The 288358-nt window shown below is 43.1% G+C and overlaps 8 protein-coding genes across 28 annotated transcripts; 5 read left to right on the forward strand and 3 right to left on the reverse strand.

Annotated features, from left to right (window-relative positions):
- Window positions 1-2701: 2701 nt before the first annotated feature.
- C4H6orf62 (chromosome 4 C6orf62 homolog) lies at window positions 2702-11731 on the forward strand. 5 transcript variants are annotated; one of them, XM_084850108.1, is made up of 6 exons: window positions 2702-2906; window positions 4274-4404; window positions 5792-5968; window positions 7295-7420; window positions 9664-9798; window positions 10453-11731. In XM_084850108.1, exons 2-6 carry the CDS (start codon window positions 4390-4392, stop codon window positions 10576-10578), a joined length of 579 nt encoding a protein of 192 aa, XP_084706234.1. In that variant the 5' UTR covers window positions 2702-2906; window positions 4274-4389; the 3' UTR covers window positions 10579-11731. The 5 variants fall into 5 exon arrangements, with proteins under 5 accessions (XP_084706234.1, XP_084706231.1, XP_084706233.1 ...); XM_084850105.1 differs by lacking the exon at window positions 2702-2906 and adding an exon at window positions 2970-3091 and having other exon boundaries at window positions 4274-5146; XM_084850107.1 differs by lacking the exon at window positions 2702-2906 and adding an exon at window positions 2970-3091.
- Window positions 11732-19122: 7391 nt separating this feature from the next.
- ACOT13 (acyl-CoA thioesterase 13) lies at window positions 19123-28209 on the reverse strand. Its single transcript, XM_084850129.1, has 3 exons — window positions 27740-28209; window positions 23619-23803; window positions 19123-21707 (listed from the first exon to the last, which is right to left on the reverse strand). The coding sequence occupies exons 1-3, from the start codon at window positions 27821-27823 to the stop codon at window positions 21551-21553; spliced, it is 426 nt and encodes a 141-aa protein (XP_084706255.1). The 5' UTR covers window positions 27824-28209; the 3' UTR covers window positions 19123-21550.
- Window positions 28210-28231: 22 nt separating this feature from the next.
- Window positions 28232-38045, forward strand: TDP2 (tyrosyl-DNA phosphodiesterase 2). 2 transcript variants are annotated; one of them, XM_084850127.1, is made up of 7 exons: window positions 28232-28548; window positions 28680-28765; window positions 31513-31689; window positions 32992-33083; window positions 33693-33829; window positions 34883-35053; window positions 37405-38045. In XM_084850127.1, the coding sequence occupies exons 1-7, from the start codon at window positions 28327-28329 to the stop codon at window positions 37684-37686; spliced, it is 1167 nt and encodes a 388-aa protein (XP_084706253.1). In that variant the 5' UTR covers window positions 28232-28326; the 3' UTR covers window positions 37687-38045. The 2 variants fall into 2 exon arrangements, with proteins under 2 accessions (XP_084706253.1, XP_084706254.1); XM_084850128.1 differs by lacking the exon at window positions 33693-33829 and having other exon boundaries at window positions 32992-33094; window positions 37405-38043.
- Window positions 38046-40945: 2900 nt separating this feature from the next.
- On the forward strand, window positions 40946-100048 carry KIAA0319 (KIAA0319 ortholog). Of its 4 annotated transcripts, XM_084850114.1 has the most exons (22): window positions 40989-41341; window positions 45067-45143; window positions 46599-46761; window positions 59264-60021; window positions 63998-64190; window positions 65751-65849; window positions 67822-67919; window positions 69845-69932; window positions 75794-75886; window positions 75978-76110; window positions 79870-80098; window positions 81155-81278; window positions 81675-81807; window positions 83446-83594; window positions 86328-86479; window positions 88012-88150; window positions 90309-90468; window positions 91781-91923; window positions 92013-92135; window positions 92265-92355; window positions 95393-95484; window positions 97350-100048. In XM_084850114.1, the coding sequence occupies exons 3-22, from the start codon at window positions 46707-46709 to the stop codon at window positions 97526-97528; spliced, it is 3231 nt and encodes a 1076-aa protein (XP_084706240.1). In that variant the 5' UTR covers window positions 40989-41341; window positions 45067-45143; window positions 46599-46706; the 3' UTR covers window positions 97529-100048. The 4 variants fall into 4 exon arrangements, with proteins under 4 accessions (XP_084706242.1, XP_084706239.1, XP_084706240.1 ...); XM_084850113.1 differs by lacking the exon at window positions 45067-45143 and having other exon boundaries at window positions 40952-41048; XM_084850115.1 differs by lacking the exon at window positions 45067-45143 and having other exon boundaries at window positions 41004-41341.
- Window positions 100049-101255: 1207 nt separating this feature from the next.
- On the reverse strand, window positions 101256-114925 carry ALDH5A1 (aldehyde dehydrogenase 5 family member A1). 4 transcript variants are annotated; one of them, XR_014790200.1, is made up of 11 exons: window positions 114559-114918; window positions 112765-112848; window positions 110342-110512; window positions 109462-109578; window positions 108910-109053; window positions 107374-107517; window positions 106354-106512; window positions 106013-106182; window positions 104431-104489; window positions 103813-104229; window positions 101256-103694 (listed from the first exon to the last, which is right to left on the reverse strand). XR_014790200.1 is itself a non-coding variant. In XM_084850123.1 (10 exons), the coding sequence occupies exons 1-10, from the start codon at window positions 114760-114762 to the stop codon at window positions 104021-104023; spliced, it is 1461 nt and encodes a 486-aa protein (XP_084706249.1). In that variant the 5' UTR covers window positions 114763-114925; the 3' UTR covers window positions 101256-104020. The 4 variants fall into 4 exon arrangements, 1 of the variants encoding a protein (XP_084706249.1); XR_014790198.1 differs by having other exon boundaries at window positions 101256-103719; XR_014790199.1 differs by having other exon boundaries at window positions 101256-102024; window positions 102087-104229.
- GPLD1 (glycosylphosphatidylinositol specific phospholipase D1) lies at window positions 114478-171473 on the forward strand. Of its 5 annotated transcripts, XM_084850120.1 has the most exons (26): window positions 114887-115044; window positions 118496-118606; window positions 127871-127926; window positions 132057-132135; window positions 133850-133947; window positions 134976-135086; window positions 136461-136509; window positions 137876-137930; window positions 139890-139997; window positions 148354-148381; window positions 148469-148608; window positions 149116-149181; window positions 150640-150763; window positions 153559-153698; window positions 156016-156202; window positions 157837-157947; window positions 158324-158401; window positions 161396-161552; window positions 163057-163198; window positions 164573-164675; window positions 164780-164873; window positions 166590-166766; window positions 168131-168291; window positions 168589-168615; window positions 169527-169577; window positions 170425-171473. In XM_084850120.1, exons 2-26 carry the CDS (start codon window positions 118513-118515, stop codon window positions 170500-170502), a joined length of 2514 nt encoding a protein of 837 aa, XP_084706246.1. In that variant the 5' UTR covers window positions 114887-115044; window positions 118496-118512; the 3' UTR covers window positions 170503-171473. The 5 variants fall into 5 exon arrangements, with proteins under 5 accessions (XP_084706247.1, XP_084706248.1, XP_084706246.1 ...); XM_084850121.1 differs by lacking the exon at window positions 118496-118606 and having other exon boundaries at window positions 114478-115076; XM_084850122.1 differs by lacking the exon at window positions 118496-118606 and having other exon boundaries at window positions 114861-115044.
- On the reverse strand, window positions 170594-189577 carry MRS2 (magnesium transporter MRS2). 2 transcript variants are annotated; one of them, XM_084850124.1, is made up of 11 exons: window positions 189168-189577; window positions 187557-187630; window positions 186033-186069; window positions 185487-185599; window positions 183540-183713; window positions 181913-182043; window positions 180560-180676; window positions 177331-177483; window positions 175112-175229; window positions 174406-174519; window positions 170594-172786 (listed from the first exon to the last, which is right to left on the reverse strand). In XM_084850124.1, the coding sequence occupies exons 1-11, from the start codon at window positions 189385-189387 to the stop codon at window positions 172676-172678; spliced, it is 1362 nt and encodes a 453-aa protein (XP_084706250.1). In that variant the 5' UTR covers window positions 189388-189577; the 3' UTR covers window positions 170594-172675. The 2 variants fall into 2 exon arrangements, with proteins under 2 accessions (XP_084706250.1, XP_084706251.1); XM_084850125.1 differs by lacking the exon at window positions 170594-172786 and having other exon boundaries at window positions 174152-174519; window positions 189168-189548.
- Window positions 189578-215243: 25666 nt separating this feature from the next.
- DCDC2 (doublecortin domain containing 2) lies at window positions 215244-285504 on the forward strand. 5 transcript variants are annotated; one of them, XM_084850130.1, is made up of 12 exons: window positions 215289-215527; window positions 217760-218113; window positions 221800-221851; window positions 231526-231540; window positions 245563-245639; window positions 245725-245856; window positions 252068-252214; window positions 253462-253516; window positions 255147-255297; window positions 273193-273293; window positions 282972-283253; window positions 284945-285478. In XM_084850130.1, the coding sequence occupies exons 2-12, from the start codon at window positions 217821-217823 to the stop codon at window positions 285047-285049; spliced, it is 1410 nt and encodes a 469-aa protein (XP_084706256.1). In that variant the 5' UTR covers window positions 215289-215527; window positions 217760-217820; the 3' UTR covers window positions 285050-285478. The 5 variants fall into 5 exon arrangements, with proteins under 5 accessions (XP_084706261.1, XP_084706257.1, XP_084706258.1 ...); XM_084850135.1 differs by lacking the exon at window positions 231526-231540 and having other exon boundaries at window positions 215244-215396; window positions 282972-283233; window positions 284945-285504; XM_084850131.1 differs by lacking the exon at window positions 231526-231540 and having other exon boundaries at window positions 215244-215527.
- Window positions 285505-288358: the final 2854 nt, after the last annotated feature.

Below are 288358 nucleotides of genomic sequence, written 5' to 3' on the forward strand. Positions count from 1 at the left end.
GCAATACGACAATGGAACCAATTACCTGGGGAGGTGGTGGGCTCTCCCACATTGGAGGCGTTCAAAATGAGGCTGGACAGCCATCTGTCAGGGATGCTCTGACTTGGGTTCCTGCATTGAGCAGGGGGTTGGACTCGATGGCCTTGTAGGCCCTTTCCAACCCTATGATTCTATGCTTCTAATAACCTAGGGAGGTGGTGGGCCCTCCCACACTGGAGGCATTCAAGACGAGGCTGGACAGCCATCTGTCAGGGATGCTCTGACTTGGGTTCCTGCATTGAGCAGGGGGTTGGACTCGATGGCCTTGTAGGCCCTTTCCAACCCTATGATTCTATGCTTCTAATAACCTAGGGAGGTGGTGGGCCCTCCCACACTGGAGGCATTCAAGACGAGGCTGGACAGCCATCTGTCAGGGATGCTCTGACTTGGGTTCCTGCATTGAGCAGGGGGTTGGACTCGATGGCCTTGTAGGCCCCTTCCAGCCCTACTATTCTATGATTCTATGATTGCACAGTAAGGCGCTTTTGTAATAGTAACAGCCCAGTTTCATGCATGTTTACTCAGATGTAAGCGTCACCGAATTCAGCGGGGCCACGACCCAAGCAAGCGTGTGTATATGGCATGCCAATTTTGGGCTGTAAACCCCAACTCGTAATTATTTGTCATCAATAGGACGTGAGGCCATCCGCCCGAAGACAACAGCAACAGGAGCTGTCGCGTACGTTACACGAACACGCTCTTATATAACAACCGCAAATTACAGATTCTTTGTCGCGCTACCCTGCGACACGCTCAAGACACGTGTCCTGCTCTAGGGAGACAGGCGAGGGGAGGAGCGGCCACGGCGTGGCGGTTCACGTCACACGCCTCAGGTTAAAGTCGAGAGGGAGCGGGCGGGGCGAGAGCATTGAACCTGTCTCGGGGCGGAAATTAAGTTTCTCAATTCGGTGGAACACAAGGAAGAAGGCGGGGGGGGGGCGCTTCTGTAACTCCTCCTGACGACGGGGATTTTTCGTGCTTCCGCTTCAGCTTTAAACGGCGCAGTCGCTTATGATGGGGGAACGCGCAGCCGGCTCACGTGGAGACTGCTAAGGGGAGGAATAGAGCCGAGGACGCGCTGATGAGAAGAGCCCCCTGTGAGAGACGGTCGTAAAGCTGCTGCGTAGTTGCTGAACTTCACAGACGCTGCTGGTCGTCAAGAGAGAAACAGCGTCGCCGCCTCCCCTGTCGCCTGTGTGCGTTTGAAAGGAATTCAACCGGTGCAGCGGGGTTGCCCTGCAGCTCTTAAAGGTGCAGAGCCCCCTGGGTTGTTGTACCCAATGTTAGTCCTGCCTAGACGCATGGAAGTAAATAAATTTGGGGGTTTTAGTTAATAAATAAATTTGGGGGTTTATTTAATAAATAAATAAATAATTTGGAGGGGTGGGCTCGATGGCCTTGTCGGCCCCTTCCAACCCTACTATTCTATGAAATAGGGACTTCCGTTAGACTAACATTGGATACAGCCGCCTGTCAGAAAGGAGACGGAAAACTGGTGGCATCCCGAGGTGTAAAATAGGTTAGGAAAAAGTGACGTTCTGCCGAAACTATCTCAGTGTTCGCGTTCGAGAGCAGGCAGGCTTTCTAGTTGCACAGAGCTCTCCAGTCTTCAGCTTCCTTTAGGCGACCGTTTTATCAGGTCTGATACGGCTCTGGTGTAATTAAAAAAACGCAGACCCCTCATGCAGCTCAACGTATGCCCTCGGAAGTAAAACGTAAATTAAATGGGACGTAATCCCAGGCAATGGACTGCAAGGAGGTCAAATCAGTCCATCCTAAAGGAAATCAACCCTGAGTGCTCATTGGAAGGACAGATAATGAAGCTGAAGCTCCAATATTTTGGCCACCTAATGCGAAGAGAAAACTCCCTGGAAAAGACCCTGATGCTGGGAAAGACTGAAGGCAAAAGGAGAAGGGGACGGCAGAGGATGAGATGGCTAGATAGCATCACGGATGCAATGAATATGAACTTGAGCACACTCTGGGAGGGAGCAGAGGACAGGAAGGCCTGGCGTGCTATGGTCCATGGGGTCACGAAGAGTCGGACACGACTGAACGACTGAACAACAACAACAAATCCCAGGCAAGTGTGCATGGGAGAGCAAGCAGCCTGACAAGAGGTCTCGAGTCAGGTTTAAAAGCCATCCCTGCAACCATCCCTGCTCTGCATTTCATAACCTCAGTTTAGAGGCATTAAAAAATGAAACGATAATCTTAGTCTCTCAAAAACAACTACTGCCGAGCAAGTTGTGCTTGCAACAACCACATGTCGTTTTTATACAAGCTGCAATACAAAAGAGTTCAAAAGCGGCCAGAAACAAAACGTAAGGGAGGGTAGGCCAACACCCTCTGCTCCATATTTAAGACAAGCCAAGTTGCTCTAAATGCCCTCTAATCTTGATCTCATTTATACAGCGCACGCGTGTGTCATACTTGATTGTTTATTGCATCGTGCATGCACTAGTTTACTCGCAAATAAATCCAGCGATGTGATTCGGGCCTGTTTCCAAGTAACCCTGCTTGAGGGTGACACTGACAGACGCTGACCGCCCCGTTCGGGCATCAGCCCGCTGCAGGCTGCGCGGACCCGAGTCCGTTGCTCGACAGCGCAACCCTACTCCCGTTTGCGCAGAGACAAGTCCTGCGTTGTTTAACGGGGCTTACGCACTGGTAAGTGTGTCTAGGCTTGCGGCCTGAGGCAGCTGTAACCCCGCACAAGTTCCGGCTGCAAGGACGGAGCCCTTCGCGCGCTTTCCCCCGTCGAAGACGCTGGGAAAGGACACACACGCGCAGGAACGGGCTTCCTACGCGCCAGCGACCCCCTCGCCTCGCCTTCTTTCCTCTTCCTCCCCCACCTTCCCGGAATGGTACGGTCGACTGCAGAGCGCCTGCGCAGCGGGTCACGGGCGGAGCCTGTCTGCGTGTGACTCAGGCGGAGAAGGAGAGGCGGCGGCTGCCATTTTGAGGGGTTTTCGCTCTGGCCGCGTCCCCTGCCTCGCGTCCTTCTTTCCGCGTCGTCCGGCCCGAGGGACTCCTCCGCGCTATCCTTCCCGTGAGAGGGGACAGGAGGGGGAGCTGCGCTCGCTCTCTTTCCTCCTGCCCTTTTCGTTGTAGCAGCCCGTAGCGCAGGGACTGCCCGGCCCAGCCTCGCGCCGCCGCCGCCGCTGCCGCTTCCTTCTCTCGTCGTCGTCGTCCTCCTCCCGCCGCCGCCGCCGCCATTTGCCCACCCCCGGTGGCTCCGGGGCGCCGAGCTTAGGCTATGGGGACCAGGCTGCTGGGGCTGAGCAGCGGCAGAGCGGGCGGCCCGGTCGTCGTGAACAGCGCAGCGGGGATGGGGGAGCTCGACGGCTTCTTGGTGGCCTTATCTTGACATGGCTTCTGCCTGTGCTGCTAGCAGCGCCGCCGCCGCCGCCGCCTCCACTGCTCCGCCCGCGCCCGCCGGCTGCGGGTAGCGAGCCAGCCCACGCCACAGCCTCCGGTCTGGCCCGGCCCGGCCCGGTCTCTCTTGCCGCCTGAGCCTCCCGCTGGGGCTAAAAGGAGAGTGGGAGGGAAGCTTCTTATTTTTATGAGGGAAAGCTGAAGGGGAGGGGTGTTTAAAAACCAACAACTTAAACCTTTCCCAAACAACTCCCAAAGGGGGAAGGCGGGCTAGTCCTATTGTTTGTTTTTTTTAATTGACCCGAAGTGTTTGCCCGCAAACACATTCTCCCCCTCCCTTCTAAATATATTTAAGTTTGCAACAACAAAAATTTCTGCAAACTTGCAATTTTTGCAATTGAAATCTCTTGCCGTGTTTTTTCCCTCGTCTTTCTTACTCTTTTTTTTAATTTTTTTTAAAGAACCCGAGTTGATGACTATGAATGCAAGAGTGAATTCCGGGCCGTAGACTGAGTGCCCCCGCTGCGCTGAGCACAGGCCCGCCCCTTCCTCGTCAGTGTTGAGCAAGGAAGAGAACAATTCCAGCAAGGAGGCCAATCGCATCAGCCATGCCCAGCCCCAATTAAACCGCGTTCCTTTGCGGTGCCTAGCGGCAGAGGGAGGAGGATTTTCGCCCTATCGGTGGGGTAGACGGAGGGAAGGAAAACTATTGGGGGATGTAGGTGTCTCTCCCTGCTAGGGGAGAGGTAGGTTGAGAGATCGACTCGGGATTCAAAGCCCTTAGGCCAGATACTCTCCCATAGCTTCCCTCCGCTCTTTTAGCAATGGCCATCATGATCCCTCTTCTCTCTAACAGACACAGCCTCAGGGCAACCATGTGCCTGATGATGAGCAGGATGAAGTTAGAAATGACTCTGCTGTTTTCCAAACTCCTTGCTCCTCTGCAAACCAGCACCGTGTTGTCTGTGGTTGATGATTCTGTTGTTGGTAGGGAAACGTCTTGCCTCCCAGGACGTCCATTCCTGTTGTGCACTCCCTCCTTTGCTTTCTACCAAGTGTAATTCTTAAAAATAAAGCCAGACAGCATAGCAATAGCAGAAATCTTGCTAATAATCAGCGGAGTCATGAATCTGGGTGGGATAGAGCACTGTCTTTAATTTCAGTTTTTGTTTGAGGGAGTTTTTGGGGGTTGGGGCAAAAAACAACGCCCAAATGGATTGGGTCCATGTCTGTTACTGCTTTTTTTATACACACAAATTGTGATAAGATTTTTTCCCCATTCCTACCCATTTATTCCCGTGGTTTAAACTGTGTGTATCAGTGTATTTTCTTCAAATTCCTTTGGGCTTTTTGTAATTCTTCGCAAACTTTGTCCAATGATGGTTGGACTATTACTTATTTTGTTTTATGACCCCTCTAATAAGACAGTCTCATAAAACAATTGCCTGAGGTGCATTTCTGGGTTACGCCTATGTTTTATTGATTCACTGGTATGAGCAGGAATAAAATGACTTGTTTCTGTTGTACTCGAGTCTTATGAAAAAAGGGCCCATAGTTTAGTGACGGTTTCCAAAGGTTTTAGTACCACCTGTATTACAAAATGGGGGACCCAAACTCCCGGAAGAAACAAGCTCTGAATAGACTTCGTGCTCAGCTTAAAAAGAAAAAAGAGTCTCTAGCTGACCAGTTCGATTTCAAGATGTATATTGCCTTTGTATTCAAAGACAAGGTAATCTCAATTCTGCTTGTTAAAGACTTCTGTGTTGTGACTTTTAAAATTTCTTTATTGGTACTCCCAGAATTATGATCTGATACCAGATATGGAGAACACAAGTAAAAATCCATTAGACTTTTGTTTTCTTGGTATCAAGCTTAGGTTATAGCTTTGATACTGTTTAACTTCTAATAATCTCAAATTCTTATTTAGTGGTAGTCTGGTAACACTACTCTGTATTAATGTTTCTTTGTTTATAGAAACATATGTATTAGGTACAGTAACAAAACCTTACTCCAGGTTTGGAAGCATGGAAGGGTGAGAGTTAATACTATGCACTAAGGTTGGGCGCACATCTGAGGAATACCCAAAATTGAATTCAGAGACAAATTGTGCACTCCAGCCTAAATTCAGCTATTTTTAGTTCAGTTGATTTTAAAGAGAGATTTATATTTACGTGTGTGCATGAAGATCTTCCATTGAAATCAAACTGAACTTTGACTGGATTACACGTTTTGTCTACATTGAGGTTTTGGTGTTCCCCATTTTTTGAGTTTGAAGTTCAGCCTTGATTTCCTAAGTGTTAAAAGTGTCATAACTACAGACTGCTCAGAAATGGATGAAATACAACATTTAACTTCCACTACTTTCTTTGATTAGAGGAAAAAGTCAGCGCTCTTTGAAGTGTCTGAAGTGATACCAGTCATGACCAATAATTATGAAGAAAATATCCTGAAAGGTGTGCGGGATTCCAGCTATTCCTTGGAAAGTTCCATAGAGCTTCTACAAAAGGATGTAGTACAGCTGCATGCACCCCGCTATCAGTCTATGCGCAGGGTAAAGTATTCTTTCAATTTTCAGATGTCAAAAGGTTTTGTTAACAGTCTTGGTTCCAGGTGTGCTTCTAGATCAAAGATCTAGATATAGTCAAGTAGGATTCAAAACACTCCTCTAGGTGCACCCAATGGCCTGCATGTGCTTAATGAGATTTTTTCACTTTGAACAACAAGTTTCTCCTATACCATTCCCCAAACTGCCATTGGAACTCATGTGGCATAGAGGGGGTAGTTGTGTTTTCTCTTTAAAAATTCAGTGCGTCTTTTGACACACTGAAGTGCATGGTTTTTTTGGATCCTGCCTGTCAAGAGGAAAACCTATACCAGAATATTCTGTATGCTTTGTCTAATAGTTATGATTATCCTCGCTCCTCTCAAATCTTTTTCAGTTTGCCTCTTTCTCATGCCTATGTTTAACATGGCAAAGTCAACTTGTTAAAATAGTAAAGTATGCAGTTGGAAGGGGAAAGACCTCTTAACAGTAATGTGGGATTACTTTTATAGGCTTAGCTACTGAAGTTCCCTTCTGTGAATAGAAGGAACCCTTGTGTTCATAGAAAGTCTTGCAACCCAGAGGAAATCCTGCTGGCAGAAGTGGGGAGGTGACTTTCATGGCTTCCCTCATCCCCCTGCAGCCCTCCCACACTGTTTTAGAGGGTCCTCTAACCCTCCAGAGCAGTGTTTTGATGGGCTGCAGTGGGAGGGGGAATCATCAAAAGCCTCCTCCACCTCCAGGAGTGCCCTGTGAGTAGAATTCCACTCACAGGATGCTCCCATTAGCAGAATGGAACACCAGATCCAAGCCATAGAAATGGGCCCTGCCTGGACTAAAACATGGAATAAATTCTTAAGCTACAGATAATTACTGTAAACCACACAGTTTATTTTAATATTCTTGATAAAGGCAGCAAAATGGAACATGAAAATGTAAATGTGAAGAAAGAAATAAAGAAATAAATGTATTGAAACCGGACTGTATTTGCTGCTCAACATTTAAACAACTACCCTAAGGTCAGCATTTTAATTCAGGCAGGTCTTTTTAACCCTGAAAGTTTGCTACTATGGTGAAAGTTAATTACTTGGACTGAGTTCTGATTTCCACCCTAGAAATGTAAATTAACAACTAGATAGCAGATATACAGGCAGTATTATATAGCCTGAGAAGAAAGTCAAAAGAATAGGAAAAAGAAATACTAATATTAAGCATGTATGATAAAATTATACATGTAATTTGATTTATGGTTATTAAGGCTTCTCCCCGAGCTAGTATATATGTGATTTCACACTAGATTGATGGACACAATGGATTTTTTTTTCCTCCTTACAGGATGTAATTGGCTGTACACAGGAGATGGACTTCATACTCTGGCCTCGGAATGATATTGAGAAGATAGTCTGTCTTCTGTTTTCTAGGTGGAAGGGATCGGATGATGAGCCCTTTAGGCCTGTTCAGGTATGATGTATGTTTTCAGGTTATGTCGTAATAAAACCCAAGTAAGCCATTGCCATTTTCAGTGAAATTCCACCTTTTCTTTATGCTGGTCATAAGTGACTTCTGGAACCTTTTGGGGGGGTTGGTGGGGGCAGTAGGAAGGTATTGTTTAAAGTGTTGGTTTGGCAAGGCAGAATGTTGTCATGTGCAAATATGTTTTGGGTCTGGGTGGCATTCATGAGGTATGTTTTATTTATTTTATTAATAATACTTATATACTGCTTATTTTTAAAAATCTCCAAGCAGTTCACATACAAGTATTAAATACCACATTTAAATACATTATTAAAATAGCATTAAAAACAATTCCAACTAGAACAAAACAAATACATTTAAAATACACTATTAAAAACGATGATAACAATATAGAAACAATACAAAAAGCAGTAAAATGGTGCAGCATATGATCAGTTGTGGATATTTACAAACCAGAGAAGGTCTGGGTGAAAAAGTGCATTTTCAGGAGGCGTTTGAAACATACAACATTTTCTGCCTCCTGAACTGCACGTGGGAGGGTTTCAGGAGGTGAAACTTACTACATTTTCTGCCTCCTGAACTGAACTGCATGTGGGAAGGTTTTCCAGAGGGGTGGGCACCATCACTGAGAAGGCCTGCCTTTGAGATATTACATAGAACATTCTCTTGATCATGGAACAAGCAGCAAGGCCTTATCTGAAGATCTTAACGGTCAGTTGGGTATATATAGGGGAAGCCGGTCTGCTAGTTATCCTGGTCCCAAGGTGTTTATGACTTTGATGTCAACAACATTACCTTGAACATGGCTTGGTAGCTAATAGGCAGCCAGTGCAGTTCTTTTAACACAGGTGTTAAAGTTAACATAGCTGGGTGTCCCACTAAACACCCTAGCTGCTGCATTCTGCACTAGCTGCAGCTTCCAAACCAGGTACCAGAGCAGCCCAACATAGAGTGCATTGTTGTTGTTCAGTCATTAAGACGTGTCCGACTCTTCGTGACCCCATGGACCATAGCATGCTAGGCCTTCCTGTCCTCCGCTCTCTCCCAGAGTGTGCTCAAGTTCATATTCATTGCATCGGTGATGCTGTCTAGCCATCTCATCCTCTGCTGTCCCCTTCTCCTTTTGCCTTCAATATTTCCAAGCATCAGGGTCTTTTCCAGGGAGTTTTCTCTTCACATTAGGTGGCCAAAATATTGGAGCTTCAGCTTCAGTATCTGTCCTTCCAGTGAGCAGTCAGGGTTGATTTCCTTTTGGATTGACTGATTTGACCTCCTTGCAGTCCAGGGGACTCATAAGAGTCTTCTCCAGCACCACAGTTTGAAAGGATTAATACCGTAGTCAAATTGTGGGATTACCAGCATGGATCATTGTGGCTAGGCTGTCCTTGTCCAGGAACAGGTGTAGTTGATACACCAACCAAATTTTAAAATGGGTGCTCCAGGTCACTGAGGTCACTTGGGCCTCCAGTGACAAAGATGGATCTAGGAGCACCCCCAATAAAGGTTAATCCATGAGGTAGTCTTTAATTGTCCATTTTGTATTTAGTTGTCCATTTTGTATCAGTTTGTTTTTGAACCAATCTCTAGTTTTGTTTGTTTTGTCCCTAATTTAGTAAACTTACTAAAGACTTTTACCAATGCAGTACTCCATACTGTATCTATATGCATCAAAATGGGTTTGTTTATATAAAGTTAAATATGGACATATCTTTCTGATATGCTGTCCTTAGAAAACAGGAGATAATGCTGATAAAATTAAGTGCCATTTAAACTCTATATGTCCTTATTTGCTCTAACTTCAAGGTGTCTGTAAATTTCCTCTATTCTGTACTTCAGGAATGGAGATGTGGATTTACTTGTAGATCTCAAGGTGATTTGAAGTAGATTGGCAAGGATTTCTTCCCAATTTGTTAACAATAACAGCAAAAAAATTCACTTTCCTACCCTAAATTAAAATGCTGAAATGAAGAAGCTTGGAGTAACCAGGAGTGGATTTTTGTATGGAAGCTGTGAGATCCATTCAGCGCTCAAGTTCCTGTGCTCACAATTCATTAATGCCAAGTGTTGTATTTTGCGCCAGGATTCTAGTAAAACCCAAATAAATCCTGCAAGTCTGAAGTCTGCTCACACCAGTCGTACTTGGATGTATTAGTGAAGCTTTGCTTTGGGTTATCATTTCTTATACATCTTATTTAAACTTTTTTCATTACCTACTGTATTTCCTACAGGCCAGGTTTGAATTTCATCATGGTGACTATGAAAAACAGTTTCTGCATGTACTGAGCCGAAAGGACAAGACTGGAATTGTTATCAACAACCCTAACCAGTCAGTGTTTCTCTTCATTGACAGACAGCACTTGCAGGTAAACATCTTCCAATGAACAGCTATTCTTTTAATTCAGTTGCTTTATTTTTGATTCAACAGCTGGTGTCTTAGCTTAAATACAATAAGGGGTATAGATAAAACCACTTGCCATAGTAGAATCCTGAATCTGTTTAGATATCAGGGTTCCTTTTCATGGCATAATGTGTAACATGCACTAGATACAATTAACATTGTGGGATAAAGTTAAAAGTAACCGGTGTTTTTTTTTTTTTGCTTTCTCTGCTTTGTGAGTATAATGAAACATTAAGTGGATATATTCCTGTTAGGCTACGAATTGAGAGAGTGGGGGTTTGCCTCTGTGCATCAGCAGTGTTTGACATTCATTGCAGCGCAGTTTCCACTCAGCTGCCCCTTTTGAAACATAATGACGTATATATGCACTCAGGAAAAGTTCTTTGGTATGACCCTTCTGCTGGAAAAGGCAGGATTCAGAATGCTGATTAAGTTCTATATTCAGCAAGCAGCACCGCATGAGTGCTAAATTCTTTGTGATACTTTTATGTTGGATTGTCCTTTAGTTCTACGTATTTGGAAAAGATGAGTTGAGAGATTTGTGAAGGTTATTTTTCCAGACAGTGCTGTTTATAAAAAATTACTTGGTTCTGAAATAGATTTATGTATCTCTTTCCAGACTCCAAAAAACAAAGCTACAATCTTCAAGTTATGCAGCATCTGCCTGTATCTGCCACAGGAGCAGCTCACCCACTGGGCGGTTGGTACCATAGAGGATCACCTCCGTCCTTACATGCCAGAATAGGGTACTGGCCAGCAAAATGGGGAAGATCACAGAATGCAGGAGTGCAGTTTTCACTTTTCTTGCCATTTATTCTTTCGGAATAGAAGAAAATGGACACATGTTCAGAACACTATCCATCGTGGAACTTGATCATCCTGGATTATTTTCTTTTTATCATTTGTATCTCAGAACTTTAATTTTTTTTTTAGATGTTTTCTGCATGGACCTTGTGAAAGAGAATGCTCTGCATATTTCTGCATTGCATGAGCATCCTACCAAAATGTGAAATGAAGGGACTGTTATACACTGAAAGAAATGTATCTGAGAGCACAAAGTGATCATTTATGGTGGTATCCCCATTTGTGCTGGTCATGTCCCCCAGTATCAGTATTCATAGGGTGAGAAGTGAATGTAATGGTGTAAAAGCCTTATAAGCTTTGCTGTTAACATGTTTGTATCAGAGCTGTGTCAGATTCATTCTGATGAATAGGTCTATGGCTTGTTACAGTAGATGGCTAACCATGGGAAAGAAATCTTTTAAGGAAAAAAAGCATCTCATTTGGTGTAGGCATTAATTGCCTCTCTTATTTTGCTTGGCCATGTTTGAGTTTACTGGCATTCTCATTTTTGGATCTCTTTCCCCAGTTTGCTGTATAACTAAATGTAGAGTGTTCTGTTGAGTTGAATACATTTTTACAGACCTGGAGTCTGAAGTAGCCTAAAGCAGCTAAATTTAAAATAGCAGCTGTAGAAACCATGTTGGCAGAGGATTATTTTTTCCTGAGAGTTGACTTGTAAACTTGCTGGTGAACTGTGTAGGAAATACTGGTTTCCAAAACATTTCTTATGGAAAACTCTCTGAGGTTCTTTTGGGTGGGGGAGGGGAGGAAGATATTCTAAAGCAGTTGTGGATTTAATTGTAAAATATTGTTTGGAGTGTCAAAGTTGGTTTTGACAACATATTTTGTTTAAGATTGTGCAATGAACATAAGGAAGACTACTGTATAGTTTTGGCAAAGAATGCTTTGCTTAAGGATTGAGTAATTTTACTGAAGTAAATCTGTATAAGCCTACTCCCTTTGGGTAAATCTAGTGCTTATCTGTTTAAAATTTGTATTTAGCTTTTGTTTGGAATTGGAAAAAATTGGAAATAAACAAATTAGTTGAACAATGACCTGCTGTGTTCATTTATAAAGGCCATGTATCATATCTGCTTGTAACATACGTTAAATGTAACAGACAGTTAATTTAACTGTAGACTAACTTAGTCCATGCACATGACAACAGTTAGATATGTTTTGCTGTAGCATATGGAACAGCAATTACAAATGCAATGTGTGTCATAGAAATAATATTCGTAAGATACGGGCTGATATACCAGAAGAACCTTAACACTCAATACCAGGTCACATAGCTTGAAAGCAGTTAATCATGACCACTTTGGCTCTGTTCATACCTTTTACATAGCCTATTCTGTTAAAATGTATTTACTACGTTTTGTTCAGCACTGGTCTGCCAAAGCAGCCTAGGCAGTTTGCAAATTAATATAGTAGGTTACATACTAAGACATAATGATACAAAAGAGAAGAAAAACAAATCCAGGCACTAACTTGAATACTGTGACATAATGACTAGGTGAAATGGTTTCTAATGAAGACAGTGCTGGGAAGCGGGGGAGTCAAATGCCATTTGGCCCAGGTAAGCCAATTGAGGGGACCTCACTGTGTTGCATCTTCCTTAGGGGTTGCCATGACATTTATGACAACCCATATCACTGAATGAAATCTTGTATTGCATGAAGTAGCATTTGCCTGCATGACTGAAGTACATGGAAGGCTGAGTTCTCATTTGAGGCTTGGTCATCTGCCGCCCTGCCAAGGGGTAAGGTATAGATGGAGATATGTGGCAAAATGATTTGTTTCTACTGTCCCTCTGAAGTCACATCAGTGAGTAGAAGCTTGTGAACTTTGAGCAGCAGCATTGTCTCTTTCTAGACCATGGTCCTCAAGATGCTTTGGCCTACAACTCCCATCATCCTCCACCATTGGTTATGCTGGCTCGGACTGATGGGAATTGTAGACCAAAACATCTGAAGGGCCAGAAGTCCACCCCTGTTCTAGACCTTTTCTAGTTCTTTCAACCATTTGGAACCAGGCCAGAGAGTTGCACAGCATCTTCAAGGGATGTGTTCACTGTATTGATTGTCTCAATAGTGCTAAAGTGCAACTGGGGGCTTAAAGAAGCTAGGCTACGTTCTAGAAACCATTCTTACATGATCTATGTCCCCCCGACCCTCAGTTGATACTAAGCTTAAGCTCTATGTACCACTGTTACCCATAGTAATTGTTGAATTTAGATGATTCTAATAACACTGCTTTCCAAACAAATATCTCAGTGGAGAGAGAACATGAGCTGCAGGGGCCTATTCATTGCTTTAGGTTGAGATTGTGGCCTAGATCCAAAGAAATACACAACGAATTATGTTAAGGTTTGAACTTGTTTCTTGAATAGGACTCGCACTCCTGCTCCATACCGTATGGCAAATCTCTCTTGAAATGAAGGAGAGTTTCATAAGCAATTTCTGATATGGCAGCCTTCCCCAACTTGGTGCCCTCCAGATTTGTTGGACTACAATACCCAGGATGACTGGCTGGAGGATGCTGGGAGTTGTAGTCCAACACATTTGAAGGGCGCCAAGTTGAGAAAGGTTGTGGTCTGGCATGAAGCACTTTGATAAAAGGGAAAATACCATATTTCTACAGGATCTAGGCCTCTGGCTGCAGTAAAGCGCTAATGGGAATTGTCTTGGCTCAGAACTTGTTTTCAAGGGGAAATGCTCTACTGAGCATCTGCTGGGTATATTTCCTTACCCACTGAGTAAACACATGCTGTGGGCTTAGGGTGCAGGCTTTCCACAAAACAGGGTTGAGTCCTAACACTGCATTCTTCCAAATTAACCACATCAGAGGTGCAGAACTTCTGGCCTGGTGCTCAAGGGGTCCTGATCCAGCTCTCTGGTGTTCCCTAGAAGGCCAGGCAGCCTTCCCCTATGGTGCCCCCCCACCAACTCCTTTCCTGCAACCATATGTTGATTTCCTGGCTTTTGTGCAGTTTTCCCCCCATCCTGAAAGGTTAACATGCCTCTCCTGTGGCTGGGTTACCAGCAATAAGAGCTTTCAGTTACAGTATGCTGGCATTTTTAGCCCCAGCCCCTTTGATTTCAGCCCTGCCCACATTGCCTTTGCCCCCACCCACCACTGGAATGCGACACTTGAGAGCTGCTCTGTAATTCAGCCCTCGAGCCAAAAGAGGTTCAACACCTCTGCACTAGACAAAACCAGTTTATATGAAAGGCTCCAGTAAGAGGGGGCACAATATCAAGATCAATATCCAGCAATATCGGTTTTATAATTAACAAACAGCAATATCAGGACAATAGCAAATCAAATGAATCAACATCTGTATTAGCTGCACACTTTGTTCATACATGTTTCACCCACATAGCAACACTTCTGAACGCAGCAGGTATTTTCTGTTTGTACGGTCATAGTCCATTCATTTGTATCCAAAGTCATTCCCTATTGCTAACTATTTTATCAGCTTCCCTGTAGTTTTGCTTGCCTTTTTTTCCTTCGCAGATTGAGGATCTTTGAAAATGGGGAATGATTAGATAGGTTCTCAAAACAGTAGGTAGCTGCATCGTTGTGTGAATTGAAACACAGTCTGCTCAGGCAATCCAAATTCTATAAAACTTTTAACAGGAATGATGACTCTTCTGCAGGAAGCATCAAGGAGCTATTTCACCCCCTGCTATTTTACAGTGGGGCATCAAAAGCACTTCACACAATCTGGGCCAGATAGTTCAAAGCAAGACCAGCTGACGTGCTGCTAAAATAATCCAGTCTCATCACAGTTATCGTCTTCCACAATCCCCCTCTCTCCCTGTTTTGCATCAGATATCTTAATAAAGTTGAATGGTGCCCCACCGTGTTTGAAAGACAATCTAAATGCAGAGGAATCAGCAGTCAATAAGGGCAAAATGTGACAACTGCAACCACTAGGGGCAAGTCTATGCTACAAATCTAAACCCACAGCCAGTGAAAGGACCCTGGGAATTATAGCTCCTTGAGAGCACACAGGACATCTAAGAGAGAGTTCTCGCTACCTTTAAAAAAAACAAAGGCAGTTGTGTTGGCTGTTAATCTGGAACTTAAATTATTAAATAATGTGCTAACAAAAGACTGAGGGGGTTACTTCAAACTGAAGATGGCTAATTTAATCTGGAATTGTTAAATGATCTGAATGAGGGTTTTGGGGAGACTTACAAGAATAACCCCTAAAAGACCCCAGACTCATATTTAAGGAGGCCTCATACTTATATTCCAGACCCCTGACTCATGGGCAAGAAGACCTTGAAATTTTGATGCTGTGCTATGGCATTATAATAACTCTAGCTAAGACTTTACAGGACTGACTTTGAAAGAGGAAAAAAAAACGCAGCTGTCTCTGCAAGCGACAAAGCAGAGCAAGGCCACAGTTCTGATATGAGCAAAGGAACAGAAGAACTGAGCGTGCTCAGATGCCCACTTGGGGGGTGGGGACACAAAATCACAGTTGTACATCTCGTGTTGCGCATATGCAGATAAGAAAATGCCCTGACTCGAAGCTGATCTGGCAGAGGAAGTCATAACAATGAGCACAAGCAATGATTGGGAGGAGGTGTTGGGGCGGATATGACCAGACTGTGAGTTCAGAGAAAATGTACCAGAGAGACCCGATGAAGACAATGTGCTCAGGCCTCAGATTAATGCTTTTATACAGTGCCTAAAATATTCTCAAACCATGTGGTCATAGAATGTCATATTATTGGAGGGGTTAGATGGACACCTTGCTCCTAGTTGGTGTCCATCTAACCCCATTTTAGTTTGAAGATGGTTGTCTCATCACTCATTGGGGGCCCCAGCCCTGGCTGGAACAAGGGCATCTTTACACCAGCATGAAATCCTGCATTCAAAATGGGGCTTTCTGCTTCCGTTTTAAATGCAGGATCACGACGACTCCCTTTTTCACCCGCTTTCTTTCCCCCCTCCCCTTTCCCCCTCCTTCTCCCCATATCTGAGTCTCCCATTATCTTTCATTGATCTCGCTCCTCTTCTTGCCGCTTTTCTTCTTTTCACAGAGGGAACTCAAGTGGAACACAACGGGGTAATTTGATAGCTCATTATCTGCGATCTACTTAAAAACAGAACAAAGGGCATTTAGTGCAGGAGACACCTTGGAGGGTCATGGCATCATGTAAAGAGCCTGCAAACTTCTGTGAAGGAGCACTCTCAATCGCAGGATAAAAGCTTCATGTGAAAAAAACCCTTGTGTATAAAAGCACAGGTAGTGAGAACTCTGCCCTGCTGCTGCTTCACTTTCCTCTCCCGCTGCTTCGCCTCTGATCTCTGGACCACCGGACCCAAAGATTTGGGTAACCATGGGCCTCTTTAGACATTTACACTTTAGAATTTTAACCCTTTTCTTCACGTGCCTAGAGGAACTTAGTAATGTTTTAGCTTAGCTTATTGTATTCAAGTAATGTGCAGAGAGAGTTAAAGAGAGAGTTAGCTATTTTAGCATGTTTTAGATGGACTCGACCTTGGGGGAGCTGGGGGTGGCGACGGCAGATAGGAAGCTCTGGCGTGGGCTGGTCCATGAAGTCACGAAGAGTCGGAAGCGACTGAATGAATAAACAACAACAAAGTTTAAACTACAAGTACTAAGGGTGCGGAGGTGGAATCATGACAGTAATGTTAGAAGCTCAATTTATTATCTTGTTTGCTACATTTGTAGTGCCAGCTTTGCTGATTGCAATTATTTTGGTTAATCTTACATTTTCTTTCACCACTGATAATGTAATTATAGAAAAAGTTCACCACGCTATCTTTTCTTAATTTTTGTAATGTTCTTAAATAAAGCATTTAATGGATTCCAATTTACCTTTTAGTTTGTGGTCATATTTGCCTGTTCAGACTTAGCTTGGTTTGTTTGTTTGTTTGTTTAATATTTCTATATTACCTCATAGCCGAAGCTCTACGGGCAGTTTGCAAAAATTAAAACCTCAAGGTACAGCATGTCTAGAACCCATTTGGTACAGGTTCTGAAGTTACAGGACCAAATTAACACTGGCCGTAAGAAAAAATCCACATAGTGTAGTATCTTTATTAGGCTAACTCAAAGATCACAGAAAATGCACAAGCTTTCAAGAACTCTTCCTCAGGCAAGATGTTACAAAAAGCAGGTTGGGAAGTGTTGGAAAAGGAGCGCGTGTGTGTCTGATTGGATGTTGTAGTCACTCAGGATGTTGCAGCATGGCTGGCTGGGGCATGCTGGGAGTTGCAGGCCTTTTCTCTGACTAAACATGCATATAATTGTACCCTTAATTGAAAAAAAATGCACTCTTTAAGAAGAACAGTAGAGTAGCCAAATGACAGAGGGGTGGAGACACACCTACCTTGTGGATTTCAGTTTTGAGAAGATGTTGCAAATGCTCCAGTTTAGAACGCTGGTTATATAAGATAGAATGACATTCAAAAATCCCACCTGCAGAAGTTGCACCACTATGCTGTGTTTTTGTAGGAGTTATATGGTGTTCTCTCTCTCTCTCTCTCACACACACACACACACACATGCGCGCACAGAAGATAATGAATAACTGTTTGGGGGGGGGGAATAGAGCCCTGGACAAGTTTCCAGAGGCACAGTGTGGCCCTCAGGCCAAAACAAGTTCACCTGTGCAGGAGGAGGATCCTAGAAGTAGAGGAAGATTACCTTCTCACACTTAATGATGGAGTGAGATGCCTATGGAGGAATACATGACTTCCAACCACTAGGTAATGCTACCCAGTTTTGGTTCCTTTGACTATTTAATAGTCAAGAGCTGGTGTGGTGTAGTGATGAGAGTGTTGGACTGGGAGCTGGGAGATCCGGGTTCTAGTCCCCACTCGGCCATGGAAGCTCACTGGGTGACTTTGGGCCAGTCACAGACTCTCAGCCCAACCCACCTCACAGGGTTGTTGTTGTGAGGATAAAATGGAGAGGAGGAGTATTATGTACACCGCCTTGGGTTTCTTAAAGAGGAAAAATGGCGGTATATAAATGTTATAAATAAAAAATAAATAAATAAATAATGCACCACCTAACATTAATTTTCAGCTTTGCTCATATAAGGATTACCACATTTTTTGTTACTTTTTCTCTCTGCCCTATGATGAACCTGTGGGTTCTATCCACAATCTAACTCAAGTCTTTCATTTTAATGGATCTACTTCAAGTAGGACTTACATTGGATACAACCCTGTGTATATTAGTGCTAGAAAGATCCAACTAATTGCTAACGTATCTTCAGAGAGCATCAACTATTTGTTCTCCCACTGAACTTTGGTGCAACCTTAAATTTTTTTTTTGCATCCCACTTAGTCTAACTGAATTGTCTTCATAGAACCAGAGTGGGACTTTTTCACCTTATTGTAAGATGTCACCCTCTTCCATCCTGCAGTATCTTGGGCTAGCAGAAGGCTTCTGTTGGAGTATGAAATCCCACACACTGACCTGGTTTGCAGATAATACTAACCCATTGTTTATTTAACCCATAGTTTATTGCCCTACCCAAGTTTTGTCCAAAAGATGATTGAACAAACCATGGTTTGTTTTCTCAATCTGTTGGTTGGTTGTTTCCCCTCCTTCTTCACCTGCTCCCTTCCTGTACTGCAAATGCCTTTGCAGCGCTGTAGTACTGTATGTAGAGCAGCTGGTTTATTTTTTTACCACTCTTTGCTGCTTCTGGAACCTGGTGAAACATGAACAGTTCTGGGTTTGGACATAATGACAACCCATGGTTTAAACAACACAGTTCGCAACCCAACAGCAAACCATGGGTTGTTAGTGTGGCTGTATTCACACCAGAACAATCCATGGGTAAAACCACAGGTTAGCGTTATGTATGAAACAGGTCACTGTGATAGCAGCAACTGAGATTTGTGATAGTAGGTTAGTGTTACCTAATCAGGGTTCTCTAGTGTGTGATGATGGATATTTAAGATGTGTAAAACCTAAATAGCTACAGTTAGGATGATAAAATGGGTAAAAACAATAATTCATCTACGTGCAATTGCAAAACCTGCAGACTACGCTATGTTTAATTGTTTTTATTACCCAGTGTTTATTGTTCATACACCATGGTGCACTGCGTATGTGCAATAAACAAAATTACAAAAATCATGCATATTTTTTGCATGTTTATGGGAAGCACTGCTGTACCCATTGCAAATGCGATTACCCTAGCGACGTCTTTGGTGCCACTGAAAGCTTAGACATCCTACTACTGGTAGGGCTTAAATCCAGGAGATCTTCACTGAATTTGAACTTGGAATAAAACTAGTAGATGATGGGGTTAGTGGCTCTGGGGAGAAATGCAAGATCCAACAAGAGAGATGTGCTGCCTGATCCTATGGATGTCTAATGAGTGAAATGGGCCCAAGTAAGGATACAGAGAATGACACTCTTAGTGACATACATGAATTATAGTGTAAATAAACACATTTTTATAAAATAAAAAGAGGTTTACCTGGCAAGTTGCACTACAAATCGTTATACCACCAAAGAAGATCTTTAGACCTCGGGGGATCCTAAATTACTGCTTTTTTCGGACTTCCACCAGCTCTACCCTTACATTAACAAGCTAACTTTAATCTACTCCTAAACCACTTGTGCAGCCCTACCACCAATACGCCTAGTGGACCTTAAAGACTACCAGATTAGTTATTAATAAGCTTGTATGGACTAGAGCCCACTTCAGATGTATGTAGCATATCCTCAGTTAGCATATAATGTATCTATATATACAGTCCAAATACAGTTATTAATCTAGAGTAGCAGAGCTAGAAACGTTATCACCAATTACTGCTATTGTGAATGATCTCTACACTTAGCATATACATTTCAGCTTTGCACAAGAATGTCACAGAATGGACCTGATATGAGCTTTGGACAGTAAATACTCCCATGAAACTTAGTATGGCTTACTTCTGAATAGAGGTATATAGCATTGCACTGTAAATTTTTCTCATTCTAAATGTCTGCAATGGCACATTCAGGGAAGCCTCCCTTGGGATGGAATCCCACAACTGAGGTGCCACAACCAAGATGGTCCAGCTCCAAGTCTAGACACATGTAACTGGAATGCAGAGCAGGTACTTGCCTAAAGATTTTAATAGGGATAGAGATCCATAACATATAGTTTTGACTATACATGCAATAAGGATATAGGGAGTTTTTCTGATATATCTCCAAAGGAAAAGAGTTTTTAAAATCAGATGGCAACTACAGCTTGGACATCTTCTAGAAGCTCTGCATAAAAAACATTTAGGGAGCAATCCTATGGCCACTACACACTGTCTAGAGGGCTAGAGGATTGTTCAGGTTCTAGGAACTGAGGTCAGACCAGGGCTTTGACTTTGGTTTCCAGAAACTGCGCTCCCCACTCCTGCCCTCTTGTAGTCAGAGTGGTTCTCTCCACACCAGCTACATCTCTGTGCTCAGAAATGGAGTGTGGAGACAGGGAAAAGGGGGTGGTCCTGGGGGAGGGGAGGAGACCGCAAAAACTGCCTTACACAGCTTCCTATCTGGTCTGCAGGCCCCTTCCCTCCCTGAACAGACAGCCTAGAAGGGCAAAATAAAAATGCAGGGTGGCCGGAGCTCTGTGTTCCAGCTGTCCTGTCCAGCTGTTCCAGCTGCTGTCAGCAGTCTCCAATTTAGGAGGCTGGCAAGTATCTGGACAGGATTGCACCCTTAGAAAACCTGCAGGGACAAGGTATAGAATTGGTATTTTTGTTGGGGGTTCTCAGCACTCGGCTAGGTAGACTTGAAGAGAAAATTATACATAGAAATGGAAGCTTTACGAAACCAAATAGTAAAAATGGAAAAATAGCAATTCTATCAGAATACTGAACATCCTTTAGTGAAATATTCATGTTTCAAATTTGTTATTTTAGAAAGAATGGTGTCTTTTAAAGATCTTCACACTGTTCAAAATTAATGAATACTAATCAATAATCTCCAAGGAAATGGATTAAAGTAGCAGTTAATGTTTAATTAATCTGCCATTCATTCAACACTGAATTCAAAGTACACAGACACACAGCAGGTCAGTTCTTTTGCTCCAAAGACTTTTGTTGAAGGGAGGGAGCAATATGGAAGTCACCTGGAGCATATGAAGCCATTTGGGTTGGATCCAGAGCTGCCCTTCCATTCACAGAAAGGACAGAGATCCAGTAGATGCTCTGCCTAGAAGGGGTGTGTGTGTGTGTGGGGGGGTGTAAGGTGGTGATTTTTGTCAATGCCCCAGCCCTTAGTGCCACCTCCATTCTTCTGGTGGATCCCCCAATCCTCCGGAGCAGCTTTTCATGGGGATGCAAAGAAGATTCAGTGAAAATTGCCTCCCTTCTCATTTCTCCTGCAGGGGCATCCCATAAATGGAGTTCGGCTTGCAGGAACACCAGATCCAACCCAACTGTCCAAAGCCATCGGCATCAGTATCACAGTCTCTCCCACAAATGGTACCCAAAGGAAACTTCCTTAAGTTGAGACAGAAAAATTTCCATCTTTTCTTCAAATCCTTTTCTGTAGTGTTTCAGGAGTCAAACTAATATCAACTATGTCACACATTTTTTCTGGGGAGGATAAATTATTAATTACATTTAAATCCTGCTTCCTGGCAAAGCTCTCTGCTGCTAGAGATGGTTTACAAGAAAATACATTCAAAGTAATAAATCTGAATAATAAAGTGGCCATCAACACTGGTGAACATTAAACAGGGTTCTGATAGTGACATTTCATTCCCCGTGGTTACAACTCAGTTATGTTTTGCTGTAAAGTTACTCCATCCTAGTTTCTCAAAGCCCCAAGCTTGTTTTTTTTTGTTTTTTTTAAATGAAGTGATCACTTCCTTCTATCAGTGTCCCAGGTGTTTGGTATGCCTCCCTTGGGCTATCAATTTTCCTGTTGCCTTGTTCGTTAAATCCACATTGGCAAAGGCCAGACTTCTTCCTTGCTTCAGAATCTCAGCAGTGATCAGGATTTCCTCTCCAAGCTTCGCTGCTGACATGTAGCTTGAAGTTGGAATAGGGAAGAAAAAAACATTCTTACATTTATGTCCACTTTTTCCTCCAAAGACATCAAGGCAGTGTCCATGGTTCTCTTCCCTCATTTTATCCACACAACAATCCTGTGAGATAGCTTAGGCTGAGAAGCCCTGTTCACACATAACCCATGTAATTGTAATTAACCCAGGATTTGCCAGACAGCATACTGCACACGAGCCATTTCCACTTTGCATAATCAACCTCTGATCTCAGGTGGTTGCATGACATGTCAACCCAGACACTTTGGGTTATTCATATGTTAAACAACCCAAAGTTAACCTAAGAACTAATCGTAGGTTAACTTTGGGCTGTTTAACCCATGAACAACCCAAAGTGTCTGGGTTCACATGTCATGCAACAACTTATGAACGGGCTGATCAGAGGTTGATTATGGAAAGTGGAAGCAACTCTGCAAATTGTAGGTTAATTAACCCATGATTTGGCACTGTTACAAGTGAACTGGGTCAGAAAGTTACTAGCCCAGAATCATCCAGTGAACTTCATGGCTGAGTTAAATTTTGCATGTTAGGAACCCACAAACAAGAAGCAGATAAAGTGTTGGAAAGATGGGTTCAAAATCCCACTCAGGTGACCTTCAGCCAAACTTACCTCACAGGGTTGCTGCAAGAATAAAGTGGGATTATCTATGCCGGGGTGGGCAACTTCTAGGGTTCTGGGGGCCATCCCCGCCGAACCCTCCAGGAGGCCACATCCCTGTCACCTCTGAATGTCGGTGGCAGGGAAGCCATTGCCCTGCCACAAAAACTCAGCAGCAAGCCTCCAGGTTTTTTACCAGCATGGCAAATGTGGCGGTTGTGATGGGGCCCAGCACACAAATGGCCGGGGGGCTATATGTAGCCCACAGGCCATGTGTTGTCCACCACTGATCTATACTTTCCTGAATTCCTTGCAATAAATGCTAATAAAAAGTGCTGACAGAGACAGAATGGGCGGGTTCCTTGTACAGTTTGGCAGCACCTATTTTGCATGCCTGCCATCTCCAGGCAGGGCTCCCATCTGAAACCCTGGAGAGCCATTACCAGTCAGAGGAGGCAACACGGACCAATGGTCTGCTGACAGTATAAGGCCAACTGCTTTTGTTCCTAGCTTTTGGCCACAGTTCTTCTACATGCAAACTGAGAAGAGTAATTACCTGTTCCAAAGATTGTCAGGATAAATAAAAAAGAAATTAGGACTGCAATATGGTTTTTAAAATCTAAATTCCCAATGCTTCAAACCAAAGCGTAAAAAGATGTTATTAAACCAACCAGGCAAATTGCTCACAATTCTTTTTTAACTTCTGCAAACTGTGGGATTTCACCAAGCCAGCTGATACCTCCCTGTTTTCCATGGATCGTGCCATTTTGATTACATAATGACAGACACTTGAAGCATGAGTTCACTATTAGTAGATATAGGATTAAAGCACCATAAACATAACAAGGCCTCTACAAATCCATTTGTCAGTCTGCCAGGGGCTGGTGCCTCTGGTGATACCCCTCTCCCCAACACCCCCATAGTTGGGGGGGACAGGAAGAGGGTTTTCTTCAGAGGCTGAGCTTTGGAGAAGGCAGAAGCAGTGCAAAAGACTCACTGCTTCAAAGCCCACTGCAGTATGGACCCCACCACTGGTTAAGAACATAAGACGACCCTGGGCATAAATACAGTATTTCCACAAGCAGATTAAGTGGCACGAGGAAGCATGTAAAACTTTTATCATAGCTGCTAACGGCATCTTAGCACCAGATAAGGTATTTAAAAACAAGACCTCTTTTAACTAATGCAAGCCGTTGTTTGCCACACTTGTTGCAGCATCAAGGCCCAGTTAAATGGAAATCACCATTTGACTGAAATACATCTCACATCTTTGATACGTACGTAATGTTCATATCCACACTGACTCCAGGGGCTCCTCTTTCAGTGTACAGTAACGCCGTGGTTGACACGACATCTACGAGAGTTGCCGTCAGCCCTCCGTGCAGAGTTCCTCCTCGGTTTGTGTGCTCTTCTTCCACTTTCATTTCACAGACAACTTTTCCAGGGCTTGCAGAAAGAAGTGTCATCTGGGAACAGGGCGGGGGAAGAGAACAGAAATCCAATTCTGCTAAGCCTCAGAAGGTTTTCTCTATGCTATTACAACATTTGAAATGCAAAGGTTGCTTTTATTTATTTAACATACATATATGCTGCCTTTCCACCTGGCAACAGGCCTCCAAAAACTGGGATCTACAACAAAATGTTGCAGCGTGGAATGCTCCTGTTCAGGGTTCCAGCCAGCTATGCCCTCTTCCAGAGTACTCTTTTCCATTTCACCTCCCCACTGGTTTTCATCTTTTCCCCCACCCAAGAGTCAGCCATTATTCTGTGCCCACTGAACTTGCACAGTCCTCACTGGGTATTTTCCACGTGTGTGTGTGTGTGTGTGTGTGTGTGTGGTTTTTTTTAAATGTATTTCTGCAAACTGAGGTTTCAGTAAGCCACGGGTTTCACTTCAGGGGTTTTCTACCTTAGCATGTTAAAAAAAAAATTTAAAACTTCTGCAAACTGTGAGATTTCACCAAGCCAGCTGGTACCTCCCTGTTTTCCATGGATGGTGCCATTTTGATTACATAACGACAGGCACTTGGGGGATGAGTTCACTATTAGTATATATAGGATTAAAACACCATAAATATAACAAGGCCTCTACAGATCCATTTGTCAGAGACCGAGCTTTGGAACAGGCAGAAGCAGTGCAACAGACTCACTGTTTCAAAGCCTACAGTAGTATGAGACCCCAGCACTGGTTAAGAACAGAAGAGCCATGCTGTATCAGACCAAGGTCCATCTAGTCCAGCATTCTGTTCACAGAGTGGCCAGCCAATTGCCTGCGAGAAGCCCACAAGTAGGACACGAGTGCAATAGCACCCTCCTGCTCATGTTCCCCAGGAACTTTTCTACATAGGCATACTACCACTGATTGTGGAGGTAGGATATAGCCATCAGGACTAGTAGTCATCAACAGACTCGTTCTCTATGATGGCTCTGCAAGTTCTCTGTCATATGCAGAAGACCTAGAGGTGGGAAGGGGTCAGTGGCAAATCTGTGAACCCCTGGATATAATAATAAACACCTAAAAGGGCTTGCATTCATTCTTAGCCGGCATTAGAGTGGGCATAAATTCTCAGGGCTATCCTGGAAATTAGCTGCATGAGCATCATTCATAAATGTACTTCAAGAGCAAGTAGTTTCGCATTTCCTTTCTGGAAATACGGCAGATGCCATAATGCCAAACGACAGTAAACTGGTAAAGGAGTTGCACGTCTGTAACAGATGTCTGCTTAAACCTGCTCACTATGAAGAGAAGAGAGACCAAACAAGTATAAGTTCCCAAAGCAAAGGTGTGGCAAATATTTGCCCCAGAAGCCTTTGCATCATACTAGACTCCGGCACCAACCTGCATTATAGGCTACCTTACAGATATTGATCCAAAACAGTTATCTGGTCTTCCACACATTTCTCATAAGCTTATCTCTCTCATAAGTTTATAATTTTCCTAGAGAAACAAAAGATATATTCCTGTACGAAGGCTGAATCAGCGTGATTCTAATGAAGCATTTTGACAGAAACATTTGTGCTGATATGCAGTTTCATTTGACTGAACCCTTCACTGAACTAGGAACCTGTTATGGGAAAGATGAAGTTTTCCCAGCTAAATTCAGGAAGAAGCAACATGTGTTTCAGTTAAAGAAGTTGGGAAAAGGAAGAATAACAGCTAAACAATGCACATGAAGCTTATGAAGCAAATAAATGAGATGAAATATTGTAGAAAGTAGACAAAACTTTCAAAGAAAAGCAGGTGGCATCCCGTTTTGAAAGGAAGTATAACTCCAGAAAGCGGGCAAGTAATGAAATAAATATGAGACTTCCCAAAAGCACAACTGAGAACTTGAAGAAAAATAATAACTAACTGTTAGAAAAACCCCTGTTTACTTACATCAGCAGTTTATAAGAAATCATTTAAATACAAGAGGCAAAATACAGGAACTGGAGGACATTCCACCTCCTCAGACATGTCCTCAAAAGGACAACAGCACTAGTTGTCATTGTCCTCCCTGCTCTGTTTTGCTTCCAGCTCAGCAATGTAATTGGTTAAGATGTTCTAATCATTAAAGGCAATGCTCCTAAATGATTTTAATATTTTAAAAGGCTTAAAATATATCTTTTGTTTGCGATGTATTCCGATATGTCTAATGCTCTTATATCATAAAATGTAAATCGTGTAAAAACAGCTTGAGATTTTGAAGTAAACGATAAAAAGACATGCCTGATCACAGAGTCCTTTATTTCTAAAAACTCTGTGGGTTAATACCAGGAGTACTGTAACCTACAAATTCCTAGGTGACACCTTTGTACCTGGAACTTGCATAGGATGGTTACCTGCAGATCTGTGATCACTAAATACCCCAGTCCTATAGTATGATATCCCAAAACAAGGACAAATCTATCACAAAGAGATGGGAAGTGGAAGGAGGATTTATTGTCAACTTCTTTGTTAAGAGGAAAGCTGAGGGGAAGAGGAAGGAGACATTTAAAAGGGGAATATCTAAGCCTTTGCTCCTATTTTGTTGGGGTTGTTTTTGAGATACCGTAGGTTAAACACTTTGGACACTCAAAAAAGCAATATAAGCGTCAGGTGTCGCAAACAGAACGACAGCCTTGGTTCAAATCCTGATTCTGCCACAAAGCTCCATAAATGACCTTGGAGCAGTCACTCCCTCTCAGACTAACCTAATTTGACATAGGACAAAACGGGCAGGGCAGGGGTGTGGTGGAAGAGACCCTAGGAAGGGAGCCAAGGAAAGGCAAGATACAAACATAGCAACAATACTAATACTACTATCACAGAACTTCTTAAAGGGGAGTGGCTTTTGGCTCTTTGCTGTAGCATCGATGGGTTTGAATGATACTTAGAACACAGCACTCCACCACAGTAACTGAGAAATATTATTGAAGCTGGCTGTGTGAAGGAAATTGTGGTTCCTTGTTTTGGTGACCAAAAGTATGTCATCGTGATCCTTCTAATGTATTTTACTTCTATATATCAACTTCCTTCGCCAGAGGGAATTGCGATGCCTTTTGGCTGATGCAAAGATATCTGGCTGACTGAAACCAATGGAAGGAGCAATTCCCCAGACAATCATGCTGTCTGGGGGATGCTGGGAGTTGTAGGCCTTTTTTTCTGTCTAAACACGCATAGGATTGTGCCCTAAGTGCACTTAGGAGTAGGACTAAGTTCTCGTTCAACCCATGGGCCTTCCAAGTAAATGCATTCAGCATTAGCCAAACAGCCCCCCACCCAGGGGTGGGCTGGAAGAAGAGAGACAATAATGATAATTTGGAAGTCACAATTCATTTATTTCAGAGTAGCTCTGTATTCAAGCAATGTGTCATGGAGAAAGTGGTTTGCAATCCAAAGCAGTTATTTCTACTGATAAAAAGGTAAAGGTAAAGGTGTCCCCAACCAGTCGTGTCCGACTCTAGGGTGCGGTGCTCATCCCCGTTTCTAAGCCGAAGAGCCAGCGCTGTCCGAAGACGCCTCCGTGGTCACGTGGCCGGCATGACTGAACACCGAGGTGCACAGAACGCTGTTACCTTTCCCGCCGAGGCGGTGCCTATTCATCTACTTGCAATTTCTTCCTTTCGAACTGCTAGGTTGGCAGGAGCTGGGACTGAAGATGGGAGCTCACGCGGCACCAGGGTCTCGAACCGCTGACCTGCCGACCTTCCAGTCTGCAGTTCAGCGTCTTAACTCTGGCTACCGGATGCTGGGAGTCGTAGTCCAGCACATCTATAGAGCACCAGGTTGGAGAAGGCTAGTATAAACCAACGCTTTTTAAGATCCGCTTGTAATCACTCACTGCAGGACTTTGCAGGCCTGACCAAGGTCACCCTGGAAGGTCAGCAATAGGAACAAAGCAGGGAACTTCAGCCAAGCTCCCCTCGCCGGTTATTATTACCTTATTTAACACCCGATCAAACCCGGGCGACTCCAGAAGGGCTTTCATCACCTCGCGCAAGGTCTGGATGGTGAGGTGACTCATGGCTCAGAATCGGATCCTCCTCTTGAGCACTCTCCCGCCCACCCCCGATGCTGTCGGGTTAGGATACCTTCGCAGAGCGGAGGCGCAAAGGAGCCGCGAAGCAGCGGGAGCCGTCGACCTCAAAGACCGCCGGCTCTCAGCGCCAGCGGAGGCGGGGCGTGGATCAGCACCACTCCCCCCCGCGCCCTCTCCTGCCCGCGTTCCAAAACTCGCTACTCTCGTTCCACCCGTCGAACGTCCGCAGCCTTCCCGAAGCGGCGCCCGCCGCACCAACCAACCAGCCGAGCGGCTGCCCTCCGCCGCCCCCGAGCAAGACCGGCCCCGCGCCCAAAAGCGCGCAGCAGCCTCAAGCGGCTGCGCAGGGCGGCCGGCGTAGCTTCTACTGCGCCCGCGCGACGCTTCGACGTCGAGAGGGGCTGGGCGTGGATCCGGCTAGGCCGGGAAGTTGGTAGCGACCCTGGAAGGGAAGGCGGCAGCGCGAGGTCCTTACAGCGGTCCGGGGAATGGATGTGGGCAGTGCTGCGCAAGGGGTGGAGCCGGCGAGCCCGGAGGAGGGAAAGCAGGGGCGGCAGGAGTTGCAGCAACCTCCGGAGGAAGAGAATAAGAAGCAGCGAGAAGAGCGGGAGAAGTACCAGAAGCTCCTCTGCTCCGAGTTTGCCTCCGTCAGCGGCAGCGACGTAGCGGTGGCGCAGTGCTTCTTGGCAGAGAACGGCTGGGATGTGCAAGTACGCCGCTCGCTTCGCACTTGAATGCTTGCTAGATCTCGGCGCGCGGTGAATGATCCTAGCAGCAGCTCAGTCACGGCCACAGCCACAGCCCCGCTCGTTTGGCCTTTTTTTGTGTTTTTGTTTTGCAGATGGCGCTGAATTCTTATTTCGAGACGCCCCTTGGTGAGGAAGGCGTGGACGTGATGCCCCAGCCTCTTCCAGGAGCAGGGACAGTGTAAGTTGGCCCTACCAAGCCTCTAGGGCAGCCTCTGCCCTCCAGAAGAGTTGGACTACAACTCCCAGCATGGCTGGCTGGGGGATACTGGGAAGTGTAGTTTGACACGTCTGGAGAGGGTTTCAAAGTTGGTGGACTGCACCGCACAGATTCAAACAGGCTCTGCTTCCAAACAAACTTACATGTTTCATTTAAACAAAGGCTCCTGTACAGAGCTCTCTCAGGTTGCACCCTTTCTCTTCTCACGCCAGGATCTGCACACTTCACATTTCTCTGTGAATGTCTTCGGTTGCTCATTCATTCTTGGCCAGTAGACCACTTCCCTGGCCCACTATAGACATGCTTCAATTCCCAGATGTGATGAATGCACTTTGTACATGATTTCTGTCTGAACGGCTTCTGGTATAACTGCTCTTTCTCCCTGGGAGATGATGCTATTCTGGACACAAAGTTCAGCCCATAGCTGGAAGAACTGTGTTATCTCTCATGGTACATGAGCTTTTGTTTCTGGCCAACCCTGTGATATCATGGTTTTAGTCTCTGGAGGATGTTGTCTTCCTATGTTCACCGCTGAATCTCTCTCAGTCTTTCCTCAGATATGGGTAAGTACTCTTGTCATATTGATGGTTTCTACATCAGCTTCTTTTGATCCTTCAGTAGCAGTTTCTCTTACGTATGCCCACCTCAGGGTATGTGCTAACACTAGGGATGGTGCAGGAATCCGAAAAGGGGGTGGAGTCTGACGGACTACCCCCCCCCCGACTCCCAGACCCCGCTCGCCGAGCCCCAGGGCGCTGATGGGTCTGGCCACTGAGTGCTCTGGAGCTTGGTGAGTGTTGGGAGTGCCGTGGCACCTCAGCCCTCTCACCCTGGCCTCCTCGGGAAGAGCTGGGTGCTGACTACACCAGGACCCGTCCTGCCTCTGCTGGCTGTCAAGGAAGCCCTTAACAGCTGGTGTGGGGAGGAAGGGCCTTGGCGGCACCCCAGCAGTCTCACCCTGGCCTCCTCGTTGGCTGGCCATGCTGAGGACTTGGCAGTCAAGCCCTTGTGCGCATAAAGCACAAGGGCTTGACTGCCAGAGACCTTGGCGCGGAGAGGAGGGGCAACTCGCATGGGTGGGTGGGGAGAGCAGGCATGCTCACCAAGTGGGTCCAGGTGGTGTGAGCTGGGCAGCAGGGGACAGACGGACAGCTCGTTGAGCTCCCCTGCGCCCCAGATGGAAATGGTTCCGTCCATCCCTAGCTAACACTAGGTCTCTGCCAGGGCAGTAATTGATTTGTATATCATGCTTCTGCAGACACATCATCATGCATTGTAGATGCTTTGGTGCACTGAGTAAGGGTTTTTTTTATATATCTTCCAGAGGTTTATGGTCAGTCTGGACATCTACTGTGTGTCCATATGTGTACTGGTGGAATTTCTCTATTCCAAACAGGATTGCAAGTAGTTCTTTTTCAGTTTGTTAAATTAGCTCCTTCCTACCCTTCCTCCATTTTTCGTACAGAGGCCCGGAGGCTCCCTGCCTAGATGTGTTTGACTTCCTTCAGTTTCTTCCTTCCCTATCAAACTTTGGTCCCCAAGTTTGCCTTGTGCCTTTTCACAGTGTTATTTCTAGTTATGAGGGCGAGGAGAAGAATTAAATTTGACATTTTCAGTGTCAGACTGTACTGCAGGTTGTGGGGTAAACCTGTGGCCCTCCACATGTTGATGAACTATCACTCCCATCAGCCTTCACCATTGGCCAGGCTGCCTGGGGCTGATGGCAATTGGATTGCAACAGCATTTGGAGGGCCACAGGTTCCCCAGCTTTCGTGTGCCAGATACATGATTCCATATGGATAGCAGCATACGTACAACTTTTAACTGTTTAATTGCTTGTTCTCTCACTGGAAGCTTGTAACCTGCTGACTTCCCCCCTCTGTGCCTTGACTCATCACACATTCTAGTGGTAACAGTTCAGAATGCTTAGGTCTCTTGCACTTTCTTGCCTGGAGTTGTCCAGGGGATTGAATGAACCACTGTACAGACCAAAATCTCTAGATCAGGGCTGACCCCACGTTTGAGCGGGGGGGGGGGGCTTGGCCTCCTGTACCAGTGGGGGGCCCCCCCCCAATTTTAGGCAGAGGTGATGATGCTTCTCAGTGAAGGCTGGTGGCTCCAGTGTCAGTGGGACAATGAATCTGCTCTGGGTTTCAGTCAGAACTCTAAAGGAGCTATCCGATGTGTGAAGGAGCACATATCCACTGGTGCTTCTGCAATTGGCACTATGTGGCCTCCATTTTAATGTCTCCAATATAGTGCCACTCCAGGCCATTGTGGCAAATTAAAATGGTGGCTCTCACTGAGAGCTGCCATTTTACATTTCCCAATATGTCCCAAAACTATTCTATGATGAGGGCAATATGGGGCAACTAAACATGGTTACTGAGCACTGGCAGGGGGTGGTTGGGTGGGATGAAAGTGGACATCAAGGGCAGGTGTCAGCAGTGGGCCCTGCTAGGTATCTGAGGATGCTGCATGGTAACGATGCTCGGGCCTGCTGCAGATGCTGGTACGGCTGCCATCATCCCATATTTGACATACCTGGAATTGCTTTTGACTTTCATAAACTCTGTCAAGCTGAAGCACCAATGTAGCCATTTCAGGGTCCTCCAAAAATACCCTCTTAAAAAAAAATATGCATAAATAATTCTTTTGGAGGAAATGACTTTGAGCTAATAAGTTTGACTTGTATATTTGCTTTCTAGCATTGACCTAACTGATGATTCAGCCAGCAGTAGCACAGCGGCAGCTGCTGTGGGCCTACAGCCACATCGTCCACAAGAAGATGCTAGCACATTTTCTTTGATCACCTGGAATATAGATGGCCTGGATGCGAATAATCTTCAAGAAAGGCTGCGAGGAGTCTGCTCCTATCTAGCCTTGTAAGTACCTATAGCAGCAGCCCTATGAACACTCATTGAGACGCAAGTCTTACTGAAATCAGTGGGACTTACTTTAGAGCAAGCATGTGTAGGATTGGGCTGCACAATTTTTCTTTAAAGAGCAGGCCTCACATTTGTACCTTGCTACTTTTTTTTTTCTTTAGACATTTCTGAAGTGTTTTGCTCCCAGGAATATTTAGAGCTCAGTCCAACAGGATTGCTGCTCTTTAGACAGAGGACTCTGAGATTGGCACCCTCTGCCCATCCAAAGCCCTGCATGCAGGCTGGGTGGAACAACAGGAGAAAATGGCAAATGTTTTAAGCTAGATGGGCCTCTCAGCCCTGTAGCATTCTTACCTCTTGGTGGGCAGGATGGGCGACAGAGAGACTTTGGGATTTAGCAGATCCAGACCTCCCCCACCCCCCCAACTCTCTTCCGAGGTCACTATTGCGATCTAGGAAGAAGAGCTGCCATTGAGCTTTCTACAGTGGCTGTGGGGGGCGGGGGGGGGGGAGCAGTGGGAGAATTCCTGCTCAGATTTCACCCCACCCCCCACTGCCATAGCTGTGTCTGTGGTCCTGGAGTGAAATCTTCATCATCCAGTAGTTCCTGGGACCGTAGGATTGCTCTATTAAGCATTTAAACCTAGAAATAAATAATTGATTTAAAATCCAGTAGCGTTTGAATTGGAATTGCTATTCATTTTACATAAAGACTGTTAATCCCAACTTATTGGTACTTCCTCACAATGCTTGTTCAGTTCACTCTGTGGAACTCCCTCCCTAGGGAACTCCACCATGCCCCCTCTTTAATGAGCTTCCGTCGTGCATTAAAAACGTGGTTGTTCAGGCAGGCATTTGGGGTGGGTTAGGGTATTTTAAAAACATTTTTATGGTAGAATTTTATTGTTTTAAATTGTTTTGTGGTGTGTTGTACATCGCCCAGAGTGGCTGGGTGACCAGCCAGATGGGCAATTAATAAATTTAATAAATAAATAAAGTTGAGTCCATAATTATTCTTTATTTAATAATTTGCAGTTCACGCACTCTAGTACCGTGAGTTGCAAAGTACCGTGAGTTGCATTTGTGCATGTGTGAATCAGATCACTGATTATTTTAAAAAGGGATAGAAGAAATCCACTGTTGAACTGAGCAAGGTTATAGCCTTTGGTCATTTAATGTTACCGCAGTGTACTATGTTGGCATAGCCCAATTGATCAGGACCAAATGAAGTGGTAATTTGTCCTCAGTGTTATGGTATGCTGCCTTGTGTTCTGTTATAAATTCCTCTTTTTCATTTAGGTACAGCCCAGATGTGGTATTTTTACAGGAGGTTATTCCTCCATCGTTGAGCTATCTACAGAAGCGAGCAGTCAGTTACACAATTATTCCAGGTAAAATGAAGGTATAATAATTGCTATAAGCTTGATGCAGCCATGATGATTACAGCACTACTTTTGTTTTTATTATTTTGTTCTGTGTGATGGCGCAGTGCAGTGCAAAGTCTGCAGAGCCTTCTTTTAGCAGAGGATGAGCTGGCTGTACCAGCTTCCTGAAAAGACTGACTGGCTTTGTTTGTATGTAGTGCTAAACTATGGTTTGGCATTATGTGAACGAGCATCAGTGAGGTTCAGGCATGTGCATTGCTACGCTCTCCTCTTGTGTGACCATGAGATCGGAAGCCTTTGCTTCCATTTTGAACTAATCACAGTTTAGCGTTCTGTCTGAACCTGGACAAAATGTGGTTAGTCTTAACTAGGGTTTACTGAAACAAGCAAACTTCAAACCTTGGTTTGTGAAGCTAGCTTGTTTCAATAGTCTATAGTTTTAAGTTTAACCACATTTTAGAATTCGGATGCAATGCTAAACTGCGGTTTATTGAAAATGGAAGTGAAAGCCTGGGACTGAGGCTCACCCAGACTCGAGGCCACTGTCTTCTATTACATGGAATTTCTGACTGAGGTGTCATTGACCTTTGCTTTTTTGTATGTATCTCTGTCCAGGTAATACATGTGTATCTCCCTATCCAGATGATTATTTTACTGCCATAATGTTAAAAAAATCAAGAGTAAAAGTTTTAAAACATGAAATAATGCGTTTCCCTGAAACCGTCATGAAGAGAAATTTATTAACAGTACATGTGAGTGCATTGTTTTACACTGAGTTTATGGACAAAATAATTTGCTCTTAAATTAAAGGTCTCTGAAAAGCAGGCTAATTGGGGGCATTAATAGGAAAGAGCTGAAAATGTTTATGACTACCTTTAGTCCATCCATCCATCGGCCAAATAGCCATCAATTGCTATTCAAGCAAAAACACCAGCAAGGGAAGATCAGCCTGGCCCAAAGTGCATTTAAATTCCTGCTTATAGCTCACTGCCATATTCTGGCTTTGAAAAATTGGTCTTCCTCCTCTTTTCCCTCGACTCCCCTTCCTTTGCTTGTCTTGTTTGTTCTTAGTTTGTAAGCCTGATGGCACCGTCTGTCCCTCTTTTTTGATTGATGTGAGCCCACTTTGGGAGACTGTCGTCTGAAAAGTGGAGTAAAAATACAGTCAGTAAATAAATTAATTAATAGTCCGTAAAACAATTTTAGTTCTGTCCTTTTAACTGGTTAATCAGGTAACTTTACATGTTATCAGAACCTCAGTTTAGTTGTTCTGAGGGATATTGGAGGAAGTGTGAGAATAAACAAAAACTACTGTTCATTTGTTAGAAGGAGAGACTGTCTTTAATTTTTTTCTTTTTTGTTCCCTTATTGTGGTAACACACCAGAACTGAAGTAGCCTATAAATAAATAAATAAATAAATAAATAAATAAATGTGCCCTTACTTCACAGCCCCACTTATTAGAAAAATTCCACCATGGATTAAAATTTGGCCCCAACCTATTAACAGAAGTGTTGATTAATCCACTGAGTAAACCAACTATTATAGTTTGCAACCATACCTTTTGTTATAATTTTAGCATCGTCAGTATGGGAGGCTAGGCGCTGTAAAAAGCACCCAGAAGTGACATGATTTGGACCCAGAGGGTTTGCAGTTTAAGGAAATGTCCCAAAGTCGAGGGCAGGGTTTGAGGGCAGGGTTTTATGGGAGAGCTGGCTAGTATTCTAAAGTGAAATCCTACTGTTCTAGCACTTGGCTGCAAGCAGGAAACGTAGCTTTATGCTTGGCGTCTTGTTCTTCTAACAGGCAGCTGTCTCTGGCAACGAGCTCTGCCTTATGACTTCCCATCTGGAGAGCACTAAGAACTTCAGTGAACTACGCTTAATGCAGCTGAAACTGGTCCTTGCAAAAATGACAGAGGTACCAGAGTCCATGACAGTGATCTTTGGAGGAGATACAAATCTGAGATACAAAGAGGTGAATTGGAGCAAAAACGTCTTGGTGTTTTTTTTTTTAATGATTATTTATTATTGATTGATAGTCCTTGTCAACTGTATTTGCATCTCCTTTCCTGATCTCCTGCAGATAACAATGAATTTCCTCACAGTTCATATTTTTTGTCAATAGATTATTCACAATTCCCTCTTATCAAGTGATAAAATGAGGTAAGGGTAAACAGATGTTGGTTGTCACATATATGTTTACTTCCGATAACGTTTTCCCAAATTAGAACAGTGTGGCTACGGAGGAGTGACTTCCTAGCCACTCCTTTCAGTCTGGCTGATCACTGGTGCTTTGATGACAAAATAACTGACTCAGTCATGTCATGCTAACTAAAAATGATTTTGATAATTTGTCTTAATGACCCTCCTTGAGCCTGAACACACTGACCTTGTTCAGTCGCACATTGGGGCAGGGTGGTTAGGCTAACTGCGGGGCAAGAGCCCCCGCCACACATGCAGCTCACCATGGCCCACAGCGTGGTTAGCCTAACCACTCTCCAACCACCGTCCCTCCTGCAGTCCTCCACCTGCTCCCTCACGCATTCTAGCAGCCTCTTGCAGCTCACACAGTCATTACAGGAGCGGCGCTGCTGAGGGCGGCCATTTTCTTCCTTTCTGCTCCCCTTATAGAAATAAAAAATAAATAAAAATGGTGGAAAATTGTGCAAAAATCACCATACTGCTAAATTGCTCATGTGCGCAAAATTGCAGTATATCACTAAAATGTGCATTATCCCTGTGGATCACCAAAATGCGCTTGTGTGCAAAATTGCTATATCACGATATAGCAGTTTTGCACAAGTGTTTTAGCGATATAGGGGGATAATGCGTGATTTAGTGATATACAGCGATTTTGCGTAAATGCCCATTTTACCGATAAGTGATTTTTGCACAATTTTCTGCTGTTTTTATTTATTTTTTGCTTATTTCTATAAGGGGAGCGGAAAGAAGGAAGAAAATGGACACCGTCAGCCAGCAGCAGCACCGTTCCTGTAATGGCTGTTTTCGACTGCTCTTGCTGCGGAGCTCTATGGAAGCACTCCGTTAAACACTGGGCCTGTTCAGACATCACACTAAGCCATGGTTAGCGCTGCTAACCATCTTGCAGCAAGTGGTTAGTGAGTGTGATTTGTGTGTGGTTAATAAACCACTAAGTTTGGGTCTGAGCCCCATTCAAACTCTTAATCATCATGGCCTAGTGTGATGTCTGAACAGGCTCACTGACTTTCCCTAAGTTATAACTACGTCAAAATGAGGATCGGAAATTTTTATTTCAAGGATTTACTCTTCTTCTTAACTTACATGAAACTTACGGAGCGAAGTCGCTGGAGGTCACTTATTTCTTGGCTTATTTTCATCATTTATTAATTGAGATTAAGACAGAGTTCCTCAGTTTGGACATAACGGTGAACTCTGGTTTAATACTACTGTACACACTCTGGCCTGGTTTGCATGTAACAACAACCCATGGGTTGTTTAAACCATGGGTTGTCAGGGCTGCCAGTGAGTTTGTTGTCTCCCATGCACTTGCCACTTCTGTTTTCAATCAGCTTTCATCAGCAACCCAGGAACCGAAGGTCTGTTGTTGGGCTAAAACTCTGGGTTGTTTGTCCCTCAGCAACCCAGAGTTCCTGGTTTGACCTTCACATCAGACAACCCAGGAATGGGGCATTCTTGTGTTATTCCTGAAAGCTGAATCAGTGGAAGGGCGGAGCGGGCAAGAGGCAGCGCGCTCGCTTGCTCTGGTGTGGCCTCACCAATTCATGGGTTGTCCAACTCGTGAGTTGGCATTATGTGTGAACCAGTCCATGTGGGGCTGCCTTTATACATTGCCCAGAAGCTGCAACTAGTGCAGAATGCGGTGGTGAGGTTCCTGTGTGATGTGTCAAGCCACTGCCATATAACACCATTGTGGAAAGAACTGCACTGGCTGCCAAATTGCTGCGATTATTAGTAATACATTATAAAAGGTAAAGGTAAAGGTGTCCCCAACCAGTCGTGTCCGACTCTAGGGTGCGGTGCTCATCCCCGTTTCTAAGCCGAAGAGCCAGCGCTGTCCGAAGACGCTTCCGTGGTCATGTGGCCGGCATGACTGAACACCCAGGTGCACGGAACGCTGTTACCTTTCCCGCTGAGGCGGTACCTATTTATCTACTTGCAATTTCTTGCTTTCGAACTGCTAGGTTGGCAGAAGCTGGGACTGAAGACGGGAGCTCACTCCGTCACGCAGTACTTGGGTCTCGAACTGCTGACCTGCCGACCTTCCAGTCTGCAGTTCAGCGTCTTAACCACTAAGCCAATGTTTTCCACTTTTCTCTCTATCAGGTTGATAAAGTAGGTGGCTTACCTAACAACATTCTGGATATTTGGGAGTTCTTGGGCAAGCCAAAACATTGCCACTACACCTGGGATACAAGCCAAAACACTAATTTGAATGCACATTACAAGTGCAAAATGCGGTTTGATCGCCTGTTCTTCCGAGCGGCTTCAACTGGCGGACAACTTATTCCTCGGAGTTTGGATTTGATTGGCCTGGAAAAACTAGACTGTGGCAGATTTCCTAGTGATCACTGGGGTCTTCTGTGTAATTTTGATGTGGTACTGTAAGGAAAATATATGTTTAATGACTACATGTTGCTTTTAAAGATACCATGCTAACTACTCCTGGGTTTTTTCCTGTACATCTTGCTAAATTTTAATCCAATTCTAAGTTTTGTTCAGGTTCACACTCGCGTGAGATAATTCACTTGTTCAGTTGTTGCTGAAATCCCTGCCTAGTAAAAAGGGAAAACACCTGATCATATACTCAGTTGTATGCACCCCAGGGAAAAAATGGTTAATTCTTGTGCAAGATAAATGTTCTGCATTTTTATATATTTTATACAATTTCCCATAAGTTACAACAGAATTATTTGATAATCTTAAAATAATATTGTACTTAATAAAGGTGGACTTTAAGGATTCTTTTTTGTGATGGTGTTGTTAGGTACTTGAGACTGAACAACTGCAACCCATCTTTATCCAAAAGACTTGCAGTCTTAGGGCTATGGCTGTATTGCTGAATTATCCTATAATTCCCTTTCTGTGAAGAACGGAGCTTCTGTTTCATGATAAGAAAGGTGTTGGGGCAGAGGTCGGCATTACTGGTCACTTGCCGATGCCAGTGTCCCAGTAGAAGGGCCACCACCTGACGCACCAAGCTTTGGAGCCTCTTGGGCTTGCTGTTGCCACCTGTTCCCACATAAGGAGGCAATGAGAGGAGCCAGGTGAAGGATTACATCCTCTGCACATCCTATACTCTCCCTCAGGGAGGTGGTCTGGACTGGGCCCAAAGGAAGAAACAACTCAATAGGTAGTGTCAGTAGTAGCGAGGAGGAGGAGGGGTGTACTCAGGGAGAGGAGCCCTTCTACAAATCTATGGTATAATATACACAGTGTATACAACTGTATATTGTGTACAGTTCTGGAACTACGCCTAAAAAAGGATGGAAAAAGTGCAGAAATGAGCAACCAAATGATCAAGGGGCTGGAGCATCTCCCCTATGAAGAAAGATTACAACATCTGGGACTGTTCAGCTTAAGAGAAAAGGTGAGTGAGGGGAGACATGATACAGGTGTACAAAATAATGCATGGTGTGGAGAAAGTGGCAGGGAGACATTTTTCTCAATACTAGACGCCAGGGTCTCCCATGCTGGGAGTTGTAGTCCAACACATCTGGAGGGTGCCAGGCTGGTGAATTCTTATGTCATCAAACAAAGTAGCAAGGGAAGCACCTCCTTGCCTATTTTTTTCTCCCTTGCCAGTCTGCAGTCTCAGAAACAGAAGGTACTGTTCACCAGGTGGTGGCTAGAAGCTCTAACAGCAAGATCTGATTCCCTATGGGCAGGTAACCTTACGGTATATTCCAGCTATACACTCTTAGAAGTTTCCATGGGTTTTCAGGGAATTCTGAATTCCTCCCACTTTGCTCAGTGAAAATAATTATGCTACTGCATCAGCATGTGTGCTGTCATATATTTGCACAACTCTTTGTCCCAAGCATGAGAGATCAGTCCTGAGCCCACCTATTTATCCAGGGGCTATTCCCTGCCTCTGACTATGAATTCACCGCAGCCAAGCTCGCTTCCCCACTACCTGTTTCCTTTGGAACTGACATCATTTGTTTGTTTACTGTTATTACCGAAAATCCAGAAAATGTTGCTGCCAGACTTAGAGTCTTGTGTTTTCTGCTTGTGCTCCTTCCTTTTTAAAGACCTGGTTTGAGGAGGTCTTGAATGGAGTTTCCAGTGCTAATTGGCAATACATGTGGTAAGAGTGAGCACAGCACCGGTTCGTTATTCTTTTATGCTTATTTTTGCTATTAACTACAAATTTGTGAGTGCCCTGTGCGCGCAGAAAGCTTTCGGCCAGGCATGACTCAATGCCATCTGATAAGAGGACACTCTCCTGGATTTGTGGGTGTATGATTGGTGGTGGTCCAAACTTTATTCTAGGGTGCCCAGCACCAGTTCCTTATTCTTTTCTACCTATTTTTGCTATGATCAGTATGGGGTAGCATGCTTGACAACGCCCTGTACATACAGAAAGCTTTGGGCTGGACAGGACTCAATGCCATGTGGTAGAGAAAACTGCTTGACATGTGGATGTATGGTTTGGGGTGGTCCCAAGCTTAATTAGGGGTGCACAGCACCAGTTCCTTAGTTTTCTACCTATGTTGTCTATGATTAGCATACTGCAACATTCTTGACAGCTCCCTGCCTGTACTGAAAGTTTTGGGCCAGACAGGACTCAATACCATCTTGTATAGGATACTGCTGGACACATGGGTGTACGATTTGGGGTATCCAAAATGTTCTGTTGTACAGCCCCAGTTGTTTATTGAATTGCCATTATCAACTAGGGTTATCATGGAATAATGTGTGTTTTGATGGGAGAGAATTGTTTATCTTGAAGGGGACAATCTCCCAATCATGGAAATACATGAGATGGGGTACTCCTTTGGGGTGCAGGGTCATTTAAATATTGGCTCCTTACTCACTTTACTAAGGAAATAAGGAAGTGGGGATTAGCAACCAACTTCATCATTGTGTTGGTAAGTGTTCTAACGGGCAATTAACAGTGCAAACTTATACATGTCTACTCAGATGTAAACTCAATTGAGTTCAGTGGGTCTTAACTCCCAGGTAGATGAGTAAAGCATTGAGTCCTACTTTGTGTTGATATTTGCACATTTAAACATGCAACATAGGTAATCTTTCTCTAGCTTCCGTTCCTCATCCATTCCCTTCTTTCTGCAGAAATCAGTGAGTTTCCATCTCCCCCCCCCATTAATTTCATTTCATTTGTTCAATTTATGAGTCCCCCTAAAGCTGAAGTTCTCAGGATAACATATGTAATAAATTCCCCAGGGTATGGCCACGTTAGTTTTACAGCAGCAAAAAAGACAGTGTTCTGTAGCACCTTAAAAAGTGGCATAAGCTTTCGTGGACACTATCCACTTAATCAGATGCAACTAATAAAAATAAACACAATAAAAAAAAAACATATTGTTGATAAAAAAAAACCCCAAACACATTAAAACCAATAGCATCACTTAAAAATGAACGCAAAAGCCGTAACGACAATCATTAGTATGCTCTTCCTTTTTGCTGCCTGTATTTTTAACTTTATTTCAAAATCAAATTCTATGTTTAAAAAATTCTCTCTCTCTTCTGCATACGGCCCTCAAAAGCCGCGTTTTAGCCATCCCTAAAAGGCCTGGCGGCACGATTGCGCCGCTGCCGTCTTGCCCCAGCCCCAGCCCCATAGCTTTTCTTTGCTCCTCTCCGGAGAAGCGATGTGGGTGGAGCTCAGGCATCGCCGCCTGGCGGCGGGGCTGGGAGCCGTCTCTGGGCGGCGAGTGCGCGCTGGTGCCACCGGCTGCGAGCAAGAGGGAGAAGAAGAGGAAAGAAACGAGAAACCCGCTTTGGTGCGTCTGGTCTGTTTTGCTGTATTCTGGGGAGCGGCGAGCAAAAGGATTTCCAGGCATCGATCGCCTGTCTTTTTGCTAGCTCGGCCTATTAGAGGCGCCCACACCCACTTTTGTTTTGCTCTTGGCAAAATCGCTTTTCTCCATCCGCTCCCGACTGCAAATCTTCGGGAAGGCGACGCGAGGAGGAGCCGCTGGGGCCCCGGCGCTGAAGCGTCAGCCGCTGTTATTGGCGCCGCCGCCCGATTTCCGCCCCCTCCCGCACATGCACCTTAAAAATCAGCCTCCGCCAGGTAAGAAAATCGGAGCTGCGCTCTCCCTCCACCGCCGGCGCTGCTAGAGACTGCGTGTGGCATGATTGTCGGGGAAGCCAAGTAAGTGATGGGCGTGTTAAATAAGCGGGCGATGGGTGGGATGGAAGCCCCGGAGAGGAAGATGCGTTTGGTTTGATTTCTCTCTTGTTGACGCACAGGGTCGGTTCTTGCGCATCCCCTTGTGTCTAGCACGGTGATCCGTGTAAGATCGGATGTTAATCCATCCCCGATCGGATCGCTCCATAAAAACCTTTAGAAAAATAGGAATACGAAAGCCATCACAATGTCATGTTTCACCTCTCCCTCCCCCCGCCCCCCCGCAAAACAAACCAAAAAAATCACTTAGGGATGTTATTATATTAAACGGTATATAAGTATTGCTAATAAATAAATATGCGATTGTTTTCAGGGGAAAATGCGTTTCTTCTTTTTATTGCCTAGTGATTTGTAAAAAAAAAAGAAAGCACCTTTACTGCATCTTATATAGCTCTACAGAGCCCTTGATGTACTTTCCATCCTGTACTCTTTCACTAAAACCGACATTCGCAATTTTCTTTCTAAACATGGAATTAATAATAAATTATTATCATCACCATTGCATTCATTTTGCAGCAACAAGAAATAAAATGCATATGCAGATCTGCCATTCTTACATTTTCACACCGCTGCAGGGAAATTGTTCCTTTTCCCACTGAGCAACATGATACTGAAGTTGAAGAAAGACTGAACATAAATGGTTGCTTGCTTCAAGTATGGGGACGTTTAATTAAAATATCTTGCTGAAGGGATAGGAGTGACATCTGTACGTTCCCACGTACTTGCAACCAGTTGGCTAAGAGGCACCCAATGCAAAGGACTCAATTTCTTGTTTGTATGAAAGGTATTTAACCGTCTCCCCTCCCCGCTTTGCACTTGATAAATTAAATACTTCAAAATGTATTTAGCTTATCAAGCAAATTCCCTGCAAAAATGCACCACTTAATCTAAGTAGCACATTCATTGCCATTGTGCTTGCTACATATACTGCTGTCGCATGATTGTCACAGGTACTTTACTGGATTTTTAAAAAGATATTTTGTTGTTCAGTTGTTAAGTCGTGTCCGACTCTTCGTGACCCCATGGACCATAGCATGCCAGGCCTTCCTGTCCTCCGCTCTCTCCTGGGGTGTGCTCAAGTTCATATTCATTGCATCGGTGATGCTATCTAGCCATCTCACCCTCTGCCATCCCCTTCTCCTTTTGCCTTCAGTCTTTCCCAGCATCAGGGTCTTTTCCAGGGAGTTTTCTCTTTGCATTAGGTGGCCAAAATATTTGAGCTTCAGCTTCAGTATCTGTCCTTCCAATGAGCAGTCAGGGTTGATTTCCTGTAGGATTAACAAATAAGTAACATTTCCCCTGAATGTGCAACACAATTTTGTGCATGTTCTTTTAATTAAAAGATTAATTAAAAATGAATTGGAGCACACCCCTTGCCCTCCTGTGCACATGAGGAAGGGGACCCCCTTAGGACTTAATGGAAACCTTTTAACTCCTTTCCCCTGCTGATCTTTGGCTGAGTGTATGCATAGTGCCTGTGCACTGCTAAGTGCCTGGCCATTTACAATGGAAGGCTCATTGGCATTCCTACAATGAGATCCAGCAGACACCCATTCATCCCAAGGACCTGGTGTGTATGCTAACTTATGCTTCAAGCATATTCTGCATCATGTTTAGCTTGGGAGCTTTCCAGAAGCATCTGAGTCCTGGACTGTTTATTTATTACATTTATATCCAGCCTTTCTTCTGAGGAACTCAAGTCTGTATACACGGGGCTCCCGGCAGTCTCCTATCCAGGCATTGACTAGTCCCCAAACTGCTTAGCTTCAGTAAGATTGCTACATCATGTACTTCCAGATCATGCTCTCCCTAGGACTATATGATGATGTATTTTGGTCCAGCAAGGCAATTCTTATGAAGTGAGATGCGAATAAATCTCTTAATCAATGGAGCTGATGGGTGTTTATGCTTCTTGGAATATTGAGGCCTGTATATCCCAGGAATAGCACTGAGATTTTATAAGCCCTTTATAACCTAAATATTTCATATTGATAGCTGTATTGCTTTTCTTAAGAACAGACATTTGAACTAGTAGTCTGAGAGAATTATCTTTGTGATCAACAGTGGCTGTCTAATACCATTTCTGCCCCCCCCACAATTATGCATACGAAAAATACAACAAATATTTATCAAAAAATAAGCAACAGCCTTGCACTGTAATATAGCTTTTGTAAATATGGATAACCAGGAAGAGGCTTGTGTGCATAAATAAATAATAAAATAAATAAATGAAACCTTTCTGGTGCCTTCACAAACAATATTCCACTTATGATGGGATTTCACTATTTCTCCCTCTTTGGAACTTCCTACTAAGTGTACCTGAAATGTACACTTGTGGTATATTTGTTACCATGTGTGTTAAGTTACCCTTCGAACGTCTTTTGAAGCCGGATGGCTTGTGAGGCATCTGGTTGTCTGGAACAATGGGGGTCCCTTTCTACTTACCATCTGTATCATGATATGGTGTAAATCAGCTTTATAATCATGGCATTTTAATATCTTGCCAGAGCAATTACACTGTTCATTGGCTTTTAGTGTGATTGGCTCTTGGAACTGTGTAACCCGTTCGTGGTTGCTTCAGCAATTGTTAACACAGACATTTGATTAGGCAGCTGACATATCTGCTTAATTATTCTGTTGCAAAGTGTCCTTTTAAATGAAGCACCACTTCTATTCACTATCTAGCAACTGAGAATTTGGAGAATATCTCCTGGGCAGACGGTCCATCTAAAACATTATGAAATAAAAGTCCTTTTAGCCGAGTAGCTTGATTGCTTTTATTTCCCCCACCCTCCCATTAAACTATCAGGATTATTTCCTGGCTGTGCTCTCCATATATGCCTGGACTGTAAGGACATCTTCAGAGGCCGTTCTCCAGGTTCCCCCACCAAATGTGTGGTCACTAAGGAGAGGGCCTCTTCAGTGGTGGCATCCCAGTTGCGCAATGCTCTCTCCAGAGCGGCTTGTAGTATATTCCATGCCAGGTGCCGACCTTTTTATTTTCCCAGGCTTTTTAGTCTGCAAGTGGTTCTTAAAAAAAAAAAAGTGTTAGTGTGTTTTAAGATACTTACACTGCTGCTGGCTTCTACATTTGCTTTTTACTCTAGTTTCATTCTGTTTAAACCTTTAAATGTTTTTATACTATGTTATATTATGCTATTGTATTTTCTGGTTTTTAAGTCTTGTTTTGTGAACTGCATAGGGAACTTCAGCTATTTGGAGGTATAGATATGTAACAAAATAAATAAATGTTTTTTAGACTTAAGCTCTGAGATGTTATAAAGCCCAGATTGACCTGGGACCTAGAGTCCTTGAAGGACTGCTCTCTCCCCTGTGATCCTGCCTGACTCTTAAGATCTGCTTCAGGTGGTCTTCTCCAGATGTCTCTGCTCTCTGACATTAGGGAGGTAATGGCTTGGGTGGGGGTAACTTTTCAGTTCCAGCCTCCAGTTTATGAAATGACCTCCCCAGGCATATTTGAAAGACACCACATTATTGTCTCTAAAACTTTAGATTAAGACCTTTTAAAAACAAATTATCTAATACTTTTAATGATCGATCTGTGTTTCTGGTGGTTTTGTTGATTTCATGTTTTTTATTGACTATAGTTTGCTGCTTGTGTTTTCTTTGGTGCTGTATTTATCCGCTCACCTTGTCACCATTGGCGATCAGGAATTCCACACAGGTGAGTGTGTGGTATTACCTTCAGGCAAGTGAGTTGCTGGCGAAGGGGGGATAGAGCATTCTGTCCTTCCTTCACCAGTCCACTTGGCTTCCACACTCCACAGAAAATGGAGACATGTGAGTCCCTGGCCTGGAGTCCCAGTCCAACAAACTATGGTTTGCTGGAACTTGAAGAAGTTACAGGGTCAAACACCACCTCTTCCTCGTCCCTCTTCTCATGTTCTAGCCTTGAGAGGATACTTCTTGGCTTGTTAAACCACATTTTCCCCATAATGTCCAAACTGAAAAACAGTGGTTTAAGCACCCCTACAAGCCAGGATTGCAAACCAAGTTTTGACCCTGGTTTGCCAACCCTGGCTTGTAGGAAATATGTAAACCATAGTTTCCTGGTTTGGTCATCATGGAGAAACTGTGATTTAACAAACCAGGAAGTCTCTGCAGCTGGCTCATGAGAGGGGAAGGGGAGTTCTTGAAAACAAACTGTGGTTTCTGTACTGGGCCCTTAAGTGTTATCCTCCTAGTTGTAGGGCACAATCCTATCAAGACAGACATTAGCCTCCAAACTCGGAGGCTGGCGTGTATCCAATGCAGGGCAGCCAGAGCATGGAAGGAATCCTCTCCTCCTTGCTACAGCTGCCCTGCATTCTTGGCTAGACATGTGTTTTCGGCTATCTAGCTGCAGCTTCGGGGAGGGAAGGGGCTCTGAGACCCAATAGGAAGCTGTCTAAAGCAGATTCTGTGGTTCTCTCCCTGCCCCAGGGACTGCCCACTTTTCATGGTCTCTGCACTCCATTTATGAGCGCAGAGTTGGCGGCAGTGTGGAAAGAACCACCCAGCTATGAGGGGGTGGGTGAGGGGCAGGGACTGTGGTTTCTGGAAACTGAGGTTGGACGACCTCGGTTCCCAGATACTGAAAAATCCTGTGGCCGTCTAGACAGTGTCTAGTGGCCATAGGATTGCCCTCTAAAGGTGCAATCCTATGCATGTTTAGACAGAGAAAAGGCCTACAAAGGCTTTGCTGGCTGGGGAATGCTGGGAGTTGTAGGCCTTTTCTTTGTCTAACTTGCATAGGATTGCACCTTACTTATGGCCAATGGTGGACATTGCAAATAAGACAACCTTTGTGCAGAGGAAAACTGTTCTGCCTGTGGTTGTTGTGTGAAGGTGCTCGTGACAGCTGCATAGACAACAAACCTCATTATTATTATTATTATTAGATGATGTTCATGTGTAGAAGGTTTCTGTGGGAGTTTCTTTGCCTATGACTCCCTTGCAGCTTTAAAGAATGACAGGCGCAAGTGATCTGTCTTGCCCTTTTAATCTTCATATTTCCTAGCTTGTTCCATCTTCTGCCACTGTAGCCAGGGGGATCCTTGTACACTCCTATCCATCTGTTTGCTCTGTGACATTCAATTAATATTCATGCCAGGCCTATTTTTCCTCCTTCTGTTACCAGCCCTGCAGGGCCTCAGCTGGACATCAAGCAGTATCAGAAGAAACTTACAATAAGCTTGTAGAATCTCCAAATTGCTTCCTGGAACTGGGGTTGCCTGCTTAAGGAAGAATGTCTCTTGGGCCAGGACTAAGTGCCCTCTGCTTACTCTTGGGGGCTCTAACAGGTAGGACTGTGCTTGTAGTATTCATGCTATAATGATAGCAAACCATTAATTTGCTTCCAGGGCCATGTGGGGAAATAAAAGCCAAGATGCTCCATTGTGCAGCAGCACCTTGGAAGCCAGATAAAATGGCTTTTGGAACTGGAAATTCCTTGACTTTCTTGGCTCCCAAATGGCTTATGTAATGAAGACTGATTGAAATAAGCCACCAAAGGTACAGTCCTAACCACGTTTAAACGGAAAAAAGTCCTGGAACTCCCAGCATTCCCCAGACAGCCATGCTGACTGGGGAATGCTGGGACTTGTAGGGCTTTTTTTCTTGTGTAAACACGCATAGGATTGTGCCCCTAATGTCCTAGAATCAGCTGGAGAATCTCAATAGATGTGGCAGTAAAACATCAGTGTAAACATCACACTCTCCTTCATGGATCACTGCCTTGTTGTGGCGAAGGGACTTGCGTAACTCAGTGAAGCCATAAGCTATGCCGTGCAGGGCCACCCAAGACTGACAGGTCATGGCGGAGAGAGTTCTGACAAAATGTGATCCACTGGAGAAGGAAATGGCAACCCACTCCAGTATTCTTGCCAAGAAAACCCCATGGAACGTATCACAAGGCTAAAAGACATGACGCTGGAAGATGAGCCCCTCAGGTCAGAAGGTGTCCAATATACTACTGGGGAAGAGCAGAGGGAATTTCCAAGTAGTGCCAGAAAGAGTGAAGCGGCTGGGCCAAAGCCGAAAGGACACTCAGCTGCGGATGTGTCTGGTGGTGAAAAGAAAGTCTAATGCTGTAAAGAACAATATTGTTTAGGAACCTGGAATGTAAGATCAGTGAATCAAGGTAAGCTGGAGGTGGTCAAACATGAGATGGCAAGATTGAACATCGACATCTTGGGAATCAGCGAACTAAAATGGACAAGCATGGGTGAATTTAATTCAGGTGACCATTATATCTACTACTATGGGCAAGAATCCCTTAGAAGAAATGGAGTAGCACTCATAGTCAATAAAAGGGTGGGAAAAGCAGTACTGGGGTACAATCTCAAAAACGATAGAATGATTTCAGTACAAATCCAAGGCAAACCATTCAACATCACAGTAATTGAAGTCTATGAGGCCAAAGAAGCTGAGCTTCATCAGTTCTACGAAGACCTACAACACCTTCTAGAACTAACACCCAAAAAAGATGTCCTCTTCATCATAGGGGATTGGAATGCTAAAGTAGGAAGTCAAGAAATCACCGGGATAACAGGCAAGCATGGCCTTGGTGTACAAAATGAAGCAGGACAAAGGCTAATAGAGTTTTGCCAAGAGAACACGCTGATCATAGCAAACACTCTTTTCCAACAGCACAAGAGGCGACTCTACACATGGACATCACCACATGGTCAATATCGAAATCAGATTGATTATGATTGATTATGTCCTTTGCAGCCAAAGATAGAGAAGCTCCATACAGTCAGTAAAAACAAGACCTGGAGCTGACTGTGGCTCAGATCATGAGCTGCTTCTTGCAAAATTTCAGCTTAAATTGAAGAATGTAGGGAAAACCACTAAACCATTCAGGTATGACCTCAATCATATCCCTTATGAATATACAGTGGAGGTGAGGAATAGACTTCAGGGATTAGACCTGATAGACAGAGTGCCTGAGGAACTATGGAAGGAGGTCCGTTAACATTGTTCAGGAGGCAGCAACTCAATCCATCCCAAAGAAAAAGAAATGCAAGAAAGCCAAGTGGCTGTCTGATGAGACGCTACAATTAGCTGAGGAAAGAAGGGAAGCAAAAAGCAAGGGAGAAAGGGGAAGATATATCCAACTGAATGCAGAGTTCCAGAGAATAGCAAGGAGAGACAAAAAGGCCTTCTTAAATGAACAATGCAAAGGAATCGACGAAAACAATAGAATGGGAAAGACTAGAGATCTCTTCAAGAAAATCGGAGATCTCAAGGGAACATTTTGTGCAAAGACGGGCATGATAAAGGACAAAGAAGGCAGGGATCTAACAGAAGCAGATGAGATTAAGAAGAGGTGGAAAGAATACACAGAAGAACTATACAGGAAAGATCTGAATGACCCTGATAGCCATGATAGTGCGGTCACTGAACTTGAGCCGGACATCCTCGAGAGTGAAGTCAAGTGGGCCTTAGGAAGCATTACTAACAACAAAGCTAGCGGAGATGACAGTATTCCAGCTAAGCTATTTAAAACCCTAAAAGATGATGCTGTTAAAGTGCTGCACTCAATATGCCAACAAATTTGGAACACTCAACAATGGCCACAAGACTGGAAAAGGTCAGTTTACATTCCAATTCCAAAGAAGGGCAATGCCAAAGAGTGTTCAAACTACCGTACAGTTGCGCTCATTTCACGTGCCAGCAAGGTTATGCTCAAAATCCTACAAGTTAGGCTTCAGCAGTATGTGAACCGAGAACTACTGGAAGTACAAGCTGAGTTTTGAAGAGGCAGAGGAACTAGAGATCAAATCACCAACATTCGCTGGATCATGGAGAAAGCAAGAGAATTCCAGAAAAACGTCTATTTCTGCTTCATTGACTACGCTAAAGCCTTTGATTGTGTGGATCACAACAAACTGTGGCAAATTCTTAAAGAGATGGGAGTACCAGACCACCTTACCTGTCTCTTGAGAAACCTGTACGAGGGACAAGAAGCAACAGTAAGAACCGGACATGGAACAACTGATTAGTTCAAAATTGGGAAAGGAGTACGACAAGGCTGTATATTGTCACCCTGCTTATTTAATTTATATGCAGAGTACATCATGAGAAACGCCGGGTTGGATGAATCACAGGTCGGAATTAAGATTGCTGGGAGCATTATCAACAACCTGAGATACGCAGACGATACCACTCTAATGGCAGAAAGCGAAGAGGATCTAAAGAGCCTCTTGTTGAGGGTGAAAGTGGAGAGTGCAAAACAGAGGGCTTGCATAGCTGGCCAGGTGGCTGCCCGGATCGACCTGAAGCACTCAGATGTGCTTCAGATTGATCCAGTCCGCTTTGGACTGATCTCGACCTGCTCCGGACCAAAGCAGTCTGAATCGGCCCACTTTGACACAGAATTCAGATCCGGAGCTGAAGCGGTACACAGCCCTAACCACAATGATCAATGTGGCTGGAACAGCTCCCCTACGAGGAAAGGTCACAGAGTTTGGGGCTGTTTAGTTTAGTCAAAAGGCAAGTAAGGGAAGCCATGACAGAAAACTATACATGCTGTGGAAAAAGCGGATAGGGAGAAGTGTTTCTCCCTCTCTTGCAGTACTAGAGCTACATGGGTCATCCCATGAAGCTGAATGGTGGGAGATTCAGGACAGATAAAAGGAAGTACTTCTTCACACAGCACTGAGTCAAACTATGGAATTCGCTACCACAGGAAGTAGTGATGACCACCAGTTGGGATGGCTTTAAAAGGGGGTTGGACAAATTCCTGGAGGTAAAGGCTATCAATGGCTACTATTCTTGATGGCTGTGTACTACCTTCAGTATCAGAGGCAGTATGCCTATGTACACCAGTTGCCGGGGAACATGGGCGGGTAGGTGCTGTTGCACGCATAGGTTTCCCAGAGGCATCTGGTTGGCCGCTGTGGGAAGAAAATGCTGGACTAGTAAGGCCTGTGGCCTGATCCAGCATACTTCGTCTTTCCCCCTTCTCTCTCCCTCTGCCTCCCTGCCTAGCAAACTGCTGGGAGAGGGACAGATTGCTCTTGCCAGAGGTCTGAACTGATCACTTGCTGAGGGCTTTTAGTCTGAGGACCACATAGAATTAAACCAAGGGCCAGATGTGGGCCTAGGGCTGCAGACCCTGGCCTGTTGTGCTTTAGGTTAAAAGTTGCTTTAGGTTAAAAGTTGGTTGATCAGTTTGTACATTGGAAGCAGAAGTATGAACGATCAACGCTCTGTTTTCCCTGCTTCTGCTGATAACGTGCAAAGGAAACACCTGTGATGAGGCCCTTCGACTGTAGTTCACTTCACTTACCTGGGAATAAGCCCTAGTGAACTCAGTGGGACTTCTTCTGAGTAGACTTTTATAGGATTGCACTTTCAGTCTCCATATGACCAGTGGTACACACTGATTGCGGTGTAGGTGAGGGGGAGTTGTCCCAGTTAAACATCACAGTGCAAGCTGGAGGCAGGGAAACATCTATGATTCCTACTTCTTCTTTTTTTCTGCTTCTGTGTAATGTATGAACCAGCTCACAGAGTGAGAAATTCTGAGTTCAGATCATGATAGTCTTCAGCATGCTGTTTGTCCCTTAGCCTCTGTTTTTGCTTCTGGACCTGTAGAACAGGCTTTGCGAACTGTGCAATGTTTATTGATCTCTGGAAGCTGCCAATTGGAATTGCAGCAGCGATCCACCAAATGCTTCATTCAAGTGTTTTTTAGCTTTCTGCTTCCATTCATGAATCTCTTTTGATTTTTGAGAAATAGTATATATTTATACTTCTGTCCTACTACCATTCTCCCCATTGAGGTTACTGATCAAGTCTGTATGCACTTAGCATCAGTAACTCTGCAATGTGTGTGTGTGTGTGTGTGTTTATTACATGTATATCCCCTTTTTCTCCAAGAAGCCCAAAGCAGTGTACATGATCCTAATCCATTTTATCCTCACAACAGCAACCCTGTGAGGTTGGTTAGGCTGAGAGTCAGTGACTGGCCCAAAGTTGCCCAGTGAGCTTCATGGCCAAGTCAGTGGGGACTAGAACCTGGATCTCCCAGTCCAGCACCCTAATGGTTATAACACACTGGCTCCACATCCGGTGGTCATTTTGAACACTTGTGTTAGGCTGTCATTTTGTATTTTAGTTGCGTCACAATATCATGTATCAAATGATGTAGATTTACAGTGCAATTCTGTGCATGTCTACTTGGAAGTAGGTCTCACTGAGTTCAGGGGAGCTTACTCCAAGGTAAGTGTGCATAGAATTGCAACCTCAGCTACTGAAATGTTTCCACCCCAGTGTGTGTGTACAGGAAGGTATAGATTAAAAATTTCACCCACGTTACACTCGGTTGCACCCATCATTACACTCTGAGAATTTTTGTGGCATTTTGCCTAGCATTTGTTAGCCTAATTGTCTTCTCTGACACATATTTCCTATGTCTTCTATATTGTTGCTGGTTTTTTGTTTTGTATTTTTAAATGGTTTTTAGTTTTTACTATAGGCTGCCTTGAAGCCATTTGATATCAGGGTGGGCTATAAATGACTTAAATAAATAATGTGGAGCAGGTTACCTGAGGAATTCCATACCAACTATAAAGTTGAAGCAAATTATGGCAGTGGTATTTTTTGGCTTGCAGAGATGTTAGAAATGCTTCTTCCCATTCTGACATCTTAGTTTTCTGCATCCATGTGGCCTAGAAACTTGCTTTTAAAAATTATTTTTAAAGTAATTACAGCTGAGATACTCCAGATTCCCTGCTGGATTTGTGGCACTGAAGTAGCTATGCAGATTTTTAGAGTATCGGAATAGACATATTTACATTCACAGTAATGGACCCAATATATAGTTTGGATAGACAAGCCATTCTTATAAGGCTCAAAAAGAATATGTGGATGACACTAGTTTCATAGATAATTCTTCATGTTCTAAATAATGGACTGGCTTCATGCACCTTGAAAAGACAGAAAAGACATGTCTTTGTCAGATGTTCTGCTGGTTCACTCACAGCAAAATGTGATAGTCACTGTGCAAACTTTTGCAATTATGTTTTATTTAGAGACTTGAATATGAGATATGTCCTGCTTGTGGACTGCCCATAGTTGCAAACAGGATACTGGGCTAGATGGACTTTTTATCTGCTCTGGTAGGGCACTTGTTTCATTCACATTAAAGAACAGTTGTTGGATGGGATGGATTAAGTTAGAGGGCAAAGAAAAATGTACCTTGGGTAGGATGAGTGGATTTAGCTGAATAGTTTTCTTTTTGCACTCACAGAAAACAATTGCTGTAGTTGAAGATAGGAGAATCTTGTCTTGGGAGAATCTTGAATGCTTGTTGGTTTGTAAATGATCAGCAAAGCTGTAAGTCATATTCTGACTACATTGTCAGTTTTGCAAACCCATTTTCTAAAAATTGTTTCTACAGTTGTATTGGTGGTGTCCCAACCCTCGCCCACCCCAGGTGTGTAGTGGACATAAATGTGTGGTCAGGATGGTTCTAGATATTGAAGTGTCCTGGGCAGGGCTCTGTTTTCTCCTCCCTCATCTTCCTTTCCCATATGACTCTCCACCCTTTTTCTTCTCATCATCGCTCCACTTACCTCATCCTTCCACTATTTTCAGTTTGTTCTTGTGCTCCATTTGCATGCATCCACAGCTGAGTGGGATCCACTCCCTGAAGCGCAACCATTCACTGCTCGAGCTAGGGGTGTGTGTGTGTGTGTGTGTAGGGCATGGTTGGGCACCTGCCAAGGGCCCACGCCCCAGCAAGGGCCCACTGACAAGAGCCCCCTGGAGTTGCTCCTCCTCTTCACCACTCTAAAACTGCTTGTTCACCTGCCTCTCACTCTGGCCCGGACAATGGGGGTGGTGATGTGGAGGAGCGGGAGATGCTATGGCCTACTTGCTCCCAGGCTCTCTGCCTGTCAAGCAAGTAAGTAGTAGCAAAGATGAGAAAGAGGATAAGGAGCAATAGCAGCTGGTGGCAATGGTGGTGAGAAGGCAGACTCACGGAGGGAGGGGGCCCACTGAGGGTAGCTTGCCTAAGGGCCTTCAAAAGCTTGGAGCTGGCTCTGTGTGTGTCAGGATTCCCTTAGCCCCTACTTCTCTTCAGCGCCCAAACATACACAGAGGAGAGGCTTCAGTCTACAGCTTTTAATCCATTACTTCACAGGGTCATACGGATGCAAATTCTCAGAGACTCTCTGTCTACAAAGGAATGCCTTCAGGGGATTCAAATGGAATTTTTGAGAGTTGCCTGCCTTTGAAGAGGGAGGTGGTCTTGCTAGCCTAACTTAAGGGGGGAGGTCCCTCTCTTGTCGTGAGGCCTCTAAGTGCAGCTTTTCACGCAAGGCCTATCGGGTAGACCGTCTTAAGTTCCGCCCCTGCCTTCTCTCTCTTTGCTCTGTGCCTGCGTCTGGCATCTATTAGGTCATCCTCCTGTTTGCTGCCTTTCATGGGGTCGGGGGGGGGTTGAGGAGGGACCCTCAAGCTCAGCCATCTGGACATTTGTAACCTGAGAAGCAGGCCTACTCATATCTGGACTAGCCTGGGAAAACACCTCCCCCATGTCTGATGGTTCTTCTTCAGAATCTGAACTGCTATCTCATTTCCTGTGCTCAGAAACACCCATGACAGTATGGGTGTCTGTGGGTATGAATGAGTCTGTCCAACTTAAACATCACCTAGCTGGGAAGGCGAGCAACGACTGGCTGGAAAGGAATGTACAGTTTGTCCCAGCTATGTGGTTGCTTAATTTACACACACATACTCCCATGTGGCATGGGAAGGCATCCCAAGGAAGTGGCTTCCACACTGCTGTGGATGCATGTGAATGGGGCTTGAGATGTCTTATAGGGCTTGATTCTGAGGAAGAATTTGGCATCAAAAATCATGAATGACCTAAAAAGAGCCAGTGTGATGTAATGGCTAGAGTGTTGGACTGGGAGTCGGGAGATCTGGGTACTCCCCACTCAGCCATGAAAGCTCACTGGGTGACTCTGGGCCAGTCACAGACTCTCAGCCCAACCTACCTCACAGGGTTGTTGTGAGGGTAAAATTGAGAGGAGGAGGACTATGTATGCTGCCTTGGGTTCCTTAAGGAGGAAGAGAGGTGGGATATAATGGAAGGAAGGAAGGAAGGAAGGATCGTGGTTTTAAAACAGCACCACTATTCCACCTACTATTAATTAGTTGTTATGTACTATTTTCATGGATACTTCTGCAGTGACCCAGAATCTTGCCTAGAAGCAAGTAGCAGGATTGTGCTCCTTGTCATTTCCACAAAGGGAATTCGCTGGCCTTACAGACGTGTCGTGTGCATAGCTCTGATCCAAACAAGGTGTTTTCTTTTTCAGTGACTTAGCAGGCTACCTTGCCTAGTCAGCTCATTTGAGTGTGCTACCCTTGACTTCTGTAGCAACTTAAAATGAAATTTCTCTTCTTTTCTTTCTATCTCCATCCAAAATAAGTGAAACGGTTGTGAAGGGCTCCTTGGAGGCCTCTCTCAGTCTAATCCAGTAGCCAAGTCCAGACACAGACAAAGGGATTCTTTTCAAAGCTTTATTCCTCTTTTACAACTTAACAACTCTACTGTTAGCAACTAGATATTAGCAGCAGAGTACCTATGCCCTAAGTTGGAACAGTTGGTCCCCGTTTGAAAGGGAATCACTGGCAGACCCTGAACTTAAGGGCTAGGGAGAGTCCCTCCCCTTTTCCCTTGGATCCTCTGGGCGCAACCATTGTTTGCGCGCCAACCAGGCACTACACCTCCTTTCCGCGACCTCCATTTGGCGCCGCTCTCTGCATCGGCGTCGCATGTCCATCAAGTCTGCTTCCCGCGCTCTGTCACTCCCAGGACTGCTATCTAAGCTAGGAATGCTGGTGGGAGGAATCTCTGTCAGCTGTTGGCCCTGGGAAAGAGGAGCGCGCTCCTCTCCCAGGAGTGACTCCTCTTCCTCAGAATCAGAACTACTCTGGGATTCTATGGGCTCAGTGTCCACCCTGACAATGGTTGCAACAATATTTAACTTCCAAAATAGGGGGAGCAAAACTCCTAGACCCTATCTACATGGGGGATTTACTGCGGTGTTCTTGCACCTCACAATCGGGCATGATACGTGATATTACCCCAATCTGCAGCAACCATGGGTTTTCCTGCTGTAAAAGCTTCATTTTCGCAAAGATGCTTTGTGATGGATTTCCCCTTTAACATGCTGCCATGCTGTTCCATTTGAGTGTGCCCCAAATTAAATGCATGTCAGTGAGCGTGGCTAGGGGTGTGTCTGTGCCCCGACACTGCAGTGTTTTGATGTTGCGTCCGCATAAGTGAGCGGTTCTTTTAAAAAATACTTTTTTCTGCCTCAGTCTTGCGCGCCTCTGCATCTGCAAAGGTGCTATATCCACTCCTTCACAGCTTCGCATAATGGAGGCTGCATATTCAGCGGGCAAGGCTCATGGAGTTTCTTGAAAATGCTTAGAAATCCTTGATCTCCTCGACGTGTGTGTGTGTGATCAGCTTAAGTCGAGTCATAGCCTGGTCTACTGCCGAACAAATCTCTGGGGCTGGAATAGCACTGCAATGTTTTGTTTTGTTTTTAAAAAAATCCTGTCTCGGTCCTGTGTACCTTCACAGCTCTGCATTGACAAAGTTTAGGGTTGAGTGCCAGACAAATCTCTATGGAGAATTTCTGGGTGTGAGGCTTTGACACTTACATTACTACTAGGAGGGAGCTGGCTGAGGGGTGTGTGCATGTGTGTGTTTTTATTCTTCTGTATATGGTATACCCTATGGTTGCAAAGGCTCTTCTCTCCCCTGTCAGGCAGGGAGTGGTTGCTGCCACTTCCCTTCCGAGCAGGAATAGTACTTTGCTGGTGCAGCTATTGGCGGGTGCCCCTGTGATTGCAAAGGCTCGTCTCTCCCCTGCTGGGCAGAGAGGAGGCTGCTGCTGCTTCCCTCCGAGCAGGAATAGTGCAAAGTGCTTTGCAAGCATAGGGTGTCATCACTCCCTTCTCAGGCAGGGAGATGGTTGCTGCCAGTTTCCTCCTGAGCCGGAAGAGTACTTCGCAAGCTCAGGGTATGCTGGCTATCAGCTGGTGCCCCTGTGCTTGCAAAGACTTTTGTCTCCCTGCTTGGGAGGAAAGCAGCTGCGACCACCTCGCTGCTTGGTTGGGGAGAGTGTTTTGCAAGCTCGAGTCATGTTGGCTATAGGTAGCCTTGCTCTCCTGCTCTGGCAGGGAGGTAGCTGCTGCCGCTTCCTTCCTGAGCAGGGAGCACACTTTGGGTAGTTTGAGACCTGAGTTGGGGGGAGGAGTTGTGTGTGCGTGTGTGTGTGTGTGTGTGTGTGTGTGTGTGACAGAGAGACAGAGAGAGAGTTAGTCTTCGCATTAAATACTTGAAATCCTCCCTGTCATAACCTCTAATTAGCAACCTTGCCTGACAAGCAAAATATTGGAAATGGAAACTGGTGGGTTTCTAATGCTGCAAACAAGAGTTTCCAATGTTGCAAGGAGGAACAGGAGATTTCTAAAGCTTTAAGAGCTTTAAAACGAGTCCAATTCCTGCTTTTAAATGAATCCCCATGCAAACAAGTCACATTCCTGCTTGTCCCATTCCTCCTTGCAAAGAGAGGGAAGAATTCCGCAGAAGTGGGGGGCATGGTTCAGCACAGCACTAGCTGGCATGCCACCAGGTGGTAAATCACAACTCCCAGTCTGGAAGTAATGCAGCTACGTGCCCCTACAAGGACGAGCTCCATAGCATTACAAAGCAGGGAAACACAAATGCGCATCTGCAGAGAACAATTAAAAAAAAAGATTAAAGAGATAATGACGTTCTGTTCTACTCGCGGGACTCTGCCCACATGTGCATGAAATAATGCGGTTTCTCTTGCTGACGTTTGCCTGGTGGCAGCAGTTTTTCCCAGGTATATGCTGCATTAGCTGGCAACGTATGCCACGGGAGGAGCAACTCTGAAATGATGAAAATTCAGGTTTAAATGGAATTACCTCAGAAAGCGTCTCCGTGTAGATGGGGCCCTGGAACTAGTCTTCTGACTGTAGTTTGAATATAAGCATTTGCTGTCTGCTAGTTGAGAGCTGCGGGTTACGTTTCAAGACATGATTTATGGTGGCACTTTTATAGCTCTCTTGAACAGACTCTTTCTCATATTCCCAAAAGTAAATGGGGCTGCGAAAGAAACAATTATAACATAGTTGGTGAAGAGGAGAAATGTATGAATCAGAGTTTATCCTGGAGTCATGATAACCATGTGAACTGCACATCATTGTGCTTTTATGTTGTAGAAGAGCTTTTAGTTTAGATTTGTGTCTCCGTGAACAGATCTTCTCCCTAGAAACTGAAATGATGCAACACTGCAAAAGAGTGAGCATGTTGTAAATAGGACGTGGAGGCATTGGATCCTGTCTGGTTCCTTTTCTTCTTCTTGTCCAAATCAAAAGGACAATCTTTTTCTAAGTGCCAGCACTGGAAAATCCTGGCCTCCTTTGTCCAGCAGACAAGTATTTTGTGATGGTGACAGCTGTGATGAAACTACCATGATGGGTGTGTGTGCGTGCATGCATTTGGCATCTTGATTGGTTTTGTTTCTCTGTGGTTACTTGCTTCTTTCTGCCTTCATCTATATATTGAAAACTGTCACTCTGTTTCGAATAGATGCTCTTTCAGAGACGTCATGCACGTGGGGATCTGAAAAACTATCCCATATTTCTAATATCATGCTGATAAACCTCCATGCATTTTCACACAGATTTGTATAGATAAATGCTGCTGCCATATTGGTCACAGAAAATAAGTGAAAGCGCGCACACAGGCACACACCCTTTCATTGGACCAGTTGCTTTTAGTGTAAGCATGCAAGCTTCCAAATTTACACAGGATTCTTCCTCAGGAAAGATGGAAGAGTAGCAATTCTTTGAACTATATAGATCAAGCTGATTTGTTACAGCTTTGCCCCAGTGTTGAATCCTATGCAGTGCTGCTCTGCTTACATTGAGAATCCCTACATACAGAAGATGGAAGCTAGCTGTCATTTGTTTTAAGTTGGGCCAAAGTAGATGTGACACTGTTCATGCAGTAAACAATTACATGACTCTTTAAAAAAGATTACAGCAACCTTTGGGGTGGGGGACCTGGTGTGGGGAACAGAGACTTAATTGTTTGCCCCTGCTGTATTCCCCTTCTTGATTAGACTCCAGAACTGCAATTCCCCCCCTTTTTTAGCATCAATTGCTAATTACTGAATAATATAATATCTAGGTTGGCCTTGAGGCTATGTTCATTGTTTATGCTAGATAAAGCTCTTCTCTTTATATAGGGGGTGGCTTTGCAGATTGTATGGAGGTGTAAAAAAATGATAAGTGAATCACACTTCCTGTTCACATGTTTCTGGGGCAATGTGTGAAGTGGGAGTTGTGGGCTTCTGATGTGGAGACAAGATGTGGACCCCTCGAAGATGTCACCCCAGGAGCAGGACTTACGTACAACAGCTGTTGCCATGTTTTCATGGAATACAAGGAGCTCCCCCAAGACAGAGGTAATTTTTGTCTTCTTAGGTTGCTGTCCTACTTATTTGGAAGAAAGGTAAACACAGAAACAAGTGCTCTAGCTTCTATGAAAATTTTAAGCAGTAAACGATTCAGGTCATTCCATGTAAATAATATGAGTATTCACTAGATTATAATAAATGGTATAAAAATGTAACTCAATAGCTGTGGTTTAAAAAAAAAACAAATTGGACTTTATTTGGGATTTTTGCAATGTTCTTGTTCTCTTCCTGATACCAATGTCTTTTATTTCAGGGTGTTTCTGTGAACAGTGCAGGGAAGGCGCCAAGTACTCTGATGCAATAATATCACCCAACCTAGAAATGACTAAAATTATGCGGGTCCCCCACGCTGTGTCAATGTCAGACTGCACAGCAGCCTGTTGTGATCTTTCCGACTGCGACTTGTCCTGGATGTTTGAGCGGCATTGCTACATCGTCAATTGTCAGCACAAAGGAAACTGTGAGCCCAAGAAAATGGAGAAGGTGAAGTCCTATTTGACCTTTGTGCTAAGGCCTCCCCAGAGACCAGTAGCGTTGCTGGGGTACGGGCAGATGCCGTCCAACGTGATCCGCTCTATGACGCTGCAAGATGACCCATCGGAGGAAGTGAGTAACCTGAAAGAACTGTCTTTCCTTGGCAAAGAGCACAGTCTTGGGGAGGTACCGGACTACCCAGATGAGTATGAGGATATGGAGCAGGACCCCTTTCAGTTGAGCATCAAGCATGAAGAGAAGGAGAATGTTAACTATGCCGACTGGGGCTTGATGGCAACCACTGAGAATGGCTTCAACTCTTCAGGGCTCCGTAACGGTGACAAATACAAAGAGCTGGCAGAAAATGAGGAGGAGAACGTTAATTTGGAAAACCCGACAAATATTAATGAATCTGAGGGGAACCCTGTCACAGAACATCCTGGAGAGTTGCCAGACATTACTTTGGGCCCAGTGAAATCTGCAAATGAGGTAGATTTTCAACCGCCTAATGAAGCTAACAGCAGTTGGTGGGAAAAGGTAGGTGTTACCAGAAATGGTAATGTTGTTGTTGTTGTTGTTATAGGACAGGGATGGCAAACATCTTTCAGCTTGAGGGTGGAATTGCGTTTCAGAGAAGCTCTTGGGGGTTGCATTCCAATGGTTGGTGGGACTGCAGGCAAAAAGGGGTGAGGCGCAAGCCCCCCAAATGCCAGTATATTTTAGCTTAAAGCTCTTACTCTCAGTCACTAAGCCTTAGGAGAGTCATTTCAACCTTTTAGAATGGTGGGGGGGAACAGCACAAAAGCCAAGAAATCATGAAACAGTTGGTGGTTAGGGGAAAGGTGGTAGGGCCAGGGTAAGGGGGCATGGCAATCTGGGGACCCCTGGATTTGGATCTGCACCCCTATAATGGGTGGTATAGTTCTCCTTTGGAGTAAACAGGAATCTCTGCAAATTTCAAACAGATGGTGTATATGTGTGAGAGAAAAGGAAGTGAGCGCTGTGCTTACCGTTTTTTGTCTCTCCCCTGTGCACTTCAAGACTCATGTATATATTTGTTGATGGGAGGTGCAGAGGTTTGGGGTGAATGAGGAAGGAAATCCAGAGAATAAGGATGGAATAAGGAATCTCAGCTTCTAGGGAGATGGCTCCTAGCACTATCCACCAAAAGGCATTGTGCAGCTTTTCCATCTTTCCCTCCTTAACAGTTAAAAAAAAAAGAACATAAGAGCCCTGCTGGATCAGGCCAAGGGTCCATCTAGTCCAGCATTCTGTTCACACAGTGGCCAACTAGCTGCCTGTGGGAAACTCACAAGCAGGACCTGAGTGCCACAACACCCTCTCACCCATGTTCCCCAGCAACTGGTGTACATAGGCTCATTGCCTCTGGTTCTGGAGGTAGCACGTAGCCATCAAGACTAGTAGCCATTGACAGCTTTCTCCTCTAGGAATTTGTCTAACCCCCCTTTAAAGCCATCCAAATTGGTGGCCATCACTACATCCTGAGGTAGCAGATTCCACAGTTTGACTATGCACTGTGTGACGAAGTACTTCCTTTTATCTGTCCTGAATCTCCTACCAATCAGCTTCATGGGATGGCTCCAGGTTCTAGTATTATGAGAAAGGGAGAAAAACATCTCCCTATCCACATTCTCCACACCATGCATAATTTTGTAGACTCCTATCATGTCTCGCCTTACCCTCTTTTTTTCCAAGCTAAACAATCCCAGCTGTTGTAACCTTCTCTCATAGGGGAGATGCTCCAGCCTCTTATCATTTCAGTTGCTCTTTTCTGCACAGAAGAGGCAATGGGGAAACATGAGGGGGGAGTTTACAAATGGAAGACAATATTGTCTGGATCCCCCAGTAGAATTCCATGAATGAGGCAGGGCGACTGCATGATAAAAGCCTCGACTGAAGGCAGCCTAAGATCCTGTTGAGGTATCTCTCTCTTGGTACAGTCTTGTGGCTCAGTGGTTGTGGGAGGGGTCTCAGTCCTGTCAGGACAGAGCTTTGCCCTCTCTAGTGGGCAGGATGTTCTTTCCTCTTCCAGTTACTGCTCCCCGTGGTGAGGGATGTGCAGAAGAAGGAGGCTGAGGTGAAGGAAGTTTAAAGAGTCCTGCTGGATCAGATCAGAGGCCCATCTTGCATCTTGTTCTCCATTGTGGCCAACCAGATGCACATGGGAAACTCACAAGCCTCACACAAAGGCCGTAGCCCTGTCGGTGGCACAGTTTCTCTGAACCCAGAAATCCCATACAGCCATCATGACCGACAGCCATTGGTAGACCCATCCTTTATGTATTTGTCTTAAGGCCCCTTTAAGCCATGTAGACCAGGTATGGGGAATGTGTGACGCTCCAGATGTTGGTGGATGGCAATTCCCATCAGCCCTAGCCAGTATAGCCAGTGGTGAGGGGTGAGGGGAGTTGTAGTCCAGCAACATGTTGGCCAGAGTTTCCCCACCCCTGATCTAAACCAAAAGCCATCACCAAATCTTGTGGCAGCAAATTCCTTAAGTTAATTTTAATTGCTTGTGTGAAGAAGTACATGTTTTTGTCTCTCCTGAACCTCCTGCCAATTGCCTTCTTTCAGATCTTTCTTCAGCTAGCATGTATCATAATGACCAGAAGTGGGGAGCCTGCAGCCCTCTAGATATTGTTGGACTCAGCTCCCATCAGCCCCAGCCAGTATGGCCAATGGTAAGGAATGATGGGAGTTGGGAGTCCCAAAATCTGGAGGGTCACTGGTTCCTCACCCCTGAAAAACGACCCTAATAGTAGATTGCTCTGTAGTAATAGTTAAAGCACGGGTGGACAACTGATTTCACAGGCTCCATAGAGGCTCTGAAGGTATATTATGCATGTGCTATGCAATTTCTGAAATTCTGAAAGAAGAGGACTGTTTTAAAAATCTCAAAGCAAGTTTCTAGCTCTTATGGCTGAAGAGATATGTTTGCATATGTGATGGCTGAAAATGCTGATTGTGTGAAAGTCCTTAGCGAAGACTGCAGCTGGGGTTTGTTGTTGGTTTCCGATTCCTGGCATGTCCCAGCAATTCTAGCTTGCCACTGTATGTGAATGCGGCCAATGAATTGGCCTGCTCAAGCCCCTAATAGCAGCTTTCTCCAACCTGGTGCCCTCCAGAAGTGCTGGATTGCACCTCCCATCATTCCCAGCTAGCATGGCCATTGGCCAAAAATGGCCATGCTGGCTTGGAATAATGGGAGTTGCAGTCCAACACATCTGGAGGGCACCAAGTTGGAGAAGGCTGGAGGTCACCGGTATAATGGAGGAAGGATGAGAGTCAGCTGGATGCACATGTGTGGTTCTAAAGATGCCTTGACGGGTGAGTGATGCCTCTGCATTCAGATGCAATTTACTCTGACTACTGGATGCTGAGGGGAAACCACAGGAGTAGCCATCACCGTCATGTTCTGCCTGTGGGTTTCCTAGGGTCATCTGGCTGGCTACTGTGACAAAAAATGCAGGCCTAATGGTATTTGTTTATTTGTTTATTTTAAATGTTTCTTTCCTACCTTTTATTTAACTGGCTCAAGGCAGCTAACTGTTAGCTAAAACTAAATAAAATCAAAATTTAGGAACTTACGAAGAGCAACAGAAATGCAAAAAGATCTACAGTATAAACGGGTTTAATAGTTGTCACTCCTTCTCCCCTTGGAATGCAGAGAAGTGAGGGATCTCTTAAAAGGGGATTCTCAGCATCCTGTGCAAACTACAATTCCCAGGATTCTTTGGTAGTGGGGGGAAGCCATGACAGTTATAGATAACAGTTTGTATGTCCCACTGATGGAATTTTGGCCTGATCTAGCAAGATAATCTCTGTCCCTGGTAGTTTAATTCACTGTGGCTGTCACCCATGTGACCAATCATTGTTTTGAAGAATCAGCCCCGAGTAAGACGAAAAATTAGCCATGGCCTTTTTTCTTTCCTTTGTGAAAGATGGTTAATGGTGTTCTTTGTTTAACTTTTGGTTTCTTCCGAATTGTTTTGCACATCTTTTGGCCAATTCAGATGAATGTGATTTTACTGAGCCCATCTCCTGCTGAAGGATGAGAACTTTCCACTGTCTGATCAGAGGCATTTTCTAAGCATTTTAAGCATTGTATCCCATGTAATTACTGCTTCTTTCTATAGCTGTGAGAAAGGTTGGTGATCCACTGTCATATATTGTTTCGATTGGCTGCAGATGGAATTATTTTGTAGAGTTTGCATAGGTGTGTGTTTCTCTCCAGTGGTCTCATCCTGTTTCTGTTCATTTGTTATAATAGAGCTGGAAACAGCCTAGGTATCTTGTTACCCACGCACCTAAAATATTTGATGCTGGGGCTTGAACGTACAATATTTTTCCGTCCCTGTTGACGATGTAATTGATTCTAGCTGTAACAGAATTTTGAACTTGGATCTTCCAGTACATTCTTAACACTGTGTATCGGAATGTGAGGAGAAAAAATATTCACAATAACTATGTATTCCTGCAATTCGTCTTGTAGGTTCTAACACCTTCCCATAATCCCCCTCCTTCAGACATCCTGGGATTTCTCTCCACCGCTGCAGCACAAACTCAAACATCTGACCTAGGTAATTTCATACAAGATGAACCCACATCTGTTCCCACCTATGCTCTCACCACTCAACCCTTTGCCACAGATAAAGTGCCATTTCCCACTGCTGCTGCTAAATCAGGTAATGTGAATTCTTTATGGTGAGGTTTTGGGAGTGAATTCATAATTCTTAATCTGTTGCTTCAATCAAACTTGTAAATGGCCATTTTGTTGGTTGCATGTGGATAGGAATGATCCTTTAAAGTCCTATGTGACTTGGGAGCTGGATACTTGAAGGAACGTCTCTCAATACAACCTGCCCATACACTAAGATCTGTTTTGGAGGCTGTCCTCTAGATGCCACTGCCAACTGAGGTGAGGCAGGCAGTGACCAGAGAGACGGCCTTCTCTGTTGTGGCACCTCGCTTGTGGAATTCTCTCTCCAGGGAGGCTTTCTTGGTACCTATGCTGATATATTTTAAGTACCAGTCAAATACCTTTTTGTTTTCCTTGGCTTTTAACTTCTGATGTATTTTTAATCTATTTTGATGACTTTTTAGAGTTTGAATAGTATTGTTTTATTGTTTGTGTTTTGTATTGTTACTTTACTTGTAAACCACTTTGTGATTTGTCTGAAGTGCGGTACATAAATTAAATAAATAAACCACAAATCTATTACTATTTTTAGTGCTGCCTTTTAGTTTTGACAGCTGTTGTTTTCTTGATTGTTGCCTGGTTTTGAGTGTGTTTTTACTGTGTTTTGTAACCTATTGTAAATTGCTCTGAACATTTTTAATGGAAAGATGGTATACAAATGTTTAAAATAAATAGAATAAAGCATTTCCTCCAGGCAGATAGATGCCTTGGTCTAAGCATGCAGCAGAATGTGGTGGTAGGTTTCCTGGAGTGGTAGAGCAGAGTGTACCATTTCAGATTCTGGCTGGGGTTGTGCCATTTGTTTAATGCTACCTCAGTGTAAAAAAAATAGCACAGCAAGAAGAAAGGCCGTAGTTCAGCCTGCTCCATATGGTCCTTGCATTTCACTTGCAGGGAGGTGGTGGTTTTTTTTGTGAGGGAGCTTAAAAAAACATGATCCCTGACCTTCATACTGAATTGGTACCTCAGAAGTCTGCTACATGTTCTTACTTCCTTCTGCCGCATGCATAGACCAGACCAGAGTAGCATTAGACAAGTTGGTTCTTTTTTAGACCACAAATGGTGAGCATAGATGTGCATGGACAGGCAGGCTGGTAAAAATGTTTCTTGGCTAGAACCTTTTGTGGAGCTCTTTGCAAGGGTGGTTGAAACAGAGTGAAACAGCCCAGGTGTTACACTCAAACTGAGTGCTACTCAGTCGTGGAATGCCTGTCTCCAGAGAAGAAGACCTGCATGAGGTATGACTGCATACCTGCAAAAGGAGAAGACTTGCATGTGGAGTACCTTAGACAACTATGTGATTGAAGAAAAGTCATGCTGTTTATTTAAAACATTAATTTTGCACTTTCTGCTTCAAGGCGAAGATTAATCAAGCCTTGATGAGAAAATAGCAGTCTTTAGCCATTATTATGAATATAGTTTTTCAGCAGCAGAGGAACATTGCCAAACTTTACTCAATGTGTTAACCGGTGCTAGCTGTCAAACTTTATGGATAAAAGTTTCCTTCAGTTTTAAAATAACCCACCCACTCCTAATTTTTGTGCAGTAAGAGAACTCCTGGTGTCGGCTGGAGATAATCTTCAAATAACTTTACCAAAAAATGAAGTTGAATTGCATGCAGTTGTAGTTGCGCCGTCACTTTCAGGTAAGTTCTTAATGCAAATGAGTTGGAGGGAAAAAGCAAAGCAAGTTTCTAGTCCTCATTCAACTGGATGTACGTGTGTTAGAAAACCTGTAAAGCATGTGTGCCAAAGGCAGGTCCTGGTTTAATACTCTGGTTTGTGACTAAACTATGGTTTGCACAAACCAGTTTCTGTATTTGAATGAAATGGGAAACTGCATTTTGTTGCAAAATGCAAATCAGAGCTTCTTAACTCCCCCTCTTGTGCATGAAGAATGGTGGGGAGGGAAGAGTGTGTGAGCTTAAGGTTTGTGATGGGATGCACAAAGCATGATTGACAAACCACGATTTGTTCTTTCACCTATGCCTGTGCCTTCTCATACTATTTGAAGTTAGGTAAATATTAAATCTGTGAAGTTAGGAAATTTATGCAAAATAGGAAAATCTGTATAAATGTTGTCAGCCAGCATTGCTTATGTTGAGTACTGACTTTACGTTTGACACTGACTTTTCATTAAAAATAGGTAAGCAAATATTATTCACTTTCTAGGAAAAGGAAAAATCAGGCCCAGGAGGAGCAAATGGGGAAAATAAGAAAAGAAGTTTTGAACTGATATGAAAAGCAGACAATCTTGGCCTTTTAAAGTCAGTAATACTATCAGTAATTCCCACATGATAGCTGGCGTATGAGGTCTAGCGATTCGTACTGACAATTTTGAAAACCTCCTCCTATTGATGACTTTGGCTAGTCCTATTTTGGGGGAAAGAGCCAGTTTACAGTCCTGTAACTGGACCCCAGTTCAGATGTCATTGCGACCTTCACACGGTGTCGCAGTGTTATGTCCTCTTCCCCTCTGCCACTCAGATGGCATCATGGAGAAGTCAGGCACCCTGTACTGTGCAGATGGCCACTTGTGTAGAGGTCCTGCTTGTGCAATTTCCGCCCTTCGGAAGGGAGGGAGGAGAAATGATGTGAACGGACCTCAACATAGAATGCGCAGGTCATACCTTACATTGGGGTGGTCAACACATGGGCAACATGTGCCTCCCACCCCGGCCAATTTTGGAGCCCCCTCCCCCTCTGCCCCCTCTGTTGCTGCTGAATTTCCCTAGTTTTTTGCAAGGAAACAAGGTGTACGGGCAGAGCTGGCCCAAGATATTTTGCTGCCTGAGGCAAAGAACAAGATGGCACTCCTCCCATTCCACCTACAAAAACCAGCTGGACCAGCAGATTAATCAGTCTTCAGCACTGATGGTGGGACAGCATCCTCTCCCACAAGTGGAAGCAGCAGGCTAATGTAGGAGGCACAGAACAGGCTGCATGGCACACAGGTCTTTCCTCCAACACCTTGCTGCCACCTCCCAGCATTTGCTGGCTGAGGTGACTGCTTCACCCTGCCAAGTGGCAGGGCCGGCCTTGCACATGGGGAACGTGCACTTTGTGTGCAAGTGGAAGCCTCCTGGGAGTGCAGTTCCGCTAGCAAACAGGGCAGCCGCTCCCTGCATGCCATGTTTCCCTGCAAAATGCGACCTTCTTTTTTTTTACTGTTGCCACCACCACAGCAGCAAATTTGGCAAGAATTTCAGCAGCAGCAACGATTTTGTCAAGGGTGTGGCGCTGCCCCTCGTAGGTTCCAGAGGGTAATGTGGCCCCCCAATCCCTGGAAGGTACCTTTCCCTGTCTTACATGGTGGACGTTAGGGGGGCCTGCCGCTCCTCCGCTGCATGCAGTGGCTCCGATTTTGGTGGGGCTGTGAATCCATTCCCAGTTTCAGTCAGAACCAGCCGGAACTCTACAGGAGCTGTCCAAGGTGCTGAAACTACTTTGGGAGTGGGGCTCCTTGGATGGCTCCTTTAGAGTTCTGGCTGAAACCCAGACCGGATTCACAGCCTCAACTGAGTGCACGAAAGCCAAATGAACATCCAAACGGTGGCCATGTCTCTCTTCCAGCTTGGCAAACAATAACCAATCTCTGCACTGCTGCTTCCTTTTCAGAAACAGCCTACAGTTATGACTGGAGTTTGATCAACCACCCTGAGGACTATGATGGTGAAATGGAGGGCAAGCACACACCAGCCCTGAAAGTTTCTCAAGTAAGTGAGCGGCCTGCCTGGTCAGACTTGACGCGTATTGAGCACAGGGTATTCTGAAGCACCCTGATTTGGATGAAGATCCTTGAATGGCTTTAGAGTCGCTTTCCTGTAAGGCAGCCATGAGTGCTACAGACGCTGGAGTCAATGAGCCTCTCAGCCCCCAGATTAGGGTCGTGTCTGCACGATGGCTGGAAACAAGGGCTTTTATCCATCGGTGTCCTTCAGCCAGCAGAATGGACCCCATTAGAGGATCAGATTCTCACTCCCTACTTGGACGCCCCCCCAATCTGCTCTGGAGGGTTGGGGGACCCTCTGGGGCAGATTGTTTTTGGGGGGGTGCTTGCAGGGGAAGGGAAACTCCCATTGCATGAGTAGATGTCCACTCACCTAACATGGAATTCAGCCCCAGCCAGGCTCCTAAAAATATAGCTACTGGCATCCGAGAACTTGAAATTGTTCCAGGCCCGGTCTCCGTTATTGATTTAGTGAATGTCTGTGTCAAGCTGAAGCCAGTCAAATGTACTTCTGAGGGCTGCTTCACACATTACAGAGATATCCAATACCCTTTGGGTATATTGTGGGTACTCTTTATAGCTCTTTGCATGTTACTTGTATGGAGGGCTTTCACACATAGAAGAGGGGTCTATTCCGCTTGCTCCTCCTGCATGCTGAGTGCAGACGCTGGAAGTGGGACCTTTGCAGGTGAGCGGCTGCTCATGTGTAGGGGTTCCTCTTCAGATGTCCATGTTTAATGCATGAACACCAGAGGGCAGGGCTAGCTTGGTGGCATGATGCCAGAGGTGGGGTCAGTGGTGCGGCCCCCTTCCTTCTCCTACACACGAGAGCCCTCCAGGTGAGTAATGTGTGGAGGGGGCTACACTGACCTGTGTAATGCTGGGGTCCTCAACCTTTTTGGGTCAGTGGGCACATCTGGAATTTTGAGTGAGCGTTGTGCGTGCTTTCACAAAATGGCTGCCATGGGCAGGGGCTTGTCCATTCATAAAATGGCTGCCATGGTGGGCAAGGACAGTCACTAAACACTCATTTCCCAGAAGGTAAACTGATGAGACTAAATAGAAATGTAACTTGCCCAAGAACCTAAGTGCAAGGCAGAGGTGCGGTCTGAGTTCCAAAACACAAATGCACCCTTTTGAACCCAAATAAAGATGGTGCTGGAGGGCAGCCCTTCACTTAGCAGTACACCAACTTCCCAGTTAAAAAAACAGTTAAACAAAAACAGAAATAAAGTAAAAATCAGGAGGTGCAGGGAGCTTGCCGGGCACCCAGAGAGGCATCTGACCATATTAGTGCCCATGGGCACCCGACTGGAGACCCCAGGTGTAATGTCTCCCCTGTAACGTGCACTCTGATTACAGGGTTGCAGGTCTGGTGATGTTATCTCAGTTTAAAGGAGTTGCAGAGCTGACCTAATACACGAAGATGGTCGTCTACAAAGAAAACAGAATAGCTTTTTCTGCCATTAAAAAAAAATCAGATAGACAGATCAGGCCTGTAAGGATATAATAATTGCCATGGTGAGAGGGACCAAAGATTCTTCCAGCTCAGCTCTCTGATTCTGACAACAGTGGCCAGCCAGATGCCTGAGGGAATCTCACAGGCAGCCCCAGATGGTGGGAGCCCACCAGGTGAGACGTGCTTCCAATCTTGGCAAGATTCCCAAGTTTCTGCTGTGTGTGTGCCCAATGCAACTTAGGTATATCACATTTCCCCCCATAAATGCTTCTTATGGCAGGCATAGCTGTAGTGTTCTGAATTCTTCCCCCCCCCCAAGTCGTTCTGGGTGATAGCCAAGATGTAGGGTGTTCTCATCCATTTAACTCGACTCTTTGGCATTATTCCTACTGTGCCCTTGCGAAATTCTACATGTAATTCGATTTATTTTATTTTTTAAAAACCTGTTCCAGCTGCCAGTAGGTGCCTATCTCTTCAAAGTGACTGTTTCGGCTGAAAACGCATTTGGAGAAGGCTTTGTAAATGTCACCGTCCAGCCAGGTAAATCAGTTTCCCTGACAGTTCAACTCATGACCTCTTCTTCCACAACTGCATGCCAGTTCAATGCGTGATACTTTAATTATTCTTTAATTTCTTTAAATAATGAATAACAGTAAAAGATCTACATTTTCTATCTCAAATTCTTTTCTTTGCTGTTTTGTTTTTAAGAAAGAAGCCCAGGGTGGTAGATATTTGGGTGCATCCAGCCTTGTAACGTTCTATTTGCCTCATCTGTGGGGAGGTGCCCCAGGTGAGCATCGGAGTTGCAGAGTCCACCTGCTTCACACTGTTCTTGTTTCTTTCGCTTGCTACACATTCAGGCTCCACAGTATTATACTTTGAGCCTAGAAGGGAAGTCAAGTTTCCCATGCAGATGGCTGATTACTGTGCTGGGTGCTACTGACCTGCCTGGATGGGCAATTTGAGGTTCTTTCTCTGCACAGCTCCCTTTCCCCTCCATTTTGGATCGACTGGTGATAAAATGTGGGAAGATACAAGTGTGTTTTTTACATACTAGGTGTCATTATCCTACAACACTGGAAAGCAAATAAACCCCCAAATATACAGAGTTGGATTCGAAATCTGTTGACCTTAGCTGTCCCTGAAAAGGTATATTGCATCCAAGTACGAAAAGAAAATAAAGTCCAATTAATATGGGGAAATTTTCTTGAATTACATGCAGAGTAATATGATCTACTGCAAAACCAGTGCAGGCCAGCAAAGAGATGTGCATGATGCAACTCTTTTATGTTATTTATTCCTATGTAACTATTAATTTCTTCTTCATGGTCTCTGTGCATCACACATATGGGCTCTGCACCTGCGCGGAGACTTGTTCGGGAAACTTCCAAGCTGAACAGTTTTTGGCGGGAACCCCTCTCCCACCGTCTCTGGTATATATAGCGTGGGTTCCTGCCTTCCCCTCAGTTCCTTTTCAACCGCCTTAGCGTTACTTTGCGGGGAACTTCTTCAACATTCGGTCAAGCTGTGTTTTCTATCTTTATCTTATCTTTTTCTTCCTTTATCTTTTTCTTCTTTACCTAAAAACTGAGAACCAGAGAGATTGAGAGAGAGAGAGAGAGAGAGAGAGACAGAGGAGAGTGTTTGGAGAGCGTCGTTTGCCTTAGTGGTGACGTGTTTTTTCTCCTCCAGCTTATGGCCCAAAAGCCTCTGTTCAGAAAGTGCATGGCTTGTGGCAGTAAGGAGCCTTTTTCGGATGGTCACTCTTTATGCCTAATCTGCTTGGGAGAATCCCATAAAGTTGAATCTTGCCACCACTGCCAATCGCTGTCGAAGCAGGCTCGCAAGAATAGAGCAGATCGACTAAAGGCGGTCCTTTGGCAATGGGCCCTTCAAGCGGTTGATATGCCTAAGGCTCAAACACCTTGAGAACAGCCCACAGTTGCTCCTTCCAGAAGTGCAAGGGGAGCGGCTCCTGCGGCTCAGTCTTCCCCTCTGTCAACCGCAGAGCTGGTTCAAGTAGACCTACATACTCTGGGAAGAAACCTGACTATCTTGGTAGCTAAAAAACTTTTAAAAAAGGCAAAACGCTCTAAAACGGCAGTGGACCCACCGGAGAAAAAGAGGAGAAAGCAAAGCTCTAAACAGCAGGAGAAGGAGTGGGACGCCCTGATTGATTCTCCCATCTGTGATCAATACTGCCCATCATCAGGCGGACTGCAATGCCAAGGGGATGATTGGCTCCGTTGCCCCAAGGTGACATGCCTGGCTCCATTCTGCAGGCCTAACTCCTGAAGCTCACTCTAGGATAGAGGATCTACCCTTTGACAGCGAGGGTTTATTCAGTGCAAAAACAGACGAGCAAATGGACTCTGTGCAGTGAGCCAGAACGACTGCTCGTAAGATGGGCATCAGCCAAGTCCAGCACCACCACCACGTCCCTTATAGTGAACGTCGCTGGTATTGACAACACCAGACCTACCCCCCTCGGCAACCTGGGGATTGGGCACCCAGATACTCACAGCTTCAACAACAGCAACAAAGAAAAAGTTATTCCTTTCCCAAGTTCCAGCAAAAGGCGAAGGATGTTGGATTTTCTAAGTGTCGTCTTTGACTCCAGCCTCTCTCTCCTCCATACCAACCATTACAAACCATCCTTTGGAGACCTCCTGAGCAAATTTTACTCGATCTGGATGAGAGTGACGTCAGACAACTGGGTGCGAACTATTGTCCGTCGAGGATGCAAAATAGAATTCAACACACCCCCACTGCTGGGTTCAGTCCGGATCACCCCACCCTCGAAGGCCCTTCAGGAAGAAACACAATCTCTCCTAAGGAAGGTGGCCATCCAGCGCATTCATCCAAACCTCAGTATGGAGGGGTTATTCTCCAGGTACTTCACTGTACCAAAACAGGACGGAGGCCTCTGACCCATTCTAGACCTTTGGGACCTGAACAAATTTGTCACTCCCAAGAGGTTCAGTATGAGAACCCTAGCCACGATTCTCCCACTCCTCCGAAAGGGTTCATGGTTTGCCACGGTCAATCTCGAGGATGCGTATTTCCACATAGCAATAGAATACTCACACAGAAAATTTCTCCGCTTTGCGATCAGAGCGGAACTCTTCCAGTTCAACATTCTGCTGTTCGGTCTCTCAACAGCCTCATGCGTGTTCACGAAGTGTATGGCTGTGGTTTGCGCTTACCTCTGCCTAGTGATGTACGAATGTTATGAAATCCATTCTGTTCCTTTTTCGTAGCTTGTTAGGGATCTTTCGTTCCGTCATCCGCAGTGATTTGAGAAAGTATATTAAATCCGGTCCGTGTTTTCTGGTTTGCTGTTTACAAACTCTGGAGGTTTGCCTGTGTCTGCCCCTTTTCAAGGAGGGAGGGAAATCCCATTGAAAGCAAACTGCCTTCTGATTTGGAGGTGACAGACACTGCTTTCCCACCCAAACAGTGCCTAAAGCAACTGCTTAAAAAAAATATCTTGAAAGATGCCAAGCTCTGCCAGATGTATTGCATGGCACAATCCTACGCATGTTTAAAAAGTCCTACAACTCCCAGCATTCCCCACCCAGCCATGCTGGCTGGAGAATGCTGAGAGTTGTAGGACTTCTTTTCTGTCTAAACATGCATAGGGTTGTGCCCTAAATAGCCAGTGGAATCCAAACTTTGAAGGCTTTCTCCTGCTTGGCTGAAAAAGAAGACTCCCCCATTTACCCAGGGAGCCATTGTGTTGGGAGGTACTGGGTAAAACAAGGGTACATAAAATCAAAAAAGGGATCCTCATAATTTCATATGATTTTTAAAGGGGAGACCCACAAAACCAGTATCCAATCACAGAGCACATCTCCCTCCACTGACTGAAGTAAAAAAAAAAAATGCATCTGCCACCACCAGCCTACAATCCTGCATTTAAAATTGAGTTTTCTGCTTCCGTTTTAAATGCAGGATCACAACTGACTGCCTTTACACACACTCCCTTACCAACCTCCCCTTCCCCACCTTCTCCCTGTAGCTTAACTTCTGCTGTAGCATTTTTCTTGCGGCCCCAATCCGAACACAGCCTGCAGACAATTTTGCTCCAGGGCCGGAGTCGGTGGAGGGTTTCTAGGCGATGCCTTTTTCCTGGAATGGAAGGATCACCTATTCTACCTCTTTCCTCTGTTCCCACTCCTCATGAGGGTGATCTCAAAAACCAGACAGGACGCCACGAACTGCATCCTAATCGCCCCTTGGTGGCCCACGCAACCTTGGTTCAAAACGCTGAGAGACCTGTCGCAGGGACATTGCCTACTGCTCCCGCGAATAGACAACTTAATTTCTTGGGACCGAGGTCAAATTCTCCACCCTGATCTCCACACCCTGAAGCTCACGACGTGGAGGATCCAGCCACCGGACATCGCTCCCCACTGATCCTGGCTGCAGCGAGAAAGCCATCTACGCACTGCTCGTACTCAGCTAAATGGGCTTCATTTGTGAAGTTTGCAACTGGCAGCAACTGTAACCCTAATGACTGTCCTCTTACAGATATTTTATGCTTTCTCCAACACTTATACAGTCAAAGACTGAAATATTCCTCCATCAGAGTATATGCCTCGGCGATTTCTGCGATGAGGGGTAACACAGATGGGTGCTGCATCTTCAGCCACCCCTTATGCAAACAATTCTTGCGAGAACTTAGAAATTTGGCCCCCCCCATGAGAGACCTCGTCCCTCAATGGGACTTGTCGCTAGTGCTCAACAGCCTGACATCTGTGCCGTTTGAACCTCGTGCTACAGTGGACTTGAGGCTGTTTTCTTGGAAGGTCATCTTCTTGGTAGCGATTACGACCGCGAGAAGAGCAAGCGAGCTCTCCGCTTTACGAATAAACTCGCCTCACACCATTTTTCATAAGGAAAAGGTGGTACTCAGGCTGGACCTAGCTGTCCTCCCTAAAGTGGTGATGGACTTCCATGTGAATCAGCCAGTTGTCCTCCCTGCTTTCTTTCCATCTCCAACTTCTGATTTGGAGAAGAGACCGCACACTTTAGATGTCCAGAGAGCCCTGGCCATTTATAAATCACGGACTGAGTCCTTCTGTAAGTCACAACGATTGTTCCTGTGCTACGGGGGACATAATAAAGGCTTTCCAGTCTCCTCTCAGAGACTAGCCTCCTGGATAGTACAGGCTGTTCGCTTGGTGTACCACCTCTTGGGGAAAGACTTACCGCCTCGAATCCGAGCACATTCGACAAGGGGAGTGTCGACTTCTACAGCTTTTACAAGAGGTGTGCTTCTGGTGGCCTTGTGTAAAGCGGCTACCTGGTCTAAGCCTTCTACTTTTATAAAGCACTACAGACTAGATGTTTGGGCCCGAGCGGACTGTGCCTTTGGCAGGGCTGTGCTTTCTTCAGTACTACAGTGAGACCCACCTCCGGTAAGTCAGCTTGTTATTTGCCTATGTGTGTGATGCACAGAGACCACGAAGAAGAAAGTCAGGTTGCTTACCTGTAACTGTAGTTCTTCGAGCGGTCATCTGTGCTTTCACACAACCCTCCCACCGTCCCCACTTTGGTGTCAACATGATTTGTTGATACCAAGGTGTTCCTTCTCCTCGGTCCTGGACTGCTTTGCGGCCTCAGGGAACTGAGGGGAAGGAGGGAACCCATGCAATATATACCAGAGACGGTGGGGGAGGGGTTCCCGCCAAAAACTGTTCAGCTTGGAAGTTTCCCGAATGAGTCTCCGCGCAGGCCCCATATGTGTGAATGCACAGGTGACCACTCGAAGAACTACAGTTACAGGTAAGTAACCTGACTTCATTCAGTTTTTGCTTAATTATTTTACTTATATACATGAATCCTTTACTCTTTAAATACAAGACGATATGAAGAAGAAAGAGGGGAAGCCTAAGGGGGAGGGAATGGGGGGCCAGGAGGGGGGAAAGGTTCACTGTTTGTATTATATTAGAAAATGAACAGAATCTAAAACTGTTAATAACAACAGCAACAAAATTATACTAGGCCTCCATTGTGGAGTACTTCACATATTCACCAAATACATTTACATATTCATCCGACACTGAAATACTAACTGCTTGCTGTGACTTTCCTGAATATTTTAATTCACCAAGCTGGGCTTTAACTTTTGGTTTTCCCCCTCCACCCCTACCCTGTTACAATGTATCTAGTTGGGTTTGTACCAGATGTGGCTTTGCTATAGTAATTTACAAGGGTCCATTTTTATCTCTGATATCACTCAACATCTATTTTTTAACTTACTGCTTATATTAGGGATTTAATCTTGTTCAGTGGCTAGAGAATGATTTCTGGTTGCAGAATACGCACAAACCTTGAGTTGCCTGGGATGGATTTATTTAATTAAATGTGGTGTTCTGTTTCTCATCTTTGCACAGCAATCCGAATAAATCAGCCACCTGTTGCTATTGTGTCTCCCAAAGCACAGGAGATTTCTTTCCCTACCATGTCTACTTCAATTGATGGAAATCGTAAGTACCAGGCAGTGACGGTTGTTTTGCCATGCTTGCAGATATGCTAGCTTCCTAATTTATGATTCTGATATATTTCCCTTGAACATAGAAAGTAGAGATGATACTAAAATAGTGAGTTACCACTGGGAAGAAATTGAGGGACCCCTGAGAGAAACGAAGGCATCAGCTGATACGCCTGTCTTACATCTGTCTAACCTTGTTCCTGGCAATTACACTTTCAGGTGAGCGGGCGACATTCTTTCTTTCTGCATGTGCCTCAACAAGCCTGGGAGGGCCAACTTCTGTATTTCCAGGAACCATTCTGTTCTCCACACATTGACCTGGTTCACACATAGTGCTAACCCATTTATTTAACCCATGGTTTGTTGCCTTACCCGGGTTTTGTCTGGCAGACGATCAAACAAACCGTTGTTTGATTTATCAATCCTGGGTTGTTTGTTTCCCTCCTCCTTTGCCTGCTCCCTTCCTGTATCCCAAATGCCCTTGTGGTGCTGTAGTACAGGCATGCAGAGCGGCTGATTTCTTTTTACCATTCTTGCCCACTGCCTCTGAAGCCTGGTGAAACCACCCATGGTTCTGGGTTTGCATATAATGACAAGCCATGATTTAAACAACCCAGAGTTCACAACCCAACAACAAACCATGGGTTCTCTTCATGGGTTGTTCATGGTTCACAAACTATGGTTTGTTAGCACACTTGGGTTTGCACAACATGACAACCCAGAATTCAACAACCCATGCCATGGGTTAGCATTATGTGCGAACTGGAGTTGGATTCCATGAACAGAAGGCACCAGGATCCAGAGGAGGCTTCCTCCTGGAGGAAGGGGGCAGAGAGTTGATCTTTGCTGATTCCCCCTTCCCTCCTCTCTCGGGTGTCCCCCAGCCCTACAGAGCAGCTTTTTAAGAGGCACAGGGGTGTGTATGTGTGCAGGGGGGAGGAGGAATTGTGAATGCTCCAGCATGAGTGGAACTCTGCTAAGTGCTACTCTGGATCCAACCCGTTAGTCTATGGCTAGGGTGAGGAACTTGGGCCTCTCTAGATGTTGTTGGACTACAACCCCCATAATTCCTGACAGTTGGCCATGCTGGCTGGAGCTGCTGAGAGTTTGAGTCCAACCACATCTGGAGGGCCACAAGTTGCCTAACCCAGGTTCATTGTTTGGATCTCTGACTTCACAGACAAAAGAATACAAACACTGGGATAGTATTGGGTGATCATTGCAGGTGGGGAGATAAGGAATAAATGTACTTCCTGAAGGATCCCCCTAAGGAGGTGGATTGACACTGATATTTTACTTTTCTCAAACTTGTCCAGGGTCATCTATATTTCATAGAACATGCATTGGGACGCAGTTTCTTTTCCTTTCAGGTGTAGCTGTGAACAAAAGATTTTACTGTATACGTTGATCCATGTTTGTTAGGGCATTTCTACTTGAGGCTTTTATCCCACACCTTTACTAGAGCTTCTGCTTCTGGATTTTTCGCGGTATTAAGCTCAGCTCCATTACATGTACTTTTTCCTGAGGTTTTCTTTCTCTGCCTTTCTGTATGTTTCATTATACAGCCACTAGATGGTGCTGTGGTATAGCAGAATTGTGGAATTACATGCTGTAAATACAGTTGTTGTTGTTGTTGTTGTTCAGTCGTTCAGTCGTGTCCGACTCTTCATGACCCCATGTACCATAGCACGCCAGGCCTTCCTGTCCTGCGTTCTCTCCCGGAGCGTGTTCAAGTCCATATTCATTGCATCAGTGATGCTATCTAGCCATCTCATCCTCTGCCGTCCCCTTCTCCTTTTGCCTTCAGTCTTTCCCAGCATCAGGGTCTTTTCCAGGGAGTTTTCTCTTCGCATTACGTGGCCAAAATATTTGAGCTTCAGCTTCAGTATCTGTCCTTCCAATGAGCACTCAGGGTTGATTTCATTTAGTATGGACTGGTTTGACCTCCTTGCAGTCCAGGGGACTCGTAAGAGTCTTCTCCAGCACCACAGTTCGAAAGCATCAATTCTTCGGCGCTCAGCCTTCCTTATAGTCCAGCTCTCACAGCCATACGTTACTACTGGGAAAACCATAGCTTTGATTAGACGGACCTTTGTCGGCAAGGTGATGTCTCTGCTTCTTACTATGCTGTCTAGGTTTGCCATAGCTTTCCTCCCAAGGAGCAAGCGTCTTTTAATTTCATGGCTACAGTCACCATCTGCGGTGATCTTGGAGCCCAAGAAAATAAAATCTGTCACTGCTTCCATTTCTTCCCCTTCTATATGCCAGGAAGTGATGGGGCCAGATGCCACGATCTTCGTTTTTTTAATGTTGAGTTTCAAACCAGCTTTTGCACTCTCCTCTTTCACCCACAACAAGAGGCTCTTTAGATCCTCTTCTCTTTCTGCCTTTAGGGTGGTATCGTCTGCATATCTGAGGTTGTTGATAATTCTCCCGGCAATCTTAATTCTGACCTGTGATTCATCCAACCCGGCGTCTCTCATGATGTACTCTGCATATAAGTTACATCAGCAGGGCGACAGTATGCAGCCTTGTCGTACTCCTTTCCCAATTTTGAACCAATCGGTTGTTCCATGTCTGGTTCTTACTGTTGCTTCTTGACCCTCGTACAGGTTTCTCAGGAGACAGGTAAGGTGGTCTGGTACCCCCATCTCTTTCAGAATTTGCCACAGTTTGTTGTGATCCACACAATCAAAGGCTTTAGCATAGTCAATGAAGCAGAAATAGACGTTTTTCTGGAATTCTCTTGCTTTCTCCATGATCCAGTGAAAGTTGGCGATTTGATCTCTAGTTTCTCTGCCTCTTCGAAACCCAGCTTGTACTTCCGGTAGTTCTCGGTTTGCATACTGCTGAAGCCTAGCTTGTAGGATTTTGAGCATCACCTTGCTGGCATGTGAAATGAGCGCAATTGTACGGTAGTTTGAACACTCTTTGGCATTGCCCTTCTTTGGAATTGGAACGTAAACTGACCTTTTCCAGTCTTGTGGCCACTGTTGAGTGTTCCACATTTGTTGGCATATTGAGTGCAGCACATTAACAGCATCATCTTTTAGGATCTTAAATAGCTCAGCTGGAATACTGTCATCTCTGCTAGCTTTGTTGTTAGTAATGCTTCCTAAGGCCCACTTGACTTCACTCTCTAGGATGTCCGGCTCAGGTTCAGTGACTGCACTATCTTGGCTATCAGGGACATTAAGATCTTTCCTGTATAGTTCTTCTGTGTATTCTTTCCACCTCTTCTTAATCTCATCTGCTTCTGTTAGGTCCCTGCCTTCTTTGTCCTTTATCATGACTGTCTTTGCACAAAACGTTCCCTTGAGATCTCCGATTTTCTTGAAGAGATCTCTAGTCTTTCCCATTCTATTGTTTTCCTCGATTTCCTTGCATTGTTCATTTAAGAAGGCCTTCTTGTCTCTCCTTGCTATTCTCTGGAACTCTGCATTCAGTTGGATATATCTTCCCCTTTCTCCCTTGCTCTTCGCTTCCCTTCTTTCCTCAGCTACTTGTAAAGCCTCATCAGACAGCCACTTTGTTTTCTTGCATTTCTTCTTCTTTGGGATTAAATAAATACAATACCATTCAGAAAATGCTGCACTTTCCTTGATCTTAGAACCCCCTGCAATAATGGGTGAGTGAGCAATCACAAGTGCACAATTAAAGCCTCATATAGAAGGGCTCTTAAGATGGGGGGGTGGGGGGTCAGGTAAAATTGGTCTGAGGGCCAGATGTTGACCAGCTAACCATTTGTAGGCAAAACTGAAACTGTGTAATGCATGTCTACTCAGAAGTTCATTGGGAAATTCAATGGGACTTACTCCCAGGGAAGTGTGTATAGGATTGCAGCCTAAAAAGCATATTGCTCCCTAGCTGGCAGACACTGTTAAGTCAGAAGAATCCAATATTCAGAGGAATTTTGAGCATGGGAGAAAGCATGCATTCAGAAGTATGAATTGCCCACATGCTTTTCCTCTTCTTTAGGCTAACAGTTATTGACTCCAATGGAGCAGCTAATTCCACTCTTGCCTCTTTGAGGGTCAACAAACAAGTGGATTATCCTCCTGTTGCCAATGCAGGACCAAATCAGGAAATCAGTTTGCCCCAAAGCTCCATCACACTGAATGGAAACCAGAGCAATGATGATCACGAGATTGTCAGCTATGAGTGGTCCCTCAGCCCCAAAAGTAAAGGCAAGGTGATAGCGATGCAGGTAACTGAAGAGCTTCTTGCTTAATATCACATCATTTGTTATGTATTTCATAGCTTTTGGGAGCAGGGATCCTATGGTGCAGGCTGAAAATGGGCAAAACCTGGTGACTGTCTTGAAGTCAATAGTGGCCAGGAAAGGATGAGCATTACCTTGAAATGCTTGCAGTGTCCTCTGTTTTTTTCCTTGACAAGCAAAATACCATTTGAGTTTAAGCAAACTGTTGCTGTACAAAGGAACAACATGCTGTCTGAGCATGCTAATTGCATTGATTTCCTAGATGTTGACTCGGGAGCAGTCAGAGCGTTGCAGAATATTTGCAGGTGTATTGCTCTGGTTCAGAAATAATGATAGAATGGTACAAAAGGCTGAGCGCAAAAATGTAATGCTGTATTTGAAGTCCCCAGCATCAGATGTAAGGATGTGACCACTTTGCTGAAGCTAAGCAGGTCTGGGTCTGGTTTGTGCTGGGATGGAAGTTCACTTGTGGACCTCCTGTATCCCACGTTGTGTTCCATGTCCAAAGAAAGCTGGGATATGAATATACTAGATAAATAAATACAGATCTTACTATGCTTGCAGTTTTATGTTCTCTTGGCTTGAGCTGATTTTGCATATGTCTGTCTGCTTTTGTGGTTATTCCTCAGAGAGACATGACCTGCAGGTGCTTTACCAGCCACAGGGGACTGAGCTGTATCAAAATGGCAGGGGACATTATGGCTGGCCTAAGCCTCTGTTAGGAAAAGATAAATGGGCACACCTTTTCATAACAGTCATTGGTTAACTCCATTAAAGGGTGAAGTGGCAAATGGCGTTTTGACATAAATCCACATCCTAAAATTCAGTTGGAATAGTCTATATGAAATTTGTTTTGTGTTTTAGGCTTGATATCAGTTTTAATTTCTTTGAAGTATAACTGTGCTAAATGATCTGATACTGCGTCATTATTTCTTAGGATGACTGAAATGCTAAATCTGTTTTAAATGGGATAACACTTTGTACTGTTAACCATTTTTCGCACTTCCTGATTTTTCCTCCCCAATCCCATCACATATATAGGGAGTGAGAAGTCCGTATCTCCAATTATCTTCAATGCAAGAAGGAGATTATACCTTCCAGCTGACCGTTATTGATTCTGCTGAACAGAAGTCCACAGCTGAAGTCACAGTGATTGTCCTGCCTGGTAGGTGGATTTATGGTGTGGCTGACTGAACAGAACATCCTTTAACTGTCTGTTTGTTAAACATCTTTGTACCTGAGCTAACAAATCTAATTTGTCCTTTACTGTTAAGTAGAGGAGGAGGAGAAGGAGGGAGAGATAGCCAGACAGTCCAGCAGCCTCCATTACTTGGGCCTGTGTTGAGCACAGAGGCCAGGATGTGGGAGTTGAGCGCACATACCAAATGAATTCCCCCATCTAGTTGTAAGGTAACTGCCCTGTGTGAGAGACCCAGGAAAAGGAGGGAGTCAGGGACAGGTGTCACCACACAAGGCTCCTGAATAAGAAGGCCATCCATTACCACATTGGGCACTGCTGGGTCCTTTTGGATTTTGAAGATTGTCGTTGTTGTTGTTACAGAAAAGAATACTCCTCCAACAGCCATGGCTGGTCCAGATAAGGAATTGACATTTCCTGTCCAGAGCACTATTCTTGATGGAAGCATGAGCACTGATGACTTTGGCATTGTTTTCTATCACTGGGAGAACATCAGGTATTTTGTAGGAGCGGGGAGAGCTTCTCCAGGAAGGCACTCAGACACATGTACACACCTTGATGGGGCCAACTTGGTAACTGCTACTGCGTTACTTGAAAGGAACTTGAAAAGCTGGGGGTGCAAGTGTTGTGTGGAGCAAGTAGTTTAAACAGAGCAAACTGGTGGCACGAGATTTGAACAGGAAATCTCTCAGGCAAATTCATTGTTCCCGTATTAATAATACAGTGCCTAAGGGTGCTTCCAGTCACGGTTTTTGTTGTGTAATTGTCCTGCCTTATTCACGGAATTTTACAGTGGGGTCCAGATGATGACATCTTCCATTTGTAACTCTCTTCTATTTTTCCATTGCTTCTTCTCTCTGTTTTTCTTACCACGGAAAATCTGTTAAAGAGGGAAAGAGGGAATAGCTGAACCCTGCCTTTTGATTGGTAGCGCTAGGAGGCCTCTGTCGGGGAGCACCACAAGTTTAGACTTTATCAATATTGTTTGTGCAAAATATTGCCCTCTTGGTAAAGTGCCAATAATTGTCTACTAACTTTGTTATGTTCACACTGTCAAAAGAAGAGTGGGATAGGGCAGTAGGCCTTTCCATGATTCCACTGGGGATTGATTTCATTTCCACTGGGATTACCATTTGTTGAAGGATCTTGTGGTCTGTACATATCCCAGGTACCTCCCACAAAACCACTCTGATTCTTAGCATTCTGTGCTTCTGACAAGGTAGTGTAGCTAGAGGAGATGCATCCTCATCATCTGTGTGCTATGGTGACATGTACAGGGAACGATGGGAGAGCAATGTAGCCAGGATTTCAGACACTTGCAACACAATTCTATGTATGTCAATGGCTACTAGACATGATGGCAATCAGGTACCTCCAGTATCAGAGGTGGAATGCCGGTGCACACCAGTGACTGGGGAACATGATCCGGAGGATGCTGTTGCACTCATGTCCTGCTTACGGTTTTCCCAGAGGCAACTGGTTGGCAGTGTGTCAGGAGGCCCTAGCCGGCCTCTTTCAGTCTACTCCAGTAGCCAACTCCAGACACAGACAAAGGATTCTTTTCAAGGCTTTATTCCGTTTACAACTTAATAACTCTATCACCAGCGAGTAAGCTATGAACAGCAGAGTAATCTATGCTCTGGGTTAGAAACAGTTGGTCCCCATTTGAACGAGAATCACTTGCAGACCCTGAACTTATGGGCTAGGGAGAGTCCCTCCCCTTTTCCCTTGGGTCCTCTGGACGCGACTGTTGCTTGCACGCCAAACGGGCGCTACGCCTCTTTTCCGCGCCCTCCATAGCTCAGCGCTGTCTGCGTCTGTGTTGAGCATCCAGCCAGTCCTCCTCCCACGCTCTTTCACTCCCAGGACTACTATCTATGTCTGGAATGCTGGTAGGAGGAAACTCTGCCTGCTGCAGGGCCTGGGAGGGAAGAGCACGCTCCTCTCCCACGGACGGCTGTTCCTCCTCAGAATTAGAACTGCTCTGAGGTTCTTTGGGCTCAGTGTCCATCCTGACACAGTGTGTGAACAGAATGGTGGACCCTTGGTCTGATCCCCATGACTCTTCTGATGTTCTGTGTCCAATGGGGCTTACTCCCTTGTAAGTGTTATTGTTTGTTTGGCTTTGCTGCAGTGGGCCAAGTTCTTTACAAATGGAAAATGTCGACAGCGCAGTAGCGACCGTCACAGGTCTGCAGATTGGAACCTATCATTTCAGACTGACAGTAAAAGATGATGAAGGACTAAGCAGCACTGCCACACTTTCTGTGACTGTTAAGGAGGGTAAGGTGTCCTGCCCTGCCTTTTGAAGGAACTGTTCTGAATAACAAGTGGTTCATAACATCTCCACTGGTTTCTGTGTTTTAACCACTCATGACTTCCCTGTGGCTTCTGTGTTCTTCCATGCCTGTCTGGCTTGCCAAGACCTTGTTTAAAACCATTCAGTTATTTTGTGTCTTTATGTCTTCTTTCTTCATTTTGTTCTTCCACATTTTCTTGAGGTCTTGGGGGCGGGGTGGTGGTGGTGCCGCCGTAGAGGGTCTGTTCATTCACCACAGTATTTTATTTATTTACTTAGAACATCTGTACACCACTTCACATCTGAACAGATTCCAGAGTGGTGAACAATAAAAGATAAAAAGAATAAAACATATTAAAAGTTTTTAAACAAGAGAATACCAGTAAAAAAACATGGCTGGTCAAATCAAGGGGGACTTCTTGAAATAAAGATGTTTTCAGCAGGCACCAAAAACAACACAATATTGGTGCCTGCCTGACCTCCAGAGGCAGGGAGTTCCAAAGAAAGGGAGCCACCATACTGAAGGTTCTTCTCCAGGAAGACTCCAGTCAGGCCATAGGTCCAAGCAAGAACCATCAGGAGCATGCCCTCTGATGACCTCAGTGACTGGGCAGGTTGATAAGGGTGAAGATGCTCTCTTGGGTATCCTGGTCCCATGTTGCTTAGGACTTTATATACTAGTAACAAAACTAAAACCTTAAACCTGGCCTGGTAGCAAATAGGCAGCCAGTGCCGTTCCCTCAGCAAAGGTCACATGCTGAAAATGGGCAGCTCCCGATAACACCTAAGCTGCTGCATTCTGCACTACCTCCAGCTTCCGGACCAGCCTTAAGGGCAGCCCCACATAGAGTGCATTGCAGTAATCCAGTCTTGAGGTTACTAGTGCCTGTACCACTGTGGCCAGGCTATCCCTGTCCAGCAGAGGCTGTAGCTGGCGAACCAGTCGAAGCTGGTAAAAGGCAGTCTGAGCCGCCACAACCACTTGGACCTCCAGTGACAATGATGGATCTATGAGTATTCCCAGGCTACAAATCTAATCTTTCAGAGGGAGTGCAACCCCGTCCAGACCAGGCAATGAGCCTATCTCCCGGACCCGGGAACCACTCACCCACAGGGCTTCCGTCTTGCCAGGATTCAGCTTCAGTTTATTGGCCCTCATCCACCCCATTACTGAGTCTAGGCACTGATCCAGGACTTGCACAGCCTCTCCTGATTCAGATGTCTGATGCCACTTGGCTCCAAATCTCCTAATGACCTCTCCCAGCGGCTTCATATAGATGTTAAACAACATTGGGAACAACAACCCCATAGCTCACTTGCCAAGGGGCCAAGCAATGGTCACCCAATGTTACTCTCTGAAATCAACCCTGCAGGTAAGACCGGAACCACCAGAACACAGTGCCTCTAATGCCCACCCCTCCACCCCTCCCTATTTTGCTCATAAGCTTATGCTGAAAAGATTGGGGAATATCTACCCTTGAACCACTCTGTGAGTTTCACAAGGGGCATCCAGTTAATCCAGGCATATTTTTATCTTTCTATTTAGTGCATTTATTTATATAGCACCTGTCATGGCAGCATGTGTGGGGTTCCCAGTCAGTCTCCCATCCAAGCACTGTCCAAACCCAGATCTGCTTAGCTTCACCAAGGTGACTGCATCATGTGCCCTAAGACCATGGCTGGCATCAAGGGTAGGCATGGTTGGGTACCTGCTGAAGTCTACAACCCCAGAAGTGGCTCACTGACAAGAGCCCTCTGGAGTTGCTCCTCCTCTTCACCCTTGCAACCTGCTTGTTCAACTGCCTCTCACTCTGGCCCAGACAATGGGGGTGGTGAGAGGAGGAGCAGGAGATGCCACTGCCTACTTGCTCCCTGATTTTCTGCCTGCCAAGCAAGCAAGTGGTAGCGATGATGAGAGGGAGCAAGAGCAGCTGGTGACAACGGCGGTGAGAAGATAGACTCCCTGAGGGAGGGGGCCCATGGAGGGAGCCTTGCCCAAGGGCCCTCAAAAGCCTGGAGCCAGCATTGCCTCAGACCATGACTGGGAACGAGGGCTCCACCGTTTCAAATGCTATGTTTATCTGTACCACTTTGTGTGTTAAGAGGTAGTTTGTTAAGTGGTTTTTTGTGTGTGTGGTGGGGGAATCATTATTAATTTGCTTATCTTCTCAATTGTTGCTCAGCGTCTGTTAGGCAGACAATAGTTAGCATATCCTTTAGCCTTGGCCAGTCTATGGAATGGCTCTTGTATATAGTTTTGTTGAGAATTAGCTGATGATTGTTTTCTCTGCCCTCGTCTGTGTTTCTGCCAGCTTGGCTGTGAGTAAAGGAACATGGCCTTTCTCTGTCAGCAACTGATATCGGGGGCGGGGGTTATGTTTTGCATCGTCTACGTATTAAAAAAACTAGGATCCTATGGTCCACCAATTATCCTATATACTAATAGTGAACACATTATCTTAGTGTGGATCCTTAGGCTGGAATAGATCATACTATTCCAATAGTATGTAAAGGGACAATGGTCTGAGTTGGTATAAGGCAGCTTCCTAAATCCAACTATTCTGATCAAGAAATTATTTCAATGTCTCTTTTGATTCCTTCCTGCTACACACATTCTCAGCATTTCCTTCATTTGACCAAGGCACTTGGGCTATTGTATCCATTTTCGTCCTGTTATTTGAACAAAACTCTCCCTCTTTTGCTATTCTGTTGTTTAGAAAGCAACCACCCACCCAAGGCTCGTGCAGGGGGTAAACACCTCCTTGTTCTACCCAATAGCTCTATTGCTTTGGACGGTTCACATTCTACCGATGACCAAGGAATTGTGTCCTATCTCTGGATTCGGGATGGCCAGAGCCCAGCAGCTGGAGTAAGTACATTAATAGTTCAACTACGCCATACTGAATCATTTTATGCATTCCTCTCAGTGTACCCTTTATTTGCCTCATTGCCATGTAATGTAAATGAAGCTGATATGGTCCATTGCTGGGGTCTCCAACACTATGCCCATGGACACCGCTGTGCCCTGAGATACCTCTCTTGGCATCTACCAGGCTGCCTGCCCTGCCTAGTTTTATTTTGTTTTTAAATTAAAAAAAAAATAACTGGGTGGCTGACATGCTACAAACCCAGGTGTCAGCCTCCAGTGCCAACTTTGTTTCCAAAAACGCCTCTGGATCCCACGTCTCTCATCCTCAACAGTTTGCCTTCTGTGAAATTAGTGTTGTTGGAGCAGAAAAATGTGGGTCTTGTGTTTTGGAACTCAGACCCCACCTTTGCCATTTTGTGAATAGGCAAGCCCCCCCATGACAGCCATTCTGTGACGGCACCCACATCACTTGCTGAATGTTCCAAATGTGGCTGGTGACCCAAAATGTTGAGGCATAGGGATGTACGGACTGTGTACAATCCATTTCATCTGCATTTTGTGGAGTGTCAAGCTCCTTTCATTCCGTCATCTGCTCACTGACGGAACCAGATTTTTTTGAGTTTCCAAATTTCTGCAAAGTTGTGCAAATTCACAGCTGCAAAACTGTGTTGTGACAATGCGCAAATTCCCCATGCGCATTTTCACACTTTAGCCCATGGGGGAAATGCACACTTTTGGCTGTTTTTAAAAATTTTGTGTCTTTTTCTATTACTAAATTTGCACAAAATTCCAAAAAGTTAGGAAAACAGTCTGCAAATCTGTGGAATCTGCCTGACTGGGGAAAAGCCATTCCACGGTGGAATCCGCAGGCAGGATTCATAAAAATCGGAACTCATTTGCTTTTGTTGTGGATTTCTCTGACATCCCTACTTGGGGACCCCTGGTCCTTTGGACAGAGAATTCCGCTTGGATTTGGGTTGAGTGGACTTGGGCAAGTCAGGTTGAGACTTGGTTCCCCAGTCTTAAAATAGGAATAAAAGAAACGAAACTCATGGGTTTGAGGACATACATATCATGTACATCAGGGGTGTTGAACCTTTTTCAGCCATAGGGCTGAATTCCATTTTGGAGAAGCTCTCAGGGGCCACGTTCCAGTGATGGGCAGGGCTGGAGGCAAAAGGGGGTGGGGCCAAACTACAGGAAATACCAGCATATTGTAGCATATATCTCTTACTGCCAATAGCGAAGCCTTAGGAGAGGCATTTCAACCTTCTAGAACAGTGAAATAAACTGTGCAAAATTCGGAACACCCCTGAATGATTGCTGATTGGGGGAAAGGGGTGAGGCTTTTTTTGGGAGCCCCAGAGGGCTGGTTTTGACCCCCAAGCCTGATGTTCCACATTCCTGACCTACATCCCCATTTGCTAGGCTGTTCTCACCCAGTTTTGTGGCAGGCAGTTATAAAACTATTGGCCTGGGGTAAGAATGCATCTGAAGTGGTGTTTTCAGTGCTGACTCTTTGACTTTTCAAGGATGTGATACATGGCTCAGACCACGAAGCGGTATTGCAGCTGACTAATCTTGTAGAAGGGAGCTACACTTTTCACCTGAAAGTCACCGATGGCAAAGGAGATTCAGATGTCGACACAGCTTTTGTGGAAGTGCGACCCGGTATGATATTTAAGAGGACGTTTATAGCATATGCTAGGTTTTCTGTTCCGCCCAAATCCTTCCTCCTCTTTTACAAGGCTAGGTCACCAATTTAGATGTGAAATCCTAGGTTGATAGTTCAGTGGCAGGTTTCCCATTGACAGGGCTGGCCCAAGACATTTGGGGCGAAGAACAAGATGGTGCCCCCTTGCATTCCATGAACAAAATCTGTCTGGAAAGGCAGATGTATCTATCTTCAATACTAACGATGAGACAATGTCCTCCACTAAACCTGAAGGCAGCAGGCTATCTTAAGGGGTGCAGAGTAGGCTGCAAGGCACACAGCTGTCTCCTTGAGTACCTTGCTGCTACCTCCCAGCATCTGCCGCCTGAGGCCCTGCCTATTGATGCTGAAGTTGTTAAGGTCTCATTCCATTGTTTTGAATCTCCATTGCAGTTCAAGCTAGCTGGCTAAAGCAGATGTGAAGTACTGTCCTATCAGAAGTCTTGGTTCAGTTCCTGGATTCTCATCACTGATGGAGTGATGAGACTGCTTGAAACCCACTCACTTTTCAAGAGGTAGCTCCATAGGCCACTTATGGGTCAAATCGAACTTTTCAAGTCTCTCCCACTCTCCCCAGCGTCTTCAGCTGAAAGGTTATTTCCTCCTCTTGTTGCCACTGTTGGTATGCTTTCTGATGCTTCCTCAGTGGCTGCAGGCTCCATAATCCTTACTGCCATGCTTTCTTAATGGCAGCATCCATGGCATGGATGCCCCAAAGGACTGTGATGACATGGTGGCCATTGAGAGAGGGAGGTGTGGGGGAATGATACCGGTACTGAAATGGGAGATGGAGAGGGGGAGCTAGTGCAGGGCAAAACAGTGCCCTCCAGATGGTTTGTCCCATAATCCCCGACCACTGGCCATGATGTCTGGGGCTGATGGGGGCTGTAGTCCAAACCATCTGGTGGGCACCAGGTTCCCCATCCCTGGGCTAGCCTACTATATAAAGTTAGCTGGCTGCCACACATTGTTTCAGTAAGTATAATGTGCTAGAAATTGGACCCATTTCTTTGTGTCAGAAATAATGTGAACATGTCACACAAACATTATTTATTCTGAAGCTGTTGCTCCATCTGTTGCATTTTGTTCCATCTGAGTTATAAAAATGAGCCAGTCCTTTTCTGAGTCAAATTCTGCCCTGTGTTCTGGTAGCAGGAAAGCTTCCGTTGGATAGTTAGCTGTTCCCTCAAAAATGTATAATTGCAGTTGCTCCAATCACTGCCCCTTTTCATTCCCCAGCATTTTTTTTTCAGTGCCTCAAAAATATGCAATTGGGGTCATTTTTAAAAAAAATATTATTACTTTGTCAGTCGTTCGCAAGCATACAAGTGCACGCTTATAGCTGTCCAGTACACATAGCCTTGCCTGGTTAATTTCCTTGTCTGTTTCAGCTGTCAAAGGGATGAAGGGGAGTAGGTAACATGCAAGAAAATTGACAATATGAGGTTGCATAGGCTAATTTGTGCATGGTTGTGAAGGACCAGGACAGAAATAACACTAAAGGGAAGGAAGGACCCCGTAGTGCAATTCAGAAGCACTGAAAAGGGAGGAGGAAGCCAAAGGAGTAGGTGCAATATCTCCCCATTTTCAATGTTGCCCTCTTGCTTTTAAGCATTGGACTGACACTTCTCAGTGTTCCCCACCTTTTCAACGCTTCTCCAAGTTTCCAGCTACTCCAGAAAGGGGCGATATTAATGATCGCAAAAACTGAGGGGCACGGCTTTTCTGCCACTCTTGCCAGGGGGCTCTATAGCCAATCACAGTAACCCACAATAAAATCAGTCTTCTGGGTTCAGATGACATGACAACCTATCATGGCAAAAATAACCCTACAACAGGCCATGGGTTTTTGCTGTGGCTTGTTGCCAAAAAATAAGCCATCCTGCAGAAATCGCTTTGGGTTTGAATGACATGACAATCAACTATGGCTGACTGCCCATGATGGGTTGTTGTGTCGTGCAAACCCAGTCATTGCAATGTTTTGCAAATATCAGTTTGGAACTTGCATGTTCCTCTTTTTGTTCCTAGGAAATGCTAATTTAGAAGTCAGATATCCATGTGCCAAGACAGCATTCAACATGCTCTGAAAGATGTGCATAATTTTTGCCTTCACAGACCCTATGAAAAGCAGCCTGCTGGAACTCATCTTGCAAGTTGGTGTTGGCCAGCTGACCGAACAACAGAAAGACACTCTTGTGCGACAGCTAGCAGTGCTCCTGAACGTCTTGGATTCAGACATTAAAGTTCAGAAGATACAGGCTTATTCTGATATCAGGTACAGAGAACTACCCAAATCAATACAGAGCAGAAATCTTCGTTCTAGTGGCAAGTATTGTAGGTAGAGAGATATTGACTGGGTTCGGATGACACAGCAACCCCTCGCATAACCCACGCATGCCAGGTTGGCACGACACAACAACTGCCGAGCGAGGGTTGCATATTCAAAATGGCAGCTGCACATGCCCTGCATGGCTGTCATATCGTGTGAACAGCCCATCTGCTTGCCAGACTGAACTGCATTATTTTATAAGGGCTGCAATCCTATACATCAGCGATGGGGAAACTCTCGCCAGCCTGGCCCATCCAGCCCCCTGAAGGGTAGTGGGGAGAACAATCCATGCTGATATCTCTGACCAGGGACCAGAGAGAACAGCAGCGGTTCCCTTGGTGTGCCCACACTCCAACCCTCTGCGCTGGGAGAGGGACGAGCATTCTAAGGGCTTCTCCTGCTCCACATCCTCTCCACTGGGGGAAGGTGCAGGGCAGGCAAAGCCATCCTGACCAAGTTGGTAGCTGGACAAACATTCCTCCAGCCAGTGCCCGTCAGGGTAGTTTTGCTGCTTGATGTAGGGTCATGACCCTACCCCCTGATGGTATCTGGCCAATGGAGGGCCAGGTCGATGGGGGTGATTCCCCCCCCAATTATATTTTGACACCCCTTGTATACACACTTACCTGTGTTTAACTCCCACTGAACTTAATAGGACTTACTTCAGAGTAGACATGCACAGGATTACACTGATTGTAAATTAAGACTTGGACTGACTCGCTGAGCAACCAGTGACCTAAAGACTAAAGCTGAATTCTGCATTTTTAGTTGAGAAATCGCCTATAAACACATGATGCTTAAAATAAAAATAATCTCTCCCTGTAATGCAGGGGTGGGCAACTTGTGGTCCTCTAGGTGTTTTTGCATCTACAATTCCCATAATCCCTCACCATAGGCTATGCTGGCTAGGCCTGATGGGAGTTGTAGGCCAAAGCATCTGGAGGGCTGCAAGTTGCCCACCTCGGCTGTAGTGGGGCACTTTCTGAATACAATCTTGGGTCTCTGGAACGTCATGCTTTATAACTTGTAGTTTGCATCTTGAATTGCATGGGACTAGAACTCCGCAGCTTTGTCGGCAGTCAGATAATACTAAAATGAGGTGTTGTTACAAGGAGGAGAATCCTTGATATGGTGTAAGCAATATAAAGGCCACAGGAGAAATCCTGGCTGCAAGAATATTTCTTACATTTGAAAGGCTAACACATTTTTAATGCTATAAATATAATATAGATCTTTCATATATGCATCCTCTCTTCAGCACAGCTGTTCTGTTCTATGTTCAGAACGGACATCCTTTCAAAGAGATAAAGGCTTCAGATGTTGCACAGATGCTACGTTTGCAGCTCTTGAAGGAAAAGCCAGGCTTCTTGCTTTTTAAAGTGCTTCGTGTTGACACGGCCGGTATGTATTGGTGCTACAAAGCAGAACACCATTATCTGAATGCCAAAACCCGTGCAATGTGAACAGCATCAGTTGTTTTGTTTTTATAGCTTGCCTCTTAAAATGCTCTGGACATGGACATTGTGACCCCATCACCAAACGTTGCATTTGCTATCAACTGTGGATGGAAAATTTGATACAGCGGTACCTAAACAATGGGGAGAGTAATTGCGGTGAGTTGGGAGGAACTGAATCAAGTGTTCTGGGAATGGATGTGGAACAGAGCAGATCTGTAAAGTTCCTATCTTGAACGCACAAGTGTATTAATGGCCCCTCTAAATTGTTCTATGTCTGTCTTCTAGAATGGAGTGTACTTTACATAACAGCATCTGCTTTAATTTTGATTGTGCTGCTGGTGGGGTTAGCCTGTCTCTGCATCTGCTGTTGCAAAAGGTAATAATAATAATAATAATAATAATAATAAATAATAATATCATCGTCGTCTGTTCAATTTAAATGAAGCATACCTTGGTTCTGTACTGACAGTCACAAACCTAGATTAATTCCAAAATCCCTTATTAGTGTAATACCAACCAAATTAGGGCAACCAAAAGATCACCAGCAATGTGCGAGCTTTCGAAAACTCCAGATCTCTTAATCAGGTGAGATGTTACAAAAAGCAGGTTGGCTGGGGGCGGGGGGTAGCAGTGGGATGGGATGGGAAAAAATGCTGACTTGATGGTGAAGCCACAGTGTCTGTATGTTCTGAGAGCCTTCCACACAAGGCCTTTATTGTGTGCTTGTGATTCCTCACTTATGGTAGTCTGTGGGTCCTTTACACAATGTCACCCTCCTCCAGGGCCTTTCCCATGCTTTGCAACCATTTTGGCAAGTTTTCTTTTAATGGGGGAAGTCTGGTATTATTTGTGAATGGCAGGATAAAGCCTAGAGTAATTGCGCAATTCTGCTATACCACAGTGCTACCTAGTGCTTGTGTATTAGAACATAAGGAAAGGAAGAGAAAGAAAACACACAGAAAAAGACACATGTAAAGGAGCTGATTTTAATCCTGCAAAGAATCTGGAAACAGAAGCCTTGGTAAAGTGGGTTAAAAATCTCATGTAGAAAAGCCCAGAGTCTCAAGATGAAGTGGGGGAGGAGGAGTCTGCAGACATTCAAATTAGGCTCTACCGGTCATGTGATCATTACAGGTAGATTAGAATCCCTATTTTCTTCATAAACTTGTGCTGATAGGGAATATCCACCCTTTAACCACTCTGTGAGTTTGTCAAGGGGCATCCAGCTAATCTAAAGTGAGGTCTGCTTCATAAGTATACAGTGCCTTGCATAAGTATTCATCCCCCTTTGACTTTTCCACATTTTGTTGTGTATTAAAATTTAATTAAAACCTGGAATTAAAATGGATGTAAATAGACCAGGGTGTGGTCTGAAGGCATGTGAGGCAGCCACCTTGCTGAAGCTAAGCACGTCTGCGTCTGGTCAGTGTTTGGAGGGGAGACCACCTGAGAACCACATATAGCCACCTTGAGTTCCAAGATGAAAGGTGGGATATAAATGTAATAATAAAAAATAATAATTAGGATTTCTTGTCACTGATCTACACAAAATAGCCCATAATGTCTAAGTGGGGAAAAAGCCTACATATTTTACAAAATGATTTACCAATAAAAAGCTGAAAAGGGATTGCAGAAGTATTCACCCCTTTTGCTGTGACACCCCTAATGGTTCTGATGCAACCAACTGTCTTCAGAAGTCACATAATTAGTTGGAGTCCACCTGTGTGCAATTCAAGTGTCACATGATCTCAGATTAACTAACCTGTTTCTGGAAGAACCTAGAGTTTGTGGGTGAGTATATCTAAACAAACAGCATCATGAAGACCAAGGAGCTATCAAAATAAGTCCAGGATAAAGTTCTGGAGAAGCACCAATCAGGGTTGGGTTATAAAAAAATATCCCAAATTATGAACATTCCTCTGAGCACCGTTCAATCCGTTATTACAAAATGGAAAGAATATGGCACAGCCGCGACTCTGCCTAGAGAAGGCTGTCCACCAAAACTCAGTGACCAGCTAAAGAGGGCATTAGAGAAGCAACCAAGAGGCCAATGGTAACTCTGAAGGAGCTGGAAAGATCCACAGCTGAGATGGGAGAAACCATCCATCCATGGGACAACTATCACCCAGATGCTCCACAAACCCAGGTTTTATGGAAGAGTGGTATGAAGAAAGCCATTGCTGAAAAAAACCCATATCAAATCCTATTTGGATTTTGCCAAAAGGCATGTGGGAGACACGGCAAACGCTGGAAAAGATTCTCTAGTTGGATGAGACCAAAACTGAACTTTTTGGCCTTACTGCAAAATGCTATGTGTGGCGCAAAGCCAACAGTGCTCATCGCCCTCTCAACACCATCCCTACAGTGAAGCAAGGTGGTGGCAGCACCATGTTGTGGGGATGCTTTTTATCGTCTGGAACTGGGAAACTGGTCAGGATTGAGGCCAAGATGGATGGAGCCAAATACAGGGCAATTCTAGAGGAAAACCTGTTTCGATCGGCAAGGGACCTGGGAATGGGGTGGAGGTTCACCTTCCAGCAGGACAATGACCCTAAACACACAGCCAGAGTTACACTGGACTGGCTTAAAAAGAAGATCCTGAATGTTTTAGAATGGCCCAGTCAAAGCCCAGACCTCAATCCAACTGAAAATCTGTGGCAAAATGTGGAAATGGCTGTTTACTAACGGTCCCCATCTAACCTGACAGAGCTTGAGCAGTTTTGCCAAGAAGAATAGGCAAAAACTGCAGGATCCAGATGCGCAAAACTGGTAGAGACTTACCCCCAAAGACTCACAGCTCTAATTGCTACCAAAGGTGCTTTTACCAAGTATTGACTTGGGTGTGAATGCCAATTCACACCCAACATGCCAACAAATGCCAATTTGTTTTTGCTTAATTAACTTTTGTGCCACAATAAAAATATTTTGCACCTTCAAAGTGTTAAGTATGTTGTGTAAATCAAATGGTAAAAATGCCAGTTAAATCCATTTTAATTACAGGTTGTAACACAACTAAACGTGGAAAAGTCAAAGGGGGGTAAATACTTATGCAAGGCACCGTACTTTTGTGGCTATTCATAATGCAAAATGGTGTGGGCAGAGGTGCACTTGTGGCCACCCACAGTCCAACCATGCTGGTACAACCATCTTTGTTTTGGCCGCTGGTAAAATGGCTTCTCAGATGGAGCTCCACCCACAGGATTACGCTATGAGTGGCCACACCTGTAGCAGGCGGCATGTTTTAAATGGTCCTGAATATGATGGCATGAATGATGCTCAAGGGAGAAGCTGCACATAACAGAAATCCTGTGTTGTTTGGGTTGTTCCTAAGGAAACAACATTTGTGGGTGGGAAATTTGTACTTCGTTTGCCAGCGATGTGTGCGAAATTAATTATTTTTGTTCACTTTTTAGCAGAAAGAGGACCAAAATAAGAAAGAAAACAAAATACACGATTTTGGATAACATAGATGAGCAGGAGAGGATGGAGCTCAGGCCCAAATACGGTATGACCTTTTTTCTTTCTTTTTGTGTCTTCTGATCTGTGCTATGTTTAGTAAGGGACTTTTTAATTCATATGTGAGTTCTATTTTTCAAGAAAGTCATACATAATTTTCCTTTGCCTGTGTCTAGTGACTTTACAGTTGAGGGGAGAATTGCATCTGATGGAGCAGGCCATCCACCAAAGTTCCTGCCATAATAAATCAGTGGTCTCTCTGATGCTATAGCATTGCTTACATTTTTCCCAAGGCACCCAGCCATTAAATGTGTTTGTTTTCAGCTATTTCTATCCTGTCTTTCTACACTAAAGTGTAAACATGCTGTTTTGGTTCCTGTTTGGATTCAGCTTTAACTGACGTTGTTCTGCTTTAACCGTGGCTCAGACTAGAGCTGTGTGCAAATGGCCTCTCCGAGTTCTCTTGTGGGCAGAGAAAATGCAGGGGGATGGGGATGGATGGACAGATTTCATTGAATTTTTCAAGGGGGAAGAGAAATTCTTCACCAGTTTCATGGGGACGAAGAGGGGAGGGCTCGCTATTAGCAGTGGCAGCAACACAGCTCCTTCCCCCCCCCAGGTCCCCCCCCGGCTGCAAACGGCAGCAACACAACAGCAGCGCAGCCTTGCCACCATTTTGCATCTTCCACAATGCCCAGGACATTGAGGGTGTGTGTGTGTGGGGGGGGGGGGCAGCTGCCACCCAAAAAAAGGGGTGGAGAATATTTGGAGAAAATTCTACCATGTGGCTTTTTTTTGGGGGGGCAGGGTGAGAAAAAGAAAAATCTCAGACATTTTCTCACAAAAATGTATTTGAGATACCTCAGCTCAGTTCTATCAGGCCTATAAAGAGTCCAGTCCGCAGGCTCATCAGAGGTGATGGCAGTTCAAAGCCATGCAGCTACTCATCCTTGGCAGTGTGTATGTGTAGGGGAGACAAGCTGTCTTGTCCTTCTTCCTCTCCCACTCTTTTTCTCTCCCACAGCCTGCAGAGGACAGACAGTTGCATGGCTTTGGAACACACGACTGCAATCATCCTTGTCTGATTAGCCACTGACTGGGAAAGATGTTGAGAGGCTTAGGGTGCTTCCAAATGAGGCTTTTATTCCACAATTACACTGCCTTATTCACTGAATTTTAGAGTTTTTCTGCATGAGACATTTATTGTGCACTCATGATTCATTGCTCTTGGTTGTTTATGGGTTCCTTAGGTGGCGTTTTGCTTCTGTTTTTTAAGAGCACTTTCCTGGTATTTTTTAGAGCAGGAAAAATGGAGTATTATTTCTGAAAGCAAAAGAAAAGATATTTTCCAGCTTGTGTAATTGTGATATTCTGCTATAGCACAGCTACACCTAGAGGTTATGTAGCGGAAAAGCAGGAAAAGAGACGCTTTTTGTGTAGAACTCGGATTTCAATTCTGTGATGAAACCAAAAGTAGATACGCCGATTAATAGCCTTGTGTAGAAAAGCTCTTACAGGGCTCCAGACATTGTCTTCTATTTGCAGCCCTCTCAAGTTTTCCCATTGCTTCTTCTATCTCTTTTCTTACCAGAAAAGAATCTGTTAAGCAAGAAAAGAGAAGCTGCACAGCGCCTTTTGATTGTTAGTGATAGGAGGCCCCCACCTGGAAGCACCTTTAGTCAGACGTCGCAAAGGAACATTGCAAGGGAAGTGTATTCCTCTTTAAAGAGGCATAGAGCACCTGTTGCACACAGGACACTGGTGTCGCTTTGGAGCAGGCTGACTATTTATAGTTGTCTAAGATATAACATTACTTCCGAAACTTGATATTGTGAATGGGATTTGATGTTGCTGCATCAAATCATAAAAATAGACATGCCCAGGAATCTTCTGTTTCTGCCTTCCCCATCCCAGGTATAAAACACAGAAGTACAGAACACAATTCCAGCCTGATGGTTTCGGAGTCTGAGTTTGACAGTGACCAGGACACCATCTTCAGCAGAGAGAAGATGGAAAGAGGGAACCCAAGGAACATCCTGAATGATTCTGTTAAAAACGGCATCTCTTTCAGCTACAGCTCAAACGACAGATAAACAAAGAAGCTGCATCGAGAAGACTTGTTGATCTGGCACCCCAAGGAAATACTGGACCTCCCTTCTTTATTTCCCGAAAACTATACTGGTGGCAGATGAAACAATAAACTTCCAGCATAGCAGAAGGGGAAATGGTCATGGCAGATTTCCCCTTTTTGTTCCTTCGACAAGTAGACGGCACCTTTTAAACTCGCCACATGAGATTGGCGGAACGGTTTTTAAGCCTACATTGCTGGAGATGCTCTTCACATAATAACTCATGGATGTCTAAAGGTTACTACTACTGAAGTCCCAGCCAAGGCTGTTACATTATGAGGATCACATATGAAAGCTTCTTTATATTCTTGTTTCCCATCGAAAGCAGTGGCTATACATTTATATGGAGTCCCTTATTTCAGTCTGCAATTTACCTTAGCTATTAAAAGCAGTGTTTGGCTACAGCGTCTATATCCATACATCACTTTTATCCGAACCTACAGGGCTGGAATGGGAAGCCTCTGTTTTGACTACAGCTCCCAGCATTCCTGACCACTGGTCATGCTGGCTAGGGCTTATGGGAGTTGAGAGTCCCAACATCATCTGGAGGGCCACCACAGGTTCCCCACCCCTGATGTAGGGGTGTGGGGTGTGATGAAAGGGTGTTTGTGATACTGTACTATTCTCTAGGATAGTATATCCTGGGGTTAGGCAGTGCACTTGCAATGATTTTATAAATGGTACCAGGCCATAGTCTGGGGGTACATGATGCAGAAGCCTTGCTGAACTGAGGCCGGTCTGGGTTTGGGTCTGCTCAGGAGACTGCCTGGAAAGCCTCAGTTTACAAAAGAAAGGCAGGCCCTCAATACAGTTTATGCAGGCCTTATAGTGCAATCCAAAGGGGGCCGGGGTGGGGGTGGGGGCAAAGCAGCGGATCTACCATCTTGCTGGCTTGTGCCAGGCTGGGTTGAAGTGGGTGGGTGTTTTTTCCTTTTCCTCCTAGCAGTGCAGGTTTTATTATTATTTTCTTTCTATTGGTTACAGCCCATGGGTGGGGATGTAGGTTTGCTTGGTGAAGAAACTGCAAATTCCTACGCCCTGCTGGCTTGCACTGGCAGGGCAGAAGTGTGTGTGTGGTGACGGGGGTGGGAGTGGTTTCCTCGTCCCCTGCTGAGGACAGGTGTTTTCTAATTTCCCTCCCACTGACTGCAAGGGTGGGAGGGAAATGAACCACACTAGCTCCAGAGGGGGTGTTTTTTGGCTGGTTTAGGGTGGGAGAGGCTTGGGGGAATGGGAGGGCTTTGGATCCTGCTGTGCAAAGGCCTCCCTTGTCCCCCCAACACGCCCCTTTTCAGTCCCTATCACCAGTGGAGCAACGACGGCAGAGGAGTAATGGTGGCAGAGGTTTCTGTTGCTGCAATGAGGTGGCTCCTCCCTGTCAAACGGCAGAGAAAGGAGGCCCACAATATAGGCCTGCGCTCATGATAGAACTGGAACATGCTTGCCCTCTACAACAAACTGTAAATACATCCAATCCGTGCAGTCCACTGTGTGTTGCAAACAGACTGCTGGACTAGATAGGCTCTTGGTCTGATCCAGCAGTGCTGCTCTTACACTTGTAAAGTAAGGGGTACACCTATGAACACCTCTGAGGCAGGGACTAAGCTAGCCTTCTGAGAAAACAAAAGTTAGCATCAAAGACAGGAGTCCTTGCAGGTGCATTTTATTTAACTGAGTGTGAGGCTTTGAGCAGTGCACCCCATCCACATGTGAGTCAATGGAGTAGGAGGCTTCTACATGCAACTGAGCACTGGGTTTGGCCTGGGAGATCTGCAGAGGCAATTTAAGTAGGTTGACCTCAGTGTGTGAACTACACTGCAGGGTGGTTATAAGCCACAGCACCTTCCAACCTGTGATGAAGACAATGCATTTGCTTTGTAATTTTCACTTTTTTAAAGATTTCATTTTAAACATAGTTAAAATGATTAGGAACTCTTTTTCTTTGATGCTGTCTTTTGGGTCTCCAACCCTAGTCTTGCTTTATAACGTCAAAGGAGCAGATGGGGTCATCAAATATGGCTGCCTTTACCCTGTTCTAATTTGGCTTTAAGAAGAATTGTTCCAGGGGAAGTTCCAGAGCCAGCCACAATAAGGAATTTAGGTAAGATATTTAAGAACTAGATCTTTGTATCTATTCAAAGTTTACACGTAAGAGGAGTTTGACACTTGCCTACCACATGTTTCTCACTAGGACTGAAAGAGAGGTGTCTTTTGTTTATATCAATTAATCGCAAATATTCACTAGAGGAATTGAAGAATTTCTAGTTTTCAGGGGCTCGCAAGAATGGGTTCTAGCTATTAAATTATGTCTTAGGGGTTCAAACGTGGTCAGTAATCATGGGTGAAATTAAATAATCTTACTATCTATCAAAAATGATTATAAATCATGATTATTGAACAAGAACCAATTGTGTCTGTGTGTGTGTGTGTGTGTGCATATATCTTTAACCAACAGAAGCTGATCCAATAAAAGATAATACCTACCCACATTGTGTCTTAAACTTCATGCAAATATAACAAAGATCTGAGAGTCAATAGGCTTGCAAATCCCACAATTTTGACAGTAAATAGAATGCCCACCAATTTGAAAGGCAAACGTTTATTATATTTCTTTAACAGGTATGAGTGTTAAACTTGCTAGGAAAAAGCAAGCAAACAAAGGTAAAATGTAAGAAATGAAGTATCCCATTCTATGAAGGAATCACAGTATATAACACTTTTAATATATTTACATCAAAAATGTTAAACATACACACAAAAATTATATATAACCAACCTGATCCAGTCCCAGAGTGAACTTCTTAGACAGGAAGGCTAATAGTATCTTTTCACACACTATGAACAATTTGTCCTTCTCATAGATGTTTATTTTATTCTCTCAGGTTTAAAGTGTTGAGAAGCTTTCGATTTATAGGGTTGGGGGGGTTGTCTTTTTTTAAAAAATCAGTATTTCCAGGGACATGCCAAATCATAGCAGCTGTCTCAAGGAAAGCAATATTTGAGAATGGATTCATGGGCAGAATCCAATGGGGCGCTTATGCCCCCGCCAATTCCTTTACGCCCTGTCTATTCTCTTCCGCAAGCGGTGGGTCCCACCGATTCCCTTCTGCAAGCGGGATTCACTGCTTAGACAAGGGAGATTCAGCACTTCCTAGAGAAAGCCCTGAAACAAGTGGAAACAGCGGTTTCTGGAAGGAAGCAGGCGGGCGGAGTGCCTTTACACTGCCCTGCTCCTTCCAGGCATGTGTTTCCGCTCATTTCGGATTGCCCCCGGAAGCACTAAATCTCGTGTAAGCAGTGGGTCCTGCTTGCAGAAGGGAATCTGCGAGGTGCAGGAGAATCGGTGGGGGCATTAATGCCCCATTGGATGCTGCCCCATGTTTTTCCACACAGGAACTTAAGCACCAATACCTTTTTATTTGAAGCTGGTTTTCAACATATGTTAGCTACGGCCATGTGACTAACTTGGCCATCAGAATTCACCTTCAGATGTTGGGCTGAAATGGCAGGCAATATTTACAGATGTTTCTGCAGTAATTGAAGATCAGTCTGCCGTTATAACCCACAGACCCACAAAAGGCAAAAAAGATCACCAAAAAAGGCCTCCATACGTAGTAATTTTTATAAGTGTGTCCTCAACTCCACCTGGCACAGGGATTTCTTCATAAACTGCTCAGTTTGCTGGTATACATATCCAGCACTAGGCACAACTTTCTTGTATTTTTTTTTTTTTAAGAGTAGCAATTACTGCTACAAAACGTGCTTTTTAGAAGTGCCACAATTTGGCCTATCTATCCCTAATACATCAGAGCAGAAGCAATACCTGTCTGGTTGTACAAATTCATTCAAACTAAACTTAGCTGAACCTTGTCAAATCCAGCCGTCAATGAATACACAAAAATCAAAAGAACCATACAATTAGTTTTGTGTCCCCAAAGGAGGTCTGGATTTGTGTTTCCTGAACGGCAGACACTCATGTCTATTGCACACCACTTCTGAAGCCTAATGAGGTCTCTCAGAAGCAGGCTGCGATAAGGCAGAGAGGCTTGCAGTTCAGGAAGAAAGACCTTAAACTCCACCTGTCCAGTTCTTGGGTTCATCTAAAGCAGTTCTTTGGGTCATGGACATATTTGATAGGATTAAAAAAAGATATAGCAAAGTTCTCTTAAAAACAGTGCAGAACTTCAAAGGAAGTTCTGCAGTGTAAATAAAGTGCATGTTCAGTTTAATGCAGCAGAGCTAATATGCCACTCTGAAACATTTTTTTCATCTTCCAAATGAACGTAGCTCATACAAAAAGGATCTGATGGAACATCCAGTGTAGGTTAATCAATATCAGCAGGTAACACAAGGGACAACAACCAGAGGGGGCAACAAAGTGCTCTTATCTAGGTATCAACAAACCTCTTAAACCAGGAGTAGGCAACTTACTCCAGCCCTCCAGATAGTTTGGATTACAGCTCCCATAATCCGTGACTACTGGTCATGCCTGCTAGGGCTTATGGGAGCTGTAGTCCAAAACAGCTGAAAGGCACCAGGTTTCCTATCCTTATCTGACATGGTGATAGTAAATTAAATGGAAGAGAAATAACTTTTGGTATACCAAGTATACACATTGGTATACCTATGTATATACTTAGGTATACATAGGTCCAACTATAGGTATACATAGCTCTAACTGTAACGCATAAGCTGTTGGAAGCTCTAAAGTCCTCCCTCGTAGATTTGTTTTTGCCTCTGATCTTGCAAGGTGTTTGTCTTGCTGGGACTAAAACTGCACTGCCTGCTTTCCACACATCTCTGGAATGAGGGGCAGACTGGAATTCCACAAAGGAAATATAACTTGGCAGTGAGTAATATCTGGGAATTCAGGTGTAGACATAGACATAAGGGCCAGAGCTATATAACAGTGCAATGGGTAGATACAGATTAGGGAAATGTGAGCCCATGTATCATGGCACTTGAATTACAGAGTGACCTGGTTTGTACAACACAACAGCCCACCATGGGTTAATTTACTCGTGGGAGCTATTGGGTTGTACTGAATGCCCATGGGTGCCATTTTTGTATGGTGCCTGGCTTGCCATGGCTTGCCGTGTCATGTAAACCCAGGCAGCAGGGGTTGTTTGAGGTTTAGACAATGCTCAAATAACCCATGGCCTGTTTTAGGGTTATCTGAAGGTTGTTTAACACTCAAACATCCCCTGATGCATGGGTTCGCATGCCACGGCAAGCCAGGTGTTCATGGGCGCTATGCAAAAATGGCACCCATAGGTGCCCAGCACAACACAACAGCCCCCATGGGCAAATTAACCCATGGTGGACTTCCATGTTGTGCGAACCAAGTCATTGCTTCCTTATGGGCTGCTGACCCAGTCATGTCTGATTGGATCATTGCATATTGTGCATTCGTGCTCATCTATACAATTAATGACTACCTCCTAGAATCTCTAAAACAGCCTTCCCCAACTTAGTGCCCTCCAGATGCTTTGGACTAGAACTCCCAGCATGACTTACCATTGGCTATGCTGGCTGGGGCTGATGGGAGTTGAAGTCCAAAATATCTCCTCTCCCCCCTTCCACCCCCAAATGGTTGATGATCATATCTTTGTGCTGTTGTATAAATGTATAATATTTGGTCACAAGGCTCACTTACTAGGCACAAATCACAAGTGTCTCCATAAAGACACCTACTGTAAGTCACAGGAAGGTATTCTTTGAGAACTCTACATAAGCCTAAAAGGACACTTGGGCACCAGCCAACAGCTGAAGAACAATATGAAAAAAGGGGAATATTTCTCCCCCTGGCAGCATTAAATTCCTCTACAGGATTCAAGATAGACAACCAGAAAAAGAAAGTAAGATAAAGAATCAAATTCAGTATTTGGCACAATTATTCAAGATACCACCACTTTCACAATGCTCTACCTTTAAGAAAAAGCTACAGAGAAAAAGCACCTTTTTGCTGCTCTGCTTTTCCCCAAAACATGTACCTTAATTGGTAAAGATTTCCAAATTCCTCTGAAGTAAGATCAGTAACAAACATGATTTGGCCCTGCATTATGGTTAAGATGGGTAATTTAGGTATAAGTAAATCTATATTCTTGCAATCTATACCAGGGTTGGGCAACTTGTGGCCCTCTAGATGTTTTGACCTACAATTCCCATCAGCCCTAACCAGCATAGCCAATGGTGAGGGATCATGGGAGTTATAGGCCAAAGCACCTGGAGGGTCACAAGTTGCCCACCCCTGATCTATATACACAAACGTAATTCCAGAGTTGTTGTTTACAAACACTGCCATAGTTCTAAGTAAAGACATCTCTACACATAAACATGATTACTTCTATTTTAAGAGGGGAGGGGGCAAACAAATGATCTTGTTATACAAAGCTTATGAATGTCCTAAAACATTGTTTTTTAGCCTTGCAGTGTTTACAGGCTCCTAACAAATGGCTACTGTAAACCTCCAAAACAGACATATTTTATTTCCAAATATTCATCAATACCATATTTTGAACCTTCTCTTCCTAGTCCAGATTGTTTTATGCCACCGAAAGGGCACTCCACAGCAGACATAATTCCTTCATTAATGCCAACCATTCCAACCTCCAGCCTCTCTGCAACTCTCCAAATCTGGGCAGGGTCTTGAGAGTAGAAATAACCTGCAAATGGGGTCATTGATTAGAACACAGAGTAATAAGACATTTTGTAATTAAAACCACTTTGGAAAAATACACTTCTTCCTTTAAGTTTGGAATAAATCAAAAAAGTCAAGATACGGCTTTCTAGCCTAAACCATGCTGCAGCCTGACATCTTTGAGAATGTCAAATTTATACTACCTACCTATTAAGGAAGCACATACCTGCTAAACCCACATTGGCTGAATTTGCTATGGCAAGAGCTTCTGCCTCTGTTTCAAACCTGCAAACAATGAGAAACAACAAGAACAGGAGATGTAAATAATAATTCCTCATTTTAAATACTAAAAGAAATGCTTTATTAGAAGTGGTATGTAATTAGAGGACTCTTTCACAGAAAATGTGTTGTGGTATTCTTATTACCCCCTACTCCTATAAGAGAAATATCCATAATTTCCCATGAATTAAGCCAGTATAAATGTAGCTTTGTACTCAATATTTTCCCGCATCAGTAATATATTTGTGTATTTAAAAATGATATATCTTGGGAAGTCTCATCAAATTAAAATAAACCAGGATGAGGGAGTAGAGAAAGAATCTCCCCAAGAAAGTATACAGGTGTAATTTCAATTGGCATTTAGTTGAGTGTAGCTAAGCAAATGCGAGTGCCAATGTCACCATGTTTATATCCAGGTCACTCCAACAAGTACCGAAACATATTGGAAGAGCAACACCATGGTGAGTGTGCACAACCCTTCAGAAAATTCCTGTACTATCCAAAGTTTCCCAGTGAGCAAACATTTCCAGCACTGTTTCTGTTGAGACATCCTTGGGAGAGGCTGTTCTAGCACCATTGAGCATAGGCCCTCCAAAAACTCAGCCAATGCCAGAGGCAGGAAGAATTGGAAGCATTAGTGTGAAAGAGGTGAGTGGCTTCTCTCTCCCCGTCCCCATGCACCTGCCCACATTCTAGACAAACTGCAGGAAGAAACATATTGCTGCCCTCTGTTGTAGATGAACTAAAAACGTAATCTTTTTTTTAAAATGGAAGACTGTAAAAAGTGCTAACAGATCAAAAATTAAAGGATTTGATTAATCTCAAAATGCAATAAAATCATTTTTTAAAACCAGATTCCTCAGGATGTTCACATAGATAATGTAACAAGATTATGCTCATTGCACATATACTGCTATCAGAAAACTCAGGTTTGCCTAACAAATCTAAGGAAGTATCCACATTCCCCTATATATATTTTTAACACAAAATTACTGACGTCTTTTAGATATTTTCTACTAGAGGTTGAGAAGGGGTACCCTTGAAATCAAAGTAATGTAAGTGCCAGTTCACCCATGCATGCTTTTTCTCTCTTCAGTTAATCCCTCCTGATTGTCATAGAATTTGGGAAATGTGAATTAGCATAGTTACTACACAGATAAACTTTGTTGCACTTCCATGACTGTGATGGTTCTAAAAACATTGCTGCAATTGTGGAAGTCACAGAATACATCTGTGTAGAACAGCTCATAGCTAGGTTAAACATTACATTTTGCCCATGATCTTTAACCCAGCGATGGTCAGGGGGGATTGTATCAGGGGGGATGAAAGAAAAAAAAGCTGGTTTCTGTCTATGAACCCATCTCATGTCAAAAATATCGAACGTATTCCATATTATTACATCCCAGCTTGGCTTCCAGTGTGCTATATGGTAAGATAACATGGGTCATTCCATACCCTGGCTGCAGTTTAATACATTGTAATTATTACACAGAAAATGATAGTTTATTATGCAGAGCACACACTCTTACTTGATAACTGGAGCCAAAGGGCCAAAAGTCTCCTCTTGTGTACACAGCATGCCTGTTGTGACATTACTGAGTAGAGTTGGCTCAAAGAAATTCTTCCCGTAACTGTGCCTTTTTCCTCCTGTAACTATGGATGCTCCCTGGGAAACTGCGTCATGAATGTGCCTTTCAACCTAAGAGGAACACAGCAAATTTAACTTAGAACAGGATCGCCCATGAAAGGACTGTTCTTATTTCCCTAGTGGAATTTTTTAGTACGTAATATTACATAGGCAGAGACAACAAACATGACCACATACAGAGTATGCCAAGACTACTTCACAATACTAAAAAAATAAGCTTACTTTTTCCACAGCCTTTTCATTAATTAGTGGCCCTTGGGTAGTCCCTTCATCAAACCCATGGCCAATACGAAGTTCTTTCTGAATGGCTTGTGCAAACTTTCCCACAAATTCATCATGTATTCCTTTTTGCACCAAGAAGCGATTTGTACATACACAAGTCTGGAGGCAAAGAAAAAGTTAATTATCCTCTAGTGGATTGTGATTCAATGAACAATAACGGGATTACAACTATTATAATGGTGTCCTCCCCCCTCTCTGCCTTGATGCATCCTTTCGCTGCATAGTTCTTCCTTCCATCTGAAATAGCCATCCACCTATAGTGGATGTAATGGGTAGCTATATCTATCCATGTCTTTTCTTGAGCTCTTTTGGTGCTGCAGCACTTTCTTACTCCACCTGCCTGAGTGCTGATATGGCTCACAGTACATTCTGTTCTTGTATTTTTATTCCACAGGATAGTGGAGATCACTGCTGTTTAAATGTTTGGGCGTCTGCTTTCATCAGTAACACACTGATGTTATTCTAAAAATGCTGAGGATAGAGCATTTGCTATAGAAATGCAAGAGAGGTTAAAAGTATAGGTAAAAGAAGTATTGTCATTCATGTTATTAAAATGTTTAGCCTGTACATCCAGTAGTTCCCTTTTGGTTCTTGTGTCCCATGATTGGACTGTGTTCTCCCCCGCCCCCCAAAACATGGTTTCCAAGGATGCTTATTTGGAAGGAAATACTGCCTAAATCAATAAAACTTCTAAGGAATGTAATGCTCCCACTGAAATCTGTGACTCAACCATGCTTAGTTTTGTCTGGGTTGTGTTCTGAATTAACAAAGTTTTTCTTTTCATTACTACTGCTGTGTTTATAGATTGAGAGTGATGAGCAGAAATGTCTTAATTTGTTTTCCCCAAAGGACAAGACACAATCAAAATCATAAAGTAACAGAGCTCGAATTATTTGCAGGTACACAGGGAAAAAAGCATATGCTCCATAAGATTAAACAAAGTAGGGCAATTCATCTCACCTGGCCTGAGTTTCGGTATTTAGAAGCTAAAGCTCCTGCAACTGCTTTGTCTACATCAGCGCTGTCAAACACTATGAATGGTGCATGTCCTCCAAGCTCCATGGAGACCCTCTTCACAGTGCCAGCAGCATGACGCAGCAATATCTGCAAGTACACAGGAGACATAGAAAGCTATACACCTACGAAGATGAATGGCTAAACTAAGTTTTCTGAAGGCTAAAAGTAAAATGCAGTAGAGATTACTAGTTCCCTACAAAACCATCCACTCATCTTCATAAGGAACAAATTTAGAATTCAAAGATATTAGGACTTATTTTTTTGCTTATAATTCACCTAACCTCACTTTCATGTATTTCTATTGCTTAGTTTGCCTTGGGTGCCGAATGTTTGATTAAAAGGAATGATCTTTAACATAATGGACAGGACTACTTGAAATCACCCCATTCCTTTCAGTACCACTGTCTACGCATTAAGAAACTGCTCTCAGGGTGCTTCCAGATGGAGGGCTTCTAGGGCCAACAGTCAGAAGGCATTGTGCAGCTCCTTTGTCATTTTCTCCTTAATGGATTTTCTGCGGTACGAAAAACACCCAAAGTAGTACTGGGAAAACAGAGGAGAGTTATGAGTGGAAGATGATGTCATCCAGACTCCCTGTAAAATTCTGTGAATCAGGCAGGGAAGTGATGTCATAAAAGCCTCTTCTGGAAGAACTTTCAGATAAAGAGTATCCAATTGTCTGAGTCAAAAGTGACTATTGATTTCAGCAGGCTTTGGATTGAATTTCAAGAAAGGACAGTATCTTGAAATTCAGAATGCCTTTCAAAACTCTACTTGATAGTATTTTCCATGCATATTGCAAACCACCAGCTCTAAGTAGTCCTGTTAAAGTAAATGGGGCTGGTGTAGAGAAAGTGGGTTTGGTCTCAGTCTTCAGGAGCAAGAGCCAACAGTATCTTCAGAAATTCCTAGACCTCCTTGAGCTAGGACTTACAGTTCATAAAACCTTAATTTCATCATCAAAATATCCAGAGATATAACACAAGCATCTTTCTATAGTGTTGTTTTTTTACTATCAAAGAGTGCTAATTTTACATGAAAAATCTATATGCAAGCCTGAATGGGCTAAAACAGCCTTCCCCAACCTGGTTCCCCACAGATGTTTTGGACTACAACTCCCAGCATTCCTGGCCATAGGCCATACTGGCTAGTGCTAATAGGAGTTGAAGTCCAAAACATCTGGAGATCTACTTTCTGCCCACCCTTGATTTTAGAAGTTACCATGTTTCTCAAATGAACTCCACCCACCTGAAAGACCAGCCATCCTAAAACATGTTTTCATGTAAAATGAGGGAATGAGAAATCCTAGAAGAATGAACTGATACTAGGAAATCTTTCAAAATTTAAGAAATCTTAACTATGCAAAATATTAAAAGCTGTGCACCTTTATTCCAAAATGCCTTTTAGATGCACGATAGCTACAAACTTTATGAAGGTTCAAAAGCTTAGAGTGCCAAACTTCAAATACACAAAGAATACCTTTCCTGTAGCCGTTGAGCCAGTAAAAGAGATTTTAGCTACCAAGGGATCAGTGCACAACACTTCCCCGACTGCTGCTGCCTGTTGTCTAGAACACGGAACAACATTATATACTCCTGCAGGAATTCCAGCCTGGTTTGCAAGCTGCAGTGAGAAACAATGAATGTACGACATGAAACTGTAAACTTGCACAAAAAATGTACAGTGTCTTATGGTATTTTAATTTTACTGGATGAATGTAGCACTTGGCTTTGTCTCCTCACAACCATGTCACAAACAGGTGAGAAGCACTGAAGCGGTACTTCAAAACGCACCTGGAAGATATTGACGTCAATATGGGTGTTTGTGTGTGGTGGTGGTGAATACTCCTAATAACGGCCATAAAATATCAGTTTGGTCATTTCCTTTTAGCTCTCTAATTAACTGCAAGTTGAACTTGTATGTTAATAAAGAGCTGGCAAAGAGGTATACTTGAAAGCCACACCCAACTGCCCGCCTACAAGAATCTCATTGTCAAAAAGTCTCCACAGCTCATCAGTATAAAAATCTCACCTCTGCAAGTGCTAAAGCAGATAAAGGTGTATCTTCTGCTGGCTTCACCACCACTGTACAGCCAGCTGCCAAAGCGGCACCCACTTTCCGTGTAATCATAGCACTTGGAAAATTCCACTACATTGAAAAGATGGAGATACACATTTAAATTCAGTAGAACATTTGGCATGCTGAAATAACTGACAAATTCTGACATTCCTGGGGGAAAGTAACTGGGGAGATCAGATTGTCTGAAGGACGACCTGCATTCATATGGACCTGCCTGGGGTCCTCAGAGGCCTTACTCTCTGGCCTGCTATTAAGAATCTTCAGATTAGCAGGTACTAGCAACAGGGCTTTTCCCCCACTTGTCTGGACTTTCTTCCCCTGGGAAGGATGTATTCCCCTTTTCTTTGCTGGTAACTTTTAAGTAAACCTTAAAACTTTATTTCATTTTTTTTTTTTTGCTCAGCTTATTATTTGGATTTTGTTGATTTTCATGCTGGTTTGGTAATTTAGCAATTCTCTTAATTGTTTGTAGTGGTTTTTAGCTGTTTTAATTGTATCTTAAATGACTATTTATACTTTATTTTTGCAAGGTACTTACCCTAAAAGATGCAATATAGATTAAATAAACTTATATCCCAAACATGCTCAACATGCTACAATATTTGAACACGCTACAAGAAACCAAAAAGAGGATTGGCTGCGGTTTCCAGCAGACAGAAGAGCGATGCTTCTATAGTTTTATAGTCACCACAATATTACAACATGCATTTTGTGAGCAAAATTTGGGTTTTTATTGAAATAATGTTACTTTATTGAGCTTAAAGCACAACTAATCCTGCTTATTCTGAATACTAAGAATAAAGGTCTGACTTAAACGATCAACTGAACTCACGGGAGTAATGATAGCAGCAACTCCCACAGGCTGCTTCAGTACCAATACTCTTCTGTCTTTTGCAGAAGATGGAATGATGTCGCCATAAATGCGCCGAGCTTCTTCAGCAAACCATTCCAAGAAGGAAGCAGAGTAAAGAATTTCACCTTGTGCTTCCTTCAGTGGTTTCCCCTGTAATACGTTCAAAATGGAAAAATCCACATGCAGTGAGCTATAAAAAATCTTTTTAACAAAATAATTACAATGAATATATATATATATATATATATATATATATATATAGAGAGAGAGAGAGAGAGACAGAATGCATTTATATTTTCATATTTTAAAAATTCGAACGTGCAATAAAAAAAAATCAAATTTTGTATGAGCATCTTCCCCTGCTGTCTTCCCAAGTGCTGGTACATATCTTTAAAGTCCTTAGTGGTCTGGTACAAACCATAAATACATTAAGTAAAAGCCAATCTAAGTCCCATTCAGGGGCTGTTCACACAACACACTAATCCACACTCAGTGGTTGGTTGGAACCGTGGGTTGCTAGTTGAACCATGGGTTAGTGTGTTGTCTGAACACAGCACATTTGCTGCAGGGTGGGTTAGCATGTTGTCTAAATGCAGCAATGGTGGCTTGTAAACCATGCAGTGTGGCTTGTTAACCACCCTGAACAACCCAACAACAAGCCATGGGTTCTCAAGATGGCTTGTTCGAGAAAATAAACCACACTGCATGGTTAACAAGCTACCCTGGCTGTGTTCAGACAACACATTAACCCACAGTTCAACAAACAATGCACAGTTCAAAACAACCCACATTCAACTACTGAGTGTGAGTTAGCATGTTGTGTGAACAGCCTCTTAGAGAAGAGCAACTGAAATTAGTGGGACTTAAAGTTAGTCATGACTAAGTGCCATTCATTTTAATAGGTCTATTCTAAATAGGACTTACGTTGGATTTTAACCAATGGGCCAGTTCGCACATGACACCCCACCATGGGTTATTTAACTCACGGTGAGGCTGCGGTGTGTGTGGCTGCCATTTTGCATATCCAACCCCTGCTTGGGGATTGTCATGCCGTACGAAACCAACGAGCGTGGGTAATGCAAGGGTTAAACTACCCTTGCATAATGCTAGAACAGACCATGGGTTATGCAAGGGTTATTTAACCGTTGCATAACCCACATTTACTGGGTTCAGCAGGAATTGGATATGCAAAGTGGCACCCACAGACGTTGTCGGTTAACTATCTCACAACTAGGCACGCCTGCCGGGTCTTGTGAACCAGGTCAATGTCTCTCTCATATAGGAGAAACTATCTCAGCAAGGGGAAGGGGCACAGATCTCCATTTGCCAAGATAATGAAAATCATAGGAGGCATGCGGGAGAGAATTGGTGAGTAGAGTAAGTAATGCGCCCACTGATTTTCCTCTACAAATATTCTGGCTCCTAGGCCATTTTCTTCCAGCTGGGCTTGCTTTCAATGCCACTTATGTTCCGTTAATCAGGCACTTCACTAAGAGCCTTGACTTTACAATGTTAGAACAGTAGCTGCCTGCAAGGAACAGGCCTTCATTGCAATTGCCCTTAGTCTATGGAATAACCCCCACCCCGTGATTCAGAATTGCTCCTTTCTTTCTATCCTCCATCAATTGCGCAAAATTAGATGCTGTTTGCTAGTGTTAATTTTTGGGACGATTAAAATTATAAAATCCACAATTTAAAACTAATACGTTGCCATTTAAATGCCATGCAAGCCATTTTGAGCTCAGCAAAAGCAGACCAAAATGTTTCTAATAAATATGGCTGCATCTGTACTATTAAGTCTGCAATCCTATACAAATGTTTTTAGTAGCAATTCCTTTAGAATGATGTCTTCTATAATTATACCTAAAAAAAAAAAAAAAAGCTTAAAGAAGCCACACCTGAAAGATTCTGCATTTGTCAAGACAAAAGTGGGCAGAGTTCAGGCTCCCAGGATCTCTTCTAGAACCTCAACCAATGGAGTCAGGTGCAAAATAGTGGCTGGTCAGACATACACCTAAAAGAGCTAAGGAACAAGGTGCCTCTGACCACATGGCTCAGACTAAAAAAAATATTGTCATTATCACAACTGAGTTCACAGTTCTTTCACACAAAAATCCACTCTTGGTTTTCTTCCAAGCTTCATTTCAGCAGCCTAATTTAAAGTGGGTAGGGGTGGGGAGAGCTTTTTAGACAATTGGAAGTCAGAGGCCCTTGGAGATATATTGCAAATCACCCAGAGATCTACCAGTAGATCCCAATTTAATACTGTTCATTAAGATACGCAGTGACATCTGAACTGCACCCATTGGCTGCTTCAATCTTTCTTTTGGGCAAGGTTCTTGTAACCAGCAAGTTTCCTTTTCAGCCTCACAGAAATATGGTTTTCTTCTGTTTATACTTACATTTTCTGCTGTAATGATCTTTGCAAGGTCATCTTTATTCTCTATCATCAAATTGTACCATTTACGAAGTAAAGCAGCTCTTTCCTGAATAAGAAGGGTTATATTTTAGCAGGGTTATCTTTGTTAAGTAAATCTGAGAACAAAAATGATGGTTGGTCCAGTATATTTATTACTTGCTAAACACTTTTAAAGATGTGAAGTGCTTTACAGCATGTTCTCCCAACAATGCTGTGAAACAGATCTGGGTTCAACTCTATTGCTATCCACAGGACCACAAACAGATCTTAATATAACAGCCAAATATTTGTAGGTATGTGTAGGTTGTAGCCAAGCATTTCAGGTATGAGGCCTAAGAGACTATGAGAGGTGGGAAAGCATTATAGGTCAACAACAACAAAAAACTACAAGGGGACAAAATTAAATGTAATAAAAATATTACAAAATAAGGGCTAAGTTCTTGTAAGTAATTGACAAAATAATCCTATGCTTATCTATTCAGAAGTATGCCCCATTTAGTTCAATCGGATTTACTCTTAGGTAAGTGTGTATTGGACTAAAGCCTTAAGAGCACAATTCTAAGCACGTTTAGGCAGAAAAAAGTCCTGCTGGGGAATGCTGGGAGTTGTAGGACATTTTTCTGTCTAAACATGCATGGGATTGTTCCCAAAGGTTGCAATCCTATGCATGCTTAGACAGAAAGAAGTCCTCCTCCCAGCATTCCCCAGCCAGCATTGCTAGGTGGGGAATGCTAGGAATTGTAGGACTGTTTTCTCTCTAAACATGCATAGGATTGTGCCATTAATCTCTCTAAAATAGGTTTACAAACAACAAGTTGAATTTATATGACTACCGGGGAATGGCATAGTCCTTCTCTCCATATCTGATGTGTCTGTATCTTTACTTTGTTTTTTACCTCAGTACATAATTTATCAAACGTTACTGTGCAGGCTGGCCCTGAAAACATGCACTTTGATCTAAAAAAATCAAATGTTGCTGTGCAGGTCTGCCCTGAAAACATGCACTTTGATCTAAAAAATCAAATAAATCCCTTTGACTCCTAATTCCAGGGGTTGGATCCAGACATAATCATACTTTGTAGAGGCCCACTGAAATAAATGTGACTGTAGTTAGTCAAGTCCCACAGATTTCAATGGGTCTACTCTAAGTATGACTAGGTCCGGATCAAACCCTAGATGCTGCAACACACTATCTAGGGCAGAGTGGCCTCCAGATGTTTTGGCCTACAGCTCCCAACAGCCCCAGACAGTTTGGCCAATGGTCAGGGATTATGGGAGTTGTAGTCCAAAATATCTAGAGGGCACCAGGTTGCCAGCCCTGATCTAACCTCTACTGAACACAGTGAGACTTATTCCGAGCAAACATGCAGAGGGAATTGCAAAGTAACGTGTGGCCTGTGGCGCCCTGCTGGTTCGAGGAAAGCAATCTGCACATGTTCAGAGTCACCCTTTCCTTTTACTCATTCCTGGGAACAAAATCCTGACTCTGTTCCTCCCCCTCTTGGGGCAAGTCTCTTAGATGGGATGGCTCCCCTTTCTCTAGAACTGATCGGTGCGGTGCCCCGCCGGCTAGATTTCTCACACCTTGCCTTTTCGCGGGGGCATTCGACTACCCTAGTCATGGAAGCCCTTCATCCCCCGCCCACATATGCGGGGTGGCCCACCTGCCTCTATGCCTCGGAAACTCTCCTCACCCGCCCTGCAGAGAGAGAGACGCCTTCGCGGCTGGGCCCGCGCGCAGAGAGGAGGGCGCCGGGGCGCGCTCCCCTCCCCTCACCTTAGCGGAGACGCCGCTCCAAGCAGCCCCAGCCTCGTAGGCCGCCCGCACCGCGGCTTGAGCCTCGGCCGCCCCGCAGTCGGCCACCTGGCCCAGCTCCGCGCCGCTGGCTGGGTCCCGCACCGAGAAAGCGGTTGCCGCCTGCACCCAGCGGCCTCGCACGAAAGCTCCGGAGCGCACCAGGGAACCTGCCAGCGCTGCCATGTCGGGCCCGGCGCTGCGGAGCCGGCTCGGGAACGGGCCCGCCAGACTCGGCCCCGCCTGAGGCGACTGCGGCAGGAGCTGGGGGCGGCAGCGGCGGCGGGCCGACGGCGCTCGGAAGCTCCGCGCCGCCAGCCGAGTCGCCGTGGCCGCGCCGCCAGGGACGGAGGGTGGAGCGCGGGGCGGGCCGGCCCGGGGCAAAGGGAACTAGGCCTGCTGCAAGAGCAGCGGCGATATGATTTGAGAGTGCCTTCCTACTGCGATCCCATACACACTTACCTGGCAGTAAGTGCTATTGAACTCAATGAGGCTTGCTTGTGAGTAGACACATGCATAGGATTGCGCTGTAACGCCATTAAAATGTGTGCGTGTGGGGCGGGGCGGGGGAGGCGTTTTTTTATTTAAATCCAAGGCCGCTCAGTAGGAATTTTAGTTATTGGACCACCCTGTCAGGCTTGGCAGTCAGGACCAGTGTGCTGTTGGTATAGAGGAGCCCTCCCCAACCCGGTGCCCTCCAGATGATTTGGATTTCAGCTCCCGTCAGCCCCAGCCAGCATGGCTAACGGTCAGGGTTTCTAGGAACTGTAGTCCAAAACATCTTGGAGGGCACGAGGTTGAGGAAGGGTGGTATAGAGTGTGGTGTACAGTGGATATGCAACAGCCATAATAGACTAGGGGTCTTCAACCTTTTCAGACCCAGACCTACCCGAAGCCCATATACGTATTGAAAGACCTATTCTAATACTATACTGCTTGTATGGTGGTAGTGAGGCTGTTGTAAGTGGACTTAGGTCAGGCCACCACCTAGTAGTGCAGCCTTCCCTAACCTGGCTATGCCACGTTGGCTGGGAATTATGGAACTTGCAGTCCAACAGATCTGGAGGCACTGGGTTGGGGGAGACTGCACTACTGGGTCTCAATACACCAGCTGAAGACCAGCGATACAGAAGACCAAACTAAGCTGGGGTGTGAAAGGAACTCTCTCACCCTGGGGTAGCTTGGCTATCTGCATCATCCTGTGATGTAGGTTTTACTATGGCACAGGCATAGATGCTTGAATCAGCAGCAACGCCTGCTATTCTGTTAATGTGTTTTCCAGTTACTGCAACTTATATGGATTTCAGTAGCTCACAGTACTGAAATTCCATGGGTGCATTTTCCTAGGAACTGCATATTTAGGGTCAAACCACACAATATGTTAAGCACATTTAAAAACAACAATGTGCTTAATATTGTCACTCTTATTTTGAAGGAAAAGCAGCAGTTCAGCAGCTGTTGCTGGAGAGGAGATTAAAAGGGAACAGCATTCTCTTCCCTACAGCAGAGTGTGGTAAAGGGAGGGGATCACTAGCCAAGAAGCCCCCTGGAACCCCCCCGCCCCCACCATATCACCTTCACTGAGCCCTGCTACTTACTCTGCTATTCCTACCTTCTTTCTCATGCACTGTGGCAGGGAGGATCAGGGCCATGGTGTACCTAGAAAAAATCATAAACAGCTGCCTGCTTGCTTACCTTCTCTAGATGGTGCAACATAGCATAGAGGGCTAGTCATGGCAAGTGCAGCCACCCCATTTCACTCACCTATACTCTCCCTCTAAGTGGTGGTGGGATCTTGAGGGAGTGAAAGGAGAAAGCGGGTGACTCCATGGAATTTATAGAACCTTCTATGGCAGGGCTCCATTCTATTCCCCATGCTCTTTAATATGTATATGAAGCCTCTGGAGCTTTTCTAGATGATGCTGTTTAACCCACTATTCCGACTTCCTGTTTTGTTGCAGAATTAAAATTGGAGATGTACATGGATTATTTTTCTTTCTTGCCTTTCCATACTTTCCACTACATAACCTCTAGGTGGTGCTGTGGTAAAGTGGAACAACACAACTACACTAATGGAGACTAGTGCTTTGTTTTGCTTTCATAAAAAATACTGGATTTTCTGCACTAGAAACCCCCCTGCAAAATTGCTTTTAAGAGCTGAAAGTGAAACTGGATGGTGATGACATCATCTAAAGCACCTGTAAACAACTGTGAGTGAGGAATGACAAGCGCACAATAAAAGCCTTGTCTAGAAAAGCTCTGGGTGAGAGGATTTGAAATGAGGTGTCATTACTATCTAGTGTGACACTCAACTCTATTTCCCTCCGACATCGGACACAGGAGAGGCTGTGCAGTTGCAGAACCAGTGCTTGTATTTGGTAATGGGCTAGATAAGGGACAATAAACTAAAGCTGAATCTTGATAAGATGGAGGCACTGTGGGTAGTAGTTCTTGGGTCTGGAGAAATCTGTTTAGGTGTGGTTGAGCTGCCCCTAAAAGAACAGGTGCTCAGCTTCTAGATCAAGCTTTGTCACCAGAAACCCAGGTGACCTGAATGGAAAGACCACCCTTTACCAGTTTCAGCTGGCCTCCAGCTGTAGCTATTTTTAGACAGTGGTAGTCTGACCTCAGTAATCCACACTCTGGTAACATTCCAGATGAATTACTGTAGAGATGGATAACCTCAGACCCAGGGCCAAATCTGGCCCTCTGTGGAATGGCCCATTTTCCCCAACTACCGATTGATGGTTTCCCAGCAGTTTTTTCCCCGTTCTAAAAAGTTGAAATTCCTCTCCTAAGTTACTGGCAGTAAGAGTTTCAAGCTAAAATAGGCTAGTGTTTTGGGCCCCATCCCCTTTGCCTTAGGCCCTGCCCACTACTGGAATGCAGCCTCCTAGAGCTTCTCCAAAATGGAATTTGGTTCTCAGGCTGAAAGAGTTTCAAGACTCCTGGATTGCCCTCCAGGTGACAACTCCCATAATCTCTGACCATTGTCCATGGTTGCTGGGACTTATACATGGGGCTGCCCTTGAATATGATTCAGAAGCTCCAATGAACGCAGAATTTTAGCTGTCAGAATTACCAGGTTAGTTCAAATCTTAGAACAACTGCACTGGTTGCTGATTCACTTCTGTACCCAATTCAAAGGTATTTGCCTTTAAAGCTCTACATGGCTTAGGACTCAAATACTTGAAATAGTGCCTTGTCCCATACAAACCTGTCTGTGCCTTAAGATCCTCTGCTGACGCCCTATCCCAAGTGCTTTCCTTGTTGGAAGTGTGCTATGTCATTACAAAGGAAAAGGTCTTTTCTGGGGTGGCACACTCATTTTGGAGTGTCCTCCTTAAAGAGGTACACCTGGTGTCTAATTCACAAGCTTTCTAGCACTTTTTACCCAGACATTTTAATTTATATAACCTCTCTGTCTGCCATCATAATTGAATTCTAATTGAATAATTCATTGCTGTTTTTTTTAAACCATGACACTTGAATATTTATTTTATTGTACTGAATAAGGTTTTAAATTATTTATTATTTATATTGAACACAGCCCTGGAATCACATGTGATGAAGGGCAGTATAGAAAAGTTTTAAATAAGTAAGAAAGCAATCCTATGACCATGAGACAGCATCTGGGGCATAGGATACAATAACAGGTCCTTTCTCTGTTCTAGGCATGATTTCACAGAAATCAATGGAAAATAAAATATTAAGTTTCAGTTGGGCTGATTCTTGTCTGTAAATAAAGACAATCCATCAGCTGATACAGAGAAACTGGCAAACATGACATTTCAAACATGAGGGGCTTTAGCACATATGCCAGTGACATATTTGATTAAGAAATGGACTGTAACCCATATTTCAAAGGTCGCGGTCATCCTACTGAAAGCTGTAGGATTTTCAAAACTCTGGTTTACAGGCCAGAATATCAGCAGCATGGAAGCTTTCAAGATTTTCTCTATTCTGGCAGTATTTTGCACTTTTTGCCAAAGAGCTGCAACATGTGGCCTGTCAACACACATTGAAATAGGTAAGACATCACAGTAACAGCATCAGTATTGTGCAAAATACTATAATAAATAATGTATTTAATCCTTGGCAATGATGTACCTACCTATAAACTAAGTATAACATTTAACGGTGCAAATATGCAGCAAATTGCTGAATAAAATACTGTATTTACCATGTTGTTTTAAACTGATAGCAAAGCTAGGGATGGATGTATCTAGAGGTACTTAAATAACTCATGTTATTAGAATAATGCCAAATTGACTTTAATAGACAATAGAGAGTACGTATGTGCTATGTACTAAGTCACTCATATTTAAAAATCTGTGTTGAATCTCAGTGTTTGGATTGATTTATGTATACATGCATGAGGTGCTAAATGCTTTCTGAGGGTCTAAGCTTATCTTTTGCAAATTGTACACATCTTGCAATTTATCCAGCATTTGAGAAATCTTTTGAAATATCAAATGGGGAAAGAATGAACATATTTCTTTCAACATAGTATTGATATAATTGTGTTTATCTACAGGTGTTTAGTTTCTTTTATCCATGCTTTTCTTCTGGTAATTTGCATAAGCATGTGTACAGTAATTCAGTATTTAATTATGAGAAATTAGTTTAAACAAGATGGACACATTTAAAGATCTGAGTGGGATATCAATGTTAAAAATAAACAAATTACCAAGACTATTATTTTTGTTTAAGAATTTGCTATTAGCTGTTTCTGCCCATATATAGGCATCATGGCAAAAATAATATTAGATTCTGTATGGACAGGTAAACATCGAAGGATCCCTGCTGATATTTTTTATAAATCGGCAGATAAAGGTAGTTTAGTCTAGGATCTGACATAGACCCCTGTTAAAAAAACAACACCTAGATGCGCAGAGAATTTTGAAGTGTGTGTGGGTTTCAGATCAAAGCAGGAATACACTTAACTTTGCTAAACATGCTCCCTCTGGTACACGATTTCTGTAGCTGCCAATTTCCAAGATTGTTGACACTTCAGTGGAGTTATGCAATAACTCATGAACAAATGCATGTAGAAAGCTCATGTTGGTGGCAAAATAAGGGGGCTGTTTTTTAGTCAAGATGGGTAGAAGTCACTGTTAGTACCTGTATGATCTAGTGAACAGAATGCTAGACTGGGAGCAGGAAGACTCATCCCTGCTCAGCAATGAAGCACAAATACGCACTTCAGCCAGTCACTATCTTTTAGCCTAACCTACCTCAACAGGGGAAATGTGTATACCACTCTGAGTTCCTTGGAAGAAGAGCGGAATAAAAATGAAGTAAATAAATATTTATTTAATACAATTGAATCTGAAGCTGATTCAGTAGTATGAAGTGGTTTTAAACAGCAGCATACATTTTTGACTGATAAATGCAAGTACATCTTTGAAATTGGGTTTGCTATTTAAGATGCATTGTGACCCACACTTGCATAAAGTACAGCAAATCATTGTGAACCTTTTGCATTTGCACATTCTTGTGAAGCATGTTTTGCATCCACATATGATTATCAGTCCCCTTCATGGATCACTGCCTTGTTGTGGCGAAGGGGCTTGCGCAACTCAGTGAAGCCATAATCTATGCCGTGCAGGGCCACCCAAGATGGACAGGTCATGGCGGAGAGTTCTGACAAAATGTGGTCCACTGGAGAAGGAAATGGCGACCCGCTCCAGTATTCTTGCCAAGAAAACCCCATGGAACGTATCACAAGGCTAAAAGATATGACACTGGAAGATGACCCCCTCAGGTCAGAAGGTGTCCAATATACTACTGGGGAAGCAGAGGGAATTTCCAAGTAGCGCCAGAAAGAGTGAAGTGGCTGGGCCAAAGCCAAAAGGACACTCAGCTGTGGATGTGCCTGGTGGTGAAAAGAAAATCCGATGCTGTAAAGAACAATATTGTTTAGGAACCTGGAATGTCAGATCAATGAATCAAGGTAAGCTGGAGGTGGTCAAACATGAGATAGCAAGATTGAACATTGACATCTTGGGAATCAGTGAACTAAAATGGACAAGCATGGGCGAATTTAATTCAGGTGACCATTATATCTACTACTGTGGGCAAGAATCCCTTAGAAGAAATGGAGTAGCGCTTATAGTCAATAAAAGGGTGGGAAAAGCAGTACTGGGGTACAATCTCAAAAACGATAGAATGATCTCAGTATGAATCCAAGGCAAACAATTCAGCATCACAGTAATTCAAGTCTATGCCCCAACCTGAGGTTGATCGGTTCTATGAAGACCTACAACACCTTCTAGAACTAACACCAAAAAAAGATGTCCTTTTAATCATAGGGGACTGGAATGCTAAAGTAGGAAGTCAAGAAATCACCGGGATAACAGGCAAGCATGGCCTTGGTGTACAAAATGACGAAGGACATAGGCTAATAGAGTTTTGCTAAGAGAACACGCTGATCATAGCAAACACTCTTTTCCAACAGCACAAGAGGCGACTGTACACATGGACATCACCAGATGGTCAATATCGAAATCAGATTGATTATGTCCTTTGCAGCCAAAGATGGAGAAGCTCCATACAGTCAGTAAAAACAAGACCTGGAGCTGACTGTGGCTCAGATCATGAGCTGCTTCTTGTAAAATTTCGGCTTAAATTGAAGAACGTAGGGAAAACCACTAAACCATTCAGGTATGATCTAAATCATATCCCTTATGAATATACAGTGGAGGTGAGGAATAGATTTAAGGGATTAGACCTGATAGACAGAGTGCCTGAGAAACTATGGATGGAGGTCCGTAACATTGTTCAGGAGGCAGCAACTCAATCCATCCCAAAGAAGAAGAAATGCAAGAAAGCCAAGTGGCTGTCTGATGAGGCTTTACAAGTAGCTGAGGAAAGAAGGGAGGCGAAAAGCAAAGGAGAAAGGGGAAGATATATCCGACTGAATGCAGATTTCCAGAGAATAGCAAGGAGAGACAAGAAGGCCTTCTTAAATGAACAGTGCAAAGAAATCGAAGAAAACAACAGATTGGGAAAGACTAGAGATCTTTTCAAGAAAATCAGAGATATCAAGGGAACATTTTGTGTAAAGACAGGAATGATAAAGGACAAAGAAGGCAGGGACCTAACAGAAGCAGATGAGATTAAGAAGAGGTGGAAAGAATACACAGAAGAACTATACAGGAAAGATCTGAATGTCCCTGATAGCCATGATAGTGCGGTCACTGAACTTGAGCCGGACATCCTCGAGAGTGAAGTCAAGTAGGGCTTAGGAAGCATTACTAACGACAAAGCTAGCGGAGATGACAGTATTCCAGCTGAGCTATTTAAAATCCTAAAAGCTGATGCTGTTAAAGTGCTGCACTCAATATGCCAACACATTTGGAACACTCAGCAGTGGCCACAAGACTGGAAAAGGTCAGTTTACATTCCAATTCCAAAGAAGGGCAATGCCAAAGAGTGTTCAAACTACCGCACAGTTGTGCTCATTTCACATGCCAGCAAGGTTATGCTCGAAATCCTACAAGCTAGGCTTCAGCAGTATGTGAACCGAGAACTACCAGAAGTAGAAGCTGGGTTCTGAGGAGGCAGAGGAACTAGAGATCAAATCGCCAACATTCGCTGCATCATGGAGAAAGCAAGAGAATTCCAGAAAAATGTCTATTTCTGCTTCATTGACTACGCTAAAGCCTTTGATTGTGTGGATCACAACAAACTGTGGCAAATTCTTAAAGAGGTGGGAGTACCAGACCACCTTACCTGTCTCCTGAGAAACCTGTACGAGGGTCAAGAAGCAACAGTAAGAACCAGACATGGAACAACCGATTGGTTCAAAATTGGGAAAGGAGTACGACAAGGCTGCATACTGTCGCCCTGCTGATGTAACTTATATGCAGAGTACATCATGAGAGACGCCGGGTTGGATGAATCACAGGTCAGAATTAAGATTGCCGGGAGAATTATCAACAACCTCAGATATGCAGACGATACCACCCTAATGGCAGAAAGCGAAGAGGGTCTAAAGAGCCTTTTGTTGAGGGTGAAAGTGGAGAGTGCAAAAGCTGGTTTGAAACTCAACATTAAAAAAACGAAGATCATGGCATCTGGCCCCATCACTTCCTGGCATATAGAAGGGGAAGAAATGGAAGCAGTGACAGATTTTATTTTCTTGGGCTCCAAGATCACCGCAGTTGGTGACTGTAGCCATGAAATTAAAAGACGCTTGCTCCTTGGGAGGAAAGCTATGGCAAACCTAGACAGCATAGTAAGAAGCAGAGACATCACCTTGCCAACAAAGATTCGTATAATCAAAGCTATGGTTTTCCCAGTAGTAACGTATGGCTGTAAGAGCTGGACTCTAAGGAAGGCTGAGCGCCGAAGAATCGATGCCTTCAAACTGTGGTGCTGGAGAAGACTCTTACGAGTCCCCTGGACTGCAAGGAGGTCAAATCAGTCCATCCTAAAGGAAATCAACCCTGAGTGCTCATTGGAAGGACAGACACTGAAGCTGAAGCTCAAATATTTTGGCCACCAAATGCGAAGAGAAAAGTCACTGGAAAAGACCCTGATGCTGGGAAAGATCGAAGGCAAAAGGAGAAGGGGATGGCAGAGGATGAGATGGCTAGATAGCATCACCGATGCAATGAGTATGAACTTGAGCATGCTCCGGGAGAGAGCGGAGGACAGGAAGACCTGGTGTGCTATGGTCCATGGGGTCACGAAGTGTCGGACATGACTTATCGACTGAACAACAATGTTAATCAGTTCTTCTGGTAAAGACATAAGGCACCTAGGTGGCTGCAAAACACCATCTTCTTCTTCTCAGCTGCAGTCCAGCAGATTCAGCATTGCATAGTCATCATGATCCAAATAGTGGGGAACTTGGATCGGGTGGGGGCTTAGATGACCAACCACCGGGTTCTCTGCAGTCCAGATGGCATTGGGGTGTGGACCATCTCCCTGATGTCATTCAGGGTACCGCTTTCAACGTTCACTCTGTCGTAACTGCGCAGCGTTGCAGCTGCGAATTAGCTTCTGCTGCAGTGTGAAATATAGATTTCAATTTACCCAGGACCACACGGTTGATCAGGCTGATAGGTTTGGGATCTTATGAGGTGGAGAAGAACACGCATACAACCAATGTAGATGAAAGAAAAGGAGATTTATTGAAATAAAAGAAATAAGCAAAAGTAGAACCTCCCCAGAGAGCTGCACGCTCTCTGAGGCTGAAGAGGTTACATGCCTCTCAGGTACAAACATAATTACAAAGAAGTCTCAAAGAGTTTCAGGCTCTCTGAATCTTAAGAGGTTGCGTGCCTCCTAGGTAAGAGCTTAACATAAACAATCCTCAAGAAGTTGTGCCCTTCTCTGAGGCTTAAGAGGTTGCGCACCTCTTAGGTAAAAGCTTAGTTACCCAAATGTTGTGCATTAAATGACTAAATATACAGTTAGTCCCTGTTTGTTGCCCAGTTCCAGATCGGTCCACACCACAAATGGCCCACTGAGGCAACAGTGATACAGTGTCAGCCAGGACCAAGCCTAAGCCTGCTGTCTTATATCCCAAACCCAAACTCTTAAGTATGTCAGACCAAAGATAACTTCGTCTTATTTAAGCCCTGGACAGTGAAATCCTTTCCCTGAATTTTACCCACACATACCACAAGCTATCAAGTACTTGGCCAGAGCACTTAATACGTGTCCCGTGGATCGAGGGTACTGTTGGTATGTGCACATACGAACGATCCAGATGCAACCACACCCCTCCTGACAATGGCAGATTCAGGGGTTTTATACCCCCTTTCCCTCGTTGGGGCTCATGAGATCAAAGAGGGGTTCATTATGTTCTTTGTGGATAATACATCATGTTCCCAATTTCCAGGACTGACGTTTGTTGAAGACAGACTGACATCTCCTTCTGGCTCCCCGACATTTCTCAAGGTTGCTTCTGCGGTCATAACGTGCCGTCCTCCTCTTTTATTGGCCCATTTCCATCTTCTGTACCTGATACTTTGGCAATCTTCAGCACATACTAGAGCACCCCCATTTGGCCTTCCTGTAATAAAGCCATTCATTCTCCATTCACACCTCCCCTTCCTGACCTGGGCTAGAATACTTCATATGCACATGACATGGAATGGTTTAAAGTTAACCTTTTCACATTTCATGATGTTCTCAATGCACACTTAAATTTTTTGGGTTACAGGGTATATTCAGGATGTTTACAATTCAGGCTTGTATTCAGGGTCAAACTTTGAATTCTATTTCTTTTCACACCATATTGGTTACATTGCAAAGAAAACAAGAGTACATTGTGGTGCCTGAAGTCTACAAGGTTATCTACTAGGAGCAGAAAGAGAAGTTATAGAAAGTAGCAATCTTTATTAACAAAAATCAAGTAAAGGTAGATTTAAGAAATGAGGCAAATTAATGAAAGTGATAAGATACTAAAAGTAAGCTATAAACTTAAATATTTAAGGGAGATATATGTGGATGCGAGGAGATATAGGGAAGACAACATGAAAAAATAGGAAAAATAAAATCACACCATGTCAGTGGTACATGTGCAATTTACTGCGGACTTCTCCAACGGAAAAATCTGCTGTGCCCTGAGACATGGCCGTTAAAGCAAAGTAAACAGCAGTCGCGCTTCTCTCTTTTTTTTTACCATTACATTTAAATGCGCAGCTGCGCAGGCACATCAGGGTGGGTGTGACACTTTGGGTTATAGTGGCTGTTTTGTATTTTAGGGGTTCTTTTGTGTCTGTCCATTCCTCTTTGGTAAGATGTGGGTAGTCTGCTCTTTCGTTACCATGCCAACTGTTTGTACACAATCACAGTGGCAATACTCTAGCCCCACACTCCTGCGATGGTTCATGTGCGAAGGGGTGTGCCCATGTGAGAGGTATGTGCCTACCCATCATTCCAGAATGGATCCCTCTGAGCTTCACATGTGCCTCTCTGTTACTGTGCAGCTGAAAAGGAACATGGAGGAATGGGGAGGAGTGAAAAGGCATCACAGAGTGACACAATCACTAAGCACGCCTACCCCATGCACATCGCAAACTGTGAAGTCAGTTCAAGGAAGGGACAGACAGCTCAGTAGCTACAATAAACCTACAGCAAGCCAAAACATTGCAGTAAAATGCCTCTGCGGAACTCCGTATTTTCCCTGTGAAAATCACAGTTTAGCTGTGAAGTGGCGACTGCGTCATATGTCCCGAAGGTCCTCAGACCACAACAGCCCTGGAGTAAATGGCTCATGTAGATGGTGCCTCAGTCTCTGGCTGAAGCACAGCCCAGAGCTCATCTGGCCGGTGCACTTTCCCTGGCAGCTACAAAATTCATGCACCAGAATGGGCATGTCTACCCAAGTTAAATGTGTTCCTACATGGGGCTGAAATGCATACAAAGTTCAAGATTCTCTGCACATCTATATTTTTACAGGGGTCTGTGGCGGATCCAGGACTAGTTTGGCATTTCCCAGTATTAATGGATGGGTTATGTAGTGATGCCTGGACACATTAGGGAATGGTATATTTCACAGATGATGTTACTCAAGAGCAGAAAGATCTGTTTGTTTACAATTCTCAACCTTGCACTGTGGAAAAAGCACCGGGAAATAATTAAATCTTACCCATGTATGGAGCAATCTATTCGACCTAGTAGAAGTTCAAGTTGATCTCTAGCCCAGATTTATTATTACTAAGACCCATTTTATGTAATTAGGGAAATTATGGGCAGCAGCATACTAGGTAACATTCAGTTGTGGGAAGAACAAAATGTTGCATCATTATGATTATTACGCAAGGCAGTATTATTATGTTGAGCTTGTTCTTTCTATGGGGACAAAGTTTTCCTATCAGTACTTTCAAGTTAGGTATGCTTTATATATGTTATTGAGAATGTATGGTCAATTAAGGGAAATAACCAGATTTGAATTTCTAATCATAACTAATAACCTTAAAGGATGAATGAGTAAATATTATGAATTAATTATGTGGTTTGAATCATAGTAATACCTATCAGAATAAATGGGAAAGGGATTTAGGTATTCATACTGTTAACAAGGCCTGAAATTATGATGTCGCATCCTAAAAATCACAGTTTATTTGAATCTCTGAGAAAAGGTTGATAACATTCAGTATTTCTGGTACCTTATACCATCAGGGTTAAATAAAATATATGCATTGGGTAGGGATTATGGATTTTGTTACATCTGTCCCATCTGTCTTTTGCGGATTGTCAGGTGTCTTTTATTCCATTGTCTGCTCATTGACGAAACTGGATTTTTTTTAGGGATGTACAACAATTTCATTCTACTAGTACAAGTAGTGCTAATTCGCACTTGCACTAATGAACACTAATGCAAGTGCAAATTAATGCTAATGCATGTTGATTCAAGTGTGAATTTGTGCAAATTCCCCCCAAAGGTAAAAATACTCTCTGCAAATCCACATGACTCAGAAAAAGCCAGTCCACTGTAGAATCTGCAGGTCGGATTCATAGAAATCTGAACTCATTTGAATGTATTGCGGATTTCTTCAACATTCCTAGCATTGGGCCATTGTTGGAGATGCAGAGGATCAGGTTCAAATCTTATCCAGGTTTTTTTAAGAATGCTAAAACATATCATTAATAATATAATTTGTTGTAAATTACACAACACGGAACTTGAGCATGCTCCGGGAGAGAGCGCAGGACAGGAAGGCCTGGCGTGCTATGGTCCATGGGGTCACGAAGAGTCGGACACGACTGAACGACTGAACAACAACAACAACACAACATGGAGCAAATGGCTGAATAGAAGATCCTACTGGAAGCACTCTCTGTCCTTATTTTTTTAAAAGATTTCATGATGTCAGATGACTTGGCAATGACTGCTCACTCATTAATAGCTGCAAAGATAACAATTCCACAAGAAGGAAGACGACTGTAGCTCAGTGGCAGAACACATGATTTGTGTGCAGAAAATCCCAGGTTCAGTTCCTTTATCTTCAGATAGGGCTGAGAAAGACCCCTGTCTGAAACCCTGGAGAGCTGTTGCTACTCATGCTGGCTTGCTCTGATGGGACTTGTAATCCAAAACATTGAGGCGGGGAGACCAGTTTGGGGAAGGCTGGACTAGGCTATATCTGACATGTGACATGTTGTAGAGTAGCCATTCCTAAACTAATGTGAATAGATTGTGTTGGAATATTTTAGGATTTATTTATTTTTTATTAGACACAGATACATACCATATCTTACCCCACTGATTTTTTCCATCATGAAGTTTATAATGAGAGTTGTCTAATATACTGTAATGTTACTTTTCCAGCTCACAGAGCTCTGGAATTTTTCACAGTTCAAGAGGGAAATGTTGACTTTCGTAAGGTAGGAAGCTTCTTATTATAATATTGAATAGTGTTTTAATTCACAACATGTTTCCGTTTCTGTATCTTCTATCTAGGATAGGCTTGAGCTACTTAGATTTATTTGTGCTATCCTTATTTAGTCTGTGGATCATGTAAAGGAATATAACATTTTTTTATCCTTCCCAACTATTTAAAACCCAGTTATGATTATACTTAATACAGTTATTTAGAGGAATTAACATAGTTGTATCAGATACCACAAAGAACATGCACATTTTATGTATAACAGGGTTATAACATGGAGCTGTTGTAATAAATTTTTGCCCATTGCTATGAAATGCTATCAATCTGGAAGCTTTTGAACTCGCTAATCATAATTGTCATTGCAAATCCTTCTTGTCAATTTCTGTCTTTAGCTGCTGGGAGAATTAAGGTGCGCTCCTATGGGATTGCTGCCCATTCTGAGCTCGGAGACTTCCGAAAATCTTATGCCGTGCTGAGCTGTTGCCAGCAGGGCAGGAGAAGGACAGAGGCGATTTCACTTCCCATTCCTCCTCAAAAAACAAACAAACAAAACAGCTAGACAGGCCTTTGAACCCATCTAGCTCACTTACCGGCAGTGGGCTGGGCAGGCAATGGAGCGGCCATAGGATTCTGTGGATCCTGGCCTCTCCTCTCCCCTCCCCCGCCCATCGGAACACCCCCTTTTTGACCTCTGTTAGGTTGTCCAAAGTCACAACAGCCACTGTGATTCTAGCTGAGATGGCTACGAGGGGGTGGGGGGAGGGATCTGAAATTGGATCCCCCCCCCATGGTCGTAGGAGTGTTTATGACCTTGAGAATGGGAATCTGAAATATCCTGTGGTCCCTGGGATGCTCTCCGAGGGACTATAGGCTTGTTCTGCCCTTTATTCAGAATGAAAATTGTGATTAGTTGGCATATGCCAAATGAGCTATCTAACAGGAGATTTTGTTCTGTCTCCATCCAAAGGACAACACTACAGCTAATCAAATTCTGCCACCCCACTTAGGTTCAAAGAAAGCTATGTTATTTGTAATTTGGGGGACTTGACAGTAGGGATGTCAGAGAATTTCGCCACGAATCTCTGGGAGGCCAAATACCAGCGCATTCGGCCCCCCGAAATCGGTGGCGAAACGGTCTCCCCCCCTACCCCCCCGGAACGGGACTTACCTTGGGCGAATCCTCCTGGTGGCGGCGGCTCCGGTGGCGGTTTGGCGGAGGTTTGGCAGCGGTGGCTGCGGCGGCCGCGGCGGCCGGTCTTTCAACCGGCTGCCGCCGCCGCCATTTCCAGTAAAAAAAAAAAAGTGATAGATTTTTAAAAAATACTGTGATAGGCTACGTAAATGTTTACGTAGCCTATCACGGCTGACTGCAGGGATGCAAACGGCGGCGGCTATGGCCGCTGCCATTTGCGCACCCAGCCAGCCAGGATTCGGGGGTGGAGGGACGGAGCGCCTCCCCCCCGGCCAGAATTTTGGGGGAAGGGACGGAGTGCCTCCCCCCCACCATGAATCAAATTTCGTTAAAGGTAAGTGACTTTCGTACATCCCTACTTGACAAATTCTACAGAAAGGAAAAATTGAGCGTTTCCACTAGGCTGCTGATTTCATGCCTACTAAAAATATAGGACTTAATTATAGAATTTATTGTCACAGAATATTATAAGGGGTTAGCATAAATTGATTTAAAAACTGAGAAGATATACAGTGGAGAGAAAAAAATTGTGAACCCTAATGCTAATTACGGAAATTCCATAGTTTTACCATGATAGCCGTCATGAATCAAAACCAGTCTTTTTCTAAATATCCAGTAGGGTTTATATTAACCAATTCCATGTCTTGTGAAATAAAACGATGTATAAATTAGGCAAACAATTACAACAGTCAGGGTCTGTGAAAAGGTAAGTGAACCCCTATTTGCATGAGCTCAGCTAAAGAGAATAATTAGAGTCAGGTGTTTAAGTAATTAGGCAGATCTTCAGGAGTGAGTTTGGGAGACCCCACTCTATAAAAGGATCAGATACTTTGTGAGTTTGGTCTTCTCCATATGGTTGTGTGGAAACATGCCACAACCCAAAGACATATCTGAGGACCTCAGAAAAGCAGTTATTGCTGCTCATCAGTCTAGAAAGGATTATAAAACCATTTCTAAGGATTTGGGGCTCCACCAATGAAATGTCAGACAGACAGTCTACAAATGGAGAATGTTCCCTTGGCCTCCACCTTCCTCATGCACACACACAAAAACAGAGGCTTCAGTCTCACTTCTTTAATTCACTACCAACAGGTTCATTACAGATGCAAATCCCCGAAGACTTTCAGGCTACAAAGGAATAACAGCAGGGAATCCAAATGGGAACTACGATGTTGCTAGCAGTTTGAACAGGGACTTGCTGGCTAGAATAACTTAGGGAGGGAAACCCCTCCCATCCAGTGATGCTCCCCTTTGTCGACCCTCACATATTGCCAACTGGGTCGTCCGTCTGAGCTCCGCCTCTAACTTTTCCTGCTTTGCTCTGCGCTGCACTCAAGTCACGCCCCACGCTGTCCTCCTCCTCCTCTTCTTCCTCCTCCCCCTGGATTCTCATGGAGCTGGGCTTCAGGCCCAGCCATCTGGGTGCTAGCATCCTGAGAAGCATGCCTAAACACGTCTGAACTGGCTGGGGAAGATGCCTCCCCCGGTTCTTGCTGTTCCCCTTCTGAATCTGAACTGCTAACTATCTCCATACGCTCAGAATCAATCCTGACAACTATCTTCTCTGGACAGACAAGTTAAAGGTAGAATTTTTTAGCCTCAATGAGAAACACTATGTTTGGTGAAAAACAAACATTGAGTTCGAACAGAAGAACCTCATCCCAACTGGCAAGCACAGTGGTGGGAATGTGATGTTTTGGGCCTGCTTTGCTGCCTCAGAACCTGGATGACTTGCCATTATTGACACAACCATGAATTCTGCAGTGTGAAGATACTAGAGGAGAATGTCAGGCCATTTGTCCGTGAGTTGAAGCTGAACCGAAAGTGGGTCATGCCACAAGATAATGATCCTAAACATACAAGCATTTCTGAAAAAGAATGGCCATGGAAGAAGAAATTCCTTGTTTTAGAACAGCCTAGTCAAAGTCTGGACCTAAACTCCATTGAAATGTTGTGGCAGGAGCTGAAGCGAGCTGTTCATGTAAGGGAGCCCTCAAATGTCACTGAGTTGAAGCAGTTCTGTAAGAAGGAATGGGCCAAAATTCCTCAAAACCAATGTGAGAGACTGGTTACAGAAAATGGTTACAGAAAATGCTTCCTTGAAGTCATTGCTGCTCGAGGGGCTGCCACCAGGTACTGAATCTAAACGTTCACATACTTTTTTGCACATGGATATTGAATAAATCAGTTGTGGATGAATAAATGTTGAAAAAACATCATGTTTGTGTGTCATTAGTTTAATCAGGTTATCTATTTTCTTTATCTAAAATTATGGGGTTAGATTAAGATCTAATAACATTTTAGGTTGGAAATATGTGTCAATCCTAAGGGGTTCACAGACTTTTTCTCACCACTGTATTCTTGCAGGGTACTGCTATTGTGTATATTAACCAAGACAGCTCAAAATTGTTCAGAGGAACTGTACTTCAGATAATATTAGGGTGAAATCTCATGGGATGACTTATATCCATCATGCCCTGCTGTGAACTTCCCAGGGCGAATGTATACCGCAGGAGTGCAGAACCTCTTTCAGCCCAAGGACTGAATTCCATTTCAGGGGAGCTCTTGGGGGTGCACTCCAGTGGTGGAGGTGGTGGTGGGGGGTGAAGCCAAAAGGGGCAGAGCCAAAATACCAGAAGTGCCAGCATATTTTAGCTTAAAGCTCTCACTGCCAGTAATTAAGCTGTAGAAGAGTCATTTCAACCTTTTAGAAAGAGGGCAGGGCCTTCTGGGCAACCCCAGAGGGCAGATCGGCAGCCCAGAGGGACTGGATTTGGGCTGAGGTTCTGCACCTGATATATCCGATTGACTTTGACTTTACTAATATCTAAATGTGAGTATGAAGGGCCATGTTTTGGCTATGCCTGAAATGCTGGTGATAATATTCTCCTTTAATCCTTTGATTTCTGTTTCTTCATCCTCCTTCTGTCTAGTTATTACTTACCCACCAAGATGCATATCAGGCTGGAAGCCTTTATCCTGATGCCTTTTATTCTGGTATCTGCAGGAATGGTAAGACATGGTATAATAAATATTATTCATATACATACACATACACACATACATACACACACATACACACACATATACACGCACATACATAAATACACATACACACACATCATGTATTTTATTTCTATACAGCCCAATAGCCAAAACTCTTTTGTGGGTGGTTCACAAAAATGACAAAACGTAATATAAAAACCCTTCAACATACAACATTTAAAAATAATGTATATATATTGTAAAGCTTACTACTGAGAAGCAATATTTTTATTGCATATATGCTAGTTCACTGGAAGTCCTTGTAGGTAAATCATAATTATGTCAGTGGAGAGTCAGGAGGGCGCCTGTCATTGTTCAGGAAATGACTGCTTCAGAAAACTACATGGGGAACAAGCAGGTAGACAGATGACAAGTGCATAGATCGGGGTGTGGAACTTCTTTCAGGCCAAGGACGGAATTCAATTTTGAAGAAGCTCTCAGGAGCCTCATTCCAGTGGTGGGCAGGGCCAAAGGCAAAGGTACCTGTAAAATTGTAATCTTTGCATACAGAAAACACATGATTCATGATTGCGTGCAGTAAACCCCATGGATTCACTGACTGCATTTAGATGTAATTCTAAATTGTGGTTTAGTGCTATGTGAACAAGCCTCATGCCAGTGCACTTCCCTCTCCTATCTCCTCCTTTGACAAGGCCTCAAGGAGGTGGTTGAAAGCATTTGTTTCTGTTTCAACTAAACATGGATTGTTATGTTCGAACTGGGACAAACTGGTCAATTTTAGTTTACAATCCTAGCTTGTTTGGATAAATCATAATTAAAACTAATTGCATTTCCAAGTTAGGTCATAACAACAAACTGTGGTTGAACAACAGTTGGGGTGAGGTTCTTCTGTTTAAACTCAGTGTTTGTTTTTTCACCAGACATAGTGTTTCTCATTGAGGCCAAAAAGTTCTACCTTTAACTTGTCTGTCCAGAGAACATAGTTCCAGAAGTCTTGAGGATTGTCTGTGTGATCTTTAATGAAGTTCAGACGTGCAGCAATGTTCTTTTGAGAGAGCAGTGGTTTCCTCCTGGCTATTCTCCCATGAACACCATCCTTCTGCAACTAACAAACTGGTTAGTTGAAAATGGAAGCAAATACTTCAGATCTCTGACTTGTGTAAATGCCAGAGGAAGAGAGGGGAGAGGAGGAGCAGGCTCATGCACTTATCATTTAACTATGGTTAAGAGTTAGATACAAATCAGACCACTCTGTTGCTAGCATTCTGTTGTACTCTACCAGATCTTTCCATTTGGAGTGCAGGATTTATTTTCTCCCTCCCTCCCTCCCTCCTTCCCCCCCTCCCTCCTTCAATTTATGTGTTGCCCTATAGCCAAAGTTCTCAGGGCAACATACATAATAAAAGCAAAAACAATGAAACCAATGATAAAACTAACAATAAAACACATTAAAAGTATTAAAATGCAAGTATTTCTAAACCCACCCGCTGCCCGCCCTCACCGGCTTTGGAAGACATGACAAGCGGCATCCAGCAAGGGTAATTATGGTATATATTTGTTTTGACAAAACATACCAAAATGTTTTTCTTAAATATTTTGCCACAAAAACTGTTAGCTAACTGTTACATCATTTACATATTCCACTGAATAAAAATGAAAACACATGGAAGAAATAAGAGCTTATTTTATAATGAAATCTTGTTGCCCTTTGGCATTTCAGGACAGTTCCATCAAGTATCTGAAGACACTCATTGGGCACCTTTTCTCAATACCAGTATCCACTACATCAGAAAGAACTATCCACTGCCCTGGGGAGAGGTAATAAATCCCCCATAACTTGCTCAAGCTGAAGGGCCTGGTACCATTATTTTCATAAATCACGTTCCTCTCATAAATCATGTGACTCTTATTCAGTCACTCATACATACAGAAAGCAACTGAAAGAAGAATTATCAAATGAATTTTGATGTTTCTTAATGAACACCTGTAAAACGGAGCAGCATATGTAGCTTCAGGTTTCGCCCTTATTCTCTCTGACTTGTGAACGTGTTATTTATGTACACTGTTAACTTCAGTGAACCATAAATTCACTGAAAAAATATGCATCAGTTACTCTAAAGAACTGCAGCCATGGATTACTAAAGACTACCAAGGGGCTTTTGGAGGTATATAAAATTGTGGCCTTTGGAATGATCTAGGGATACATTTAATTAGGCAAATGCAGTATCTTCAATAGACATTTTATTAATGGCTAATTGGTAGAAGAAACCGTCTCAAATCAAATGTGTCCCAATTCCATGTGATGCCACCTTTCTCTTCTTCACATTCCTTTTCAAAATTTGCCATTTCCATGAAGTCTTTTGGACAGTCCCTTAGTTGTCTTTGTCTTCTGAAGTTAAGCTGAATATGTGTAACCTGAATCCTCCTTCTTCCCTGGTTGACCCTTGTTTCCTCCTCCTCCCCTTCTAATGCCATCCCTGGCCTGTGGTGAATTTTAGATGGTAAATTCCTTGGGGGCAAGGACTGGCCTTTTTTTTGTTACTCTTTAATGTGTCATTCAGATTGATGGAGCTATATAAATAACTTACACCACAATGCTTTCACCTTGGTACTGGTGAAAACATAAGCAAGCTTTCATCAACAAAAATGTCAGCTGAAAGGTGTCATTGGGTTGTATCCAATGTTAGTCTAACTTAAGTCTCATTCGTTTCAGTGGGTCTTCTGTAAGTAGGACTAACAATGGATGCAACCCACTGAATCTGTTTTGTACCCCTGAATAATTTTGTGCGTGTGTTTCAGTAAAGTGACTGTATGGTCATGCATGGTTTTTGCTGCTGTTTATTTAGGCTACAGAGAAACTGGTGGCTTTCCTCTTTGGAATTGCCTCTCATATGGTGGCAGATGTGAGCTGGCATAGTTTGGGGATTAAACAAGGATTCCTTCGGGCCATGGCAGCAGTAAGTGGTGCCCCATTATATTTATTAGGCATAGGCGTTTTCTGTGTGACCAAAGCATACCACAACCATATTGGTCATTCTGTTTTTATTGTTCTGCTTCATTGACACAATAGCATAATATCCTGTCTGCACACAATGAGTATGGGAGTGGGGAGAAAGAGCGAAAGAACCTTACTGCTGTTTACCATCTTTTAAAAATACACTGGTTGGATGCTTTCTCCAGCATGAGAGAGAAGGGAAGCAGGGACACAAACTCCAATGACTCTGACAAGTAAAGACTACAGCAGCCTTCCACAACCTGGTGCCCTCTGGCTGTGGGATTAAGCAAGTTGTACAGGGCCGGCCCTATCATTAGGCAGAGTGAAACAGTCGCTTCAGGCAGCAGATGCTGGGAGGTTTCAGTAAGGTGCACCTGAGGAAGCCTCTTTGTCAATTTCACCTAAACTTGGTTTTAGATTAAACTAAGGTGAAATTGACAGCTGAGCTGCTTGGGTCTGTTGCTTCCAAGGGCAGTAAACCTTAAACATTACAGGATGTGAGAGGGCATTTTTCTGAGAAGCACTGTGACTGTTTATCACCACCACTCAGCAGCTCATATGGGAAAGGGAGGGAGTGTTTTCATTGAGACTTCAGCTGTCCTTGTGGCCTAAATTGTCCTGGCAAAGTTTCGTTCACACCTTCTGCTGGACAATTCAGTGTTCAGATTGGGCATGAATTTCAGTTCATCCCCATATGATGGCAAGAACAGCCCCACTACTATTCCCTACATAATCTCTCTGATGGTTTATCAGTATTCTGGGAATGAAACCTCCAGAAGCAGTGTCGCAATGTTTCTCTTTGCCGAGCTTTTGAAAGAAATGTAAGGCCCCTTTATTTTCATACCCATTTGGTAGCTGAAATGTGTGGGACAGATAAAACTGTTGGGCCTTACTCCTGTCGGTGTTGAATTGTTTTTCTGTGGCACTTCTGCCTTCAGATATAATGCCTTTTTCTTTCTTTTTTTAGTATTTTACTATTTTTCTTGGTCTGTTTGAATGGTTTTGTAACCAAATGGAAGGGTATAATTTTAAAATAAATAATGTCACAAACATATTTGCATATGCATGTGATGTTCTTTCAAGGCATTTATATAGTTTGTAGCTGAAGGGGTTTGCTTATTGCTCTTCGATGGATGGTGGTTACTAGCAAAAAAGTCTATGGTAGATTTCCCCAACCTGGTGCTTTCCAGATGTGTTGGACTACAACTCCCATCACCTCCAGGAAGCATAGGTTGGGAGACTGGAGAAAATGAGAAATTGTATTTCTGTTCACTTTATAGCTTCTCTGATCATAAATGAATTATGAACTATAAATTATTTGTTTCTTTTTTACTAGATTGATTTTCATGGCTCATATTCAGAAGCTCATGCTGCTGGCGATTTTGGTAATTTATATATTTATGGATTCTAGAAAGTTCTCCCCAAATTTCCACTGAATTCCTGAAGATTCTTACAGGAAAATTTGGTATCATGAAGGGTTCAATAGCCTAAAATAAGTGGTCAATTAAGAATAGAACTGGTTTTTCTCTGCATAATTAGGGTAATTTCCATATCAATTGAGGCTTTCCATTTGGCTGTGATTCAGTCTTAAGGGCCTTAAAAGGGCACCATGAAACTTGCTTAAAATAGCTTCTGAGTATAGGCAGAGTACAAACTTAAAAGTATACATCAGACAGGAAACTTACAGATATGTGTGTGATGGCAAGACATTTCACCATACAAGAGATTAAATCATGACCTGGTCTGAGCTCATGCACTCTTAATCAGAGGAAGACCATTAACCATTGTTTTAAACTTAGTTCTTCAACAGTCGTCTTTGTAGGCTTTAGATCTCAGATTCCTGCTTTGGGATTTTGTATCTTATTTTAAACAATTTTAAAAATATCCACTTACCATTGTGTAGTTTCCCAACTTCTAGAACAGCCTTCCCCAACCTGGTGGCCTCCAGATGTTTTGACTTCAACTCCCATCAGCTTCAGCCAGCATGGTCAGGAATTCTGGGTCAGGAATCCAGGGAGTTGCAGTCCAAAACATCTGGAGGGCACCAGATTGAGGACAGCTGTTCTAGAAGAACAGTCTAATATTGAACGTGCCAACTCATATATCCCAAATGAAATATATTTCTTTACCTCAAATGGATCTGAAATGTATGGCCACAATCCAGAGTGATGCTTTAGATGCATCCATGAGCATGCGCATACCCAATGTGTGACTCCTTGAAACTGCAGGCTCTCATGATGTATCACAAGCTTCCTGTGAAACATCTGTTCCAAAATAAATTTGCTGAGTGATGTTGAGGGACTGCCATTTGAGAGACTATGGCTTTCCCCCTTCACATTTCTACACACAGCTGCATGGGTGCTGTCTTGTCTCCCTGTGGTTTTGTCCCACTGTGGCTGTGGTGTGTGTGTGAACAGCAACCGAATGGGTCAGTGCCACTCACATAGGAAGGGCCCATGTGGTTGATCCATCCCACATCATTGCAGTAGTCACATACACATATATCTGTATGGGAAAACATAATAAAGGAATGGCTGTGCTATGGTTCTGTCTGTATGTGTGAAGACAGCCCATGTCCAAAGCCTAGCTGTGCCTGTGGAGTTAAGTCACATGGTGTTCTGAACTGTCTTCATCTGAAAATGCTCTAATAATACAGAATGCAGGCCAAACTCATATTCTTTGAGTTATAGTTAGTGTACTTGTTCATTTATAGCGAGCTGATGTCTTATGCTCTTTTCCCTTGAATTTTAGGAGGAGATGTGTTAAGCCAGTTTGAGCTTGAATTTAGTTATTTGGACCCAAGCTGGTAAGAACCACTAAACTAGCAGTTGGATTTTAAATGCACACACACAACAAGGTGCAAGGAGCGGGCAGGGGGAGAGACTGTTGCTAAAGGTCCATGACTTTCCATTCCCAGCCAGTGGCTGGGATTGGACCATCAGTGCCCATGCATGCCAGTTGCCTGGCCGGGATCATCCTAATTACCTGCTTAGTGTTGTCTGAACCCAGTGCGTGGCATGGGCGTAGTGACTTTTCACTCACCCTACAACCCATGGCTTGCAGTAGGGTTTGTAGGGTGGGTGAAAAGGCACTATGCCTGCGCTACGTGCCAGGTTCGGATGACATGGCAACCTGTGACGTGGGGTGGGTAATTCAGATAATCCCCATCATATAACCGCCACATGTGGGGGTGGGAAAAACAACTGATGTTGCGTTGTTTCCCCCACTGATCGTCTGAACCCTGACAGTATGTTGCTGAAGAACCAATGTGTGGTAGTAGATAGTGTTGCATCTAGATCAGGAAGATCTGGATTGAAATCCCCATTTAGCTGGGAAGCTCACAGAAACACATGATGTGGCCTTATACAATGTTCATCTAGCCCAGTGTTCTCTACTGTGACAGGCTGAGGTCTTTCATATCACCCTCTATCTGACCATTTAATTGGAGATGCCAGAGATTATGCCTGGGGCCGTCTGTATGTAAGGCATGTGTTCTACCATTAAGCTCTAGGTCCTCTCCACTGGGTCTTTCAGCCTAATCTCACAGGTTTGTTGGGGGAGTACAGGGGGAAAACCCTGTGTATGCTACCTGAGCTCCTTGGAGGAAAGGTTGGTATACAAATGTGATCTGTGTGCTCATGCCATGTTAATACCTTGAATATCTGAAAGACCTGTCAAGACGCCCTTCAACATTTTTGTTCATATTTATTTATTTATTAAATTTTTAGACTGCCCAATAATCACAGTTCTCTGGGCAGTGTATAAATTAAACACATAAAATGCAAAGTAACAATAAAAAATTACTAATAAAAGTCAATTAAAAAATTAATAATAAAGCAAGTCAGGGATAAAAACAGTGTAGAATATGATAAAACCAAAAATAAAAGCAGCAACAGGACCCTGCAAAGATCTTAAAATACTTAAAACAGCTTCATAAATGCCTGGGAAAATAAAAAAGATCTTCACCTTGCTTCTTGCACCATAATGTAGGCACTTGGCTACATTATACGGCATTTCACAAAATGTGGTACCAACACTGAAAAGGCCCTCTCTGTTAAGTGTATTGATTTTTAAGATACCAGAGGACTCTTTGGTGTTTTTACTCTTAAGAGAAAAACAGATCTATTTATCTCACTTCCTTGTGCAGCACCGTACAAGAACGTAAGAAGTTGCTTTGTGCTGAATCAGACCTTGGACCAGGTCAGTATTGCCTACCCAGGGCCTGCTGGCACAACCAAACAGCCCACTGTGGTTTATTTAAGCCATGGTGGGCTGTGGCATGTGCTGGCAATCATTTTGAATATTCAGGATGCGAATGTGGCTTGTCGTATTGTCTGAACCCTGCAGGGGTGGGTTGTGTGAGGGTTAAACAATACTTACAGAACCCCACCGGGTTCAGACAACATGACAAGCCACAGTTGTGGCTTGAATTTTCAGGATGGTGCCTGCAGGCACTGCAGCTCATCATGGCTTAAATAAGTGAACCCAGTCACTGACTGGTAATGGCTCTCAGACAGGAGTCTCTGCCAGCCCTGGAGCTGCTAGGGATTGAACCTGGGACCATTCAAAACATGCCCTCGACCACTGAGTTATAGCCCTTCACACTTTGCACATTGTGTATTTCTTAGACACTTAATTTTCTACATCTGTAATATTTCCAATATTTATCAGGAAATTTGGAGGTGAGGGGTTGCTTTGTACATCTCATTATGTCAATGAACACTTTGTTGGCTTAAATCCAAAGCTCTGGTGTTAATACATTTAGGTATATACCTGTGAAAGATTTATTGTCAGTCTATGAGGAATTATACGGACAGGAAATGATAACTGAAGATGCAATTATTGACTGTACATACCTGCAGCTTCTTGAATTGTAAGTCAAATTGAACTTTGGTGTTTTCATTCCATAAAGCAAGTGAGGAATGACTGTATAGATTTCTATATGTTTGATAATTTTGGATAGTAACTACTAGGTAAGGATAATGTCTAAATGAAGGTAATTCATTATTGATGGGTTGGACAAGCCAAATAAGGATGGTTGAAGAAGCTGGAGAAGAACTGGAGAAGATAAGTTGAGAAAGAGGAGAACTTACTCAGAGAAGTGTTTTTATTTATAGGTGGACAGGAGCAGGAGTAGGTAGAAGGATAATTGCTTTGGGGTTTTAAGGAAGGGTAGGACGGGGTTAACATGTTGAAATAAACTGATACAAACCAAGGAGGAGTTCTTTTTTTAAGTAAGCCTCTGTAACCTTATGGTGACCAAAGCTATCTGATATGAGGTGATCAGTCCCAATCAGACCTGGGATCTAAAAAGAGTTGGAATAATGAGGCTTCACACAAGAGCTCTTCTAATCTGACATTGCTTTATTGATTACACCAATAGAATATAGAGAATTTGCACTTTAGATTACAGATATCAAATACCCTTTAAATAGAATTTGGTCCCTGTTCAATCACCACTCACTACAATGGGAGGCCAACTCCATGCAATGATACTTTGGTCTGGAGATGATGGGGTCTCCAGGTGCACACCATCCTGATGTTATGAGAATGACAAATTGGGCTGATCTCAAGCCCACTTTTGTAACCATTAGTCCACAGTCGCTGCACAGCCGTTGACCCTTACTCCACTGCCTTGGCATTACCTCACGACCGGTTCGGCTGTTGACCCACATCTATTAACCCACAGTGACTGTGTTGCAGAACCCAGAGTCAGAGAGACCACGGAGTGAAGGAAAAAGAGATTCTTTATTTAACGCGCGGGCTTAAGGCTGGAATCGTTTCCAAAGAGCCAGAAGCCCCGATTTACATTAGCACATTGGTTTTATAGACATTGTGACACATATGAAACGGCTCCTCCTCCCCCTCCCGCATGGGGTTGCAATCCTCAACATTTTTCCTCCTAGCACCATTGTTTATAATACAAGAACTGGGTTATAGGGTAGCCATGATAAGGAGAGAACAGGAGAGAACAGCAGAGAACAAGATATACAATTGTATGACCTTTGACAAGATAAGGAATTCCTGTGTCTCGTTAGCTTACAACAATATATTCAAGGGAGAAAGAGCTCAGCAAGAACATGAAGCATGAGACTGCATGAGGCTACTTAGTCTGACCCCCGATATGGCTGCTACATTCCCCCCTTAAATGCATAATTTCATTACAATTATAGCATTTCTGATAACTATACAAAGCTTTTTGTGACATACATATTACTTAGCCTCTTGTTGGGCTATTAGAGCGTAGAGGGCAGCAGTTTTACTAGCTGAGACATAAAACAGATTGGTTAAAGCGCATAAGACAAGGAACGCAGAGACATAACAGAACTTTTATGAACAATACTGATAGAATTAGGATGAACAATGCTTTTAAGCTAGCTAAGATCTGGAAGCCAAGGGGTTAACTAATTGAGCTAATTGTTTTGTCTTATTGTTTTGTTAGCTACTATATTGTGCAGCTTGTTGATTTGTTTATTTACAGCATTGCCATTATCAGTTAAGTTAAAACAACAGAGCTTTTGGTGTGTCTCACAACTTAAATGATGAAGAAGGAAGAGGTAATCTATACCAGCTCTATTTTCTAGAACTGCACCTCTTAGATCACGCAACTCTTTATTTAACAATGACAATGCTCGTGAGGTGGCATTTATGCTTTTGGCTAAGCTGCAAGCTAACCAGTTGTTCTTTAGACCATTAGCCAAGGCTAAACCTGGAACCCTAACTAGTGACATTGCTAAGGCCAATTTTTCTGAGTCAGAATATAACTGCACATGACTATTACAATTTTTAGTTAGTTGGAGTGCTCGAGGCTGCCGTTGACGGATTTTCTCGGGCTACAGGGGAAGAATTGGCACCAGTTCAATTGGCGGCTGAGGCAACATGGGTGGTTATCAGACAAGTTGGCAGGAATGAATGACCAAGTGCGGGAATTACATGTCTAAAACCATCCATGAGGCAAAAGTATGTGGGCATCATTAAAAGATATGTTTTGAATTTTATTACAGTGGAAGGGGGCCAGGGATAGCTTTGTATTTTCTGGAAAAAATTTTGACAATTAAGCATTTGTGCACACGTAGCATTTGTTTCAGCAATGATGGGGGTGCGTAGAGTGAACTCTGTAGGGGGTAGGATCTTTGCAACCACGCCCCAATTAGCATTTTGGGAATAAGTTAAACTTACACCATAAACTTTTAACATGGTATCTTTTTGAATGTTCCCAGGATGTTTACAGACAGGTATTAGGCAAGAGCTAATAAGCCTGTTTGCAGGTATACCTCTTGGCAAACAAAAATGTTTTACTCTCGTGATGTTAGCCAGGTGAAGCCAGTAATTATCAGCAAATCCCTGGGACAAACTTTCTCTTTCAGGGGCTGGCCCCCCTTTTTGCACCTTATTAAGGAGACACAATGCAACACTACTAACACTACAACACACATGTTTGATCTTCTTTGGGATCTGACCGTACGCTGGGCAGCTATTCACCTGGCAAGCTGCAGTAGGGTCTAGTCCCCTTCTTCAATTCTCCAGTTGCAGGTCTGACCGTACGCAGGGGGACAGTTTCCTGGGGTGTCCACAGTAAGGTCTAGCCTGAGTCTTCTTACTGCTTTTTCAGAATGATTTTTAAAGGATTTTCAGGATTTCTGTTTACAGTCTACTCTCCCCCTCTCGCTCTCTTGACTCGTGTCCAATGTATCTAGGGTTTAACTCTAGCTGCTTTCATAGCTGCGGGGGTGGAAAGTATGACAGTTTTCAGTCTTCTCTATCTGGGAGTCAAAGGGTTATTTTTCCCTCTTTAACTCATACTTTAACTCTTGGTTGGAAAGGATGAACTTCTGTGATGGGAATTGGGGGCTTATTTTCTAAGACAAAGCGACACTGGGCTTGAAGAACTTTGCTCAGTGTTTGAACTTTTTGTTTAAGGCTAACGTTTGCTTGCTTTTGATGCTGCTCCAGTGTCAATTATGAAGTCAATGTCACGGCCCCTCACAGTCAATATCACGGCCCCTCTCAAGCTGTCTCCCTCTTCGCCCATTCTGGCCTCTTTGGTTTTTTCCTTTGTGTATTTGATTTATTTTATTTGGGCATTCATGCCACTAATGTCCATCTTGTCCACACTGGGCACACTGGTTTTAAGAATCTTCTGCCTCTGCCGGGTCTTCTTCTTTTCTTTTTTCGTTTACGTCTTCTTGGGCCTCTGGGTCGAGGGGGGTGTACTGGCGATAGGCATTTGAAAGATGCTCCAAGTACGCTCTGGGGCCTCGGTGGCACCTTGCAGCACTTTAGACACTTTGGTCATATTAACTGACTTCTTTATACCTGCTTTCATGGCTTTTAACAGCAGGGTTTGATACTGGGTGAGGCGCTCTAGCCCAACTTGTGTTTTGGGATTCCAGCGGGGGGGAGATTTATTTACAAGGAGACTTTATTGGGTAACTTACAGCACACAGGCGTACTTAATGGTTGGATCAGACAGCTTCTCTGAACCACGAGCTATTGGGCTAAATGGGTTTTATACCATACATGTTACCCATGAGGCAGCACAACACTAGCAAGCATTTTCAGCATAGGCTAGAAGTGTTTGGTTCTCAGGCACAGCTTCCTGTAAACAATTTTGCTTCTCAGAGTGCTTGATAACACTTTTTATTTATTAGTATGGGAAGACAAATTTTTTCTTTCTTTTGCTTTCTTTTTCTTTGCTGATCTGCCTGTATTGCAGATCATGTTTCAAACTTTTTATATAAAACTTTCTGCTCCATGCACCAGCCTTGTCTCTTTATTTGTCTTTTTCAAGTTAAACTTACTTAAACTTTTCTGCCTTACACTAGTCCCACTGACACACATTTGGGATAGGCTCTTCTTCTCCTTCTAGTTACATTTTCTTCATTTTAAAGAACTATTACATTATTGTGGCTACTTTACCCCAGGTAATAAGCTCCAGGCACAATCAGCTGCTTTTAATTTACCCTGGGGGCAACTATGGCCACGCTTCTTTTTTTACAATTTTTTTTTTCTTTGCCTCTTGCCTTTTCTTTCTTCTTTTTTCTATCTGTCTTCTCTATCTGTCTGCTACTTTCTCTATTCTTTCTTTTCTACTTGCTTTTGTCTTTCTTTCCTTGTCATCCATTGGGAACCACACTTAGTATTATTTGGAGTTGCAACTAACACTAATCTGCAAATATCACATATATTTTATGATATTTAAGAAATCATAAAATATATACAACAAACTTTTTCTGCAATTTAACACAATGAATGGAAAACACTTCTTGCATGGTAAGGCATGATGGAGCAGATCCAGCAATTATACTGCTCTTCTGGCTGAAAGCTCAGGGCTCATTAAAATCAAGGGACGGGCATACCCACACACGCAAAGAGTTCTAGGTCACCATTTTTGCATCAGCAACTCTATGCTGCATGAGTTCTGGCAGAAGGAAATTTAAAAGTCACAGATCAAACTCAGCCTGCTGTACACTGAGCTGACGACAAACACAGACACACGGTCCACAGCGATGAGAGTTCATCAAAAGCTTCACAGCACTGTCCATGGCAAGTCTTTGACAATTTAAAATTTTAGTTCATGTGCAGAGTGTCTCTAAAAAGCCCAGACAATGATGGAGGCAAACAGGGAAGGCTCTGGGCAATGAAGATGAGATGTTTCCAGCAAAGGCTCTCTACTTTTGCATCAGTTTAAAAAGGGAAAGTGTGGCCCTACACCCCTTCTGACAGACAAGGGCCTTTAACTTTTTAGCAAGGCTTCTGTCTAAACAGAGCGGCACAGCTCAGCTCTCTAGCCATGACACTTTAACCTGGGCAACTCCTCTGTAAATTTTATTTTACTTCTGTCAGGTTCTCTCACAGACATTTTAAAAACTTACTCTTTTTTTTTTTTTTCTTCTAACCTGGTACACGAAAGCACTGAAACACTGAGTGCCGAAACTCAGGACGCTGGGGGGTGATGGGCATCGCTTTATACTTGCATTTTTCAGGCAGCCATTAATCTTCGGGGAGGCGGTGGGGTGATTTGCAGGACTTCAAAGGCAAGCTTCTCAGTTTGTTTGTATTTGTAAATCCCAAGCTCAAAACAGGACATGATGAGGTACAGGGCCACCAAATTCTTGCTTTGGCACGGGCAACAAATAACTCGGGTTAGCTTTCTTCGCTGGGGTCTCAAACAGGAAAACAGTCTTAATTTAAAGTTGTAACATCACTGACAGCGTCAGCCAGCCAGCTACACAGATCTCATTGTTTTTCAAGACAGTTGCTCCAATATCTTCTTTTCTTCTCAATCAGGTTGGGTCTCCCAGCTTACACAGTTTATTGCAGCTTTCAGGAGCATGGCAGTAGCGTGATTTTGGCTTGGCCAGGAACATGCTGTCTGGTTTCTTGGTCTCTTTAGCACACACACTTAGGCAGTGTAACACTGGATACTCAAATCAGTGAGATTTCTTCATTGCAGGGAATCCCACGGCAAAAGCTTAATGGTTACGCTCTTCAGAAATCATATAGCTGATGGTCAGTAGCTACAGGCTCTATGCAATTTTAACACAGTTCAAAGCTAAACACGGTTACCTTGACAGAGATCTTCAACGTGGTCTTTCCACTTTATTCTGCTTTGGGACAGTCTTATGGCACACTTTTCACTCGAAGAGGGGTCTAGCCTGTGCTCTGGGGGCTGATTCTTCACCTTTATTTTCTATTTTGCCTTCATCTTCTGGGTCTTCATTTTCAGTTTCCATTTCTTAGGGATTTCATCTCAATTAGGCGAGGTGATGATGTTGCACAACTCAGAACGTTGTGGGCAATTTTCCTGCCCCCCCTCTCTCGGCGCGCTAGGCTAACAGCTACTTCTTTGGCCTTACACTCTCACGCTCCCACGCTTTGTTAAAAGCCAGACTGTCCTGCAACATTTTTCTAATTAACAGCCTCAGATCTTGTTTTTTTTTCCTCTCAGCTCGACCTTGAGCTTTTTGCTGTTTTCTCTTTCTATTCTGAATCTTTTTAAAAAAACCTTTTTCCTTCTTTGTTTGACATACATCTCAAGGGGGTGCAAGGTTTGCTTCCCCCACCACCCATAGCCTCCCTCCTAAATTGAAGACAGACACAATTAGGGAATGGGAATTGGTCAGTGAGTAAGGGGTCTCACTGGCCGACACAAGAGGATTTTTCACACCACGCACTTTGCTACTGGCCTGGGCACCCGGACGGTCAACGGTATGCTTCAGAAACCGCAGTAGCCACTCACACAATCATCAATCTCTCCACTACATCCATATGTCCCTGCCACCCACTTTTCCCACTTTTTACCAGAGCGGAAAACGGCTTCCCCAGCTTCCTCAGCTTCCTACTGAGTACTGGCGTGCTAGGTACTGGCGCCCACTCGGGGGTGTGATCAGGCCCCCCTTCTACCCGCAAGGAGTAGGTTCTTTTGTATACGTATACCACCAACACTGACCTTCTTCATAAGGTGGGGCCCTCTTTTTTTCTGCCCAGTGGCCTTTCTCCCTAAAGGCGGGGCCCTCTTTTTCCCATATACTTGCCTTTCTCCTGAAGGCTTCCAATGTGGGTTTCAACTCAATTGCAGCTGCGATACAGGCAGGGCTCAAGTTCCTTCCTCCGCTTCCCAAGGTTCTCTTGCTGCTCACTACCGTTTGGGCGATCCCGGTGCAGGCTTTCTCCCATTCACTCGACAAAAAGGTCGGTGGCGCCAAGAAAGGGAGGCATGCGCCGAGCTCGTCCTCCTGGTGCGGCGATCAAGAGCAGGCAAATGCCACCTGTCTGGCTCAGAGCCTGCCACATCCGAGTCACGGCACCATTTATGTTGCAGAACCCAGAGTCAGAGAGACCACGGAGTGAAGGAAAAAGAGATTCTTTATTTAACGCGCGGGCTTAAGGCTGGAATCGTTTCCAAAGAGCCAGAAGCCCCGATTTACATTAGCACATTGGTTTTATAGACATTGTGACACATATGAAACGGCTCCTCCTCCCCCTCCCGCATGGGGTTGCAATCCTCAACATTTTTCCTCCTAGCACCATTGTTTATAATACAAGAACTGGGTTATAGGGTAGCCATGATAAGGAGAGAACAGGAGAGAACAGCAGAGAACAAGATATACAATTGTATGACCTTTGACAAGATAAGGAATTCCTGTGTCTCGTTAGCTTACAACAATATATTCAAGGGAGAAAGAGCTCAGCAAGAACATGAAGCATGAGACTGCATGAGGCTACTTAGTCTGACCCCCGATATGGCTGCTACAACTGCAGTCTCTTACAGACATTTGACCGCTGACTCACAAGTCAAAAGATGGTCTTGTTGCTAAGGGTGCAGTGCTCCAGGCTGAGCTGCCCACAGACCTAATTGTTATTCCACAGGATGTTGCAAGGGCTATTTTGAGCTGATGGTCTACAGGGTGCTGTAACTGCTGACATGGCAATCATTGATCTCGGACTATGAGGGCCTCTTCACTCAGTTTTCAGAAGTCCTTATGGCATGATTTTGAGATCCCTAATATTTCATATCTCATGACCTTGCTGGAACCCATTGTCATCCATACTATGGGAACCCATTCACCTAAAATCTCATATAAACCATGGATACATAAATGCTGATATGTACATGATAACATATACATTCAGTTGTAACACACAAATAGTCTCAGACTATTGAATAGGACAAGGTATGTGTATATACTAAATATATTTTAGAAAAAATGTGTTGTGTAGCAAGCCACGGCCAGGCTGGCGCATGCAGACGCCATGCAAAAATATTTGAATGATCTTCACTATGGGTTAAATCCAATGTTATGCAAGTGGACTTCTGCCTGTACAGTGGGACTTCTCCTTCATCTCCCCCCCCCTGCAGCCTCTCCATGTCCCCCCGCCCATATCTGCTCTGGAGGCTCCCCCAATCCTCTGAAGCAGAATTGGGGGAACATAGGGGGCTGTGGGGGGGGGGAGAATCCATTCTGCCAGTGGTTTCTGTTCCAGTGGCAAATAGCCAGCATTGGATCCAGCCTTATTTTTTTCATTAAAATATATTTAACTGTGGAACTTTTAACAGTGATTTAAATTAAAAAATAACTGTAACGTATTATGCTTATTTTAATATCTAAACTGTCAACTGTCTTTCTATAGAGGCTCTCAAGGCAGTATACGGAAAGAAAGTATGTAGGTGTACATAGAAAAGTTCTAGAGAGATGGTAAATAATATACATTTCCCCCCTGCCCAGGTATGGCGAAATAACGGCTGTTGCCAAGGTAATGTATTTTCCTTAAAATGAGTTTGTTGAATGCTACTCTTGAGATGCCCATCCCACTAATTAAATTATATTTTGATTTTCATAGCTTTACCCCTTCTATGCCAGGAAATCCCCATTTTTAGTGGACAAATTCCATGAGTATTTTCTTGGTGGCATGGATGATATGGCTTTCTCATCAAATAACATTTTCCAATTAACAAGTCAGATGTTAACAAATGGGACCAGGTGAGGTGCTGGTTTAACATCTCTGGAGTAAGGTGTGGTGCTATGAAACCTTAGACAAATAATTTTTGTGTAAGACCTTTGGATCAAATAGGTGGTGCATTGAGGTGTGGATAGGATAATAATTCGCATTTAATAACCACCTATTAGCATCTTTTGTTCATTTTGAGTTGCAAATTATGTTTGAGAAAATAGAAAATGAATTTGAGGACCTAGGTGGAGTTCTGAGGAACGTGTGGGCCAAAACAGACATTATTTTAAATGTCTGACTAGCTGCTACGTCGTCTTCCATTTTACTCAAGAGTAGACACGGGGTCCTGATCAGGACCCTAGTGTGGGGGGTGGGCTTTTAAGATCTGGATCAGGCTCCCTGCATCTAGAGTAAAATGAAAAGCCAGCTGCTAGATACACATTTGAAGTAATTTCTGTTTTGGCTCTGAGAGTTGTATTATGTATTCAGTATGTAACATTATGTACTTAGAATAATTCTTTTGATATTTTTCTCTTTAGCGATTGTTTTATTCCAGAGAATCCTCTGTATATAGAATGTAGAGATGAGCAGAGTAATACCGTTGGGTAAGTAAAGACTTCAGATTTGCCTAATTGTCTGAATAACCTCCAAGCTTTGTATTTCTTTCTAAGCTCGTTCCATTAGGCAAAATTCAGGCCATCTACATCCTTTGTCTCTTCCTGTTGTGGATGGGATTCCACCACCTGGATCAGGGAAAAATTGCCATGTGCATGTCTTTCGTATATGAGAGCTTGAATTCAGTATGCTAATGTTACTTCTCTATGTTTTCCAGAACTAGCTCCCAAATCCCCAAATTGGGATCAGTCTTCAAGGGAATTCTGGCATTCTGTAGCAGAACTCTCTTTATGCCTTGATTGCATTTTTTTTGCATCTTTTGTATTTAAAATGACATTATTGTTCAGTGAATTTAATATGCAGAGGATCAGATTTAGGAAACAAAGGGTGCTGATTGTTGAATATAAAAAAAATAGTTTAGCCGCTCGTTAAAAGTCCTCAGTGAGTTGTATCCAGTGATGTAGAGTAAATGCAGCATGTGATTCTGAGGGTTAATTATACTTAGTTATACTTTCAGTCTATCTCACCAGAATGTATAACATTTTGGTTTATGATTCTACTTGTCTGTGACTGTCAGGAGCACCCTAGCTGCCTCTTACAGTCACCTCCAATAGCCAACTCAAGACACAGACGAAAAGGCTTCTTTTCAAGGCTTTATTCCTTTTACGACTTAATGACTTTTTCAGATGCTAATCACCCGCGACTAAGCAAGGAACAGCTCTGGGGAAAGATAGCAGAGTAGCCTATACTCCAGGTAAGGCAGTTGGTCCCCGTTTGAAGGAGAATCACAGGAAGACCCTGAACTTATGGGCTAGGGAGAGATCCTCCCTCTTTCCCTTGGGTCCTCGGGACGCGACCGTTGCTTGCGCGCCAAACGAGCGCTACGCCTCCTTTCCGCGCCCTCCATCTGTTGTCGCTCCCTGAGTCGGTGCCGACCGTCCAGCAAGCCCCCCTCCAGCGCTCTCTCGCTGCCAGGGTCACTATCTATGCCAGGAATGCTGGCAGGAGGAATCTCTGCCAGCTGCTGTGCTTGTGAGATTTGAGCGAGCTCCTCTCCCACGGATTGCTGTTCCTCCTCAGAATCAGAACTGCTCTGGGGCTCTATTGGCTCAGTCTCCATCCTGACAGTGACTGAATAGTATTTGAGTTGGCTCTCCTGAAATCAATGGCAGAATTACTTCGTTTGAATCAGAAATGTATCCCTGGATTTCTACAAGATTGTCCTTGCAGAGCAAGTAGCTAATCCACAGGATTGTTGAGAATAACCATAGTACGAAGTCAGGATGAAAAACCTTTGTGACTTTATACCGAAAACATTTGATTGTTCCAATTTCCTGTTTCATTTAAATACTTAATACATTGCTGTCTCTGGTATGAAATTTTGTCAGTGACACCCTATTTTTATGGTCCCATGAGCAAACTTTATACCTAATACTGTCTTTTTTCAGTATGATCAAACAGTTCAAAACTGAGCACCACAGAAAATTGACTTCTTCACTGACCAAATCAGTTGAAAAGAACGTCAACTATACAGAGAGAGGAGTTTATTTTGACACTCCACCTTGGGCAACAGTAAGTCTTTCTGGCATCCAGACATTATTGATAAGAAAGAAACACATTTGGAGAGAGACTGATAATCCAGTATATTGTTTGTCGGATATGGGCAGAGTTGTACATGTCTTGCGCCCCAAAATATTGCTCAAATGAATTATATAATCTAAGAAGTATTTTGTTTTGTTCATTTGTATAGTTTATACTGATTCCAAAATTACAGTTTTGAAGGCATTTATATTTATTTCTTTTGGCAAGAGCTTAGCTAGACTAAATGTATTGAGAGAGAGAGAGAGAGAGAGAGAAAGAGAAATGGAGATTGCTGATGGTGGTTTCTAGTGAGGGAGAAAAGGAACAGTAGACGCTAAGGGTATTTCTACACCAGCCTAAAATCCTGCATTTAAAATGGGGCTTTCTGCTTCAGTTTTAAATGCAGGATCACAACTGGCTCCCTTTAAATGTGTTTCTTTTTTCCCTGCTCCTTTCCCCCTCCCCGCCCCTTATCTGAGTCTTCCATTATCTGTTGTTGATCTTCCTCTTGCCACTTTAACTCTTTGGATGGAGGATCCTGAAGCTGAACACAACAATTTGATAGCTCATTATCTGCGATCTATTTAAAAATGGAACAAAGGGCATTTAGTGCAGGAGGCAGGGTCACTGTATCATGTAAAGAGCCCGCAAACTTGCAAACTTCTGTGAAGGAGCAATCTCAATCACAGGATAAAAGCCTGGTGTGAAGGAGCCTTAGAAAGAGACGCAGTTTGCATTGACACTTGCACTTGCTGAGACCTGGAAGCTTTAGTAAATCCTTTCCAGTTTCTGAGTTTATCGAGATGTCTCCAATGTTTTCTCAGCAACCATAAAGGCTAGAAATGTATTTTCTTTTCAATGAAAGCAAGAACCTGAGGATGTCAAATTTCATGGCAAATACTGGATTCCACCCTAGTATAGGAATTATATTAGACTTGAAGAATTTCTCAGTTCGCGATAGGAATCTTCAGATCCTTACAAACCACTTTGCTTGTGTGCAACTACAACTGCAAACTAAAGAAGTGTCTTTGGCCATCTCTGGACTGCTTAGAAAAGTTACTTGATTTACAGCCTGGTCCTATATATGTTTACTCACAAGTAAGTCCCACTGATTTTGGTGAGGCTTCCTCCTAATGTTCATTGGCTGCAATCCAATTAAAACTTACTCCTAAATATTGCATTGCAGCCTTATACTGTAGTCCTAAATCTGTTTAATCTATGAATTATGTATTACCTCCATGTTTAGTTCCTTGGAATTAAAAAACAAAACAAAACCTTTTCAGTCATAGTAACAGAGAATCAGTGAACATTTATTCAACTAAAATCTAAGGCAGTTCAAATCTGCATCCTTTGAGTAGTTTATGGGATTATTTATGGTCTGTTGAGTTTCCTAATAAATTTAGCAGATCATTAACATTAAAGTAAAGATTGCAGGGCACAATGCTATTTTTTTAACCTTTCATATAGGGTGTAGATTACATGATTGCATGCAGCCTGAAAAAGTCAACATGATTTTGCAATCTATAATAGTCTGAGAGAGTGATCCTGTGCCCCCTGGACAGTGTCTGGGTGTGGGAGAATAGAATAGTTCAGTTTCCTGGCTCTGAGGTCAGAGACAGGGCACCGACCTCAGAGCTAGGAAACCATACTCCCCTCCCCCTTGTAGCTAGCATGGAGAGAACCATGCCAGCTACCGTTCCACACTTGGAAAACAGAGCATGGAGATGGGGAAAAGGGGGTGTTCCCAGGGGTAGGGAGGGGAGGAGACTGGGGCGGCTGCGATACATTGTATCCTATGGCCACCCCAGCCTCCTTTCCTCCCCCTCTAAAGCACCGCCACTAGACAGGCAAAATTGCCCGTCTAGCAGAACTGCAGGAAGACAGTGTGACGTTTGAGTAAGCGTGCATAGCATTAAACTATATGTCTCACAAACACTACTAAAGACTTAAAAGCCTGGCCCTAGGACCAGCTCAAAAGGGTTGTGAGGTGGTACATTGCTCCAATATCAGTGAAGAGGACTCCAATATCAGTGAAGAGGACTCCAATATCAGTGAAGAGCCTGTTGCTCCAACACCTGCCTTTCTCAATTTGCACAGATTAGCAAAGGTCGTCAGAGAGAGTGACTTGGATCCAGCATCTCTTTCCACCAGCAAGAGCACCCCCTAAGTGAAATCCCTCTCAGAATTCCCCCAGTGGTTGATTTCCTCTTGCTCTGTATCTCTGAGTGCCCCCTCCCCCACTATTCCAGAGGGTTCCCCAACCTTCCAAAGCAGATTTTGGAAGGCACAGGAAGCTGCAGCGGGAGCAGAGAATCCACAAAAATGGCCTCCTCCCCCATTCCACCAGCACTCCGATGGATCAAAAAGCTTCCACAGATTTAAGGAAGCTTTCGATGCACAGGAGGCAAATTCTGGATCCAGCCCAGAGTAAGAGAATATTCCATTTGCACATTTTACCTTTTCCAAAGAGTTTAAAGATACTAATGATCCATCTTGGAGAGGTTCTGGTAATCTAGTTCATTGTGTGTAAAGTACTGTGGATCGCTTCTATACAGGCCCAGTTGAAAACATCAGTAGTATACGAGTATAGATGCCCCCATTCATTGAAGGGAGGCTTATGCAACAGTGGTATTAGGTTTGTTGTTGTTGTTTGGTCGTTAAGTCGTGTCCAACTCTTCGTGACCCCATGTATTAGGTATATTGCACCAAATATAAATCAAGTCCCCAGCAATCAACAGATGATTATTAATGGGTCCTATTTTTCCCCATGTGCATTTCCCCCCTAGAATTATCTTCAGTTCAGGAATAGTGTCACTCCAAAGAATTTGAGGAGAATGTGGGGAGTCACAGAGCAACTGTCTTCTAAATACGTCACCATGCCCAGTGCTTCATATTTTCTGAAAACTGCATATGCTAAACTGGGATGGTGAGCATTGATTTCTCCCTTTGTTTCATTTTTTGTTTGATAGGTCAGCTTGCACTGATTTGATACCACCGCTAGGATATTGAGAAACATTGTTGTACTAGTTCAAAGGTTCTATATACTTAAGGGTGTTTTCGCACAAACCAATTAGTTTTCAGTCTGTGATTCAAATGCAATATACTCTACATTTCAACAAGGAAAGGACTCATCAGCAGAGCCATATAGGAGATCAGATTCAAAATTTTAAATTCAGACATTTCAGCTGCATCCATAACAAAGTTGATTTAATAGGATTTAAGTCTAAGGGTCGGATCCAATGGGATCCTTGCGCTGGTGCTCCAGGCCTCCTGGTAGCGGCGCGTGTGTGACCCCTGCCACTGGCAGTCACGATATAGCTCCAAAATGAGCAGAAATGCTCGTGTGTGGAAGGGGTGCAAGCTGCCCCTTTCAGAAACGAGCATTTCTGCTCATTTTGGTGCTTGGCTGTAGTAGCACTATATCGCAGCCACCAGTGGCAAGGGGCCATGCATGTGCCACAGCCAGTGGGCCTGGGGCCCCAGCACTAGGGTCCTATTGGATCCAACCCATAGTTGGCTTAGATTTGTTTCAGATAAGACAAATTTCCTACATAGATGTCTCTTTCTTGAATAGATGTAGGAAAACCAGCTTTATGCTATAACTTTTTTTCTGTAAGTTATAACATGACAAACTCACACCTGTTCTTATTTCACACTATCTGTGTACATTGTAAAATACCCTGGTCTGCATTTTTTTCATTTATCATGTGTATATGTTTTTCCTACATGGAAGTGATACCTATATAGGAAACCGTCTTGTGTGAAATAGCTTTTAGTCCCAGGGAGAGCAATTGGGCTAAATGGGCTTAAGGCTGCAATCCTATACACCAAGGGTAGGCAACCTTTTGGGGCCATGGGAACATTTGGCAATTTGAGAAACTGTCTAGTGCATCAACATAACGTGGCTGTCATGGGAGACATAGCAAAGGAAAGGAACTTGCCTAGAAGACGGAGTGCAAGACAAAGGTGGGATCTGTGCCCCAATAGACTAAGCAACTACTTTGAACCTCCAGTTTTCAGCACCAACAAAATCCTATTTCACAGCAATCCTAGCTACTGGTTAGAAAATATGTTAACTTTTTTTTTAAGTGGGAAGGGTAGATGCCCTTTGCAGGTGCCAAGAAAAGTGCTGGGGGTGCATTGGGGCCTGCAGACACCACATTGCTTACCCCTGCTATGCAAACTCAGTCTAATTGAAGTCAATGGTGCTTACTTCTGATTAGACATATGCAAAATTGCACTGTAAAATACTCAAAACTACTCTGGTGTAATCAGTCAGTTGGGAACTTAGATGAATAATGTGATTATTTTGATAGTGTGTGTGTGTGTGCGCGCGTGCACGTATGTGTATGTGCCTAAATTTGATAGTTTACTTTGATAGCCTAAATCAGGGGTCCCCAGTCCAGTGCTTGCAAGTGTCATTGCACCCGTGGGGACCTCCAGCAGTGCCCATGAAGCTCTCTCCTCCCTGGCCCTTCAAAATTTTTTTTTTAAAGAAAAACCTTGGAAAATGTTAGGGCAGTCTTCTTTCACTCCCTTTTTAGCCTCTAGCCTTGCTCTTTCTCTCCCCTCTACCCCTTTCCCTTGCTGTTTCCCCCTCCCTCCCAACCTCTAGCCTTGCTATTTCTCCCCCCACCCCAGCTAATCTTTGACTAGCCAGGCCCCCACAGCAGCCATTATGTGATTAGCCACGTCCCCTGTGGGAACCATTTTCTGGTACTGCCCACAGCACTTTCTCAAATTCGCAAATATGCCTACAGGTCCAAAATGGTTGAGGACCGCTGGCCTAAGTAGTTTTATTTCCTGGATGTATACACTTTCATACGTAAAGGCACATCTGTTACCCTTACATATTGATGTTAGTTGAAACCTGACAATTCTGATTTATTTCATGCAAGAAAGGAGTCCTGAGGATCAAGAATTTAAGCTGTATAAAAATAAATGTGATCCTAAATGATTCAGATACCTTTTATTAGATCGTCTGTGGCAGTAAGTTAGAAAGCTTTTGACTTGCACAGAACTGTTCTTCAGAAAAATGGTAGTTTTTTGCAATTTTAAGGCTTGTTATCCTGTCAATACAATTGCTGTAATAAAAGCTGTAATCAGAACCCTTTTGGAACCTGCCTGTATTTCTTCAGGACCACCATGGCAATTACTCTTGTAACTGGAAATTGACTAGAGCCTTTGAAATCTGCAAAGGAAAATATAGATGTTTCAGCAAAAGTATTTTATTTGGTATGCAGGGCGATGAGTTCAGCTGACCTGAACCAGGATGGATATGATGATCTAGTAGCTGGAGCACCAGGCTACAGTCAACCAGGACACATTCAAACAGGACGTGTATATATTGTTTATGCTAATCAATCAGGTTTGCCTCATACAGACTTGGACTTAGACCAGGAAGCAGATAAAATACTGGAGGGGAGTCAGGTAGGCAAGCAAATCAAGCACTGGTCATTGAAAACCAATTTTTGTGTTTTGGGTCACCTGAAAGGCCAGTACTATTTATTCTTTTCTACTGGCAGCATCATTAACCTGGTTTCTGAAGGAAGTTGGATTAAAATAATATATATTTTTAAAGTAAATTGCAATTTAAGATCATGTTCTATTAATTGCTGCTCAAATCAAGTAAGAATTCTTTGTTGAGATCTATGTGAGGTTCATGAATGAATTAACTTCTGTATGTAGTAGTAAGGTTTGGTCATTGTTTCTGTGTGCTGAAAACTTATCTACATTTTAATGCTCAAATGCAGTTCAAAAGCTTCACATGGCTTCTGGGCCATAGTTAAAAAGCATTTTATAGAAATAAAATGAACAGTATATCCTAGCGAGTACGTGCTAGGAATGTAATCATCTCTTCTCACTTGCTCATTTCCTGTCCCATTTCAGTCAGGACCAACAATGTCAGGAGAACCAATAGCAGTGAGGCCTATGGGCAACTCTTGAGGAGGAGAAAGTTGTGTGTGGAGGGGTGTAAAGCAGGGCTGGGCAGAAAGTAGATCTCCAGATGTTTTGGATTTGAGCTCCCAGCATTCATGACTATTGGCCATGCTTGCAGCAGTTTCTGAGAGTTGAAGTCCAAAGCATCTGGAGATCTACCTTGTGCCCACCCCTGCTATAAAGGACAGTTGTTGAGAACAACATGAGAAGTAAAAAGTGGTCATATCTTATGCCTCTCAGCTACATGGGGATTTTAGTATGTAGCTCTTAGGTCTAAGAACTTTGATGACCCCTGCTATTGTAGGCCAGAGTTCCAGGATTACTTATGCTAATACTTAAAAATATTGCTTGGTCATAACCTAAACATATTATGATGTTACATTATTCTATTACATTTCAAATGTTGGCATATTTAGTGAGCAAGGGCTCATAGGAATTTGAGTATCATGCCCCTAAGTTGCCAGTGGACTAGTCATACACTGGTTATCCCAGACTACATAATATCAAAAGAGAAGTAGCAGAAAATGAGGTCTACCTGTTTAATTTCTATGCAGACATTGGTGCCTAACCAATGAAACATTTGTCCGTATTCTCTCAAGAGCATGGAATACCAGGAAAGGGGTGAGAAAAGATGTGAGGGGTGGAGCAGTATTGCAGCTTCTTTTTCCCCTGACCCAAAGCTTACAGATTAGGTCAGTCTGTGTAGGTATCTGTTGTGGGATGCATTGAAAAATGCTGTGGAAGTTTTCTTTCTCCTAATAATGATTGGGATTCATTGGTGACCTGAACGTTTGAAATGGGACTAGGAAGAAGGGTTTAGTAGTCCCTGTAATAAACAATAAACAAAACTTGGTCTGAAGAAGCAAAATTGAACAGCTAGTGTTTTAAATATCGTTAACAGACCCATCTTAGCATGTATACCTTCTTGCTTGATGGATTAATACATCTTTCAAAGAATAGCCTGTCAGTTTTTTTAAAAAGTAAATATTAAAAATGCAAAGATGTCCAGTTATTGTATTGGACACTATCAGAGTAAATATTTTTTAAAGAGACAGATATACTTTTTAAATGGCTGCTTGGTCACACGAGTGATGTATGGTTTGGGTTTTTTGTTTGTTCTTTAGCCTTCAGGAAGGTTTGGTTCTGCCATAGCAGTTCTGGACTTCAATGAGGATGGGGTACTGGATCTTGTAGTGGGAGCACCATCTGTAGGATCACAGGAGCACAGTTATAGGGTAAGGATGAATCTGTGTTTGTAAAACTGCAGTGTAAAATGTAATGCAGGTTAGTTAGCTGTACAGTTGAATGCAGTTCACTGCATTTGATATTGACACTTTACAAGGATACACGTTTTGGTATTGCCCAAAGAGAAATAAGAGAGACAGGAAGAACAGATACATTAGCTAGCTGACAATTTTAGGACCATCCTATTTTGTATTTGCCAATATCTGTACATAACAAAAGGATAGACTAGATTAGACTGGACTTCAATAAATGCCTGAATGCAGATTTTAATCTGACGATGAAAGGCTGAGGTAAATTTGAATTTAATATTTTAAAATTGAAGGCTCTGATTTGCACCTTATTGAAGTTTTATTTTCTGTTATTTAGGGCTCCGTGTATATATTTTTTGGCAATAGAGGAGGAGGAAGTTTCCACAGCCTACCAAATGTTACCATAGTTTGTCAAGTAAGTTTGCTAATCAAAAGACAGTGCATGCCAATCCAAAATGAAGCCAGAGTTTCTCTATGTCTATCCAGAGTAAACGTACCAAGAATTACGATCATACCACTATTCTTAGTGTCAATCAAGGCAAATTTTATTTGAGGTGAAACAAAAACATTGAATTTCTTTGTTTAAACAAGGGCAGGAGTGGACAGTGCTAAGATGGGGTGGCTCTTTGTGTTGTCCCAGCTGTAGGCGTTGAACTCTTAGGTTAGAGGTGCCAAAATAGTGATAAATCAGATTCAAAGGTTTACTTACAAGGAGACTTTATTGGGTAACTTATAGCACACAGGCGTACCCAATGGTTGGATCAGACAGCTCCTCTGAACCCAGAGCCATCGGGTACAATGGGTTTTATATAGGGTTGGCGGAGAATTTCTCCCCGAAACTTCGGGGGGGCCGAGCGCCAACGTGTTCGGCCCCCCGAAGAAGTTTCTGGAGAAATTCTCCGCCCCCCCGCCCCCCCCCGGGACGGGACTTACCTTTCCCCAATGTCCCTCCCAGCGGCGGGTCCCAGCGGCGGTTTGTCAGGTCTTCGTCAGGGGCGGGGGCGGCAGCCGATCTTTCGACCGGCTGCCGCCACCGCCATTCCAATAAAAGTAAAAAACAACAACAACGCCCCCGTGATAGGCTACGTGACGATTAACGTAGCCTATCACGGCTAGATTTGCAAAGTCAGCCGTGATAGGCTACGTAAATCGTCACGTAGCCTATCACGGGTGACTTTAAAAAAAAAAACAAAACGCGTACGGCTAATGGCGGCCCCCATAGGGAGCTGCCATTCACGTTCCTTATTTGGTCGCTGTAGTCTACGTAAAGATTACGTAGACTATGGCGAAAATAAGGGCAACGCTATTTGCGTTGCCCTTATTTTCACCGTAGTCTACGTAAAGATTTACGTAGACTACAGCGACCAAATAAGGAACGCGAATGGCGGCTCCCTATGGGGGCCGCCATTTGCGTACGCGCTTTTTTTTTTTGTTAAAGTCACCCGTGATAGGCTACGTGACGATTTACGTAGCCTATCACGGCTGACTTTGCAGATCTAGCCGTGATAGGCTACGTTAATCGTCACGTAGCCTATCACGGGGGTGTTTTGTTTTTTTTTTAAACTTTTTATTTCACGGCCGGGCAAGGCGGGGCGCCTCCTCCCTGGCCTGAATTTCGGCCGGGCGAGGCGGGAAGCCTCCCCCCCCCCCGGCCTGAACTTCGGGGGGAGAGCAGCGAAGCGCCTCTCCCCCACCGCGAAAAGCTGCGAGACCAGGTAAGTGGCTTTCGTGCACTCCTAGTTTTATACAATACATGTTAGCAGTATAACAGCAGCAAGCACCCCCTAGCGTTCATTCCCAGCATAAACTAACAGCACTTGGTTCTCAGCACAGCCACCTGTAAACAAACTTCGCTTCCCAGGCAGAGTGCTTGATAACACTCTCACTCATTAGTATGGAATGTGCTAGGCCATGCTCTCAGCCCTTTTGAATCATTTTCACATGCTCAGAGGCTTATTAGCAAGGGAATTGCAACAATAAGGAACTTAAGCAAGCATTTGTGGATCTCTAGAACCCTCTAACGCTACAAATGACTTGGCTACACTCCTGGGGCCAATACACTCTTATATAGCTCCAGTTATCTAAATCTGACATTAAGGAACAGGATATGCCATTGGTCACCTCGGCAGGCAATTCTATTGAAGCTTTTGTTGATCTCTGGAATGGAGAAATGGCCTGGGCGGTTGACATGATCACTCCTGAGCGTCCTCTTGCATGGAGTGGAGCCAAACAAGCACCCTGGTTTTCCAGGGTGCTGCAGGTGATGAAACAAGTGGGACATTGACTAGAGCAACATAGGTGGAAAACTTGGAACGAACTTGGAATCGAACACAGGCTAGAGCACATTTGAAAGCCTATTCCATGGCAAAGAGGGCAGAGAAGAAATTATACTTCTCTGCTACAATTGTTCTTTTTTGGGTGGTCAGAGGCCTATTATGCTCTGGCCCACAAAGAAGAAGAGGTGGACCACTTGATAGCCCACTGTGATCAATATGTGTGACACTTTCCGGGTAAAATCAATAGTATCCATTCTGACTTGGGTGCTATAGTTGATACAGGTGGATATACAGTCAGGGCCAGAAATATTGGAACAAGGATAACTGTTTTGGCAGTTGGCCTCTGTACACCACCACACTGAAGTTGAAAGGAAACACACCCAGATGGGAGCGAAGTCAGGACTTTCAGCTGTAATGCAAGGGGTTTGACAAAAGTGGGGCACTAACCATTCAGGAAGGACAGCCAGTGGCATGCACACACACACATCGTTGGTGGCTCATAAGTAATGGAACGAATGGCTGGCAAGCAGCTGCATGGCCAGTTGTGGCCTGTTTCCTAGGTACCCAATGACCAATCAAGCAGATCAAAGGCCTGGAGGTGGTTCTGAGTGTGACATTTGCATTTGGTAGCTGTTCACTGGAACTCCCAACATGAGGTCCAAAGAGGTGTCCATGCGAGTGAAGGAGGTCATCATTAGGCTGAGGAAACAACATAGACATGGTCACAGATGCCTTAGTGACATCCCATTTGGACTACCGTAACACACTCTATCTGGGGTTGCCTTCAAAACCTGTTCAGAAACTTCAGCTAGTCCAGAATTGTAAGTGGGACTGCTGCGTTGGGTGCTGTTTTTAATAATACTTTTTCTATAATTGCCATGTTTTTAAAGTATTTTAATGTATCAGTTTTAATTACTTCTGTAAGCCACCTTGAGGTAGAAAGGCAGGGTACAAACAAACAAATAGATCTAACTCTGGTCCATAGTTTGGCTGATGTTCTCTTAGGAGGAAGGGAATATGCAAGAGAACCCATAATATTACCTCTTCCAAAGAGACATTTCATTGGGGAGTTTTATTACAGCAATGGAGTGGCATGTCCTCTTATCCAGAAACCAATATATCACCCTTTTCAGGAAATCTACTGTAATCTTGGCTGGTCACTGCTGGCAGCTGATGTTGATGGAGATGGAAATAGTGACCTTGTGGTTGGCTCTCCTTATGCACCTGGTGGTGGGAAACAAAGAGGGTTTGTGGCTTCCTTTTATTCGTTTTTCAACAGAAGCAGCCAAGGTGACACTTGTCATAGTTTGTTTTTTTTCTTATGGCAAGAGGGGGCAGGGATGGGGAGAATCTGGATGGGGGTGTGTTCACACATCCCTATTTGTATAGGATTGTTTTATTTTTATTTAAATCAGTGTCATTGTGAGTTCAGTAGTGAACAGTAATGTAAAAGAGGTCAAACCTTAGCCATTATGGCCAATATAGAACCAGTTCATCCCCCCCCCCCCGCTTCATTCACTCATTCACACACTTATGCACACCCTTAAGTCCTGGGTGTGCTTCCACCTGGAGACGCTGTTATTTTCTTACACTCTAGATTAAGGACGGTTTAATTGTCTTCTTTTAATTGGATATTAACTAAAATAACATGGATCTATCCTACAACTCCAGGGGAATACTGGGAGTTGTATGACTTTTTTCCTGTCTAAACATGTATAGGATTGCACCCTAAAACTTATCTATTTCAAACATTTATGTGGAAAAAGATGTATCACTTTTTTGTGTGATTTTATTTGGTGAGCAAATAAATTTCATACAAATCATGTTAAAGTCTACATGGGCTGCCGTTCTGTGATGTTACAGTCTGTCCGCTCAACAGCAAACACCAAGGGGCTGGATGTGGACCCAGAATGATACACAGGATACAACCTTGTTGAGAACAATCATGCATAAGATCAAACTGTACTTTTGATTATTTTTTGGCTAAGATTTATTTAAGATGGCTGCCTTCTAGTGTACCGTGTGACACAGGGTATAACCCCCTCCCCCAGCCTTTGGTTCTGAATTAACTGAAAATATTTGCATCGTGATTGCAAGGACATGCAAAGGGGTGGTGTCTGCTGCCAAATCATAGCTAACAGTCAAAAATCCCCAGCATCCAGAGTCGTATTTTAGAAAACAGACTATGGGGCTGTTTGCATGACACGACAGCCTGGTGTGGGTTATTAGGCTGAGGCGTGTATGGGTCGCATGTGGTTGCCATTTTGAATATGCAGTCCCACTCGGGGTTGTCATGCGAACCTGGTGAGTGTGGGTTATGTGATGGTTAAACAACCCTTGGATAACCCTAAAACAGACCCTGAGTTATACGAGGATTGTTTAACGCTTGGATAACTCATGCTTTCTAGGTTCACATGACATGACATGACATGACAGCCCCTGAACGGGGGTTAAATAACCCATGACAAGCTGTAGCATGTTGTCTGAACTGGGTCAATGGGGAGATCAGCAGTGCTATCTTATGAATTCAGTAGGACTTATTCCCAGGTAAGCGTGTATTGGATTGTAGCAGCATTACTGAGCTGATCCACCTTGCCCTGTCAGGCATCATTGTGGAGATAATTTGAAGCTTCAACACCAAATTTAATATAGAAAAAAATTAAGAATGATTCATATTGCACAGTGAGATTTAATAAAGCAAATGTTCTTGGCCCTTACATAAAGTATGTGATGTGTTCCAAGATAGTATGTTATCCTCCATTTATCACTATTTGTTTCTTGTTTGCTATGTCAGGCCAACTGTTCATATCAGATGCTGACTGGATAGTGAAAGGAGAAAGGGATTATGCCTGGTTTGGATCATCACTCAGCAGTGTCCAGCTTCAGAATATGACCTTGTTGCTTATTGGTAGTCCTTCTTGGAAAAGCTGTCCAAGGTACATTGCACTTAACCTTCAGAGCGTACATGTGATCATACCCAGTCTGCTTTCACAATCTGCACTTTTTCCCTCTGTAAACTATATATGAAGTAGATTAACATTGTTTCTCAAAGTGTAGTGTTTTAATATCTGTACTAATTAGAGGACATATGAAATTGTTGTTCTTCAAATAACAATAACAGACTCTTTTCTGTCTGTCCCCCTGATTGTGATGGTATTGATTTAAAGCAAGATTAATCAACACAAAGCCTGCAAGCAGTGTATGACCCAATGAGGTTTCCCCCTAGTCTGTACAACCCTTCATGGGTACGCCGAAGAGCCAGTCAACATGGCTGTATGATTTGGCTAAGGACGCTTTGAGTAACATTATCAATGGCCCGAGTAATCTCCTTATTCCAAGTAGTGACCAAGACCTCAGAAGGACTGCCGGCTAAAATTGCGGAAAACTCCCCCAGAGATATCAGGAAACCATCCAGAGCTATCCTTGTCTGGGGCCAGATCATTAAAATTGATTCCCCCCTCAACAGTGATGTGTCCATGACACCACAGTAATTGTTAGGTACCCCATCCACAGTCCACCTTCTTCCAGTTCAGTTCAGAACATGAGATGTAGAGTATGTCCTGCCGCATGCATTGGGAACAATATAGTGAGACAGGTCTATGGTTGTCATGGCGGCCATGAAATCTTGAACTGCTCCAGACGAGGTAGCCTCAGTGTATATGTTGAAGTCCCCAAGACCAAAAGCCTTTGGGTCCTCAGCACCACTTCCAGGACCCCCTCTGTCAGCTCAGGCAGGGAGACTCTTAGGCAGTTGGGTGGACAGTACACTAACACAATCCTAATCTTGTCTCTATTTCCCAGCACCAAGTACAGACGCTTAAATGTAGTAGACTGTGGGATAGGGCATCGGATAAGTCCTAAATTGGCTTGTGAGCGATGTCGTCATTCAGAGATCAGGGTTGCAATAGCTGGAGCAGGAAGGCCATTTTTGTGCATTATTTTATAAATATCATTCATTTTCTTTTATTGAATTACATATTTAGCTTTCCCTGCCCGAAATGCTAAGGGGAGGTGGTTTCTGATCCCATTCATTGTTGCCCTTAATCCTGCAAGGAGTTTTATTCTTGTTATTTTCATTCTACAAATGGGAAGCTGAGGCTGGAAGGCAGCGAGCCCACCCATTAAAATTTCATGATTGAATGATTAAATCAGTGAGTAAGAACTTTTGAGTGGCTGCATGTTCCAAAACTGGAGCTTCTGAATCAAGTTACTAACGATAGTGGTGCCATGGCTTCTTTGCAGAAGCGTTGTATTTTTAAATTCCATCACTATGCTCCTAATGTTTTGACTGTAACCATCATGTGCTCTAGTCTAGGCTGCTATTTCTCACAAGATACCAAGCAGGCTGTTGGAAGGGTATATGGCTATATCCCACCAAGCACACAAAGGTGGTTTACTCTAACTGGAGACAGGGTAGGTCTTTTTGGTATCCTTTGAAGAGCAATATCAAAATATCCAAGGAAGAATGCAACTGTATGAGGCTAACTTTATTTTATTTTAAAAAAATTAACACACAGGATATGGGGCAACTTGGTTCATCTTTGGCTACTGGTTTCCTTTCCATAGAAGGAATCCCTAGGCAAGTGTTGGTAGTTGGTGCACCAACACAAGGTATGTAATGTTGGACTTGGGGCAGTATTTCTTTGTAGTAGTTTTATTTTAGCAACACACCAAAAAGATGATAGATAAAGTGAGCGTCATCAATGTAGTACAGTTGACATTCATAGTAATGTATGTCAACTGAATAAATACATGCTTTGCTTTGCTACAGCAGAAAGATTTGGGGGCCACTTACGTTCAGTCACTTTGTAGGGTGGGGGCTTTCATGCCTCATATACCCATCTACCATACTCAGTTTCCTTCTTTCCTTCATTCATTGAGAAAATAATATAGGCGCTCTTTCCCCAGTTGCTTACTCTCACCAAGCTCTTCATGAATAACAAGTTCCTTAAGACGCTGAACTGCAGACTGGAAGGTCGGCAGGTCAGCAGTTCGAGACCCTGGTGCTGCGTGACGGAGTGAGCTCCCGTCTTCAGTCCCAGCTCCTGCCAACCTAGCAGTTCGAAATTGCAAGAAATTGCAAGTAGATAAATAGGTACCGCCTCGGCGGGAAAGGTAACAGTGTTCCGTGCACCTCGGTGTTCAGTCATGCCGGCCACGTGACCACGGAAGCGTCTTCGGACAGCGCTGGCTCTTCGGCTTAGAAACGGGGATGAGCACTGCACCCTAGAGTCGGACACGACTGGTTGGGGACACCTTTACCTTTAATATTTTAACATTTAAAATCTAAATTCATCTGCAATTAGGGATTTTAACCCTGGTTTATTTCCCTGGTCATATGAAAAGGGAACCATCTTGGATTGGATCCAGATGTAGTCATACTTAAAGTAGAATTAATTAAATCCCATTGATTTCAATGGAATTGAAATCAATTGGATTTAATTTAGTCATGCCTAATCTGGAATCCTTTACAAGGAACTCATGACAGAGATCAAGAAAGGCCAAATTTCAACATACTGGTGTTTTCAGATAGTCACACTGCAGCAGTAGATTAATGGGATTCTGTGCTGTAGCATAATTAACATAGTCCATTGTATCCTCCCGGTGCATATGGGAGTCTCCTACTGTTCCTCCCATCAGCAGCCGTCCTGCATGCAGACACCTCTGCTTGTGGGATGGCTGCATGTGCTTGATGTCGTGTGTATGTGAGGGACTGGATTGGGCCATGTTGAGTATATAACAGGGATGCAGAACATATGCCCCTCTAGGTGATGTAGGACTGCAACTCCTATCATCCCTCACTATTGTCTTTGCCAGCTAGGGCAGATGGGAGTTGCAGTCCAACAACATCTGGAGGTCATACACCCCCCCCATATATAACAAGCTGCTTTATAGTGTGTCAAACCATTGATCCACCAAGCCCATGATTTTTGACACTTTTTGAAGTCTTGCCCAGCCTGCTTTCTGAGATCCTTTAATTCTAAGGACCTTAGACATGCAGAGCATGTCCTCCCCCACCAAGCTTTGCCTCCCCCCCTCTGCTCTGCGGCCTCCAGATAAAGACATACTTCCCAACTGAAATGAGAATATAGTGTTGACCTTAACACATTGTAAGGCCTAAACATTATCATTCTAAAAGCTGGCCTTTGTTACTGGAGAGTAAGTAGGCTAGTTCTTACTGATGGACTTGGTAGAGACAATGTTTCCTGATGTCAATTCTAGTTATAACCTTCTCTCATGGACAGTGCCCATTCATTAATACCGATTGTTATAGCCATCTCCCAGGAACAGTACTATGATCCTGTCATCTTGCTTGATTTCTTTCAGACAGCACATCTAGGTTTGTTTTTATATCCTCGGTGCTGCACCAAGCAGGAACTGCTCTGATGTATGGTTTGACGGAGAGTGGCAAGCCTTATCTGCTCAGCGCTTTCAGTGGGGACAGGAGATTTTCACGCTTTGGAGGAGATGTGCACTTACATGACCTGAACAATGATGGACTTGGTAAAAAAAACAAGAGTATCAACACCATCAATATCACATTTCATTTGTGAAGCACCTAAAATTACAAAATGTTGCCCAATAAATTAAAAAACAAACAAATCCGCAGCCTTGTATCCAAAGATCAGCACAAAAGGAAATATAAAGGGAGGGGACCAAGAGGAAGTGTGAAACAATAAATTTTCAACCAAAAAATGTTAATAGTGTGAGAGTTTATAGAAGGGAAGGTAGCATAGAACAAGTAAGCTTTTTAAAGCCTTTAAAAAGAAGTAAGAAGAGGGCAGATAGATATTAAGGGACAAAACACAGGCTAAAATAGTCATACTCCAGTGCCAACAACTGACTTTGCAGGGTTCCTAGCATAAGCTTTTCAAGCTACATAGAACATTTCTGTAGGCAGAATGAAACAAAAGAGAATAGTCCACTCCAAAGGCATATGATGCAGTTCTATTGCTGAAACTGAGCAAGTCTGGTCCTGCAAGCTGCCTGGATGGGAAACCACTTGGAAATTATATGTAAGCCACTCTGAGGTCTTTGGGGGAAGCACAAGCTATGTGTTGCAAATACACATATTTTAATTCTCATTTACTGATATTGCAAATATTTTAATCTTAGATTGTTGCCAGATAAAAATAAAAAGTACATATAATGAGATACATCGACTAACAGAAAATAATAAGTTATTGCTATTTGTAACCCACAACAATTCATAGTCTCCTTTTTTCAGCATACCACATTTTAAGCATTTGAAGTATTATTTTGTGATGAATTTGCTAATCTTAAACACTGTTTAAGGTCACTATCCAGTTCTAGTTATACACAACAACTAGTGGGCCCAGGTGGGTATCAAAAATGTATCCAACCAGTTCAGGAAGGTCCCAGGTGAGCACCTTGGACCAAGGGGAAGTGTGGCAAAAGCCTGCTTTTGCATGTGGGAAATCTCCCTGGTTGGAATGGCGTACTTAATAAAGTCCCACTGATTCTAGTGAAACTGACTTCTGCAGAAGATGTTATGGCTTGTGTTGCAAAGAACTATGTACCTGAAATGATAGAAATGTTTGCATTATTAAGTAATTATACAGTCAATATAGTTAAAGATTAAATGCCTTTCCTTTTTGCCTGATGAACAGTTCTGTGTAACTCAAAAGCCTGCATACTCTAGACTCTAGGACCTAGAGCAACTGAAAATATTCCAATAAATGACAACATCTTGCCAATTTTGTAATATCCTGTGTTCCATTAGGTCTTGAACAGGCGAAGATTTTGCGCTGGATAGTGTAGCATAAATGGCATATTGTATATCCAAGAAAATCATTTTGATAACATTGTACAGTGTATGCATTTTCTCCTGCTATGAATGGTTGCAGATGAAATCATTATGACATCACCTCTTCGAAGTAAAGGCATAATACCTGGACTGTTTGAAGAAGAGGCTGCACATGTTTACATATATAGTGGAAACCAGACCACCTCGGGTAATGTGACGGACCACTGCAGATCATGGGTTTCCCCTTGTCCTGAAGACTGGGTAAGAAAATATTAGGAGCAAGCAGAGCAAATGCTATTTCTGTTATGGCTGGTTGTCTGTGTCTTTTGTTACATCCAAAGTAATAACAAATTGATCTAAACATATATTTGTATTGAAAACAGTATTATGCTGTTCTGCTCAGCAGTATGAATGTCTGCATCATATTGAAACGACTTTCCCTAGTGCAAGGGCTTGATGCATTTTATTGATTCATACATGTTTTGAAAATGTTTGTAATTGAACATGCACTGTAAAAGACAAAAGTGATAGCCTCTTGTTGTTTTCTTTCTTTTACAGGCACAGTATGTCATAATTTCTCCTGAGGTAAGCTGTGAAACTCTGAAGAGTTAAAGTGACTGCAAGTAGACCTAATGGCTAAAAATTAACCCTTACATATATAACATGGGAATTAAGAGGGTTTTAATTATTAAACTGTCATTTGACCTGAAACCACTAGAACAACTTCTTTGGGTTTGAGGTACAGATGGATTGAGTTATGGTGGGTGTCTTGCAATTTCTACTTTAATGCCTCAGTTATGACCCACTGGGAAAAGGAAGGGTTCCTGCCTGCCCTTCCTCTGAAGTTCAAACACAATTAGGGATAGAACATTGATTGACTTGGAAATGTAGGGTTGGATCCAGACTTAGTCATACTTACAGTAGACCCAATGAAATCCATGGAACTTACTCATGACTAACTTAAGTCCAATTGATTTCAATGGGTCATTTCTTAAATAGGACTGGATCCAACCCCTAGTTAACGCAAGTTTCATTTTAGAAATTTATACCCCGTCCTCTTGAATTCAGTAGGATTTGGGGCTGGGTAAGCACATGTAGGACCAGGGTGGCATGTTCAACAGGCCTGTAAAGAATGTCCAGTTGACTGAAGACTTGAGCTGTTTCCATCTTACACTATAGTGGAGTGTATGGAACTGTTTTATAACATGCAAAAGCTTTGCTCATTCATTCAAATACTTTGGAACAGTTTGCTCAGTAGGCATCCTTCTGCAGTGCACCTGTTTTCTGGTTGTAGCACATGGTGGTCAGGAGTGTACTGGTTAATTTAATGCAGGGGAAGCTGGGTGGTGGTGGTCCTGCCCATGAGTTTTCTGAGATGATCTTTAACTCCCTTTCCCCACTATCAGTGATGAAGGAAAAACAAGCAGACTTTAAAAAAAAATCTATCAACATGTTTGAACATTCCCAGTGCATAATTGGGGTTTTTATTGTTGCAGGAAAGATCAAGATTTGGGAGTGCTGTGATTACAGCAAAATCTGGACAAAAGGTAATTAAACAAGCATTGCTGATTTTCTCAGGTAAGAAACCAGTCTGACCAACAGGTGAATAATTTGCTGCGTACTTCAACAGCTTCCCCAGGCATCATATGATATTGAAGGAAACTGTCAAATGAATCAGCTGCAAGAGGCTATATTCCTTGTCTAAATTTTTCAGCCACAGAACCTTAGGGAAGTAACTGAGAACCAAGACCCTTCCCACATAGCCCCATAGACCATCCCATCAATTGCATTTGTTATGGTGAAGGTGCATTTACTCTCTTGGCTGAAGGAAGAATGCAGGCAGCAGCATCACCTAACATTCCTAGGCATAATCCCCAGTTGCACACATGGCAGCCAGTCAATGCAAGGTCAGAACTACACATTACAGCTGGCATGTCGTGCCTTCAGCTTTCTTCTTCCCCATAATGTAAAAAAGGCATGGTTTAACGTCATCATTTTGAGAATTTCTCTGCCCATACTCCCATTTCATTGACTGCCATTTGCAGGGGTGAGGAAACTTGCACATTTTGCCTTACTAAATGTTATCAGAGAAGGAAATGATGCAGGGCTGTTATTTCAGCAGTGAACACATAGCAGCTGTGTATATCTGGCCTGACACTCAACCCTACATTCTTCTAAAGCTTTGCTACCACTGCATGCTAGGAAAGGCTGTTTTCTTCTATACTGGATGCCTATGTATCATGGTGCACTAAAGAGGCAGCACAACTGAAGACTGCTGATCTACTGTGCCCTGGAAACAATGATTTAGGTTAATAATCTTCAGGTGGCAATGCCTTCCCCACTGTGGATGCAATCGGATTCTGCAGTATTAATGGCTGCTTTCTTTCTTTGCAGAATGAAGTAGTAGTAGCTGCTGTGAGAAGTTCAGTAAAAGCACGGCTTAGTGGAAGGCTTTTTCTCTACACCTTTTAATTGCCTGACTACTCATTGTGTCTCTTTTCAGCAAGTCACTTAACTTTTGTGAAACTGTAACCACTGAAAACAGAAAACTAACACACATTGTTGGATTGACATGTGAACGGTTTAATTAATGACAGCGGAGATCCACCTCTAAAATTAGTATCACTCTGTTTAAATGTCCACCCTAAAAGTAATAATGAATGGAAATTCTTCTAAAAACTTTTTGTAGCTTTAGACCATTAGCTGTTTCAACTGTTGCATGAAAACTCGCATAACATATACAATCTTATGTTTAAGTACTTATTGCAATTTAGTACATTGGAGAAGAAAGCCCAAACGAATCCTGAAAATGTGGAGTTACACAAAAAAAACAGTTTGGCATGAATGACATACATTTCCCTCAACCTTTCTGCTATTAATTTTAGCCATAGTTTGAAAACAACCAATCCTTCAACCAGTTCTTGAGGGGAGGTGGTTTCATTTCAAGTTAAACCGGACTCCATTACATCTGCCTGAAAACAAGTGGGAATTACACAGAACTGCAAAATAGGCATTTGTTAAATTCAGCAAGACTTAGAAGTTGGCTAGCTATTTTAAGTATTCTTGAGTTTCTACAACTATTTAAATAACACATGCTTTGCATATGAAAGGTTCCTGGTACCTCCAGTTAAGAGGTTCAGGTAGCAAGATCCTTCTGCTGGAAACCCTGGAAAGATGCTGTCAATCATTACAGACAACACTAGGCTAGATGAATAAATAAGTCTGATCTGGAATAATACAGCTTTTGATATTCCCGTTCAATTGCAGTCTCAATTTCCTCTACAGGTAGAATGTTTTTCAGATTCTCTGTGTTGTTTAGGCTAATGATTAATGTACTATCTTTAAAATTCCAAGCCAATGTCTGAATCATTACCTCAAACCATGTTTAATGCAAGTAATAAAAGCTGACGTTCTTGTCTGAGAAGCATTTTACAGTAATTCTGAACTATGTCGTTACTCTACATGTTATCAGGTTACTGGGTAGCTAGCCATACAACAGATGGAAGTTTCTCCCTAACTGCTTTGTTTTTAGTGGAAGTTAGGAATTAAGTTATTTTCTTACACCCCACTATAAAATCCAGAAAAAAGAGTGGGGACTGACTCCAGTCCTCTGCTATAGGTGATGAATGTAATATTAACATTTTTAATGGGGATCAACATGTATAGGCCCAACAGTTGGATGACAGTGGGCATCTGCCTGGCAGACCTGTTCAGAGCTTCAGCACAGATTTGCATCCTGCAGGGGAAACTTTTACATGCATAGTGCTAGTGACTTGAGCAGGGCATCAGTGGCTCTTCTCACCAATGTTTGAATGATGGGGTAGGGTCAAAGGAGATGTTTTCCTTCTGGGCTCCAGCAGCTTAACCATTACAAATACAGTCAAATGTGTTACAGTAAAAGGGACATTCTTTTGAGTTAAAACATCGTCGTCCATGGAAATTAAGCTAACAAGGAGAACTAGCTTACATATACAGGCAACAGTTTCATCTAGTTGGTTGTAACTAAATTGACAAGCAGCGAACTACTTTTAACCTCTATCCCCCTCAACGTGGTAGAGGCACTTTAGTTTCACATCTCTGTGGGAGAAAATGCAGCCTTCAGAAAAGTGGCAAAGGAGGAACATGCTAATAATTTAGAATGCTGTTTAAGCCTTTTCCATTAGGATTCAAGTTGGTTGTTTGATTTTCCAGAGAATTTACAACAGATAACACTACCTATTTCTAAGTAAGGGAAGCACACCATTTACAGACCATTTTTCCTATCTGAAACGATGCCCATGAAGCAATACAAGTGAAACCATTATATCAGAATGCAAGGAATATTTCTGGACTAGACTTTGCATCCCATGAAAAGGGTTTCTTGCATTCATAAAGGTTACACCAAAACAGAACTTCCACAGGAGGCATCAGGTGAAACATAGACTTAATATGCAGATTATGTAGTTCGTAAATGCTTGAGATTTTCTGCTGTAGTGTGCAAAGATTTGCTGGGCTCTCCTCTCCAAATCTGCAGATTTTCGTAGTTCCAGCTACACATCTTTGGCATATATTAAAATCAAGTGACAAAGACAGCTACATTTTTATTAGAAACACAAGGTGACAGTTTAAAGTTCAGTTGTGCAGGAAAAAAACAGCAGAGGCCTGATCATTGGTTAGTCACTGTGCTTCTGCTTGAACCAAGGGGTTCTGTTTTGAAGTCACTTTTAAATTCCACTTTCCCACTTGCTGGCTGAGTTCTTTTCAGCAAAGCAGGAATCTAGGCGGGAAAACAACAGCATAATGAGAGGTGGGAAACCCATTAAGTGGTCAGCACAAAGCAATGCTGAAATCTACTAAAGGAACACTGGTTAGGCTATTGAAGCCTTCCCAATCTTAGTGCCCTCCAGATGTATCGAACAACTTCCACAATCCCCAGCTCTGCTGGCTGGGAAAGATTAGAGTTGTAGTCCACACTTGGAGGGTTCCAGGTTGGGCAAGGCTGGGCTATTTTATTAACTACATTTATGCAGAATGAACTGGTTAATTACCTATATTTATCTTCTTTTACTTAGTATAAAGCAAGCTATGTAAATCAGAACAGGACTTAAAGAGAAGAGGAAGCTGAGCAACCAACAGTAGTCTTGTAATGGAATGGGGGCAAGTCAAACTAAGGCAGAGATGGAAAGCTTAGTCTGTTCCTCAGACTAAAATCATGTACATCTGAAATATACTATCAAGACCAGTTCCATAAAAATTATGGTGTTGTTGCATATCCATAATTTATAAATCACTAAGCCATCTGCAATTACTGTTAAGAGGGACATCATTTAAGCCTACAGGAAGAGTCCCTTCGTATCTCAGCCAGACTAAAATTGCTGGGAGGGAAAGAAATTGAATTTTCAAGGCTGAAATTACTAAACTTCCCTTAACAGAAGAGACAGGCCCAGTCTAAGCAAGACAAGGACTCCTCCTGGCTGATTATATTTTGAGAATTTTGTCTGCTACCAGAAGAAAGTGCAATCTCAGAAGGCAGATTACCCAATCCCCATTAGGGAGGGAGGTATATTGAAGTTTATGGAGCAGCAACAGATAGGCCACATTGCTCCACTCTGTCTTACTGCACATATAAGAAGGCACTCATCACCAACTTGCTTCCAATAATTCAGGAAGTCCTAAAATGATACCAGCCAGCCAATGGAATTCAGAAACCCAAATGAAGTTTGTCGATTAACTTCATCCAGAATTTAAGCTAAGCTTGGAGCAGAGAACCAGGTATGCAGAAGAACCCGGCAAGAATTGTAGATGCTCCAGCAAGACACATTTAAGAGAGAGGGGAATACTCACTCTTGAATACAAGGCATCCACATGGGTGGGGCCTCACCACTCAACAGATACTGAGTGGTAGGGACTCTGCACCTAATCTTGCATTGAGGCAGGCAACTTCCTTCCTTTGTTCTTAAGCGATGCATTTGACCACAACCAAAGCACTGGTTTCAACTCAAGAGCAATTGCCACTGGCCCTTGAACTTAACAAGGAGGGTAAAGTCAACTTGAGGCAACTTTTGTGTGTTTAAAAGCAAAGTGGGTTGCTATTCTGGCAGCCTGGGCCACTAGCAAGAGAAAAGGCATTTAAAAGATGACATACTTTACAGATGCTCCCCAATGAGACACACATAATGAAGCTGCTGCATCTCAGTGGCTTGCCGTGGACAGCATGCAATAAATGTGTTCTTATGGCCACACTCTCTCCTTATTTATTTCAGGTGTTTTCTTAGCATTGTTTGCATTCTTATGCCTCAGGTTGACATACAAAGGTGCACAGGAAAGATTCTGAGAAGCAGGATGGATACGAAGCAGGCGGGGGCTCAATGTTAATTTTAGCCAGGTCAAACTCACTGGTGGTGGGACTGAAGGTTCTAGATGTCGTCCAAGGAATGAAAGTAGACGCCGCCAAATTAGTCCACTGCCCAGGAACATAATTCCTGTAACCAGCCAAAACATTCTGCGGTCCTAGCCAGGTAAGGAGACATAATTAATTATTCAGACCTTTTCTTCAAAGCTATCCCCTAACTTCAAAGCTCTGATCACATCCCTATTTTCATCTCTTTGAAAAGCACCATATTCCTCAAGATGACCCTTCTTCAACTGAAGGGCAACTGGGAAGACACTTTAAAGCACTAAGAACTAAATTTACTAGCTGACCTGTTACCAAGGGAATGGGCAGGGTCTCCTGACACACTTTTGAATCGCCCCTTTCTCGCCACTGGGGTTCCCAATATATATATTTCCTTTGGTTTCCCTTCTTTTCTCCCATTCCCTTTGCTGGAGCTCCCAGCCTAGCTAGAGATCTGTTCTGAATAATGAAGAGGAAAAAGGGAGATGAAAAGCTGCTTTCTTCAGAAACCCACCCACCCATGTGTTGGACTCAAGGCACGTTTTCCGATCTCGGTTAGCATGGATTTGGCCAAGGCCAAAGTTGAAACAATAGCTTTTGCTGCAGGAAGACATCTCTAGAACAAATAATACAGCTGATGTAATTCATACACACAGATGTGTTTGCTCTCTTTAGTTATAACAAGGCTTTTTTAGAGCTGTGCCTCACCTCTTCAAATGATGATTCCAAGTTCATGCCAAAAGCTACTCCTATCAATCCAAAGAGTGACAGTGAAAAAGTACCCATGGTCAGCTGCAAGTTCAGTCTCATCATCACATTACGGTGGCTAAAGAGGATAAATATTTAACCATGTCAAAGTGAAAAGTTACTTGTCAGTTTACACCTGTTTCAAAGATCAGAGCATCTTTGGAGAGTACCTACCCCTCTCCTTACCTAGAATTCACAGATATGATTGAAAATCCAGATTAGAACAGGATTTTGTTTAAATTTACCAGTGGTCCTAAAAGACACATTTTAACACAGCAGCTACTACCATTCATTTAATGGTGTAGTCCAGCTTTCCTCAACTGGTGGCCTCCAGATGTTTTGGGCTACAACTCCCAAGGCTGTTTAGTCACTCCAGACTCCTGTGGCACTCCAGATGTTGTTAGACTCCAGTTTCCATCAGCCCCACATCTAAAGGGCCACATGTTCTCCAGCTCTGCTCCAGGGCAACAAACCCTTGAGACTACCTCTGAAGAATCGTCAGGCTGTATTAGGGTGCTATGTCTTGATTTACCAAGCTGTAATTTGTTCAGATTGTTTCCCAGTAGCTTAACCAACAAGATACAATAGAGCAGCTTGCTAGAGGCCACCTAGATTAGGACAGACTTCTCTTTAAACAAACTGTACTTTAATTATCACATTACACAAGATAACAACTTACAAGCCTAATAAAAAAATAAAAGTGAAACATGTTTTAATTTGCTACTTGTTTAAGACAGTATTTAGGACAGGAAGACCCATGACCTACACATAGGCTTAATTAGTTCCTGAAGTTTGAAATCAATCTTCCCCTCTGCCTCCCTAGCAGAGATGCAGTTTACATTATTTATTTATTTCATTTCTATACTGCCCAATAGCCGAAGCTCTCTGTGCGGTCATTACAGTGTGGACATTGTAGGATAGATTAACTGAAGGCATCTGAGGCTCTACTTTTGCAGAAAAATGCCTATTTGGAAACAACCTCTTTGGTTCCAAGGGAAAGCGTGGTACATTGTTGAACCTATGCAGAGTTTTGGGAGGCTTGTTCCAGCAAGCCTTCCAAACTGGGTTACTTTGCAGAAGACTGGAGTTAGCTGGTAGGGAAATGCCAGTGTTAAGAAACAATTATTAGGAGGTATGTGATGCTATAGCCTCTATCAATGGAGCCAAGTTCATATAAGCAAAAATGTAAGAGCAGGCTATCCTTAATCTAGACAAACTAATACAATTTACTAATGCTGTACAACAACTTGCATATGGAGTGAGTCAGCCCATGGTTTGTTTTAACGGGACAGCCCCTGCAGATAAATTAAGCCAGGGTGGGCTGTTGTGTCATACAAACTAAGTCAATTCCAAAATGAGATGTGGAGAAACATCTGCTTTTTGGACCAAAGGGGGCATTTGCTTTTGTTTTGAGAACTGGGTGTTGCATCTGGACAGAGCAGCTTCTGCTCTGCAAAGGTCACAATCTCTGCCACTGGATTCCTTTAGTAAGTACTGACACAGTAACAGTAAAAGTTTATGGATTTAATTAGGGTTTTGCATTCAATTAGCTTCTAAAATGTATACAAGTCAAACTAATTTACTGTTACCTTGCAACAATACTTACAAAAGGAGTAGAGGATCAGAAAACGTTGGGGAGTGTAAGGCAGGAGCATTATGGCACTTTTGGTATTCAGCTCTTCTTCAGTTAAGACCATTTTCTGACTTCCTGATACAGCATTCTCTCTGAAATAACTTCCCCCTAGAGGAGAAAAAGAGTCTTTACACTACATTTGTATACAAAGCTAGCATGATTTGCACTTAACTGCAGTTTAAAACAAGATTGCTTTCATTGTTGACAGAGGGTTACCAATGCACAAGGAAAGGAATACTGCTTTTTCCCAGATTACTAGTTCATCAAGCTCAAACCTAGGGGGTTACAATCCACTTATGTTCAATGAATTTCAATGAAATATGTGAAGTTATTCTGATTAATGTGCATTGTCACATTGATTTCAGCACTGATAATGGAATGCCTGGATAGCATAGAATGCAATTTATTGTAATAAATCCTTTTACAGGAATAAAATGCAATTCATTCATTCCAACTGCATAGAGCTCCATAAACAGAAACAATACTGAACCTAAGTTTCAAGTGCTTTCCAGAAGTTTTAGAAAATAGTATGTTAAATGTAGCCAACCTGTCTAAGTTGATAAAGATGATGCTTTCAGAATCATCAATCAATACTCGAAGTTCACGAGTTTCATTAATAAGATCTTCTGCCTGCCTGTAGTAATTCTCCAACAGCAGCTCCATCTCCTCTGCATGGTCAATTCCAGAGAGACTCTCCTCACTGTGAGCAATAGTAACTTTTACTCTAATTAAAGTGCCAGCAAACAAAAAAAACACACTACAAGATGCATGCATTCAAGTGGAATCCTAGACCAATGTTACCCCCCAGCAATCCAATTCCCATTCTTGGCACCTGCACAGCAAACAGAGCAATGTAACACTATGTCTGTATACATAGAGAGAGCAAGTATGGGGAACCTCTGGTCTGTGGGCCAGATATGGCCCACCAGCCTCTTTTCCAGCCCCTGTCCCCTCATTGGCTGAAAATTTATTATAAAAAGAAACGAAGTTATTCATGAGCTCATTTTAAAGCCTTGGCCTCCCTTGTCTAAGTACTATTTGAACTGTAAGGAGCAATGATTATCTCACTCAAATGGATTAAAAGGCATAACATGACCCCCACCCCCAAGTCAAAGACTGGCACCTTTGCACTTTCCACTGCTGTTAGGAGAGGACACTTCTCTGCATGGTGTCCCTCCTAAAGTTTTTCCTTTGAGGACCATAAAGCACATTATAGACCTATGTTGCCCTGCTCTCCCTTTTCCATTAATTTGCATCGCACATGGACAAACTTTGCGTTCAGATCCATCATTTAATCTTTGTTATACTTGCAGATACTTTCCCCATTTATTCAGAGCGCACTGCTGTGACAGTCCTTGAGAACCTGTGCCAAGATAAGGATCAGAGATTGTCCCTGAATGCTGAGAGACTCCAGGGACCTTCCTTCTAATATGCTGGAGGCTGTGGCTGGGAAGTCAGGCTGTTAGTAATCTCTGTGTTTTTAATTTGACTGGTACCTTAGACCTGATACACCCAGGGTTCTGGGCTAGGTAAAACCAGCCATGCCTGCAGGATAGGGAAAGCTTTAACTGGTCAGGCTTCATCCCCAGAGGATGGGTCTTTCTGCCTGCCTGCGAAAAGCACAAAGAGAGGCAAACTCATACCTGAAAGTGAATTAATTACCCAACACATTTCTACATGTCCTGCTTGGGGGTGGTAGTTACACATTCTCCTGTTTCAAAAGGTTCTTTCTTAAGAGTTCTAATTTGTACAGGACATATATCATGTAACTACCACCCCTGAGGTAGACGTTTTCTCAAAATATTTTGTTAGGCAGGGTATTCAGACTAATTTCTCTTCAGGCATTAATTTCAACTCCCTTGGTTTTTTGGCTATTTTTATTGTTGCCTTCCTTTCCTATTTTGTTTTCCTCTGCCTGCCTAGGACCAACCTCTCCCATCTTGTATGGGTTTCTCAAGAGTACTCTTTCTTGCCAGTTCATTTCTGGTGTGGGCCCATCACCGAAGTCTTGAGAGACTAATGTGGGAAATACCAGTACCCCAACTTTCAGGGCACTCAGAAACACAACCCACAACATACCACAGCAGAAAGTTTAATGAAAATTCATTTTCAGCTACCAATGGAAGATTTGAGGACCCTTCTCCCCACAATGAAATTATGAAGAGTACTTAATAAATTAGAAAGAGATTTCACTTGTATAGTAGATCACCACCACTGTCAAACATTTCGTCTCTGATGACACTAGCACATTCAACAGCCAGATTAGCTTTCACTTAAGAACATAAGAGCCATGCTGGATCAGACCAAGGGTCCATGTAGTCCAGCATTCTGTTCACACAGTGGCCAACCAGCTGTCAACCAAGAAACCACAAGTAGGATATGAGTGCAACAGCACCCTCCTGCCCATGTTCCCCAGCAACTGGTGTACATAGGCTCACTGCCTCTGATACTGGAGGTGGCACACAGCCCTCACACCTAATTGATAGACTTCCTCTCCAGGAATTTGTCTAACCTTTTAAAGCCATCCAAGTTGGTGGCCATCACTACATCTTGAGGTAGCGAGTTCCATAGTTTAAATATGCGCTGTGTGAAGTACTTCCTTTTATCTGTCCTGAATCTCCCACCAATCAGCTTCATCGGATGACGTCAGGTTCTACTATTATGTGAGAGGGAGAAAAATGTCTCCCTATCCACATTCTCTACACCATGCATAATTTTGTACAGCTCTGCCATGTCTCCCTTACCCTCCTTTTTTCCAAGCTAAGCAATCCCAGCCATTGTAACCTTCTCCCATAGGGGAGATGCTCCAGCCCCTTGATCACTTTAGTTGCCCTTTTCTGTACTTCTTCCAGCTCTACAATATCTTTGTTTAGGTGTGACCAGAACTGTACACTTATGGCAGGAAAGAAATGCCGGAGTAGAGAGTAGAGCAGAGCACTTGCTCTTTCTCAGCTACAGAATGACCATGACCTGGTTCACATGACACGACAGTCCACTGTGGCTTAATTTACCCGTGGGGTTGTTGTGTCGTGCTGGGCACAACCCTTAATAACCCATGGCTTGTTTTAGGGTTATCTGAGGGTTGTCTAACCCTCAAACAACCCCTGCTGTCTGGGTTTGCAAGCCATGGCAAGCTGGGTACCCAGGGTAAATTAAGCAGGCCCCATGTGTCTGCTATGGAGAAATCTAGCAGTCTCCTAACTAACTTGCTTATGCCAGATGTACTTATTTTATAAACCTGATGAAGGATTATTTTTCAGAACATCTCTGTATTTCAAACTGTCTTTCCCTTCCCAATCTCACAATTATCTATGTGGGATACAGACTGTAACAAGACTAGTTCTGTTTGAAACATACCACATGGAAGAATTCTACTAGAATTACGTCATGGTGAAAGGGACCCAAGCTAAAGTGCATTTCTCAGCCTCCGTATTTTGTGAAAGTTGCAATCTCCTTCAGACAACTTAGTTCTACTCATCGCTTGCTAGGTGGTTAACTGAAATAGTTGCCACACACCCTGCAGGACAAGACCGCCATCCAAGCTGCCGATAAAATAGCATTCCAAATACTTTTTTGGCTTGAGATCAGCATTGCTTTTGTTAGAATGGCTCTGCTACGTGACAACATTAGTCTTCCACTGCACAAGATCCTTTGGAAAATTAAACAGCTTACACAAATGTAGGCAATGCTGCTTCCCCTGCATAATTTTGTGAAATTTGGACTGTTAAGAATAAGCTCCCTGAATCTTCCCAATATAAGCATGCCAACATACTTACAATACTTGTGGGTCTGTCCATTTAGTTAGACACAGCTCTTCTATTACTTCTTCCTCATCTAGGATTTCCAGTATTGTCTCTTTGAAAACTTTAAGATCTGTTTCTAATTCTGACAAACTAAGAAAAGCAGAGCAGGAATAAAAAACAACATCAACACACAAAATACAACACATTTTACAGTTGGTGCTTCACTGGAGACTTGTTTGTACGTTTTAGTTTGCTTTGTTAGACTGCGTGCTTTATCAAAGAGCAGGGAGTGAGTGCAGTCACTCTTGAAACCTCTCTCTAGTTGAGCAGCAATGACTGGATCAGACAACACGATAACCCACGTTTCAACAACCGATGTTTCAACCCATACTCACCCTTGAGTGTGCGTTATCATGTTGTCTGAACCTAGCCAACATGTGTCTCCAGTGCTTGAGAGGGATGCCCGAATATCCATGAAGTTTTACAGGTGTCCATGTATTTTAACATGGACCCCTGTAAAATGGCTATCTAGGCATAATTAAAAGTGCTGATTCTAACCATTAAGGCTCTATACAGCTTGGGTCATTGGTATCTGAAAGAACACCTTTTCCCATACGAACCTGCCCAATTGTTAAAATCAGCACGAGGTGGTAATCAGGGAGATGGCCTTTTCACTGGAGGCCCTTTGCTTATGGAAGCACCTACATTGGTATCATTGAGGCACCAGGTTACAACTGTTCTCTTCACCACAGCTTTTAATAATGGCCATTATATGATATTCTGCAACTTAATTTTTGCATTTTATGACACTAGCTGTTTTAGTTGTTTTATGATTGAATTAGGGTTTAAGTGTTATTATGTAAACCAAAAATTCATTACAAATAATATAATAACATAAAGAAATAAGGGCAATATACAAGTACTTATTTCATTTGATTGCATTAGATGTTTAGTATTCTTGGGGCATAATCCTATTGGGTTGATCGTAAGCCAACTCTAATTAATTATGGTTACGTATTAAAGTGGATGGTATTTCTACTATACAAAGGACTTAGGATAGACTATGTAAAGTTTCACTTGATTTCAGGTAGCATTTTTTTTGTCACCTTCTTAACCATCACATGAAGGAGTAATTTCCAGTGGGGTAACTGTGTCAGACGGTGGTTACAGCAAAAAGGAGATTACAGTTCCCCTTTTACAAGTGGGGCAACTGGAGTTGAGCAAGCCCATTTTGTATTTGGGACTTGAACCTATAGTGCCTATGTCCCAGGCCATTACTTTAGACAATGTGCCATAGTGCAAGGTTCAACTATTCCATAGCTTAAAATTCTTAAGAAATGTATAACTAGGAAATTTAAAAAAAAAAGGGGGGGGAGGCTTTCTTACCTCTTTCCATTTTGCAATAAGATATGGACTTTGCTCCTATCCACAGACAAAAGCTTAGGATCCACTAAAGCATCCAGTGTCTCAAGAATCTGAGGCTGCAGATTGTTAAGTCTCCCGTGTAGGTAGCTGATCTAGATAACAACATGATCCTTCATAAGAATTAAAACAACCCTTTTAGAATGTTGTGGGTCACTGAACCCTCTTGCTGAACAAAGCAGGCAACGGTCACATGCTCCTGAAGCTGATGAACATTCCCCAGGAAATTGGTAATCCAGATATGCATATATCAAGTGTAAATATCAACATAATTAAAGGGAGCATGATGCAAGTCAGCTTGAACACCTATTTCTGTTTCTGTTATTTAATAAAATTGACTAGCTCCATCCCTGACTGTGGAGGTTTGGTCTTTGGTGGGATGTGGACAAGTAATTTGTGATATTTGGAGATTTTGATCATCGTTTGGTGGGTGCCCTGGGAGCCCAAATATTCAACAGGAGGGAAGCGAGAACTCCTCCTCATGATAGTAACAGATTGCAGCAGATCAATATTTCTTTCTTTCTTTCACCTCTGCCAGAGTTTAAAGCAACCCACTGGTTGCTGCTGGGTAGGGTGGGAGGAGAGGAGGGTCTGTGCTTGGCCTGCTTATATGCAGACCATGTTCCCATTCAATTTGTTTTCTTAAGGCCACAATTATATGAGCTCTATGTGCACGCTACGTATATCTGCATTAGACACGCTTCAGACACACACTAGGATTTTAATTTTGTTTTGCTGGTCTAAATCAGCCTCATGCCTTTTTTTTCACCTTCCCTGCAGAGATTTCCTTCTTCTGCTTGTGCTACTCTTTATTCTAATGTAGCAAGTGTCAGGAAATCAGCCAAGAAACACAGTCTTAGTCAGGAAACAAAGTTAGTCCTCTGTATCCTCTTTGTGAAAGTGTCATTTAAAAATTGGGAGGGACACAGAAGCCCTTAAAGCTTCAGGGCCAAGGAACTTGTCTTGCCTTTAAGATGGGTGGTGGTGGGCAGCTTAGGTCCAGGGCAGGCAGAAGAGAGATCAGGATCTACTGGTAGGCCTCTGGGTGGTTTAACAATAGTGATAACAAAATGCCTTCCCCCCTCCTAAATTAGGTTGCTGAGATCAAGAAAACCTGGGTGGAAACAGTAGAAGATTTGTGTGTTCTAGTACTGAAAATGAATTCCTGGGCTGAGTAGGTGCTCAGAGGCACCTTGTTCCCAAATGCTAGGTCCGCCTTCCTGAGTCCCTATTTTGTACCTGGCTCTGGTTGATGGAACTCGAAGTTCAAGTGAAGAACAAAGTAGATCCTGCAAGCCTAGTCTTGCACCCCTGGCTTAGCATGCTTAGGACTTTCAAGAACAGCCCGCTATGGCTACTCCTTCTCCTAGGTTATCTTTTGGGTAAGTGGGAAGGATTGGGAACCTAAAAGCAGATGCTTGTGCTGCTAGGCTGATTATTTCTCAGGGATGACTAGGTCATTCAACTGGGCTGTGACTGCTTTAATACAACTGCTTCCATTTGTTTAACTACAATTCTAGTTTCTACCTGTTTCCCCTCAGCACATGATCATCACAAACTATTACTCTCAGTACAGCAAAAGCATGCTTACCCAGTACTGAAGTATTGCTTCAATAGCTCTGAATTCAAAAGGTAAAGAATATGTAACAAGTTGACCTTCTCCAGCTAGCTGAGATGCCAGTTCTTGGATCAGCCAACTTTCCAAGTTTAAATTGCGATAGTCTAGGATTAGAAGATACTCCGGCGTTACCACAGCCTTCAAAAACTGGAAGAAGCAGAAAATCAAGTTAGCCAGTGTTTCATGAGTGCTCACTGCTATTTACAGCTTTCTTAGCTGTGGCACCAATTCTGTGGAACACCCCTCACCCCCGCCTCAGAAGCCCTAAACCCATCCTTCAGCTTGTTCTGTCATCAGGTTAAAACCTAGCTTTTTAGGCACTGACAGGGCAATCCTATACATGTCTATTAGAAGTAACCCTGACTGAGTTCAGTGGGACTTACTCCCAAACTGAACTCCATGGGACTTACTTCTCAGTAAACGTGCATAGGATAGCACTGTCAACGCAGCAAAGTGTGTGTTTTATTTGTCTTGCAGCCAGTCAAGTGAATTCATAACTTGATTTTTAGTTTGGATTATGTTTCCTTCTAGTTTTATTCCACCAGTTCTTTAACAAATAATAAACGTGTGCATGTGTGCATGAGAGAGAAATATTTAATATAAGATTGCAAGAGACGGTCACCTGAAAAGGTTAATTAAAACACTGAAACTGCCCCATTTGCCTGGCATTTTATCCATTAGTTCAGACATTAATTTATGAAACAATGTATTTTAAAGGAAAATCTTCTGTGGAAAAATAGAAACATTACCATAAAAATTTGCAATACGAAAAGTTTTCTGTCCCACGCTAAGCCATCCCCGAAGCTGAACTCACACAAATAAAAGCAAATAAATAAAATTACAAATAATTTTTCAGCTGCATTGACTGCCAGTCCATTTCCGGGCTTGATTCAAAGTGCTAGTATTAACATTTAAAGCCCTTAACGGCTTGGGGCCAGGTTATCTGAAGGATCGCCTCCTCCCATATGTGTCTGCCCAGACCTTAAGATCATCCTCAGCAGCCCTTCTCTGTGTGCCCCTGCCAAAGGAAGTGAGGTGGGTGGTTACTAAGAGGAGGGCTTTTTCTGCTGTGGCACCCTGGCTGTGGAATGAGCTCCCTAGTGAGGTTTGCCTGGCACCTACATTGTATTCCTTTCAGTGCCAGGTGAAGGCCTTTTTATTTTCCCAGGTATTTTAGCATTTTAGCTTTCTAGACTTTTAGCTTTGCTGTTTTAAATCTGTATTTTAAACTCCTGCACTGCTGCTAGGTTTTATTGTGGTTGTATTGCTGTAGTGTGGTTTTAATGTTCTATATATTTTAAATTGTTTTATTGTGTGTCATTTGGTTTTAATTTTTGTGAACCGCCCAGAGAGCTTTGGCTATTGGGCAGTATAGAAATAAAATAAATAAAAATAAATAAATAAAATAAACAAATTCCTCTTGTAACAAATTTATGCAAGTTAGGGCATAATCCTACGCACATTTAGACAGAGAAAAGGCCTACAACTTCCAACTGGAGCCAGTTGGTGTCGTGGCAAGAGTGTTGGACTAGGAGCTGGGAGATCCGGGTTCTAGTCCCCATTCGGCCATGGAAGCTCACTGGGTGACTTTGGGCCAGTCACATGCTGTCAGCCCAGCCCACCTCACAGGGTTGTTGTTGCGAGGATAATATGGAGAGGAGGAGGATAATGTAAGCTGCCATGGGTTCCTTGCAAGAGGAAAAAAGGCGGGGTATAAATGCAATCAATCAATCAATGTGCATAGGATCGCACTCTTAAATGCCTCCAGCTGGTACAATGCTACTCTGTATCAGTATAGTGTAAGTGCTGCTTCATACACAGCTATTTTCCTACATGGAAGTAATATACTTGTGGGAAAAGCAATGTGTAGTAAGTATCATATGTAACAAACACATGCATGTAACAGAGACTCCCACTTACCTCCATTCTTATGATAATCCTATTGTTCCTGGGTGATATGCTTACTTGATGCTGAAATCGAAGATCTCGTGCTTGAAGACTTAGTTCCTGGTATAGTTCTGTTTTCTTTCTTTCTGCCAAAAAGAGGTTTTTAAATGATGTGAAATGAACATAGACCGCACTGGATATGCAGACCAATTCTCAAACTCATCACTCCAACCAACACAAGACCCAGAAAAAGGAATGGCCCTAGGTTATGGTCTGAGGGTGCACGATGCAGATGCCTTGCTGGAGCTAAGCAGGGTGGAATCTTGTCAGTGCCTGGATGGGAGGCTTTCAAGGAATCCTGTATAATACTGTCTTGAGTTCCATGATGGTAGAAACATGGGACAGAAATGTCCTATATATATCTATTTATATATTTGTAGATTAGCACCCAGCAACTACATTGTAAAAAATGGTGCTGCAGCATCAGTATAAAGGCACCACCATGTCCGTAGAACATGTCCGTAGAACTTCACCTTTTTGTTGAGTTCAAAAGTAACAATAGCTTAGAGTTCTACCTACCATAAGAGCTAACATTGCCGTCTTTATCAAATTTCATCTAAAAAGTAGAAAAGAAAGATGGTATTGGGCTTTTGTTTTTAGAAGACAACGCTGCATTCTAAAAAGCCTTGAAGAATATACTGAGGTAGTTATATCACTTAGCTTTCTGTGCTATTTCTAGAGGTACCATTTGAGCTCCATGTGATTAAATATCCAGTTTAATTAATATCTTAGTTATAGTATCTCAAGATATATGTAGTATTTTTACTCCATGGGACAAATTAATTCTAAAATACTCAGAAAATTTGAAGTCGTTCAGAGATGAGGAATAATGATCAAATATTTTACTTCTAAAACCTACAACTTCTGTCAAATACACTATCTTCAACTATGGATGAGGAGAGGCACATATGAACAATATTTATTTTATGAACTAAAAACAGTTAACACAACAAATGTACAAGTAGAACAGTTAATAAAACAACAGCAAAACATGCAAACAGCCCAATCCTAAACAAAAATTTTATTGTTTTAAATTGTTTTATGGTGGGTTGTACATCGCCCAGAGTGGCTGGGTGACCAGTCAGATGGGCGATTAATAAATTTAATAAATAAAATAAAATAAACTGTGGGTTATGTGGCAATGGTGTTAATAAACCATTGCTATCCAAATTGCCTTCTCTGTGACAGTCCTTTCAGTGCAATCCTATACATGTTTATGCAGAAATAAGTCCCACTATACTCAGTGAGGTTTACTTCCTAGTAAGTGTGTTTAGGATTGCAGCCCCAATCTATCAAGCTCTTTCCTCTTCTCTCCAATGATATTGTTTATACAATATATAGGATGAATTGTTTTATCTTTCTCACTTTTATTTTTACAAATTGCTGTTTTACTTATTTTATCATTGTATTCTCTTATCTTTGTACACTGTCCTTTGTACACTGTCCAAAAGAATCCACTTTTGGGGGTGAAGGGCAGTATAGAACATTTATAAATAAATATAAAATAAATAAATAATAGTGGTTATACAATTTCTCCTCTTTTTCTCTCTTCTTATTCTTCCAGAGGTCCCTCCTCAGCATCTTCTTCCTTCAGCTTTTCCTTCCCCTCTCTTCCTAACCAATTTCTCACCCACTCCCTCTTTCCCAGCCTTCTATGCCAGGCTGGCATCAAGGGTAGGCATAGTCAGGCACCTGCCAATGGCCCACACCTCAGCAGGGGCCCACTGACAAGAGCTCCCTGGAGTTGTTCATCCTCTTCACCGTTGGAATCTGCTTGCTTACCTGCCTCTCACTCTGGCCCAGACAACAATGGTGGTGTTCATGAGGAGGAGCAGCAGATGCCACTGCCTGCTTGCTCACTGTCAAGCAAGCAAGTGGTAGCAGTGATGAAAAAGAGGAGGAGGGCCAACAGCAGCTGGTGACAGTGGCGGTGAGAAGGTAGATTCACTGAGGCATCTTGCCCAAGGGCCCTCCAAAAACTGAAGCCGGCACTGCTTCCATATTCCTCCTCTTACTCTTCCAGTAGGATGAGTAAGGACTTACCACTGAAAACACTGGGGCCACGCTGGCTAAAGTGGCTTGAGACACCTCTGTAGTCAAGCATCGGGAAATATTGCCTAAATGACAATAAAAAGAAGTTGTAATGGTTGTAAATACTGTTTATTTGCAGATATGACGTATCAATAAGGATGTGAGAGTTTATTCAGTAACCAGTGCCATAGAAAAACACCGTAAACCACAGCTATCTATTCATTTTTGCCACAATTAACAATGTGCATAATATTTGCAAGTCCTCCATTGATGAATAATTTTATAGTTCTTGATGCCAAACTAGACCTAAATAAACTATACTGGCTATTTCCAGCCTTTGCCTCAAGGGAGCAGGGCGGGACAGGAAACACTTGCATAAATTACTGTCCCTCTCCTCCAAATTATTTTATTTTATAACTCGCTCGCAATCCATATGATTTGCTGAGCCAGGATGGGGCAAGCCAACTACTTACAGCAGTGCAACAACAGCTGCAAACCTTGAGGTAAAGTTAGAGCTGAGGGAGGGGAGGGTTAACAGCTAAGGGCACAATCCTATGGGATCTGCCCTGGGTACTAGAAAGCCTCTGAACTCAGGAGACTTATGAGTCTCCTATGCAGAGCGGGAGGCGCATCACTCCCTAAACAAAGCAGGGCTCCCACAACTATTTTAATGGTGTTTTTTTTTTTAAGGAGTTGGGAGATCTAGTAACTGATTTTCTGCATTGTGTGAGGACATCTGAAAACTCAGCCTATAAAAGAGAGCTTTGGCTATTATTGGGAGGTATAGAAATGAAATAAAAAAATAAAAACACTTGTATGTTAGGATACAAAAAACCATTATACCAACTATCTCAAATCACAAAGTTAAGTTGGAGTTGCCAGGATGTCAGTTCAGCATTAGGGAGCAATATTCAACGGTAGAAGTTAGTTCTGATGATATCCCAGCATCAACTTTTCTAAGTGAGCAGTGCAATGTGGAGGCAAAAACAAACATGGTGTAAGCCACAGCACTTAGGCTACAGTGTTATATACACTTACCTAGGAGGTAGTCCTATTGAATTAAATGAGGCTTCTGAGTCGGTGTGTGTAGGATTGCACTGTTACCCATGTAAGTGTTCCACGTGCGCCTGACATTTAAATATATTCCCTGTGTTCACCAGTCCATTAAATCATCACAGCAGCTGCACACCTACCTGGGATCAGCGTCATTATAAATCAGAAGCATACTGCAACAGCAAGTGTGACAGTTACATTATGTATTCAAGAAAGGCAAAAAAAAAAGCACAGTTACCTTGCAATTCTATACATAGTTACTTAGAAGTAAGCTCTACTGAACAGAGCAGGACTTGCTTCTGAGTAAGCACGCATAAGATCGAACCACTTGTGCAGTGTAAAGACGCAGGCCATTCCCACACTGGGCAACTGCAGAGAGGTGCGTAAAGACTTCTGCTGGACCAGCACCATGCGCGCATTCCCTTGGGAGTAAGTCTCACTGAAAGCAGTGGGGCTTCCTTCTGAAGAAACGTAGATAGAAGCGCGCTGCGAAGCCTGAACATCCCTAGCCGAGGCCAGGAATGGCAGAAGACTCGCGTCCGCGCAAGACCCGAGCAGCGCACGACTTACTTGCGCCAAGCAAGCTCGGCCCGCCCAGTCTCTGCAGCCGGCATTTCCTGGGCGCGCAGGCCGCCGCAGCCGCTGTCCCGCCGGCCGCAGCACCCAGGAAGCGGCATGAGCGCCCTCCTTGGAGCAGGCGGTGTTGGTGACGGCTGCAGCCGGCCCCCGTGCCAAATACGCACAGTATGCCGGGCCGCAGCCGCTGCCTCCACATCCGCGCGCACTCCATCGCGAGCAGAGCCCTGCCGGGGGAAGCCCGAGCGCGGCGCACTTCCAAGGGGCACAGGAGCTCCGCTTCCGGCGGCGACGCACGCGGGAGGGGCGGAGCTGCGGTCAGGCTTCTGCTCTCAAGGCCAAGGCTTGCCGCGATAGTGCGCTGCTGACGCGGAGCTCGCCGGCAGGGCCGAGGCACGCGGCGGAAAGGCGGAGCGTGGGCGCTTATGACCCCAGGATGAGGGCGGGAGGGAGCCTTCCGTCACGGTCAGGCGAAAGATGCTGCTGCTGCAGTCAAGGCTGACGGATGTTTTCAAAAACAGCCAGAATCGTGTGGTACTTTAAAGGCCAACAAATTCGTCGTCATCGCATAAACTTTCCTGGGCGAAAGACTCAGCTGTTTCAGTTTGTGTTGCAGCAAAACAGCAATCTCTCTGGGAGATACTCTGGAAGTGTTCTCTGTAATTCTGTACTTAGTTCTTAGCTTTCTTCTTAGTTTCGTATTAGAGGGAGTGATGATAGTGAAACCAGTAAATGCTGATATTTCAGATTTACAGCACAATTTTTTTCATGTTTCCCCAAAGCCTTTACTGCAGCCCCCCACTGGTGCCTTGACCACTCTGACAAGTCTCCCCCCCCACACACACACCTCCCTGCCAATTTCCCCACTACCTCTACTCTCTTTCCAAGAGATCCTCATAGACCTGGTTCACACAATGACAATCCTGAGTATAGGTTGTTGTTAAATTGTGGGTTGGTGTTGAATTGTGGGTTGTTATGTGCGAACCATGAACTATGATTTAATGATGGGTTTTTAACCACGAACTATTCAGAGCTCAAAACCAGCAACAAACCATGGGTTCTCTTTATGGTTTTTTTGTGGTTCACATGTAATGACAACCACAGTTCAACAGCAGCCCATGATTCAATGACAACGCATACTCAACCCATATTCTGGGTTGTTACGTACGAACCAGGCCATAGAGAGCGTTCTTTTCCACTGCTGAAGTGAGGAAACCAAATCAATTCACTCCCTGCTTTGATTTCTTTTTCAAGGGACACAACATTCTGTGGTTCCTGGAGGCCACTGTGTATGAACAGCCCTCATTGGGCCATTTTGCAGTTGCTATTGTTTTGCCCACTTTGGTTTAAAAAAAAACTACTTTGTACTTCTGCATACCCTGAGTTCACTTGAGCATGATGATACCTCCCTTTTGTTTACCAATAGTCCTTTTGGCTCCAGTCTGGTCAGCGCTCAACCACTTTAGTTTGCTATTAGAGGCAGTGATACTGAAACCAGTAAACCCTGCTGAAATTTCAGGTTTACAGCCCAATCCTATGCATGTTCACTCAGAAGGAAGTCCTAATGTGTTCAGCAGTACTTACTCTCTAATAAGTGTTGTGATTGCAGCTTTAATGCATAACAGACTTCCCCCTCCATTTTAGTGTGCAATTCAAAATTCTCTTCAGGTCAACCAGCGTTTGACTTAGTGTTGTGTGCTTGCAGCAGGTGGCAGTATATGAAATAATAAGACTATGTTTGAGACTTTTGGATGTCAAGGATACAACCCCAAACAAAAGACATCAATAGGCTGAGCAGAAAAGCACTACTACTTGCTGCTGCTTCCAGGCCCTGATCCTGCAAATATTCTGGCGCCTATTACTTTTTGCCTATTACTTTTTGCCTATTACGCCTATTACTTTTGAGCATACAGTTGTGTTAAACCAGTAGGACTGAAGATTAAGTATTATCTTGTTTTTATCTAAATGATAAAAAATGCAGGTTTCTGCATTGTGCCTGTATTTTTCCCCATCATGTGTAACAGCAGCATGGAAGGTTAGGCTGGTGTGGGGGAAGGGGCTAAGCACCTTGTCCTCCACTGTTACTGCCTGGATCGAAATCAAAACCACCTATGGCTGCTTTACAATAGAAGAAAACTTTGGGAGATCCGTTATGGGTCTTCTGAATATGTTTAGGTCCTGACATGTACCCACTTGCTGGGAAAACAGGCACAGAATTAATATATATCATGTAGTTATTAAGGTATAGGAAACCTGTCAGAGCCAAGTAGTAACTTGAATATCATGTATCAAACGGTGAAAGAAACGTTAAGAGAGCTCCTGATATTGCTTGGAGCTGATGACTCACTTTCATGTTCCCTTTGACTTCTGATCTACCACTTGGACATATAAACACATCAGAGGCTGAAATGAGCTCAGGGGTTGTTAGCATGACTGATTATGTGAAGAAATTGTATTAAAGTTGAAACTATGACTATAAAGATAAAATATAGCCAGCAAATGTTATATTGGGTTGCCAGCTGACATAAAAAATGTCCATGCCAAGATGATCAATCATCTTGATGTGAAGAAATGGTCAGGTTAAGGTTTTCACAGTATGCAGGTGTTTATTATTATTTACTGTCGTCTACGAAGCAAGCATAGCTGTTCTGGCCTCAACACATGCTAGGCTGTGTATGTATCCAGCCAGCTAAACTCGCATCTAGTCCACACTTTCATGTAAATCAATCTTGAACTTTATTGCTAACACAGCTTGAACAGCCAACAATTAGTAAATGCAGGGGATCAAATACTTAGAAGAAGCATTTACGTAGAAGAAGGATAAATTCTACAGGATAAATTGAAGCAGATTAACTGAGCTAAAAGATATGGGATAGATGAGAATTTAGCTGACTGGACAGACACACAGCCCAACCCGTGTTAAGTTCAGAACAGTGAAAAGACAATCCAGGGCCAGGCTTTCCAACCTGCAACTCAAAATGGTAGAGAATGAAGCCAGAGGGAGATTTTTCCTGAGGGAATCTGGTAAGAAATCTGGTAAGAACAGGGATAGAAATTCTATCTAGGAACAACCAATGAATGCACAATAATGGATAGTGGACAGTATCCAATGGGGCATTGTGCCCCAACTGATTCTCTTCTGCGAGACCCACAACTTGTGCAACAGAGATTTAGTGCTTCTGGGAGCAACCAGAAACAAGTGGAAATGCTCATTTCTGATACAGGGATGGTCAGTGGAGCTTGCATACGGGAGCGCCACCTACCTGTACTGAACCAGAAACAAGTGTTTCTGCTCATTTCAGGCCTTCCTATAGGGAGCATTAAATGTCCATTGTGCAAGTGGTGGGTCCCAGGAGTGGTCGCTTTCGCAATAGCCCTGTTGGATACTGCCCAGTAAGTCCTGATCAGCTGTTGATTAATCTATAGAGAGGAAATTAAAGCAGTTTTAAATGCAATGACTTGGGGGCATTACAACAAGTAAAGCAATAGCCATTTGGGGAGCAGAACAATAACTACAGTGGCAGATTGAAATGTTGACAGCTCTAATGTTATGAAGCATTTCAATGGCATTACAGAATGTTCCTGAAATAAAACATAATACAGATATGTTATGTAACTATGATATAACACAATTATGTAATAATATAGTAAGAGTCATATAATAAAGCATATTAAGTGGTCAAGATGAGATTGGTTGCTATTATTCTCATGTAATAGATTGGGAACTAAACCCAGAAAATAATTATTTGGCCATCATTGAATGGGGATTGAACTAAAGAATTCTAGCTCATACTAGAAATAAGTATTGGAGGGAGCAATCCTATGGCCACTAGACACTGCCTAGAGGGCCATAGGAGTTTTTCGATTTCTGGGAACCGAAGTTGGAACCAAGGCTTCAAACCTGGTTCCCAGACACTGTGCTCCCCTCCCCCTCGTAGCTGGTATGTTTCTCTCCATGCCAGCTACGTCTCTGCACTCAGAAATGGAGTGCAGAGATGGGAAAAAGGGTGGTCCTGGAGTGGGGAAGGGAGGAGACCACAGAACCTGCTTTACACAGCTTCCTAAGTTCCACGTGGCATCCTTCCCTCCCCCTCCCCCTCCCCCTCCCCAAAGCTGCAGCTAGACAGTAAAAATTGCCTGTCTAGCCAAATATGCAGGATAGCCAGAGCGTGGAAGAGAGTGCATTGCATACTTGGCAGCCTCCAACTTCAGGGGCTGCTGACTATCTCAATAGAATTGTGCCCTTAGATATACCCTTTAATTTATTCTGGAAAAAAGACCATCAAGTTTGATGGCTGAGAGAGGGGTAGGGATGGAGAGTTCTAGTCTTTTCCCCAAAACTGTTCCCTTATTTCTCACCCCTCATTTCCCACTATCCCATCCATCACTGAAGCCATCGCTTCAGACTAAGCAGCAAGGGGCTGGGGCAGGTCTGCTTTTCCAAAACTGCCCTGGCCTCTGATGATCTCTCATACCAAACCATAGAACCAAACTACTTTACCTTATAGAATTCAGTAGGAACCATTAAGAACTGAGCCAGCCACCTATCTGTATTGCTGTGCCCTGTGTGTTTTTTGTTTTGGTCACGCATGCTTCCAGACAGAGGGGTCCTAGCGTTAATAGTCAGAAGGCCTATTTCGTCATTGTTTTCTTCATGGATGTTCTGTGGTAAGAAAAAGATGGAAGAAGCAGTGGGAGAACATGGGAGGATTACAACTGGCGGACGAGGTCATCTAGACCATTCCATAAAATTATATGACTGAGGCAGGGGGATGATGCAATAAAAGCCTCAACTGGAAGTACCTAGGCTATTGGAAGAGTGGGGTGGGAATAAGCTTTGTTTTAGATCACAGCTGGAGAATGGAAATGTCTGGTCCTCCAGATGTTGTTGGACTACAACTCCCATAATCTCTCACCACTGGCTATGCTGGCTATGGTTGATGGGAGTTGTATTCCAACAACATCTGGAGGGCCACATGTTCCCCACCCATTTTAGATAGATGAAACTCTTTCACCATCTTCCCAAAGTGGAAGGTCTGTGTATATGGATTAACTTGCATGTTAGCAAATCATTGTCTCAAGTTAGGTTAATTGTTTTCAGTATTATTGGGTAGAGAGAAGGGGGTGTTGTTTCCTCTCTTCTTTCAATGTAAGGTAATTTTATTTCTGTGGCAAAGGCTGTTGCTTTTCACAATGATCTTCTTCTCAAATATATCTCAGGAGATTGGCCTTCACTTAAAAATAAAACAACAACCTGTTGGTAATTAACAGAGTTAGTTCAGGGGTGTGGCTAAATGCCAACTTCTTTTGTATTTAACAACAAAAAGAAAGCTGCTTTGGCTTTAAAGTGTTAATTGCCTTGGAATTTAATGTTTGGACAGGGAGTTTTATGAGCCCCTGAAATAGCTGTGGCACAGGTTTGAAAATGTACAACTGCCATGAGTATTTCATTTGTTCCAATTAGCACTAGTGAGTTGGAGCACCCCATAATGAGTAATTCAAACTGTCATTGAAGACAGTCCAATTATTCTAGAATTATTGCAGAGCACAAACCAAATGCCATTGTTTTGTTTGTTCTTAGGCACACAGTGTTGATTGCTGTAATTCTAATTTAAATCATGACTGGACATTCTATTTCACAGAAGGCACTTATACCCTTCTATTGAAAGCTTTTAATTAACACCTTCTATCAGTAATGTTTGTTTAATTGCATTATTATGTGTAATATCCGATTTGCCATGAATGGGGGACAATATATCAAGTTCTTCCATATGCAGTGAAATGTAATTATTTTGCCAAAGTTTACTTCAAAACTGAATTTGGCTCATTTACATTCCAGCTGTCTCCCATAAGGCATTGGGAAAATGACCTATACAGTCAGTATAGTCCACCACAATCTTGTCAAAAACAGTCACTGTTCTACAATTGTTTAAACATCACTGCTCAGGTTACTGAGAAGTTCTCGCTGACGGCACACTGCATGCAGAAGTTGTTGTTGTTCAGTCGTTAAGTCGTGTCCGACTCTTGGTGACCCCATGGACCATAGCACGCCAGGCCTTCCTGTCCTCTGCTCTCTCCCGGAGTGTGCTCAAGTTCATATTCATTGCATCGGTGATGCTATCTAGTCATCTCATCCTCTGCCGTCCCCTTCTCCTTTTGCCTTCAATTTTTCCCCAGCATCAGGGTCTTCTCCAGTGACTTTTCTCTTCGCATTTGGTGGCCAAAATATTTGAGCTTCAGTATCTGTCCTTCCAATGAGCACTCAGGGTTGATTTCCTTTAGGATGGACTGATTTGACCTCCTTGCAGTCCAGGGGACTCGTAAGAGTCTTCTCCAGCACCACAGTTCAAACGCATCAGTTCTTCGGCGCTCAGCCTTCCTTATAGTCCAGCTCTCACAGCCATACATTACTACTGGGAAAACCATAGCTTTGATTATACGGACCTTTGTTGGCAAGGTGATGTCTCTGCTTCTTACTATGCTGTCTAGGTTTGCCATAGCTTTCCTCCCAAGGAGCAAGAGTCTTTTAATGTCATGGCTACAGTCACTGTCTGCGGTGATCTTGGAGCCCAAGAAAGTACAATCTGTCACTGCTTCCATTTCTTCCCCTTCTATATGCCAGGAAGTGATGGGGCCAGATGCCATGATCTTCGTTTTTTTAATGTTGTGTTTCAGACCAGCTTTTGCACTCTCCACTTTTACCCCCAACAAGAGGCTCTTTAGATCTTCGCTTTCTGCCATTAGGGTGGTATGGTCTGCGTATCTGAGGTTGTTGATAATTCTCCCGGCAATCTTAATTCCAACCTGTGATTCATCCAACCCGGCGTTTGTCATGATGTACTCTGCATATAAGTTAAATAACCAACTAACCAGTGCTAACCAGCACTGGTTAGGCCTCATCTGGAGTACTGTGTCCAGTTCTGGGCACCACACTTTAAGAAGGATGCAGACAAACTGGAGAGGGTTCAGAGGAGGGCAACAAAGATGATCAGGGGACTGGAAACAAAGCCCTATGAAGAGACTGAAAGAACTGGGCATGTTTAGCCTTGAGAAGAGAAGACTGAGGGGAGATATGATAGCACTCTTCAAGTACTTGAAAGGTTGTCACAGAGAAGAAGGCCAGGATCTCTTCTTGATCATCCCAGAGTGCAGGACACGGAATAATGGGCTCAAGTTACAGGAAGCCAGATTCCGGCTGAACATCAGGAAAAACTTCCTGACTGTTAGAGCAATATGACAATGGAACCAATTACCTGGGGAGGTGGTGGGCTCTCCCACACTGGAGGTCTTCAAGACGAGGCTGGACAGCCATTTGTCAGGGATGCTCTGACTTAGATTGCTGCATTGATCAGGGGGTTGGACTCGATGGCCTTGTAGGCCCCTTCCAACCCTACTATTCTATGATTCTATGAAATAAGCAGGGTGACAATACGCAGCCTTGTCGTACCCCTTTCCCAATTTTGAACCAATCGGTTGTTCCATGTCCGGTTGTTACTGTTGCTTCTTGACCCTCGTACAGGTTTCTCAGGAGACAGGTAAGGTGGTCTGGTACTCCCATCTCTTTAAGAATTTGCCACAGTTTGTTGTGATCCACACAGTCAAAGGCTTTAGCGTAGTCAATGAAGCGGAAATAGACGTTTTTCTGGAATTCTCTTGCTTTCTCCATGATCCAGCGAATGTTGGCGATTTGATCTCTAGTTCCTCTGCCTCTTCGAAACCCAGCTTGTACTTCTGGTAGTTCTCGGTTCGCATACTGCTGAAGCCTAGCTTGTAGGATTTTGAGCATAACCTTGAAATGAGCACAATTGTACGGTAGTTTGAACAATCTTTGGCATTTCCCTTCTTTGGAATTGGAATGTAAACTGACCTTTTCCAGTCTTGTGGCCACTGTTGAGTGTTCCAAATTTGCTGGCATATTGAGTGCACCACTTTAACAGCATCATCTTTTAGGATCTTAAATAGCTCAGCTGGAATACTGTCATCTCCACTAGCTTTGTTGTTACTAATGCTTCCTAAGGCCCACTTGACTTCACTCTCGAGGATGTCCGGCTCAAGTTCAGTGACCGCACTATCATGGCTATCAGGGACATTCAGATCTTTCCTGTATAGTTCTTCTGTGTATTCTTTCCACCTCTTCTTAATCTCATCTGCTTCTGTTAGGTCCCTGACTTTTTTGTCCTTTATCATGCCCGTCTTTGCACGAAACGTTCCCTTGATATCTCTGATTTTCTTGAAGAGTTCTCTAGTCTTTCCCATTCTGTTGTTTTCCTCCATTTCTTTGCATTGTTCATTTAAGAAGGCCTTCTTGTCTCTCCTTGCTATTCGCTGGGACTCTGGATTCAGTTGGATAGATCTTCCCCTTTCTCCCTTGCTTTTCGCTTCCCTTTTTTCCTCAGCTACTTATAAAGCCTCATCAGACAGCCACTTTGCTTTCTTGCATTTCTTTTTCTTTGGGATGGATTGAGTTGCTGCCTCCTGAACAATGTTACGGACCTCTGTCCATAGTTCCTCAGGCACTCTGTCTATCAGGTCTAATCCCTGAAATCTATTCCTCACCTCCACTGTATATTCATAAGGGATATGATTTAGGTCATACCTGAATGGTTTAGTGGTTTTCCGTAGGTTCTTCAATTTAAGCTGAAATTTTGTAACAAGAAGCTCATGATCTGAGCCACAGTCAGCTCCAGGTCTTGTTTTTACTGACTGTATAGAGCTTCTCCATCTTTGGCTGCAAAGGACATAATCGATCTGATTTCGATATTGACCATGTGGTGATGTCCATGTGTAGAGTCGCCTCTTGTGCTGTTGGAAAAGAGTGTTTGCTATGATCAGCGTGTTCTCTTGGCAAAACTCTATTAGCCTTTGTCCGGCTTCATTTTGAACACCAAGGCCATGCTTGCCTGTTATCCCGGTTATTTCTTGACTTCCTACTTTAGCATTCCAATATATAATTGTTCCTTATGTGCAGATTATGCCTGCCACTCCCAGCATTGGCAGTCGTGCTCATGTACATAGCAAAATGCAGCCCCAAATGGTTTTGTTTGTGAAGCCAGAGTAAGGTTTTCCCTACCACTCCCCAGATTCTACTGGCAGGAATAAGTTTGGAGTAGATATTTTAGCTAAGGAAACATTTATTGCCCTCCAGAACATATTTTATGTGCTGCTATTCCCAGAATTGTAATTTATGCTTGCCAATAAGGGGTATGGTCTAAAGCCCTACATGGAGTGCTGGAACTTGGAGCGCTATCCTGATTCCACAGATTGCTATGGTGAGGTAGCAGCTCATAGAATCCGCTTCCAGGTTCCAACATGGGCCACCAGCCCTTGCGTCATTGGTAAAGACCAATCAAAGGCCAAGTACTCTGCACAGTAGCAGCCATTGGCACTAATGATCCCATATCTCCCCTTTTCTCTATGTGGCAGAGCTCTGCCAATCAGGAGACATTTTCAGGTGGGGAAAATCAGAGTATGAACAGAATTGGCACATGTCTCCTTACAAGGCATTTTAAGTGTATTCATTGCTGATGAATGTAATTTTAAAGAACCTGTCAGAGTTACGATGTGGCAGTGCAAGCTACGAAGATTGGGCTTTATGTCCAATTGGCCTTATTTATTTACTAGATTTATATAGTGCTTACCATATTTTAAAATATCTCTAAGCAGTTTACAAAAAAATTTAAATTAAAATACATTGTGATATAGATTAAAATATATAATAATTGCTAAAGCATTTATGTAACATTAATAAAAAACATTAAAATCAATACAACACCATAATTACGAACAAACTGGACAGCACAATTACTCAGGGGAAGGCCTGGGTAAAGAAATGGGTCTTTAATTGGTGCCTAAAGCATGCTACAGATGGCACCTCCCGAATACCAGGGCAAAGTCATAGTGGGGAAGAGCTACCACAGAGAAGGCCTGCTTCCAGTTTCCTGCAAGATGGCAATCTGCAGGTCATGGTACAGCCTCCAATTATCTTACTGATTGCACAAATCTGTATTGGGGAAGGCGATCTGCCAGGTAACCTGGTCCCAAGCTGTTCAGGGCTTTCTGTGCCAAGAGCAAGAACTTTACTTGGCTTGGTAGCTAATAGGTAGCCAGTGCAGTTGCTTCAACACCCGTGTAATATGCACATGGCCAGGTGCCCCTCTTAGCAACCTGGCTGCTGCATTCTGCACTAGCTGCAGCTTCTAGACCAAGCATGAGGGTAGCCCCACATAAAGTGCATTACAGTAATCTAAACGTGAGGTTACCCATGTGTGGACTACAGTGGCCAGGCTACCCCTGTCCAGGAAAGGGCATAGCTGACATATCAACTGAAGTTGGTAAAAGGTGATCCTTGCCACAGAAGCTGTTTGGGCCTCTAATGACAATATTTGATCCAGGAGCACCCCCACACTACGTACCTGTTCTTTCTGAGGAAGTGCAAACCCCTTCTAGAACAGGCAAACTTTCCAGTTCTCATACCTGGGAACCACTCATACATAGAGTCTCTGTCTTGTTAGGATTAAGTTTAATTTGTTTGTTTATTTACTTAGGGGTGTTTTTACCCCACTCTTTGTCCGAAAAAGGCTCCCAGAGTGGCTTACAAAGATCAGTATTAAGACAGTCCCTGCCCTCGAGCTTAAAATCTAAAAGACATGACACAAAAGGAAAAGGGAGTGGGAGGAAGGAGGGGAAGGAAAGCAAATACACCAATGACTGATGTATAGGGCCAGGTTGGTCTCCCCCCTGCGATGCTGTTCATCCTGGGAGGCAGGTGGTGCAGCCCCCCAGTGGCCGTCAGTTCTCTAGCTGATGGATGAGGCCAGAGTCTGCAGTCCCAGGGAACTGTCAGTTGGAGCTGCGTGTTCGTTCTAGCAGGGAGGGGAGGACTGGCTCCCTGCAGCTCCTCCCTCTCTGGCTGATATAAAGGACCAGGTTGGTCTCCCCCCTGTGATGATGTTCATCTTGGGAGGCAGGAGGTACAGCCCCCCAGTGGCCCTCGGTTCTTTTCTGTTGACCTTCATCCAACCCAGTGCTGCATCCAGGCATCGGTTTAGCACATGCACAACCCCAACTCCTTACTTGGGCCCTCAGGATGCGCGCCAGCAGCCTTCTTCCTGTTCCAGGAAGTTGCCATTTTAAAATGGGCATTTGCGGAGGATCTATTTCTGGAAATACAAGGAGTTGCCGTTTAAAAATGGTGACTCCCTGGAACAGGAAGAAAGCTGCTGCTGCTGCATATCCTGAGGGCCCAGGAGTTGGTGGTAGTGGTGGTAGCGATGGCAGCGACAACTCCTTGGAACAGGAAGATGGCTGCCAGCACATGCCGAGGGCCCTGGTAAGGAGCTGGAGGCTTGTATGGCGGGTGAGGGGGAGTGAGATTTAGCCATCCAAATCAGAACCCCCGAAGTGGCCTCCGAGGCAAATGCAGGGGTCCCCCCCTGCACAATCCTACTAGTAGCCATGCCACCAGGTACCTGTAAATTAAGAGGTGACAGCAGAGGAGATGGTCTGCACCCATCTATATCCTCTGAACTGCTGATTTCTCCTTCTCCATGTCCCATGCCATCCCCCACCTGTAATCACCACTATAGGCATGTCCCCATCCCTCCTAACCAGACCCATTCTAACCCACCAAAGAATATACACACATATGTCTTAAACACACATACATACATCCCACGCTGCCCAGAGAGTAAGGAGCACTGGCCCAACAAATTCTGTAGTCCAGGCCACCACAAGGCCACAATCTTAAAGACCCATGCACCAAGCATATAAGGTGTGCATTCACAGGCAGAAACTAAGCCCTCATCTTGGCTACTGTCCCTCAAACTCAGCTCACACCAGAAAGCCACTCCCCCACACACTCACTTGGGAACTTTTTGCTCTCACCCAGGAGGAACCACAACTAACAGCCCAAATAAAAACATCCACTCTGCAGGGGGACAGGCACTTAGTGATGTTGGTACAGTGACAGCTCCTTGGAAGCAGGGGACCAGATGTACACAATTCCAAGCTACCTTCAGTCTGCCCACCATGTCTTCTGCCCTGTGTCCTGTCGGCTGCTTGCCTCGACTGAGAGCCATAGGGCTAGTGCCCTTGAGCTCTTGCCCTTTGGCTCACACCAAAGGCTTGCACCTTTGTACAAACCCAAGCTTTATATTACTTGGATGGGAGGGAAATGAAACAGCCTGAGTGATCATATAAAATTAAGAAATACTGACACAAGGAGTTTGCAGACTGCAGTATAAAAAAGCAGTGTATTCCAAACTGGTAATGCTGCACTTTCACATGTATTAATTAGGACAAAATTTAAAAACACAACCAGCGTTAACCAGTAACAGTAGTACATCAAATGCGGCTTCCATCCAAATTACTTTTTTTGTAATGGTTAACTACCTTCTTTGTAGCTCCCAGCAGGGGGACATTTTTTTCCTTCCTGAATGCTGAGATACAATGAAAGGAAACATTCCTGTGTGCTTTTATCATCATGTGTGTTGTAATCAGGCCTGTTTTAAAAAGGATAGATAAGCAACATAGCCATCTGGTTTTGCAAAACACAATGGGCAGTATGACCCATTTATTGGGCAGTGCAAGCCAATAAATGAAATAGTATTAATTTTGATACACGTTAATGTCTGTCAGGCGTTGTCACTTCTGCTAGCTTGAGTGTGAAGAAGGTCTATGGGGTCAAAGTCTTAAGTTGGTTATGAGCAGTGATTTGTAGCGCAGATCTTTAAACAGAGAGAAACTTGAACAAGAGCAAAACAAAAGATAGTTCATTTACTAAGTTCAGTCTTTGAAGTAATGCATGAACTAGCAATGTATGAACTAATGTATGAAACCTTGGTTATTCATGGTAATTCACCTTTATTTTTTTTAGCAGTGTGTCATTGTTTTTCTTAGGCATCTAAAAATAATTATTATAACATGTGGACTGTGAAGTACAAAAGGTAAAATCATGACAGAAACTGAAAAAAGACTCAGAATTAGTTTTTTTGTTATTTCTCAGTATATTTTCCTTTTATGTATCTGAAGCCCTTCACTGAAGAACCACCTACAGTAACTATATCTGACCTTTCCTGAGGTAAAATTTAACTATCAAATCTCATTAGGGCTACTACTAACCCTCTGTAGATAACATTCCACAGCACTGTCTCCCACTCAGCTGGAGCCCTCCTGTCTGTGTACCAACTATACCACGGCAATGCCAGTGGGAAATTCCAGAAACTGATGTGTTTTTTCATTATTATTCCAATCGTTGTTGTTGGTGGTGCTGCTGTTGAGCCAGTGTTACACAGTCAACCCACCAAAAAAAAGCAAAGGAAGCCATGTTGGCCCATAAGAAAAAAAATCCCAAATCCAGATTAGTGCAATACCTTTCCTAGGACCAACCAAATTTTCACAAAATACTGAGCAAGATTTGAATTCCCTAGAACTCTTCACCAGGATGGATGTTAAGCAAAGCAGGGCAGAGGGAGGGGAAAAAAAAACTGGCTTAGTGTCAGCATTAGTCATAGTCTTAAAATGAAGTGTAGGAAGAGATTGCAGATGGTAGTTACTTTAGGGCTCCCCTATATGCAGGTTTCACATCACACCCAGGGACACAGTGACAAAAAGACACACACAATGACCTGGTTCGTACAACATGCCGGGCTCACCATGTGTTGTTTCTTGTACAGTTACGTTACAGTTATTTAACCCTCGAATAATCCATGGTGACTGGGTTTGGATGACATGCTGCAACCCCATTGGGGGTTTCATATTCATAATGGCAGCTCCACGCCATTACAAATATAAACAATCCACAATGAGCCTAGCATGTCATGTGAACTGGCTCAGTGGCTGATTCTCCATTTTTGAAAAATATAAAACCCAGTCAGTTTTGATGGGAAAATATTTTAACTTTCCTTTAATGAATGCTGTACATCCATTACTTCTCCCATCAGAGTTTACACAAATCTGTAACAGAGGACAGTCCTCTATTTGAAGGCGTCCTCTACTTGAAGGGCTGTCCAAACCCACGTCTAAAGATAAAGGACCATAAATAGAGACAGGAAGGACCCCAACCAAGAACAACTGCAAGGTGGAAGGAGAGGGGATCTGCTGCTTGCTGCTACCTCTGCTTCTTCCTCTGGGATTCCTGATCCACCACATCACTGTGAGTGCTGCCTCCTTCGCAGGACTAAGGCCCTGACTCAGCAGTTTCTGCCAGGACTGCCACCCCCTCCCAGCCCAATTGCGTCATCTTCTTGGGCTGGGGGCATAAAAGCTAGGCTCCTGCCAGGGTGGGACAGCCACCGGTGGGGTGACACCAAAGGGGTTTGCTCCCTTGGGGGAACATGAAGGCGAGGGCCCTGCCCCTTGTCAACAGACGGGTGGGGGGGGTGTTGGCTACACATCCATCTTTGGAGGGATGTGCTTCAAAGAAAGAAGGGGAGATGAAGAGATCCAGGGAGCAGCCATCACAATTATACAGGGCAGAGGGAGATATGGTGGGGGGAGACAGTTGCTTGTTCAGGGGAGCGGGGACCGTAACAGGGTCCTGGTTGTCCCCAAGTGGTCCCCCAATACAAATAACCTGGGTAGCCTTGGCAGCAGTCCCCCTGGGTTGAAAATACTGTTGGTGAATGCTAGGTCAGTGAATGGTAAGACAGCAGCCATCCAGGACTTGATCCTGGATGAGCATGCTGACCTGGCATGTATTACAGAGATGTGGTTGGATGAAGCAGGGGGTGTTAATCTATCTCAGCTTTGCCCCCCAGGGTTTTCTGTAGAACAGCAGACCTGGGGGGGGGCGGTGTTGCAGTGGTCTATTATACTATTCCCCTCACCAGGTGCCCTGGCCCACAGTCTACTGGATTTGAGTGCATATACTTAAAAGTGGGTGCTCGGGACAGAATAGGGATTCTGTTGCTGTACTGCCCACCCCGCTGCTCAACAGTCTCCCTTCCTGAGCTAGCCGGGGTGATCCTGGCGGCGGTGATGGAGTCCTCTCAGATTCTTCTGATGGGAGACTTCAACATCCATGCTGAGGCTGCCCTGTCAGGAGTGGCTCAGGACTTCATGTCCTCCATGACAACCATGGGTGTGTCCCAATGGTTTTTGGCCCCACTCATACAGCAGGTCACACTCTAGACCTAGTTTTCTATGCTGGGCAGGATGACGGTGATCTGGGTGTGGAGGAACTTTCTCTTGTTCCGTTGTCATGGACAGATCACTACCTGGTGGGGTTTAGACTCACTGGAATTCAGTGCCTGTGCGGGGGTGGGGGACCGATTAAGTTGGTCCGCCCCAGGAGGCTGATGGATCCGGATGGTTTCCTGATGGCTCTTGGGGATTTTCCTGCCTCAGCAGGCAATTCTTGTCGAAGCCCTGGCTGATCTCTGGAATGGAGAAATGGCCGGGCGGTGGACACACTCGCTCCTGAGTATCCCCTCTCACGGAGTGGAGCCAGACCAGCACCCTGGTTCTTCACCCTGGCGGCGATGAAGTGAATGAGATGGAGACTAGAGCGACGTTGGCGGAAAACTCGGAACGAGTCCGATTGAACACGGGCTAGAGCTGTGAAAGCCTACTCCATGGCAGTAAGGGCAGCAAAGAAGTCTTTCTTTTCTGCCACCATTGCATCTGCAGAGAGCCGGCCAGCGATGCTGTTTCGCGTGGCCAGGGGCCTTCTACATCCTGGCCCATGTGATGAAAATTCTGAGCACTCAACAGCCCGCTATGAACAATTTTCCCAGCACTGTGCTGATAAAATCTCTCAGATCCGTTCTGACTTGGATGCTGTACTTGATGCAGATCCTGTGGATGTCATTTTGGCTCCTGCTTGTTCAGTGTTGATGAATTCTTTTCAATTTGTGCAGCCCAAGGATGTGGATAAGATCCTTGGAGCAGTGAGAGCCACCACATGTATGCGGGATCCTTGCCCCTCCTGGCTTATTAAAGAGGCCAGAGGAGGCTTGGCTGAGTGGGCAATGGGAGTGGTTAATGCCTCTCTGGAACAAGGCATTGTTCCATTATGCTTAAAAGAGGCAGTTGTGAGACCTCTGTTGAAGAAGCCTTCCCTGAATCCCACCATACTAGATAACTATCGTCCAGTCTCTAATGTACCATTTTTGGGCAAGGTATTAGAGCGTGTGGTGGCCTTCCAGCTCCAGGGGTTCCTGGATGAAACAGATTATCTTGATCCATTTCAATCTGGTTTCAGGCCTGGGTATGGGATGGAGACAGCTTTGGTCACCTTGGTGGATGACCTACGCTGGGAAATGGACAGAGGGAGTGTGTCCCTGTTAGTTCTGCTGGATCTCTCAGCAGCTGTCAGGGTGGATACTGAGCCCATAGAGCACCAGAGTGGTTCTGATTCTAAGGAGGATCAACCACCTGTGGGAGAGGAGCTCACTCATCTCTCACAGGCACAGCAGCAGGGAGAGATTCCTCCTGCTTGCATTCCTGAGATAGAGAGGGGGGGATAAGATCTTGCTGGATGCTCGGCAGAGATGGAGGGAGTGGCGCTTGATGGAGGGCGCCAAGAGGCGGCGCTCTGCCCGCTTGGCGCTAAAACAACAGTCACGTCCCAAGGATCCCCGAGTAAGAGGGAGGACCTCTCCATAGCCCATAAGGTCAGAGTTTTCCTGCTCTTCCCCTTCAAAAGGGGACCAACTGCCTTACCTGGAGCTTAGGCTACTCTGCTAACTACCCCAGTGCGTTTTCTTGCTTAGTCGCTGGTGATTAGCATCTGAAAGAGTCATTAAGTTGTAAAGGAATAAAGCCTTGGAAAGAATCCCTTTTGTCAGTGTTGTGAGTTGGCTATTGGAGGGGACTTAAAGAGGCAGCTAGGGCGCTCCTGATAGCGGCGTTCGATACCATCAACCATGGTATTCTTCTGGGACGCCTCACTGGGATGGGACTTGGAGGTACTGTTTTACAGTGGCTCCATTCCTTCCTAGCGGGGCAAACTCAGAAGGTGGTGTTGGGGGATGCCGGTTCGACTCTGTGGCCGTTAGCTTGTGGGGTCTCTCAGGGTTCTGTTCTGTCCCCCATGCTATTCAATACCTACATGAAACTGCTGGGAGAGGATGTCCGGAGTTTTGGAGTTCGGTGCCACCAATATGCTGATGACGCCCAGCTCTACTCCTCTTTTCCACCAGATTCCAAGGAAGCTGCTTCTGTCCTTAACCAGTGTTTGGCATCAGTAATGGACTGGATGAGGGAGAACGAATTGAAACTTAATCCAGACAAGACAGAGGTGCTCTTGCTCAGTCAAAAGGCAGATCAGGGAATAGGGATTCAGCCTGTGTTGGATGGGGTTGCACTCTCCCTGAAGACTCAGGTTCGCAGTTGAGGGTGCTCCTGGATTCAGCCCTAAGCCTAGATGCTCAGGTTTCAGTGGTGGCCAGGAGTGCCTTTGCACAGTTAAAGCTAGTGCGCCAGCTGCGCCTGTTCTTGGAGATGTCTGATCTGGCCACGGTGACACATGCCTTAGTTACATTCCGTTTGGATTACTGCAACACGCTCTACGTGGGGCTGCCTATCAAGAGTGTTTGGAAACTGCAGTTGGTTCGAAGAGCTGCTGCCAGACTGTTGGCTGGGGCTGGTACAAGGAGCATACAACTCTCTTGTTTAAACAGCTTCACGAACTTCCAGTCTGTTTCCGGGCACAATTCAAAGTGCTGGCTTTGACCTATAAAGCCCTATACAGCGCTGGTCCAGGTTATCTGAAAAACTGGATTCTCCCTTATGAACCTGCCCATGTTCTGAGATCTTCTGGGGAGTCCCTTCTCTCAGTCCCACCACTATCACTGGCATGTTTGGTGGGAACCCGGGAGAGGACCTTCTCAGTGGCTGCCCCACAGCTGTGGAACACCCTTCCCAGGGAGGCTAGGATGGCTCCCTCCTTGATGTGTTTCCGGAGGCAGGCTAAAACATTCTTGTTCCAGCAGGCCTTTGGGACATAGTTGGGGGTAAGCTGCTAAAATGCTGTTTTAATGTTTTAATATAATTTTAATTGTATTGTTGTTTAATTATATTTTAACTTTTGTCTATTTTTATATGTTTTAATTGTATATATTTTACTTTTTGTAAGCCACCTTGTGTCCCAGTACTGGGAAAAAGGCAGGGTATAAATAAATATAATAATAATAATATTAATAATAATAATATTAATAACAAATAGGAGAGCGGGTATCTTGAAGTTGCCCATCAAGAGTTAGTACTTCAACAGCAGACTGAGCAACCATACAGTCTTTCCCACTTTGGTGAGAGGTATTCCTTTTAAAATTATAGTAATTCTTTCTAAATTTGCAACTATATATAAAAATTTGCATATGCAAGATGTATGCAAATCTGGGTCCTCTGTTTTTTGGAGATACATAGGGCACCCTACACTGGGCTGTTATCGTTGTGAAGAACATAGCTGGAATTACCGGCATAACCAGAAAGCAATGGTATGACTCATATAAGGCAGTTGCCTATGTTCCTGATATATTTGTTGTTGTTGTTCAGTCGTTAAGTTGTGTCCAACTCATCATGACCCCATGGACCATAGCACGCCAGGCCTTCCTGTCCTCCACTCTCTCCAGGAGTGTGCTCAAGTTAGGGACGGCAGAGAATTCTGCCACGGATTCCAGTGAGGCCGGATTCTAAATAATCTGTGGCGGAATGGCCTCCTGCCCTCCCCCCCCACCAAATCCCCCCGAGACGGCACTTACCTGGGGCTCCGGCAGCAGCTCCGGTGGCAGCTCCGGCGGCTGGTCTCCTGGCCGGCTGCGGCTGGGCTGCTACTGCCGCCATTGCCGTCCTGGCTTGCAGCCGTGATAGGGTACGTAAGAATTTACATAGCCTATCACGGCTGGATAAAAAACCCCCACAAACCCCCCAGCGTACGCAAATGGTGGCGGCTACAGCGGCTGCCATTTGCGTGCCCTCTTTTTGTCCGATTTATCTTAATTAAATATTTACATAAGATAAAATGGTGAACAAAAGGGGAATGCAAATAGCGCCCACTAGGCTATTTGCGTTGCCTTTTTTTCGCCGTTTTATCTTATGTAAATATTTATGTAAGATAAATCGGACAAAAATATGGCATGCAAATGGCGGCCACCGTAGCCGCTGCCATTTGCTTACGCTGGGGTGTTTTTTTGTTTTTTTTTTAACCTAGCCGTGATAGGCTATGTAAATTTTTATGTACCCTATCATGGCTGCAAGCCAGGATGGCAATGGCAGTGGCCGTGGCTGGCCAGGAGCCCAGCCACCTGAGCCACTGCCGGAGCTGCTGCCACCGCCGGCCGTCGAGGATTCTGGGAGGGAGGACTGGATCGCCTCCCCCGTCGAGGATGCTGAGGGGAGGGACGGAGCGCCTCCCTCCCCACCACGAAAGATTCCGCGAAAAGGTGAGTTTCGTACATCCCTAGCTCAAGTTCGTATTAATTGCATCGGTGATTCTATCTAGCCATCTCATCCTCTGCCGTTCCCCTATTCTTGCCAAGAAAACTCCATGGAATGTATCCTGATATATTACTTCTTCTTTAAGAGAAACCAAGACAAAGTCTTGGAAAAGAAGGGAAAAACTAGACTTCAGGGCAGTTATGTTTGAGTTTTGAGTGCCTGTAGTATTTTGCCCCCCTTCATGGGTCACTGCCTTGTTGTGGCGAAGGGGCTTGCGTAACTCAGTGAAGCCATAAGCTATGCTGTGCAGGGCCACCCAAGACAGACAGGTCACGGCGGAGAGTTCTGACAAAATGTGGTCCACTGGAGAAGGAAATGGCAACCCACTCCAGTATTCTTGCCAAGAAAACCCCATGGAACGTATCACAAGGCTAAAAGATATGACACCGGAAGATGACCCCCTCAGGTCAGAAGGTGTCCAATATACTACTGGGGAAGCAGAGGGAATTTCCAAGTAGCGCCAGAAAGAGTGAAGTGGCTGGGCCAAAGCCGAAAGGACACTCAGCTGTGGATGTGCCTGGTGGTGAAAAGAAAATCCGATGCTGTAAAGAACAATATTGTTTAGGAACCTGGAATGTCAGATCAATGAATCAATGAGAGCCAGTGTAGTGTAGTGGTGAGAGTGACGGACTGGGAGCCGGGAGATCCGGGTTCTAGTCCCCACTTGGCCATGGAAGCTCACTGGGTGACTTTGGGCCAGTCACAGACTCTCAGCCCAACCTACCTCACAGGGTTGTTGTTGTGAGGATACAACGGTGAGGAGGAGGATAATGTAAGCCGCCTTGAGTTCCTTGCGAGAGGGAGAAAGGCGGGGTATAAATGCAATAAATAAAATAAATAAATAAATAAATAAATAAAGGTAAGCTGGAGGTGGTCAAACATGAGATAGCAAGATTGAACATTGACATCTTGGGAATCAGTGAACTAAAATGGACAAGCATGGGCGAATTTAATTCAGGTGACCATTATATCTACTACTGTGGGCAAGAATCCCTTAGAAGAAATGGAGTAGCGCTCATAGTCAATAAAACGGTGGGAAAAGCAGTACTGGGGTACAATCTCAAAAACGACAGAATGATCTCAGTACGAATCCAAGGCAAACAATTCAACATCACAGTAATTCAAGTCTATGCCCCAACCTGAGGTTGATCGGTTCTATGAAGACCTACAACACCTTCTAGAACTAACACCAAAAAAAGATGTCCTTTTAATCATAGGGGACTGGAATGCTAAAGTAGGAAGTCAAGAAATCACCGGGATAACAGGCAAGCATGGCCTTGGTGTACAAAATGACGAAGGACATAGGCTAATAGAGTTTTGCCAAGAGAACACGCTGATCGTAGCAAACACTCTTTTCCAACAGCACAAGAGGCGACTCTACACATGGACATCACCAGATGGTCAATATCGAAATCAGATCGATTATGTCCTTTGCAGCCAAAGATGGAGAAGCTCTATACAGTCAGTAAAAACAAGACCTGGAGCTGACTGTGGCTCAGATCATGAGCTGCTTCTTGCAAAATTTCGGCTTAAATTGAAGAACGTAGGGAAAACCACTAAACCATTCAGGTATGACCTAAATCATATCCCTTATGAATATACAGCGGAGGTGAGGAATAGATTTCAGGGATTAGACCTGATAGACAGAGTGCCTGAGGAACTATGGACGGAGGTCCGTTAACATTGTTCAGGAGGCAGCAACTCAATCCTTCCCAAAGAAAAAGAAATGCAAGAAACCAAAGTGGCTGTCTGATGAGGTTTACAAGTAGCTGAGGAAAGAAGGGAAGCGAAAAGCAAGGGAGAAAGGGGAAGATCTATCCAACTGAATGCAGATTTCCAGATAATAGCAAGGAGAGACAAGAAGCCCTTCTTAAATGAACAATGCAAAGAAATGGAGGAAAACAACAGAATGGGAAAGACTAGAGATTTCTTCAAGAAAATCGGAGATCTCAAGGGAACGTTTTGTGCAAAGACGGGCATGATAAAGGACAAAGAAGGCAGGGACCTAACAGAAGAAGATGAGATTAAGAAGAAGTGGAAAGAATACACAGAAGAACTATACAGGAAAGATCTTAATGTCCCTGATAGCCATGATAGTGCGGTCACTGAACTTGAGCCGGACATCTTCGAGAGTGACGTCAAGTGGGCCTTAGGAAGCATTACTAACAACAAAGCTAGTGGAGATGACAGTATTCCAGCTGAGCTATTTAAGATCCTAAAAGATGATGCTGTTAAAGTGGTGCACTCAATATGCCAACAAATTTGGAACACTCAGCAGTGGCCACAAGACTGGAAAAGGTCAGTTAACATTCCAATTCCAAAGACGGACAACGCCAAAGATTGTTCAAACTACTGTACAATTGCGCTCATTTCACATGCCAGCAAGATTATGCTCAAAATCCTTCAAGCTAGGCTTCAGCAGTATGTGAACTGAGAACTACTGGAAGTACAAGCTGAGTTTCGAAGAGGCAGACGAACTAGAGATCAAATCGCCAACATTCGCTGGGTCATGGAGAAAGCAAGAGAATTCCAGAAAAACGTCTATTTCTGCTTCATTGACTATGCTAAAGCCTTTGATTGTGCGGATCACAACAAACTCTGGCAAATTCTTAAAGAGGTGGGAGTACCAGACCACCTTACCTGTTTCCTGAGAAACTGGTACGTGGGCCAAGAAGCAACAGTAAGAACCGGACATGGAACAACCAATTGGTTCAAAATTGGGAAAGGAGTACGACAAGGCTGCATATTGTCGCCCTGCTTATTTAACTTATATGCAGAATACATATTGAGAAACGCCGGGTTGTATGAATCACAGGTTGGAATTAAGATTGCCGGGAGAATTATCAACAACCTCAGATATGCAGATGATACCACCCTAATGGCAGAAAGCGAAGAAGATCTAAAGAGCCTCTTGTTGAGGGTGAAAGTGGAGAGTGCAAAAGCTGGTTTGAAACTCAACATTAAAAAAACGAAGATCATGGCATCTGGCCCCATCACTTCCTGGCATATAGAAGGGGAAGAAATGGAAGCAGTGACAGATTTTACTTTCTTGGGCTCCAAGATCACCGCAGATGGTGACTGTAGCCATGAAATTAAAAGACGCTTGCTCCTTGGGAGGAAAGCTATGGCAAACCTAGACAGCATAGTAAGAAGCAGAGACATCACCTTGCTGACAAAGGTCCGTCTAATCAAAGCTATGGTTTTCCCAGTAGCAACGTATGGCTGTGAGAGCTGGACTATAAGGAAGGCTGAGCGCCGAAGAATCGATGCTTTCGAACTGTGGTACTGGAGAAGACTCTTAGGAGTCCCCTGGACTGCAAGGAGGTCAAATCAGTCCATCCTAAAGGAAATCAACCCTGAGTGCTCCTTGGAAGGACAGATACTGAAGCTGAAGCTCCAATATTTTGGCCACCTAATGCGAAGAGAAAACTCCCTGGAAAAGACCCTGACGCTGGGAAAGACTGAAGGCAAAAGGAGAAGGGGACGGCAGAGGATGAGATGGCTAGATAGCATCACCGATGCAATGAATATGAACTTGAGCACACTCCAGGAGAGAGCAGAGGACAGGAAGGCCTGGCGTGCTATGGTCCATGGGGTCACGAAGAGTTGGACACGACTAACGACTGAACAAAAGGGATGCTGGAGAAATTCAAGACAGACTAAAATGAGTTCGGATTTGTAAGAATCCAACCTGCAGAAGCCACTGCAGACCAGCCCCGTCAGGCCGCGCAGGGTCCATGGACTTTTGGATCTTTTTTTGGTACTTTACTGAAATTTACGCAAATTTATTTCTAGGAAAATACTCAAGTTTCTGCTGAGACATATGCCAATGGAATGGGGGACAATGTGCTAAATGTTACATAATAATGTACATTATGTAAATTGTTGCAAACCCTCTTATGGAATTATTTGTGTATTTTTCCGCATAACAGGGAAAAAATCGAATCCATCTGTGAACGAACACCGGAACAAACGATACTGCACAATCCATGAAAAACACAGGACAGCTTTCACAAAATCCGGACATCTCTAATGTCAATTCATATGTAAGTCCTGCTGTGTTTAATGCGGCTTACTCCCAGATAACTGGGTATAGACTGCATCATAAATTGCACAAGACAGACTCAGTTAAGACAAAAAGCAAAACAACCCCCTTTTTAAAATCTCGTCTGTAGTCTCTCTTCACTGGTTTGTTATAGTTTGTTTTTTTGGCTGTGCTGTCTTGTAAAAGTCTGCATTTGTTTTTTTAGTGTCAAAGCTAATCTTGCTGAGAAAGGAGTGCTGGTAAACTTGCCAAGTACAAATTAACAGTGTGGTTTTGAGGTTTCTCGTGTTAAATCTCTCCCCATTATAAAGATTTCTAAGGTTCTTGTACTAAGCATACTTGTACAAAAGTAAGCTCCACCAAAGTGAATGGGATTAATTTCCAAGTAAATGTACTTAAGGTAAGTATGTTAGTGACTTATGGGTCTCCAAACTGAAGCAAATATTAGAAGCTGAATATTTAGACTCAATATACACAGCATTTTGCAATGCAGTGCAAATCATAAGGGCATTTAAAGAAAGCACTGTAGGCCTCAAGCCACTGACTTAAGCCTCTCTACTGATCAAAATGAGCACCTTTGATTGGCCTGGGAGGCAACAGGAATTCAATGTAGATCTACCTTGACCACAGGCATCATAACTACCAGAGGACAAGAAGCAGCCATCCTCTGCCTTAGCTGTAGCTTCTGCATTATCTTAATAAACAGCATATAATGCATTAGCATAATGAAGTTTTGCATTAAGACAGGCATGAATGATGGTTGCCTGATCTGAATCTGACAAGAAGACTTGCACTTGTTTTACCAGAGATAGTTGGTAGATTGTAACACTGGCAGAATTCTGTAAACTGTATTTTGTGTATATGAGATTCTTCCCTCCTGCTTAGCTGCCTCTGACTCTGTAATAACTGTGCACTATATGCTAGTGTACTGATGCCAAGAAACTAAACATTAATGGACATCTTACTCCATCCAGGAAAGATAATTCCCCATGCTTGCTTCCCACTGGGGTTGGGATATGATAATATTCACTTGCAGAGACAGAAAAAGAAAACACCGCTGAGTAATTCTAGCAGTAATAGGCAAACAGTAACACATAAATAGCATGCACTGTAGTTGTTTTGTGTGGTGAACTGTAGGAAACAGGACTTGAAAAATCTGGTTTCTTTTTACACTCCCAACACTAGGAACAGCTTTTGCAGTGCAATCCTGTACACTTTTACTCACAACAACAACAACAAAAATACTTACTCCCAAGCAAGTATGTACAGGATTGCTGCCTTACAGTGCAATCCTAATAGATGTCTACTCAGAAATGTTTATACAGTTGCTCTGTTAATCTATTTTATTTCTTTTGAGGGGTAGCTTTGGACAAGTTACTGTTTTTCAGGCACAGATCCCTATCAATAAAAAATAGGGACCAATTACCTACCCACAGGGTTCTTGAGTGGATAAATACAAAAAGATTGTCAAATACTCTGCAAACCTGTGCAGGTTACTATATCTCACTTATATCACAGCTGTAGTGAGGGCAAATACAATAAAGGCTATGAAGCTATCAATCTATATAATGGATGGCCAACCTGTGGTATGGGTGCCCCATGTTATACAGGCGGTGGTGCTTCTAGGAGAGTCCCTGACACAGGAACAATCTTACTTCAAGGGTTGTATGGGAATGAATTACCTTTGTGGCCTGTTTCTGTTTTAAGCCAATCTAGATGATATACAGGACATACACGTAACTGTTTTCCTATGCTCCCACCCTTAAATGAAAACCAGCTGGGAGTCTTCGATCAGGAATGGAGGAAAGCTGGGGCTTCTTATAATAACAACAACAATACCTGTCTGTTACATGCATTTCCTCTGTAGTTTGGCCCTAAATTTACAATCAGAAGTCAGGAGAAGACCTTACCATTTTCTTTGGTGCTCAGTCTGCCATAAATAGCATGTTGCCAACTTCCACTCAAGATGTGTGTCGGCACTGAAGTCTCATCAAATGTTAGTGCTTAATGGAACATCTAACCTAGGGCGGCCTCTGGTTTTCACAGGCTGTCAGTTTCTTTCGATTTCTGCACAGAGTTTAGCAGATTTTGGGAGGCACTTTATAAGATGCGGATGATTATGACAATAATAGAAGGCCGGCTCTTCTGTGGATGGCAGTTAGGAACCCAAGCCTCTTTTGGAACTCAAGAGCAGTGGGGATGGCCCAACTGCCCTGTTTGCCTTAAGGTATCTCCCTTGCCTTTTTAACGGCCACAGACAGACCCACCAGGTATCCACTAGGAACAGGCCCTGCTTAGACCCTAACTACATGGGGCGCCCTTTCGTTGCCCCTACTGCACTTGGTGCAGGGTATCACCACCTCTCCTCCCCCCCTTCCTCTGCTGCTCAAGCCGCTCCCCCACTTCTCCTCACTTTCTATCACGTCCCTCTTATACGAAAACCAGGGAAAGAATATTACCCTGACGCTCCCCGAGGCCGCCCCGCTTGCCCGGTGGGCCCCCGGAGGCTGCAGCGTCTCCCATTTTCTTGCATTCGCCGCTATGCTCCCCTTGCTCTTGAGCTATGTGTGTGTTGCTATGGAAACGCCAGGGTGGGGAAAAAATAATAACAACAGCATTCTCCTCCTCCCCTGGGAGCAGAAGTTCCCCGAACGGCGGCGGCAGCAGACGACGACTAAACGCTGGAAGCTGCACTTCTCTCTCTGTTACCCTTGGGAGGCCCAGAGTGGAGGATGAGACAGGTATTCTGGGGCAGCGACAGCCGCCGCCAGACCTTTGATAGCGCTCATGGTGCTAAAAGCTGAGCCAGTGCTAGCTGGAGAGAGGGAGCCCTTTCCAGAGAGAAGAAGGATTTGGACTTTGCTGTGGTCAGGTGCTGTTCCCCTTTCTCCTCTCCTGTTGCTCCGCTCCCGACAGAAACTTATCCCCTCGTTTGCACCGTGCACTGTCTTCTTCCCCTGGTTTGTCTCTTGTCGGGCGTTCTCACACATGGTACCGCTAAAGGCGCGTTTCGTAGTCCTCGACTCTGCCATGTGGATGTAAAGCCGACATTGGCCAGATTCAACGGACGTGTGGTTGCAACCCGCCCCTTTTATCCTGCACTGAGAACCATAACACGTGGGCGCAAACAGCATGGCCGCTTTTGGGGCGCGCGGGGGTGGGGGAGAGACTCCTTCTTTGGGGCCAAGCTCTAAACGACCTTCGTCTCCCAAGCTGGGGGTGGTGAAATGCAAAGAACCTCATAGAAAGAAGTAAGATGAAGTGGCCAGGCCAGGCCGGGCCGGGGGAGCCACTGAACTGTTCGGAGGCCTTTGAAAGAAGAAAGGAAAGCAAGTGAGCATAGTCAGTTCTTGAAGGTATATGTAGCAACAGAAGGCCTGATGATTCCTTGGCAGAAGTTGAGGAGGAGTGTGTGCGTGGGTGTGGTATGAAGGGCACGCTCAGCAATGCTTGGATTACGGGAGAAAAGTTGTGGGAGGCTTAATGAAATCCTCAGCCCCTGACTCTCCCCTCCCCCAACTTTGGCCAAATCGTGCCCCTCCTTTTCAGCTAATATGAGAACTCCATGGCCCATTCAAGATTGAAACTGAATTTGAATCAGAGCTCACCAGCATCCCGGTTCTGGATCATATCAAGTAATAATATGATGAGAATGCTTCTGTGCTTTCACTGAGTAACCACAGTCAGACCCCATGCATCAGATGTACATAGCAAGGCTTCCAGTCAGGTTGTGACTTCTCATCGTCCTCGATATCTGGGGCCGATTGTAAAAAGTAATCAGTGGGAAATATGATTATATCAGGTTGACGGAAGACTGTCTGTATGTTGGAGGACAAGTATTTGGATGAATGGAATGTAACAGAATGTGATCTGTTTGCTTGCAGCAGAATGAAGTGGGAATGAGATATAGCATCTTGAGGTGATAGAATGAGCTGTATCCCTTCAGACTGGATGCTAGGGAAGCATTAAAATGTGATTTCCCCTGTTAAAAAAGGAGGGAGGACCCCACCTCTTCTCTTCTAGTATAAAACTAGCTAGGCTAAAATCTTTCTCTCCTGATAAGCTAATGCTCTGCTTGCAGGAATTTCTTTATATGTTGGAGCATTTGACATAGTATCCTTTACCTGCAGTCTGAAATGGTACAATCTACTCAGCCACCGCAGGATTCTACTATACTGTTTTACATTGCATCTCTGAGATAGAAGGGGAGATACGAGATCTGTATGTACCAGCTAAGCTTTTAAAATAATAATTTTAAAAGCTCTGTTGTGTCTCACACTCCTGTGTCAACTTCTTTTCCCATCTCTTGTCCCATTGAAAATAAGATATTATTGAAAATAAGATATTAACAGAATTTGGCAAATAAAAGTTGCTGAGAAAAAACAGTAATCATTTAGCATACATTGTGCCCTTTCTGTTTTCTACTATACCCATTTCCTGCCTGTTGTTTCCTCACTCCACTCCCAGTCAAATACTGCCAACTGAAAGTCAGAATAAGCATGTATTTTACCTCTTAATATTTCATAATGTTCTACTCTGCTCCTTTTATCCTGCCATATCTGAGCTGTTGCTTTTAGAATAATTTGGAGTTCTGTGGTCTTTCAGGCCTCCTCATGGTTGTTTTTGAGGATGAAGGAGAAACAGAAGATCAACGAAAAGGGAGGGGGTGGAGGAAAACAGAATATGTGGATGAAAAATATGTTCCCTGGGTTGAGTGACTACAAAGCTGGGTGCCATGAGGTCAAGTGACTAGAAAGTTGGGGTGGAGTGTGGTTTCTTTACTGTGCCCAGTCATTTTTTCTGCTTTGCAGCTGTAGTTTGTATGAGTATGTAGGAAAAGCAGCTCATGATGACTTTACCATTCTCAAGAGAGTGGCAAAAACTGGTTGCCTAGCAGAGGTTGTTCGTTAAACTGTATTGAAATTGAAACCGTAGGGAGAGCCTCGCTGGTTCTTCCAGGGAGAGAGATACCATTGGTGGTGGTCCCAGTGTGCCAGTCTTACCGTATGTGTGTGTGCAGTTCATGTATTGCAAACAGGAATTTGATCAAGTCTGCTGGAGAAAGACTGTGATGAAAATAATCCTCTTCTTGTTGAACCAACAGGTCTGCAGCCAAAAGTGCCCATTAGAAGCAGGAGTCAGAAGAGGCAGGTTGAAGTACAGCTATGAGTAGTCCTAGCACCAAGCCAACATGTCTGTCACAGCCAGTGGTGAAGAGTGTGATGGTGTATCGCAATGGAGACCCATTCTTCCCAGGGCGACGGGTGGTCATCCATGAGAAGAAGGTGTCTAGTTTTGATGTCTTCCTAAAAGAAGTGACAGGAGGGGTGAATGCTTCTTTTGGGGCTGTGCGGAATATCTACACACCTCGTGGTGGGCACCGCATCCGGCAGCTAGATGACATTCAGAGTGGAGAGCACTATGTTGCTGGTGGCAGGGAGGCCTTCAAAAAACTCAAGTGAGTAGTAAGTTTTTGAGACAAACTAAAATGGCCTAGAAACTGAGCTATGTGATCTTTTAAACTGTAGTATCTAAGTGCCTTGAAGTTTGTAAAGCAGACATTGATACACCATCTCTTTTTGTCCAGGAAATACAAGAGAAAGTTAACATTTATTAACAACTTAAGAATGGAAGGTTCTTCCACTTCATCTGCTCATTTCCCTATTCCCTCCAAGTATTTCTATCATCTTCCCCAGAAGAGGAGGTAGAATTGGTTGAAAATCTTCTGTTCCATCATCACTGATGTGAACATGTGAGGCTATTTTGTGGTATTTTGACTGATAATTATAGCAGATGTTTATGTATCTAAGGCTGTAATCCTATACACACAAGGTGGCCAGATACAAAAGGCTCCTGGACCTTTAACAGTTGTGTAGAAGAGGGCATTTCTGCTGAAATTTCATTTTTTATAAAACTTGTAAAGGTGCAGGAGTCCTGCTTGCTTTTGCATCTGGCCACCTGGGAAGAAGTCACACACACTTACCTGGGAAGAAGTCACATTGAACTCAGTAGGATATACTTCTGAGTAGACATATACAGGATTGCACTTCTGAGTAAAAATGTATCGGGTAGCATAGTTAGATTCTGTGTGCTTTATCTCTGTTATAAAGACAAACATGAAACACAGAGAATTGCAACCTGGTCCTATCATTGTTTACTGAGAAGTAAGTCCCACTTGTTTAATAGAGCCTATTCTCAGGTAACTTTGCATAGGATTGCAGCCCTAATTGCTTTTCTAATTAAGTAGTATCTGTTAGAATAAGAGGTTGTTCTGAGTTCCAAGACGTAGCTTAAATGCCACATATCTGTAGTTACCTACAAAACATAAGGTTTGTTAACAGTCATTTCCCCTACTAGGGAATCCTCGAAACAGTAATGCTCTGAAGGGATTTAAGGATCTCTAATAGAAAAATTTCAGCAGGCACATCAAACTATGACTCCCAGGATTCTTTGGGGAAAGCCGTGACAGTCAAACTACTATAAACCTGATACAAGTTTATAGGATAAACATGCCCTATGATACCTTTATTCCTTCAAATTGTCTGATATTGGTTTAAAATATAAGTAGAGGGTCTAGGAACTGTACTATGAAGTACAGTGTTCCTAATGCAAAATTTGTTAGGAATGGCAGGATTTTAATTTTTTTTAAGAACAGATCAGTTCCTTATAGTTAGAAGGAAAAACTGAGGATGTTCTTGGGTTCTTCTAATAAATGCTAAGAAACTAATCTTGAGGTCATTTTTTGTCATTAGGACTTTTGCCACTCAGCATATTTTTTCCTCTCCCTGCCCACCAGTTACCAAACCTTCTGCCTATGCCCTTCCCCCCATGTTTAGTTTCTTATTTAATCAATTACCAAAAAAAGTGCTACCAAAATCCCAAATTCGCATAAAAACCCACACTTGCCAAATTATGCAAGCAGAATACATGATGCAAATTTACAAAATATATGTGCATCTGCCTAACATTTACTTATTACATTTCTATACTGCCCAATAGCCAAACCTCTCTGAATGGTTCACAAAAAATTATTTTTATTTATTTATATATATATATATATATATAGTATTTGCCTTATTGTGTTTTTATGTTTTGTGGTTTTTATTGTTTCCTATTTGCTTAAAAATAGATATTCAAACCAGTGTACAAAGTATAAGTTTCATAGGTTTAAAACAAGCAAATGGATATAAGTACAACTAATTTGGGTTGCAGAATTTGGGTTTTCAGTTACAGATTTTCAGACTACTTATATAATTTTTAGCAAATAAAGATAAAAGTTAGTTCAGGTCTAAAGTATATGGCAGTCCTGTCATAATGTAATGTTAACTGAATGGCATAGCTATTGGTTCTTAAAAATATGTTTGATCTACAACGAAAGCATGGGAGAAGCTTCAGCTGAACTGAACGGGTCCTGTTCTTAAGAGCATTGTGAATAATTACTTTAAGGTTCACGTTTATGAGAGGATAAATATGTGCAAGGCTGGGAGAGGTTGTGGAGCCTTTGTAGAATGAGCAGTTTTTCTAGGTAAAAAGAAGTCCAATTTCTTATACCACACTGCACAATCACAGGCACTGGGGACTTAGCAAGTTTGGAAATGTTTCAGAGATTCAATGAAAGAGTTTTAAGGAAGTCTTGTGTCAAGTTGCATCCACTTTCCATTCATCTTTAGCTAGTGGCAGAAGATGCTACTTTTAAATACAGTTATATGACACCAAGCCTATCAACATGTAAGAATTCTAGCCAATCATTTTAATTTCTATCATTAAGCCCTTTTATGCTAGATTCCCTTAACATAGGGTATGGATAAGCCCCATCCTATGTTACTTTGCCCTTTTCCTCTTTTGTAAAGCTGGGATAAGCAGACTTTAAGCTTGTGAGATCTACTGTGTTTTTCACTAGAACCCCAAGATCCACCAACCAAAGCCAAGTGCAAAAGACATATACTTAGAATTAAAGAACAGGGTGTCTCTGAGCACATTTTGAACCTAGGAATTTGTTTTCATTATCAGAACTTAAATGAGCCGAGGTCACAGTACTTTCACACAGAAATCTACTCCTGGTTATCCCAAACTCTGTTCATTTCACCAGCCTAATTTAGATGGGAAAAGTCATTTTGTTGTTGCTATTGTTAAACAATTGGGAGTGGCTATCTTAAAAAAGCACTCCTTGCTGATATACTGCAAATCACACAGAGATCTACCAGTAGACCCCTAACTACCTTCTGTCCACTTCTGTTCTAAAGCAATACGGAACTTGAAACATGGTTCAGTTATTTGAGTGTGATATTTGGTAGGATCTTTTGGCTCTGCAGTTTCTTGATTTCTCAAGTTTAACATTTAACACTGTACCTTCTTTACTGTTATTAGAGAAGCATTTTATTTATTTCAGTTCACCTTTCTTTCAAACATGAACAAGGTTGTCTGTCTGTCTGATGATGAATACTTAATACATACATAAGACATAATCAAATTTTGTACTGGAGGAAATGGAGAAATAGGGTGGACCATTTTGTCCTTGAATGCTACTGTATTTTACATTAGTATTTTAGTTTGTATTCTGGTGGATACATTTGTATTTTCCTGATATGAGATATATCTGCCTGGTCCCTCTGTCAGATTTAAAGGTAGTTTATAGTATTTAGGCTGAAATCCCATACCCGCTTGCCTGGGAGTAAATCCCATTGAACACAGTGGATCTTACTTTTCAGTAGACATGTATAGGATTGTGCTGTAAATCATGATTATTTTTAACAGATATGTATCACATGTGGACCATTCCCTATAGTATATCCAACTTGTGTTCATTTATTGAATAAGAGGAACCTCCACAATGAGATTATATTTAGCTACCCTATATGCTAAGAGCAAACTCATTCTCCAAGTGCTGATCCTAATACAGCCAAAATGGAACCGCCTAAGTAGAAGAGAGAGGAAACAGAAGGCTTGAGGGAATCTCAGGATTTACGGAAATACAACAAAAAAAAGTTAGGAAAAATTAAGGTGGGAAATCCCCAAACAAAGGAGGGATGCTGACTCATCATTGGGGGGAGAAAACAGAGAGCTATGGAATAAAAGGAGTATTCTGGAAAAGGGCATTGAAAGTTTCCACTTGTAAGTAAACTATACACTTTTGTTGATTTTCAGCTACTTGGACATTGGGGAGCCGAAGAAAAGGCCTATAGAAATTAATAATGAGGTAATGTAGTAATTTATACATTAAAACTAATAGTACCTGCCTGTGTTACAGTCCAGGGAGATACAAACAGATCAAACTGTTATTGATTTAGGCTGAAAGCCTATACTCACTTACCTGGGAGTAAATTTCATTGAACTCAGAGGGGATTACTTCTGATTATACATGTACAGGCTTGCATTGTAAGAGTCACTTACTTCAACAGCGCTACAGAGGTCTTGACAGAATACTACAGGCACTGATAACTCAAACACATTTGCCTTGAAATCCGCTTTTTTCCCTCCTCTTCCAAGAGTTCCATTTGGTTTCTGTTAAAATGGCAGTAGAGTATTAAGAACATAAGGAAGTGCTTTATACAAGTCATACTCTGGGTTCATGTAGCTCATTATTGCCCATGCTGGCTGGCAGCAGCTCTCTAGGGTTTCAGACAGGGGTCTTTTCTAGACCTACCTAGAGTTGTCAGGGGCTGAACCTGAGAGCTTCTGCATGCAAAGCATGTGTTATATCACTGAGCTATGGCCTTTTCATTATTAACAATCAGTGAACACAAATGTTTTGGCAGACTCTAATTACTTTTCATATCTATAGGAAACAGAAACAGTGAGTCCTGTTTATTCCTGAGTAATTAAACTAAAATCAAAGATGGTGATCTTGAGAATATATCCCACTAGTCATCTATTGGACTTTGCAACCTGCTAATGCAACTTTGGGTTGTCTTTGCCGAGTAAAGTTTATATATATATACACATACATACACACACACATAGATACACACACACACTTTTGTATTTCACTCTGTCTTGAATAGCTCAAGTGGCTTACATCCAGATTCTGATCATGTTCACCATCTACTTAGCATCTGCAATGTGACAGCTTTGGGTGGCCTCAAACAAACCCACTCATGTTTGTATGACTGGAGAGATGCTTAGATAAAACACAGAAATGCATTATTTGGAATTAGTGCATTTTTTTTTACTTCAGCTACCTCCTCTCCCCATTTCTGTAACATGAGAACATGTAAATTATATATGGCTAAAATCAGGATAAACTAATTTCAGTCTTCTGTAGTCTATTTTTTTTTAAATTAGAATCCCATAGTCTACTGAGGTGTTTTAAAAATACAAAGCAGGGGTGCATACTCAGGATCTCTTAACAATTAAGATACAACTAATTTGTGTTAAGTGATCCTGAGCATGAACTCCTGCTTAAAAACATAAAAAGTGCCTTGCTGGATCAGATCGGAGTCCAGAGGTAATCTGTGCACCACAGTCTATCTTCTATCCACTTCTGGCTAAAAGGACAGATCATTGACAGCTATACATTGACTGCATTTTGACATTATAGAAAGTTGGGCTTACTTGCTCCCTCCTCTTCTTCTCGCTTCCTTTGTGTGGAAGAGCATAGTGGTGGCTATCTAGGATCTGTTGTACAGATTTTAGCCAGGAGATATTAGAAGCTTCCTATTGTGGTTTGCAGCAAACCATAGTTTTCCATTTTGCCCAGACCTGGCCAACTGTGGTTTGTGGAAATTGAAGTTTGCCTGCAAAATAGGATCCCAAATCATGGCATGATTCTGTTTTGGGAGCGTGGTTTTGCAGGCAAATTATGATTCTAAACTCCTTTCCTCATATTGCAGAAGTAAGTGCAAGGGGAGGAGTGAGCACATGAACTGAAGCTCCTGCCTGCTCACTTTTCTCTGAGTCCTCTTGTTGTTTCTTTGCTCAGTTCAGATCTCATGCCAAAGCATGGTGTGATATCTGAATTGAGAAACCATAGCAACCTGCATCTGGCAAACAGAATCAGAAGACATGGTTTGAAGCGGGTTTGCAAACTGCTTTGCATGATTGACAAACCATAGTTACAGCCATTGCTCAGACTCCAGAGGCTTCTGCAAATTAGAAACTGAAGTTCTGAGTTGATGGAAGATGAAAACAGAGAAGCTCTAAACTCTGAATCCTGTATGTTTGTGATGCTGTATGTATGCTGTATGCTGAACAGGAAGTTCAGGTTATGATTTGGATTCTAACCTATTATTAGTGGAAGCCATTGTTTGGGGTGAGATAGGGATTGAGCCTTTATAGATAGTTTATACTAATTTACATTGTAAAGTTAAAATCCAGTGTCTTCTGAGTTTTTGTTTGTTTTTCTTTGTTGCTGTGGATCCCTTGTCCTATTCAGGGAATCTGTTTCCCTAGAGCAAAGAGAGTGAAAGACAGAGCCTATGCTTTGTGAATAGAATTCTTACTGTAGTTTGAGATTATTTAGCACTAATATAAAACAGGACATTAATATTATGTAGTGATTATTTCCTGCAACTGAGACAGTATAATCATATAGTCTCAATAATTATGGTTAAAGAGACCAGCATGTTCTGCTTAAAACATGAACCAAACCTATGTTAGTGGAATCTCTGAATGAACTTCAGTGCCATAGAGAGCACAGTTTTTGATGGAGAATGAAGATGCCTGTTCAGAATGAGTGAAATCATAATTTGTAACTTGAATTACTCATTTACATGTGCAATAATATAACATGTTCTTAGGGAGCAATCCTATGGACCCTAGACAGCATCTGGGGGGGCATAGGATACTTTGGATTCTTGGATCTGAGGTTGGAGACAGCACTCCAACTCGGGAATCTGCAGTCCCCACTCCCACCCCTCCCCCTCCCAGCCAATGTGGAGAAAACTGTGCCAGCTGCCTCTCCTTTACAGGAGGTAAAGGGGATATTCTGGTGGGCAGGGAGGCAAGGGGACTGGGGAGGCTGGCTTATGCAGTATCCTAATGCCTTTCCAGCTTCCTTCCCTCCTCCTCTGAGATGCCCCAGGTAGACAGGCGAAAAAGCCCATCTAGCTGAATGCAGAGCAGGAAGCATGGGTGTGCTGGATACTTGAAAGCCTCTGAGTTTGGAAGCTTACAAGCATCGAGGGTGCAATCGATAGGACTGCACCCTTAATCTCATCCAAATGTTCTCCCATTGATGTTCCCCAGCAAGTGGTGGTCAGAGGTATATTGCCTCTGAAACTGGAGGTTTTATATAGCTATCATGATTAGTAGCCATTGATATTATCCTCCATGAATTAGTCTAATTCCCTTACAAAGTGATCTAAGGTTGTGGTCATCATCATATCTTGTAGCAGTAATTTTCATAAACTAATTATGTATTGTGCAAAGAAATGCTTTCTTTTGTCTATCCTGAATCAGTTTCATTGGATGACTTTCTCCACATCAACCATGTATCATGTCCTCCCTTAGTTGCCCTTTTTCTAAACTAAAAAGGCCCAAAGGACATAGACCTTCCTTGAAGGGAAGGTGTCATCCATCCCCCTGATCATTTTGGTTGCTCTTTTCTGCAGTTTCCTTCTAGGAACAACTTGCTCTTTCTGAAACATTGTGATTAAAAGGGGCTGAATTTGTTCTTCCTTTTTCGTGTGTGTGTGTGCGTGCGTGCGGGTGTTAACGGGCTAAAAATTGGCATTGCATCATAACATGACTCTTAGATTAACAGCCCATTTCCCTTAAATGTATTCTGAAGGGGTGCTGGGAGTGGCTGGGGAAGTAATGATTCTGGTCCTATCCTTTCTTACACTTGATACGCAAACCTAAATTCATGGTTCAGGCTCAAACCATTGCTGAAAAACAATGCACTGGCTCCTTTGCCTAAGCTGTAATGGGCAGTGTTGGTGTTGGAAGATGGGGCTCCATCAAGTTCTTGTGCCCCATGGTAAAGTGACAAACCAATTCCATAAATGTATGCCAGCTAGGAGTTGCAAAACATACTCCCTGCCCCCCCCCCCCCACACACACATACTACACACACAGTTTCAGGGTTTTTTTTGTAGAGGCAGGAAGAGTGGAATTGTCAATTTCTAACCCTCTTGCCTTTTACTGAATTTAAAGTAGTAAAAGTAGTCTTTTGTTATGCTGCAAAAGTTAAAGGAGGAGGTAGCACTGAACAGAGAATCAAATGAATCTTCCTTGAATCAAGATTTTCCCAGGCAGCAACTCCAGTCATAAGAACATAAGAAGAGCCTGCTGGATCAGACCAAAGGCCTATCAAGTCCAGCATACTGTTTTCCACAGTGGCCAACCAGATGCCTGTGGGAGGCCCACAAGCAGTGTGTGAGGGCAGTAACTTTCTCCTGCTGTTGTTTTCTAGCAGTTGGCATTCAGAGGTATGTTGCCTGCTGGTATCAATATAGATTGATAGTTCTATCTTCTATAAACTTGTCTAATCTAAAGAACGTAGGGAAAACCACTAAACCATTCAAGTATGACCTAAATCATATCCCTTATGAATATACAGTGGAGGTGAGGAATAGATTTAAGGGACTAGACCTGATACACAGAATCCCTGAGGAACTATGGATGGAGGTCCGTAACATTGTTCAGGAGGCAGCAACTCAATCCATCCCAAAGAAAAAGACATGCAAGAAAGCAAAGTGGCTGTCTGATGAGGCTTTACAAGTAGCTGAGGAAAGAAGGGAAGCGAAAAGCGAAGGAGAAAGGGGAAGATATACCCAACTGAATCCAGAGTTTCAGAGAATAGCAAGGAGAGACAAGAAGGCCTTCTTAAATGAACAATGCAAAGAAATCGAGGAAAACAATAGAATGGGAAAGACTAGAGATCTCTTCAAGAAAATCGGAGATATCAAAGGAACGTTTTGTGCAAAGACGGGCATGATAAAGGACAAAGAAGGCAGGGACCTAACAGAAGCAGATGAGATTAAGAAGAAGTGGAAAGAATACACAGAAGAACTATACAGGAAAGATCTGAATGTCCCTGATAGCCATGATAGTGCGGTCACTGAACCTGAGCCGGACATCCTAGAGGGTGAAGTCAAGTGGGCCTTAGGAAGCATTAGTAACAACCAAGCTAGCGGAGATGACATTCTTCCAGCTGAGCTATTTAAAATCCTAAAAGATGATGCTGTTAAAGTGCTGCACTCAATATGCCAACACATTTGGAACACTCAACAATGGCCACAAGACTGGAAAAGGTCAGTTTACATTCCAATTCCAAAGAAGGGCAATACCAAAGAGTGTTCAAACTACCGTACAATTGCGCTCATTTCACATGCCAGCAAGGTGATGCTCAAAATCCTTCAAGCTAGGCTTCAGCAGTATGTGAACCGAGAACTACCGGAAGTACAAGCTGGGTTCCGAGGAGGCAGACGAACTAGAGATCAAATCGCCAACATTCGCTGCATCATGGAGAAAGCAAGAGAATTCCAGAAAAACGTCTATTTCTGCTTCATTGACTGTGCTAAAGCCTTTGATTGTGTGGATCACAACAAACTGTGGCAAATTCTTAAAGAGATGGGAGTACCAGACCACCTTACCCGTCTCCTGAGAAACCTGTACGAGGGTCAAGAAGCAGCAGTAAGAACCGGACATGGAACAACCGATTGGTTCAAAATTGGGAAAGGGGTACGACAAAGCTGTATATTGTCGCCCTGCTTATTTAATTTATATGCAGAGTACATAATGAGAAACACCGGGTTGGATGAATCACAGGTTGGAATTAAGATTGCCGGGAGAATTATGAACAACCTCAGATACGCAGACGATACCACCCTAATGGCAGAAAGCGAAGAGGATCTAAAGAGCCTCTTGTTGAGGGTGAAAGAGGAGAGTGCAAAAGCTGGTTTGAAACTCAACATTAAAAAAACGAAGATCGTGGCATCTGGCCCCATCACTTCCTGGCATATAGAAGGGGAAGAAATGGAAGCAGCCTCACTGGACTCCGTGGCGGAATTCTCTGCCATCCCTAACTTGAGCACACTCCAGGAGAGAGCGGAGGACAGGAAGGCCTGGCGTGCTATGGTCCATGGGGTCACAAAGAGTCGGACACGACTTAACGACTGAACAAGTTGGTTGCCATCACCACATCTTGTGGAAGCAAAGTCCTTACTATCAGATAATAGTATGCACAAAATATGTTTCTCACTTTACAGAGTGTTCCATTGTAAAGCACGCTTGAGAATGCTTTCAGTCGTGTTCAGATCTTCCTAATAAAAAATGCTTTCTGTAAGAGGTTGGTGTAAGGTTCCAGAACAGGAATCACCTTTACTTATGCTGAAGTAAACTGTTGGTTGACTATTTTACTTTCTAGGATAAGCAGAAAGTTAAACATTGAAAAAACAAGGGACATTAAAAGCTGTGATTTTTTTTAATGCAGCTTTTGGATTCTACTAGAAAGTGTCATCCATTATGTATTGTGCAGCTGGAGAGTTGTAGAATAAAAGTAAAAAGAATCTTAAAAAAGAATAACTTTATTTTTTATCCTGATTGAAAAACCCAGCTCCTGAAGCACTAAATTAATGTCTTAAGGCTCTGGAATAGCATCTCACTAAGTTGTTTGGTAGTTAGTGTCTTGGTAACCTAATTAGCACAACAAGCCATACAAACACTGTTATTCTTCTGAAATGAATACCCTGAGGATTCAGTGTGGTATTGACCAGAAAGCCTGAGAAAACAAAGCCAGTACTTTCTAGTTTACACATGTATTGGTAATTGCAACTTAGTCCTTCACAATAACAGCCCAGTCACAGTGTTGAGCACTCTAATACTATGTATACAAACAAAAGTATTTTAGCCCATACAAGAGCTGACCGTGATGCAACGGTGTGGTGTCTCTGTACGCAAATACTCCTTCTTGCTCCAGGATTCCACCAATCTGCATGCTGTTGCACAGACACACTTGTCTAGATGGACTGATCCTGCAGTCTGTGCTAGTGCAGTTACTCATTTATTTTCAGAGAGAAATAGGCAGTGATGGAGCACAGGGAATATAAAGAGAAAAAGCTTGGCTGGTTCAAGGCGATAACATGCTAGGGGCTGGAGATGGGGAACAAGTGTTTCTGTACTCTGTAGATATCTGTAAATGTGCTTAGATCCCCATTTTCTCCCCTCCCCCCACCATCCTCTGTTGTAATATTTAATCCTTGCTACTGAAGCAAAGAGTAGGGCCAACAAGCCAATATGTTCTGTGACTGAAGACTTCCTGCCTGATTTCATATCTGAACATTTTGAAATACCTGAAATACTGTGCATATTATAACAAAAGGCTCCTTGTGACTCTAGGCAGGTGCTGGAGTCTTCCTACATATGGGTATATATATGGGTAAATGTAAGATGCAAATTGCTGATAAGGGGGGCTAACTCACATACCAATCTTTAACACTGTGAGCCAATGATAAAAGATTGGATTTTTGCACCCAGTGCTACTGGTGATGCAAAACAACTACATACATAATTATTGCTTTTAGATCCTATCTAATGTTATGTGAAGGACAGCGATTTCATAAATCTGAATAAGCTTTTCCTTTGTTCTGAATGTTTTTAAAAAGAGCTTTGATGTTAGTCTCTCTTTGGTTTTAGTTACTGAACCTTGAATGTCCTTTTCATTTGTCTGATAGCCTTTGAACCTGATAGGAAGAACTTGTATTCAGACATTTTTGTTCTCTTGACCCCAGTCTTCCCTAAGGCAATGCAAATATTTATGCTCAGTTTACCAGGGAGAACTGAATATAATAGACCACTGTACTGAGCTGGCTAGGCCATGGTACATTACACAAGTTGATCAGCTTAATATTCACTACTGTGTCGAAATCTTTAAACTAAAGAAAGGTTTAGTCAGAATACTTCATGACGAATTGGATTTTGGATTTGAGTTTCAGTTTAGACATATATGTTATTAATTCTGAAAAAAGAGGAGTTGTTGAACAAGTTTGCTGCTAGGCTTACCTATATATCAAGGCTGGGTTTTTGTAAAGAGTTTGAACTGTGAGATTTCAGGAATAATATGACAATTAATGTGAATTAACCATCTTTGGAATCCTGAGCTCAAAGATCAGTAGAGGCTCCTATACCCATATTCACAGACAGAATTTGGTTGGATCTTAATTAGTACTCCTTAACACTAATCACATCTGATGAAGTAGTTACCTTTCAAAACCTTATGCCAGAATGGTTAGTCTCTAAAGCTAATTGGTATGGGGCTACAGTACCTTTAGTCTTTTGGCTTCTAATTTTCTGGGACATTAACAATAAGCAAAACCATATTGTTACGGATCATGTTATTCTTTCCTGAAAAGTGAAGAGATTACCTCTATAGGCTGGGAATTCAAATCACACCTACATGGGGATGGGGGGGAAAAAACAAGTGTTCCACCTGTGTATTCATAAGGAGCAGGAAAAAAGAAGAAATAGAAGAAAAAAATCAGAAGAAAAGAAGAAACAGTTTGAATTTTGAGTTTTTGCTGCTGGCAGGCAAGAAGCAGGCTTGGGAGGCTGCACATGGGAACTGATGCTATTTTTAGGAACATAGGGCGGGGGTGGAATTCTGAACAATGAAAGTAAATATTCCTAATGAAGGCGATGAAACAGGAGTTCAAGAACCTCTGTACAGAAGGGCTCAAGTGTCAAGTTCAACACAATAATCACCCTAGAATTTCAGTTTAGACTGGAATTTATGTAAAAGTTGTGAACTTACACAATGTCGGTGTTGGCATTTGACAGTCTTGATTTGTAATGCATCTTTTATGTAGATGTGTCTGGCAAAAGTAATGGAAGTAAGGATAGATGCAGAATAAAGACATTTACTTGGTTAATAAATAGTGTTAACTGACCAGTTTCTGTGCATGCTTAAGAACAATGTAGCCGTGTCACTTCTGATTGACAGGTGTGTGTTTTAACCATACCAGTCCCAGTGGACTTAGATGGCTTACTATGTGAGGAGTAACTTTGAATATTAAAGAGAAACATATAATATATACCTTTATTTTTCACTTTGCTCAAAGGATATCCGTCTACTGCAAAATGGATAGTCCTGATAAAAGCTTTTTTGAGTTTGATCCCAATATAGCCATGACCTTCTGATCGTTCAGGGGGTCATCTGCAATGTTTAAAGACCTAGTCTAACAAATAAAGAAGAATATGTATGTAAGGGCAATTCCCATCTCTGTGCTGCAACTACTGAAGTTCCTTATACTGATTACCACTCTTGATGGTAATTATCCTGGAGGCAGAAAAGACACTGACCTACTACAAGTTCAGCTTTCACAATGTGGTGCTTTGTTTTCATACCTGGAAGGCAAGCCAGTGGTCTCAGTGTGCCTTCATTGTCATGACTACTTAATGTCATATTGGGCTGTCACTGTCAAGAGCACTAGGATAGGGCTTGAAAAAGAATGTTGCTGGTATCATCAATTTGACAATCGTGAATAATTCATTTTCAGACAGCACTTTTTGTGTGTGCATGGGCTTGTTTTCTGGATTGCTTTATACTTGTGGTGTTTGATTTATAACTTCTGGCTGTTTATGGAAGGTTTTTGCTGCATATAGCAAAATAATTGGTGAAGATAGTGCTCTGTTTGCATGCTGGTGATTTTGGGACAGAGCTTTAATGGGAGTCATTGTCATATTGTTTTTCTGCATGTTAATGTGCGGGTAGTACTGATTTAAAGCACATGTGGCCGAACTTAAGGTACTGGCTTCTGAGTACTAGATCACCTCAGTTATTAATAGTTAAATGCATTAGTTCAAAAATAATTCCATAACCTGTTGATAATAAACAGATGGCAATTAGTTTAACATAAAGTTTACTGTATTTGTTGCTATATTGTCAGTTTATGACTTGGCTGCTAAACATGTTGTTTTGTTTTTTGCCAACAGTTAGCACTGGAAGATGTAAGTACCTGCGTTGGATATTTGTGTGTTTTGTGTATATTATCTAAACATTTCTGAATAATGGTTGTTCTAGTATAAGAATGAATGTCTGATAAAATGTCATTATGCCTAATGGCCCTGAACCAGCTATACATATGTGCAGAAGCTGAATGGTGCATGTGAATTTAGCCTAGTGCCCTACTCCCATCCAGTAACAGAGACTGTGCATGCACAGCCCCAGTAAAACCATTGACAACTTGTTCTTGGGAGTGGGGAGAAGGGGAGACTGAATTAAGCCCTATGCTTTTTGCTCCCACACCCTGGAGAAATGATCACTGCTGTTACTGATAGTATGAATGTGGCTACACCTGCAAATCTCCAGCATGTAGTATCCATTTACATATGTCATTCCTCATTCAGCTGCAGGTATGTGTATGCAGACATTTGGGGTGGGTGGGTCAGAACTTAGTATCTGGGTGAGATTTTTAGCAGGGTCTGTGATTATCTATTTAGGATCCCCAGGTCTCCCGATGCTCAGACCCTGAGACTAAGAGAGAGGAGCCTGGGTACTCAAGGGTGGTGCTTCTTAGACCAGAAGGAGAACCTATTGACTCATTGATATATTGATTTTTTTTAGGTATTTCAATCCTCTAGTGGATGATCATTGTCCTCTTCCTAATTTGTTTTCAAAATATATGTAATATTCCTGTATTGAATTGATGCACATCTCTCAGTCAGTCTCTCTCTCCCCCCCCCCACCCCCCACACACAGAGAATGAGAATGAGAGAGCGAAATACAGGGACTAGAAGAATATACTGGGAATGGGATGATTTAAACTTCATCCTGGAGGAGAAGGCTGGGGACAGGTCCTGTGGAGAATTGGTTGCCCTCTCGCTACTCAACCTGAGATGCTACATCTTCCCTGAAGATCCTGAGAAGGAGGCTAAAATCAAAATAAGCTTTGGGTCAAACCCTATGGCCTGGAAATCCTGCATCCCTTTTTTAATCCATAAAAAAATTAAATAAGCATTAGAAGACTTTTTTGAAAACTGCAGATTTACTGTTTGAACTTTGAAGGGAGCATTTACATCTTCTCAGATCTATTCCACAATATCATGTAGTAATGTTATTGAATAAGCCACATGGAAAAACAGCTGCCTGCTACTTTTTGTGCTGGTGTGCAACCCAAGTTAACAGGACCTGTAGGCAGAAATCTGACAACATCCTATAAAGCATGGTTCAGCTTTATCATTGGTACTAGAAATCCATTAAGGGGCCCAGGACTTGAGAGCAAGTGCTGCCACTTTGGCTTTCCCTTGGCATGTGAGCCAATTAGGTCAAAGGCAGCAACTTGACATGGCTCAAAGCAAAGTGAGCGTGTGCTTCAGAGTCCCTTGCAAAAGATAAGGAAAATGTGGGGTACTTTATTTGTGCACTCTGCCCCCCTCTGTTCCTCATTGGTTATGCATTTGCTTCCTGCATTCCAACAATTAAGAGGCCCTCTTAAGAGGTTGCTCAGGGCCCCCTCCTGTAACTGGCGCTGTTCTGCCTGAAATTCAGTGGGTATAGGATTGCAGCTTAAATGGTAAATTATCTTGCATGTCCTTCAGTATTTCAAAAGGTTAGCTATATTGAGGCTTTGGTAATCTCAAAATGTATATTTAATCAATTAATGTATTGATCAATTAAAAGGCAGATGATTCTAAACATTCTTTAATTAGATTATAGCTGCAGTTATAGAGTGTGGGGAATAAAGATCCCACCCATAGGTTTCTTTCTTGCCTTTTTTTTTTAGCAGTGTTTATATTTCAGGGCCTAAGGAACTCCCTGCCACAATAACTCAGAGTTCCCCACTTTTCCACTGCCACAAATTCTCTTGGAATACTTTAAAACTTCCTACCAGTTTGGTATAAGAGTCTTGGGTGGGCACCAACACTAGACACCGTTTGAACTATAAAACCAAGAGGTTTATTAAGGGATATTTTGTACATAAGGAAATAGAGTGTTCAAATTCTAGGATAGGAATGCTTACATGTACTTCAACGAAATATCTTTGGTTACCATCCAAGAGTGTTTTCCCTGCTAACAGTCTCTAATATCCCCCCCAAATTTCCCTAAACTCCATCCTAGCCAATGTTTCACAACTAGGAAGGGACAATAGTCTTCTCCCTGCCTTCAGCCCCTCCTGTTGCCTCTGGCTTCTAGATGGTGTTACAGTACCAGGGATCACTGGCTGAAGCTCCTTCTGGTCAGACAGAATCCCCCTCGTGCTGGATTTTGCTGCCTGCCTGAAGTATGACCCTCACAGCCTGCTCTCCTCTCCACAGCCACCAGTTCTGGATTCCAGGTCTTCCTCCAGAAAAGTTCTCTCAGTCTGGCTTTCTCTTTTCCCAGCTCTGAGCACACAGCTCCCTTCAGCACACCACTACTAACTCCAGTTCTTTGTCATCCACTTTCCAGCTGTCCTTAACTGTCTGTAACTGACTTCTTCCTGACATTTTTAAAAACTTCTGGCCAATCATGTTCCCCATGGAGCTCCCCACTGCTAATCGTCTGACTAATCAAAGCCGAGGTAACTTCTCCCCTTAAATATTTTGAAGTATCTAAAGTATCATAAGTCACTGTAACCAAGGCATCCACAAATTTTTAAGGCTACATGCACAGTAGCAAAGCCATGCTTTTGGCCTAGTCAGAAACATTATTATTTTACAGAGGTCACACAAAGTATTTAAACATTACAGAACATAAACAAATGGTTATATACATATCATCTCTCCACATGGAGAATGATGCCTGTATCTCAGTGATTCTCTGGTCATTTGAGGTGATGTCCCCTGCTCTATCAACACCAAGCGCAGGGGATGGAAACTCATCACTTTTGGCCAGCAGAGCACTCAACTAAGATGAACTCAGATTTCAGGCTTTTCCTCCCTTTGTCATCACTGCTATTTTCATTCAAATATTTTGGTCCAATGTTGTTCCATAGGAAAGTAAGACAGCTGCACTTTCTATCATTAATGTCCTTGTCTTCACACCTTCCTTATATCTTCCTGCAGAGTGGAAACAAGGCTTGTTTGATACTATTTTCTGCATATACTACTCTCAGAGTTGTTTATAACTGATAATAAATACATTAACAAATATAAAAAACATATATAAAAAAGCTTTTGTACATCGTAAAGGTAAAGGTGTCCCCAACCAGTCGTGTCCAACTCTAGGGTGTGGTGCTCATCTCCATTTCTAAGCCTGAAGAGCCAGCGCTGTCCGAAGACGCTTCCATGGTCATGTGGCCGGCATGATTGTACACCGAGGTGCACGGAACGCTATTACCTTTCCCGCCGAAGCGGTACCTATTTATCTACTTGCAATTTCTTGCTTTCGAACTGCTAGGTTGGCAGGAGCTGGGACTGAAGACAGGAGCTCACTCCGTCATGCGGCACTTGGGTCTCGAACTGCTGTCCTGCTGACCTTCCGGTCTGCAGTTCAGCGTCTTAGCCACTAAGCCACCGTGGCCCTATTTGTACATAGTACCCACCACCTGTCCTCAGCAATCCTTCTCTGACCTGCCCCAGACAAACCTCTTTTTGGTCTTACTTTCTGTTTCAGAGCCTGGCTGGACTGATGGTGGCTTTTGCAGGGATCAATTCATGGCTAGAGGGAGGTTAAACAACCCCTTTCTTCTGCTGAATATCCACTACAAATGGCTGCCTAAGCTTTTATATTAGCATTATTAGGGAAATACCGGGTTGGGAACCCCATGTTTCTTTCATAACATCTAGTTTGGTTCTGAGAGATCCTTTAACATGTGCCACCTACTGTGAGAATCTTTGGATTACAGCCAATCTTAAAGCAGTCTCAGAATTGAGGAAATCCTAATTCTAAAGTCACTTGAATGTATGCAAATTCCATTGATTTAAGGTTGAGCCTGACTAGATATCAAGTTGAAGTAAATCAGATCAATGTCATTGGAGCATGCTGAGGTACCCTGCTAACATCCTGACTACTAAAACAGGACATTAAAGGCTATGGTGATGCGAGACCCTTAGCATAAGTACAATTGTTTTCCAAAGATGCTGCTTTGGTTACTATATTACTTTGGGCCTCCTGAAGGGATCATATTACAGATGCTATGATATTGTGGCATTTTGTACACAAAATATATGAGCAGCTGACTGTAACCTGAAATTGGATCTTAGGGCGTGTCTGCACATGAGCTTCCAGTTCAGTAACCTATTCAGGCAAAATTGTGGGATTTGATACCACCAAGAAGGGCCATGGTCCTCAGGGACTGGAAAATGTTTTTGTTGTATTTCTTCGGCTGAATGCTTATGCAGATTTTGGGCAGTCCAACTCTCAAGATTTCAGCCTCCTGTACTGCGGGAGCTTTTCCTTAAAATTAAAATATTAGGGAAAATAATCATGCAACTACTGCAACTACAGGTGCCATATAAGTTAGCCCTTAACTGACTTGCTTGGCCAGTAAATAATATGACCATGAGCTAACAGTTGGGCAGAAGAACACATGCTGACTCCTCCCAATGACCAGACCTTAAAGCACCCCCTTGCCTCGCTGGAACTGCTGCAATTCCTTGTGCTTCCCAGGGCATCAGAACACTGATTTTCCAGCCTAAATAATATGTATGTGTAGGCAGGCACATGTGTATTTGCATATATATGTGTGAGTGTGTGTCTGTGCGTGTGTGCGCAAGTATGTGTGTGTGTGTATGTATGTGTGTGTGTGTGTATGTGTATGTATATATATATGGGAGAGCACATATAAGCACAGACTCTGGAAATCTCTGCAGCATCTGCTATGAGCAGATGAAACTTTTTTTTGTTTTCTGTACAAGAATTTTTATGCAAACACTGCGGTTTTTGTAATAAAAAATGACTGATGTCTAAGCAAATATTTGCTTATTCTGCAAAGGTGCAGAGTTAGTTAAAGAATACCTTTATTAGGACTAACCAATAGCAGTTTTTAGACTACCAGTGAGTGCTTAGGGTGGGTGTGGGGAGAGGAGGAAGGAAGGGAGAATGGGTTCTACATGCTGTTCCCACTCCTGCCCTCTGCACGTTCGTGTTATCTTCTGAATGGAGAACCTGTGCACATAAAGCTTGCAGGCTGTGTTCAGAACATCAGAAGTATGTGCAGATGGACTGGGGCCAGTAAGCATGATCCTGACCTCTCCCTTCACATGTTAACTGGATATTCATAGAGGGATAAATTTACAATGTAAAGAAGTAAATTCATTGAGTTCATAGAGATTTGAGCAACATTGTGATACCAGTTTGGAAAGCCAGTGACATAAGGTATAAATGTGACAGTGCTAAGTTGCCCTGTCCCAGCCATGGTGGTACAAGTGTTTTTTTTGTTTTTCTCTTTTAAGTGAAGATTTTTCAGTGTATGCAGAAGTAAAACTAGTACAGTAACTATTCTGAGTCATTCTCCGAACACCAGACTTGCAGACGTGTTTGGCTTCTCTGCTTGTAAATTCCTAGGAGAGTGGAGTTTACTTTAAAATCCCTAACAAAATGGCTTTTTAAAAGGATTGGACAAATTCATAGAGGATAGGTCTACCAAAAGATAGTTATGATAATAACATTGACCTACAATGTACAGGGGGAGTCTACCTGAGAATGGGTGAGGTTTTGAAAGATTCTGAGATGGAGGGAAGCATTTTTAGAGAGAGAGATAGATTTTGAAAGAGATTTAAAGAAAGATATGGGCCCAATCTACATGGAAATGGTATGAGAAGCACTTTCTGGTTACACCCAGATTATCATGAAATCACTTTGGTCTGTCAGCAGCACACGAAGCAAGAAAAGCAGAGTATATGCTACCTAAAAACCTGCTTTCACAGGTCAAACTGCACTTGAAACCGCCTTACTTTGGGGTTGGGTAGATGGAGCCCTACCAGTAGAACTGAACATCATCAGCTGCATAGGTGCTGCTCAGTGAATGGGAAAGGCTTGTTCTGTGCCCCTGTTCATGCTCCCCTGCTCAGGGAAGTTTAGTGGAAGAGGTTAATAATGTCCCTATAGTTTACCTCTCCCCTCACATCCACCATTTGTCTTCAAAAAGCACAGTACTACCAATGGCTGAAAAAGAGGAATTGGGGGGGGGGAGACAGCCCCACCCTTGACCAGATCACAGCCAAGTCACAGACACACCCCTAGGCACGCCCAGCATGCAGGATTTAATTCGGGGGAATGGGGCACACTGCAGCAGAACTGTGCGGGTGCCGCATTTAAGGAAAAAAGGAATGGTAAAAGGACTTCCCCCAAATGCGTCATTTTCAGGGGAAAGCTGCATGATTGCTGTGGAGTGGCAACAACATCATGTGTCACAAATGACCCGATGTGCTTTCGCCCCACACTAAATCACCCGTGTAAATTGGTCCATGGATAGCTTCAGGGCAGGGGGGAGAGATTATAGTAAGCTGCCCTGAGAACTAATTTGTTTAGCAGCATATACATGTTTGAAAGAAAGAAAGACACTGATTAGAGGAAGAAGTGGTGGTTCTTATATATATATGTACGGGCATGGGGCTTCCCCATTATGACATCTGTAGAGTGGTAGATGAAGATGGTGGCTTAATTTTTCCAAGAGACACTTCATCCCCCCCAGCCAATCTGTTCATCTTTTCCTAGGATGCTTTGGCATACCATTTGAGAATCGCTGCTCTAAAACTCCAAAATCCATATTAGTGTAATACATGTATTGGGCCAACAAAAGATCACAAAAACATTTTTTCCTCCCTGTTACCCACCCCACCATGCCTGCTTTTTCCCTGATGAAGAGATCTGGAGATCTCAAAGTTTGTACAATTTTGGGGATCTTTTGGTTGGCCAAATAAAGATATGACACTACATAATATTATATAATATAATAAAGATATTACATGGATTTTGGAATTTTTCATATGGTCAACACAAACCCTTTTTTTTGCTACTCTAAAAGTAAATGTTTTCTGGTATGAATGAAATCCGTCTCCAGTATTAGTTGGAAAAAAATGGTGCCGCTGAAATGTTTGGGAAACATTGCCTTAAACCCCATCCACTAGCTCCTGAGGCCTCAGCAGTGTTCACATATTTTCAGATTTACTTTTGCTGTTATGAGGGCTAGAAGGTTGCTTTTTAAAAAAAATTAAAGCTAGGGATCTCAGGAGACTGAATTATTTGCCTATTACCAACCAATACTCTAGAATTGTGTAATACACATAGGGGTGTGTGTGTGTGTGTGTGTGTGTAAGGGGCCCCTTTAAGTAAGGTGAGTTGCAAAAAAGGTTCTGCCATTATAAGCCTCAACATTCTACTGCTTATAAACATGACACCTGTAGAACTAGTGGTATCCATAATCTACCTCATGAAGTATGCAATTGTACAAAATGTCAAACTGATCTGATCCAAATTGCCACAGATACAGCAAGTTAAAAAGTGCTGAAAATTGACATATTTGTTCTTTTTACTCAAGCTGCAGCTCAGGATATCATAGATTTCTTACAAATTCTGGGGATAACTATTATTTATTTTTATTATTTAATAGATTCATATGCTGCTGAACATATTTAAAAATATCTCTAAGTGGTGATGTGCTTTATTAAGGGTTGTCAAGGAAGTGTGCCTTTCATTGGTTTGGAGAAATTCTGAGCAGCGGTTTAAAAGTCACCAAGGTTTTTCTGCCCCATGAAAGTCTATGACAGCAATGGCTGGTAAAGTTATGTTGGGCATGCACAGTTTCACTCTGGGCATCTCTACACCAGCCTAAAATCTTGCATTTAAAACGGGGCTTTCTGCTTCCATTTTAAATGCAAGATCACGATGACTCCCTTTTTCACCCGCTTCCTTTCCCCCTCTCCTTCCCCCTCCTTCTCCCCATATCGGAGTCTTCCATTATCTTTCATTGATCTCGCTCCTCTTCTTGCTGTTTTTATTCTTCATGGAGGAAACTGAAGTGGAACACAATGGTGTAATTTGATAGCTCATTATCTGCAATCTATTTAAAAACAGAACAAAGGGCATTTAGTGCAGGAGACGCCCTGGAGGGACACAGCATCATGTAAAGAGCCCGCAAACTTCCGTGAGGGAGCAAGCTCAATCTCAGGATAAAAGCTCCATGTGAAGAAAGCCTCTGAAGCTAGAATGCTGCCAGTACTCCAGTATTTTGAGAGGAATTCCACTGTTCCTGTCAGCATTCTGACAGCAGGGGAGGGGTAGAAGGGAACTACCCCTCAACAGAGATAGGAGTGAGATAATTTTGAAGGCTGAGGGAATCATTCTCACTGATTGAAAGACCACTGATGAAGAGTGGGTGTGTGTGGGGGGGGAGCGATGCTTGAATCCTCTGTAGGCTTACTCAGAAGTAAGTTATTCAGAACATGCAGGGACATTTCTATTCATTTGTACATATCTATTCAGTTAATGACTTGTTTGCATTTGGTTTTGCTTTTTCAGAGCACTGTAATAAATTTCCTTTTTTTAAAAAAAGGGAAATTCAATGATAAAAAGTCTGCTGGTTTAAGACCAGAGTTAAGGCTATCTCATGTTGGCTCAAGCTCCACACAGCCATGAAATTGGAAGCTAAGGCTGATGGCTTAACAGATGTGATTCATGATCAGTAATGATGTTGTGCAACGTCACAAATTGTGCTTGCTTACAAGCAACACACAGGCATGGATCAACTCGCAGGAGGATTCCTCTAGTAATACAGTAAGGTTCAGAAGCTTCATAAAGCAACAGAAGACCAGAACAATGTGGGACATCTTTGCTGGTTTCAGGCACTCCATCCTCCTGGATTTGGGCCTGAAAGACCAAGGGCAAGTGTGGGTGCACGCAGGGCAAGTTGTAAGCAAGCACAGTTAGTGATATTGTACAACATCATCATTACCAATCACGTGGCACATCTGTTAAGCCATCAGCCTTAGCTTCCAATGTCCTGGCTGTGTGGAGCTTGAGGCAACATGAGATAGCCTTAACTCTGGTCTTAAACCAGCAGGTTTTTTTGGATGTGTGTGTGTGTTTATCAAGTTGCATTTAATATTTTGAGTGAATTACTTTGAGGACTGTGATATGTTCTACTTTTTAGCACACTTTAATGCGATAGGTTTTCCTATCAAAACCTTGTTTGGTTGTGATTTGGGGATTTTTTCGGTGTGCAGGCAGAGGCATATTACATTGTAATATATTTTGCAAATTAGCATCACTTTGTAATTATTCTCAAAAGAAATGCCTCAGTCGCACCATACATTCCGAAATGATCTGCTTATTTTAGAATCGCATGTGCTGTTTTCCAGACAGACCAAAGCAGCCTGATGGCTCTTTGATTAGAGATTCATCTAATAGGCAAATTTCTGCGATGTGTATATTTGGATGATACAGAATTCATCAAATACTATGTGACCCACCCACCCTAACACTGTATGGATGGCTTATTTCCTCAAGGGCCTAGAGCATGGGTGGGCAACTTGTGGCTCTCCAGTTTTGGTCTGCAACTCCCATCATGTCTCACCATTGGCTAGGCTTGCTAGGGCTGATGCAAACTGTAGGCCAAAACATCTGGACGGCCAAAAGTTGCCCACCCCTGGCCCAGAGCCTGGTCTGTGCTCTACGCTGTGGTGTGCTTTTGAGATGCTTTGATAGGTTTCATCAGTTTATAGAAACTAATTAATTACAGTCTCATAGGAATCTCAGTGGTTTGTTCTTTATGGTTAGCAATGCTACTTTAGCTCTTCAGCACAGAGGGCAATCCAATATAGATTGTAACCATCCTTTGTAGTCACATGCAGTGAATACAGCACATAGAAAAAGCTGTGATTTCAAACCTGCAGTATGTATTATTCTGTATTATGCTGTAGTGGAGGGAAGGGGCATGAGAACACAAGGCTCATGCACATCTCAGCTTAAGAAGCCCGGATATATTGCAATGGTGAGAAAAGGTTTGTGAACCCTAATGATAATTATGGAAATGTCATAGTTGTGCCATAATAGACTTTGTGACTCAAAACCAGTCCTTTTCTAAATATCCAGTAGGGTTTATCTTAACCAATTCCATATCTTGTGAAATAAAACGATGTATAAATCAGGCAAACAATCGTAGAATCATAGAATAGTAGGGTTGGAAGGGGCCTACAAGGCCATCGAGTCCAACCCCCTGCTCAATGCAGGAATCCAAGTCAGAGCATCCCTGACAGATGGCTGTCCAGCCTCGGCTTGAACGCCTCCAGTGTGGGAGAGCCCACCACCTCCCTAGGTCATTGGTTCCATTGTCGTATTGCTCTAACAGTCAGGAAGTTTTTCCTGATGTTCAGCCGGAATCCGGCTTCCTGTCACTTGAGCCCATTATTCCGTGTCCTGCATTCTGGGATGATCAAGAAGAGATCCTGGCCTTCCTCTCTGTGACAACCTTTCAAATACTTGAAGAGCGCTATCTTATCTCCCCTCAGTCTTCTCTTCTCAAGGCTAAACATGCCCAGTTCTTTCAGTCTCTCTTCATAGGGCTTTGTTTCCAGTGCCCTGATCATCTTTGTTGCCCTCCTCTGAACCCTCTTCAGTTTGTCTGCATCCTTCTTAAAGTATGGTGCCCAGAACTGGACACAGTACTCCAGATGAGGCCTAACCAGTGCTGAGTAGAGGGGAACTAGTACTTCCTGGGATTTGGAAGCTATGCTTCTATGAATGCAGCCCAAAAGAGCATTGGCCTTTTTTGCAGCCACATCACATTGTTCGCTTATATTCAGCTTGTGATCGACAACAATTCCAAGATCCTTCTCGCTTGTAGTGCTGTTGAGCCATGTATCCCCCATCCTGTAACTGTGCATTTGGTTTCTTTTTCCTAGGTGCAAAACTTGGCATTTATCCCTATTAAATGTCATTCTGTTGTTTTCTGCCCAGCGCTCCAGTCTATCCAGATCACTTTGAATTTTGTTTCTCTCTTCCAAAGTATTAGCTATCCCGCCCAATTTTGTGTCATCTGCAAATTTTATCAGCATTCCCTGCACCTCCTCCTCCAAGTCATTAATAAAAATGTTGAAGAGCACTGGGCCCAGGACTGAGCCCTGCGGTACCCCTCTCATTACCTCTCCCCAATTTGAGAAGGTCCCACTGATAAGCACTCTTTGAGTCGAATTCTGTAGCCAACTGTGGATCCACTGGATCGTTGTTTCATCTAGCCCACTTTGAGCTAGTTTGCTTCTTAGGATATCATGGGGCAGTTTGTCAAAAGCTTTGCTGAAGTCAAGGTATATTATGTCTATGAGTACTTAAGAGTCAGGGTATGTGCAAACATAAGTGAACCCCTGGTTGCATCAGCTAAGTTAAAGGGAATAATTAGAATCAGATGTTTAACTAATTAGGTAGATCTTCAGGGGTGAGGTTGGGAGGCCCCATCCTATAAAAGAATCAGAAACTTTGTGAGTTTGAACTTCACCATATGGTTGTGTGGAAACACTTCATGCCATGATCAAAAGACATCTCTGAGGACCTCACAAAAGCAGTTATTGCTCCTCATCAGTCTAGGAAGGGTTACAGAACCATTTCTAAGGATTTGGGTCTCCACCAATCCACTGTCAGACAGTCTACAAATGGAGAAGGTTCAAGACCACAGTCACCCTACCCAGGAGTGGGCATCCTACCAAAATTTCTCCAAGAACAAACCAGCGAATCATGCAGGAAGTCAAAGAACCCCAGAGTAATATCCAAGGATCTGCAGGCCACTCTCGCCTTGGCTAATGTGAGTGTTCATGACTCAGTGATCAGAACAAGACTGAACATAAATGGTGTTCATGGGAGAATAGCCAGGAGGAAACCACTGCTCTCTAAAAAGAGCATTGCTGCCCATCCTAAGTTTGCTAAAGATCACATAGACGATTCCCAAGTCTTCTGGAACAGTGTTCTCTGGACAGATGAGTCAAAGGTAGAACTTCTTGGTATTGATGAGAAACATTATGCTTGGTGAAAAACAAACACTGAGTTTGAACAGAAGAATCTTATCCCAACTGTCAAGCATGGTGGTGGGAATGTGATGTTTTGGACCTGCTTTGCTGCCTCAGGACCTGGACAGCTTGCCAACATTGACATAACCATGAATTCTGCAATGTATCAGAAAATTCTATAGGAGAATGTCAAGCCAGCTGTTTGTGAGCTGAAGCTGAACTGAAAGTTGGTCATGCCACAAGACAATGATCCTAAACATACAAGCAGATCTACAAAAGAACTCCTGTGGAAGAAGAAATTCTATGTTTTAGAATGGCCTAGTCAAAGTCTGGACCTAAACCCTGTTGAAATGTTGTGGCAGGAGCTGAAGCAAGCTGTTCTTGCAAGGAAGCCTCAAATGTCACCGAGTTGAAGCAGTTCTGTAAGGAGGAATGGGCCAAAATTCTAGGGATGTATGAAAGTCACTTACCTTTCCGTGGATTCTGTTCATGGTGGAAGGGGAGGTGTTCCGTCCCTCCCCCCAGAATCCTCGACAGGGGGGGAGGCGATCCGGTCCTCCCCCCCGGAATCCTCGATGGCCGGCTGTGTTCTGCGGCGGCTCCGCAGAGCAGCCGGCCAGGCCAGGGCCGTCCGCAGCCGGATTTACGGCTGCGGTGGCTGCTGGGTAAAAAAAAAAAACGGCGTACGCAAATATTTACTTAAATATTTACGCAGGCTAAAACGGCGAATGAAAAAGGGATGCAAATAGCGCCCACTATGCTATTTGCATTCCCCTTTATTTTCGCCGTAATAGTCTATGTAAATATTTACGTAGACTAAGACGGCGAAAAATAAGGAACGCAAATGGCGGCGGCCATAGCCACCGCCATTTGCGTATGCGGTTTTTTTTTTTTACCGGGATCTGATAGGCTACGTAAGTCTTTACATAGCCTATCACGTCTCTGTAAAAAAAAACAAAAAAAACCCCAAACGCCAGACTGCAAATGGCGGTGGCGGTGGCAGCGGCAGCTGGTCGGAAGACAAGCCGCCGGAGCTGCCACCACCCGGAACATCCTCCCCAGGTAAGTCTCGTCCTGGGGGGGATCTGCGGGGGGGCGGGGGGGTGGCAGGCCTTTCCGCCACAGATTTCGGGGGGCCGAATGCCAGTGCATTCCATGGCGAAATCCATGGCGGAATTCTCTGACATCCCTACAAAATTCCTTAAAACTGTTGTGAGAGACTGACGAATAGTTACAGGAAATCCTTCCATGAAGTCATTGCTGCTCAAGGGGCTGCCACCAGGTACTGAATCTAAAGGGTCACATACTTTTTCACACAAGGATATTGAATACTGAATCAGTTCTGGATGAATAAATGTTGAAAAAGCATGTTTGTGCGTCATTAGTTTAATCAGGTTATCTATTGTACTTTATCTAGGATTATGGGGTTAGATAGATCCAATAACATTTTAGGTTGGAAATATTTGACAATCTTAAGGGGTTCACAAACTTTTTCTTGCCACTGTATGTCCAACCAGGCCTAAACCTCACTTGCAAAGTATTTTGACAATTTTGGATGTAAGAAGCTGTGAAGATAAATAAGGTTTTTAAAAGTCTACTGGTATTTGGCCATAGTATCAAGTGAGACATGTATTTCTTTCCAAGCTGCTGAGCATGAACTATGAGCAACACCTAAGAAATTAGAAGGTGACAACACTGGGAGGCTAGCACTCTTGTGACTTGGCAACACCCACTAGCAAATTAGTTAGGTCACTAATTAACTTCTGAAGATCAGGTCAGTCATGGTTAGAAATACACAGTCACAATGAAGAGGAAAAATAAAGAGTTTGATGAGAAAGGAAAAACAAATTCAACAATAAGACAAGTACAAATGCAGAGCAATATGTAATATGTTAAGTTGATGGAAGTACAAAGTATGTTAAGGAACTGTTAGAAAAAATGGTATTGGGGAAAAATAACAGAAGATTTAATCTCTGTAAACTGCCCAGAGAGCTTTGGCTATTGGACGTATAGAAATGTAATTAATAAATAAATAAGATTATCAAAGCTATCTTAAAGACAAGTTAATGCAGAATAAACCCATGGTGTTTTGTTTTGTTTATTCGTCTTCAGGTGAAGCCAGTTACCCACAGTAGAATCAATGTATCTGCACGATTTCGAAAGCCACTTCAGGAGCCATGTACTGTTTTGTAAGTAGTATTTTCTGATAGGTCGTTTGGTTGGCATTGTTTTGCAAAACACCCAACTGCTTGTAACTTTCTATCATCTTTTTAGCCTGATTGCTAATGGTGACCTCATAAGCCCAGCGGTGCGTCTTTTCATCCCAAGAAAAGCACTAAATCAGTGGGATCATGTTCTTGAAATGGTTACTGAAAAAGTTACACTCAGAAGTGGAGCTGTGCACAGGTAAGACAAAGTTGCATATTGTGGATATCAGATTATTCCCACCAAACTTAACAGGGCCAGGTTTTAGTGGTGAAGGTACTACCATATTGTACATGATGATCTGGGCCTCCATCCCTTTTGGTACATGGTAGAAGCTGTCACTAAGTGCATGAACCTTCTGTATGTACTCACTAGATGCTCAGCAGTGGCACCTGAAAGTGGTATTCTTTTTACAGTCTTGCATGGTAAGCTACTGGCTGGTAGAGTCCTGTAAGTGGCTCTCCGTATAGGCAGATTGAAAAATACTTATGTTTTCTGGACATCATTGCTTTAAAATATTTTCTAAATGCAGAGCAGCAATGGTGCTGTACATACTGTATAAGATTTGATAGAGGTAGTATTGTGAAGAGATCAGGCAGGCAAGTCCTGCATTAGGAAACTTTCCGGTCTTCAGGCAGAGATACTGATGGAATGCAGTCCAGTAATACCAGCACAGGAAAGGCCTGGAAGATGAAAGGAAAGTTTATATTCAGAATATGAGTTTCACAGCTCTAAAGCGTCACACAGGTCAAAAATGTCTTTGCTATGACAGCTTATCTGTCATTTTGAAAAACATTTGTAGATTCACTACAGCTACCAGCTTGTGAAAATGTTTATGGAACGTTCCAAATTTAGGGATATGCAATACCTCCTGATGGCTGTGAGAGCTGGACTATAAGGAAGGCTGAGCGCCGAAGAATTGATGCTTTTGAACTGTGGTGCTGGAGAAGACTCTTACGAGTCCCCTGGACTGCAAGGAGGTCAAATCAGTCAGTACTAAAGGAAATCAACCCTGACTGCTCATTGGAAGGACAGATACTGAAGCTGAAGCTCAAATATTTTGGCCACCTAATGCGAAGAGAAAAGTCACTGGAAAAGACCCTGATGCTGGGAAAGATTGAAGGTAAAAGGAGAAGGGGACGGCAGAGGATGAAATGGCTAGATAGCGTCACCGATGCAATGAATATGAACTTGAGCACACTCCGGGAGAGAGCAGAGGACAGGAAGGCCAGGCGTGCTATGGTCCATGGGATCACGAAGAGTCGGACACGACTTAACGACTGAACAACAATACCTCTTGATTTCTTTAGTACTGTGCATGATAGACATCTATCAACTATCCCTCATCTGTTCCCCTCATCCTCTGCTCTTTTAACTTGTTATACATTAAGAGGGTGGAGGAACACCCCACAAATTACCAGGCAGTTAGGATTTGAGCTGGTGTTCCTCAGAAGCAGAATAAAATCAGGGAACATTATGAGCACTGGAACACCTTGGAGTAAGTCTGTGTGGTCCTCCCCATTCCAGCTACAAGAGTTTCTTCTCATAAAGCTTAAGAGTGAAGTCCCTCAAGGCCTTCATCTGTTTCCTTGTGAATTCTTTCTGCTAAAAGGACATTATTTCTGTTCCCCCCTTGTGTTTATACATTTCTGAGGGCCAAACTTCATGTACCACAGGAGGTCTGCAATCTGATCTTCCAGTGTCATTTTTAAGACTTAAAAAAGCTTTGTGGGAGGCATTAGCTTTGGGGGTGCTGTGCTGAGGGGTTGGGATTAACCCTTTCCTTCCACATTTTGTCCCTGATGGAGATCACCCTAACCTCTGGATCTCCTGTTAGCCTCAGATGAAGGAAAAGACTAGTACAAAACAGGTACTCTCCCCCTGTCCTTGGCTGATACCAGTTCTGGGGTATGTCAGTTTCCATCAGGAAAATTACATGGAGGGAAGGGGGTAAAGCCATCTTTCTGTAGAGCACTGCAGTGTCAGTCTTGCTGTCCATTTGGAATCCACTCAGAGTAGAGCCTTCAGTGTACGTCTCTGTGGAACTCCCTGCCTGTTGATGTCAGGCAGGCACTGACATTGTTTTGTTTTCAGTGCCTAATGAAGACATTTTTATGTAAATAAGCCTTCCCTGATTAACAATTGGTTTTATTGTTATAATCTGATTTGAAATATTTTAATTCTCTATTTTATTTATTTATTTTTAATCACCGCTCGAGCATCCTGTTGAATGTAGAGTGGTATATAAATCTTGTAAGTAAGTAAATAAATACAACTCCCTATCCACCCTCACTGTGAGAAAAAAGATGCCACATGCTCTGCATCATGTGTAATTTGGTCCTCAGCTTATAATATTATGAGCATGGGTTAGATTTTCAGCCAGCGCTTTGCCAGATTTGTCGGGTTCAGAGGAACCTGCAAGTCGAGCTGGCAAAGCTGCAGCTGTCCTGTTTTAAAAGGTTCAGGTAATTGTAGGAGAATGCTTGGGGGGAAATCATATTGGCTTGGATCTAACATTGTGGATAAACCACAATTTATTCATCATAAATTTGTTTGGGGCTGCTGTGCTCCCTCCTTTCCAACTTTGCTCAAATTCCCTCCTTCACTTCCTAGTTCAGAGTAACTTAGTTTGCTGTGACACTTGAATCAGGCAAACTATGGTTACTACAGATCATAGTTTGCTTCCAAACCAGACTTGGAAACCATAGTTTGACTTGGGTATCCAGTCCTCCTTTGGAGGCAAATAATGGTCTAGCACAGGGGTGGGCAATTTATTTTGACCTTCAACTTCCATCATCCCTCACCATTGCCTGTACTGGCTAGGGCTGATGGGAGTTGTAGGCCAAAACATCTGGAGGGTTACAAGTTCTCCACACCTGGTCTAGCAGGAGAAAGGTTTTGTTTGGAAAACACTAATATTTTATGTAATTAGTCGTTGTTTGGTGGATTTAGTACAGAATGGGAGACATTCGAACGTCACATTAAAAAAAATCTTCTTTGTTTCTTATAAATCCAGCTTTTGTATTCACTTTCTTAAAATGTTAAGAGAACACACTAAACAAGTTAGTGAAATTTTTCATTGGTTAATAATTAACATTAGTTACTGTACTTTATGGTAACTGGACTATCATTAGTCAAGGTTCCAGTAAAGGCTGCTGATACTGATAAAGATAAAACTCTTCATTAAATAAATGAATACAATGTTAAAGGTTCAGTACAGCCAAGACTGATCTGAACAACACAGTGTGGTCTTTTTCCTCAATTACACACATCAGTAACAGCACAGATGGTAAGACTTGTGCATGGAAACAAATAACCAGTTTCCAGTTCATGGAAACAAATAACCAATTCACATCATCATCACCACCATAGAGCAGCAAATCTTTGGCTGGTCAACATAAACCACAGTACCCCTGTCTCTCTCTGACTCTCTCTGTCTCTCTCTGTCTCTCTCTGTCTCTCTTATCTATGTATTAATATTGGCAAATCCACTTGTTTAGTTTATTGGATAAGAAAAGGAAAGTGTGGGGCAGGGTTCCCCAACCTTGTTGTACCCATGGGCATATCTGGGAATTGGAGAAACTATTGTGGGCACCGCCACAAATGTAAGCACAGAAGAAAAGCTCCCCGACCATGGCGACTTCTGTAACCCAATCTAAATGGGTCCTGCTACTCCAGGCAGAGTTGGCTACAGGGATATGGAGACTACAGGGATGAACTCAGAAATGTAAGGATGGAATATTTCCCATGGACAAAAGGGAGCTCCCTCACATCCAGGTTTTTCCTGTACAAACATAAAACATAGGAGTTGCTCCAGCTTCTGCTACCTGCACATAGTTGGGAAAATACAGAGGGAGTATCTTCTGTTCGCAGTCTTAAAATTCATGAAGGAACAGTGGCAGTCTCAGATTCTACCACCAGCTCCTTTTATAAATATCTCTGAACAAACGCAAGAATATCACCATTCTTCAATATTGCTGGTCAAGGGACTCAGCTGTATGCCTCATCTCCAGTTCCAAGACTTGCATTTCCATCTTCCTACAAAGTCTCACTTGTCACGCTAGTTCATGTAACTTTCAGTCACTCCACACCAGAGATCCCCAACATGGTGCCCATGGGGACCTCCACTCCCTGCCCCCTCAACATTTTATTTTTAATTTAAACACTTGAAAAATGTCAGAGCATGAGGTTCTCCTTCCTGTTCCTGAACCTGCCACTGATTAGCTGTTGTGGTGGGCAGGCAGAGAAAGAAAGAGTCGCTTTCTGGCCCCACCCAATCTTCTTCTGCTGACCCAGACCTTTCCCCTTTGCTCACTTTCTGTCTCTCTCTCCACTTCCAACTGCTAGTGTCCCCTAAATCTCCTTTCTACCCATTTGCTTTGATATTTTCCCCTCCCTCCTAGCCTCTAGTTTCACTATTTCTTTTCCCACCACCTCTTTACCCTGCTGTTTCTCCCCCTCCTAGCCTCTAGCCTTGCTCTTTTTCTCGCTCTTTCCTCCTCCCTCCCAATCCTTAGCCTTGTTCTTTCTCTCCCTCTCATCCCTTTCTCTCACTATTTCTTCCTCCTTCCAGCGCTAGCCTTGCTCTTTTTCTCTCTCTTCCTGGTTGCTTCTCTTATTCTTCACACATACACACGTGCATGCGTGTACACAGACACACACAGCACCTTTCTGGGCTGGTGCTCTGATGCTGGAGGAGGAACTAGGCGTGACAGGTGGGGAACAGAGTGGCTTAGCCTAGGGTTGAAGTAGGGAAAACCTTTCCTTTTCTTTTGGGGCTTGGGGCATTTGCCTTTTCTTTGGGGCTGGGAAAAGGTGTGTGGATGTGATGAGCAGAGCAATCCTGTGTAGGCCTACTCAGAAGTAATTTCCATTGGGTTTCATGTAAGCATTCATAGGATTGCAACCTTAAATGCATATTTTGTTGTGCTTCTGTGGGGTCAAATATGTGGATTGGCTTTGGAGTTCAGACTCCTCCTCTGCTTATACTCAGTTTTGACTAGCCAAGCCCCTACAGTAGCCATTATGTGACTAGCCGTGGGAGCCATTTTGCGGTGGTGCCTACAGCAGTTTCTCATATTCTCAAATGTCCAAAAAAAGTTGGGGACCCCTGCTATAATGAGTTCTGTGTTTTGCATGCCAAACAATAATTCAGTGATCAGTGCAATCCTGCGTATGTCTACTCAGAAGTACGCCCCATTGAGATCAATGGGACATAATCCCAGGCAAGTATATAAAGGATTGCAGCCTAAATGCACAATAGCCTGGTCATGGTATCAGAATTATAGTACGTTCAAGTAGTTTTGTGTGCTCTTTAACAAATCTTAGGATGTATTCTATCTAAATCTGGCAAGTGCTGAATGTTGATTTCAGTTGTTTTTCTTAAAAAAAGCAACAACCTCAAGAGTTGCTCATCTGAGAAGCATGTTGAAAAATTAAGTAGATGACAAAGTCAAGGAGCAGCATGGAAGTATATGGAAGAATTACAGTAGTCTGTGCTCTTATCCTCACAGTGTGGTATGACCCTTCAGTGGGACTTGAACTGTAGAATTATCTGAGGATTTGATCAGCAGACTGCTGAATCCTTAAATTACAGTAATTTCCCATAAGCATTTTTGAAGATCATTATATATAAGCTGGCCTTACATCCCATCTAGTGGTTCTTATTTAGTGGTGCAGGTATGAAGCAATGGGTCTCAAGATATTTGGTGAGCCAGAAATGATCCGCTTAGCATAAGAGATGCAGTAAATTGGCCTTTTTGATTGTTCTAAAGTGACAGGAAAATGCTTAAGCCAAGGCTGGTTTTTGCAAATGAAACAACGCACACACAAAAAGCCAGGGCTTCTAGAAAAATTTAATTTTCAGCGTTTTAGGGAAGAGTAAGTCGTAGATTAGCAATACGCACGTTTATGCATTACACAATATTTGCAATATTACACATCTCTAATTTCATGTAGGTATAAGCCAACAGTGTGACTGAGCTTATTGATGACATTGATTTCAATAATTGTTGTAGAAAATGGGCACCGTTATCATAGTTTGTAGCAAAAGGAGAAAGGGACTCTACATGCTGAGAAGTACTGATAAGAGACCACCTGAAAAGTCACTGGAATAAGTCAGCTTGTAACATTTAAATGGATATATTAGGCTAGTTTTTTGCATCAATTTTGGGCCAAATTCACTGAGAACTTCAGCTTCACTGAATGAATGGAGCAACACATCTGGTGGGGTCTCTGTTACTGGTTCTGCTAATAATTATTTCCTGTTTAATTGAGATTGTTCCTATGGTGGGGAAAAGTAGACCCGATGCTGTGATTAGTTTATTCTTTGGAGGGTGGGGAGTTGCATTTCAGTCGTTTTAAAAAAGCATTTATTAAAAAGCTCAGTATGAAACTTATATATATTTTGCAGGCTCTACACTTTAGATGGAAAACGTGTTGAGAGTGGACTGGATTTGGAAAATGGGCAATTTTATGTAGCAGTTGGGAGAGACAAATTTAAGAAATTGCCCTATAGCGAATTACTGTTCAGCAAGTCCACAATGAGGAGATCTTATGGGTAAGTTTATGTATGTTTGTTCTCACCATATTTATGAACATAAACCTATAACACAATGTCATCAACCCAAATGCCTGCTACAGCAAATCACAGATATTGCCATATCTTGTCATAGATAAGTTCTACTAACTTTAGGGTGCTATAGGTATATGAAAGATCAGACCGTACGGAACAGCTGTAACTGCTGGTGATGTTTGTATCCTTGATTGCCTAATTCCCATGTTATGCTTGCCTGTGTGAGCAAGTACCTAGTAATGGTTGGGATTACTTGTGTAGATAAAATTTTATTATATTAATTGGATCCAAATCAACAGGTTAGGGTGATAAAGAAGGACTGAAGAAGCAGTAAAGCTACATTAAGCCACTGTAACCTCTAAGGTTCCATATTAAATCTAAAGTTCCCCTTTGAATAAGTTGTACAGTCAAGCATTCTCAATTCAGGTGTTCCTTGTCTGTTTCTACATCCAGTTCTCTATTGCTTCTTGAGCAACGATTTTTTGGTTAAGTTTAAAAAGTAACTATCTTTCACAACTGTCTTTCTTAGACCACCAAAAAAGGGCTGTTTACTAGCACTGCTCTTCAGCAGTCACCTCCATATAACTATCTGCATGTTGGTTTTTCAGTACCATGGATTGTGGATAGCTGGAATTATTTATAGCATTTCAGTTATTTCATATATCTCGCAGAGTATATTCTGTGGGGTCTTTGCATGTTACCAGCCATTTTGGGGGTGCAGCCCTTCTTTCCCTCCCATGAAAATCAATACAGACAGTGATGGAATTTTTAATCATTTTTAAATATTAAAAACAACATAAGGGCACAACTGTGTTGGGTTGCCACCAACTAAATTGAAGCCACCTATCTTGGAGGCTTCCGAGTATCGGATCTTGGGAGTACCCCTCCTGAAGCAGTGTCTACAGCTTCAGAAAGAGAAATCCAAAAACTCCTATGGACGCTCTCTAGGGATTATGGCCTAATGTTCTTCCATTTAAGTGCTATTGCAGAAATACTTTAAATTTTTATTTTACAAAATATCACTGGGAAAATGTTCTATTGCTAATTAAAATATTGGTAAAGATAATAATCAGGATAGAATGGCACTGACTGGAAAGGTGACAAATGTGTGCTCATTATCAACAAGTTCACCTGTTTGTTGGCAATAGATGGGCTGTTTCAGTATAACAATTCATGATACTGAGACTGTTCTGAGTGTTTAGAACCTAAAATATCATTATTTGTTCCTACAGTTCAAAATCATCCTCACTACCTCCTATTGGTGGATCTGGAAAGTCTAAGGGGAGCGTAAGTATCAAATTTAATATATATTTCATGGTTAAGCACCATGTTTATTTCCATCAGATGGGATGCCATTTTCCTTTGTTGGGTGCACACAAAAGTTCTTCTTCAGATATGGCAGGGAAGTACAAAGACAAGAAGCACAAAACCTTTAAAATCTGTTTGTGCCAATAAAACAGTGGCTCATTAGTTGGGGAAGGCTTGCTTAAATAAAAATGTCTTCAGCAGGTACCTAAAATAAAACAATGTTGATGCCACAGGAGAATAGCCCTCCCACCCCTGCCTTGGAAGTGTATTATTGACCATGGTCTGGGTAATACATTTCAGGAACATTTAATGATAAAATAGCATGTGTATGTGTACAGTTGGAAGAGATACTTAGGGAGCAATCCTATGGCTGCTAGACAGCAGCTAGATGGCCATAGGTTATCTTGTGTTCTGGGAACTGACCTCGGAGCCTGGAAAACTGACCTCTCCCCACTTCCAAACTGCCTTGGAGGCAGTGCGGAACAGCGCCATCCTCCACGCTCGCAAGAGGGAGCGTCCAAAAAGAGGTGTGTCTGAGGGCGTTCCAGGGCGGGGAGAGTGTAGCTGCCTGTACGACACATCCTATGTGTCATACAGCAGCCCCCTTCCCTGCTCCTTGCTCCCGCGGCTAGACAGCCACAATCGTCTGTCTAGCTGAAAATGCAGGGCAAGAGGAGTGTGGAGGGAATGATCCCCTCCGTGCTTCTCCTGCCTTGCATTGGATAGGCGGAAAGGATGTACGAAACACTTACATGGTTTCGTCCTGGGACATCCGCGGTGGGGGGGAGGCGCTCCGTCCCTCCCTCCGAAATCCTTGACGGGGGGGGAGGCAATCCATTCCTCCCCCCGGAATCCCGCCTGGCTGGATCCGCTCCGCGGCCAGGCCACGGAGCCGCTGGCCGGGCCAACCTGCAGCGGGGCCTCTAGCCGCTGCCGGGCTGCTGTGGACGCAAATGGCGTCCTGAGTAAGGGACGCCATTTGCGTCCCTATGATAGCCCGTGATAGGCTACGTAAATATTTACGTAGCCTATGACGGCTAAAGCAGGAACGCAAATGGCGTCCCCTACGCCATTTGCATTCCCGCTTTAGCCGTCATACTCTACGTAAATATTTATGTAGCCTATCATGGAGAAAACGGGAACGCAAATGGCGTAGGGGACACCATTTGTGTCCCTGCTTTAGCCATGATAGGCTACGTAAATATTTACGTAGCCTATCATGGGCTACCATAGGGACGCAAATGGCGTCCCCTACTCAGGACGCCATTTGCGTCCGCAGCTGCCTGGCAACAGCTGGAGCCGCTGCAGCCGGAGCCGCAGCCAGGTAGGCTCCGTTTCGTGGGGCTTTTGCGGGGTGGTGGGGCGGGTTGCTCCGTTCCTCCACGGATTCCCGGGGGCCAAATTCACTGGAATTCGGCCCCCCTGGGATCCGTGGCGGAATTCTCTAACATCCCTAATAGGCGGTCGCCTCCGAGTTTGGAGGCGGCCACCTATCTGAATAGGATTGCGCCCTTAGAAGCTCATTTTCAAGTCTTCACTAATTAAGTGAACTATTTCTATTTCTTCTTCTTCCTCCTCTTATTCTTCTTTAATGGAATGCTCACACCAGTCAAAATCTACTGACACAGGTGACACAGTGTTCTCTCCTCAGCCTCCAAAGAGAAAGGAAAAGCATGGACAGAATCAAGAGTCTAAAGACCCTGCAAAATCAAAAGAAAATGTAAAAGCAGTGACCAAATCTTATGTTCTCTCAGATAATGGTAAGTACCTGAAGTCCATTATTATATCTTGGAAAGTAACAAATTAGCTGTGAACCTTAAGAGTGGCTGCCATAAAGCTAAGTCATTTGCTATTTGTGATTCTTGTACTTTTATCATGAGCGAGCATGAATTTTCCTAAAGACGACTGTTTCTAAACATGAGCATCTTAACTTCAAGTTTTTAAAAGTTTTTTCCCCCAGACTGATGGGATAATCCTGTCCATGAGTTACACTTCCACCTCCCCCTGCAAGGATAGGATTGCTATTAAACCCCTTTGCACCAGCAAACTCAGAGGTACAGTGGGGTAGTGCTACATTACTATTACACTGAAAATCCACCAGTACAAGATGAAAAATCAGCTCGAGTCGATATGTGGCAGGGGAAGAGTGGAACTTCGTAAGAATTCTGTGTTTGCTTAGGGCAAGGGTGAAGAATCTGTGGCCCTACAGATGTTGGACTGCAATTCCCATCAGCCCTAGCCAGCATAACTAATGGTGAAGGGTGAGGGGAGTTTCTGTCCAACAACATCTGAAGGGCTAGGTATCACCCATACTTGATTTAGGATTTGCTCTCTCACCGTTCTGTCATCAGCTTCCAGTTACCAAGGGCTCTGCAAGAACAAAAAGGGTAGCAACCCCATTTTTATGTAATAATGGCCAGTCCACAATTAATCCTTTTCAATAAAGACTGTGTGTATTTCATCTGTGTCTCTGTTCATATGATGGTTAGCTGATATGGATCCCTCGCTACTTGTTACTCCTCTCAGATAGCTTCATGTTGGGACTCACAGTGGGAGCGGGTCAGTAGGTTCTCCACCACAACAACTACCAGGGGTGAGGGTAAGTCAGTCTTTACCACTGGCTTGCCACTAAGAGCACCAGCAAAGGGGGGGGGGGGGGCTAAATGGCTCAAAGTCTTCCTGAGTGCCCTCCATCATTATTGCAGATGTGAAAAACCAAGCAGTGATGCCCTGGAGAACAGGGGAACTGATCACAGTATCAGCTGGGTGAATAACCGTCTGATGCTGTCAAGCAGCCAAATGAACTTGGGAGAAGTGCAGATGGATAGGTTGTTGCTCTTTGGAACTGGAGGCCTAATTTCTGGTTTTGCTATCCTCTCTTTGGCTGTTTTATTTTGTGGAAGCCACATTTACATCTCCTGGAAGTGGCGTCATACCCATAGCTCCTATTTCCCACTGCATTATTGTTTTGCCTTTGCCCCTGAGCTACCAGTGAGGTCACAGTGCTGTATACTGAGCTTGCCTCTGTTATGTGCATTCTTTATTGTCCATGTGGCCCCTGTTCCTCTCACATTGTGTGTAATGTTCTAGGCCTTGCAGGTGTGGAATTCTTGGTACTGAAGTGGGATTTGCACCCTTCTTCTGAGGGCCCCCCTTAGAATTGACATGCTGGTGATTAGGATGGCAAAGCTTCCTTCCCTGTCTGGCCTGGGCTTTTTCACAGAAAAAGCCAGTTTGCAGGCTGCTGACAGTTGTGTTTGGGCTGTCAGTGGATTCAATCCCTTGTATGAGAGGAATCCTCAGGGATTGTGGCTACAGTGTTGGTTGCTACCCTTACTCCCATTGGACTAATGGAACCCTGATGAGGGAAGTGCTATGAACTGATCCTGGAAGCATGCTTGTGCACTGTGTATGGGAGAGGGAGTGGACCGGGCTGCATGATGTCATTGTCTCATTCTTGTCTTCACCATCCACTGGCACTTTTTCATGCATGGGTAAGGTGGGGCATCATTAGCAAGCAACAGTATGATTGGTGGGTGATGATGGAGTTGTCAGGGATGTCATGGAAGCCAATGTCTGTGTAGTTACATTAGCTCTCTGCTTCTAATAGTATTCTTGTGTTTTCCACTGTCAGAAGGGTGGGATCGTAGGATCACCCTTCCTTGGGATGCTCTAGCTCCTGCTGCATCCTCCCCTCCCCATGCACTATTGCATGTGCAGAAGTCACCTACTGCTGACCTTTCCATACCTGCAGGAGAGTTGATGTGTCAATGTGTCCAAAAAGAAAGAGGTTGGATCAGACCGTTATTTATAAAGAGACAAAAAATGAAAGGCTTGACTCAAACCTAGTGTTTCAATGACTAGCAAGTCATTGGTGCAAATGGTGAAGGAGAATTGGTTATTTTCTAAACAATTTAATTTTTATGGAAGACATGATATACAGTCATTTAAAGGTCAAAATGTGAGATGTCAGTGAATCCATAGGTGACATTCACAGCCTTGGCTCACTTTATCCAAGAGAGAGACAAAAAGAAAGATGGATTACATCTAGAGCAGAATGAATTCATATTACATGCAGACTATTACATCCAAGATTAATTTGTTCCAATGGTCCTGTCCCCTTCAAAGACCATTATGCCATTTTACTAGCCACCTGGTTCTATTTACTATAAAGAGAGGGGAGAACAAATGCAGAATCATAATTAATCAGTTGCTACAGAGACTACAGCACATTTTGGCCTCAATTTGCCTCCTGGTAATGTCAGGGCAGCAATTCAGAAATGCTGAGGGATTGTTTACTGCCCAAATGTTATAAGCAACATCCTGCAGCTAAAATAATAGGCAGTTATATGTAGATATTCTTGAGCCATGGGTGTTTCTGCTATTTAGGAACATCCCAGGTATTATTAACACAAATCCTGAGTCTCATACCTATATGAGATTCCTATAATTGCCTGTCAGAAGAGAAAGCTCCACAGTTATTTTTCACCTCCTTTCCTGAAGGGTTGAGGGGAAGCAGTTAATATCTGATTTTATTAAGCTATTTATATCCTACGTTTCCATTTAAAGAAGTGCTCATGGTGGTATCAGCAGAAGGAACTTGCGCTTCTCCTAGCTTTTGACTTTTCTTGAAATAGTTTTTGCCTGCCTGAACATTGCATCACTGTCTTCACCTGTGTTATACACAGCTTTGACCAAAGATGTATGTCCTGAATCCGAGGAGCTCTTTAATTTAACTGGCACTTAAATATTTGTTAATTTCCTTAAATTATTTATATCCTGCCTTTGTATCACACCTAGGCATCTAAGGCACAACAAGTAATAAAACAATATATTGCAATAAAGACAGCCCCACAAAGCAAAAAACCCTGAAGAGAGAAAAGCCAAGAAGCAAATCCAGCAGCCAAAAACAACAGAGACAGGACATAGAAACTAAACACAAATCAAATGCCAGCAACAGCTTGGGTGAGCAGAAATTAATTGATACCTGAAAGTTACTCATGTAGGCACCTGATGAATTTAGCTTGGAAGTGTTTATAGTGTTGTGAAGAAATTTTAAATTAACAGTCCTGCATTCCTTTGAACTCTTTTTTTGAAGTTGGAATAAGTGGACTGGTCTAAAAAAAGAGAAGTCGTTTTAATGTTACTTGTCCCTCACCCTGCTTTCCAGAGAGGAGATAAGAGACAAAGGATTGGGGGTTGGCTCCAGGATCTGCCTCCCATTGACGGAAAGACTCTACTCACAGAAGGTGCCTTTGCCTGATTTTCTGCTGTGGGGAGGAGGGGGCAGGGAGGTCTGCTTACACCGGTCCAGTTGCACACATCTAGCCTTGGCCATGACTTCTAAGGATCTACAAAAGAGATTAATAAGAAACTTCAGCAATTCTCTAAATTCCTACTCCATCACCGACTGGGTCCACACAACACACTAACCCACACCTGAATGTGGGTTGTTCGTTGAACTGGAGTTAGTATGTTTGAACCTAGGACATTTTCCTCAGGGTGGCTTGTTAACCATGCAGTTTGGCTTCCATGATCATGGAGGGAAAATAAGCCATGGTGGCTTATTTTCCCTCCCTGTGCTGGTAGCAAGCCTCCTAATTAGCATAATTACCCTAACTGAGCACTGGTTGTCATGACATCTGACCCGGGTGAGGTTGGGTGGCTGGGGTGGTTTACAAACCACCCTGAGATGCGTGGCTTTGTTCTATGGTTACAGGGTAGTCTCCCAGCAAAACCTTCTGGGAATGATCTTCCAGGATATACTGGAGCCTCTGAAAAACAGAAAATATTCAACTATCTTTCATACATCTCTGAAATGTGGAGACAATATATCAAATGTTGTCTTATATTCTGTGCCTAATTCTGCCCATACGTGGCATTTCCTGCCAAACCTCTAATTGTTCATCTGTTCTGTAATTATTAGTTCTCTGTTCCTAAATCTTTTGCGTATGTGCTCTTCGATAGGGGGATAAAGTACTGTGCTTATTGTATGATGGAGTCTTTTCTTGTATTTTTAAAAGAACTGTGGTTTTAACCAGGGCAGGTTAATACCTGCATCCAGTTTGTAGATATTTTATGTGGCTTTTTGAAAAGGAAAATATTGATTTGAAACAGTTTCAATTGGAGATTTTTTAAAAATATATTTTTATTTATTTTATCTTTATAAACACTACCAGAATTGCCAACAACCTACTCAGTACTTCAGTTCTCATCCATACAATATTTTAGTTAGGACACCATAATAACAGAGAAGAAAGAAAGGAAAAAACAAAAATAAACTCCAACATCTCCCAACCTCCAATGGTATTCTATTTTAAAAAACTATATCTATTATACAGCCTTACAATTTAGTAAAACAATCTTTTATATCAACGCAACAGTTCTACGCTTCATTCCCCAAAGCCTGAATATTATTATTATTAGTAGTAGTAGTAGTAATAGTAGTAGTAATCAAAAAGAGATAGTATTGTATAATAATAAAACTTAAGATAAATCTTCAACAGTCAATAATATTTTTATACTAGATATTTAGTCTATTTTAAAATATAAAATAGAAGAAGATACATAAAGAGAAAGAGAGATTTTAATTGGAGATTATAAGCAGCAGGTGATGAAATTATCTTCTTTTTCTCAAAAAAAGTATAATGATTCCTAAGTGGCTTGGGGGAAACTGAATTTATATATATATATATATATATATATATATATATATTTTCACAAGTTCTTTGAAATAAAAGTTTTACTACCTGCAGGGTAATAGCTTTCTTTTGCCATGTAGATGCAGTATCAGCCTGATTTGCTATAGAAATTGGGGTTTAAATATCTTTCTGTTCTCTTCATGCTGTGAAGAAGTCGATAAGTTTTCTTCTGAAAGGTAGATTATAAGGCATTTGTATTTAGAGGGATTTTGGCAGTAATTTTCAAGAGCTGCCATTTATTAATGAAAAATTCTGGTAAAAGGATAGTCTCCTTAGGTGTGAAAGGGAAAGAGGAAAGAGTGTCTCCACCCATTTTGTCTTGACTTGCCTTAAATTCCCTAGAGCCAAATGTGTGGTCAATGGGGTACATAGCTGGCTGGCATGTCAGCGCAGAGAGGGCACGGAAGGCCAGCACAATCCCTTTCAATGTGTGAGGGGTATTCATTTGAAAGGGGATTTCAGCTAACCATTAGGAAGACCATCCGAGTAGTACAAGCTGTTCAACAGTAGAACAGATTGCCTTGGAAGATGGTGGTGTCTCCTTTGTCAGAGGGCTTTAAGCAGAGGCTGGATGGCCATCTGTCAGGGATACTGTATTTGGATATTCTGCACTGGCAAGTCGTTGGACTAGATGACAATGAGTCTATGAATGATTAAATATCTACTAATAAGTCTAATTTTGCTAGAAGGCAGCAGCAAAAGCATTGGCTGTTTAGTTCAAATCAGTATATGAAATTCAACCCTCCTTTCCTTTCAGTCCTCACAGCCCTTTAGCATTGCCAGGTCACAATGCTGCAGTAATGGTAGAAGTCACACTGGCCAGAATTAATTTCCCTGTCAGTAGACTTGAGATGTACTAACCCTATTCCTCCTTTGACATTCTGGCCAAGAGTTCCTACTCCTCTAAACGTCCCTTGCCTGCTCACTTCCCTCCTGTCAGTAATGCAGAGCTCCTCCTGTATCTAGGTTTTACATGTAAGTTTGCCTGGGAGCTCTTCCCAGTCTTCAATCTGCCTCTGTGAAGCTTTGAGCCCAGACAAACTGACAACTTCCCCTTCCTGCACAGAAGCACTGCAAACTGTTTTGTTATGTTAGTAGGTAAACATTCTGTAACACAACAACAATCAGTGTGTCGGAGGCTTCACCATCACAGCCCCAAGACAGTAAACAGTCATTTTATATCACAGTTGTGTTTTGTTTTGGAAATATTATATTGTAAGGCTGATTTATCCCAACAGTTATCGCCTCAGCTTTCTTGTACGATTAAGATACTGTTCTCAATACACTATTATCAACGAGGGGTGCAAGACTGGCTTATTTTAAAAATCAAACCACACAAACACAGTTGCATACAAATTTATTGAGAGTAAAGATATAAGCATCAGTGCTAGTCTTCCAGGTGCCAGCAGGAAAAAACACAATGAAGGAGTGGAGGAGAACCAGCTGGATGAAGCATCAGCTGGATGAACGCTAATGTGAATACAACCACACAAGTTTGCTAGCCTAACATCTATGCTTAATCCCTTGGTAGAAGGAAGGTAAGCCTTGAACCTGACCCTACTGACAGCATTTAATATTAGAAATACAGGATTTAAAACCTGTCCTGTCCCCTAATTTCCCATAATTTGGGTAGATTCTATTTAGGATGTTGGACAGTGGGCATATTATGAGGTCCGGTTTCTGGTATTGCCTCCATTTGTTATGGTTTTGGAGCCCTGGTCTCTACCTCTGTTTCGTCATGTCATGGAGACCTTGCCTATTATCTTACTGGTCTCAGACAGCTTTGGGTCCATTCAGAGCCACAGCCAGACAGTATAGACCAGCCTCCCCAAACCAGTGCCCTCCAGATGTTTTGGACTTCAACCCCCATCAGCCCACACCAGCATGGTCAGTGGTCAGAAATGCTGGGAGATGTAGTCCAAAATATCTGGAGGGCACCAGGTTGGGTGTAGACAATACTATGCTGTTGATCTGATTTGATATAAGACAGTTTCTTATGTTCCTATGACTGATGATGGCATAACAGCACAGTCAAACTTCTAAAGCTTTGGGTACCCTTCATAGGCTGATTTATAGTGGGTTTCTCTGAGTTAATTATTCTAAGGATGTCTTGCTTAAGAAATGTATCCTTCTTTCCTCAGTTTGTTTTACTGACTTACAATGAGTTTACATGGATCTCTTTCGGCCCCCTGAAACCCGTGGCAGAACGGCCTCCCCCACCACCACCTCGCGGAATCCACCCAGAACGAAACTTACCTGGGGCTCCAGCGGCGGCGGCGGCTGGTCTTTCGGCTGGCTGCTGCGGCCGCCATTTGCGTCCTGCCAAGCTGCCGTGATAGGCTACGTAAGTATTTACGTAGCCTATCACGGCAAAGAGCAGGGACGCAAACGGCAGCCACTATGCCGTTTGCGCCGCTGCTCTTTCTGTGATAGGCTATGTAAGTATTTACGTAGCCTATCACGGTAAAGACAGCCACACAAATGGTGGCCACTACGCCACTTGCGTGGCTGCCTTTACCGTGACAGGCTACATAAATACTTACGTAGCCTATCACAGCAGCCTGGCAGGATGCAAATGGCAGCCGCTATGGCAGCCGCTATTTGTGTCCGCAGCAGCCCGGCCGCGGCCGGAATTCCGGCTGCAGACGGCCCTGGCCAGCGGCTCTGCGGAGCCACCGTGGAGCGGAGCCGGCCAGGGAGGATTCCGGGGGGAGGGACGGAGCGCCTCCCCCCCCACCGCAAATCACATCTGCAAAAAGGTAAGTGACTTTCGTACATCCCTACTTTCAAAGGGGGTTGGACAAATTCCTGGAGGAAAAGGCTATCAATGGCTACTTGTCCTGATGGCTATGTGTTACCTCTAGTACCGGAGGCAGTGAGCCTATGTCCACCATGGGTGGGGGGTGCTGTTGCGTTCAAGCCCTGCTTGTGAGTTCCTGGTAGACAGCTGATTGGACACTGTGTGAATAGAATGCTGGACTAGATGGACCCTTGGTTTGATCCAGCATGGCTCTTCTTTTGTTCTTAAGATAAAAGAACAAGAGTAATGACTAACGGTTTATTATTTACTTGGGCGGGGCACCAAACAAGGTTGTCCACTTTCCGCATTGATATTCAACTTGTTTGGAACCCCTGGTGTGTGCTATTAGACCAAATAGTAGCATTCATGGATTTGTCCATTTTGGTTTAGAAGTTAAAATGAGCCTTTATGCTGATCTTTTGTTGTTTATCTCGAAACTCCAGTTGTCGGTTCCAGCTATGATGAAACTGAGTAATACTTTTGATGAATTGTCTGGCTATTCAATTAATTGGACAAAGTTGGAAATAATTCTGATTGGAGATAGGGTATACTCTACTGTATTGGCCAGTTGGCAATTTCGATGGTGCCCAGAGTCTATTACTTATTTGGGAATAATTATTTCTAGAGATATATCTCAAATGATTAGGCTAAATTTAAATAAGTTGATTAATGACATTTGACGAGATATAGATAGATGGGCATCTTTAAAGTTGGGTTTATGGGGTAAGGTTAATACACTTAAGATGAATACTATATCTCGAATTATTTATGTTATACGTGGGATCCCTATACTAATACCTGGCAAATATTTCCAAAAACTTACTGCTTTGTTTCATAAATTCTTTTGGGGTGCCTTTCCACCAAGAATATCTTTGAAAGGAATGCAATTAACGAAGGCAGGTTCCAGATCTACCTACATACCATCGGGCTTATTTGCTGACCTGTACTAAATTTTGGTCTTTTCCACTCAGATTTGATTTTCCACCTTGGTCAGTGTTGGAATCTTCTTGTCTGGAGCCTCTCTTTAAATGGATGGCATTAGATGCTCGGCATATTAAGGCAGACAGAGTTTCTCCCACAATCGTGGCAGTCAGAGATGTGTGGTGTATAATGTCACACCAATTATTGTCCCAGTATTGGGAAAAGGGTGGGATATAAATATAATAACAACAGCAATAACAATAACAATAACAACAGTTTGACCCATTTTCCCATGCCAAACTGACTTTCTGGGGAAATCCAAGTTTAAGAATTGGAAAGAAAATGTTTTTGTGGTGGACCTGGGCAGATAAAAGGATCTTTAACCTGGATCAATCAGTGATGAGTTTTTGCTATTTTCAACTTTGCGAGATAAATTTGGTTTTCCTGCTACAGCGGAATGGCAGTATTTGCAGTTGAAACATTTGTTAGTATCTAGATTCGGTTCTGCTGCTTTTACTGCTTTGGAGTCTCCTTCATTACTGGAAATACTTATTGAGCTGACCAGATATATTGACCTACAATTCATGTTTATAAATACTTACTATCAATGAACGAATATGATACATGCCATTCACAGCAGGAATGGAACAGGGAATTGGAATGTCCTATTTTGTTTATTGAATGGACTGCTGGTTTGGTGTCTGTATCGGATATCTCTGTGGATCTTCAGTTATGCCTTAATCAGCAAAAACTTTTGTTTTGGGTCTTTTGGATGCCACAATGTCTCTTTAATAAAGGCTTGTCAAATTCGGCTAATGGTTGGACGTGTGATGTAGTCAGTGCTTCTCTTATTCATATGTTTTGGAAATGCCCAATAGTAGCCTCCTTTGGGAGGAAGTTATTATACAGATAAAGTTTGTATTGGAAAGCTCGTTAATATTTACTGATGTAAATGTTCTCTTAAATTACTTATCTGTTTTTTGGAATGTGACCCATGGTCAGCATAAATGGATTTTTCGCGCCCTTTCAATTGCTAAAAGACTGATACTATGATACTGGAAGGATAAATGCTCACTGCTTATAATGCAATGGACTGAAGACTTAACAATGCTAGCAACATTAGAAAGAGTGATCTATAGGCATAACTTCCAAATAGACTTATATTTGGATATCTGGTCTGCTTTTACTGAAGTTTATCTGTAACCTTTTTTCTCTCTCTTTTTCTCTCCTTAGAATGTTGTAATATTTGAAACTGAGGATTTTAAAATATGTTGCTATATTTTTTTTAAATGTTTTTTTAATGTTTGTTTGTTTGTTTTGTTTGGTTAAAATTCACAATAAAAATTGATTAAAAATGTTGTTAAGATAAACTAAACAGAACCTAACCCCAAGCCCTCCGGAGTAAGTCGATTTCCCACCATCTTTGTATTCAGTCTATAATTGCTCTGCCATAGAGTACTTGCTTAGCTTCTTACTTGAACTTTCTATGAGTTGAGCAAGTACTGTTTAGATTCAGGATTCTAAAGATAGCGGTGAATGCATTTTGGTGGAATGGGCCACTTGAAAAAGTGCTTTGTGGACCAAGCCCTGATAAAATGTCATATATTTTATTCTCAAATTGAAATTTGTAAACTAGCACATAAATAATCCTAAAACCTGGAGACATCCCTATTGCTTGTATTTAGCATTTCCCAGCTGCTTCCATTTGCATTTTCTCTCCAAGCCATTGTTAAATGGTATGGGAGATGCAGTTCATGTTTCATGCAACACAGTTGAAATTCCCTTCTATTCGAATGAATGCTAATAAATCCAAAACATTGTTCCATCCTTGTATGCATGAATTGTTGTGGCAGAGGTGTTTTTCAAACTTCCACATTAATATGCAGTGCATATCTTAATACTAATCCTTGGGGGAAATGTATCTGCGCACAATAAAATAAAGCAATGATCAAGATGTGGAATAGCCATAATTTTCTCAGAATTGCTGTGTTGTGCTGGGTATTTTTTCATATATATACAGCCTATATATAAAAGCATAAATAATAAACCCTTCACATAATGCATTACAACATCTACCTTTAAATGATATTTGATTCATAGCCTGATCATATCCTCTGCAGCAACAGAGCACAGGATCAGATTACAGGTTCCACTGTTAGTTTGCACACCTTGTGTCCTTGGAGAAGTGCTGTAGCAAAGCTCTAAGAAAACCTGCTCATGACCAAAGCAGCTATGGAAAGGGCTAGGAATAGCCAGCTTCAATCTCAAAAGCCAGGAAATGAAATGTTTAGCTATCTAATAATAATGCACATTCTCTTTTCCTTCAACCCACAGGCACTCACCTTTTTCTAGCGTTCTGATGTTCACTTTTTAAGACATATTACATCTGTTCCTTTTCATTTGCACTGGCCTGGGGTGTGATGAAAGGGCAGCAAATTGTTTCATTATTTAATTTATTATTATTGTATTTTTTACTGCAAGGGAGGGGGAAACACTCTTGTGGGAATTTCAGACTCAGGTGCCAAAGTAACATGACCAGCTTCAAAACCTTATATTGCTTTGGACCGAAGTATTTGATAGGTCTGTGATGAAATGATTCTGAATGCAAAATAAGGCAATATTTCACTAGTTTTTTGGTTGGGAGGGAATTAGCTGCACTTACAGTGGAACCCTATGCATCTTTACTAAAAAGATCCACTGTCTTCAGTAGGTTGTACCTCCTTATAAGTCTGTTTAAGATTGCACCATTAGGCTGCAATGTTATACACATTTACCTGGGAGTAGGTGCCACTGAACTCCGTAGGAGTTACTTCTAATTAGACATGCACAATGTGAGGACCCAAGGCCTTTTTGACCACCTCACAATCCTATTTCGAGTCCCCAGGTCAGGTGCTTTGGTCAGTGTCTCTCCTCACACTGCCACTTTTAGGCTGTCACCCACAACCCTCTGTTTGTGAATTGTGATGCTTCACCACTCTCACAATTACTGCCACCAATAACCCTTTTAGAGCTGCTTTCTTTCTTTTTGGTAGCACTGATCAAGCAGCCAGCACGTGGAGGTTATTCCACAAAATACTTCCTAATCACACAAAAAAGGAAACTGTCTTTTAAAATTGAAAACAAAGAAAGTTTATTTGGTACAATTAGAAATAGGAACTGGGTTGGGATGAGGAAAGGCTATCAGGGATGATAATTAAAATAAGTCAGCACTATAAACTACACAATATAACTCTTGCTTTTAGCTCTATGTTCAAAAACCTCTCACACTATCTGACACACTCTCTATCCCACAGACTATCTCACTAGATGTTCTCACTCTTATCTCCCAATCTCAACTCAGGCTTCTCTAGCTGTACCCAATCTACCTTCCTCCCAGACTGATCTGACTCCCTAGAAGCAATCACCCCACCTTTTTTCTGCACAAGTTCTCATCCAATCACACTGCACTTCATTCTCACTCAGCCACTCCCCCTTCCTTCCACTTGCCAAACTGTCATTCTTGCCCACGTTCTGCCAAACCCCGCCTCACACTTACCTGTCAATCATTCCAGATACATACCAGCCACCCTACATATATAGAAACCTTTACTGTTTATATATTGTGCATGTGGAATCGCTGCACACAATCTCCACCCTTACATGCTGTGGTGCCATATCTCCCATGCCCTGTGTTTCTCCTTCAGGATAATATCCCCATCCTGGGAGTCTTGGGGCTGAAACAAGTACAATACAGAAGGGTTTCCCTCTTTCCATATTAGCATGGTAAGTAGGTGTGGTTATTTAGCAGAGACCAAAAAATAAAATCACACAAGCTGGATTTTCCTTTAAAAAGAATAAACACTTACTAAGTTCATGCTGATACTAAATCTACAAAAAAGCAAAGAGTTATATTTCACAAGCTTGTTAGCCAAAGATGCCAAGTAAACATTGGATGAGCACTCCCTTGTCCCTTTGCAAATACACACACATTTCCAAGATGTTTCAAGATGTAGGCCTTTTACCATAGAGTTGAGTTAGTTTCTTTTTTAAACACATAGTTTGGGTTTCAGCTAATGATGTTTATTGGTTCTGTCAAATGTGCCTCTCAGGAGGTGAAGTGAAAAGAAAAAGGGAGATTTCACATGACATGATGAGTGCTTATTGTTTATGAGCAACATGCTTGTAAATGCTGCCTGGTCATTCCTGCTGCAAGCGGGAGTGGCTGAACTCCCACTTTAGTGGAGCATTTCCGCATTAGTGATGTATGGATTTTGTAAAATCTGTTCCATCTGTGTTTCGCGGATTCGTTCCATCGTCCTCTCATTGACAGAATCAGATTTTTTCCAGTTTCTTGAATTTACGCAAATTCCCATTTGTGCAAATTCAAACTTGTGAAAACATGTAAATCTCCCCCAGATGCTCAAATCCCCCCCCCCATTCACATGTTCATGCTTTAGCCTGTGGGGGAAATGTGCATTTTTGGCTGTTTTAATTTTTTTTAACCTATTTTTCTACTACTGAATTTGCATAAAATTCCAGAGAGTTAAAAAAAAAAAAGTCCACAAGTCTGCTGAATCTGTGCGACTTGGGAAACTCTGGTCCGCTGCGGAATCTGAGGGACAGATTCATAGAAATCTGAACTCATTTGATCCCATTGCGTATTTTTCCAACATCCCTATTTAGCATAACATGTGAACTGGACCTGTGGCTTGTCTCTCCCCTGACAAGAAAATTCCTGCCTTATTATGATGTGCAAACCTGGTCAAAAAGAGCTCCCCAAACAAAAAATCTCTACCTCTGATACACCTTTTTTTGCCTCCACCTCACATCTGCTAGAAAATTCATTCCCCAGAAGTTACCAGGAGGAGATTTTCCATGGCCAGGTAGCACTTTAGAGTGTCAGTAGCCAAGATGCTTGCATCTGAAGAGGTTTTCTGCCTATGCTTTTGGCTAATCAGGTCACCTGAAACTGAGACCCATGGAACTCTGTGAAACCTGTTTCTGAGTAAACACTCATAGGATTTGGTTGTTACTATTTAAAATCTGCATGCTCTTAAACATCTTGGGCTCAATTTAGTCCTCCATGGGTGAGAACTGTGCCTATGGTAGAGTGGGTTGAGTTCATTGTTATGAAGAAAAGGGATTTTAAAAAATGTTCTGCTTTCCTATCATCAATGTTTATCTCATTCCTATCATACTAAATTCATGATAAATTAATGTTCCCTTGCTTCACAAGATGTATGTGTTTTTTTCAAGAGAATGTAGCAGGGGCTGCCTTTTGTACACAAAATGGTATCATTTCTGTGACAGATTTATAACTCTCTTGAGACATTTTAAAATAGATTCCTACCACAATGCCAATTTCTCCCCTTTTTTTTCTTTTCTTTTTTCTTTTTCTTTGGCGAAGATTAGAAAACAATCCCTTATTCTCCCCATCCCTTTTATGTATGTGCTAGATATAATGAGCAACACATTCCTTATGCTGTTTTTTTTCTTTTTACTTTATGAGGCAGCATCTGGTAAATTACATTGAATATTTTTTGTAGTTACATTAACTCCCATGCTTACATACAGAGCTTATAGCTCTGTAAATGCCTCTGATTTCCATAAAATATTCAGGGCAGACTGTTATTACCATGATTATTTTCTCCCTAATGCTGAACTTCAATCAGCTTCAAATTCGAAGTGCATTAAATGGCTATGCATAATACTATCATTTGTGCTGTAATAAATTTTTTATTGTTAGTGCTGCCTTGGAAAGGAGCTTATGCAAGAAACGCTACTTCTCTGTGTTTAATTATTTAAAGTATATTGATTTCTTATTAGTTGTTTGAATGCATAACTCGTTTGCTATTTAATACAGATGTAATTTTCTTGTTTATCGAAGAGTTTCTGTCAAGCTGGATGGATATACTGAGCTGGATAAAGCAGGAAATGTCTTTCAGTAGTTTCAGGCACAGGGACCCACCAATCTTTCAGAATCAGCATAGGAAGCTGTATTGTTCTCCAACCTCCAACTGGTTTGTGCCATATTCCCATACATTCCACCCTTGCTTGACTCATTACACAGAAGTGCTAAATACCTACATTTTCTGCTGCTTCTTCCTGTTCCACCTTTCCAGGCAGCAAGTTCCTCTTCCTCCACGCTCTGACCATCTCTTGACTAGGGTACTATAACCTCCTACTTTTCTGATTTTATTCCTGCCTCTCCAGTTGGCTCAGAATGTTGTGAATTCCAAAGTTTTCACTGTTAAATGACCTCTTTCACTTAACTCCAACAATATGTTCTCCCTAGTTTCTATTCACTGCTGCTGTTGTCCCCACTCCACTATGCACAAGTCTGTAATTTTGGCTCCTCTCATTCCCATCTTGAGAACTACTGAGCTATGGACCAGGACTGGTAAATCCCTCCCTGGTAAATCTTGCCTCTACCATGACCTCAGTTAGAGGTGTTAGTGAAGCTACTTTGTGTCAGCCTTATCCTCCTATCTGCAATATGGGGAGAATGAGAGCCAGGGTGGTTTAGTGGTTAGAGTGTTGGACTGGGACTCAGGAGATCCAGGTTCTAGTCCCCACTCAGCCATGGACCTCATGGGGTGACTTTGGACCAGTCACTGACTCTCAGCCTAAGTTTCCTCACAGGGTTGTTGTGAGAATAAAATGGAGAGGAGGAAGGACCATGTAGGCCACCTTGGGTTCCTTGCAAGAGCAAAAAAGGTGGGATATAAATGTAATAATAAAAATGTAAAAATATTGATGTACTTTGCTGTGTTGTCATAAGGATTATGGAGAAGATATGTATGAAGGACTTTGACATTTCTTGAGAGTTATGCAAATCTTTAGTATTATTATAATTACTTAAAAAATGCCTATCATTATGATGGGTGCAGTGCATGTAAAAGGAATGTGTGTATGTTGCAAGGAATCACTAGAGGGGTTCAGTTTGCCTGAAGTATAGGATTTGCTCTCAGCACAACCAAGGGTCAAGCTGTCAAGCTGTTCCCTGTTTTCTAAAGGCCTGCTACTTTTGTGAATCACCCTGATCTCATCTTTAAACAACCACCTCCATTGCCACTCTACTCAAATTATCTTAATTATGAATTCATCAATCCTCTGTCAATATTGGCTAACATAATTCAAATCATAAGCCTCTGGGCAGAGACAGTGTCGCTTTCACATACTGTGTAGCACCTAGCCCACTGGTGCCACGTTAAATAGCAGCAGCAGCAGCAGAGGTTGTAGTAACAAGCAGGACCTGTCTACTGACCTTCTCCAAGATTCTCCATTCCATTTCCCTTCCCATCCAGGTTTCTGCCCCCCCCCCCCCAATCAACTTTTCATGGCCACTGAGCTCACTCAGTCCTGCATTGGGCTGTTTCATGGGGTAGGGCAGTTCTAGAGATTTTTTTATGCTTCTGCAAACATTGGGACTCCCCTGAACCTGGGGCTATCTCCTTGTGCATGAGTGGTTCTGGTATGGCTACATAAACATCAGCAGTCACACCTGAACATCAGAAATAGAGGGAATGATGTGTTATTGTAGTTAACACAATTAGTCATTGTAGAAGCTTCTAAAATGTAGTGCTGTCTTTCTTTGCCAGCTCAAAGGCTGCCATGATCTCAAATAAAACTGCCCCACCATTTATATGTGTGTTTTTTTCTGTAAAAGATGGTGGCCATGAACATGATATTTGAACAGTGGAAAAATTTGAACAGTTCTAGGTTTTATAGGTGGTGATCACTTCAGCCATCTCTGATTTCTCCCATAGGATATTTCATGCTGTACCACAGTGTATGGCAGTGTATAATGTTGTTCACTTAGTTGCTTGTCTTCCTCTGTATGTATAAAATACTAACATTCAAGAATCTCTAATTCAACAGGCAGAAGTGCCTGGTAAACTAACATGAAGACCTGAGTTGAAAATGTTACATGTAAATTGCATGAATTGCTGGTAGATGGTATATATCTTTTAATTGCTTTACATGAAGTTTGCTTATTTCTTATTTAAATTATACCCTGCCTTTCTGCATAAGCCCCTAAAGTAGCTAACAATGCTTAAACATACAATTATAATAAAATAAAATAAAATAAAATAAAACAGGAATATCAAAACTTGTAAAATGGTCAGATAAAAATAGCTGTCAACTAAATAAAAACCATGAGCAATGGCAGTGAAACTTACTCAGCTCAACAGGCCAAAAGCCTGCCTGAACAAGACAGTCTTCCCCTGTTGGTGGAAGGCCATGAAAGAACGGGCTAGGCAGGCCACTCTGGAAAGGGAGTTTCAGGGCCTAGGTGTACCCACTGTGAAGGCCCTCGCATGTCCTTGCCGAGTTCAAAAGCAAGAGGCAGAATTTACCACTGCCCATGTTTACAAACATTTGTTCTTTCATCTCCTTTCTAAACTTGGGTTAGCTACCAAACAGATTTGTCACTGGTGTTAGATTCATGGATTGGTGTTTCTTCTTCCCTGCCATACTATGTACTTCTAATATTTGTCTTTCTAGTGTGAAAACGTCTCGTATATATGATACCCCATTTCTGTATTTGAATAATTAACTTAAAATATGCAATAGTTATTTTCACTCATTTTAATTCTGAAATTGATTTTTGGGTGGTGAAGGGTATAATCCTATGCATGTTTAGACAGAAAAAAAGTCCTACAAGTCCCAGCATTCCCCAACCAAAATGGCTGGCTGGAGAATGCTGGGTCTTGTAAGGCATTTTCTGTCTAAATATGCATAGGATTGTGCCCTTAGTGGTGCATGTTACTTGAGACTAGCTTAGATCAGGATGGATATAGAAAAGTACCAGTTGTTATCCATAGTGAAAGAAAATTAATAAAGTGTTGTTGGGAGGGGCAGAACCTTAAGGGTCTAGTTAATATTTACATTTGATGCTGGGAAAGAACCTCCCCATAGGTAAGCCTTTAAATTGATAAAACTCTTAATGCACATCTGTGCTGTATTTTCATTTATAAATATTTGCATTTGAAGTTCGGAACTGAGGTAGTGTACATTTGATAAGAAATCAGGACAAGCTATTTTTGTTCTCTTCCCATTTAAAGACGTTGATGCACTTATATAGCAAAAGAAAAGCTAATGGACACAAGATTTCTTAAAGCCAAAATATTAAATGCCTGTGATAAGTGATAAATCACATTTGGAAAGCCATTTTCAGGCTTCCCTTAGATGCACTTCACTCATTTAACCACACAGTGTCACAATTGGACTCTGCTTCTCTCTACTTTCAGAAGAGGGTATTTACAAGGCTGGCAAAAAGCGGTCTGAAATGCGGGGGGCTGTGGAAGTCCAGGAAGATGATGACACTCAAATTGAGGTCCCAGTTGACCAGGTAATCTATATACTTTGAATAAGTGGCTACAGTTCAAAATAACCACCTCTTGATTTTTACTTTCTTCGTTATGTCCTTTGGATGTCTACAGATGTGGAATGTGGAGGCTGCAGAAGTCCAGAAAGATGTGGAATGTGGAGGCTGAGGCTGCAGAAGTCCAGAAGTTCAATGACACCTCTGAAACAGACCTCTGAAACAGAGGTCCCATTGGCTTAATGTAGCAACTCATTAATTATACCATGTTATTGTGGGTGGGCAGAGATGGGAAGGGGCAAGAAATATAGTATTTCTGATATCTAGAATCTAGAGTGATTATTTCCTGATGGTTGGTGACATTAGAAAAGGACAGCACTATTGCTTTATCCCACTCAGTTAATTGGTTTATTTTATTTGGCAGCCTAAAATGCCTGTCCTAGTTTTGTCTAATAATAAATATTTGCAATTATCAGCCCATTTCTTGTACTTCGTAGGTATCTCAGCTCTTTGTATGGGTAGGTTTTGACATCTCAGCTTGGATCACTAGAGGTCGTGTAGTTTTGTCTTGTTTTATTTTTTGCAATGAATGTATTGTATGTGAAAGGTGCCAAACTGATAGTTCTATGAAACAGGTAAGAAGTAACAGCGGTTCAAGCTTTTGCATGAAGATTGAGCAATGGGAGTGTAGCACAGCTCAGTCCAGAGAGGTTTTCCTCTTAAATAAAGGATAAAGCACTCTCAAATTTCTCTTCAGGTAAGTATGCATCACTGTCCACTGAGAATGCCAGGAAAGTTGGTTAGCAATGTAACGTTTGCAAGACTGAAAAGAAGATACGAAACTATTTGTGTCTTCTGTGGGAGGCCAGGCATCAGGCAGCAATAACTTCCAACGCTGGCTCAAAATATGGCCACGTTTGCTGAGAAACATAGACAAAGCACTGGGGACCTTCCTTTGTGATTCTTTTGCCAAAAACAGCTACTCATCTCATATTCCTCTCTCTCTGTCTGTTTATCCAATACACAGCATAAGGATGGACATCTGCCAATATACCGGTTTTGTGGATCTTCATCAGAAGTTATACAGTATACAGTAAATAGTTCCTCCATTAAACAACAGTATCAGTTTTATCAAGGCCAAAAACAGGCAATTGTTTAATTGATCCACCTGGTAGGACCAAACAGCAGGCAGCAGATTTGACTTGTTATGTACAGACCTTAAGAATAGCAGCTTTTTGGCATGAAAAAAGAAATAACTAATAAGCTGGCATATGAGGGCTTTTTAGTTTAAACAACTTCCCATTTTAGGCCTTGACAGAACTGATACTATTGTTTAATAGAGGAAGAATTTATACTACTAACGGATAACTTCTGATGAAGTTGGGTACATTATCAGATGTCCATCCTTGTGCTGTCTATTGTTACTTAGATTAAATATCCGTTTGTGCATTTTGTAGCCCAGACAGTGACCTGGTTCGCACAAATCGAACCAAAATAAATCATGGTGGCTTGCTAACCACCCTTTGCGTGCCAGTTGTGAAGGATTTACATAATTACTCTTGTTGTGGCATGGCATGTTGTCATGCCTGAACCTGGCGAGGGTGGTTGGGTGGGGTGATTAACAAGCCACCCAGAAACCATGGCCGGTTTTAGGGTTGCTGGGTGGTTTGTTAACCACCCACCCTCACTGAGTTCAGACATCACAACAAGCTGTGCTGGTGAGGGTGTTTATATAAATCTGGCTGGCACGTGACCTGCACATGAAGGGTGGTTAACAAGCTACCATGGGTTATTAACCATCCTGCAGTTGTGCAGACCAGCACTGTGTCTAATTGAATCCCCATTTTTGTTCACATGTTCATTGTGCTTGACTATACACTATTGATTTTTATTTTAGTGTACACTAAAATGTCTACATGATATTGTCATATATAATGGGGTTCCCAGGAAATTGCTAATGGTTGTAGCAATATGAAAGAACTGCTGGATTCAGCCTGAATGGGTTATGCTTCCTGGGAGGAACCAGGAAGTAGTTATGGGCAACACCCACTTCTGGCCTGAGGAGTGAGTGGCCAAAGCCTGAGAGATCTCTGTATAGGAGTCTTTGTTTAAATAAAACTTGGAAGGGGTTTTTTGGAAGCAGAGTCTCTTTGAATCTGTGGGGTGCAGTCCACCAACTTTGAAACAATGGCAACAGGTTTTACCTCTATCAGGCCTCTTCTTGCACCTTTCTTCTTCCTAACACCACTCCATCCCCATAGCAGGCAGGTGTGGACATTAACTATTAATGCCCCTGCTCCCATATGACAAGCTATTGTAGAAGCTGAAAGTTTGTAGTAAGGTTGTACAATTTTCTCTCATAGCTTGGTGGGTCAAATCCCTTTATTCATCTAATTTCCATTGCAGTCAAAATGGTCTTCTTCCCCTTATCAATAAACTGTTTCATTGGTTAATGTCCATCAATAAAATTGGCTAATACCCATAATGCAAGTATTGGAATTTCCATTCCACTGGATGTACAGGCACTTTGAATACCTAAGTTCCATTCTCCAATTACTAGAATTTGTCTACTTATTGAATGAGTCACTGATGGACTTTGAATATTGCAGCAACATACATTTAGCAAAAGCAAGTTTAAGTACTTAGTACTTTAAGTTTCATACTGGCCACATGAATAGGTATACAATGAATTACAAAAAAAAAAGTGCAAACAAACATTATATATAGGGAAAACCTCTGTTTTACATTCTGACGATTACGAGTACAGATTTTATTGTGCTCAAATGTCAAAGAAACTACTTTCTTTAAAATTTAAAGTTCAAAATTTAAAAGGAGTTGCAGTGTGTACATGACATAAATTGAACAAAAACGCTAGGAGAAATCCTGTTATAGTCTACATGGTATCTTTCCTTCTCAGTAATGGGGAATGAAGTAATCATAGGGCCAGATTACAAGCTTGAAGCAATATACTGATGAACATTATGGCCTTGAAACTATGATTAGTTAAATCACATGGTCATTTGTTTAGGACAGCTATGCTGTTTGTGGACTAAGTACTCAGAGTGCTTGGAACATAGTGAAAGATTAGCTTATGCTTCCTTCTTTATAAATGCTTAATTGATGATATGTTGGACCAGCGTGGGAATCTTGAGAACGGTAATAGGTTATGAGTCTATGAACTTCATGGTAGCTTTTCATGTTATGGTTTATTAACTGGTTAAAATCTTCTGTGTGTGTATGTGTGCGCATGCTGTGGTGGTGGCAATGGCAGCAGCAGCACAGAAGGAACTTTGGTGTGATGGTAGCAACAGGAGCAGAGGACAGCAATGGTACCCAGAAGATTGAGGGAGGAATGGCCAGCATGTTCTTCCTCTAGAGTCTAGCATCTTCTAGAGCAGTGGTTCTCAACCTTCCTAATGCTGCGACCCTTTAATACAGTTCCTCATGTTGTGGTGACCCCCAACCATAAAATTATTTTCATTGCTACTTCATAACTAATTTTGCTACTGTTATGAATCGTAATGTAAATATCTGATATGCAGGACGTATTTTCATTGTTACAAATTGAACATAATTAAAGCATAGTGATTAATCACAAAACCAATATGTAATTATATATTGTGAAATATTTATTTCTAATTACAAATAAATGAAATTTTGTCTTGAAGCATGGTGTAGCATGGGTAACAGTCTTAATATAACAACCCCAAATTGGGACTGGAGTATTGGACTGGAGAGGAGCAGACAGCATCTACAACTTACATAACCCATCAGATCAGGCATGAACTCAGCTGGTGGAATTCCGGATGGTCAGAAAATAAGACACTTGGGTCAGGAAGTCTAAGAGTCTCCTCCTTGATTAGGTATCTCCCCGCTTGATTAGGGATCTCGGCAGGATGAAAGACATCCTCTGTGGTGAAAGAGACTCACCTTCTCTCTAGGCCACTTTCCCCAACCTGCTGCCTTCCTGATGTGCTGAACAACAACTCCTAGCATCCCCAGCCTGTTCAGTTGGCCAAGCTGGCTGGGGATGATGGGAGATGCTGTGCAACACATTGGGAAGGCACCAGATTGGGGAAGGCTAAGCACCTCATCATATTCTCAACACATGGAGAAAGAGACTTTGATTGTTTCTTTATTATTTATTTCATAGATTTATTTATCGCTTATCATATTTTTAAAAAATATCTCTGAGCAGTTAAAGATGTCAGGAGTGGGGGCTTTGGAGAAAGGAGGTGGGGCTTCAGGAGAGAGTGAGCCCACCCCAACATCATCCTGCCCCCAGAGGTTGTCCCAGGAGGCAATCCGGCCCCTGGGGCCAGAATAGTTCCCCATCCCTGGACCAGAGTTCATTCCAACTCTGATGGTATGATTTTATCCCTCTGCATCTTTATGTTCTCCCAGTCTTTTCCTTTTCCTTCTCCCTTACTCCCTCACCCCACATCTTATCATTTGCTTTGTGTCATTGCTCCCTTAAAAAACTGAAAGTTACTATAAAACGTTATAAACTAAAACACACACAGCAGTTGGAGGCAGATGGTCTGATCTCTGGCGCACAACCCACCAGGGCGTTCCCCTGTGTGTGCCCCACACTGAAAGCACTTGCACTTTCAATGGGGCTTGTGCAGGAGCATGTCTTGGTGGGTCAGGTCCCATGTTAGCATGAATTTGGTAGCAGGAAGAATTATGTCTGGATTTTCTGCTTCAGGCACCCAAATACCTTGGCCCTACCCAGGAAGTGAGCCCCGCTGTCAGTTCAATAGGGGCTTACTCTCAAGTAAGCTTACTCCCACATAAGCACACATTTAATTGCAGCCTTAATGACACCCATAGCCCACTCACCCCATTTGACTGCCTCTCCAGTGTTCCCTTCCAACAGGGCCATTTTGCACATGCCCAAGACCTTTGCACATGCTCAAGAGGCCCACTCCGCATCTTCTCACAGCTGCAACTCTGCACACGCTCAGAGACACCGTTCCTCTCTTTACGTAAAAGGCCAAGACTGGGGCGGGAAGCCAGGCAATAACTTCAAAATCCACAGCTGGGCAATTGGGCAACTCTGGATAAAATCCAACTAACGCCCTTCTTAGAGTAGACCCATTAAAATGAACGGGACTTAAAACCGTCATGACTACCTTGGGGTTGGACTCGATGGCCTTATAGGACCCTTCCTACCCTACTATTCTATGATTCTATGAACGTCAGTCCCATTCATTTCAATGCGTCTACCTTAAGTAGGGCTTTAGTTGGATTTTACCCAAAGATTTTGGGCTTCTTTTGACAGTTAACCTCGAAGGGTTGGCTCAAGACCGACCTCCTCATCCCCATCCCTGTCCTGTCTCGCCTCCTGGATAGGCCCGTCTCCGGAACTCTTCACATGGTCGGAGGCAAGCCCTGGGCCTGTTGCGCAGCCTGCCATGAAACCCCGCCGGTCCCGTCCAGTGCCTGGCGCCCCTCCGAGCTCACCCCGGAGCAGCAGGACACAACAGCGACGCCTTTGTGTAGCGAAGAGACGAGAGCGAGGCGAGACAGGAGCGGGGTAGCGAGGGAGAGAGAAGCCGGCGGGGGCGGGCAGAAAAGCCCCCTCGGGGGCGGCAGCTTGCTGTCGGCCCGACGCCTCCTGCACTCACCGTCGGAGCTGAGCGTATTGTAAGCATCGCGCTGGCAAGATGCCCGGGCGCGCCCCGTCGGAGCTGCCGGGCCCGCTGTAATCCACCCATCTGAGCCCTTCCAAGTTGTCGTAGTGATGGTCTAAGGCGACCCCTGTGAAAGGATCGTTCGACCCCCAAAGGGGTCGTGACCCAAAGGTTGAGAACCGCTGTTCTAGAGGCAAAGCTAGTTATATCTGGATTTATTCAGGTTTAAAACATGATCCTAAGGAACACTCCATGATCAAAACATCTTCAAATTTGTGCACGGTATCATTCCTGTAAGTGATCCCTATATCTGGATTGGTGTGCAAATGTAAGACATTCATGTTTAACACTTATTAATGACTTCCTAAGTTTCATATGATGTTTAGCAGGTCTGTGACTCAGAATTCTAATTGAATTCAGCAATTAGAGGAAAAATATTCATTCTCAGGAGGCTCTACAGAGAAAGGGGCTTGTTGTTAAAGCTTATAACCTACTTTCCAATGGAGTTCTAGGAGGGCTTCCATAGTGACTAAATGGTATAAAGTAATCAGTATACTTGTTTTCTATGAAGTAAATGAAAATCCTTGTTTTCTAGCCATTTCTAACACTATATAGATGAAAAGAGAGGTGGTTGCTGTCTAGGATTCAGTGGGATTGATGATACCCCACTAATGCTGGTCTTGGCTGGCCAGATGCAGAGTGGAGCCAATCCCTGCCCCTACACTTGAGAAGAGGTACAAAGATGCAGAACAAAGAGCTGGCCCAGCTGCTGATTGATGGTGCCATGCAGAGCTCTGCACCTTAACCTACTCAGTCTGGTTATGTTGGCGACATATATTTAATGTTAATATCTTTTTATAAACCATATCTAAATGGAACCTTAATATACATTGAGACCTCTGAAATCCTACTTGAATGTCATATGAGTGTCCTGCAATCTCTCTCTCTCTCTCTCTCTCTCTCTCTCACACACACACACACACAAACACACACACACACACACACACACACACTAAATTCAATCCAAATCTAGTCATCATGTCTTCCCTCTTTAAATGTTAGGTTTTGTAAACAATGTAGTAGGCAGGTACTCCATTGTCACTTAGACAACCTAACTGGTTTAGGAACAAAATGTTTGTCTTAGTTTTGGAAAGCATTTGGGATGTATATGGAACATTATTCACTGGGAAATAGGAGCTGTATTTAAGAGATGCTAGTTTCTTTCTGCAATCAAGTACTCCCTGAAGTTATATTCATGTCTTGCTTTTAGAATTTTGTTGTTGTCCCTCTTTTGCCTGTTTTGTACAGTGATGTGTAATGTTCCCAGATAATGCCTTCTACTTCTAGTGAAAAGGGTAAATACATGTAAATAATGTATTTACATAAATACATTGATTAGCTACTTTTAAACAGATACCTTTTAGAAGTGCATTTTATTAAAACAATGCTTGTTTTGCACTTGGGTTACTTTCAGACTGGGTAATTTTACCCACATGCTGTAATGAATGAGATAAACTCAGCTAGTTTTAGCCATCTGAAAACAAGGGCTGCTTGAGAATAGTGCTGAGAATCCAATCCAGAAACAACAACAACCAACAACAACAACACAGGCTATAGCTGTCTGGTTGAACTGCTGTAGCTTTTGGACATTCAAAATAGGCTTAGCTAATTCTTGTGTTTATTGCAAGGTACAGCAGAATTGAGTTGTCTGAAACTAGTAAACTGGAATAATCTTGGTCAATATATGAAGCGCTATTTCAGATGTATCGAAGGGTTTACAAGTACTCAGTGGGATTTTTTAAAAAACTTTATTGCTTTTGTGCCAGGAATCCATGCCATTATCAAGAGCTGCTTTTGAAACTCCCTTCAATTTTGAAACTCTCTTTAACAGCAGGGCAGGGCTGCTGTTTAAGAATTTAAGAAGAGCCCTGTTGGAGTGGACCAAAGGCCCATCCAATCCAACATTCTGGATCCAACAGTGCTCAGTCAAGTTCATCTGGGTAGTTCCCCTATTGTTGGTTGCCAGTATCTGGTGTTCTCTCTCGATAGATAGATAGATAGATAGATAGATAGATAGATAGATAGATAGATAGATTACATATATATCCTACCTTTCTTCCCTGATGGAACTTCAGATGTTGTACATAGGGTTACCAGGAGGTCTCCAGTCCAGCTACTGAATGGCCCCAGATCTGCTCTGCTTCAGCAAGGTTGTTCCATTGTGTGCATCAAGACCATGCTCTATACATAGAGATCCCATTTAGCCATTATGGCTAATAGCCATGTATAGTTCTTTGGATCCAAGCTCTTGGCTTATACAGCTCTTTGGCTCCTGACTGTTATCTACGATACCACCATAAATTACATGATTATGTCAGAAATAGGTAGCATGCTATTTTTCTCTTAGAAAATAACAAGAAAGTTCATGAAAATGAACCAAAATTGAGGGAAGGAAGTATGTTTCAGAATAACATTGGTGAAATCACATGGCAATATGATTTGAGACAGGGATATATAACTTCTGGCCCAGGGGCCAAGTCCAGTCTGCCTGGAATCCCAATTCAGCCCTCCAGGGGTCCCCAGATAACCATGCCCCCTTCCCCTTTCCCCAGACCACTGATCGTTCGGTGGTTTCCTGGTTTTTGTGTAGTTTTTCCCCATTCTGAAAGGTTGAAATGCTTCTCCAAGGGCTTGGAGAGCTTTGAGCTAAAATATGCTGATTTTTTTTTGTATGTTGCCCCACCCCCTTTTGCCTTTGGCTCCACCCCTTTGCTTTTGGCCCCACCTATGAATGGGTTTAATCACTTGCTATAATCGTAAAAGTTAGTGTGGTGCACTGGGAGGGTGCACAAATGATTCTGCAGTTGATCCTTTGAACTGAAAGGGGGAGGACATGTTGCTCATGCCAAATCATCCATCCACACACACGTAATATCATTGATGCTGAAGGGAAGAGAGGAACCCAGCTCTCTCCTCCTCCTCCTCTTGGCCCAATGCCATTGAAGGGGTTCAAGCAGCTTGAGCTCAGGGATGTTGAATGTATTTTGCTGTATTAATTCCCTGAGCTAAAACAAGCCCTTGCAATAATTTCATGACCAAAGAGTAGGAATAAGCTCACACAGATCTTTAGGTGGGCATGGGACAGCTGTTCCTGCAACAGCCTGGTTCCTGCTTGAGCCTGGTGCTTGTTGTCTCACACAGAAGGATAGAGGAAGCTGAAGGAGTCCCTGGAGCTGGGAAGGGGAGGGGTGAGAGGGAGAGAGAGAAAATGACTTCCTGTTTGCCATGCCCTTCTTCTCTCCCTCTTTTGTCACAGGGACTGCACTTCTTTGTTTCATACAAGTTTCAGAGCACATCAGTGACTTCAGAGTAGGTATGCCCTGTTTTCTAAGGCTGTGTTACTTAAAGCCAGTTACTAAGATTCACACAAGTTAATGGAACTATTGAAAGTTTTGTACATCTGTCCTAAACTCACTTTCTTGAAAATAAACCCATCCATTTGAATGGAACGTAAGTCCAAGGAAATGTATTTAGGATTGTGATGCTATGTCAGCCATGTCCCTTGAAACAGCCTCCATGTGGTGACCTCTTTACAAGGTGGCCGTGATATGTAGGGCACCTTGGTAGGTGCATTGCATGTATCTACCGACGGTTGTTCCATAATTCAGCCAGTCCATACTTATGCAGTTTTACACATTAGTGGTTCTAGATTATGACCATGTAACTAGTGAAATGTAACACATAGATTGTTCTTAAGTCTGTCAAAGAATGTGGTGCTTGATCTATTTTTCTATTTTGCTGTCATCTTTGTGAAAAATGTATCAGTTTATATTTGGAGATACACAAACACAATCCTTGACCATTAATCTTATTACCATGATCTGGTTTGTAAAAGAGGAAGAATTTGCTGTGAAATAACATGAGCAGAGGAGGTTATATTACATTCATAATACCTCATGTGATATGTATGTACTTTTCCACCTTTTGTTTAGCTCATCATAATAGTTCTACCTGCAATATTTTAATCAAATTGCTGAGCAACTTATAGTTTTGTTTTTGCTTTCATCAGCGGCCAGCAGAAACTGTGGATGAGGAAGAAAGCATAGCACCAGAACATAATGCTTGGCAACAAGGAGAATATTCAGCGATGAATGGGGAGGCTGATCAAGGTGGAGAAATGAGGGAAGAGAAACTGAGTGACCATTATGAAGACGAACAGCAAGGGCAGAACCTTGACCAAGATGAGCTTAGTAGTCATGCACATGGTGAAACAAATGAAGAAAATGGTGAGGAAATGGATCACAAAAGTCATGAAGAAGAAACAAAAGAAGGTATTGATGATCAAATCCAGGTAACATGTCTTTGCTCTTTTGCTGTGCTAATGCTTCGTCTACTCTAGCAATAGGTCTGTCTGCAGCCAGCATTCTCCATACCTGGAGTTTCAACTTTGGAGGAACCGTTTGCCTCCTCATTTTGGAGGATCCCAGTGACAGTACTTTCACATAGGGATGTATGAGAATTCCATTTAGGGGATGAAAAACTATGGATTTTTCCGGTTTGGCCCTGGCATATTTTGTTCCATTTCCCTCTGCTGGTATCAACTTGATCTGTAGCAAGTCGATCCAATAGATGGATTCCAGGGTTTTTTATGGCTGTAATTTGTGCAAATTGGAATTTCCCCTCCAATAAATGGAGGGGAAATAAATGGAGGAGAAATTGGAACAACAGCAGTAACTGCTCCTAGAAGGAACTGCCAAAACTATGTGTGTGGCAGGGAGCCAATAACTGCCCTTTCTGGAACTGCTGGAGACTCAGGGAACTGCTGAAAGGGAGGGGGGACACTGACAAGTGTAAGTTCAACACTTAATAGTGAGAGGATTACATTGCCAAGTGGGAGATATCCTTTTGTTACACTTACTTTGTTTGCATTCCCCCCCCTGCCCCTGGTGCTTCTGATTTGCACAAATGGCTTTCTCCATTGTCTTACTATTATGTCTCCCCCAGTCCTTTGTAACTGTGGTCAAATTAGCCTATATGCAGTCTTGCCTTGTCAGTTCCCTTGTAAGTTACCTACTCCAATTCAGTGCTCCCATTGACAGCTGAAACATACAAGGAAATTGACAAGGCAAGACTACACAAATGGCACAGCTGGATCTGCACTGTTGTACACTTCTGAAAGACCAGGGGGGGAATTGACCCCATTTTCACAAATTTCAAGACCCCCCCATTCCAATTTGCGCAAATTACCATTTCCACAAATGCAGGATCTCCCTCCCAAATCTCTAAAACATTTCTGGATTCAGGAAAAAAAATTACACTACAGTCCACCAGTGCTTACCAGAATGGAAGCACTGTGGAATCCCATAGGGCTGAAATGGAACAGAATTCCCAGTGTCACACATCCTGGAATATTGTGAGATTATGAAATCTGATTTTTACCACCACAAGATTGATGCTGTTAAGTTGACAGCTGTTATCATGGAATTTCCCAGAATGATTTACACATGGTAGAAGAAGCTTTAAAAAAGAAGCTAAAGCTACTTATGTGAACCTGCTCTTAGGTAGCATAGAGGATGGGAGTAGAGGATTGTTTTTGTAACCATGCTGCTAATTTTATTTCCCATCACCTTAAGGTAGAGGCCCTTTATTTGTGCAAGCCAACCAGGAATGCAGACTTACTCTTATCATTTAATGTTTTTTAAATTATATGTTTCTTACATAGCAAGAAAAATTCTGTTGTTGATTATACAAACATATTGTGGGTTAAATGTTTTATTACTGGACTGCACACTTTGTGATCTATCAAGCCAAACAGAGTTCACCAGCCATATGTGGTGGCCTATCAAGGGTTTGATCAACCTTCTACATTTGCTTCCTGTCTGGAACAGCAAATCAGGTGGGTTGCCAAGCATCTGACATGGCTGGTGACCTCCATTTGGCTTGATAGGCCTCGAGTTGTGCAGGTCTGCTTTATCACATGAACACATACAAAATAAAAATCCTTGCCATATGACAAGTTAAAATACATTTTTTCCCCTCTAGGCTGATTCCAATTATGAAAAAACATCAGCTCCGAGAGTCACGATCACCAGTCCACAGGAAAGTGAAAAAAATGAACAAGCCAATGAATATGCAGCAGTAGCATAGACATATTTCAAAGGATATAGGTTAGCAGAAAATGAAGGGTTTTATATTTGGAATGCAAAGCATCTTTTTCTGTGCTTGATTAATTTATAATGTGACAATATGATGGAGCTCTACCCATTGAGCCCCAATGTGATAATGTGATATCCAGGACTTTGATAATTAAATTAATGCTTATTAAGAGGAAGATTGAATTATAATCCCAAGGTTTGGTCTTCCTCCGATGTAAATTTTAAGGGAAAACATAGGTGTTAATTTAATAAATATTGTCATTACAAAATATTGAATATTGGACTAGCTCCCATATATGCTCATAAAAAGGATGGCTAGGCTAAAAGCACTTTGAATAGAAGACATAAATAATATTTTTGTGATTTCAAAATTGAGGATGTGTAATATTTTTAAAAAGCTAAATAAATTGCTATGTATATGAGCTGTGGCATATTTCCAGGACCTACTTTAGGGGTAAAAGCCAGATTCCCAGTTTGTGATATGGAAAGTGTGGCTAGAAAATCTCAGCAGTACAGACATATGCCTTGATCCAGAGCCCTGGGTGACTTCTACTGTGCACAAGGGGCTCTTGCACGCATGGGCTACTACACGCATTTCAAAGGAATGTACACACAGATCTGCTCTCACCATTGAAATGAGTGGGGATATCATTGCAGGTGGCTCAGTACCATGTGCTGAACAGAGCTCCCATGTCTGGAACTGACAGCTGGATTAGGGTTACAGAATGTGGCCAGAAGATGAAGAACTTCTACTGTATCAGTTAATAGTTTCAATGATACATATAGTAATACTACATTGGTAGTGTGCATTAATAGCCCCATCCTTTTACTACATGGTAGTAAGTCCTATTGATCTTGGTGGATCTTACTTCTAAGTAAATGTACTTATGATCTCACCCAGAATGAGTCTGATACAATTCTGCTTTATGTTCTCTGCAGGCCAGACTCATTTAAGTCTGTGGGGAGTATCCAATACTGCCCATGTGTTAGCAGGAACAACCACTAGCACAACAGGAAACTAGCGCTTGATAGCACAACCAGAAACTAATCCAAACTAACACTTCCAGAATGGGACGAGTCAGAAGAGCTTGTGGAAGGAAGCTACACGGATTTGTCCTATTCTGGAAGTGCTAGATTGAGCTAGTTTCTCAGGTTGTGGTTTGTACTGCTAGCTTCCTCTTACCAGTCATTCGCTGTAGGGATGGGGTGGGCAACTTTAGGGGGTCTGAGGACATTTTCCTCCCCAGTCTCCCATGGGTCACAGTCTATGGGGCAGCCCCCCACAAAAAGAATAAGTTAGGGGGAAATGACATCTGTAGCTGTTTCAGAGCACCCGAAGGGTCAAATTTAGCTTACTTGCAAACTAAATTTGACCCTTCGGGTGCTCCATAGCAACTGTGGAGCACTAAAGGGTTCACATTGAACTTGCAAGCAACCTAAATTTTACCCTTTTGTGCTCTGTAGCAGCTACAGACACCATTCCCCCCCTCAAATATCCCCCCATATATATATATTTTTAAGAATCAGGTCACCCCGAATTTGTAGGATGGCGGGGGCCACGCCGAGGGGGCACACTTTGCCCACCCCTGCTCTAGCGCAATGTGCTTGGCACCTCTGGATTGCCAGCACTGGATACTTCCCAAAGATGTCTTCAGTAGGCTGGCTACAGGCAACAAGTTGAACAATCGGGACAAGTTTCTATATAGAACTTAGACTTGATGCCAAGTTTCACTTTTTAAACCTAAAGATACAGAACCAATCACAATATTATGGTTTAGTAATACTATGGGAAAACATTACTTAAAAATTAACATTAACTTGCAAATTGCAAAAATTAACATCAGCTTGTTCTCTCAGTGACTTAAATTTCAGCTCATGAGAAACAGACATATTCAAATATTAGATCAGATATATGGGTGTTCAATGGGCATAGCTTCATGGACATTAAATGTGTTAGGTTGATGGACTCTAGGAAAAAAGGCTATGATTGTTCTGGGATCACTTACTGAGGCCACGGAAGTGTTTAATGTGAAATGTGTAAGTCTTATTACTTTTAAATTTTGCTGTATCCCTTGTTTAGCTAGTGTTTTTTTTTTAAAAAAAAAACATTGGCTGAATCTTCATTTTGAGTTGTAGCTCTTAAACAGTTCAACCATCTTAAACATTTATTTGACTTGGTAATACTAATTTGTTTGTACTTAAATATTTAACCTGAACATATTTTTACACTTTAAATAAATTTAGTTTAGGTTTTACTTCTTTGAATATGTTACACTAATAATAACACTAGTACATTGCTATTAAAAATAGTACATTGCTATGAAATTACTCAATTTCATCACATGTAAAATCCAGTGGTTACGGTTTCCAAGCAGCTGACAGGGACCTGTTAACTTACAAAGAAAAAATTGTTATATCACAGTATCACCAGGATAAACATATAACCTGTGACATTATTAATCCCTTCCCCAATCTGATCATACCAGCAGATTCCTGGGCTCTTGTAAAGAATTAAATTCTGAGTGATTCTTTGTATCTCACAATGTTTAAATATTGTCTTATGGTCTTTGAACAGGTCAGGGCATGGTGCTCATTTAGCAGTTTGCAATACAAGGCTGTGCATTGGGTTGCTGATGTGTTATGTATCTTTCAGGCCCAGAACAAAAGTGCTTTGACCCTCACCTGATGTGTGCAACATCAAGCGATGGCTGGCATGTGTGAAACAGTGATGAAGCATCAGGTACCTGAAACAGACCCTAATATGACCTAAGTAGCTCAAGAACCACACTTTTCAGTGGAAGCAGCTGTACACACATTCAGCTACAACTTGCCATGTATAAGAGATTGAGGGAACAGATGTCAAATGTTGTAGTTGCAAGTATGAATGAGCCCTAAACAAAGTTTTTTGGCGTATTTTAAAAGCCAACTTGACTTCAGTAACATTTAAGCATTCATGTGAGATTTGACCCTTATGGGATTTAAAAGAAAAGCTTAATGAGCTAAACTGCAAAAATAAATGTTAAAAACTGAAAGTCTAGTGTAATGCTATATTTTGTAATGTTGCACTAACACAGCTGTTCGTCTTCCCTATCCTAAGTACTGATATGTTAGCATGACACAAATCAGCTTGTCAAAAACTTTAGCCCCGCAATTCACAGATTACTATATGTTTCTTCTGCTTCTTATTGGGATTTAGACTCTAAATGTCCCCCTGCAATTCTTGAAATATAGACCCACCTTACTTAGCCTGCCAACAAAGATTTACTCAGGCTCCATAGTCTTCCACAGCAGGTCCACTATC

The sequence above is a fragment of the Heloderma suspectum genome, chromosome 4 (genome assembly GCF_057233095.1).
Source record: "Heloderma suspectum isolate Gila_16-S chromosome 4, 16-S_ref, whole genome shotgun sequence".
Classification (NCBI taxonomy): Eukaryota; Metazoa; Chordata; class Lepidosauria; order Squamata; family Helodermatidae; genus Heloderma; species Heloderma suspectum.

Coding starts and splice junctions, on each gene's coding strand:
- MRS2 (XM_084850125.1), bottom strand. CDS start 189,387: ATGGAGTGCGCGCGGATGTGGAGGCAGCGGCTGCGGCCCGGCATACTG. Junction 185,600..186,032: donor CGGCAATGTTAGCTCTTATG/GTAGGTAGAACT, acceptor TCTTTTTGGCAG/AAAGAAAGAAAACAGAACTA. Junction 175,230..177,330: donor ATCTTTATCAACTTAGACAG/GTTGGCTACATT, acceptor TATCCTCTTTAG/CCACCGTAATGTGATGATGA.
- ALDH5A1 (XM_084850123.1), bottom strand. CDS start 114,762: ATGGCAGCGCTGGCAGGTTCCCTGGTGCGCTCCGGAGCTTTCGTGCGA. Junction 109,579..110,341: donor TTGCTGCTATCATTACTCCC/GTGAGTTCAGTT, acceptor TTTTCAATGTAG/TGGAATTTTCCAAGTGCTAT. Junction 106,513..107,373: donor AATACCGAAACTCAGGCCAG/GTGAGATGAATT, acceptor CTTTGCCTCCAG/ACTTGTGTATGTACAAATCG.
- ACOT13 (XM_084850129.1), bottom strand. CDS start 27,823: ATGAGTCACCTCACCATCCAGACCTTGCGCGAGGTGATGAAAGCCCTT. Junction 23,804..27,739: donor TTGATCGGGTGTTAAATAAG/GTAATAATAACC, acceptor CCCTGTTCCCAG/ATGACACTTCTTTCTGCAAG. Junction 21,708..23,618: donor AGTGTGGATATGAACATTAC/GTACGTATCAAA, acceptor TCCAACTTCAAG/CTACATGTCAGCAGCGAAGC.
- DCDC2 (XM_084850130.1), top strand. CDS start 217,821: ATGAGTAGTCCTAGCACCAAGCCAACATGTCTGTCACAGCCAGTGGTG. Junction 245,857..252,067: donor AGAAGTGGAGCTGTGCACAG/GTAAGACAAAGT, acceptor TATATTTTGCAG/GCTCTACACTTTAGATGGAA. Junction 253,517..255,146: donor CTGGAAAGTCTAAGGGGAGC/GTAAGTATCAAA, acceptor TGCTCACACCAG/TCAAAATCTACTGACACAGG.
- C4H6orf62 (XM_084850104.1), top strand. CDS start 5,018: ATGGGGGACCCAAACTCCCGGAAGAAACAAGCTCTGAATAGACTTCGT. Junction 5,147..5,791: donor CCTTTGTATTCAAAGACAAG/GTAATCTCAATT, acceptor TTCTTTGATTAG/AGGAAAAAGTCAGCGCTCTT. Junction 9,799..10,452: donor TTGACAGACAGCACTTGCAG/GTAAACATCTTC, acceptor ATCTCTTTCCAG/ACTCCAAAAAACAAAGCTAC.
- GPLD1 (XM_084850120.1), top strand. CDS start 118,513: ATGGAAGCTTTCAAGATTTTCTCTATTCTGGCAGTATTTTGCACTTTT. Junction 158,402..161,395: donor ATGTTACCATAGTTTGTCAA/GTAAGTTTGCTA, acceptor CACCCTTTTCAG/GAAATCTACTGTAATCTTGG. Junction 163,199..164,572: donor TCTTGGAAAAGCTGTCCAAG/GTACATTGCACT, acceptor CATGTGCTCTAG/TCTAGGCTGCTATTTCTCAC.
- KIAA0319 (XM_084850113.1), top strand. CDS start 46,707: ATGTCTCTTGGGCCAGGACTAAGTGCCCTCTGCTTACTCTTGGGGGCT. Junction 64,191..65,750: donor CACTGCTGCTGCTAAATCAG/GTAATGTGAATT, acceptor ATTTTTGTGCAG/TAAGAGAACTCCTGGTGTCG. Junction 92,136..92,264: donor CAATGGGGAGAGTAATTGCG/GTGAGTTGGGAG, acceptor TCTGTCTTCTAG/AATGGAGTGTACTTTACATA.
- TDP2 (XM_084850127.1), top strand. CDS start 28,327: ATGGATGTGGGCAGTGCTGCGCAAGGGGTGGAGCCGGCGAGCCCGGAG. Junction 28,766..31,512: donor CTTCCAGGAGCAGGGACAGT/GTAAGTTGGCCC, acceptor TTTGCTTTCTAG/CATTGACCTAACTGATGATT. Junction 35,054..37,404: donor CAAATCTGAGATACAAAGAG/GTGAATTGGAGC, acceptor TCTCTCTATCAG/GTTGATAAAGTAGGTGGCTT.